Source organism: Mesoplodon densirostris, chromosome 1 (assembly GCF_025265405.1).
Source record: "Mesoplodon densirostris isolate mMesDen1 chromosome 1, mMesDen1 primary haplotype, whole genome shotgun sequence".
In the NCBI taxonomy this organism is placed as follows: Eukaryota; Metazoa; Chordata; class Mammalia; order Artiodactyla; family Ziphiidae; genus Mesoplodon; species Mesoplodon densirostris.
The window spans coordinates 191,859,617-192,092,101 of NC_082661.1; the positions used below are offsets into that span (position 1 = coordinate 191,859,617).

The following is a 232,485-nucleotide window of genomic DNA, read 5'->3' on the forward strand; positions in this document are numbered from 1 at the left end:
GACTTATAAACATAGCCTTTAAAAAAAAAAAAAAAAGTCCTTTTCTTGCATCATATCGTCTCAGGTTGTGACAGAAATCGTGGAAGCAATTTTTCTACTATTTGCTCTGTCAGTGTCCCAATACTGGCAAGACAAGAACAATTTCTTCAGGATCCCACTTCATCCCGTCTATTTTTGAGACAGATATACTAAAAGGAAGTGAATCCAGGAGATGTTTGTCACTCTCTAGCTATATACAGTGGAAAAGTTTCTTTTTTTTTAATTGAAAAAGAAATCAGTTGACTTCTGAGTCTCGGTTTCTTTATCTGTAAATGAGAAGGGTGACAACTACTAAGACATCTTCCAGTCCTAAAAGTCTGCTTTTTCCCATACTGCTACCCTTCCCACAGCCTTTCCTCCTCCAATACTCCCTACCCTAGTAAATTTTGTCACTACTATCCATTAGAATTAAACTTGAGTGCCATCTTTGACCCCTTCTCTCTCCCTAACTTTCCTCTTTAAATCATTCACCAAGAGCTATCGACCCCACTTCCTGAACATCTCTGGGATCCAGCCACTCTATTTCCACCACTGCATTTGGCCATATGAATGAGCTCTCCTTATTTGGGGAAGTGACTGTACAAGCCAGGAAGGTTTAAAATTACATTTAGAGCTGATGGAATAAATCAAACTCATGTATTTACAAAGTATAAAAGAATTTGGCCTCTCAGAGAAACATGACTTCAATTTGAAGTGTAATGATTTTAAGTCTGTGATTTTCAAGCTGAAAAGTTTATTTAATATCAACTTTAAGCATATTAGAGTATTTAAGAAAACTTGGTATGCAAAAATTAATCATTTTATGTATTTGATTAACAAGATTTTCTTAAGTAGTCAAGAAGACCTATTAAGGTTGTGATTTTGTTTTGTCAAGTATTTGAAATACCTAGAAAAAAATGGAATATATTACATTAAGATATTTTTTCTAAAATTTTAAAAGGAATCTAATCAACCAAGTCTGTAAATGAGCCTATTGTTTAAGGTAAGTTCTGTTTACTGGACTGGAGTTTCACATTAAACATCAAAGTGATTACTAATATTTATATAAATATTAGAATAAGATTTAGAGGTTAAACTTGATAAAATGTAAATTTGAAAGCCTAAACTTTAAAACTAAACATTAATTGCAAACCCAAGCAACTATTAGTAGTCCTTTCTGTCTTCAGAATTCCCCTCCAGACACTGACTACACTGACAGTAGTAAAAGGAGTTCTTTTATCATGTGGCCCTGTTAATGTATAGGATTTCATCTGAAACACCTTAATATGTATCTCATCTCTTAACTAAATACATGAGTGCAAAGTCAAACCAAGTTGCAGAGCATACACCAATTTAAATACTTCGGTCCTGGTATAACTTTTTGTGATTCATGAAGAGAAAAGCCACTTGGCATTTCTTGGGGTCCTACTGAATTGCCACACTCGTATATATTTCTTTCTGGTTTTTTCTTTTCTTTTTTTTTTTTTTTTTGGATTATATGGCAAGACTATATTTAGCTCTGTAAGAAGCTATTAACTATTTTCCAAAGTGGTTGTATCATTTTGCATTCCCATCAGCAGTGTATGGGAGTTGCTGTTGTGCCACATCCTTGTCAGCACTTGGTCCAAATTATTTCAAAAACAGAGCAGATATCTTAGCAACTTGATGTGCTCTGAACTATGACCCAGGCTTTGCTAAAAACTTGTGATTTGCTCTACATAACGAGAGCGGCATCTAGGCCACTTCTTTTATCTGTCTGGGACTTGTAACTGGTCGGGTGCTAGTCCCTAAAACACAGCTGTTACAGATTGATAAAATCTGTAATACAAACTAGGTTAACCTGCAAGATGTTCGCCAGGTCTCTGGGCAGCACAAGGAGGCTTCTCTGTATTCACTTTGCTGACATCCCCACTCTTGCCATGGATGTTTACTGTGCTTCCCAGTGAGTGTGCTTTATTATTTTAAACTCAAAATAAATAAGCAGTGAGAACTGAACGAAGGGCTCTTCTATTTTACAGATTATCTCTTCCTTAGCTTTAAGAAATTTTGGAAGACATACAGCTTGCTACACTCTGACTCATAGCCAAGCACAAACTTAGGAAGCAGGGAAAGTTTGTGGGGAGAATTCCAGAGCCAAATCTTCACAGAGCCCTGAAACTATGCACTGAACCAAATGTGAACGAACCAAGCATGAGTCTACGTACATAGAAATCGCAATGTGGATCACCTCTACCTCCCTCCCCACTCACACAGCCCATTGGATGCACCTATGGTGCTTTTCCTTTATAGGAGGTAGAAAGTGAAAAGACTCAAGGATTATTCTCCTGTGGTTTCACAACAGGAGTACCATTGGCATTTTGAGTCCTGGGGTGAGTGCATCCCGCATATTGGGAGATGCTTCTCATCTCTAGCCCCTGGCCACTAAATACCACTAGTCATTGGAAACTGTGGGTGAAGATCTGTTTGCCACCAGCATCCCACCTACAAGGGCAACTTCTTCCCCTCTGCCCCCAAGAACCGCTGACCTCAGCAGAACGGAGAAGACTTTCCACCTTATTTTTAACCCCTTGAACTCTGTGTAGGGGCCCAGCTCTTCGGCATGTCTCTGCTTTAACAGAACGAGCGGTCTTGTAACAAAGGAAGCAGCAAGGCTCATCTGTGCAGACATTTCCTACCCCATCCTTCTGCTGCTGGGCACAGAGCCCAGGAGCAAGGAGAGGCAGGAGCTGATACTGTGACATGAGCTTGAGCAGGAAAGGAGATGGTAGAACATTCGAGTTGGAAGGTATCTTAGTAATCATCTAGTCAAACACCCTCTCTTTAGAGATGAAGAAAGGTTATGACTTGTTGCCTATAATATATATTCCAAATGTTGTTTTTTACTGTGATTTATTACTGCGATATTGATCTTAAAATTGCCAAGCCTCGTGCAAGGGTGTTTTAATTCAGAAGTTCTCCAGAAGCCAAACCTGATGCAAGGATGTGGGTGAAAGTGTTTTATGCTAGAGATGATCCAGGCAGTGCAGTGAGGGCTGGGGAAGTGATACCGGGTGGTAGAGACTGCACTGGGTTACCAGATCCACCCTCAGGGCTGAAGCACTTATTTTCCCCCAGCCGCTGGGCATACAGCTGGCAGGAGCTGACGGTCTCTGGGAATTGCCTTCACCCAAGGTCAGGCTCCCTTCTCGGGACTGGGCAATGCAAGGGTGTATATGTCCCAGCCCCACCTCCCTAACTCCAGTCAAATCCGAATGGTCATCCCAGCTTCAGAACTTCCTTGGGGTCACTAATGCCTTTGCTGTGACTGCCTCATGTTCAGTGCCTCCCACTGCCTAATCCTGCTTGCTTCTCTTCCCCACCCCCTGCAAGGGTTAATCCTAAAACACTCTTAAATAAATGTTCTGCTTGCTGATGTCCTTATCCATATGCTTGCTAGAGAGCCTAGCCTGCAAAGATGGGTACCAGAAGTTGTTCAAGAAAGCAGAGGCTAAAAAGGGATTCTGGAGCTGCATCTCTCACCAGCCAGCTGGCAATAAGGACCACATTCCCAGGAGCCCACACAGTCCCTGCACAAGGTAGCGGTGCAATTGTGAGTGCTTCTACCTGCTGTGAACTGGGATGGATGGCAAACTGGTAAAAGGAAATGTATTAGGAAGTGTATTTGAAAAATATTGAGGAATTAGTAATCCTAAGAAAAATGGGATTGGATGGCTATTGCTGTAGGCATTAGATAATTTGGAAAAAGATCATAGAAGGCACAAAATGATTAATCAGCAAGTAGACTGGATATGAAAGCCAGACGGTCTCTTTGGAGCACACTTGATTCTCCTCTCCTGCTGGCAAAAAGCAGGGAAAGCTAAGGACCAGGTCCAGGACATAATCATAATAGCTGCAGAGCTCTAGAGAAGGTTGAACTCTCAGCCTAGCCAGGTCTGTAATAATGGGACATTAAAAATTGAGATGGCGACCTCTGGATTGATGCACTGGAAAATATTAAACCCTCCGAATCCACTGGGGCCCTGAACCTGCAGAAGTGGGCAGCACTGTTGGAGATGGCACATTCCCACTGGCCCTGCATGAGAACATGGGGCTTCTGCCCCACTGCTTCTCCTGACACCCAGAGCAGCAAGAAGAGTGAGCTCTCAATACAAGCGCTGGGCCTGTGAAGGGAGGAAAGAGATTATACCCCAAAGGACCTGCAGGACCTGAGAGAGGACATGTGAAAGTTAACTCTAGGATGTCAGATCAAGGGGCTGGTAGGACATAAGGTGGGAATAGGAAGAGTTTGCTCTCTTGGGATAAAGGATTTTAACACCAGGGCAAAGACCCCAAGGCAGACACATTCCTGGGATGGTTTGGTCTGGTCCATCGCTTTTGCAAGCTCCTAAATGAAGCAGAACTGCTAAATTCGCTGTGGCAGACAGCGAAAGTGGGAAAGGTTCAGAAAAGTGGGTGTGCTAGAGTAGATGTGCTATAACACAGGAAACCCCATCAAATAATCAGGTTTGGTGGGAGGGCCTTCAGTTTACCAAAACAGTAAGAGATGCTACTGAGAAGGCCCCTAGCATCCCTGAGATGCTTCCTCTGTAGGGCAGGACACTTGTAGGAGAGGCCAGTACAGAACTGGTCTTCCTGATAAAAAATGGGGGTGAAAGGTTTCAGAAAGAATAGAAGTGAGGTGGCAGCACTGAACCACCAGCAGCAAGGACAGCACAGTTACAATGAGCAGCAAAAACAGCATGGCACCCACAGGGCTGAATTACAGGAGCTAAGGTGATGGTTAATAGAACTTGTTACCCATATGGGCAAGACAGATGGGCTGCCAACAGAGGTATTGCTCAGTCTATACAACCAAAACAAGAAAAACCAAAAAAGATGGACAGACGGGGGCTAAGGTCAGACATCGCAATAAAGAGTTATGATCTCTTGCTCAATTTTTGGACCTGAGCCCATTTGGGGTCCCATAAATCATGGGCTGAAGGAGGCCAGTCCTCCAGGAGACAAGACCCTGCAATGTCATATGGAAAAGCACAGATGGAAATGGCTCTCCCAAGACTCCCAGCAGAACTGTGGCCATTTACTAACGAAACTCTATACTGGGGAAAGAACAACACTCACAAATGTGGGGAACTCTTGGACACAGGGAATAAGCTGGCACTGATACCTAGGCATGTAAAACATCATCATGGCCCAGATCCAGTTCACAGTGAGTTCAATGGGTTCACGGACCTACCCAGTAATTCCTTTCCTAATCACCAATTGTATAACTGGAATGGACGTACTCGGAAGTTGGCAAAATCCCACATTGGTTCCTTGGCCTGTGGGATAAGAGCTATTATATTATGAAAAATCAAATGGAATGCTCCCTTTTCTATAATCAGGCAATATGGTAAATTAAAAAAGAGCATTGTATCATGGGAACATGGCAAAGATTAGGATGACTCTTAAAGACCCAAAGGATGCAGGAGTGATGGTCCCCAATATATCTCCATTTAATTCACCTGTGTGGCCTATATAAAAGCCAGATGGATCCTGAAAATAGCCTACTACAAGTTTAACTGAATATTTACACTAACTATACATTGGCCCAGGTGTGGTATCTTTTAATAGAGCAGATTAACAAGTCCTCAGCCGTGTGGTATACAGTCATGAATCTGGTGAATATTTTCTTTTCCATTCTCATCAGAAAGGAAGATCAGAAATAGCTCACATTCAGTTAGAACAGACTGCAGTATACTATAAATACTACATTTATAGTTTGGCCCCAGGACTAGGCTTACTTTCTTGTCCTCTGTCATAACATAACCTGACATTCCCCTAGAATTTCACCCTGGCCCACTCTATTTATGATGTCATGCAATCCGACTAGATGAGCAACAAGTGGCAAGTATGTGAACGACTTTACTAAGGTACAAGTTCTCCAGAGAAGGTAAGACAAAACCTAGGAAGATTCAGGGGTCTACCCTATCAATGTAATGTTTAGGGATCCAGTGGTCTGGGGTTTGCCACGACTTCCCCTCCAAAATAAAGGATAAATTATTGCATCACACACTTCCCACCATGAAGAAGAAGCACAATGCCCAGTGGGTTTCTAGGGTTTCTGGAGGAAGAATATTCCATATCGGGGAACACTACTCCACCCAATATATTGAGTGAATGAATGGATGTCAGCTGAACATGAATATGTTCAAACAGCTCCTGCTACAATCAAGTGGCCCAGCTTCTTGCCCATGTGAGCCAGCAGACCTTATGGTATTAGTGGTATCTGTGTGGAGTTTATGGAAAGCCTTAATTAGAGATCATAATGTAGAGGTCCAGGATCAAGATCATGCCATCTGCAGTGAAAAATTATGCTCTTTTTGAAAAAAAAAAGTTTCTGGAGTGCTACTGCATCCTGTTAGCAATGGAGCAGCAAGTTATCATGTGGCCAGAGCTGCCATCATTATTTAGGTTCTGTCAGACCCATAGGTTGTAAGGTCAAGCAGACCAAGCAACAATCCATTGTGAGATGAAAGTGATGACATATCTGAGATTGGGAATGGGAGCTGGGGGGAATAAGAAAGCTGCATGATCAGGTGTCCCAGGCCCCCTTGTCATCCACGGCTACTGCACCAGTACCTCTCCCTCAGCTCACACCTCTGACCACAGTCGAAGTGAGGAGAATCCCTTACAAATAGCTTATGGAGGATAAAAACTGAAGTGGGTTCATACATGTGTCAACTCAATATGCCCAAAATTGACAGGAGCTGAACTGAAGCTTGTTCTTGGGTGGCCTTGAAAGATAGGAGAAAGGGGATATCCTCCCAATGTCCCAAAGAAAAGAGCTTTGAATGGTGCACTTGATCATTCACTTTGTGTGGAAAGAAAAGTGGCCCAAAGTTAAAAAAATACATGGACTGCTATAAATTGAATATGTCCCCCCCAAAAATAATATGTTGAAGTCCTAATCCCCAATGTGATGGTATTTGGAGATGGGCCTTTGGGATGGAACTAGAGGTAGATTTGGCCATTGTAATATAAGCCCTGAAAGTCATTTTTTTTTTTTTTTGTAATGCAAGTGCCTGACTTAGGCAACACCACTCACAAGGGCCTACAGAGTGTTTGTTCCACAAAACATCACATCAGGACAAGGGGGCCCCTTTATAAAAAAAAGGAGACATGGCACTGAACACATGATCTCTGGATCTACTGGTACTATCCCATACCATGCCAGCCAGACGCTGCTAGTCTAACATGGTGATGGAAGGCCTTTTGAAGGTACAACTGAGGTGCCAGATCAACAGACTGGGAGAATGAGACACACTCAAGGATTCATTACACACTCTAAATCAATGATCACTATACACTGCTGTGTCCCCAACATGTAGAATATGTGGTTCCAAAAACCAAGGGGTAGGAGTAGGTGGGGTGCTACTTATCATTATTTCTAGTGACCCTCTTTGGAATGTTTTGCTTCCCATACCCTGGCATCTCTAGGCCCTATGTGTTTAGGTACACTGCTTCTGGAAAAGATAAATGTTTCTACTTGGGGATAAATCAGGAATCCCATTAAGCTTAGAGCTATGGCAGCCTCCAAGAACTTTGGACAACTCATTCTGAAGGACAAGCAATCAAGAAGAGTCAATCAATCAATCAATGAATCACTCAGAGTCACTTTCTTGGCAGATCATCAGAGGGGAATCAGGCTTCCTTTACATGCAGAGGCATATAGGAATGTGTGTGGCACCCAAGCAATTCACTTAGGCATCTCTTGGTATCCCCTTGACCAATTTTGCCTGTAAAAGAACAAATGTAGCAGCCGCAGCTTGGGAAGCGAATGGGACCAGACTAAGAGCCCTCAAGAATGAGATAAGCCACCAAGACCAGCAGAAGTGCCAACTGAGTAGAAGGGAAATCCACAATGGATAGTAGAAGAGGGAGATAATGTGTATGAGTCATGATCTTGAGATTAGCACTAGCTATGGGGTTGTAGCTCATCCCTCTAACTTTCCTCTTAGTTTACCCTAGAGAAAGAAGCCCTCCAGAATTTTAGAAGAGCTGCTCCAGAACCTAGATGAAGTTAATCTGAGTGGAACAAGGGGTGGACTGTAGTGAATGCTGTGATTCAATGCCCAGATCCCCCTCCATGATGGAAGGGTTTACTTCCTAAGCCGATAGGAGTGCTGGAAAACACCCTTCCCCTTAGCTGCCAGCCCTCTCCTAATATTGTCCTCAGCTAAAGAGATTAACCTCACAAAGTTACTCCCCTTTCCTAGGGACAGACTGAATTTGGTAATAACTTGTCAATGCAGGGGTATTGTGGTCTGGCCCCTTTGCCCCAGCTGAGATGACTTTGAAGACCATCCCAGCTTCTGATCTCCCTAAGGGGTCAGTTGGTGCTTTTCTAAATTACTGTTCAACTTCTCCCTTGGCTCAAACTTCCCTCCTCCCTACCCTTCCCGTCACATGGATTCATCATGAGAGCACTTCCCAGTAAATCCCCTGAACACTAATCTCCTTTTCAGAGTCAGCTTGCTGGGGATCCCAACCTGCAACAAACAGAAGGAAGTTGCACTGATGAGCATGTAAGTACTGTGGACAACTGGGCCTCAGTCTCCCTAGGGTCCTTCTCAGAGACTGTGTTGAACATGTCTCAGAATTTTCTCATTGAGGAATGAGGGGGTCAGAGTATTCCTACCCTTCACTGGCTGAGGGGTCTCTCTGGGGGTTTTAACACTCTGACACTTTCTTCCTGCTCTGTGTGTGGGCTGAGGAAGCCCCTGCAGCTAGAGGACACCATCAGGTAGAACATCTCAGGAAGCCATTAGTCTATAAGGGGACTATCCCCAGGGTAGGTGCAGTGGTTACAAGAGGAACACTGACATCATCTGCAACAAGTCGTGTGGAGCCATGCAGTGTATTTCCACTGAGGTGGAAAAAGGCTAAATTATGTTTGTGAATGATGATAGAAATGGACCCAAGATGACTGTTGCAATAAAGCAGAACAGGATGAGGCCATGAGGAGGGAAAACATCTAATGACTCTTTGCTATCATGTATCTTCAGTATGGAGTGTATGAGACAGCACTGGGAGAGGGTGGGTGGGTGTGATGGGGATGCTGTGATGGAAAGGCACATTATAACCATATTTTACAAATCTACAAGTATTTCACTGCTTCCTGTCTTGAAGCAGAGACAAAGCTCTTGAAGAAAGGAACTGTCTTGCTCATCTTTGATGTGGAGGAATGCCAAAGGTTTGGGGGCCATTCTGCCCCCACCTCCAGGCACCATGATTGATGTGATAGAGAGGAAAACTAGGCTCAGATATCTGCCACTCAACAGCTTTATGACCTTAGCTATGTTACCAAAATGCTTGAAATCACTATTTCCTCACTTATAAACTGGAGACAATGATATCTATTTCATGGGGTTGTTGAGAGGGGTCAACAAGCACTGTGAAACACCTGACACAACTCTTGGTGGATAGGGGTGCTCAATAAATGTCCAATGCCCTTTCCTCAAAAAAAAAAAATTGGGGGATGAATGAGTGGACCTAAATTTACCTGAAGATTTTAGTAATATTACATACTCCAAAAGTTGTCATATAGGAATTAACAAAGGGCTATACTGTCATGACGATCGTTGTCATCATGACCCTTCAGTTATCACGAAGGATTATATTGTTAGGAGACAAATTAGTGTTATGAGTTCTGATTTCAGTGAAATCATCAGAGAGGGCTTCTAAAAGGCTCCAATATAGATAGTATTTAAGTTTCAAACAACAGTATGTCTAAATGAAAACAAAGTAACAGCCACAGTGGTGACTGATTAGGTCATTTGGAATCTGTTTATTATTAGAGTCTTTCAAATGTCTTTTTGAACCAAGACCACTCTACTCTACTTGATCTTTTTATGACAGTTTGAGATTGAAGAGCATGTTCCATGTCTCCAGAGCTGTTTTTAAACTATTTTTTGATGCATTATACCCTAAGTGGGAGAACAAAAAACACTTAGTATTTAATCCCACTAGTTTCTCCTCTGAAGAAGATAATCTATCTTCCTAATCATTCCCCGTTCATTTTATCCACTCGCTGATATTCAGTGTTGGAAAGAATAAAATAACTTTTAACTAAATAACTCAAGGTCACTGGGCGAGAGAGTTTCAGGATCAGTTTTGGGGAATTTTATTCATCTTTCTGATACTTCAAATCCTTGCAGTTGCCGACTACACCCAAACCCCTGCATCTGTCATCACCAGATTTTTAAAAGAGAAAATGCAGAATGGTTTTATGTTTTGAGGACTGAAAAAAATAATCTTACCTGAGGGAAGCCTTCAGAAAATCACATACACACCAAAAGAAACAGTCAATCCATGGAAGGATACCAGGGAAGCAGAGGAGGACAAGGCAAGTAAAGGTTATTTGTGGTGAGAACGGGAAGTGGGATTTGGGCTTTGTAATCTGCTAATCGCTATTTCAAATTAATTCACAATCAAAAGTGGCTCAAAGCCACCATTTTAATTTACTTGCAAATGGCAAGCAGTAACAATGATAAAAAAAATAATAATAGGGCTTCCCTGGTGGCGCAGTGGTTGAGAGTCCGCCTGCCGATGCAGGGAACACGGGTTCGTGCCCCGGTCCGGGAGGATCCCACATGCCGCGGAGCGGCTGGGCCCGTGAGCCATGGCCGCTGAGCCTGAACGTCTGGAGCCTGTGCTCCGCAACGGGAGAGGCCACAACAGGGAGAGGCCCGCATACCACACACAAAAAAATAATAGTAATAATAGGTAATATTTACTTAGTTGATACTCAGTACTTTCTATTAATACTGTGTTAATACTTTGTATTGTTAATACTTTTGTATTAGTACTCAGTAAATTACTTTGTATTAAGTGTATACTTACTGAGTATTAAGTACAGTGCCTATTGTGTATTAAGTACTTTACAAGCATTATCTCAATTAATCCTCACTGCTGCCCAATGAAGTAGGTTTTTTTTTATTATACCCATATTATAACAGATGAGGAAAATGAGACTTACAAAGGTCATATCATTCAGGGTTCTGGCAGGGAAAAAAATGACCTCCTGGGCTTCCCTGGTGGCGCAGTGGTTGAGAATCTGCCTGCCAATGCAGGGGACACGGGTTCGAACCCTAGTCTGGGAAGATCCCACATGCTGCAGAGCAACTAGGCCCGTGAGCCACAATTACTGAGCCTGCGCATCTGGAGCTTGTGCTCCACAACAAGAGAGGCCGCGACAGTGAGAGGCCTGCTCACCGCGATGAAGAGTGGCCCCTGCTCGCCGCAACTAGAGAAAGCCCACGCACAGAAACGAAGATCCAACACAGCCAAAAATAAATAAATAAATAAATAAATAATTTTTAAAAATGGCCTCCTTAATGGGTTTAAATAAACTGTTTAATGAAGACTCCCTTTGGCCTCTTTTACACAATTGGGGGCAGGGCTAAAAGGAATCAACAAGGGGACCAGCAAGAGCTAGAGCCATGAAGGGGGTCCACTGCCAAAATCATAGCCCCACAGCAAAGTAGTGGGGACCAACTCCCTGCCTCAGATTTCCTGCCAGTTCCTCCTATTGGCTAAAACATCCAGATACCAGAGGGAAAGGTAGCCTACTTGCTGCCTCTGGTGAAGTTAAGCCTCCCAGGGCACAGAGCAGGGTGGAGAAAGATGGAGAATGGATCTGGGAGGGCAAATGGGGAATACCCTGTTACATGGCCACATGGTTTGCTCATGGTTACTCGGTGAGAATGACTTGAAAACTTATGCTATGTGATGTATGATAGGTCTGAGGGAACTGCTTCATTACTGATCCCAGCACAGGCCTTAGAAATGAAATAGAATACCTTACCCATCCATAGTCTACCTGCGACAAGTTCAATCTCCATCCTACTGAGCCTGAAGAGGAAGTGGCAACCAGAGGTGGGTAGAGCTAGCTGACTCCCAGAGACCTTAGCGGTAAGTGGGTAGGGCTGGCCTGTGTGGGTTATGATCTTAGGGGCTGAAGAACCCTTCTTCACAAAACAAGAGCAATTACCTCCCTACTTTCTCTTAAGGTAGTGATACCTCAGTTTCAACAGATAAGACAAAGTTTCACCACCATCCTAGTTTAAACTTTGTTCCTTCCTTACACCCCCAATAGAGATAAGGTAAGGGGTAAATACAACTGCTAGCAGATCCTTTATACTTAGAAAGTATATTTTGATTATAATAATAGTAATAACATTATATTTCATGAGGACTCGTAAACATGTGTGTATATATACAGATATCCCCGCTTTTCAAAAGTTTGCTTTATGCCACTTTGCTTTTATTACATTAGTACCTACTACATTAGTACCTGTTTAGTACCTATTTTCACTAACCGAAAGAAATCCAAAGAGGATTTTTCACTTTTAGGAAAAATGGCAAAAAGCAAAAATAGTTCTCAGCATTTGTTTTGCAGCAGCCAGTATAGAAGCAGCTCCCACCCCAGCAGAGAGAGTGGCACATCCAAGCTCCTTCCCCTGGAACTACCATCAGCATCTAGGCATCAAGCTGCCAGAGCTTTGAATTGTGTCTGTGAGCATCTGTGCTTTATCGTGATTTATTCTGAGCATCCATTAGCAAGATGTGTCCTAAGGTAATTGCTTCTTCACTTTATGCTATTTCTGCTTACGAAGAGTTTCATAGGAATGCTCTACTTTCTCATAGCAGGGGAAACCTGTGTGTGTGTGTGTCTGTGTGTCTGTGTGTGTCTGTGTAACCTGAGGATTGGACTTTGTTCTCTCAAAGGCAGAAGATGCAGGTACCTCCCATAACCGTCAATGCCAGATTATAACTCTACAGGTCAGGTAAGAATTTCTATGCACCAATCCTGGAGGGGGCAGAGAAAACACTGTAAATAGAGGACAAGTTTTAGAAGAGAAATACCGCAAAAGCCACCCATGTCCCCTTCGTCACTACAGATTTCCCTAAGACATGCCTGAGATAGGGAGAAGCTTTAACTTGGATTAGAGATTTAAAAATCCCAGTCCCTTCTAATATAAGCATTTCAATCTCCAAAAAAATTAAATTATTTATTAATCCCTGAGAGTAATCAGAAACACTATGATATCTGCCCAAGATTTTGTTCAAGTCCTGAGAAGCACAAATGGTAACAAAAAAGAAAGTTGCTTTCTGCTCACGCCTACAAAGTTCTATTTATTCCATCAAGGAGACACTGAGGTCAATGGTGACACAAGGTTGGGGGGTGCGTCTGGTGGCAGAGCCAGATCGACTGAGTTGAGGAATGAGAGGGATTAAGGCAATAGAGATGGTGAGAGCAGTAATGCACTTTCTTTTCTTTCTTTCTTTTTTTTTTTTTTTTAATTCCCTCTTGAGAAGTTTGGTTGTGAAGGTAAGAAAAGAGATTAGGGGTCAGCTGGAGGTAGATGGGAGATCAGTGAAGTTTCTCTTTTTAAGGAGAGAAAAATGGAAACCTGTTTAAATACTATGGGGATGACCTAATGGAGAGGCAAGGGTTGAAGACAGAGAAGGTAAAAGAACAAGAAAGGGCATACAGTTCCAAACAGGAGGAGGGGGTTCCCAGGCACAGGGGAGAGACTGGCCTTGGATGGGGAGGGAGGGCAGTTACTCCATTCAGCAGAAAGGAAGGAGGAAAGAACGGGTAAAAATAGGAGAGGTGTGTGGATCTGGAAATGGGACAGTAAGATATTTTTTCAAGAATAATTGCCATTTTCTTTATGAATTTAGAAATTAAAAATTGACCCATCTTCTCCTTGATTCTGTCTTGCATACCAATTGCAGCAGAAACTCTCAACAGGCATTTGAGAGTCGAATAAATGGATAAACTTTAACATTCTTTGTGTTTATATAACAGTTGATAATGTATTTAGTAACACTGCTTCAAAGAAGGTTTTTAAAATTCCAAATGATCACTTCCACCTAGCTTTTTAGACCACCTATAAATGCATCATTTCACAGCTGCTAAAGTGGAGTTTGGAAGTCCCCTACTCAAATGTAAACAGAACATTCTCTCCAATTCACTTTTCTCTTTCTTTTTCTTTCTGTCTTTTTTTAACCTCAGTCAGCAGAGCCCAAAACTTCCTTCACTCTCTGAGTGTGAAAATTAAAGGGAAGCAGTGGCTGCGTGTAGCCCTTGTGGATGGATATTATTTTGCTTTTACAGTCTCTAATCTTTACTGAGCCTATAACATTGCTCACGATCTTTTTGCTTTTTTGAAGGAAAAACATTGATACAAAAGGTATAGAGGTTAAAATAATAAATTGCCATGTACCATCATCAGAATCAACGAATAAGTATTTAGTGAGATTTAGTTCAAATCTTATTTTTTTCTTTTTACTAAAAGGCATAAAACATAAGTGATGAAGCTGAAATTTCCTTGAGTGTGGAAAAGCCTCAGCAGAGCAAGGGGATAATCAGTTGACCAGGGTTCCTAGAAGGCAGGTTGGTAATTCATGGCAGTTTTGAGGAGAAAATTGTAACAGAGAACAGGCAAAGATATTAACCTATGACAGTATGGGGCCTCCTCTTGGCTCTCGCAGGAGGGGAGGAGTGAAGGTTGGCTGTCCATTTAGAGTTGGTGGCAGAGAAACGGGAGAGTTTTCGTCTTTCAGTTTCTATTTTTTCTGTGATAGAAGCCCATTTAAGCCCATTCATTTGTTGAGAGTGAAGGGAAGTTGTGCTCAGGAACTTGGGGAAAATGGAGATCTGAAACAGCTCTTGGTTCAAGAGACAAGATGGGACTTGATATGGCTCTAAGTCGGCAAATTGCTTCCTCTGGATCTTTAGTCAAATCTCTAGAATTTCTTCTACCTTGATTTCTTCTGTAAATTGATAGAATTAAAATAAATGGTTGCTAAGGTCTTTCCAGATTGTGAATCATAAGGCCTACTCTCACGTTGACCCTAACTGTTACCGACGTGGGTTCTTGGACTGTTTAATTGGCAGAAATTGATAAGAAGCCTGATGAGAAATTCAGTGAAGGATTTACTGGGACTCATGCTGCAGCACGAGGGAGCGAAAACAAATAACATGTGCCTTTGCTCACTCCCTAGGGTGGGGCAAGCTGGTCCCTTAAATGGGGTGAGGGTAAGGGCGGGTCCATAGGTCAGGCAGGAGGCATGGCTTAGGTGGCCTGCCCTCTCCCTTGGTGGTGCTGTGTGGCCCTGCTTTTGTTCCCTATTCCTCAGAAGTGGCAGTTGGGTTTTAGCCATTTTGTATCTTATTGTTCATAATATGCCCCAGCTGCACATGTGTGCAGTTATTTTTAGTCCCTTATTGTTTCTTTGTATTCTGTTACTAGAGAAGACGTTTGTCCAGGTGCAAGCACTGTAGTAAAGGGTCCCAAGTCCCAGGTCCCAGCCTGTCTCAAAACCACTGGAAAGGCTTCCAAAGACTACTCCCAGAATTCTCAGATTAGGAGTATTCCAGGGTTCAGTCAATCTGTATAGTGTGATTGGTTCTATTTCGTGAGCTAGGAGGCTTGGCTGGTTGAAAATTTTTAGTGTGCATCTCCTCCTTTTGAGATAGGTCCTCTGTTTGAAAAATGGCACTTTGCAGGCAGTAACTTCACTGTTCACAGAAACAATTTTTTGAGAAGGAAGTGGTAACAATCAATCAGTCCAAAGCCTTGAATATTTTATGCCATGTCAAAAAAGCATAATATCATCAAAGGTCACCAGTGAAAAGGATTTAGCAATCATTTCATTCACACATTCATCCAGATTAGCGAGTCATACAGAACATTGCATGAATTGCATTGACTAGTTTTGCATCTTCTATGATTTTTGTGCACAGTATTATTTTCTTGACCTATGCCAAAATAAACTTTACTATGACAAGTATAAGCTACCAGGAATATTGTGACAACATGGACATCATCACTGTCATTGTCAGTATGACAGCAGACAGATTTCTTATGCTTTTTAGAGGTAGCTCAGAACAGCACAAACTTTCTTAAAAACTTCATGGACATCATCACTGTCATTGTCAGTATGACAGCAGACAGATTTCTTATGCTTTTTAGAGGTAGCTCAGAACAGCACAAACTTTCTTAAAAACTTCCTTTAGCAGTAGCAATAGTACAAAAAATTGCTTTGCCAGTCCTTTTTCCAGCTACCTTCTGGTTGACTGAAGTTTGTCCTACAGTAGATTTCTTAAGATAAGGCCCCTGGGAACATTAATTCATGATTTCTTACATGTCTAAAACTTCAGTTGCCTTTATCCTTAAATGGCAGTTTGGCCAGCATACCCTTAAGCACACATGGCTACAGGCAGAAGTTTCTTATCCCTGCCTCATTGCATCCTTTCTCACTTTGAAGAAAGGTGGCATGACCAATTTTTCATGAGGGTAGTTAATATTATTGTTTGAAGGGCTAAGAGAATTTTAAATTAACATTCAGTGCAATTATACTCTACACTGTGTGTGTACATGCCTTTGGGGAAAAGTGGTATCTGTTCTCTGAGAACTGGTTATTAAAACAAGAACAAAATGGTTTTGGATGAGACCTGGCTGGAAATTACATTTCTAATGTGTTTGTTTATTGTTTGAGAAACAAAACAAAATAAACTACTCTGTGAATCTGAAGATTTGACCACCGCATATTTGGTTAGTGTTCGGCTGTAATTATTAACATTCCACTCCTGTTTGCCAGTGAATACTGATTCTAGGTTCTCTATGGCGAACAGAAGAAACCCTGGAAGTCTTTTCACCATGAAAAAAATTATGACAATATAGTATTGTCCTGTTTCACTGAGATGATGGTAAAGCAGCTCTCTAATTGGGACTTTTTCCTTTACGCTTCAACATGAGTTAAATGAGCAGCTAGCATTGTTTTTTTCGGGTTGAGGATCTTTTTCACAGGAACTCTTGTATAGGGGAGAAAAATGAAAGTCAATATACCACAGTGTGTTGAGACGTATAACTTCAACCAAGCTATCCATCATTTTCGGTCTTGGGCTCACCCTATCCTGTGCAATGTTTCCTTCCCCTTATTAACCTTTCTCACTAGAAACTGAAATACTTAGAGGTTGGTCTTAAGTCGGGTAAGGAAACATGAAGGAATCACAGACTCTCAGAGTCGAGACATACAGAAGAAGTCATCCAACCAAGTTATCTCATTTTCCAGATGAGGAATGAGTAACCCAAGCTAATTAATAGCCTTGCCAAGGTCATGGAACTAGCAGATGTCAGAGTAGAATCAGAGCCAAAATGGGTCATGCTTCCACATTCAATGTTCTTTCTGTCACCTGAACCTAAACTTGGAATAGCCAACGAAGAGGAAGACACACAACTCTGTTTAATTAGTTAATTAATTAATAGAGTTTGTGAATCAAATCTTTGAAATGTCTCCATCATTACTTTGCCCACTGGTTGCCTACTGATTATAAGAGTCAGCAAGAGAGAAGTTCTGAGAAAGCTTAGTTCAAAAAGTAAACATTAGAGAAAATACAGGATGAATTACATATTTCAGACACCACAGTGTATCTACCATTACTACAAGGCAGAGAAATTAAAAAAATTTTGTTTGCATCCCATTTCACAGATTATAAATAAGGCCTGAAAAAAGCTAAGCCACACATAATATCCTTGGCCCAGCCAAAAGGAAGGGCCCCAGCCCTCAGATGACTTGTCAGCTGCACCATCTTAAGCAATTCCTTAACGATTCTCTATACCTTAGTTTCCTATGAAATGGTGTAATAATAGCATTATCCTCATAAGCTTGTTATGAGGACCAAAAGCATGAATATGTATTATATAATAATTATAATAATATAAATATCCAGATATAGTATATATTATATCATATATACATTCACAAACTATGAGGCATAGAGTGAAATTATATAGGTGTTTGCTATTCTACTTCTTTGTTAATGTATCTGAAAGGGTCATATTCAACAAAACTCATTTTGGGGAATGAAAGCATGAAAGGGAAGTCTGAATTAGTACTTACCAGATGGAATTAGAAAAAAAAAATTCCCTGAGGGTACAGAATTGCACAACAAAGTAAGTCTGAGAGTAGAAGGAGGTTAAGAGGAAAAGACCAGAGTGTAGTTGCAGAAGGTCTGAGGGCACAAACTCTGCCTCCTAAAATTAATCACCTTAGGCACTAATATTTCCAAGGGACACCACCACTCTCTGCCACAATGCTGGCTAAGCTTCATCTGAAACTCTTGGAGTACCAGTTTCCTAAGGGGTAAGCAAGCAGATTGAACAAAACGTAATCTGAGGTCTCTTTCTGAATTCTATGACTTTAAGGGACTTACCTGAGGCTACTTAGCAAATGAGGGGCAGAAACAGGGTTGAAACTCACATTTCCGGACTCACTCCAGCTTCACTTCTTCTCCATTCTTGCTGCTACCACACAACTATTTTTTGTTACTACTGGGTCACTCTTCCCTCTTTGTAAAGTTGAATTTTATTATATTGGAGAAATATTTTATCCTTATTTTTAAAAAACCCACACATTCAATTTAAGTCACTTATTTCATCAGTATTTGAGAAGCAACAGGCTGTTTGGGGACGATAATGAGTTAAGAGTTAGACCTGGTTCAAATTCTGGTTCTGTTATTTAAGAGCCATGTGACCCTGGTCCAACTACTTACCTTTGCAGAGTCTCAGTTTCTCCATCCAGATGATGGAATGGATAATATCCTCTTCTCAGATTTGGGTGAGGATTTAGACAGCATATTTTTAATGGACCTGACACTCGACATCTTCTCCCTTGTGTCAGCCAGCACTCTCAGTACTGAGTAATAAAACTTTTTTAGCTTAGCTATGAAAGGCAATTTCTTTTGTGCTATGTAACTCAAGGGTGCAAGGTAGAGGCGCACAGTGCTAGCAGGAAGCCAGGCAGAAGCCTGGAAGTCAGATTGCTCCCATGTGAAGTCAGTTGGAGCCCATGCAGAACCAGAACCAGAGACAGCTGAGGGCAAGAGGCTCTGATGTGGTGATTAAGAGGCATGTGATCAACGTAGCTCCCCAGAGAGAAAGAGAGAGAGAGAGAGAGAGAGAGAGAGAGAGAGAGAGAGAGAGAGAGAGAGAGAGAGAGAGAGAGAGAGAGAAAGAAAGAGAGAGAAAGAGAGAGAGAAAGAGAGAAAGAGAGAGAGAGAGAGAGAGATGCTGTGCAGACAACACGTGTCTGCTATTCCCCCACTGTGAGCATGAGGATCTGATTTGCATCACAGGCAGCTTGCTGTTAACGCAAGTCTTAGGCCAGGTGCACAGCATCCAGATTAATCCCAGCTCACTTCAGTAACATTTCCAATATTGTACCTCACCACCTTGACGTTATGATCCTAGACTTCGACTTGACTAGCCACTGGCTGGTTCACTCTTCTCATTTCCCTTTTTCAATATTTCAATATTCATTGATGTGGACTTCCATTTTGGTGACATAATCTGTTTGATCTTCCAAGTTTCTTTGGCCTAGGAAAAGATTATTTCTCAGAGTTTTCACACATGGTTCAGCTATAGTCACACAGAAAACTTTGAGTAAGTAAATAACTGCTCAAAACCACACCCAATCATTTGATTACAGCACATGAAAATAGTTATAAAACTTGCATTGTTTCTGAGCATTTATTTACTTAAAATTCAGAGTAGGAGACATGTTTAATCTTTCCTGTGCCAAAAATTCTGAGTGTAAATTTCTACAGATTCAATAAACAATTAGACCTGCATAGCAGTTGAACTTCAGGCAACATATTTGAGCCTAGCTCCACTGTCTCTCAGCTTCTGATTCATCTTATTCTTCCCTTTAATTCTTAGCACAATTAGAAAAAATTATCCTCATGTCCTGGAGTGGGAAACTCTGTCCACACTTGGACCTTCTTCAAATCTTTGTTTCTATCTCAAATGGCTTATCAGGAAATGTCTTCTGAACAAAATAATGTGCTCTTGATGAAAGATTCCAAGTAATTTGTTCCACCTCATTTCAAAGCACATTCAAATTAACAGAACAACATAAAGTGTAAAGCTTTATCTTCCAGATATTGAATATTATAATTATTATTGTCATCATCAGAAAAAATCTAAAATTTTAGGCATTGATAGAAGATGTAGGAAGACTTTGGGGGGGCCTCTAAAAAATCACACCACTAAGTAAGTAGATTCTACTTTCATGTAGTTAATATTGGTCCATAATTTCCCCTTCATTCTTACTTTCCTCAGTGCAATGACTTAGCTCCAGAATCATTTTCCTGAGGTTCAGATGATGATATTGAAAATACTATAGAGGTATAATGATGAGTCATGTCTTTTCTAGGTGTTTCCTGGAACCACAGGGGCCAGGGCTGAAAATTGGGTAATTTGTTATAATGGGGATGTGTGGTTTTTAAAACAGTCAGTTGACAGTTTTTGGATAGGCCAGCCTGAGCAGCCTTATTTACTCCTTCCCTACTTCATCTGTCAAACTTCAGCATCTCCATTTTTCCAAGATTTTGAGGCATTATGCCCAAGAGTTTGAAGGCTCCCAGCACACCTTTTCTGCCATCTTTCCCCACTGAAGCATCAGCAGCAAATCTGACTCACCTATTTGAGGTAGCTGAGGGCATGTCCATGAGCAATTGAGAGACTGAGCAAATCATACTCATAGTTATAACTCATAGTTTCCTCATCTGAACTCAATGGCCTTGGATATCCCAGCCAAGCATTACTGAACTCCTCCTTATGGGACTAGGGGAAATATAGATTAGGAAAACCCAGTCCCAACTCATGTGCTACTCATCATTTCATATAGTTTCATATATATCATTTCATATAAGTATCATATAGTTACTGGGAAGTAACTATAATGCCAGGCAACATGTAACAAGAGCTGTGACAGCAGACTCGAGAGGACAGCTTGACTCTATGTGGACAAGGAAAAATCTGCTGGGCTTTGAAGATTAAGTGGTGTTTATACTTGTGAATATAAGAGAAAATGACATTTCAGGCAGAGGAAAGAACTTGTGCAAAGGCATGGAGATATAAGAGTGTGTTGTAAAGAGATGGAGCCTGGAGAGTAGAAATGCTTGTAATAGAAGATCAAGTCTCCTAGGTAACCGTGCAGTGTAGAGCCAGCCAACAGACCTCATCCCTGTTCATTCCCTTCATAGCACCTATCACAATTAGTATGTATATATTTATTTGTTTATTTGCTTATATTTTCTAATTTTTATAGCTTTATGGATTTCTAACATAATTTAAGCATTATGTGCTTAATTAATTTGTATATATATATATATATATACACATACACACACACACACACACACACACACACACACACACACTGGGCTGTCACCCTACCTGCCACTCACACTGTTTTTCATTTCTAATAAGAGTTCTCATGTTCAGAATTATAGGAGACAATTATTTTAACTGTCATTACTAAAATATCAGTTGTATGTCACTCTGGCCAATTTTTCCATTTTAAGATTCGGAACGATTGTCCTGAGAGTACCATTGTTCCTGACGAATTACTTCCCTCTGGTTCCCATTGAGAATCCTCCCTGTTTCAGGGCTTTGAAGCCAGTGAGCAGAATCTCTCTGCACTGATTTTACCTGTGCAGGGCTGACACTGAATCCACTCTTACCTTTGTTCACAAGAGATAAAGGGAAGTGGTGTTTTTGCTGTGCCTTCCTTAGAAGTGGCAGGGCAGGCATGATTCAATCTAGGACGATACAAGAGATTTATAGATTCAGCTGAATAGAAGGCTCTTTTTCCAAGTTCTTCTTTTTAAAAATTCAAGAGAATTGTTTGGTTGTCCTCAGAGATTATGTGACTGATTTGGTGACTGTACATTGCATTGGGGCTATTCAACCTTGATTTAACCCTCAAAATTGGAGACTTTGTCCCTGCCTCTCTACCTGTAAATGGGGTCTACAATGCTGATTTCATGAAAGAATGGTTTAACGACGTGGCTGAGTGACACAGACAAAGCATTTGGTACTCTGTCACCTAGATGGAAGAAATACACTAACCATGGTAAAATAGGAAAATATCTGTGAGACCACTTACCTAAAGTAAGGTAGAATAATCAACTCAGACACCCAGTATCTGTCTGTCCTCATACTATTCTGAACGTTTTGTTATTTGGAAATCAAACCATATCTTCATTGAATAACATATGCACATTGGATAAATATGCGATGAATTATGTAACATTTTATTTTATTTTATTATTATTTTTTTTTGCGGTACGCGGGCCTCTCACTGTCGTGGCCTCTCCCGTTGCAGAGCACAGGCTCCAGATGCGCAGGCTCAGTGGCCATGGCTCACGGGCCCAGCCGCTCCGCGGCATGTGGGATCTTCCCGGTCCGGGGCACGAACCCGTGTCCCCTGCATCGGCAGGCGGACTCTCAACCGCTGTGCCACCAGGGAAGCCCGAATTACGTAACATTTTAAACAGTTATTTTCATATTGCTTCTAAATATTCAGTTAGGAGTAAAGTCCTCTAAGGAAACTATTGATCATAACTATGTCTGTGTGGCCTTTTGAAATTGGGTATAGGTATTCAAAACTTGAAAGTATCCACTTTTAAAAGACAGAGAAGGAACAATTATGTTGTCCCATGGGGAAATTTTTCTACAATGTTAAATAAGAGGGATAGTCACATATTAACAAGAAAGTCTGATATTCCAGTTTGAGCAGCATACAGCCTAGACAGTCTAAAAGCAATGAGGGTGCAGAATCCAGGCCAGTGGACACCTTTATCCAAGAGGATGAGAAGCTACATCCAGAGAGGTGAGCTGAGGCAGAGAATACACAGGCAAGAAGACAAGTCAGGATGATCAGCTGAGGCCAGGCCCACTGACCCAGACCAAGAAACTCAGAGCAAAGAGACCTAAACCCAGACAAAGGGTCTGAGTTACCAGGAGTTATGAGTTAGCCAAGGGTTTGAGTTAATTGGCATGGAGCCCCACCAACTGGATAGTGAAATACCTTGCTAACTATAGTTCCAGATCCCTAGCTTTACTTCAAAACCTGGGCATTTGTCAGGTTTGTCTTGGTTGAACATCACCCAGAAACCCCCCTGCCCCAAACACACACACACACACACACACACACACACACACACACTGTATAGTATTCCAGTGAGTGCCCTTCTTCCTTCAATTATGGAATCTGAAGTAGAAAATCCTCCAGTTCCCATTGCCTGCAGCTGTGGATCAGGGGCAGGTGACCCAGGATTAAGAGATCAGACACTCTTGCCCAGGACTATGAGTCTGATGAGAGACACAGAGATGAAGGGATGCTTAGGGTTTACTCTGGGCAGCTCAGTTGGTATCTAGAGATGGTGGCAGTGAGTGTTGACATGATCCTATGGTAACAGTGGTGGCCTCCTGGCCACAGTCTTCCTGATACAAGGCTCTTGTGCTCCCTACTTTTTTGTACTAGTAGAGCTTTTTGGTTCCTCCCAGTCCTCCAACTCTCATTCCCTACCTTCCTCCAGATTCTGTTAGCCACCAAGGTCCTTGTAGTAAACTCCTTATTGGCTTAAGATAGCCAGACCCTGCTGCTACTGTTTGCAGCCAGGACCCCATCAATTATTTCAAAGTCTATATTCCAAGTCTCAGTGACTTTCAACACTGACTTCTGACCAATCATCAGGTCTTACAAAATCTGCCTCCTCAGATTCTCATATCTACCTGTTCTTCCATTTCTCCTGCAGCAGCCACATCACTTGTCACTTAGATGACTACAAGATGACAGGAGATGCTGCCTGTCTGATCGTCATATGTTCATCTTCCAAACCACAGCTAGTGATGTCAGTAAGGTTGGCCTGGATCTCTGAGCAGAGGTTATACAAAACAAAATGAAATGAAACAAAACATAACAAAACAAACAAACAAAACCATGAACCCATTTCAGGTGAGAACACCAGAATCTTTCTACCAAAGTGAGAATATAAACTTCCCACAGGAGAACTCGGTTTTAGTGTTGCTGCTTTCCACAGCACTACCCACTTAGCCAACCTCTCAACAATCACCTGAGGACACCGATAGCCCCATTCTAAGGAATCATCTCTCTCAAACACTGTACATTTTCCATTGAGAACATGGGGCCAATAGTCATTTTCTTTCATTGACTCTTTTTTTTTTTTTTTGCGGTACGCGGGCCTCTCACTGTTGTGGCCTCTCCCGTTGTGGAGCACAGGCTCCGGACATGCAGGCTCAGCGGCCGTGGCTCACGGGCCCAGCCGCTCCGTGGCACATGGGATCTTCCCAGACCGGGGCACAAACCCGTGTCCCCTGCATTGGCAGGCAGACTCTCAACCACTGCGCCACCAGGGAAGCCCCATTGACTCTTGATGACTGACCTTTCTGAAATCATCGTGACCATGTCACTCCCATGTTTAAGATCTTTGGCAGCATCTTCATATCTTTCAAGATAAAGTCCAAAGTGCTTAGCTCCGCAGATGGCCCTATATGATGGGACTCCTGATTTTGTCACCTCCTCTAACTCCCTCATCTAACTTCTATTACAGGCATGGGACAGTTCCTTGGAGAAGTTAGAACATTTTATGTAAACCTGTTCCTTCTGATTGGGATTACCTTTGTTTTATTTTCAAACTTTAAAATGTATATGGTTTAGAAAAGTAAAATAGTTCTACAAGACATATAAGAAAGGAAGTTTCTGGCTCCATCTTTCTCACCCTTGAATCTCATTCCCCAGAAATGACCAAAATTTACTCTTCTCATCATGTCTTCTCTTATTTGGCTCCATATTTCTAAATAACATGCTTGTACTGTTAGTTCTTGATTTTTTTCAGGTTTTACTATTATTATTTGACTTCCAATTATATGATAAAGATGTAGCTTTTCACACACACACACACACACACACACACACACACATTTACAGTATCCTGGATCCTCCTAATTAGTTGTAACATTTGGCTAGCTTTATATTTAATGTTTATATTATTTTGACTTTAAATATTAATCACAAAAGGTCCACATAGATTCTTTGATTATGGTTTTGGTCCTGTTTTGATTCCCTGTTTTGATTGTCCTTTTAAATTCATTTTCTTGGTTTTCTATGTACCTATCATTTATTAATTTACAAACTCCCTAAGAAAATATTGGTCTCCATTCAATAATTTCAAACACATCTGATAATCATTTCACCTTTTTCTTGGTGACATCTTTCCTGTTCTAATCTAGACTGGTTGGTGCACAGCTGTCATTCTAGGCTCTTCCTCCACCCCTTCCCATGTTGGATCCACCAGCTACTCCCTTCTTTTGTTGGAGCACACTCTCCGATAGCTTTCTAAAAAGGAAGGAATTTTTTTTTGAGATTTTGAGATCTAAAAATGACTTAATTGTTTGATTGGTTGCATGAGTATCAAATTATAGGTTGGAATTATTATTTTCCTCAAATTTAAAGACATTGCTCTTTTTTTCCAGCCTCCAGTGTTGGTATGAGTAAATTTGATATAATTCTAATTACTGTTCATTTGTATATGACCCATTATTTTTCTCTCTGAGAAGTTTAGAGATCTCCCATTCGACACAGTGTTCAGAAATATGATGTCACGCCTTGATGTGAGTCTCTTCCCACAACTATTGTGTGAGGTTTTATGGAATGAATTGTCCCTCTTCAGGGTTTCCTCTTTTTTTCTTTTCTTTTTTTAAATAGATCTTTATTGGAGTATAATTGCTTCACAATACTGTGTTAGTTTCTGTCACACACAAAGTGAATCAGCCATATGCATACACATGTCCCCATATCCCCTCCCACTTGAGCCTCCCTCCCGTCCTCCCTATCCCAGCCCTCTAGATCATCGCAAAGCACCAAGCTGATCTCCCTGTGCTATGCTGCTGCTTCCCACCAGCCAACTATTTTACATTCAGTAGTGTATATATGTCGACGCTACTCTTCACCCCAGCTTCCCCCTCCCACCCCATGTCCTCAAGTCCATTCTCTATGTCTACCTCTTTATTCCTGCCCTGCAACTAGGTTCAGCAGTACCTTTTTTTTTTTTTTTTAGATTCCATATATATGAATTAGCTTTTAAAGAAGATTCTACTTTCTCTGGTCCACTAAGTCAGTTATCACTTGTCAATTTGTTTTATAGCTTCCTTTTCCTCTCAGCATCTTTGCTCTTGGGTTTTTTACTTTTTAAAACGTTTTCAATAGCATTTTAGTGGAAGTTGAAGATTTCAGTCTCTGTTGAAGGATGGGCCACAGCACAACTGGAAGAGGGGTGGTGCTTGTCTGCTGGGGCCCAGGACAGGCTGGGAAGTTCCCCTTCCCTCTCGGAGCCAGGCTCCTCTTGCTCTATAAATTCTAGTGAGGCCTGAGGCCTGTGTCAGGCAGAACCAAGGCACTCCATTTCCAGGTTGCGAGACGGCCAAGGATGCTTGAGCCAAATCAAATGTTGACAGTTCTTCAGGCTTTTCTACCACAATATTGGAATTGAACACATTGGCCAAATAAAGTTGAAAAATTTTTTAAAAGACAGAGTGAGAAAAAGAGGGACCTTGTTCAGCCTTGAAATCTATGGGCTCAGCCCCCAAAGCACTGGGAATCCATCCTCCCCAGTGAACAAAGGCAGCTACAGGTTTTTCTCCCCTTGGTCAGTAGTTCCAAACATTTTTGTTATCATAGTTCCCATTTGTTGTATATATGTCCTCTTGCTACCTGCATTTTTTCTCACTTTTTTTTAATGAACCCATCAATTTTCCTTTATTTATTTAACTACTCCCAAGCAAAAAATGAAAAACAAAAAACCCCCAGTATGCTCATTACATTTTTCTTTAGTCAAACCAAGCTGTTAACAAGGTGAAGAGTCAATACACAAAATATTCAATGAAAATTATACAAAGCCACTCTAAAAATATCATTAGTGCAAATCCACTTGTGATTCACATTCTAAATAACTGGTGAAACCCAATGATCAGCATTTCATCCACCTTCAGCTTTTCTGCAACCATACCATGGATGGAATTATTGGCAGCTGGCTGATGACTGTGGCATGCAAAAACATGATGGATTTAGGGTAATGGCATATTCATCAGCTTCCCCCTGACAGCTGCTTTTCCTTGGAACTGTTCTCCCTCCCAGGACAAATGTGCTGCCTGGGTACAGAGAGCACCCAGGTGTCTCCTATCAACATCAAAGTGACGATAATATAGGTGGACAAAACTCACCCTGACTTACTCCCACGTGGGTCTCTCAGCCATTTCACTCAATATCTGCTCTAAAGTCTGGGGAGGAAACATTTCGAGCCACCAAGCCAGTAACATACAGTGGAAAAAAGCAGGAATGACTAACCTGTCCTGGGAGAAAAATTCCAGTTGTTAAATCTATTTGTGCTCAATTTATCATTTTCAACTGGAAGATCCTCTGTTTAGAATACTCCTGACCTACCTATCGGGTTGGACCATATTAAATTAACAATTTCTGAACTATAAAAATGGTAATTTCGTACAGTTCAACCCAAATCACTTCTACCTGTCTTTCAGGACTTGGCTCAGCTATCCCCTCATCAGGACTCCTTCTCTGGCTTCTCTGATTTAGATGCTACCATTCTGCTCCCATTGCATGTTGGGTATATCACTATGTAGTACTTATTTCTTCACAGTGGTAACTTGTGTTTACCTCTGTCTTTTCCACTAGAATTAAGGAACCATGTCTTATTTAACTTTGAATACCCTGCATGTAACTCAGTGACTCATAAACAGTACACACTCAATAAATGCTTAAGTAAATGAGAATATAAAAGAGAACGGCTAGCTGGACAGATTATGGCAGAGATCTATAATCTTCTCATCTAAATAAGGTCCAGGTGTGGATGAGTCTCCTTGGGTGTATCTCCTTAAATACAGCTACTTTGAGTACTGTTCCTCTCAATCTACAGATCTGTGAAACTAAAGAGATAGTTATCTATGTCACATACACCCAAAATACAATGATCATGCAGGCATAGGGCAATTGCTACAGAAACTCTTACTCAAAAAGTGGGAAATGGGATACACAAAGGAGTTACTGCCCATAGCAATTCTGAAATCCAACAGAGGGAATGCTGCAAGCTCCTCCCTTTGTTTTCAAGGCCTGGGAATAATTCTCCAGGGCTCTCAGCTCTATTCTGTAGGCTGTTCCACCCTCTGAGTCATCCTTACTTTTTCATGAAAGGTAGCACTTGTTTGTGGTTGAATAATTTTCTCAGCCTGCTTCCTGCCAGTAGAATTTTGGAGGCTCAGTGGCCTCTTTCCATTCTGTCCTGTCTCTGTCCCTTTCAATCCAAGCTAGCAGTGTTTCTGTTTATATAGTTTTCTCAAAAAGTTTGTGGGACTTCTGTGCAATTCATTGGGGTTCACACCGTTAGACACGTGTCACATCCATAAATCTCTTCTAGATCAGCTCTTCTCTATGCTGGGCTCCTGCTGAGAAGAATGAGAGCCCACATTCTAAGCTTCCCTTGTTCCCTATTGTTTGAGAAGATTTGTGAGATGTGTCTTTAATATCTTCAAAGGGCCCTTTGTGGACTAAATAACCTGATCCTTTGATCTTTCTGGGGTCTGAATAAAATGTTGTACAGCTACTCCTTTGGCTTTATCTCTAGACCACATTTTCCTGATAGTACTCAGAGGTCATTTCTTTTTTTTTTCTTTCTTTTTTTTTTTTTTTTGCAGTACGCGGGCCTCTCACTGTTGTGGCCTCTCCCGTTGTGGAGCACAGGCTCCGGATGTGCAGGCTCAGTGGCCATGGCTCACGGGCCCAGCCGCTCTGCGGCATGTGGGATCTTCCCGGTCCGGGGCACGAACCCGTGTCCCCTGCATCGGCAGGTGGACTCTCAACCACTGTGCCACCAGGGAAGCCCCCAGAGGTCATTTCTTAATTTTAGCATTTTTTGTTCTCTAGAGAGGAGAAGAGTTTTCAAAACTTTCAAGCTCAGGCTTCTTTCTATTTAACAGTCCTTCCCTCAAGTTCTCTCTCTCCTCTTGCATTTCATTATGAGCATCAAGAAGAAACTAGGCAGCACCTTCCACACTCTTGGAAACCTCCTTAGCTAAATTACCAAGTTCATTCAGCACTTTTCCTGCTTTCCATCTAAGTGCAGATGACAGTTGACAGTGTTGCTAAGATTTCTGACAATACATAACAAGGATTCCCCTTCCTCCGGTTTCCAGTAACATGTTTCTCACTTCCTTTTGAACCCTCACAGGCAGCATCCTCAAGGTCTGGATTTCCACTGCCAGGTTGCTCAAGGTGACTTAAGCTTCCTATATCGTGCTCCTCAAGATCTTTCCAGCTTCCTCCCACTGCCTGGTTCCAAAGCAACTCTGAAATTTTTAAGTATTTGTTACAAAGGCACCCCACTTCTAGTAGCAAGATATGTATTGGCTATGTAACACCACATAACAAATTATACCAAACTTAGTGGGTTAAAATAGCAAGTTACTGGATTCCTGGGTCATGAATCCAGGTGCAGCTTAGCTGGGTCCTCTGGCTCAGTGTCTCTCACAAGCCTCCATCGAAGGCATCAGAGGAGCTTCAATCATCTCAAGACTTGAATAGGGAAGAACCCTCTTCTCAGCTCACTTACATGTTTGTTAGCAGGATTCAGTTCCTGGCAGGCTGTTGGCCAGAGGACACCCAGTGTCTTGCCACATGGGACTCTCCATAGGACAGCTCACAATGGCAGTTTGCTTTATCAGAATGAGCAAGAGGAAAGAGTCAGAGAGAGAGGGAGTGTGAGCAGACAGAAGTCACTGTCTTTTTTTGTTTTGTTTTGTTTTTTTGCAGTATGCGGGCCTCTCACCGTTGTGGCCTCCCCCGCTGCGGAACACAGGCTCCGGACGCGCAGGCTCCGGACGCGCAGGCTCAGCGGCCATGGCTCACGGGCCCAGCCGCTCCGCGGCATATGGGATCCTCCCAGACCGGGGCACGAACCCGTATCCCCTGCATCGGCAGGCGGACTCTCAACCACTTGCGCCACTAGGGAGGCCCAGAAGTCACTGTCTTTTATGTCCGTATCTCGGATGTGACAGCCCATCACTTTTTCCATATTCTATTAATCATAAGCGAAACCGTGAGTAATCAGTCAAACCCATTTCACTTGTGTTCACTAATCAAGGTAGTTTTAAGACTTGCATGTTCTCCAAGCAGCATGTAACCTAAACAATAAGATGTTTGTCTGTTGTTTTCCAGGAACTTGGAGTCAGCTGTGTCTAGTTCGAGCTGAGCTGGTTAAGATTGGATAGGACTGGGCTCCCCTGTTGGCGCAGTGGTTGAGAGTACGCCTGCCGATGCAGGGGACATGGGTTCGTGCCCCGGTCCGGGAAGATCCCACATGCCGCGGAGCGGCTGGGCCCGTGAGCCATGGCCGCTGAGCCTGCGCGTCCGGAGCCTGTGCTCCGCAACGGGAGAGGCCACAACAGTGAGAGGCCCGCGTACCGCAAAAAAAAAAACCCAAAAAACAAAAAACAAAGATTGGATAGGACTACCTACCTTCCAGCTGGGCATGTGCAAGTGTTCACTTAGTGATTTTTTGACGTCAGAGGGCTGAAAACTCCACCCTCAGATCGTGCTAAGTGTCTCCATTTTTTAACATGCAGAGGCCTGTAGCTTAGTTACACCTGCCCAGAACAATGATTATCGCTTCTTTTTCCAGTCACCTTTCCCCACTCCTCCCCACACTCACCACACCTCAGACCGCCCTGCTTCTTTATTCTTTATCCCATAAAATCCCCGAGCTTCTTGCTTTCAGAGAGGCAGATCTGAGATGATTTCTGCCATCTCCTCGCTTGCCTGCCTTGTGAATAAACCCTCTCTTTACTGTGAACCTCGGTATCTCAGAATTTAGGCTTGTTGCGCATTGGGCAAAATGAACCTGGGTAACTTAAGCAAGCCTCTCAGTCCAACCCACACTGAGGGAAGGGGATTACACATGAGCATGAATAAGAAGAGGTAGGGATCATGGGGACCCATTTTAGAAGCTGCTGAACTAGAGCTTCATAAAGATGCATGAATGGGCAGTTATTATTATTTTAAATTTAATGTTTATTCAGAGTTTATTATGTGCCACACATTATTCTAAATGTTTTGCATACACTCATTTGATTCTTAAAACAACCCTCGGAGGAAAGTACTACTATCACCCCTATTTGACACATGAGTTATCTCAGGATTTAAGCTTAAATAATTTAAAGTTAAGAGCATAAATAATTTGCAAAGGATTTCCTACAAGTAAATAGTTAAGCCAGTATTTGTTTGTTTGTTTGTTTATTTATTTTTAAAATTTATTTTTGGCCACCTTGTGTCTTTGTTGCTGTGCACGGGCTTTCTCTAGTTGCAGCGAGCAGGGGCTACTCTTCATTGCGATGGGCAGGCTTCTCATTGTAGTGGCTTCTCTTGTTGCGGAGCATGGGCTCTAGGCGCGTGGGCTTCAGTAGTTGCAGCAGGTGGGCCCTAGAGTGTATGGACTCAGTAGTTGTGGCACGCAGGCTCTAGAGCGCAGGCTCAGTAGTTGTGGAACATGGGCTTAGTTGCTCCGTGGCATGTGTGATCTTTCCGGACCAGGGATTGAACCCATGTCCCCTGCATTGGCAGGTGGATTCTTAACCACTGTGCCACCAGGGGAGTCCCTAAACCAGTATTTAAACCCAGGCAGTATGGCTCTAGAGCCTCTTAACCACCACAATCTACACCTTCTTATTCAAAAAGGTAGGACACTAGGGAGGAATAGATTTACAGCTGGATCCAGACATTGTGGAGTGCCCATTAAGTAAACAATTCTAGAGCAATTTTCTTTCTTCTGAACTTTTCATGGTGCTGTTGTAGAAGAGACAGGATGATAAATATCTCTATATTTAAATTTTCATAAACATTCTTTTCATGGGAAAAAAATATGATTGGAGAGATTTGAGTGACTTGCCCTAAGACAGTACACTGTGTGCTGCTTTTCTCATATTATATTCATAAATATTTTCCCATATTATTAATCATTCTTGAAAAATGACAGTTAATATCTGTGTTTCTTGAGCTTTAATTCAATATTCATATCACACTCTTCATTCTGAGAGTGCTTGAAACATCTGGATTAAATTCTTTAAAGTCACAGTGTGCCGCTATGCAGAATTAGAAATTCTGGAGGAAAAATAATGTTTAAAGCACGTTGGTAAAACACAATAGAGTGTCAGGCAATATGGAAGCTAGACTCTTCTCTCCCATGCCCTTTGAAATTCCCATTGAAATGGAGGACCCATTACAAAATAAGGGGAGCACAGCAACAACCCTGGAACCACTGTCCACATATAGGATTCTATGAGGAATTTCTGTTAGATGCCATGGCATGAAAATGGATTTTTATAGCACAGATTTCCTTTGTGAAATTATTACACCATAACATTAAAGGTTTAAGAAAAATACATGTACTCAGGAGATTTGTGGTATTGCTAGAGACTCGCAGCATGTCTGCAGTCAAAGACCCTCTGCAATCTTCACCTATTGGGACAACCATAGTGAGGGGGAGCTGGGGCCACTGGAGGAATCCGCGAGTATCTCCATCCACATGGGTCAAGCCGGGGCGCAGATGGGCAATGAGTGCTGGGAGCTCTACTGCCTGAAGCCCCACATCTGGTCCAAGGGCACCATGCCCAGCGACACAGCTCTAGGGAGCAGCAATAACTCCAACACCTTCAATGAGACAGGGGCCGTCTTTGTGATCCTGTCATAGGTAGGGTAAGAACTGGCATGTATAGGCAGCTCTTCCACCCTGAACAGCTGAGGTCTTACCAGAGGCTGCTACACTGAGGGGTCCCAAGGAGATGGATAATCAGTCGGGTGCTGGAGCAAATCCAAAAACTGATGAGTGGACCAAGTGCCATTAGCACCTGCAGGAGATCAATACATTCTTAAACCTCCCTCCCCGGCCTAGGAGGCTAGACATGTGTGGAAAAAAGGGAAACCACAGGCCTGTGGCTGTGACTAGCATCTGCAGTGTCCGCATGGTTCCTCCAGCCTGTCCCTCCACTTGGCTTGCCCTAGGGGTAGCTGTGTGTCCTGGTTTGGATCTAGGGTTAGAAGCTGGCTCTGCCCTGAGTCTGTGGACTCAGGCTACTGCCCTGCTGATTCCTCACTTTGCCAGGCATGATCGTCTTATCCAAGCCTTCTTTGAACTTTGATTCATCTCTAGCCTCAGCAGGTGGGAGGAAGCTGCCTGGCTGCTCAGCTCATTGTTCTTAGACTCCTAAGCAGAACTGCCCAGGTAGGAGAGGCTCCTGCTTAGCTTTTAGCCTCTTCCCCAGTTCACCCTATCCCTTGTCCGAGAAACTAAGAACCAGAAGTGAGGCCAACTAGGAGTCAGTACTTTGGCACTGGTCCTCTAGAGGGATTGTCCAGACATACTCCCTGCTGTTCAACAGACTGAGGATGAGTGGGACATCTGAGGAATGGGATTCTGTGTGAAAATGAAACAAAGCATCCCCTAGGCTTAGACCTTACTTAAATGGAGAATTTTTTTTTTAGTTATGAATTTGCATTAAGCCCGCTTTTCTTTTTTTAAATTTATTTTTACTGACATATAATTAACATATAACATATTAGTTTCAGGTGTACAACACAAGATTTGATATATCTATAAATTATGAATAAATGGAAAATTTTGTATTGTCAAAAAAACCCAAGTACTTGGAAATTTATTTTCTTTTTCTAGTTGTTACTTTCTTTGTACCATCTAAGAAATCGTTTCCTACTCTAAAATCACAGAGAATTTTCCTGTGCTTTCTCCTAAAACTTGATAGTTAGCTTTTACGTTTAGGCCTTCGAGTCATCTCAAATTGAATTTTGTGCTAGATGTCAGGTAGAAGTCTGGATTCATTTTTTTAAAATATGAGCTTACTTTTTAGAAGCTGAAGATATCTTTCTGCCACACACCCTTTAATTAAAAAAAAAACGAAGGCAATTCTCAACTTTTTATTTTTTTACTTTCTATGTTAAACATAGAAACTAATCTCAGTATTTGTATCAGTTATGATTAGGTTTGACTAAATAATAGACATCATAAAAACAGTAATTCAAGAGAGTTAAATGTTTCTTTCTCTCTCACATAAAACCAATCCAGAAGTTGACGGTCTCAAGCTTATATAGCACCTTAATGGTTGTCAGAAACTCAGGCTCCTTCAAGCTTCATCTATGCCATCCTAAGCTGTTGCCTTCATTCTCATAATCCAATGTGGGGATGAATATCCAGCCGATATGTCCATGTTCCCAACAACAGATTAGAGGATGGAAAAAAAGCATTTGAGCAACCTTTCAGGTGACTTACCAGAAATTCCATTTATATACTGTAGGCCAGATTTTAGTCATTTCATCAAATCTAGCTACAAATCAGTATTTTAGCTAAGTGGCTAGCTAGGTTATCAACTAAAAGTTGGGGTTCTATTGCAGCACTATTCACAATAGCCAAGTTATGGAAGCAACCTAACTGCCCATTGCTAGGTGAATGGATAAAGAAGATGTGGTATATATATATACAATGGAATATTTTTCAGCCATAAAAAAGAATAAAATCTTGCCTTTTGTGATAACATGGATGGGCATAGAGGATATTATGCTTAGTGAAATAAGTCAGACAGAGAAAGACAAGTACCATATGATCTTACCATATGTGGAATCTAAAAAAACTAAACAAATGAACAAACATATGAAACAGAATCAGAATCATAGATACAGAGAACAGACAGGTTGTTGCCAGAGGGGAAGAGTAGGATGAGGTGATGAGTGAAATGGGTGAGGGAAATTAAGAGGTACAAACTTCCAGTTACAAAATAAATGAATCATGGGGATGAAATGTACACCATGGGGAATATAGTCAATAATATTGTAGTATCTTTGTATGGTGAGGAAGGTGGTCAAAAGGTACAAACTTGCAGTTATAAGATAATTAAATACTAGGGATGTCATGTACAACATGATAAATGTAATGAACACTGCTGTGTGTTATATATGAAAGCTGTTAAGAGAGTAAATCCTGAGTTCTCATCACAAGGAAAACATATTTTTCTTTATCTTTTATTTTGTGTTCATATGAAATGATGGATGTTCTCTAAACTTATTGTGGTCATCATTTCATGATGCATGTAAGTCAAATCATTATGTTGTTACACCTTACTTATAGAGTGCTGTATGTCAGTTTATCTCAATAAAACTAGAAGAAAATAAAGGTAAATCTTCATTGAGAAAAAGGAGAGAATGAATATGAGAAGCACTTAGTACTCTCCTCAATGGTATACAGCACTGGGACACTTTAGAAAAAGTGTCTAGCCATTCAACTTTAAACAAAACAAAACAAAACAGCCCATAAGCTTTTCTTCTTGGAAAAAAAATTAACATTTGTTTTTTTAATTTTCAATTAATTTTTCCACCATGTAAAGCCAATTCGAACAAAAGGTCATTTTCCTTACTTTGGTATCATTTCTATCCTTTCACAGCCTGTTAGAAGAAGCTTTAGAAAAAGTGTGACAACTAAGCAGTCCTGTGTGGAGAGAGGCTATTTATTTAATATCCACAAGGAAATGACCCCAGTAAAAACTGAATCTAAGGAAATAAAGCATCTGAGATCATTCTTAACCTCAATTTTCCCTAAAATAGCATTTCATAAAATCTTAGAGGGGTTAATACCCTGGAGTTAAGGACTCTATAGAGTTTCATGAAAAATCTATCCTGTTATTCCACTTTGCTTTGTTTTATTATTGTTGTTTTCTTTTCTCCCTGGACCCTAAAGAACTGTTTTGAAATCTCAACTGCTGTCAAATGTTGTCCAAAATGGTTGTATACACCAAAAGCACAAGCAACAAAAGCAAAGATAAACAAGTGGAACTACATCAAACTAAAAAGCTTCTGCACAGCAGAAGAAACAGTCAACAAAATGAAAAGGCAGCCTACAGAATGGGAGAAAATATTTGCAAGTCATATATCTGATAAAGGGTAAATATTCAAAATATGTAAAAAACCCATACAACACAATAGCCCCCTAAAAATATGATTAAAAAATAGGCAGAGGAATTGAACAGACATTTTTCCAAAGAAGATACACCAATGGCCAATAGTACCTAAAAAGATGCTCAACATCACTAATTAGGGAAATTCAAATCAAAACCACAGTATCGCCTCACACCTGTCAGAATGGCTATCATCAAAAAGACAAGAGATAACAAGTGTAAGCAAGGGCATAGAGGAAAGGGAACCCCTGTACACTGCTGGTAGGAATGTAAATTGGTACAGCCACTGTGGAAAGCAGTATGGAGGTTCCTCAAGAAATTAAAAATAGAACTACCATATGATCCAGCCATCTTACTTCTGGGTATATAACCGAAGGAAGTGAAAACAGGATCTTGAAGAGATATCTGCACCCCCATATTTATTGCAGCATTATTCACAATAGCCAAGATACGGAAACTACCCAAATGTCCATCAACAGATAAGTGAATAAAGATGTGAGATACAGACATAGAGAAGAGACGTGTCGTTGCTAAGGGGGTGGGAGAGGGAAGGATTGGGAGTTTGGGGTTAGCAGATTCAAACAATTACATATAGAATGGATAAACAACAAGGTCCTACTGTATAGGGAACTATATTCAATATCCTGTGACAAACCATAATGGATAAGAATATATACTTTACTGTATAGCAGAAATTAATACAACATTGTAAATCAACCATACATCAATAAAATTTTAAAAAAGGTGTGAGATAGATACATATAAAATTATTATTATTATTGTATGAAATATTATTCAGCCATGAAAAAAGGGAAATCCTGCCATTTGTGACAATATGGATGAACATAGAGGACATTGTGCTAAGTGAAATAAGTCAAACAGAGAAAGACAAATACTATATGATATCACTTATATGTCAAATCTGAAAAAAGCCAAACTCATAGAAACAGAGAATCGAGTGCTGGTTACCCAGGGCCTGGGGGATGGGGAAATGGAAAGATATTAGTTAAAAGGCACAAATTTCTAGCTATACGATTAACAAGTTCTGGGAACAGCATGGTGACTGTAGCTAATAATACTGTACTATATACCAGAAAGTTGCTGAGCAAGTACATCTTAAATGTTCTTACCACAAAAAAGAAATGGTAATTATGTGATGGGATGGAGGTGTTAGCTAATGTTATGGTGGTAATCCTTTTGCAACATAAGTCAATCAAATCAATACATTGTACACCTTAAACTTATACAATGTTATATGTCAATTATATCTCAATAAAGTTGGAAAAAAATAAATGCAAATATTAAAGTCTAAAAAAAGGGTCTTATAAACAACATGTGGCAAAGACAGTAATGCTTACCAAATAGTACATTAGCTTCCTCCATACTCAGCCGCCTAGTCCTTCAGTTCACTCCATGTTCAACACCCTGGTCTGTTGGTTCCACATTTGCTCAGTCCCCTTGTAGTCAGGGAGGGGCAGGTGACTAGTTCTGACCAATGGGCTGTGAAGAAAGTGAATGTGCATTACTTCTGGGCTATGAAAGTGAAAGCCCACTTGAACTCTCCAACGCTCTTCCCCATTCCTCTATGGATGCAGAAGAAGCTCCTTATTCAGAGAGAAAAATCAGAGGGTCAAAGCAGCTTAGATAGCTGAACCATTGCTGGAAAATAGGTACCCTGAAGAGCCGTCTAGATTTACAGATGACTTTGCATTAGCAAGAAATAAAGCCTTGTCTCCTAAAAAACTTCTGTTTTGCAGTTGTTCATTGCTATAAACATAGCTTATCCTAACATGCAACCCAACAGAGCAATACAAATGTTCAGTAATAGGGAGATGGTAGGTATAGTATTCCACAAATATTTGATGAAGTATTATGTAGCCATTGAAAAGAACTGTCACAAAACTATTAACAACATTAAGAATTATTATATTATTAATTGGAAAAATGCAAAAAACAAAAATATGATTAGAAAGGTATATGGGAATAAAAGGCAGGGCTTTCCCAGTAAAATTGACAGAATAGATGAAATTGTGATTCAGAATTCTCCATAAAATGTTTTCCAGAAAACTACTGACATATCAGAATATGTGTATTTACTGGGGAGGGGGAGTGAGGATGAAGAATGGGGTGGTCCCAGCTGAGACTAAACCCATATTCAGGCTTGTTCAGATATATGTTGACTTTCTGCTAAAGAAGGAGCTTCTAGGAAAAAACCCATTTTAAGGACGCACAGAATAAAGACACACATTTTGTTCAATAACAATTTATCAGTCTTTGGCGTGAAGGGGAACTCATGTCTGAGCCCTTGAATTTGTTCTCTGACCCAGATTCCTTGGACTCATGTCAACACTTGAGAGCTGTTTGTCAATGTCTCGGTGTGCAATGTTAGAAGCCCAAGGCTGTGTTACTTTGGGAACAGGGTAGGCGTGGGAGTCAGAAGTTCACTTGGATTCAGTGAAGGGCAGCACTGATCCAGCATAACCTGGAGTCGGAGTGTAACAGAAGGTGGCCAATGTCAAGGGCACTGCAATGACACCAGCAAGCCAACTTCTGGGGGCAGCAGGAGGGCTATACATGATAGGCTTAGCATGATCCCAAGTGTACCTGTGGCTGAGAGGTGCCAGCTAACTCAGCAGCAGTGGGAAGCAGCTTTTGAGCAAGGGGCAGCACTCCTAGTGCAGACATCAGTGTTGTGGATGGCCACCCTTAGTTTCGGGATGGTAGTGACCTCAGAGGTCAGTGGAAGCTGCAAGAATTTATTCATGAGCTTTTGTGAGTGGTATCCTGGGAACTCTCAGAAGACAGGGCAGGAAATTTGCAATAAGTCAGAGAGATGCAGAAGAGGGCAGGAGATCCCACAGTAGGTGGGAGAGCTAAGCCAAGCAACCTTGTTTATTATTGCAGTGACCCCCATTTTCTGCCCAGACTGAACAGCTTAGGACATGTATGTTTCCAAATGACAGATACTTTAACAGAAGAAATGAGATTAACCTGGAAACAGACAAATGAGAGTCAGGGAGGCAGCATTTCCTAGAACTTATCCCTCCAGCACCGTCCACAGGAGAGAAACTCTGATCTGGGGAAAAGGCTTTAGATCACCAGAGAAGGGTTTGTCAGGCCTATATGGAATCCGCCTCTACTAACACCCATTTTGACATTCCAGGTACGCTGATACTTGAAATATACTGCTCAGGAGAGTAACATGAATATTTCAATCACTGCAAACCAATCCACTGGTATGGACAGTGAATGATCAATGATAGTACAAAGTACATGATCCCTTTCATAATCTTTAAAAAATAAAGAGGCATTCTGGCTATCAGGTCAGTCTCTTGGTTAAAAAGAACCTGTTCTCAAAAGACTGAATGCCCGTGGGTTACACTGATCAGATAATTTTTGAACCTACAAAGATGAGATTTGTGATTCCAAAGTAATGTCACTAGGAGAGATCTGATCACGGCTGCTGTCTAAGTTGCTGATATCATTGGCATACTCTATAGCTGCCACAAAAATTGTAAAAAAAAAAAAAGGAAAAATCACCATTATTCAAATTTCTATAATAATAAATTACATTGACATATATATGTGTACATACATAAGAGAACAAAGGAAAATGCAGAAAAGAGGTGTGCTGGATACTGTTCCTCCACATTTAATCTCCACCCTTCCTCACCCTGATCGATGCCCTTGGTGGATGGCTTCCACTGACTATATGAACCCAATCTTTTCTCTGTGAACTTTGTCTGTGATGTCCTTCCAGGAACAGTTGATAAGCTCAGTTCCATCAACATTTTACCCTACAGTTTATGCTTTTAGGCCCTTGTTTTAAAAGGCCTTTCCTATTCCAAAAATTACAAAAATATTTTCCTGTGCCTTCAACTATTAGCTCTATGGTTTTATTTCACATTTATGTCTCTTTTGTTTATTTGTTTGTTTGTTTTGGCAGCACTGCGTGGCTTGTGGGATCTTAGTTCCCCAACCAGGGATTGAACCCGGGCCACAGCAGTGAAAGTGTCAAGCCCTAACCACTGGACCACCAGGGAAATCCCATATTTATGTCTTTAATCCTTCTGGGGTTCACCTTTATGTGGTGTAAGGCTGATATCCAATTTTTTCTCTACATAGTGAGCTACTGTTTCCAAATTCATTTGGAAACATCCTGTAATTTCCCTCACTGATTGTGAAGTTACATTTATCACATAAATACTCAATATGCAATATTTCTGGACTTTATTCTTTCATTATATTCTTTCCTCTCTATTTTGTTTCATTAGACTCTTTCACTGTTTTTATGAATACAGATTTAAATATTCCTACTATCTGTCATATTTTCCAGAGTTGGCTTAGCAACTTTCATGGATCTTGATTTTTCCAAATTTTAAGATAAATTTGTTAATTTTCTCAAATAAACTTGCTAGACTTTTAATTGGAATTGCACTGGGTTTATCAATCACTGTAGAGAGAATTAAATCTTTATAATACATACTAAATGAAGTAAGTCAGACAGAGAAAGACAAATATCATATGATATCACTGATATGTAGAATCTAAAAATATGATACAAATGAACTTATTTACAAAACAGAAACAGACTCAGAGACACAGAAAGCAAACTTATGGTTACCAAAGGGGAAATAGGGTTTGGGGGGAGGAGAGATAAATTAGGAGTTTGAGATTAACAGATACACATTACTATATATAAAATAGAAAAACAACAAGGACCTACTGTATGGCATAGGGGACTATATTCAATATCTTGTAGTAACCTATAATGGAATAGAATCTGAAAAAGAATATAATTCTGAATCACTTTGCTATACACCTGAAACTAACACAACATTGTATATCAACTATACTTCAATTTTTAAAAATCTTTATAATATTATCTTGCCCTATCCAAGAATATGGAATGCTTCTGCATTTATGCCAGTATTCCTCTTTGTCACCTACATGATTTTTAATTGCTCTTTTTAAAGGTGTTGTGCATTTTTGTCAGGTTAACTCAATAATCTACATTTTTCTTGCTATAGGTAACAGTAAACCCTCTAAAACTGTTATAAAGAGGGTAAACTTTGGAAGTACATGAATACTTGAAAATTCTTTATTTCACTCTAAACTTAAATGATAGATTAGCTGGTTATAAAATTGTGGCTTCAGCATACTTTTCATTTACTAATTTGAAATATTTTTTTGTCTCCAATATGTGTTTGGTGTAATTCTTATTTGTGGTTCTTAGTAGGAGGCCTTTATCTCTTGAGGTTTTGAGAATTTGTTTTTTATCTTTGATTTTTAAAATTTCATGGGAATTCCCTGGCAGTCCAATGGTTAGGACTCCATGCTTTCACTGCCGTGGCCTGGGTTCAATCCCTGGTTGGGAAACTAAGGTCCCATAAGCCATGTGGTGTGGCTGAAAAATAAAAAATTTCACAATATAATGTACCTAAGGACTTCTAGGAAAAAACACTGTCATGAGGCCTTTCACTTTCTTTAAATCTGGGGAAATTTTGGTCATTATCTCCTCAGATATTTTCTCTTCTTTGTATATATATATTTTTCACTCTCTTTCTAGTTCTACAATAAAACAGATGTTTACATAACTACTATGATCTTCTTAATTTTTTCTCTCATATTTTCTAACTCTTTATCTCTGTCTGATACTTTATGGAGTAATTTCTTGATTTCATCACCCAGCTCATTCATTTATTTTTCAAATTGCATGCATTTTGGGATTAATCTCTATTACTGTTTTCTATTTCAATCATTTAATTTGTATATACATTATATGAAGTCAGGTTTAATAGGTTGTCTCTAATAAGCATCTTTCACCCCACATGGTCTCAGGATATAGAAGGTGAGGTCAGGGTGAGGAAATGTCCAGAGGCTGAGGGTCTGTGGTATCTTTGCTATTCCGTTTTCCTTCCAATCAAACTGGAATACTGTTCTGATATCATCCTATCATTGGGTTTGCTCTTCCTTTCAAGACCAAGTTGGTAGAAAAAAAAGGGCATGGATTATAAAGCTTTTCCCTGGCCTTTCTGCATCAAAGGCACTAGATCCTCTTCCATTCTGGGGTACCATTATGTTCTACACCAGGACTCAACTACCTTTATAGTTTTACCTTAATTTTTCAGCTTTGTTGACTTTCTTCTACTTCTGTGGCTTCCACAGGGCTAAGTTTGAGTGAGGGGGTAACTCTTCTGGTTAGTCTGCCATCTTTGTTGAAGTGGAATGGGGAAATCCTTTCTAAGTTTAAATGCAGAATAGAAGCTGTTTTATAGATATGAATCTAGCAACATTTTGTAGACATTCCTTGGCAATTTGCTGGTTAGCAGACCTAAGTCCATTCACAAAGAGACCTGTTAGCACTACTTAAAAAAAATAAAGATATCTTCAGGGACATTCAATACAATTAGGAATGTTGACTTTGGTAGTGGAACTCATCACTAAAAATGCTCTATTATAAAACTTCCAAAGAAAAGCTTTGAGAGTAAATGGGAGAAGAGGAATGTCAAGGAGTTCTCCTTATATCCCGTGGAGAATAACAGAAACAAGGGACTGGAGCTTCTGTGTTCTACCTGTGCCCCACAGAGGAATAGTATGGTGAGCAGGTGGGGACTGAAGCCTTGGCAGTCACTGTTAGCTGGAAGGTGGGTCGAAAAAGAGTGAGAGTGAAGAAGGAAGAAGACAGGCTTGAGCAGCAATATGGTGGAAAAAACATGTATATGAATAGAACAGGAGAGATATTTAATGGCTGGATGAATGTAGACATTTAGGAAATGGAAAGAATGATTAGAGGAAATAATTGGGAAGACGTCTATGTGGTATGCTGTATAAACCCCCATAGGAAAGTCTATATTATTCCTCAAGACACCTGGAGTCTTATTTGTGTTTTCATTTCCTGTGACTCTATGCAGAGGTTAGGCCACTAGATCCTTGGCTTTTATTAAAAATACTGATAAATAAAACCCTTGTCCAGGTGCAAATTTGTTTTACTTTGCTTTTCCAAGTCATCAGATCCTGAATATCTCGTGTGTATCCTTTAACACAGCACTTGCCAAAGTGGGTTCAGCAATTATAAATAAAGAGGGTTCTAGAGTCATGTAAGTTTGGGATGTGTAGGGTTATACAGCATTAACATGAGTTCTTTGCTTGCAGGATTTCTCAGAGCCATTAATATGCAAATATTACTATCATTTTCCAAGAAGGAGACATGGTATGCCCTATTTCTCAAATTTGACCATAGAATCATTTTTCTCAAGGCATCTTAAGATACTACTGTTCCATGGACCAAACTACTCTGATGGATTGCCTACCTTTGCTTGAGTTATAATATGGACTTAGCAGATGTAGTCAAGGGCAATTTTTTTTGCAGCTGTTATGAAATAGCATCTTGCAAGATGCATTCTTCATGGTATTCAATCTAGCAGTTGCTTTAACCATGAAAGTGTTATCTGTCATTTCCATCAATATGCATGATTATATTCAATTAAGTAATTTATTTCAAAGCCACTTGTATTGTTCTCTCTTTGTGGCACCTCATGTGGTTAGTCTTATTTTCCTAAGAGCGTGTAAGCTCTATAAAGGTAAGAATCATGCCTATTCCTTTACTGTATCATGCATAGCACTTTGTGCAGTGCTAGATGCAAGATCAAGATTCAGTAAGTACACTTTGATTGGAAAAAATAAAACTTAAAATGCAGCAGAAGCAAACTATTATAAACTTCCTATGTATTTGGTAACATATCATCTAAGTACTTTTGTGCTTTAATTATCACTCCCCACTCCTTTTTTCTCTCTTCCTTTTCAGCACTAAATACACCCTGGAAGGAAAATGGGGACAATAAATCTAAGCAAAGCAGCCCTGAAAAGATTTTTTCTATTTGTTCCAATATTAAGAATAAATCTTTGGCTAAAAACTTCAAAGTATTCTGACTCAGCTTTTTGCTTGATTCCCTCCCAGTTTATTCGTTAACTGTTCAACATTTTTGCTCCTACTTTTCCATGGCTGTGTTCTCCTTTAAATATAAAATTCAGTATCTTTCAGAACATTTTCTTTGCTTTGCAAGTCAGGAAAAATTTCCCTACCACCTCATTCTGAAAGCACTTGGCAGGTAAACTTCTATTATCATATCGCTGTATATGAAGGTCCTTAGCTTAGTCTAATGATGCTTTGCCAAGTAAACAATTTATAGTCTATTATTTCCACTGGAAAGTCCCCTTTTCAAATTGAAGAATTTCACAATAAAAAAAAAAAAAAAAACACTGGTCAAAGAAACCCCAAGTTCGTCTTAGCATTGGTATTTGGGGTTTCAACTTAATGGGGTCATCATTCATAAGACCAGGTTGATGACACCATCAAATTTACAATGGAAATTTAGGACCAAACCGTTCTGTCAACAGCTCCATTGTTCCAAGTTCCCTTGTCTGCCTGCTCCCTTCCACATCTCCTTCATCGATAGACTCATTGGCCCCTCCATGGGAACCTCTCCAGATCCTGCTTTTGCTATCCCCTCAGCCTTACCCAGTCCGGAACTTGTCTCTTACTCTTGCTTCTTCCCATTATTGACCCTTGCTGGCTTCTTTCATTGTTCCTTTCCAAACTCCATTAACTGTCCACATATTTCCTCTTTCTTCTCAAATCTCTCAATTAGTGAGAGACTTTCTCCAACCCCAATCTAAACCCAAGCCAAGAGATGTGGCTGACATACTCCTCACTGGCGTTTCCAGACCATAGCACTAAACATTTTATCAATAATCCCACTTACTCTGCTCATACAGGATTCTTCCAACATTCCTACCACTGTCATTTCAGCCTCCAGGGTCAACCCTCAGCTTCATTGATGCCAAGCTCACAGTTTTCATTCCTACTGCATTTCCTACCAGAGATGGAGTAGAGTATCAAAGTTGACTGTCCAACCAACATCCTGGCCTCCCAGCTTCAGACTTTTCCTCTTCTCTGATTTCCTAATCCACTCCAACATGGTACCTCCCTACCACACATGCAAACACAGTCATGCCTTAGAGGTTTATATTGGGTGCTGACTAGGTCAAAGATCTTGTAATTGGCCTATCAAACAAGCTGGACTCAGTAGGGGTGATATTATAAACTAGCTTAATGTTTATTTTCACACAGCTGCCTTTGACTCCATTGAGCTTTTTCAGTCTTTGCCCTCCTGAATGAAATTTCAAGCAGATCCCATGTTTTCTCTGATTACCCTATTCCCAGCTATTAATAAATAACTCCATCTTTGACTTAGTAAAAAGTTCAATTAAATCTAAATCAACACTTCAGTCTCTCAGTCCATTCAAGTATTTCCCTTCCTCTCTGTCAAGTTACTCTACCTATTCCTCTCCATCACAGGTTAATTAGCCACTCATTCTAATCCCTTGGGAAAATGAAGGGGATAGAAGGGAAAGATTTAAGGAAAAGGAGAAATCTGACACTGATGCCACTGAAATGTCTGTGTTGCATGCCTCAATTCTGGCTCTTTTTCTTTTAGTGTTTTATGAGTTTTTAGGAGACTCATTTACATTCTTTGAGCAAGGCTGATGTCTCCTCCTGGATTGTCACACATGGCATAGCTCTGTTCCTAACTTCTGGTGATCTTTGCTAGTATGACCTTCCCACTCTTCACAGGAGGCCTGTATGGCAGAGATTCTTTAAGACAACTCAAAAACAGCTACCCATAGCTTAACAATAACAAGACAAATGATCTATTTTTTAAAATGGACAAAGGGATTTGAATAAATATCTTTAAAGAAAATATATGAATTGCCAGTAAACACATGAAAAGATGCCCAACATCAATAATATTAGTGTAATGAAAATCAAAACCACAACCATATGACACTTTATACTAAGGATAAAGCCACTAGGGCAGCTATAATTTTAAAAAGGTAGAAAATAATGAGTGTTGGCAAAGATGTAGAGAAGTTGGAGCTCTCATACACTACATTCTCATTGTTGGTAGAATGTATAATGGTACAGCAGAACAGTCTGGAAGCTCCCCAAAAAGATGAACATAGAATTACATATAACTCAGCAATTTCACCCCTGGCTATATACTTAAGAGAATTGAAAACAGGCATTTAAACAAAAACTTGTAACACAAATGTTCCTAGCAACATTACTGATAATGTCAAAAGAGTAGAAGTAGCCCAAATGTCCCTCAACTGATGAATGGATTAAAAATGGTATATCCATACAATGGAACATTATTTGGCCATAAAATGTCATGAAGCACTGATTCATGCTATGACATAGATGAAACTTAAAAATATTATGCTAAGTAAAAGAAGCCATACCCCCCCCACAAAAAGGCAATATATTGTGTAATCCAGGGGTCCCACAGGCTGTAGACCACTACCGGTCCTCAGCCTGTTAGGAACCGGGCCACACAGCAGGAGGTGAGCAGCGGGTGAGCGAGCAAAGCTTCATCTGCCGCTCCCCATCGCTCACATTACCACCTGAACTACACCCTCCCCTCACCTCCCCGTCCGTGGAAAAATTGTATTCCATGAAACCAGTCCCTGGTGCCAAAAAGGTTGGGGACTGCTGGTGTAATCCCACTTATATGCAATGCCCCAAATAGGCATATCTATAGAGGCAGAAAGTAGATTAGAGATTGACTAGGGCAGTGGGGTAGGAGGAATGGCGAGTGACTCTTAATGGGTACAGGGTCTCTTTTAGTGGAAATGAAAATATTCCACAATTAGAAAATGATAATGGTTCCACGACTCTGTAAATATATTAAAATACACTGAGTTACAGACTTTAAAAGGGTGACTTTTCTGCTAAAATAAAGCTGTGAAGAAGGAGGATAAGGAAGAGGAGGGGAGAGCAGTTGCTATATCAGGTCCATATCATTGCTGCTGTGGTCCTCTCCTTACTCTAATGCCATTCACCCTCTAACAAGTCTTTCTCTTCTAGACCTTTTTTTCAGGAATGACTCAGGAACCAGTCCCTGTGTCATCCCAATTTCAGGAAGCATATGTTAAGCTCTCAAGTGATTCTTCTGAAGTCTCCGTCTCTTGGCTTCAGTTTGAGAATGAGGATGGGGAAAGCATCTCTCTGCTTTGCCCCATGGAGATGTAGCACACTAATTCTCCAAAGGAATCCTTACTGTATCTGAGTGATTGTGAATTCTTAGCCTCCTCTTAAGAAGATGCTAATGGGCTACTGGTGGGAGAGTCGGATTAGAACCACCCTCTTTGCAAGTCCTTCATAGATGGTGTAGCGCATGGCTAAATCAGGGGTCAGCAAACTTTGTGTCAAGAAGCAGACAGTAAAGGTTTCAGGCTTTGTAGTCTCTATAGTCTCTGCTGCAACTCCTCAACTCAGCCACTGTAGTATGAAAGCAGTCATAGACAAAACATAAATGAATGAACATGGCTGTGTTCCAACAAAACTTTCATTACAAAAACAAGTGGTGGCCAGATTTGGTCCATGGGCCTTAGTTTGCTGACCTCTGTTCTAGGGTCACTTAGAGGAGTTTAGATAGTGAAAGGGGATACTTGACACCTTTTGTTTTGACTGAAACAGAAGAGCCCATTTTAACATCCTGTTGTAGTATCAGATGATGAAAATCCTCTCTCCAACCATATTCTCTGGTCCAGAACTCTCAATGTTTTCCCAACCCTGAGCCTACACTGTGCTCTCCTTACCCCTCTTGTCCCTTCACACTCTCCCATTTACCTGATTGATGAGGTAACTGCCTCATTTCAGTCAATTCCTCACATCCTGGTCCATGATCTCAACTTTGCTATACCTTCCTCCTAGATTCACTTAGCCCCTTGACCTCCTACCAAACCTTAAGAATTCCCGACTTTTAGAAAATCCAGCTATGTGCTATTTTTCCTGCTCCTGGATTGCCCAGAGCTGCCAGGATAACCTCACAACCACAGTAATAAATTCTAGCACATGGTTAACCCTCTAGCTACATCAAGGCCTTGCCATAAACCAGCAGACTTTTCTCTAACTCTCAATCAGGATGTTTTTAAATTGAAGTATAGTTGATATAAAATATCATATTAGTTTCAGGTGTACAGCATAGTGATTGAGTATATTTGCAGATTATATTCCCTTAAAAGTTATTACAAGATAATGGCTATAATTCTCTGTGCTATACAATATATCCTTATTGCTTATCTATTTTTTACGTAGTAGTTTGCATCTGTTAATCCCATACCACGAATATGTCCCTCCCTCCTTCCCTTTCCCCTTTGGTAACCACTAGTCTGTTTTCTCTATCTGTGAGTCTGTTTTGCTTGTACATTCATTTGTATTATTTTTTAGATTCGGTATGTAAGTAATAGCCATACAGTATTTCTCTTTCTCTGTCTGACTTATTTCACAAAGCATAATATTCTGTAGGTCCATCCATGTTGCTGCAAATGGTGAAATTTCACTCTTTTTTATGGCTAATATTCCATTGTATATATGTGTGTGTGTGTGTATGTGTGTATATGTGTGTGTGTATTTATATGTTGGATATTAACCCCTTGTTGGTCACACCATTTGAAAATATTTTCTCCCATTCCATAGGTTGTCTTTTTGTTTTGTCGATGGTTTTCTTTGGTGTGCAAAAGTTTTTAAGTTTACATAGGCCCTCAACCAGGACTTTTGATCTCTGTTTTGCATTGATGGTAGAGACCACCTTTATGAACTCTCATCCTCTGATTTAAAAGTGCTCTGTAACTTAATCTATACCTGCATGTATACCAATATGGTGGCCACAAGCTACTTGTGGCTACTGAGTACTTGAAAAATGTCTAGCTTAACTGAGGAGCTAAATTTTTAATTTTTATTTACTTTTAATTCATTTAAATGTAAAAACTAAAGCAGTGTAAGATATTTTCTGCTGAACACATGTATTTGTTTTAGTTGGACTGTTTCACTTTAACCATTGAAAATGTAGCATCTGAATTAAGATGTGCTGTAAGTGTAAAATAGAGTTAATCCTTGAAGAACACGGGGCTAGGGGCGCCAATTCTCCACACAGTCAAAAATCTGGATATAGCTTATAGTGGGCCCTCTGCGTGTGCAAGGTTCCTCCCTATGCACAGTTTGGCATCTGCAGATTCAACCGACCATGATCATACAGCACTATGGTATTTACTGCTGAAAAAAAATCCATGTATAAGTGACCCACACAGTTCAAACCCTTGTTGTTCAAGGGTCAACTTACACTGAATTTCAAAGACTTAGAAAGAAAAAAAGAATGTAAAATAATTCATTAACAATTTTATATTGATTACCTTTTGAAATGATAATTTTTTGGATATTATTTCTATTGGACAGTGTTATGCTATACTCTTCTCAGTTCTTCCTGTATCAGAAGAATAAGTCACTTCATTTTTTTCTTTAAGGGCTGTCCCCCACAAAATTTATGAATGCTGAATCCATTTGTCCTATAGAATGTCACATAGAATTCCTTTTCTCAATTATCATCAATCATTTGCTCTCTACTAGTTCATTTTTATCAATGAAATATCAAAAAAGAAGGAAGGATGTTTAGTAGCAAGTTCTGCTGAAACTTCCAGGAGGCATGAAGAAAATGACTCGGAATCAACTCAAATAGACCAAAGCTAAGGGCTGAAAGTCCAAAGCAAATTTCTTTCCTTACCCAAGTGATTAGAGACCAAAAACTGAAGGGCCCATTCCCAAAGATAAAATTGAAGAGACCCTCAGAACATGTGCATTACTACTGCATCTAGTTATACTGAGCTAAGTAATAAGGAGCTTGAATCAGAACTTAATCCAGAGTAGATTCTTAAAAATGGACTAAGATAGTCTGCTAATTGGAATTTTGGAAATGTGGCTACAAAAGGATATAAATACCTCCATTTCAGTGAAGGTGAACAAATATTAGTGTTTTGGGGGGATTTTCCCTGCTATTTCTTTATTTTATTTATTTATTTAAAAAATCTTTATTAGAGTATAATTGCTTTACAATGGTGTGTCAGTTTCTGCTTTACAACAACGTGTATCAGTTATATATACACATATGTCCCCGTATCTCTTTCCTCTTGCATCTCCCTCCATCCCACCCCTCTAGGTGGTCACAAAGCACCAAGCTGATCTCCCTGTGTTATGCTGCTGCTTCCCACTAGCTATCTATTTTACGTTTGGTAGTGCATATACGTCCATGCCATTCTCCCACTTTGTTCCAGTTTACCCTTCCCCCTCCCTGTATCCTCAGGTCCATTCTCTAGTAGGTCTGCATCTTTGTTCCCATCTTGCCCCTAGGTTCTTCTGACCTTTTTTTTTTTTTTTAGATTCCATATATATGTGTCAGCAAACGCTTTTGTTCTTCTCCTTCTGATTTACTTCACTCTGTATGACAGTCTCTAGATCTATCCACCTCACTAAAAATAACTCAGTTTCATTCCTTTGTATGGCTGAGTAATATTCCATTGTATATATGTGCCACATCTTCTTTATCCATTTATCTGTTGATGTACACTTAGGTCGCTTCCATGTCCCAGCTATTGTAAATAGAGCTAACAATGAACATTTTGCTACATGACTCTTTTTGAATTATGGTTTTCTCAGGGTATACGTCCAGTAGTGGGATTGCTGGGTCATACGGTAGCTCTATTTTTAGTTTTTTAAGGAACCTCCATACTGTTCTCCATAGTGGCTGTATCAATTTACATTCCCACCAACAGTGCAAGAGGGTTCCCTTTTCTCCACACACTCTCCAGCATTTGTTTGTAGATTTTTTGATGATGGCCATTCTGACCAGTGTGAGATGAGAGCGCATTGTAGTTTTGATTTGCATTTCTCTAATGCTTAATGATATTGAGCATTCTTTCATATGTTTGTTGGAAATCTGTATATCTTCTTTGGGGAAATGTCTATTTAGGTCTTCTGCCCATTTTTGGATTGGGTTGTTTGTTTTTTTGATATTAAGCTGCATGAGTTGCTTGTATGTTTTGGAGATTAATCCTTTGTCAGTTGCTTCAATGGCAAATATTTTCTCCCATTCTGAGGGTTGTCTTTTCATCTTCTTTATGGTCTCCTCTGCTGTGCAAAAGCCTTTAAGTTTCATTAGGTCCCATTTGTCTATTTTGGTTTTTATTTCCATTTCTCTAGGATGTAGGTCAAAAAGGATCTTGCTGTGATTTATGTCATATTAATTTTGTAACCTGCTACTTTACCAAATTCATTGATTAGCTCTAGTAGTTTTTCGGTAGCATCTTTAGGATTCTCTATGTATAGTATCATGTCATCTGCAAACAGTGACAGCTTTACTTCTTCTTTTCCGATTTGGATTCCTTTTATTTCCTTTTCTTCTCTGATTGCTGTGGCTAAAACTTCCAAAACTAGGTTGAATAAGAGTGGTGAGAGTGGGCAGCCTTGTCTTGTTCCTGATCTTAGTGGAAATGGTTTCAGTTTTTCACCATTGAGGACAATGTTGGCTGTGGGTTTGTCATATATGGCCTTTATTATGTTGAGGAAAGATCCCTCTATGCCTACTTTCTGCAGGGTTTTTATCATAAATGGGTGTTGAATTTTGTCGAAAGCTTTCTCTGCATCTATTGAGATGATCATATGGTTTTTCTCCTTCAACTTGTTAATATGGTGTATCACATTGATTGATTTGCGTATATTGAAGAATCCTTGCATTCCTGGAATAAACCCCACTTGATCATGGTGTATGATCCTTTTAATGTGCTGTTGGATTCTGTTTGCTAGTATTTTGTTGAGGATTTTTGCATGTAGGTTCATCAGTGATATTGGTCTGTAGTTTTCTTTCTTTGTGACATCCTTGCCTGGTTTTGGTATCAAGGTGATGGTGGCCTCGTAGAATGAGTTTGGGAGTGTTCCTTCCTCTGAAATTGTTTGGAAGAGTTTGAGAAGGATGGGTGTTAGCTCTTCTCTAAATGTTTGATAGAATTCGCCTGTGAAGCCATCTGGTCCTGGGCTTTTGTTTGATGGAAGATTTTTAATCACAGTTTCAATTTCAGTGCTTGTGATTGGTCTATTCATATTTTCTATTTCTTCCTGATTCAGTCTTGGCAGGTTGTGCATTTCTAAGAATTTGTCCATTTCTTCCAGGATGTCCATTTTATTGGCATAGAGTTGCTTGTAATAATCTCTCATGATCTTCTGTATTTCTGCAGTGTCAGTTGTTACTTCTCCTTTTTCATTTCTAATTCTGTTGATTTGAGTCTTCTCCCTTTTTTTTCTTGATGAGTCTGGCTAATGGTTTATCAATTTTGTTTATCTTCTCAAAGAAGCAGCTTTTAGTTTCATTGATCTTTGCTATCATTTCCTTCATTTCTTTTTCATTTATTTCTGATCTGATCTTTATGATTTCTTTCTTTCTGCTAACTTTGGGATTTTTTTGTTCTTCTCTCTCTAATTGCTTTAGGTGTAAGGTTAGGTTGTTTATTTAAGATATTTCTTGTTTCTTAAGGTAGGCTTGTATAGCTATAAACTTCCCTCTTAGAACTGCTTTTGCTGCATCCCATAGGTTTTGGGTCGTTGTGTTTTCATTGTCATTTGTTTCTAGGTATTTTTTGATTTACCCTTTGATTTCTTCAGTGATCTCTTGGTTACTAAGTAGTGTGTTGTTTAGCCTCCATGTTTTTGTATTTCTTACTGATATTTTTCCTGTAATTAATATCTAGTCTCATAGCATTGTGGTCAGAAAAGATACTTGATACAATTTCAATTTTCTTAAATTTACCAAGGCTTGATTTGTGACCCAAGATATGCTCTGTCCTAGAGAATGTTCCATGAGCACTTGAGAAAAAAAGTGTATTCTGTTGTTTTTGGATGGAATGTCCTACAAATATCAATTAAGTCCATCTTGTTTAATGTATCATTTAAACCTTGTGTTTCCTTATTTATTTTCACTTTGGATGATCTGTCCATTGGTGAAAGTGGGGTGTTAAAGTCCCCTATTATGATTGTGTTACTGTCCATTTCCTCTTTTAGAGCTGTTAGCAGTTGCCTCATGTATTGAGGTGCTCCTATGTTGGGTGCATAAATATTTACAATTGTTATATCTTCTTCTTGGATTGATTCCTTGATTATTATGTAGTGTCCTTCTTTGTCTCCTGTAATAGTCTTTGTTTTAATGTCTATTTTGTCTGATTTGAGAATTGCTACTCCAGCTTTCTTTTGGTTTCCATTTGCATGGAATATCTTTTTCCATCCCCTCACTTTCAGTGTGTATGTGTCCCTAGGTCGGAAGTGGGTCTCTTGTAAACAGCATATATACAGGTCTTGTTTCTGTATCCATTCTGCTAGTCTATGTCTTTTGGTTGGAGCATTTAATCCATTTACATTTAAGGTAATTATCAATATGTATGTTCCTATTACCATTTTCTTAATTGTTTTGGGTTTATTATTATAGGTCTTCTCCTTCTCTTGTGTTTCCTGCCTAGAGAAGTTCCTTTAGCATTTGTTGTAAAGCTGCTTTGGTGGTTCTGAATTCTCTTAGCTTTTGCTTGTCTGTAATGCTTTTAATTTTGCTGTCAAATCTGAATGAGATCCTTGCTGGATAGAGTAATCTTGGTTGTAGGTTTTTCTGTTTCATCACTTTAAATATGTCCTGCCAGTCCCTTCTGACTTGCAGAGTTTCTGCTGAAAGATCAGCTGTTAACATTATGGGGATTACCTTGCGTGTTATTTGTTTTTTTTCCCTTGCTGCTTTTAATATTTGTTCTTTGTATTTAATTTTTGATAGTTTTATTAATATGTGTCTTGGCCTGTTTCTCTTTGGATTTTCCCTGCATGGGACACTCTGTGCTTCCTGGACTTGAATAACTATTTCCTTTCCCATATTAGGGAATGTTTCAACTATAATCTCTTCAAATATTTTCTCAGTCCCTTTCTTTTTCTCTTCTTCTTCTGGGACCCTTATAATTCGAATGTTGGTGTGTTTAATGTTGTCCCAGAGGTCTCTGAGACTGTCCTCTATTCTTTTCATTCTTTTTTCTTTATTCTGCTCTGCAGTAGTTATTTCCACTATTTTATCTTCCAGGTCACTTATCCGTTCTTCTGCCTCAGTTATTCTGCTATTGATCCCTTCTAGAGAATTTTTAATTTCATTTATTGTGTTGTTCATCTCTGTTTTTTGCTCTTTAATTCTTCTAGGTCCTTGTTAAATGTTTCTTACATTTTGTCTATTCTATTTCCAAGATTTTGGATCATCTTTCCTATCATTATTCTGAATTCTTTTTCAGGTAGACTGCCTATTTCCTCTTCATTTGTTAGGTCTGGTGGGTTTTTACCTTGCTCCTTCATCTGTTGTATGTTTCTTTGTCTTCTCATTTTGCTTAACTTACTGTGTTTGGGGTCTCCTTTTCGCAGACTGCAGGTTCGTAGTTCCCGTTGTTTTTGGTGTCTGTCCCCAGTGGCTTAGGTTTGTTCAGTGAGTTGCGTAGGCTTCCTGGTGGAGGGGACTAGTGCCTGTGTTCTGGTGGATGAGGTTGTATCTTGTCTTTCTGGTGGGCAGGTCCATGTCTGGTGGTGTGTTTTGGGGTGTCTGTGGCCTTATTATGATTTTAGGTAGTCTGATTTTATGGGGTTGTGTTCCTGTCTTGCTAGCTGTTTTGCATAGGGTGTCCTCACTGTAGCTTGTTGGTCATTGAGTGGAGCTGGGTCTTGGCATTGAGATGGAGATCTCTGGGAGATTTTTGACATTTGATATTACTTGAATGTGGGAGGTCTCGTGTGGAACAGTGTCCTGAACTTGGCTCTCCCACCTCATTGGCACAGCCCTGATGCCTGGCTGGAGCACCAAGGACTTGTCCTTCACACGGCTCAGAATAAAAGGGAGAAAAAAAAGAAAGAAAGGAAGAAGATGATAAAATAAAATAAAGTAAAATAAAATAAAGTTATTAAAATAAAAAATAATTATTAAGAAAAAAAATTTTAAGTAAAAGAAAAAAAAAACAGACAGAACCCTAGGACAAATGGTAAGAACAAAGCTCTACAGACAAAATCACACACAGAAACATACACATACACACTCACAAAAAGAGAAAAAGGGGGAAAAACATATATATCATCACTCCCAAAGTCCACCTCCTCAATTTGGGATGATTCGTTGTCTATTCAGGTATTCCACAGATGCAGGGTACATCAAGTTGATTGTGGAGATTTAATCCGCTGCTCCTGAGTTTGCTGGGAGAAATTTCCCTTTCTCTTCTTTGTTTGCACAGCTCCCGGGGCTCAGCTTTGGATTTGGTCCCGCCTCTGCGTGTAGGTCACCTGAAGGCATCTGTTCTTTGCTCAGACAGGACGGGGTTAAAGGAGCTGCTGATTCGGTGGCTCTGGCTCACTCAGGCTGGCGGGAGGGAGGGGTATGGATGCAGGGTGAGCCTGCGGCAGCAGAGGCCAACATGACGTTGCACTAGCCTGAGGCACGCCGTGCGTTCTCCCGGGGAAGTTGTTCCTGGGTCACGGGACCCTGGCAGTGGCGGGCTGCACAGGCTCCTGGGAGGTGGGTGTGGATAGTTACCTGTGGTTGCACACAGGCTTCTTGGTGGCTGTAGCAGCAGCCTTAGCGTCTCATGTCCGTCTCTGGGGTCCGCGCTGATAGCCGTGGCTCACGCCCGTCTCTGGAGCTCCTTTAAGCAACGCTCTGAATCCCCTCTCCTGGCGCACCAGGAGACAAAGAGGCAAGAAAAAGTATGTTGCCTCTTCGGCAGCTCCAGACTTTTTCCTGGACTCCCTCCCGGCCAGCTGTGGTGCACTAACCCCCTGCAGGCTGTGTTCACGCAGCCAACCCCAGTCCTCTCCCTGCGATCCGACCGAAGCCCAAGCCTCAGCTCCCAGCCCCCATCCGCCCCAGCGGGTGAGCAGACCAGCCTCTCGGGCTGGTGAGTGCCGGTCGGCATCGATCCTCTGTCCGGGAATCTCTCCACTTTGCCCTCCCCACCCCTGTGGCTGTGCTCTCCTCCATGGCTCTGAAGCTTCCCCCCTCCGCCACCCTCAGTCTCTGCCCACCAAGGGCCTTCCTAGTGTGTGGAAACCTTTCCTCCTTCACGGCTCCCTCCCACTGGTGCAGGTGCCATCCCTATTCTTTCGTCTCTGTTTATTCTTTTTTCTTTTGCCCTACCCAGGTACGTGGGGAGTTTCTTGCCTTTTGGGAGGTCTGAGGTCTTCTGCCAGCGTTCAGTAGGTGCTCTGTAGGAGTTGTTCCACATGTAGATGTATTTCTGATGTATTTGTGGGGAGGAAGGTGATCTTCATGTCTTACTCCTCCGACATCTTGAAGCTCCTCCCCCCCACTGCTATTTCTTATTGTTAATACTATTTTTTATTTTTTATCCTCCTTTGAGGATGTACAATGGGAGGAAATTATTGATATATTTCTCTCCCCCCGAGACTGACTGGGAGCTTAACCCAGCTTCCAAATGGAAGTAGAGGCCAGCAGGTCAAATCCCTGGGGCTACCGTAAAAAAGGAACAGCTAATCTTTACAGAGATCTAAGCTGAGCTCTTGTATGTCCCTTATTCCTTAACAAAAAGGAGCACTGGATCCATATTTTGCTATCATCTTATCGAAAGTCTATCAAAAAAGGGCTAATAAAAAATTTTTTTAAAGGGCTAGCAGATTGTTTCATCTCTGAGTTTCATCTTTGAATGTACCTGAATTTTAAACAATTCCTTTTCAAATCTATGGTTTCAGTCTATAGTCCCTGATAAACTTCTGGTATAGAGAAAAGATCTTGTTGTTGGCAGCCTGGATTTTGAATTTTGAGACCTCTTTGTGTAGATCTTTTTGGATTTCTTTATGTAAAAATAAGAGAGAAGGAGGGAATTTGTGTATTTACACATGTGCCTTCATGCATACCTACGTATGACACAGTACAGAAACTAATGCCAGAATAAAATTAAAATAGAACTGGCATTTCAGAGAAATTTGAGCTGCTCTCAAAAGTAGGTTCATCTGACTTCCTTCCAAAGAGAACAGTATAGAAAGGGGGAGACGGAGTGTCTTTATAGTAAAGAAACCTGATAAACTATCACCAAGCAGGTAGTCAACATCAACAGTGATAAGCCATGTTGATAGTATGTACCCTTGATATGATGTAATGAGAATGGGCTTTATCTCTGGGGCCTTCTTCCCCAAAACATATAACTCCAGTCTAGCCATGATAAAAAAAAATCAGAAAAATCCCAAATGGGGAACATTCTGCAAAGTATCTGATGAATACTCCTCAGAAGTGTCAAGGTCATCAAAAACAAGGAGAGTTTGAGAAACTGTCACAGCGAAGAGAAGGCTAAATAGAATGACAACTATATGTAATGTGGTGTCCTGAATGTCATCTTGGGACAGAAAAAGGATATTAGGTAAAAAAACTAAGGAAATCTGAGTCAATTACAGATTTAAGCTAATAATAATGCATCAATATTGATTCATTCATTATAGCAAATGTACCATACTAGTATAAGATATTAATAATAGGGAAACTGGATGTGGGGTATATGGGAACTCTCTATACCCATATTGTTCTAAAATGAAGTTAATTAAAAATTAAAAAAGAGAAATGCTGCTTGTTTGTTCCAGTGTAGGTCCCTAGTAGATTATGAAATAAAATGAATATAAATGACTTGTTATGAACCTTGCTGTAATAATGTCCTTGAGTTCATGCCATAGAACTACCTTATAAATATGATAATTGTAGGACAAGCTTCTGTTAGTGTCTTAGTAATTAAAAGTCCCAAATAGTATTCCTCACCCCCAAGGTCACACAGGACTTAAACAGATAATAGCATCACCCTGGCCCATTGTATTGCCCATTCTGCTGCTGGCTGAAACCTACTGTTATTCATGACATTAATAATTGGATTTTCTTGGAAAAAATATTTCTCAGTGTAATAAAAATACCATGAAATTCAACTCTGTGTAGTAACTCTTAATAACCCAATCTGCTCTCCATTGCAAAGTGAACAAATTTGGAAAGAAGCTTGTAGACATATAGAATAAAGTATTTGTTTAATTTGCTAACCACACTTTTCTGTCAGTTTTTCTTAATTTAGCTAATAAATTAAAGTTGCAGATTGACTAATACTACTTTCCAACTAAAAAGCAGAATCTCTAAAATTTAACCACTTCTTTGATTTTAGAAAACAAAGCTAGATTTTTTCAAAAGATGTTGCAAATTGAATAATTTGGTATTATGCTTTCATGGAAGATTGCTTTCAGAAAGAGTTTAATTATCATTAGGAATGTGTGCAGTTTTTTAAATTTAGAACGCGAAAATACGGTAATGAGAAAAACAGATCATTCATGCTGCTTATTCAGCAAATACTGAAACAATATCTGCTATGTCCCAGGCCCTGTGCTGAGCACATGAATATAATGGGGGCCAAAACAGATGCAGGCCATGCTTCTTGATGCAAGATGACATTAACCAAGTAATTTATGTCAGACTATGTAACTAATTTGACTGAGCAGTTTCAACAACTTAGGTATAAACACAGAACTGTTTTATTTTTCCAGTAAATGTTTTCAATTCTGCTCTGTTAATCCTCCTTTTTACTGGGTAGCAGGACCCCTAATATCATCCCAGTTCTGTCCCTTTCAGTTGTTAAAACAGGATGTCTTTTGTTATTAGGACTCGGTTCTCTTTCTTTTTAAATTTCAATCACGTTTGATAGAGGCTCCCCTTTCCTACCTTGCAAGCTGACTTACAGATTAGGTGGGTAGAGGTGGAATGTGATTGGATCTTTCACACCACACCCCTCCTTCCTTGAAGTTTCCCTCCTTAAAAGCCCAGAGTGATAAGAGAAAAAGACATCTGCTTATGGGACAGACCAGGCGATGCTGATGTTCCCTTTCTCCCGGTCATCTCTACTGAACATGCTTGCTGCCTATAGACATGGTATTGAGAACCAGTGCCCAACAAGTTCACTGATGAGGAATTTATCCCAAGTAACTTGCCTAGGTTTAGTGGTCCCTTGGGAGATTCAGCCATATCTTCCAGCTGGTGGCCTCAAACTGTACTCCTCTGATGTACATGCTCCTGGAACACCAAGCCTGCCACTCCAACTCTGCTCCATGGTCCCAATTCTGGAGTGTATAAGAATGGGCAAAATTCATTTTCTGTACCTATCTGGAAACACAAATTTTCTACCTGGCTTGATGTTACCAAACCTATGTCCTCTCAGACCTCTTTCCTGCTCTTTACCCTTCTTGGGCAGGAGGAACAGGTCAACAAGTCTAGTAGCAAGAGTACATCAAACTATGAAAGGAAATGTCAGTCTCCAGATGCTCTCTTAATTACCAGCAATTCTCTTGCCCATCACTCCCCACTTCCTGAGTTTCAGTGGATACTAATCAAGCTTACCCCTTCCCTACAGAGAGATGAAAGAAAGGAAATATTCCACGCTGAGGCTTTCAATGGTCACTTAGTATATCAGCTAATTATGCAGTGGCCCATGCCCCAGCCTGTGAGATGCCTGAAGCTTCTGGGCCTCCAGAGAGGAAATGTGGGAAATTACAGATGAAACATATGTGAAATGTGCACAGGAAACAGAGCCTGAGCAATCCAGATGCAAAGTATCTGTTTTGCAGTATCTATTAGAGCTGAACACATGCCTGCTATATGATACTGATTTTACTCTTAGGTGTATATTCAACAAAAATGAGTACATAAGCACCCCAAAGGCACAACAGTGTTCATAAAAGCATTTTTCATAATAGCCAACACTGAAAATAAATAGTAGAAATTTATTAGAAAGGCTAAACAAATTGTGGGATTATTGATAGGTATGTACTTATTGCCATTTTGTTACTTATTTTCTAGATGTTTTTGTAGTTCTTTTCTGTTCATTTCTTCTTCTCTTAGTTTCTTCCCTTGTGGTTTGATGGATCCCTTAGTGATATGCTTGTGTTCCTTTGTGTCTTGTTTTTGTGTATCTATTGTAGGTTTTTGGTTTTTGATTACCACGGGGTTCATGTGTGTTGACCTATAACTATCAGACTATACTCCAAAGCTCCAGTTATCAAAGCAGTATGGTACTGGCACAAAAAACAGATGTAGAGATCAATGGAACAGGATGGAAAGCCCAGCAATAAACCTACACACCTACACTCAACTAACCTACAACAAAGGAGGCAAGGATATACAATGGAGAAAAGACAGTCTCTTCAATAAGTGGTGCTGGGAAAACTGGACAGCTACATGTAAAAGAATGAAATTAGAACCTTTGTTCACACCATATACAAAAATAAAATCAAAATGGATTAAAGACCAAGTGTAAGACCAGAAACTACAAAACTCCTAGAAGAAAATATAGGCAGAACACTCTTTGATGTAAATCATAGCAATATTTTTTGCACCTGTTTCCTAAGGCAAAGGAAACAAAAGCAAAAATAAATAAATGGGACCTAACTAAATGTAAATGCTTTTGCACAGCAAAGGAAACCATCAACAAAACAAAAAGACAACCTACTCAATGAGAGGAAAAATTTGCAAATGATATGATTAATAAGGGTTTAATATCCAAAATATATAAACAGCTCATATAACTCAACATCAAAAACACAAACAACCTGATTTTTTTTAATGGGCAGAAGACCTGAATAGACATTTTTTCCCAAAGAAGATACACAGCTGGCCAACAGGCACATGAAAAGATGCTCAACATCACTAATCATCAGAGAAATGCAAATCAAAGCCACAGTGAGATTATCACCTCACACTTGTCAGAATGGTTATCATCAAAAATTCTACAAATAGGGCTTCCCTGGTGGCGCAGTGGTTGAGAGTCCGCCTGCTGATGCAGGGGACACGGGTTCGTGCCCCAGTCCGGGAAGATCCCACATGCCGCGGAGCGGCTGGGCCCGTGAGCCATGGCCACTGAGCCTGTGTGTCCGGAGCCTGTGCTCTGCAACGGGAGAGGCCACAACAGTGAGAGGCCCGCATACTGCAAAAAAAAAAAAAAAAAAGTCTACAAATAACAAGTGTTGGTGAGGGTGTGGAGAAAAGGGAACACTTGTACACTGCTGGTGGGAATGTGAATTGGTACAGTCACCATGGAAAACAGCATGGGGTTTCCTCAAAATACTGAAAATAGAACTACCATATGACCCAGCAACTCCACTCTTGGGTATATATTCAAAGAAAACAACAACATTAATTCAAAAAGATACATGCACCCCAATGTTCATAGCAGTGTTATTTACAATAGCTAAGGTATGGTAGCAACATAAGTGTCCATCAACAGATGAATGAATAAAGATGTGGTATATATATATATGCAATGAAATATTACTCAGTCTTAAAAAATAATGAAATTCTGCCATTTGCAACAACATGGATGGACCTAGAGTGTATTATGCTTTGTGAAATAAGTCATAGAAGACAAATATTCTGTATTATCTTATATGTGGAATCTAAAAAATAACATGAATGAATATAACAAAACAGAAATAGACTCACAGATACAGAGAACAAACTTGTGGTTACCAGTGGGGAGAGGAAAGGGGGAAGGGTCTAGATAGCGGTAAGGGATTTAGAGATACAAACTACTATGTATAGAATAAATAAGTTACAAGAACATATTGCACATTATAGGGAATATAGTATTTTATTATAATTTTAAATATAATGTATAAAAATTTTGAATCACTATGTTGTACACCTGAAACTAACATAATATTATAAATCAACTATATTTCAATTTAAAAAATAGATTGTTATACTATAAAATGTTTCAGATAATCTCCATGGTAAGAAAATACCTAGAGAATGAGAACAGAATCACAGTCTGCACTGTAAAAAACCAACCAAACACAAAGGAAGACACTGAGAGAGAAATATGACATAAAGAAAAAATTAACAAAATGGCAACAGTAAGTCCTTCCCTATCAGTACTTTACATATAAATGGATTAAACGTCCCAAATCAAAAGACATCAAATGACTAAAATGGATTTTAAAAAAAGATCCAACTATATGCTGTCTACAAGAGACTCACTTTAGATGTAAGGACACACATAGGCTGAAAGTGAAAGGATAGAAAAAGATAGTCCACGCAAATGGTAACCAGAAGAGAGCCGGGGTGGTAATAATTATGTCAGCAGAGGCTTTAAGTCAAAAACTGTCACAAGAGATAAAGAAGGACATTATGTAATTATAAAAGGTCAATTCATGAGGAAGATTTAATAATTGTAAATATATATGCACTAACATCAGAGCACTCCAATATGTGAAGCAAACATTGAGAGAAACGAAGGAAGAAATAGGCAGCAACACAGTAAAAATAGTAGATTCCACACCTCACTTTCAATAATGGATAGACCAACCAGACAGAATACCAGTAAGGGGAAACAGAGGACTTACACAATACTAGAGACCAACTGGACCTAACAGATATACACAAAATTCTGTTCAACAATGGCAGAACACAAATTCTTCTCAAGGATACATGGAACATTCTATAGGATAGAGCACATGTTAGGCCACAAAAAAGTCTTAACAAATTTAAGAAGATTGAAATCATACTAAGTATCTTTTCCTTTCAAAATGGAATAATATTAGAATTCAATAGCAAAATAAAAACTGGAAAATTCGCAAATATTTGGTAATTAAACAACACACTCTTGAACAACAAATGGGTTAAAGAAGAAATCTCGAGGGAAATTAGAAAATATCATGTGATGAATGGAAATGATAATACAACATATCAAAACTTCCAGGATGCAGCAATAGCAGCACTAAGTTTATCGTTAGTAAATGCCTACATTAAAGAAGAAAGATCTCCACTCAATAACCTTACTATACACTTCAAGGAAATAGAAAAAGTAGAACAAACTAAGCCCACAGTTAGCAAAAAGAAGGAAATAATAAAGATTAGAGCCAGGACTTCCCTGGTGGCGCAGTGGATAAGAGTCCACCTGCCGAGGCAGGGGACACGGGTTCGTGCCCCGGTCCGGGAAGATCCCACATGCCGTGGAGCAGCTGGGCCCGTGAGCCATGGCCACTGAGCCTGCGCATCTGGAGGCTGTGCTCCGCAATGGGAGAGGCCACAACAGTGAGAGGCCCGCGTACCACACACACACACACACAAAAAGATTAGAGCCAAAATAAATGAAATAAAGAATAGAAAAAAATTCAATAAAACTAAGAGCTGGTATTTGAAAAGATAAACAAAATTGACAGACTCTTAGCTAGATTAAGAAAAAAGAGAGAAGGCAACACAAATCAGAAATGGGTGATGAGATGTTTCAACTTATGCCACAAAAATAAAAAGGATTATAAAAGACTACTATGAACAATTATATGTCAGCAAATTAAACAATCTAGAAAAAAATGAATAAATTCCTAGAAACATACAACCTACTGAGACAGAATCAGGAAGAAATAAAAAATCTGAACAGACTTATAACTAGTAGGGAGACTGAATCATTAATCAAAAACCTCCCAACAAAGAAAAGCCCTGGACTTGATAGCTTTACTGGAGAAGTCTACCAAACATTTAAAGAAGAATTAAACTAATCCTTCTCAAATTCTTCTAAATATTAAAAAGAAGGGAGCACTTCTAAACACATTTTATGAGGCCAACATACCAAGGCCAGACAAAGATACTATAAGAAAAGAAGAATTCAGACCAATACCCCTGATGAATATTGATGTGAAAATCCTCAACAAAATACTAGCAAACTGAACTCAACAGTACATTAAAAGAGATTTATTACGATCCTGGAATGAGATGAGATTTATTACTACGATCCTGGAATGCAAGGATGCTTCAATATACAAAAATCAATCAATGTAATACACCACATTAATAGAATGAAGAGGGAAAGGCCACATGATCATCTCAATTGATGCAGAAAAAGCACTTACGAAATGTAACACCCTTTCATGATAAAAACACTCAACAAAGTAGAAGGAAACTACCTCAACAGAATAAAAGCCATATATGAAAAAACCACAGCAAACCTCTTATTTTGCTTATTTTGTGAAATAAGCCAGTCATATGAAGACAGATATTACATAATTCCCTATGAGGTATGTAAAATAGTTGAACTTTTAGAAACAAAAAATAGAATTGTGGTTGCCAGGAACTATGGGGAGGAAGAAAAGGGGAGTTTCTGTTCAGTGAGTACAGAGTTTTTGGTTTTGCATAGAGTTTATACTATTGTACTGTACACTTAAAAATGGTTAAGAGAGTAAATTTTCTTATATGTTTTTTACCACAATTTTTTAAAAAAGTGTCCCAGTTAAGTTATATGTTATACATAGGTTAAGTTATGTTATGTTATACAGTTTCCCTACCAATGACACATAGCTGAGTCATTCAAGTAATCTGAAGCAAGCCATCTCCAACACTCCTCCCCAACCTACTCCAGAGAATGAATCACTCAGATCTGTGTTTTATGATAAATCTGCCTGAGGTGGGGGAAATATTCAAACTTCCATGACTTTGTGTGTGCTCTTCCCCAGTTTGAAAAGGGCATGGCTTATCTGGGGAACTAGTCCATCTGCTGTGGCAGGGAAATAAGGGCTGAAGGGGTAGGAAGAAGGTGAGGCTGGAAAGGTCCAATGTTGTGCAAGGCCTTTCAAAATCTGACCCCATCCAAAAAGTGGGAAGTTTATCCTCTAGTCAATGGAAAAATCTCTAAAAAGTTTCCACAGCAGTGAGTGACAAGATCCCATTTGTGTTTTTAGAAAAATAATTCTGATAACTGCAAAGGATGGATTGGCAAGGGCAGAGTTGGTATGACTCAGCTGGCGTCATCTATACTTTTGCAAAAACTTCTTAAAGAAATTGTGGAACGGATGAATTTAGGAGATGTTTTTTAGGTAGGATTAAGAGGATTTGGTGACTGACAGTAATGGAATTAACTGAAAAGCATTTGAAGCAATAAATGTAATTCACCTGGCATAGGGCATGACACATATTAGGCAACTAATACATATTCATTTCCCCATTACTTAGAAGTACATATGCTTTACAAGTAGCATAATTGTTCTGTTACTTGGTTGCTGGAATAACTTGGATTCTTCTTTTAAAAATAAATACATGCATACCACATTTTATTGCACTTTGCTTTATTGCACTTTGCAGATATTGCATTTTTTAGAAATTGAAGGTTTGTGGCAACCTTGCATTGTCAGATGATGGTTAGCATTTTTTATCAATAAACTATTTTTTAATTAAGGTATGTACATTGTTTTTTTAGATACAATGCCATTGCACACTTAATAGACTATAGTATAGTGTAAATATCACTTTTTATACACACTGGGAAACCAAAAAACTCGGGTGCCTTGCATTATTGTGATATTTGTGGTATCGAATCAAACCTGAATTACCGCTGAGGTATGCTTGTAATATATTTTCATCTGGGAAAACAATTTTAATACAGTGGAAATAGAAACAACCAGTCAGGAAAACTTCTGGTAATCTTTGGCAAAATTTGGCAAAATTGAGTCAAATTGAATATCCTCATATCCTAAGACCATGCAACTCCACTTCTGTCTATAATCCCTACAGAAAGTCTCATGTATGTGAAAACTGAGAACCAAGAACCAACCAAAATGTCCATAAAGAGGAAAATGGATAATGAATTGTAGACTATTCATATAATGGTATGCTATATAGTACTTATGAGCATGGATAAATCCCAAAAATATATTAGGCAAAACAAAAAAGTTGCAACGAGATATGTATGATACCACTTAAGGTTTAAAACATGTTAAATAATACTATGTAATAAATAAGAGAAGAGGCTTGTATAAAGGAGTGCATAGAAGGTCTTAATTACATTTATGACATTTAACGTCTTTGAAAGAAGGGCTTGAACAGATAGAGCATAATGTTAAGATTTGATAGAGGTACATACACTGGTGTTCATTACCAGATTCTCTATACTTTTTTTGGTTTGTTTAACATCTTTATTGGCGTATAATTGCTTTACAATGTTGTGTTAGTTTCTGTTGTATAACAAAGTGAATCAGCTTCACTGATGTATACATGTATCCCCATATCCCCTCCCTCTTGCATCGCCCTCGCATCCTCCCTATTTCACCCCTCTAGGTGGTCACAAAGCACCGAGCTGATCTGCCCGTGCAAATGCAGCTGCTTCCCACTAGCTATCTATTTTACATTTGGTAGTGTATATATGTCCATGCCATGCTCTCACTTCGTCCCAGCTTACCCTTCCTCCTTCCCATGTCCTCAAGTCCATTCTCTATGTCTGCATCTTTATTCCTGTCCTGCCCCTAGGTTCATCAGAACCATTTCTTTTTTTTTTTTTTTTTTAGATTCTATATATATGTGTTAGCATATGGTATTTGTTTTTCTCTTACTTCACTCTGTATGAAAGACTCTAGGTCCATCCACCTCACTACAACTAACTCAATTTCATTTCTTTTTATGGCTGAGTAATATTCCATTGTATATATGTGCCACATCTTCTTTATCCATTCATCTGTTGATGGACACTTAGGTTGCTTCCATGTCCTGGCTATTATAAATAGAACTGCAATGAACATTGTGGTACATGGCTCTTTTTGAATTATGGTTTTCTCAGGGTATATGCCCAGTAGTGGGATAGCTGGGTCATATGGTAGTTCTATTTTTAGTTTTTTAAGGAACCTCCATACTGTTCTCCATAGTGACTGTATCAATTTACTTCCCACCAACAGTGCAAGAGGGTTCCCTTTTCTCCACACCCTCTCCAGCATTTATTGTTTGTGGATTTTTTGATGATGGCCATTCTGACCAGTGTGAGGTGATACCTCATTGTAGTTCTGATTTGCATTTCTCTAATGAATAGTGATATTGAACATCCTTTCATGTGTTTGTTGGCAATCTGTATATCTTCTTTGAGGAAATATCTATTTAGGTACTCTGCCCATTTTTGGATTGGGTTGTTTGTTTCTTTGATGTTGAGCTGCATGAGCTGCTTGTAAATTTTAGAGATTAATCCTTTGTCAGTTGCTTCAGTTGCAAATATTTTCTCCCATTCTGAGGGTTGTCTTTTCGTCTTGTTTATGTTTTCCTTTGCTGTGCAAACGCTTTTAAGTTTCCCTAGGTCTCATTTATTTTTGTTTTTATTTCCATTTCTCTAAGAGGTGGGTCAAAAAGGATCCTGCTGTGATTTATGTCAGAGTGTTCTTCCTATGTTTTCCTCTAAGAGTTTTGTAGTGTCTGGCCTTATATTTAGGTCTTTAATCCATTCTGAGTTTATTTTTGTGTATGGTGTTGGGAAGTGTTCTAATTTCATTCTTTTACATGTAGCTGTCCAGTTTTCCCAGCACAACTTATTGAAGAGGCTGTCTTTTCTCCATTGTATATTCTTGCTTCCTTTATCAAAGATAAGGTGAGCATATGTGCGTAGGTTTATCTCTGGGCTTTCTATCCTGTTCCATTGATCTCTATTTCTGTTTTTGTGCCAGTACCATACTGTCTTGATTACTGTAGCTTTGTAGTATAGTCTGAAGTCAGGGAGCCTCATTCCTCCAGCTCCATTTTTCTTTCTCAAGATTGCTTTGGCTATTCGGGATCTTTTGTGTTTCCATACAAATTGTGAAATTTTTTGTTCTAGTTCTGTGAAAAATGCCATTGGTAGTTTGATAGGCATTGCACTGAATCTGTAGATTGCTTTGGGTAGTATATTCATTTTCACAATGTTGATTCTTCCAATCCAAGAACATGGTATATCTGTGTTTGGATCATCTTTCTTTCATCAGTGTCTTATAGTTTTCTGCATACAGGTCTTTTGTCTCTCCAGGTAGGTTTTCTCCTAGGTAGTTCATTCTTTTTGTTGCAATGGTAAATGGGAGTGTTACCTTAATTTCTCTTTCAGATTTTTCATCATTAGTGTATAGGAATGCAAGAGATTTCTGTGCATTAATTTTGTATCCTGCTACTTTACTGAATTCATTGATTTGCTCTAGTAGTTTTCTGGTAGCATCTTTAGGATTCTCTATGTATACTATCATATCATCTGCAAACAGTGACAACATAATGTCTTTTCTGATTTGTATTCATTTTCTTTCTTTTTCTTCTCTGATTGCTGTGGCTAAAACTTCCAAAACTATGTTGAATAACAGTGGTGAGAGTGGGCATCCTTGTCTCTTTCCTGATTTTAGAGTAAATGGTTTCAGGTTTTCACCATTGAGAATGATGTTGGCTGTGGGTTTGTCATATGTGGCCTTTATTATGTTGAGGTAAGTTCCCTCAATGCCTACTTTCTGTAGAGTTTTTATAGATTCTCTATTCTTATTCATATGTTTGAGACATTTGCAGTAAAAATTTTAAAATGAAGTAGTCAAATGCCTACTGTCCTCTAAGCTCCAGAATAATATTGTGTCCAGTATTTGCTAAAGCTGCAAGACAGAAACTAGGTCACATTTTTAACCTTGAATGGTCTCTGTAGAAACAGCAACCACCTTGGTGCACCGGACATGGAGTTCTGAGAAACTAGTGCTCATCTGGCTCTGATCTTGGGCAACTCAATAATTCTCTTTTGGCTTTGAGCAATTCATTTTACTCTGGTCATCAATTTCCTCCTCTTCTTCAACCAATACAGCTTAAATCCCCTTGAATTCAGAAGAGAGCTTGAATGTTACAGTGAATCTTAAAAATAACAAGGATAGCTTACCATTATTGCTACATGCGAGATTCTGGTAAGCACTTTAATTAGGAGGATTAAAACGTACAATGCATTTGTGTCCTGTTATTATCTCTAATCTATACATCAGAAAACTGAGGCTTAGAAAGGTTAAATAACTTGCCAGTGACACACAAAGCAGGAATTTTAACCCAGATATATCTGTCACTTTCTGACTCTAATGCCCATGCATGGTCTTAACCAGACCTTAGGACCCTTGCTTGGTCAGACCCACACTATTAGTAAGTACCCCTCCTAATATTTGGAGTAGGGTGGCCACGTAACTTATTCACCAAACTGCGACACTGAGAGTAAAAGGGGCACTATTAATAATTATGCCAGGCATAAACCAGGACTGTCCCAAGCAAACTAGAACACATTGTCAACACAGGTCTGACTCTCCAGCAAACAAGTTCCAGCAGGCTTTTTAGAGATACCATTCAAGCACAGTGGTTTTCTAGTAGCAATCAGGCGGGTCATTTAGATGCCCAGTCTAAGGGTCTGTTGCTCTAGTAGCACCAGAAGTCCTCCCAACCCAGCTGGCAGAAATAGATGCTGGAATGGTGCCTTCTGATGATGTCTTCATACACAGGTGTTGCCCACAGAGGGACACAGCAGCTGCTCCAAAGTTCTTCCACAGTTTCTCTCTTACTGCCCTATTCATATTCTGGAACACAGAGTTTCTGCTTCCTCACTTGCTGAGGCATTTAGAAAAGTCATGTCTGCTGAGAAGGCTTTCACTCCTGGAAGCCTTGGATGGGATAATGTCGCCCTCTAGTGTGATCAAGGAGGCAGGGAGCACAGACCTGGTCAGGAGGAGGGTGCCTTACAGAAGTGAAGGCGAGGAAAGCAGTTCTTATCAAGCAAGTATATTAACAAGTTTTCCTATTTAATTCTTAAAACAACTTTGCAAAGTCCATTCTTATGTTATCCATTTTTAGAGATAATAGAAGTGCTCAGAGAGATTGAGTAACTTATTCAAGCTCACACTACTAGAAAATGTATAGAAATTTAAACCCCAATCTCTCTAGTATTAAAGCCCATGGTCTTTCCTTGTATCATTCTGTAGGCAATATAAAAACTGGGTCTTCAAATATTCAAAATATATTTTGGAACGCTATTTAATGCCAGAAATTGAAGTTGAGAATAGATTTATTTATTCCACAAAGAGAGCTCAGAGTACTTTAAGATGAAGTATGTGCACCCATCCGTGTGTGTGGGGTGGGGGGGACAAGGGTGGGGGAGGAAGTGGAAACCGTCCCTAGGTGCCTTTCTTTATGTGATTCTTTCACTTATAATGGCCTTCTACATCTTTGTTAATATTTTCCTATATCAGTCATAAAAATTCAGCGTTCCTTATCAATCCTTTCTCTCACTTCTGAAGCCCCTACCACTTTTTCTGTACCAGTTTTCTTAGTGAACTCAGTATTACAGTCATCATCACATCGAATTCCTCCATCCACCATCCATGTATTACTTAGTAAACTACCTGAGAGCCGAAACTGTCTTACTTTTTTTCCACTTCAAACCCTTAAACTTCTATCACAGTGCTCCACAAAGAACAGACCCTCAAGGCATTTGCAGAATTTGGATTGCAATAGATGTTAGTCACTGTCCTTGATGAGATTTTAATTCCAAGACATTAATAGCTTCTTCCAACTTGGTAACATCCCACTGTGTCCTCTTACAGAGCAAATTAGCCAAGTTAAATGTCTAACAGCCTGGCAAGATCAAAGCTCTGCTAACTCACATCCACATACTGGTGAAACTATAGGTCAATGAAACTTGAAGTTGGGAAATGGGCTGGAGATGTGGTCTCTCTCCTCATCTCAAGCATGGAGGATGTGGGCCCGTGTTCCGCCATGCCTGTCTCAGTCTTCCTTCATTTTCTCGTCCTCCTCCCTCGGTATGTGGTGATTCTGTTCTACCCTAGTACCATCTACCCTCTCGTTCAATTGCTCCCTTAAATAGAACCCCTCTGCTTTTTCCTTTCCCTAAATTGCTTTCACTGATCCTGACTGGTGTGTCCTCTCTGTTTAGGGAAATGTGACTAACCTCCTGACCTCTAATTCTGCCACAGACCAGCTGTCTTCCATGTATTAACCCTGTTTAAGCAAGTATTTAAATTCCTGGGATGCTCAGTCAGCAGCATCAATATCAGCAGCACCATCTGCTGGGAGTTTTAACCCCTGGCTCCCTGGGTTGTAATGGTGGAGGTGGATTAGATACCCAAGTTTCACATGGGGCTAGGTCTGAGCCACATAATATCTTAATGCTCCTCTGCAATTCCAATCATTCTAAATGTTGGCAAAGTAAGTTTTGATATTGCAAATGTAAAATTTTAGTACATTTATGTTAGTCTCAGCGATATATAATAGCAAAATATTAGAAGCAATTTATATGTTCATTAAATACAAAATTCAACCCTATGAAAGCACAACCAAAACATTTTGAATGGCTTTATAATATTCTGTGGTTTTGAAGTTATATTTATTAACCTGGAGAAATGCTTAAGTTATAATGTTAAGTGGAAAAGAAGTAGGATATAAAAATGAATTAAAACCTAGTAAACATTTTGATGTATTTTCATCCATTTTTTCCTGCACCAATATTCTTAAAAATATAAAAAGAGAACTTCTGTTAGTTTAAAAAGCACTTTTACATATTCATAGTAATAACAAATCAATGCAATATGATAGCTCTGCTATAGGTATAGCATGTTAACCAGCATAAACCCACAGCTAACAGGTGAGCTAAACCATTTTTATTGTTTCCTCCAGTTCCTAGAACTCTTTTGTCTACTACCAATTTTTCAACACTACCACCATAAAAAAAAAAAAAAAATCAACCCTTTCAATTCTCTTCTTTCTTCTTTTTCTTCCCAAAGTCATCCCAGGCCCTCTTTTTTGCACCTGAGTCTCAGATAAGGGGAATAGAAAGGCGAATCGGAGCAAACATTTCTCCCATTTCATTTTTTCACCAAGATGCTCCTCCTTGCATCCCTGAAAATACACAGGGCACTGTCACTAGAGAAATACTGGTGGCCCATGAGTTCACAATTCCACTAGAGATGATAGTCCCACCACTGCAGTTTCAGACAAGATCAGAATTTTGTATACTAATTGTGTAATTGCCTAATTCTGGCAAAAAGACAAATATTATACATGCTTTTTAACAACTGTACTATAATAAGGCACTCTCAGACCTTTGGCATGTATGCTGAAAGGATTTGTTATTCCTTTCTCCTGTGTTTGTTTTCAGGATAGGAAGAGACACAGAGCTCATATGACATAACACTTGTCCCTCCAGACAGCTGAGTATTTTCCACAGATAGACAATGACATTTACTTGGAGAAGCTTCTTTAATATGCATTTAGACAGCAGATGTTTAAAACACAGTTCAGCCCTGTCAAACAAAGAGCCATTTCCAGTTGTTTCACTTGTATTCAGAATGTAATCAGGTCAGAGGAATACCCCTAGAGTAAAAAAGACGTTCCATATAGGCCAGTAACAAAGCCCATCCAATGTGGCTTGGATTTGAGGAGGAAGTATGCAGAGGAGAGGGACAAGGAAGTATAGATTTAATCAAGTCTTTGATAAGTTTTCCATTTTTATGAAACCCCACACTTGATTATTTTTTCATTGCTCATAATCTATTATAGCATGCACACATATACACCACCTCCCAACTGTGGAGATTAGGTTCCCAAATATCTACAAAATGGGAGCAGTTGAATCTGAGAAACTTAAAAGCCTAAAGCACTAGGAGTTGGCAGACCAAGTTTAGCATTGAACTTTTAGAAGTCCTTTACAAATAAAACTATAAAACAGCACAGTAATAAAAGAGACTATCAATGACTTTTTCTACAATTTAAATTAGTAATAATAGATTTGTACTTAATAAAATAGAGAAGAGAAAGATAGTACTTATCAAGTCCTACTGGTCTTACATCTGTAATGTTTCTCACTGACCTCTTGCTTTCCATGGCTCCCCAAACCTTGGCCTACTCCTGACTGGGATCTTTTACTCACCCTAACTAAGAAACCAAGAGGAGGAACAGGACAAGTGATGGAAAGATTCATTTAATTTGGAATATAGTGAAGTTCGTGTGCCCAAGAAGTTCACAGAGGCAGTCAGAAATAGAGGACTGAAAATAAAGAAAGAGATTGGGGTAGAGTTAGACGTTAGGGAGTCATCTATGGATGGAATAATGAAAAGGAAAGGAAGCACGAGGGCTGATGCTTGGAATAATTCACGGGTAGTGGAGAGAGAAAGAAAAGGACCAACAGGGAAGAAATAATTTTTCCTGAGTCTTTTTCAACTCTTCTGAGGGTTCACAAAGGCCAAGAGAATGGAATTTTTAAGAAGAAATGGATGCTTATCATGAGTGAATGTGACAGAAAAGTTGAGGGAAATAAGGACCAAGGTCACTGATTTGATGTCTGGGAGTTGGCCGACCACCTCTGGGTTTCTGGACCCACTACTCCACTAAGCTGCTTCTCTCCAGGTCCAGAGGGTCTAAAGAGTGAGTGAGAGAAGAGGGAAACAACAAGAATATTCCTTTCCTTCACTGTCAAATTTGTTATTTCCCTTTCTTTTGTCTTCTCTTTCAAGATGAGAAGGTAATGGAATCAAATGAACATTCTACAGAATGAAAGAGGCTTAATTATGTCCAGTTAACAGTTGAACTACTTATTCAATTACTCATATACATAAATAAATTGGCCATTACATTTCTTTCAGTCCCAGTTATATTTTAATTCTTTGCATACTTCAAAGACATTTTTATTAATGACTATGAACATAATTATCTGAATGATAATGAAAATGGAAGATTCTATGAGTCTAAATGCCAGAGTTGGGAGGCCAATTAGTGGTCATCTAGACTTACTGTCTACAGAAACCATATTTTCTTCTATGGTGTTTCCAGAACTAGTAGCAAGGAAATCTCTATGTGGTCTGTTTTTAAATACTTCTAATAATTTTAAAACTCTCCCATTTATTGTTCTGTGTGTCTTTAAAGGGAGGAAAACTAAGAACAGAGGGTGGCTATTAAAGAGAGGCTCAATAATTCCTCTCCCATATGATAACAGTTTTCAAACATTTGAAGGGCTGTCATATTTCTAAGTCTTCTTTAATGAATTCATTCAATAAACATTTTATTGAGGGCACTGTGCAAAGATGATAAAAGCTGCTCCACCCTTTAAAAATGGGAAGTTGCAAAAGGAACCTAATTTTTTGTATCCTCTCACATACCTCACTTAGCCTACACATTTCTTAATGGCTTCATGCCCCCCCTTTTTTTTTTCCCAGAAGTATGCCTACGAGCTGGCCTGCATCAGGACAGTAGAAGAAACATTTGTCTTTTGCCATCTTCAGATTGAATCCAGTATTCAGTGTCACGTAGTTTGTATGTGGCAAGTTTGTCAAGTCAGATGTTTGTGGTGATTGCCAAAGATATCCCCTTGGTTCTAATGGAAGGCATTACTATATACAACTGAAAACCTGGTCATGTGGAGAGCATCCAAGACTGTTCAGAAACAACTGCTTGGCCAGTTGTGTTGAGGAGAAACCCAATCTGGAGGGTTAAAAGAAGTAGCAAATTCTCATGCTGTCAGCCTCTCCAGCAAATCTTTCCTCCCTCTTATGGGGGAACAAAATGGAAGCTGTTACGTGGATCATTGGGTCAATGCCTGAATCTAACTTCCTAATCACAGGGTAGAGAATTCACATAGTCAAAACATAAAGTCTTTCTTTTTTAAACCTGGTATAGAATGTAAACTTTCCAAACTTATCTGATGTTTGGTAGATACAGTTGACAAACCATCAAGGGTATAAGCAAAAAGTTTGGCAAGAGTATTTTTGGCTTAGAATAAGACTCTTAAAACAAAAGAGTTCCCTTTTTTCCCCTCATAGAATACTTCATAGATGTGGAAATACTAAAAATAAAGATTAAAGTTTCCACAGAAATAAATATCTCACAGCAGGATTCTTCATACTATTTCCTCTCCATATGTTTAGTACCTCATTTTGACACATCATTTGTGGTCTACTAAATTTAGACAAATCACCTTGGCTATGTAGTTGCAAATTACTAAAGAAAGCCAAGCTTATGGAAGGGAAGGTGTGTGTTGTTCTTTGGGTTTTCTTAATTTTCTCTATTAAATAAAATACTGAATAAAGTAAATATTGACTAAAGTAGTCAAAATAAGGAAAGTACTTAGAATCATATTTAAAAGCTTGCTACTTCAAGTAATTTCATGCCTCTCATAAGATGATATTTATGGTGATTTCTTCTATATATAAAAAAATATGTAGATAGACCTACCAGAAAATAATGCTAGGATGACATAAGATTCATCTGGCATTCATGCTGTTACTACTAATGACATACAAATACAGTCATATGTTTTCAAGCTTTTCTGAAGCAAAGTCTGTACTGTATCATCTCTATGAATCCACCTACAGCACCAAGTGTGTACATAATTACAAAAAAGAGATATACTTCTTGTTCTGGTCATTTGCCTGCTTGCTCTCAGATTCATTCCCATTCTTCCCTAGTTCTGCCTGTATCTCAGGATCTACATTTCCCAGGGTCCCTTCACAAGTGGTTTCTCAGTAGGTTTGGCAAATGGGAAGCCTTGCTGGATTACTTAGGAGTGGGAGAGAGAAGTAGTCAGGGTATTTTACCCTCTCCTTCTCTGCTTTGGTGGCATCTCTGTCATTGGCTATGTTCCCTCCATAACACCAGTTCCCATGGGATAATCATTCCTATATATTTCAGATCTCACAAGACAGCCACTGAGAGGTTCCGGCTCCCAGTAGATGGCTCAGCTTCTGAGCCCTGGTAGCACTCTGTCTTCCCTACATTCCATCCACCAGAGTGGTAGTAGCAGTTTCCTGCTTTTCCAAAATTTTTAAGATTGTCTCAATACCTTCTTATTTGGCTTCCCAGTTCTTCCATTTCCTGTAACCAATCCCCTGCACGAAATTTCTTCTGTTTGCAATGCCCAAAGTGGTTTCTATTTTTCTGAATGGCTCCTTACTGATACAGCTCTTGGTATCAGGAATGGTTGCAGGAAACTGATATTCAACACGGAACCCTGAGATTGGGTTGTTATCTGTTTGACCAGGAATGCAGTGAAGACCTCTTTATAGGCAATAAATGAACACCAGTAAGTTGTGGCATGCAGTAGCATCATGATTACTTAATAAGCTGTGGTTTCTTGAGACTAGTACAGGGTTAAGACAACGCTTTGGCCAAGTAACTGATGCACTTGACCATTATGATAATAATCATGATTAACAAGAATTATTAGATAGTATGGATGCCTCTGATTGCTCTGAAGAGTATACACAAAGAAAAAGATAAACCTAACACCTTAAACTTTTAACATAAAACCTTACTTAGGCTTCGTAGCCACATTCCATTGCCCTGTAGTCACAGGGCAGACATGGCTGATAATATAGATCGAAAAAGTTGCAACATTACTTAAATGTATAGTCCTATTAGTTATTTTATGCTAAGATAAGGGTTCTGGATGCAAAGGAGCATTTCACTGAGACTTTGGATGGTAACATTTGTGCAGAGATGAGGCTGCAAACTCTGAACTTTCCAACTTCCTGAATCTTCCTAGCTAGCAGAAATAGTTCGCCCCCTGTCAATTTAACATCCCACCCAAGGCAACTAACCTTCACTTGCATAAAACCTTTGCATGACTTCACTTGTGGCATTTGCCAGAGAAGAGGATGCTTATTCTCCATAGAACCCATTCTAACCATCCATCATTGTCTCTAGCTTCATAACAAAAGTTCTATCCCAACATAGCCCAGATGGAAAAGCTGCTACAGGACGTGCTCCAGTGAAAGACAGCAAATACACCAAAGGAGTTGCAGAATTTTGTCAGTTTGTATTGAAAGAAGTCTTGAAAACATGTATAGGAATATGTCTTAGTCCATTCAGGCTGCTATAACAAAATACCACAGACTGGTAGCTTATAAACTACAGAAATTTCTGACAGTTCTGGAGACTGGAAATCCAAGATCAAGGCACCAGGGACTTCCCTGGTCATCCAGTGGTTAGGCCTCCATGCTTCCACTGCAGGGAACACGAGATCGACCCCTGGTCAGGGAACTAACATCCTGCAAGCCACGTGGTGTGGCCTAAAAAGACAAACAAACAAAAACAAGATCAAGGCACTAGTGTGGTCACCTTCTGGTGAGGGCCCTCTTCTTAGTTCATAGATGGCACATTCTTGCTGTGTTGTCACATGGTGAAGAGACAAAGGATCTCTCTGGAGCCTCTTTTATAATGCACTAATCCCATTCATGAGGCATCCAACTTCATGGCTTAAGCCCCTTCCAAAGGCGCCACCTCTTAATATCACGAACTTTGTGGGTTAAGATTTAAACGTATGAGTTCTAGGTGACATGATCATTCAGACCACAGCAGAATATATTCTAACACTATTCAGAAGAATGAAATTCAGAAGACTGAATCAGTGTGAATGTATTGAAATGGGTACACCTGCCTGGGATTCAGGATTAAATGTGTTGATTGAAGCACCAGGGGGTGGGACTAACCCTGTTAGATTAGTAAAATAATGCCAAAAACATGTGAGGCAAAGATGGCAGAACGTGTTTGGCACATTGAAGAACTATCAGACACAAATATGAGCCACATATGTAATTCCTAGCTTTCTAGGATCCATATTTTAATCTAATATTTTTTTAAACTATCATTTCAAGTGCTCAACAACCACAGGAGGCTAGTGGCTACCACAGTGGGTAGCACAGGCATAGGCAAAGGCATCTGGAGAATCCTAGAGATGAGACTCTGGAACGGGTTCAAAATGTACAAACTGCTTAGCTGCTCCCAACTATACCCTCACCTTGAAGGGTCCAGAAGACATTCTTTTGTCAAAGTATTAAGAAATACATCTGTGACAGGAGCATATTCGTGCAAAGGACACTGGCGTCCTGTTACATAGCAGCATTAGGTTGTGCTTGTATTGACACTAAAAATGGTTAGACGTGAAGAAGGGTTCTAGGAAGATGGCAGAGTAGAAAGCACCAGGAATCTGCCTCCCCACCTAGACAACAATTACACTGGCACAATCTATCTGAGAACTCTGGAGTCTACTGAAGACTTGAAACTTCCAGGGGAAGGCTTGGAAGGTAAATCGGGATTAATTTTGGTCAGTGTCAGCTCTTAGCATAGTAGCAGCTACCCCACCCCCAGCCACATGGCAGGCAGCTGTGCACCTGTTCCTGGAGCAGCCAGCACACAGCTTGCAGGAGGCAGGGTGAGCAAACAGAACCCAGTTCTCCAAATATTGGGGATCCGTGCTCTGACTGCCAACTGCTGCCTCTGATCACAAAGGTGCAAACACAGAAAGATCAGCTGGGTGCTTTGTGACCACCTAGAGGGGTGGGATAGGGAGGGTGGAAGGGAGAAGCAAGAGGGAGGAGACATGGGGATATATGTATATGTATATCTGATTCACTTTGTTATACAGCAGAAACTAACACAACACTGTAAAGCAATTATACTCCAATAAAGATGTTAAAAAATAAACAAAACACAAAGGTGCAAACAAAGTAAGAGGCAGCCAGTGCTATTGCACCTCCCCTCATTGTTGCAAGCCCCTCCCCCTCGGGCTGAAGTGACTTCCAGAAAATGTAAAGGGTTGGTGCCCTTCCCCCTGGAAACATCACAGCACAGCCTGTGCAGAGGAATACACCAAAAGAAAACAACTTTCCCAAAGAATTATAAGACCTGGGCTAACATTATGACCAGGAACTGGAGAAACACGTGGAAGTGGATTTTGAAAGCACTGGGCCAGAGAGACCTCAGTAAGAGTACATAAGAAACAATTTATTGACACAGTGGCACTCTCTAGTGATTCAAAATTTAAAGTCTTAGCAGGGAGTCCTGGAGGCAGTCCTAATATGCTTCTGGCATGACTCCTTAAAACTTGGTGTGGCAGGTCCTGTTCCTTGGGAAGCATACTCTGAGATGGAGATTAGTGTTCAGGAAACTTATTACTTTAGGAAGTGCTCTCAGAATCACACCCCGTGAAAGGAATTAGAACTGGACCAAGGGAGAAGTTGGGTTACAGTGAAGTCTCAACAGAGGCACCATGGGGAACTCTGAACATCTGGTGGGTTGGCCCTTCAGAGTTGCTGAGGTGTGGACTGAGACCAGGCCTTCAAGCCCACACTGCCCAGGCACTGGATGTAGGTTGCCCCCACGAAGGGGCCATGTGGGGCTCACCATGCTAGTGTTAAAGGTTCACTATACTGCCATGAGAAAGTACGGGTGCTACTACTACAAAATGGGAGGCAGGAAGAAGCATGTCTGGAATCCACGGGATTCACTGGGCGGCTCTTGGTAATTTCATGCCCAGGGATGGGTTAGCAGACTGTTTACCAATGGCCCAACAAGCATAATACATCTTGTTGGGATGAAGGTCTGGGTCACCCAACGTTAGGGAAGCAACCTAGACTACTGATGTGGTGGTGCAAAGCTAGATGTGGAATGCATGATGGAAGAGGGAGGATGACATTAATCATATATTAATTGTAGCCTCAGCTCCACCAAATGTTTCTCGCTTTCTGCACCATCTCCCACCCCATTTCTCCACTATTATTGTATGGGATACCTGCAGGAACCTGCTTAGTGGATTTGATAGGTGTACAAACATGGATAGGAAAAGGAATTAACACCCATGGAGCAACCCTTGCCTCATGGGAGATAGGACTCCAAAACAAATCCTCTCCTCTTCTACCCCTCATGAAGACAATTTTGAGGTGCATTCCATTCAGCTCTTCAGAGGGTCAGTGGCAGGTTTACGCCCCAGTTGCCCACAGAGGATTAGCTCAACAGTGCATCCTTGACTTGGCTTTCCCTCCTTCCCTGTTTCATTCTTCCTAGTGCCCTACTCTGTTTTCTTGGGATCACTTCTTCAAATAAACCCCCTGCCTGCAAGCCCTTGTCTTGGTGTCTGCTTTTCGAGAGAACCATTTCATGGGATTTAGTTTCTTATATTCATTTTACCAATGAGGATGTGTTTTGCCCAAGATCACATGGTGGAATGCAAGGTCACCTGGTGAATGTCTTGATTGCCCTGTGTGTCTTCTTAGTAAGGCAGTATCCTGAAACCTGGTCCCTTCAAGATCCACTTCAGAGATGAGTGATTCTACTTTTGGAGGACTTCCAAAATGCTGGCCAACATCAAGGCCTCTGTAAAGAGATGGTCCTCAGGGTCAGTGACAGGCTCACAATGGGTCCTTAGTAGAAAAGACAAATCAGTAGGCACTGAGCTTTCAGCCTAGAGATTTGATGTTCTTAGCAATCTGTTCCAAAATAATCTGTCAGTATCTTCCCTAAACACTTGTTAAACTGGGCAATTCAGTTTATTATTATGTTTCACTCAATAATAATATTGAATTATTCATTCAAAAGTAATCTGGTCCCAATCACACCATGTGTTAATATCATTTTTCTACTGAATATCCCTAAACATAGTTTTCAGAATTCCTATTTCACTGTGTGCCTTTCCCGCTCCTCTTCCAAGATTCTAAGATTTAAGATACCTTTAACTAAAACACTTCACTATTTTCTCCTTAACCATAAATAAAAGAGGATTTGGAAAGTGAATTCTTGGAGGATGGGGAACCTGTCCATCTTGTTCATAGCAGATACTTAAATGTCTGTTGAATGAATTTACTCTAAGTCTTCGCAGGTTCACCTGCCAAGAGATTGGTCAATACTGGTAACTCGGCAGATCTGTCTGATGGTTGTCTATCAGTCAGTACCGGCTAGATTTTGTTGTAATAACAAACGTTTACTGAATTAAGACACTGAGATTTGGCGGTTGTTTTTCACTCACACTACATGTCCTATGTAGTTCAGCAGGGGAGCTCTGTTCATCATTACTCAAGGATCTAGGATGAGAAGTTTGATCTCAACATACGTTTCTATGATCATCAAGGCAAGAAAAGGGAATATGACAAATTGCACACTGGCTCTTAAGAGCCCCACTCAGAAGTGACACATGGCCCTCTGCTCAGATTTCTTCAGCCAAAGCAAGTCTCATAACTATGACTATCTTCCAAATCTATTCTAAACAAAGTGTTAAGTAGTTTTCACCAGGAGAAAAAAAAAATGTAGTATGAATTTGAAATTTTTGCCTGACCTTGGCTCCCAACTTCACTTTAGAAGAGATATGCTGACCTTAAAGCAGACCCTTAAACTGCACACATAAAGAGTAAAAAACCAAGACAAAGGTATGCAGTTGCAAAATGGCCATTTATTGCCTACAGGGGAAGGAACGGGAGGGAGAGAAGGGGAAGTACACAGGTGCGAGGAAACAAGCATATATTTAGCCCTATACATCATGTGTGAGCAGTACCCAATCTCCAAAATGGAAAAAAGTATTTTGTCATCTGACATAGTAGTTAAGGTTCTTAAGCACCTCCCTCCTGAGCTGCCACAAGATTTAAAAGGCAGGACTGCTTTGTTTAGTCAATGTTCACATTAATGAAAAAATACTACCACCCAACTGTGTCCTTTTGCACGCATATTTTGTACAGTGTCTATTGTGAAAAACATCTCAGCTGAGCAGTTTGGTCAAGATACAGATCTCATCAACTGTTTAACCGTAATAAATAGAAAAATAAAGCAGCTGGTGATTTTGTCAGAGAGAATGTGTTCCGTAAGAGTAGAACCACTTTCTCCGGGGATGACAGAGTGTTAAATGATTAGAACACCACAGAACCAGTCTATCAAACATTAAACACTAGTAACCTACAATTACATGGCACTTCATTAAATCTTCTGATTTAAAAAAAAGAAAGAACATCTCAGATTTTAAACTGATTATTAGAACACAATAACAAATTGATTTAGGGCTTGGCTTTTTCTTAGGACAAAAGCAAAGTAAATACACAACCTAAAACAGTAGAATCTGTTTTGGAATAGCATCAACAGAAACTACCAAGTTTGCAAGGAAAAAAATTACCAAAACTTCTTGCTCAGTTTTAAACTCATGTGCTTTGCTTTCCAACCATTAAATTAGTTACAAAAACACTTTAGAGGCCACAGAATGACTCAAATGTATGCAAAACAATGGAGATTAATTTAATGCCAAGAAATTAAAATAAATGAGCCCTTCCCTATTCAAATGGTAAACTGAGTGGAAGAGTCAGTCATCTCATGGACAATTCGTTGGCACTTGTTTTATGGTTGAAAGAAATCACAATAGAAAAAAATATAAATTAATCCACGGTGAATTTGACCAACACCCTGGCCCTTTCAGAGAGAAAAGGTACATACACACTCTCCAAAAAACCCCAAACAAAACCCACCTCCCTCCATGCCGCCCCACTCCACTCAGACAACAAAACCCAAAGGTGAAACATTCATCCCTCTCAAAATATACTAAGTACTCTAACGAATCCTACTCCTCAGCTTCTCCTAGATGAAAGAATTGCTTGCATGTGGACAACTGTACGAATGCCCATAGTGCACTTCTCAGTGCTGCTGGTGTTTAAGAAATTTGCCACTCACAACACTGAACAATTCCACACCCAGTGTGCAGTAACACAGCCATCCAAGCCACACCCCCAAAACCTGGCAGAGCACCGCTCAAGAATTTCAAAGGTAAGGAAATATATTTTAAGCAAATTAAGCACAGAGAAAGGACAGTACAGTTTCTGAATAAATACACACCCAGACTACTGCATCACTTACTGCATCAAGATTTAAACAAGTAGCGGGAAACTAAGCCTGTTCAGTGAGAAGCAAAGCCATTGTTTGACACATCAACGCTGAGCCAATTGTGTGAGTTAGTTAACTAATTAAACAAACGTGGTACATATAACCATTGATAACTTGAAAGGACATAGTCATATATCAGTAATGAGAAATTAACATAAAACTGAAATGAGCAAGAAAGGACCACTTCTGAGAGGGCTACCATGATTCTTATGCTTTCGAGTTAAAAGTGACAGACATACAAATATGGAAATTTTCTAAATTTGGAGAGACTGTTGTAACAAAACAACTAGTAGGCGCCAAACTATGCCTTCTGAAAGTTTCTGGAAGCTGAATATATCCAATGCTACTGTGCCAAAAGACTCATATCACTTGGCATTTGCAAACACTCTTCATAATGTGATTTATTTCTGATGACACAATTTCTCGTGTCAATACAATGCTACTAAATTTTATACCACTGCCACAGAAAATTAGCATTTAATATGCAGAAATGTCCTTATTTCACATGCTTTGAAAGTGAAAATTATTTTACTTAAAATTCCATTACTTCGATGTCATGTTTGTTGAATAAAACCTCAACATGCTTGTTTTCCTTTGGTTCCAAGAATAACCAAGTCTAACCAAACAAACTTATGCCAAAAGAAATTACTAACTAGGCTAATAAAGCTTGCTTTACCTGGTATTTCCCTATTTCTTATAGAATTTGTGATTTAACAGAGAAACTTACACAAGGCATTTGGTTAAAAACAAGAAACATGCATGTTCTCCCTTATCACCTTCCTGAAAAGAACTACCTTTTTCTTTCTGTGGATCTTGTTCAGAACACCCCGCAGTATAGGTATAGGAAACTTCTTTTTTCTTTTAAACTTTAAGGTGACACACAATGAAGATGTATCATGTTGTAAAACACAAGATGCTCTTGGCATCCTGTTCTTAAACAGATTACAACTTTGGTAAATAAACCAGGTTAAGATGAACTTATTTACTTAGGTTTAAATTCAAATTTAGTAATCATGATGCTGTTAAAAAATTACAATCACTCAAAGCAACCATAAGTATAAAAGTTCTCATCTGTCTACAAATTCAAAACTTTAAAGCTCCTGGCTTAGAAAAATATTCTAATTTCCCTAGTTAATATGTGTACCAATAATTCACAGAGTTCTACAAACATGATACAGTTCAGAAGGAAAAGGTTAAACAAATCTTCTACGCATTAGAAAGGTGTTTTTTTTTAAAGGGGGAGGACAGGTAGGAGAGGAAGACTACCTTACAAATGTGAGAATTCACATTTCTGTCAAAATGTAAGTATATATGAGTACTATTTTGAAAATGTGCACTAAAGTCTTTGCTTGCTTTGAAACCATTATTCTCAGGGCCTGCCAAATTTATCAGAATCTGATGACGTTTTCTGTGACTGAATCAGTCAGTGCATTTTACAAAGCTATTAAAATCCCTCAGAAACTTAGAATATAAGACCTCAGAAACAAAGAAGTAAGTACTGGGGATACAGTCAATTTTTATTGCTAGAAAATCTAGCCTTGGATTGGGAATGAAGAACCATATGCCTCTGGTTCTATCGAAGAACACATTTAACCTTTTTTTTTTTTTCTTGTGCTTTCTCTATTCTTTGCTATTTGATTTGAAAGTATACATGGCACTAGTAATTTTTAGAAACTCTTGGAAATGCAAATACAAACTTAATCTTTCACCCATTTAATGGTATATACTTAGGAGATACAATTTTAAAATGGAACACCATATGATTGCCCATGTTCCAGTTTTAATGTGTCACATCCTCAATTCTAATACAACCCACCGTAGAATCAAGTGATATGAGCCTTCGGGATATCTTTCAACTTTCTCCCTTGCTTCTCTGTGATTTAATAGGTAACTTTAAAACACCAAATAGGGACAAATAAGAAATGAAGCTTTATATTTCTGCAAACTACAACACTAAGACACAGTGGCTTCTTTAATACATTCACAACAGGATGCTTATTAGTAAAATTAAATATTTGCCTATGAATATCAGAAAAGTAATTTGAAAAGAAAGAGCTCGGAACAAGGCAAATGGGAGGGAGGAAAAGCTGGTCTCAGAACCCATTGTGCCATACCTGACTTTAACATGTGATATTCAAACGAACGTTCACACGCCTTACATCAAAGAAATGGAACAAAAATATTCAGCTACGTTGTACAAAAATTTTTTTACATAAAACATCATAAATCTTGAACAGATTTACTATATTTGTATTCTAAAAAGTTGCCTATAGAATGGTGCTGGGATTCTGTTCTCTGCTTGCTTTTAGGCAGTGCTGTTGCTTAAAAGTTGACACCAGGCACAATATTTTAAAACAAAGTCAACAAGCAAGGAGCAGTAAGTGGATTTGAGCCTTTCCCAGATGTCAGTCCTGAGGATGCTGCAAGACTCCCCATCAAAATGTGTAAAGCTATGAGGCGGATACTGATGCCTGAGAGAGTGGGTGACGACATGCACTGTATGACTGTTGTAATGCCAAACAGTGTAGTTTTCCCCTCTTCAAACAGCACTGTTTCAATAAATTTAAAGAACACTCCAGTTCTTAGAAAAATATCAGAAATCATATTTAACAGTTAAAAAAAATATTATCACAATCTAAAAATGCCCAAATTTTCTCTTATCTTCAGATAAAATATGCAGCAGCCCCATGGCATAAAGCTTATTAACTTATTCTGAGAACCAGAAAGTACATGAGCATAAATATTTTACTTTCACTGAATATATACCATATGTCATTCACCTCTTCCTTTTGGCTTTCCATGCCAAAGGTCCAAATGGCATGTGTTTTTAACAAGACAATACTGAGGAGAGCAGCATTTCTGATCATCTGAATTGGCAGCTCAAAACAGATACCACTCCTTTTACAAAGGGAACAAAGGGTGAAGGGTGTGTGAAATTTGGGCAGTGGGCTAAAGGGAAACCGTGCACATGAAATTTGGGTTACCATGCCCCAAGTGTGTTTGCCACCCAAAACATAACACAATTACCTACTTTAACAGAGCTACTACCAACATTTACTAAAACCACATTAAAAATACACAGGATAATGAATGGTTTGAAAGAGTGCATTTGGAAGCAGAGAGAACCCAATTACACACCTTCCTGCAACAGAGTGCCTCAATCATACACAAAATAAACTTAAGCTGTTTACAATGTTTCCCAATTTTTTTATTTTTCCCTCTACATTTAACTATTAAAAAAGTTTTTTATTAATAAATGGGCTCCTCTGTGGTTCATATACAATCATAAGTGAACTTTAAATTCCATTTTATACAAACATCTCAAAAAATATTGGGAGTGAAGTATGGTAAGAAATATTGCTCACATTGCTAATTAACATGCGTAGATGAAAGGAGGAAAATGTTTTGTTAGTGCATATACCTCCAGAGCAGAAAACCCACCCAAAACAAAAGATTTAAAATAAAACATACAGTAGCTGATTACAAAAAAAGGTAATGTCCACAAAATTAAGTTTTTCATGCTATTCTACTTTCCAGTACTATGTAATCAATTTGCATGGCTAGATGTTGAATGCTTGAGGTATATAAGAAGGGATACCTGCACATTGAGGAAAATCTGTCATCTTAAGGGTTGTTTCTTTGTTTATTTTGTTTATTCTGATATCTTGACATTTTTAAAAGAATACTTTATTTACATCAAACTTCACTCAACTACAATAACATTCCAATTATAATAGATGACAAACAACGCCTCTATCACTAGGCACTTTTAAAAGGGAGTTTAGGCTTTACAGAACCCTTCTGATGCAATCCCATATATGACATTACATCAACCCACCTCCCTCGTCACACTAAAATTACCCTTCAGGGGAAATATCATATTATGTAGCCTGATTAATTTACTATGGAAGAAATTAGTATAAAATGACCACAGGAAATGCATCATTTAAGACTAATAAAACAGCCTAAGATGTCAGGTTTGAAAGAGGAGACAAATTGTATATATTTAAAACTAATTAAATAATTTAAATTTGACCTGTATTTTATATATTAGTGAAACACAAATATAGGCTACTTTCTTTTAAAATTTCATTCACATAATGGAAAGTTTCTTGTTTATTAAAAATATCACATTTTGAGACTAGAAACAGTAAAGTGCATGAAAAGTTTAAAATATAAATTTCAGAAAACTCTTATAGCAGCAAAAAAGCAGAATAAAGAAAAACTTAAAAACACAGACACAACCTTTTCCTGTTACTGTGCCATAATTAACATCAAGTAGCCAACCAATTTTTCCCCCATTTAAACGGTATTTCAATCACTGCCTCTTGAGTCACAGATTTTCAACTGGCCCCTCCTGGGCGAAAAAAGGATTCTAACATATCTAAAGAGCATCAACAGTTGGGAATAAACCAGTAGCTTCTTAATTCAACCCTGACAGACAACGGAAACAAAGATTAAAAGCATATAATGGCCATTTGGCAACTAGAGTCAGGAAAAATGATCCAAGGTTTTCAACTACTCCCTGTTCTCTCTCTCTCCCAAATCCTTTCCACTGTCACCTCAAAAAGCCAAAACCAACAACCACTTGACCTACTCCGGGAAACACATGGAATATTTGTAGCTTTCTTCTTCTAAAACTTTGATCAGGGCCTTTTCATTCAGTAGTTATTTTTTAAACATTTGACCATAACAGCAAAATTGATACAGATCATATAATATCTGTTTTTTCCAGCACAACCAGGCAGAAAAGGGTGGATGAAAACAATAAAAAATACTGGACACTAATTTTGTGGGCATCCTAAATAGACAAAATTCTATTTTCAAGATGTGTGGCAGTAGAAATTACCCGTTGTTTTCCTATAAAGAAACTGAAGAGACAGGCTTAGAATTAATACTTCTAGTAAGGTTATAATTAATAGGGGAACAAAATACAGAATGATTCCTCAAAAAACAAAACAAACAAATAAAAAAAACCAACCAGCACTTGCCCAACAAATTGTTGTGTGCTGTTAAATGCTTGATTTTGAAAGCATATTGTGCAATCACCTTTCATTTCTCAGTTTTTCTCATTATGGCTAGTTTATGTACAGATCTAGCAAATTTAAGTGCTTTGTTAATGTGCAAATGACTGGGGAGCCAAAAATCAGTTTGTTATCATGGAAAACAGAAATTCAAGGCAGTTTCCTGCAAGGCATGCCATCATTCAGTTTAAAGTCTTATATTTATAGTTTTTAAAAACTGCCTTTCACAAAAATGAAAAAATGGTTGGCTCACTTGAAACCATTCAAAAGAAAGTATTTGTTCTGGAAAAACAAATCCCTGTTGTTGGGCCTTGAATCGGTGATTTATCAATTCTGAATGCTGACTCCTAATATAATATGAAGAAGGTCCAACTTAAAAACATGTTAAATTAAAAATTTGGAAAGAGAGTGATAATACTTTGGTTCCAGCCCTAGTGCCAAATGATACCAATATGCACAAAATTGTACAAAATCTTATAGCAAACACATAATGAAAGGAACCTGAAGAAGCAGCTTAAGGATGGCCATACTTCACTCCTACATACTTTGATTTACAACTGTACAGGTCCATAGTAACAGATCCCCGTCTTTGCGGGGCAGTACTCCACTACCTCCGATTAGGCAAGTGAACACCATTGACAAGAGGCAGGAGTGGAGGGTGGAGTTCAAGTTGTGTTAACAGTGAGAAGTGGTCTGAAGGGATGTGAGGGTGTGGACACCCAGTGATGTTGTTCTCAACCAGCCATTGAGGATCTAAAGGCCCCAGGACACCAAGCACGTTCATATGAGTCTTGGAATAGAAAATGTAGTCAATCACGCCCTGAAAAGAGATTGGGAGTTGGGAAAAAAAGAAAAATATATGCTTAGATAAAAGAAAAACTTAAGATATATAAAAGAACAATTCATAATTTGTAAAAGCCAAATACCTGAGTAACCTGTATTTCTGGTACACCTGCTGTCTTCACAATGGGTCAAATAGAGCTCAAATCTTGAATGGGTATTACATGAAATAAAGGTGGCTGGACAGGGAAACACAGTACCCTAGTGGAATCATAAAGCCTTGCACATGTGCATAAGTGGTAAGCAAACTGAGAAGCTAGCACACCAAATCATGTCTAGGCATCTTTAGAACTGGCTTGCTTGGGTCAGTGAAATCTAATTTATCAGTATAAACAATATGGAAACTGCACTGACTCTGTTACAATAAACAGAAAATCAGAATATTTATACAAACATATGCTAAAGTTAATGAAAAGTTATGACAAGAATAATTCTCTTAATGATAACTAGTATGATATTCAGTTATTTGTACATCAATCAAACACATCTGAATGAAGCCACTGTAAAGCATGTTTTCAGATTTGCTAATCCTAGTTCAGCTTTCCCAAATTTTATACATATATACAAAATACTGCACACATTTAATCATTCTAATCTGTTCTTAAGTTTAGAATATTCATTTTCACAAATCCTGGTGTACTATAAATTCTGGATTCCTTGCTGCATAACAGTACCTCAGCAAAAAACATTCACTAAAGACCTATCTATGTATTCAGTTGTATCTCTCAGAGCTAGATGATTCGGTTTATCTGATCAGTAAGTTTCAAAACTAGTGTGCTTTTTTTGCCCCAGGTTATGTATGCAAGAGTGTGAAGTCAGATTTTTTCCTTCCCACATCAAGAGAGCCTGAGCCCAAGTATGAAGAAAGAGTTCCACACCTGGAAATACCTATTCATAAATACTATACACAGTGAGTTCTAGCTAATATTTTTAAATGGTATCACAGTGAAATGGGCTACTTTATTAAAAGAAAAAAAAAGAATTCAATGAAAAAAATTATACTGTGAAATTTCAGAAACAATTACCTTAGTTTGCTGATTTTGACATGACCAAGACCAAAACAACAAAACAGTTCTTTTGAGGGAGAGGGCCTTATTCAACATTAGATACTTTAACCTTACTTTACCACAGATTAAGGAACCTACGTGAATCCAGGGGAGTACTTTCTGCCATTAATGCTCCAAGTCCAAATAGTCAAGAAATATTAGCGCAATGTATTTTTATCCCTTCATTTTGGCTAATGCCTAGTTTTGCAGTGACATTTTAGGAAAAGGGTTGACAAGAGTTTCAGTGGTTTTACTTTCTTTTATGAGACCACCCTTTGCTTCAGCAAACACATTTAAAACATTTGTGTTTTAAACAAAACACAAACAAAACATTTTCAATTAGTTATGTTGAATAAAACCTCTTATATCTTATCACTTTATTATAAAGTATCATTATGCACATTAGCTACTAGAGTTAGAGAATCCTTTGCAAACATAGGCCCCAATAAAGATGTTAAACATTGCAGAAAGTAAGAACTGGAGATATCACTTGTAACTGTTTTCTTGGTTTGAAACATCCAGAGTAAAAGCTCTTATCAAAATCCTTAGCAAGTTCATGTCTGAACTCACCCAAGTATTTATACATATGTAGGTACACTTGTACACTGTATCATATTCACAAAGGTTATAGACTAACGATTCTTAACCTTTTCTGATTCAAACTGTTTCTTTTTTAAAAGACCATAAAAAGGTGGGAAAAGTCTTTATATTAGTAAAGTCTATAGGTAAGTCTATAGAAGTGTATATGAGAAAAAAGTAAAAACAATGAAAATAGTTTATGAGGTAATATTATGCTAAGCTTTGTTTTGTAAAAGAATGTGAGAAAATTATACACTAAATTTCACAATGTGTAACAGAAAGATTTACTACTTGACATAATAGGAAAACTGTCCTTCCTCTTTTCATTAAATGGTTCAGACACACCCTTAGATTGGCATGGGGCAGGAGGGGGGGCAGGTGATGGTGAAAGCAGCGGCAAGTTTGAATTAGGCTGTTTATTCAACTTATCTGATGTTATGAACTGAATGTTTGTGTTCCCTCCAAATTTCTATGTTGAAATCCTAACCCCTAACCTGACGGTATAAGGGGGTGGGGCTTTTGGCAGGTGATTAGGTCATAAAGATGGAACCCTCATGAATGGGATTAGTGCTCTACAAAAAGAGACCCCAGAGAGCTCTCGCTCCACCATGTGAGGATGCAATGAGAAAACAGCTGTCTGCAACCCAGAAGAGGACCCTCATTAGAACCTGACCATGATGGCACTTGATCTTACACTTCAAGCCTCCAGAACTGTGAGAAATAAATTTCTGTTGTTTTATAAGCCACACAGTTTATGGCATTCTGCTATGGCAACCTAAACTCACTAAGATACCTTGCCTACAAGTAATTCTCCTAACTGCTTACCCTTCAAGTCATTCCAAATCAGTTCTAGATTAAATGACTCTGAGTTCTAAATACCACGTTTCTACATTTCTAATTTATTCGAGAACCAAGAAAGTAAAAAATGCTAAGCCAAGTAAACAAAATTTAACAGTACTCCATTGATACAATGGCAGAATACTGTACTTTGATCTGTATTTAATGCTAATCACATGACATTTTTACATTTGATGTTACCTATCCTTTTTTACCAACTGCCTTCAATATTGGCACAGCACTAATTCCATAAAATGCTTTGTATGAAATTGAAAAGTTTATTGTCTGCTACTTGGACCAAAAGCTTAATTCTCTCTAGTCAGGTATGCCCTTAGTTTGTTCTCTGATCATCCTTCTTTTCCATCCTATTCCACCCTCCCATCCATCTACCCAGCCAGCCAACGTATTTATCTTCCCCATTCATGCCTCTCTCACACGGATTTATAGTTCTGCCCTTTCTCATCCTATCCTACATATGCAAACATCAAACACTCTCTGAGCCATGCACTTTTGGTTCTTTAACTGTACTTCTTTAGACAATATAAATGGTTCAATAAGATTCTTTTATTCACTTATTAATACATGTAAGTTCTTTTGAAGAAACATCAACGAAAGATTTGAAAACAACTCAGATGATCGAGGAAGATCGCTTAGATTAATATTCTAAACGTTATTTCCCTAATATTTACTTTGTGGATAAGGTAAAAGTAACCTTTATAAAAGCCTAGTTAAGGTAGAAATGATTTGGTCTTTTTACCTATACACAAACCAAAAGAACAATAAGAGTTGTAGAATTACTGAACATTATTTTAAGGAACTTTATTTTAGGTTTTCTGGGTTGTGCTATGCTGGCAGAGCTGTATTATATACCACTGTATAGGATTTAACCTACAGTAATCTGTGTATCATTAAGTCCCGAGGTTTTCCTTTAAGCTTACACAAGAAGCCGTGGTGTGATAGAGTCAGCTAGTACTTGCTTTCTTAGCACTTCATCCCAACTCTGTGTTCAATGGTATGACGTTGGGAGCTTGAAATCTACTACAGTGGGATTACATGTACCACAGAAATCAGCAAACACTACAAACTTGGGCTTCTTTTTTTTCTCAGAAAGCTGATTATTAAATATTTACCAGCACATTACTGCATATGAGTGATCTGAACAAAATCAATCATCTCTGAATAGTATTTTCTACTCTAACAGCAAAAATACTAAAATTAGATTCAACTTCTAAACAATTCTTTTCCACTTCTTGATTACAAAAACTGACCAATAACATAAGCACACAAATTTCCTTTCTTCTTCCTACTATCTCTTTCTTGGAAAGGGGCTAACAAGCACTGAATATGGAAAAAGGTTATCAGAGATGTGTAAGAGCCCAATTCATAAATTTCCTTTGGTATTTTATTAAATTCCCCATCTAGGATTCTTAACTCCTAACCACTTTCTAACATCTGCATTTTTTCAGGATAGTATAAGACTTTAGGATAGATGCCTGAAATGCCAGAAAGTCAAACAAAGTTACAATAGAAGAGCTACAGGCAGAGTGATTAGAAAACTGGCAAAGGGAAAGGGACTGACTACAGAAAATCACTACCAATCAATGTTTCAAAAGAACAACTCGTTTTGTACAACTGGCCCTCTAATTTTTTTTGTCTTATTTTGCAAAAAAAATATCTTTCTTGTCCTTTTACTAAGCTGGAATGATCTACTGCCTGGGCATTGATTAGTATGACAACATGGATATAAAATAGACCCTAAGCACAACTTTCTCTAACCCATCTCACAAAGAAACCTGGAAAATTTTAAGATAAATAAGGTATCAATGGAAAGTACTAAGAAAATTTTGAGGGAATACTCTACAAATTCATTCAAGATGAATGTAGCTATATCAGGTTGCTTATTATTTGGATCCTTATTGAAAGTTAGGGATGGTATGGACAAGTGAAGATTAACTATATTAATAAATATAAAGTGCTTTTGAACAGTGCCTGGCACACACATAGTAAAGTATTTTGGAATTTTTTGCTATTATCATGGTTATTTGAAATCTGAACAAATAAGGGTTCAAAGAGAATTCTCAAGTCAACAATAACCACCATAATAGACCTAGAGTCTGTCATACAGAGTGAAGTAAGTCAGAAAGATAAAGACAAATACCGTATGCTAACACATATATATGGAATTAAAAAAAAAAAAAAAGTCATGAAGAACCTAGGGGTAAAACGGGAATAAAGACACAGACCTACTTGAGAATGGACTTGAGGATATGGGGAGGGGGAAGGGTAAGCTGTGACAAAGCGAAAGAGAGGCATGGACATATATACACCACCAAACGTAAGGTAGATAGATAGTGGGAAGCAGCCACAGAGCACAGGGAGATCAGCTCGGTGCTTTGTGACCGCCTGGAGGGGTGGGAGGGAGGGAGATGCATGAGGGAAGGGATGTGGGAACAGATGTATATGTATGACTGATTCACTTTGTTATAAAGCAGAAACTAATAAAAAAATAAAAAAATAAAAATAAATTTAAAAAACCCAAAAAACAATAACCACCACAAAACCTAAGAAACGTTCTTACATTACGTGCACACTTAGCCAAGACATTTTGAGAATGTAAAAAATCCTGAAGATTATACTATTAAGCATAAATAACACGCATCTTTCTTGTCACATGTTTGTATTTGACATAATTTCTATGCCAACCCAGAGGCTGTCACTCACTTTGAAATCAAAGGTGTAATTGGTGTAAGGCATCAAGTTATTTTCATAGGCGCTCTTCAGTTGGAAGCCATGTGTGATTCTCCCTTCTGAGCTTCCATTCTTTCCATTGCAGCTGAAGTTCATAAGACACTCATTGTACCTTAGTTCCTTGAAGTCTTTATGGTTGTCAGCTACTCCTCCATTGCTTAAATATTCCACAACACCTAGTAGAATAAAGAAGGAAGAAACACTACCATTTAGCATTTAGACCTTATAGAAGACTTCATGGCCAAAATCTGTTGCCAGGTGCATGCACCAAGTTCAGAGTGGTTTTATTACACTGAATATTTACTTTTACATATGAAACTGCCTTTTTGTTGTTGATGCTAAAAAAATCAAATATCAGCAGTTTCATACAGTTCCATCAAACTGAGGTGTATTTGCCTACTCCAGAGCAAAATATCCTGATCACCCAGAAATATCTTCAGTTTTCTTAATGGTTCTTCAAGCTGAAGATGATTCCCAGGGTCTAGGATGGCATTCACTAGGAGGATCTTGACCCTAAATATTTTTAGAATGTTACTGCAAAGCACTATCTCTTTAGCATTTCACCATTCTATGCAGTCAATCAACAACTTCTGGAATATGTAAAATATAGCATACATAATAAAAAAAATTTTAAATCATTGACAATAAAAATAGATTTTGCATCTTCAACACTGAAATGTCTAGCTTCAGCTAGGCAACATCATTCTTTGTTTTGAGCTACAGTGACACTAAACAGTACATTATATGCTGTAGGTATACTACTTGGTCAAAAATATTAGATGTGTCTAAAAAGCTGAAGAGAGTAGAGGCATTCAGAAAAAGCTCACCACTTCCACTGAATAAGTAAACATGAAAAAATTACCACAACCCTTCTTATGACAATGATGATTACTAAAGTCTGTCAGTCATCTCTTTCTATTTGTGATCAGGAATGACAGCAACATATATAATGAATAAATGATGAGCACAACATCAGTATTGTGAATAGCTGAAAAGAAGCTATCATTTATCTAACAGTTACTACATGCCAGGCACTGTTGTAAGCGCCTTACACACTTAAACCTTACAAACAACTCTATGAAGTGGATAAAATGATTATCCCTTTATTTAAAAATGAGGAACTTAGCCATAGATTGCACAGCTCCTAAGTGGCAGAACCAGGATCCAGCCCTGACAGTCTGGCTTGGGTCAACTCAGCATGCTGTGATGCCAAATGATAGCTCATTGGCTTAACCAAATCAAATGAGATGGAGGAAACCTGTGCTTGAGAGCAATTTACTCAAAAAAAGAAAATGATTAAAAAAGGAGGACATGCTTAAGGTGTCAATGGGCCTAGGGGCTGAATACAAACATTTGTGAAAGGATGATTTCGGCATTTATTTGCTAAGGAGAAAAAGCAAAGGTGTTTTCTAGATTTGAGACTTTTATTAATAGTACAATTGTTGGCATTTGGGTTATGTCATATTTATTCTTGAGTGGTTATTTTAAACATTTAAAGTAGCTTATTGAAAATATACAAAATTTAGAATATGCCTCAGTAACAGCAAAACCGTGATACTATGTTTTAAATTTGAGTTTTAATATCTAAGTGCAGAACTGATTTTTTACAAAGATCTAAAATAATTTAAGTTAGGACATAAAGTAGTTAAGTGGAGCTCAAGGAGAAATGTGAAATCCTAAGATAATTTTGATTACTCTTCTGCACCTAATATCAGAATTCAAGCATCATTCAATGAATTCACTTAAAGGTTGCCAACATTATTAAACTAGATAGCTACCTGTGCTGAATATTTTCTGGTTGCTTCTTCAGGTCACCCTTCTCCACTGCATTCTGTGCGGCAGGAGGCTGACCTTTACTTGCATCAACTGCAAACCCCTCCCCGCTCTAGCTTCTAGTTGGATTTGGTCAATGGACAGCAGTGGCGAGAGATCAGAGGACAGTAGCAGAGTGAGGCAGGGATATATATTCCCGTCTTGTCGGTCTGCAAGGGATTGATCGCATCCCAATTCAAATCCATCGCTCCTATTACATGGCCCTCTCTTCGTAACTATTTTTTCCAAGTTCTGATAACAGCTCCCACCACTTTTCCCCCTTAGGTGTACAGGTGGTGAAGCGTCCCTAACTCCCCTAGTGGCAGGGTACTGCATCACTCATTGTTTTGTGTCCCTAACCCTGCACACATCTTTGGAAATAGTTAAACTAAATAAACTCTCCTCAATTACTCCATGTCCCATTCCTGGGATTCTTACTGATACACTCTCTAATTTAGAAGAAAAGTCTCTACTCAAAAGTTAAGAGCTAACTGACCTTTCAACTAGAAGTAAAAACAAAACTGAAAGCAAAGAGGAAATGATGTTATAAATACCTGAATCTGGCAATGAGTTAAGATCTGCACATAGCACCAGCGGGATGGAATTAGGATCTGCAGTTGGGCTGCCAGGCCTACTTGAGGCTTTCTCCAGAATGTTTTTAACCTCTGAGACAAACATCATGGTCTGAATGAGTTTCACATCAGAATACTCTGGGTCCCAATGCATGTGGGCATTTGCCACTATAAGCAGCTGTTTGTCTGCAGCATGAATAGGCTTCATACCTAAATTTAAGCATTAGGGAAACAAAGGTTAAGATTATACTTTATGTATCAAAAAAGCAGTATCCTAAGGTTTTCTCCTCCAAACCCATAACCACTTCTTTATTCTTTTCCATTCATTTATATTTTCCCCTTTATCTCATAAAGTAGTTCTTAGAAGCTAAAGTACTGAGATTCTGGTAATCCCAACGTGGGGGTCGACAAACTGCAGCCCATGGGCTAAGTCTGGCCGACCACTTGTTTTTGTACAACCTGCATGAGCTAAGGCTGGTTTTACATTTTTAAAGATTCTACCAAACATTTTTTAGAAGACTGTGATAGAGGTCATATGTGTCCCTCAGAGCCTAAACTATTAACAACCTGGCCCTTTACAGAAAAAGTTTGCCAACTCCTGCTCTCTACCCAAGTTAGGAAACATACTGTGATGTAACCAACATTTAGTTATAGTTCCTTGATTTGTTGAGCTTAGTGTAAACAAGCAGTTTAAATATCTCTGTCATTTAAATATCACAATAACCTAGTGAGGTAGGTTTTCAGTTATTTGAATCACCTAAACCTTAATTTAAGTTCTTCCTACTGCCCAGTACTTATTCACCTTGCATTTCCTAAGCACATCAGTGACAGGGTCAGCAGTAAAAGGCAGTAACATTATATTAACCTATACAAAATAAAGTAAGGCAGTGAATTTGCTATGAATCTGCTACCAAAACAAATTCATACCACACACCCAAAAGAAGTAATTTAAAAATTGAGAATTAGGGAGTAGTGTGCTCTCAAAGTCTGGACATGGGTTTCAGACTTGGCTTTATTACTAATTACTAACCTTTATTTCTAATCACTTAGCCATTCTGGTGTTCAGTTGAATACCTCATGAGGTATTCAACCATAAAATCTCTAAGGTTATTTTTTCCCCTAAAATACTGTCTTATAATTCTGTCAAAATAAATATTAACATGGTGGATGAGGATAACACATTAAAAAACTTGCCCTTTCAAAGAGGCCATAAGCACCTCTGAAAGGGCAAACTGTGAAAATTCAACTCAGTTAACATGTACTGACAGAGAAAAAAAGTGTCCATAAAGTTTTTAAGGCTCAAAACTCAATATGCATGGTACAATGCCATTTAAATAAAACTATACACATATATGTTAGTAATGTGTAAAGAATTAATAAGAGTTACTCCGAGAGGGTATGAATAAGATGAAGAGACTCTCACGTTTTACTCTATATACTTTTGTACTGTTGGAATATTAGATACATACAAAATTAATTTTTCTATAGAATTTCTATAAGTATCTCTTAACATTTTCTATTAAAAATAAAAACTCTGCAGAAAGACCTGATTTTCGTAGTCTACTATTTTGGTAAAGTTTCTGTCTTACCAAGCGATAATTATCTTTAATGTTGAGTAAACAAATAACTGAATTATCTTTCATATGTGACAGAAATGGTCATTTTTAAAGCAATCCGATCATTCTCTAAGCTCTCTCCTTTCCCTAGGAGTTTTACAGTGTCACTTTTGGCTGTAGATTAAATGTTCACTATACTAAATATTAAAAACTTGCCCCTTCAGAAAGGCCATAAGCACCTTCTATAATATTAAATTACTCTTCCAGGAGTATAAGAGAGAGGTATTTCAGAATGTGAAAGTTTTAACTATATAATTTGTAATTACTCTTCTGCAAATTGAAAGGAGAGTAAAACTCTAAAAGTAATTCAGTGTTCGCATTACCAGAAAAAAAGGTACCAAACTTCTGAGAAGAATGAGACTGGAAAGGACATAAAAGTCAGTAAAAATGGAGAGGCTAAAAATGAAGAAGGAATTTAAAATCTCATATCAAAGACTGATTGTCTTTGATGATGGATAAACTGTAGAACAGTGAGAAAAGGAGGGCTGACAGATATGCATGGTCTGAATAATTCAATCAGTACTTAAGGCAAAAATCTTTTCTTCTACAGGTAGTAAGTAAAGAAAAAAAATTTTAAATAAAAGCCCTGATATGGTCTTGACACCTTCTCCTTGCTCTTACTGAAAATATAGTTAAGTAAACAATGAAATGCTGAAAGGCAGGCAGTAGAGAGGGGATAAAAAGGTCTGGATATGCAACGTACATAATGAGTTTCTTACTTTGAAGGAAGCTATAAATATCTAAAGTGGAAAACAAAAGTACCAGGTAGATAAAAGATGCCGCTCTTACCCTGACAATAACTGAGATATAACAAAGAAATTAGAGAAAATGTGCCAAGTACTTAACCTTAAAGACAAAAGATTTCTCAGTCAAGAAGCTAAAAATATGGCTAAAAGGAGAACCAAATCATCATAATTTCCAAATTCAGCTTAAAACTATTCTTATTTCAAATAACCTTTTGGAATTAATGGCACAGTAAAGACTTTTCTTTTTACAGATTACCTGGCAAGTAATATTCCAAGATATAGATGATGCTTTACAGAATTAGTGCTATTTTCCAGCCTGTCTCCCTTAACTTTCCTCAAAAGAAAATAACTATGCAATAAATATCAGCAAGACTCGTTGCACTTGAGATGGTGTTTATTTTTTGTAAGAATATTTTAAACTGCACTCACCTGCTCCAAATAGTTCTTTGTGGACCTCTAATACCACAGCGACACCAATATTATCTTTTGTCATCACTCTGTTCAGCATAGCTTCGGATCCATCTGAATTAGCCATTGCCACTTGGTTAAATTCCACTGTATGCTTCTGCACCAATGTAAATCTAAAAGGTACAATGCATTAGTATTATGATACTAGATACTTGGACTATCATGCTAAAAGCCATTAAATGAAGGGAGCACAAGATATAGATGCTACTCATTGTCTCCCTAGTGACTTTCTAGCTGCAAGGGGGCTTGTGATATAGTTCTGGCCAACGAGAGGAAAAAGGTCTGATTACTGTAGAAACTTTCTTGGAAGTGCCACCTAGCAAAGATGGTGTGTGTGCATGTATGTGTATGTGTGTATTCCTTTAGCCTTTTATATCTCTGCCCCTGTGGTGAGAAACAGGAGGGTAAAAGACAGCCCACTCTGAATGGAGAAGCAGATGAACCAGTTCTGGACTGCCATTTTTGGACTTCTTGTGTGAGAAAATTACTCTCCTCCTACTTCTTTAAGCTACTGCTGGGATTTTCTGGTATTCAAAGGTGAACACAACCTTAACTAAGTCAGCAGATTAATAAGAACAGCAAGAGGGAGGGGATATGGGGATATATGTATACGTATAGCTGATTCACTTTGTTATACAGCAGAAACTAACACAACAATGTAAAGCAATTATACTCCAATAAAGATGTTTAAAAAAATAAGAACAGAATAAAATCTACCTACCCTGTTTGCAGTTTTATTCTCACCACATCAAGAAATCTGTCAAGAAAATTCAGGGACACACCCTTATCTCGGCTAAGTCGAAGCCGATTTATCCATCTGGCTTTTACTAGAAAGCTGGAATTAGGTGAATGTAAGTGAACAGAAAGAAAGATTCTATAAGATGAGGAATGGCTCTCGCTGTGATTACAGCTTCTGCATCTGCACTAATATTTCCTTTCCTTAGTGCCAAAGTAGGTATTGTAGCATTGTAGGATTTAATAGAATTGAGTCTAGCACTGTCATTTAATAGCAGTATGACTTTGGTCAAGCCATTAAACCTCTGTCAGCCTAGTTTTATTAAGTTTGTGAAGTATTTATAAACAACCAAAACCTACTAAATATACTGTCTACCTTTCACTAGGTTTTAAGTGGAGAAAAGACATCTTTGCTCTTATAAAATGTCCCCACCCCATCTTCCTCCTAGCTTTCAAAGAGAAGCCTGCACACATTCCTTCAAAAATACTAACATCTTACTGTGTTGCAGGGCACTGCTAGATGAAATAATACTCCTTTCCTTGCTCCAATTCTGAATGTCTCAGATGCGCTGAGAAGAATAAAAGGTCAGGTCTTGTGCCTACTCCTAAGCCAGAGTGATTAAAGGGAGTGTAGTTTCCATCCTCTACCTTAAAGAGGGGATATTTAAACTGAAACATGAAGGATGAGGAACTACCAAGGTGAAGAATGGAATCAAGAGCATTCCAGATAGAGGAGAAGAGGGAGGTCCTGGGTCAGCAAACAACTTTGTATGTTTATAGGTTAGAAAGGAATGGAAGGGTAGAAATGGTGTTGGAGATTAAGAGGAAGAAGACTGACTGAATAGGTTCTAAGCAAGGATATGTTATTATTTGATTTATATTTTTTAAGATCACTGCAGCTGCATTGTAGAGAATGAATTACAGGAGCCAAAGTTCAGGAATTATGAGAACAATTAGAAAGTTTCTGAGGTTGTTTGGATGACAGATGATGGTGGCTTAGGCTAAGGCAAGAGAAATAAAGAGAAGTAGGCAGATTCAAAATAAGTTCTACAGATATAATTGATCATCCTCCATATCAGACTTTAAAAAATGTCTTTAAGCAGTGGAATACCTTTTTCAAACAATTTCTGGTAAGATTCTTATATATAAAACAGATAAAGGCAGTACTATGTTTAAATAAATCAATCATGAATGATGAATCTGTTTTGATGATTATAAAAGTTTGAAATCAGAGGGTATAGATAATAATTATAGTCATATCAGTCTCATTACCCAGTTTATTTCTCTATTCTGTTTTGGTTACACAGTATTAATAATAAAAATCCTGATTCACACAGACACACAGATACAAGTGGTAAATAACTGACTTTGAACTCAGAAAAAGCAAGCAGGCAAAAACTCAATTCAGAGGTCTACAACAAGTCAACTAAACAGCGTATCAGGAACATGTTATCAATTTCCAAAGTGTTAAAATTTGATATTTGAAACATCTGAGTGAACATGTTATTTTTAAATTACAGTTTAATTATTTGTATTTAATTTTTGAAATATCTTGTAAATATTAACTCTTAAGGCTTATATATAGGAACCTAGGGTTCTGTAGGAAAGTTTGAAAATCCTATTTAATAGTTTTATTTTTAATATTGGAATATTTTTCTTCTACCAAAGTCAGGCTATTATTTGGTAGGGGTTCTAATAATTAGATATTCTCCCCCCCACATATCTAATATCTAATTATTAGAACTAATATATCTAATTATTAGAATTGTCTAATTATTAGAGAATATCTAATTATTAGAACTGTCTTCCCTAACTAAAATTTGTTTCCCTGTATCTTTCTTCCATCAAAACTAGATCTACATCATTTCTTTACAGGAATATAGAATTTCTTTTCCATTTGAACACTACTTTAAATATCATCCCCAAGTCTTCTCCAGAAAAGAAATCATCAATTCTTTATATGATATATGGTGTAAAACAGCTGTTCACTTGAAAAACTCAAGTTCACCGAAAGGTGCAGTACCTAGAACTGGGCAAAAATGAACTACTGCCTTCCTCATTTTGGACTGTATTTTTGTTAATAAAGACTGAAATTGCACTTGGGGACAGCCATGTTATTTATAAGCCAAATAAGTACTAATATATATCTAAAACTTTCTGGTTCTTTTAGCTCTTAAACCAGGTCTCTTCAGTTCTGCATTTATAGATGCTTAAAAACAAACAAGTGAAAAAATGATTTTATTAAGTTACATATGTTTATTATAGAAATTTTGGAATGAGTTAAAAATATAAAGAAAATTTCAAGTCACTTGCAATCTAACACCCCCATCAACAAGTCAATATATTTCCCCAGACTTTTCTCCATGCACGTGCACACAAACATTTTTTATACAATTAGAATAATACTCTAGGTCTATATTAATGAACATTCTACCATGGATGTTTCCCTATAAAATACTATATGTTTCAAAAATCAATTTTTATGATTGCATTATAGTCCACTATACAGATTCACCATAATTGAACTATTCTGTGTTGAACATTTACTTCTGATATGAGCTATTATAACTAATGCCGTTAGTTATAGTAATTAACATTTAGTTTAATAATGAACTTTTTTGCATATAAATATTCTTCTGTGCTCTCAAATAATTTTACCTCTTCCTCTTTCTTTTCCTTTAATAATCTAAGAGTAGCAGACTTTATTTCTGTTGAGTATCATTTCATGAGCTTCTGCCCATTAGTTCACCCATTCAGATATTAAGGGTACTTGGAAACTACATTCTGTTTTTCCAAAAGATTAAATATCCCTGCCAGCTTTTCAGTTTTTATAAATCTTATATGTATACATATGTCTTCTCTTAAATAATCAAAATTCTCAATAGGACAGTACAAATAATAAAAAAAAAATAAGGGGTCCGTTATTGAGGATCTACTTTGTATCAAGACCTATGATAGGTACTTCGTACATATTAGTCCTAAAATTTGTTAAAACTTTGCAAAGGGGTGGACATGAAGAGATGCTGCCCAGATCCCTCATCAATCCTTCAGGAATTGCTCCAATTGCAGAGAGCTGCCTCACCAAGGTCAAGTACTTCTGGGAGTGGCACGTATCCAATTACAGATCAAAAACAAAAGATAAAGGTCTGGGGATTTTGGTCCCTCCTGGGTTAACTCTCACAGGCCATTTCAGCTCTGAAGCTACAGGGTGGGGTCAGCTGAGGCTGTCCGGGTCTGCAACACAGCTCTACTCTCTATGCTCATTTCTGCTTTTCCCCCTTCCTTTCCACAGTTGTTGATCCTTAATAAATTCCTAAACACCAAAGTAACTTGGAGTCTTCTTTCTGGAGAACTCAAATTGCAACAGACAGTATTACTATTACCATTACAAAGATGAGGAAAACCGAAGCTCGCCAATTTTTTGAAAAATGAGGTGGTTTATTTCTCCCCAATATATTAGGACTTTTCCTATAAACCAATATTCATGCCATCTATTGGGTTGGCCACAAAGTCCGTTTGAGTTTTTCTGTAACATCTTATGGAAAAAACCCGAACGAACTTTGTGGCCAACCCAATACTCCTCTAATCATACTTTGGCAAGATATTTTAATACTATGGGGGCATGGGATATAATTATATTGATATGGAAACTTAACTAGTTAAGGCACTTTAGTGATTCTCTTGGCTTACCAATCTCTTCTTGGTTTGCCAATCTCCTCCTTACCTGGTCTTAGTCTTTCCACTTTGAAAATAATTCTCCTCAACAGAGACCATGAAAGCAAAATAGAAGTTGCATACCTCTGGTTTTTTCTTGATTGCCAATTAGTGATGGCACAATCCACGTAGGTATACCCCTTTACAGTGCATATGTTGTTTAAAATACCCTCCTCGTTGCCTTAACACTTTCACCCAATTTTCCCTTTTTCTTAATTTTCATGGCAAAGAACACAGGTTCATAAACTCTTTTTTTTAATACATACTTGGTTATTGACTTTTTTAATCAAAAAGAAAAAAAAACCCCAAAACAAAAAACACTCCTTTAAAACGAATCCTGAACAATCCGGTTTATTAGATGCCTCCAACTACCCCTCCAACTTTCTCCCTCCAACTTTCTTCCTCATTGTTAGTATAATTTATAATTGTATTGTCCTAGTTTTGACTTTTGAAACTTCCCAATCTTCTTGAGGTACCTGCTTTTTAATGTCTTTGGCTTCAAAAAGTTCAGAAAAATAAAACCAGTTTTCCTAAATAGAGCACATGTCATTATAACTTACACCTCCCTCCTTGGGGCTTAGAGATACTAAAAGGGTCAGAGTTATACGCTCAATTTTATTATTTCAGCTTCACCAGTAGGTGAAGAACCAAAGAGATAGTTGAGAACTAAGGAAAAGAAAATTCCTTCTTTCCAGTGAGAATTAAATAAGAGCATAGATATACTTCTTGAACCATAAGAACTTTTCAGAGACTCTGCTTTTAGAAAATGAGATTTCTAGCACCAGTACAGGGAGTTATAATCTCCTATAACTTATCTTGTGTTTATGTTTATTTTATACTATATTTATAATACATTTATAAAATAGTAAGAAATAGTTATCCATATTCTATCCATACTACTTTAGAACAATACTACTTCTTACTTTCTCCCCTCCTACCTACAACCAAATAACCTTCACTCTGCTTCTACTTTCTGTTAACTATGACCCTTTCTGATCACATTAAACTCACTCTTAAACCTAAACCAAACAGAAGTTTTTATTGTATATTCAGCATAAGATGCTATAAAATGTGTTCTTAGGTCCTTTCAAGTAATCATGGGAGTGCCAGAAAACAATTTGCTAGAAAAGGTAAGCTTAGAGAGTGAGATAAATAGGGAAGAAAAATGGATATTCGCCATCCTACCTATATTTGTACAACTCTTTTAACCACTAAAAGCACTTTCACATTCTTGATCATTTTAGCCCCATAGGAAACCTCTGAAGTTAGGCAGAACAGTTATTATTATCCATATTGGAAAGGTAAAGGAAACTGGCATAGAGCAATAATTTTATGTTTCAGATTAAATTAATGGGAAAGCTAACACTGGAAACCAGAAACCACAATCTCAGATTTTAAAATTCTAAACACAACCACCACCTATGACAGAAAAAATTAGTAACTGAGAAACTATTAAGACACAATAGGTCATTTGGGGACAACACTATAACCTCTGAATGACCTCTTCTCAACCACAAAACCACCTGTCATATAGAAGGAAAAACAAGGACTTGGCCTTACCTGGTACCTCTGAGACAGACAGCAGAGGCAATACAGTAAGGACTAAGCACCATGACAACCTAGTTCCCAGTCCTATTGGAAGAGACTGCCTCTTCACAGTGTAATGGTCACACTGTTCTAAAACTGCTGTTTTCATCTTTCCCTTTCTCACTGATTTGAAACAAAGCATGATCAGATCAGAATTGCTAACCTCAGGAAAAGCAAGTAAGCCTAGTATCTAGATCTGATTTCAGCTCCATTTTTCAACATTTTGGATTTCTTCAAATTGTGTATTGGGCTCCAAGGCTCCATTTCTACTAACTGTTTAGTCTATAGGACAAAACATGGGAAAGAGTAACTTTCTGACTCTAAAAAACTTATCTATAATAACAGTCTCTTCTTACACACACACACACACAAAATACAGGCCTATATGTATATGTCTGTTTTATAAAATATTTTGCACTGAAAAAAACACTTATTAAGATAAAGGACAAAGAAAAGGTGATTTCTGGCATCTTATCAACCCAAATTTCTATTTTCTGGTATCTTTATGCACCTAATTACCCAAAAAATTGATGTTCATAATGACCAAAAGGTGCTACCAAATCTTGAAGTGCCTTCTGAATCCCCAAAGATTAAACTAGAATGAATACAATATAAAGTGTAATGTATACAATATAAAATATAATGTATTCTAATTCTCTGAATAATGGTCTGTGTCCCAGCCATTACTAAGCAATATACTATCCTTCCATCACGATGGATAAGAGATTTTTATTATAATATTTTGCTAAAAATAGTGATTATTATAGTTTCCATTTATTGTTACCCATCTGTACCACTGTTTTCCATGAAGGGAAAAAAATTTTATCAGTGAAGATGAGAAATTATCTGATACTCTGGTTTTAGAAGATTAAGACCTTGAGAATGAGTACAGAGAATTGAAGCACTCTTCTACAGCTATCTTTTAACTGTTAGTTTTGTAAATCATATAAATTCTCTTACAAGGTAATACATAAATATGTACAAATGAGAAAATAAGCCCAGAAAGTGTAAGTGACTCATTCAAGATTATACAGCTACATAAGCAGGAGAACCACCCAGCTTCAAAACAGTCTTTTCTTTGCACTGTATCATTTCTCCAATCTGAAGAAGGAGTAGAAGAAATGCAGCATAGTATACTTTGTGTTAAATTCCAAATAGTTTGGCATTGGATAGATAACATGACATCAGCAAGTTATTTGGCACTGTTCAAAACAGGTGGAATTTAACAACATATCACACTCAAGGTCTTCATCTGTTGCTGGATCCATGTTACTATTTAGGCAAAAAGTTGAAGAAGGAAAGAAGTGCAAATGATGCATCTAAGTATTTCCTATGTACTTATCTCTTAACTAATTTACAGCATTTTTAATAATTCAAGTATCAATTTTCAAATACTTGGTTGTTTAAAGTTTCCTAGACAATTGTTAGTTCAAAATCTTAATTACCTCTAGTAAATTATCAAGGCATTTTAGATTTTCCTCTCAAAACTGTGAAGGGAATGAAAAAAATTTTATGTTTTTTCATCTTTCAGAAAGAAACAATGGCAAATGGAAAAACAGATTGATGTTACATGTCTCAATGTTATCAGTAATTCTTTTTTTAATTATGGTGTTTCAAGGAAATTTGTGTGTGAATACTGGTAACAAATATCAAATTAAAGGCAGTATTTCCCAAATGAGGTAACCTTTTAAGAGGTACAAGTGATATTGGAAGCTGAAACAATAAGTCTAAAGATAAACAACAAGGACATACTATATAGCACAGGGAGCAATACTCAATATTTTGTAATAACCTATATAAGAATCTGGAAAAAAATATATATATGTAAAATGGAATCACTTTGTTGCACACCTGAAACTAACACAACATTGTAAATCAACTATACTTCAATTAAAAAAATAATAAATATTAAAAAAAATCTAAAGATGCAGTTTAGTACAGTGGTTAAAAGCATTGACTGTGAAGCCAGATAATCTCTATGTCTTGGTTTCCTCATCTATAAAAATGAGGAAATAGCTCTATTCCTACCTCTGAGGATTGCTTTAAAAATTAAATAAGATAATCAGTATAAATAAAAGAAAATGGCGGACATGTAAACACTATGAAAGTAATAGCTATTGTTATTCTAAAATTTGTAAAAAAAAAAAATCACCAACCCACTAGAAGAATTTAGCATATTCTGACCTCAAATACTTCAGGGCCATGTACTAATTATTAAACAAATGAAAAATCTCTATTAAAAAGTCACAGAAAAGATATGAAAGTAGGTACAAATAAGTGAGAAGAAGGGGTTCAAATAGCTTTCAAATTCACTTAATTCATTTACTTAAAATAACATGCCATGCTGGTAATAAATAGGCTTGTATCAATAAAAACATTGAAATGATTTGTTATAACAGGCACCAAACAGGAAAATACAGGAAAATAGTCACAGGCGTTTAGTAGATGATTCCCTATCTAATGTATCAAACCTAAGTTATTAACTACAGGATACAATCTCTATGAGAATCCATATATTTCAGTCTTCCATTGGAGGTTCCTTCAAATTTTCCACTGTAAAACTGGCAGCCTTTATGAGGCAAAAATATACTTCTCTCTTTTCCTCAGGATGATAACCAAAGGAATCTGCCTCTAACCATCTAGTCACTCAGCCAGTGTTCAAGAGATAGCCTTCTATGAAATAATGCCATTTGCAGCAACATGGATGGACTTAAAGATTATCATACTAAGTGAAATAAGTCAAAAAGAGAAAGACAAATACCATATGATATCACTTATATGTGGAATCTAAAATATGACACAAATGAACCTATCTATGAACAGAAATAGACTTACAGACATAGAGAACAGACTTGTGGTTGCCCAGGGGGAATGGAAAGGGGGAGGGGCAGTGGGGGAGAGATGGATTTGGAGTTTGGGGTTAGTAGATGCAAACTGTTATATATATAGAATGGATAAACAAGGTCCTACTGTACAGCACAGAGAACTATATTCAATATCCTGTGGTAAACCATAATGAAAAAGAATATAAAAAAGAATGTATGTATATATAACTTACTTTATTTTAAATCAACTATACTTCAATAAAAATAAATAAAAATAAATAGATAAATAAAGGAATGAAAAAAGAGTCACATAATAAACTCTTCACAATTCCAAACCAAAAAAAAAAAAAAAAAAACGGAGAGATAGCCTTCTAAGTGTGTTACAGCTCTGCACCCTCAAGTAGGAAATGCAGTTCCTAAATCCAATGCGCACAACATCATAAACCCAGTAAGAGAGAAATACTAATATCGCAAAGGATTACAGAAACAGAGAAATATGACAATAATATAAATATTTCCAGGACACTTAATGATTTATGAAGTACCTATCCATTCATTATCTCCTTTAATTCTTGTCACTAACTCTGAACAGATACTCTTTTCCATTTTAAACTCAAGAATACTAAAGCACAGAGGTCTCTACAAGATTGTTCATGTATTTTAATAAGCAGTCATCATCTTCTTATCTTTGACTGTATTTTCATCAACGATATTACAGCCCTGAAAAAACAAAGGTCATGTTTTCTGTTTTCCATTTCAGGTCATGACCGCTTTCCATTGTCCTGTCTCAGTCAATCCTTTAACACCCTACCTCCATAAGCTCTGTGCATGTCCTCCCTTATCTATCCTTGCATATCTCCATCTCATATATACCATATTAGATTGTGATTTTCCTACTAGAGCTCTGAGTGGGATAGAAACTGTATGTCTTTGAGACTATTGTGACTAGCACAGCATTTGTCACAAAGCAAATGCTCAGTAAACATTTAGTGAATGAATGACTAAATAAACATATAGAATGTTAATTTTAAAAGATGAAAAGTTCGGGCTTCCCTGGTGGCGCAGTGGTTGAGAGTCCGCCTGCCGATGCAGGGGAAACGGGTTCGTGCCCCGGGCTGGGAAGATCCCACATGCCGCGGAGTGGCTGGGCCCGTGAGCCATGGCCGCTGGGCCTGTGCGTCCGGAGCCTGTGCTCCGCAACGGGAGAGGCCACAACAGTGAGAGGCCCACATACCGCAAAAAAAAAAAAAAAAAAAAGATGAAAAGTTCATAAAATGAATGATTCTGAAAAACGTCAACTACCAAAAAAAGTCTACTTTCTTTTTTACACAGAAACTAATATTGTACTTCATGAAAATATATATATAAATACAGTATCATATTCAAGTATATACTCTTTAATATTTTTCATGTAATTTGGCAAAAAAAGCATAAAGAATAATACAGTAAACATTCTTATTTTCAATACACAGCCTAAGAAATAAAACATTACCAGTAGTTTTAAACTTTTATATTACCTGCCTATTTCAGGGTCAAACCAAAGACAATTTCAAATGTGTGGTAATTAAAGAAATAAGTACACTATTATGCTTCATTTCCTTAACTCACTTTTCTGTTTTGAAGAATATTGCACAACCATCCACATGCTTTCTCTCCTGCTCAGACATGATTTTGGCACGTGACTTTGGAGAAAAAAATCCATCATATCCACGCTCCTTCAATGCCGGCAGAAAGAGCGTGAAGTATTGCTCTGTTTCCACTTCCTGAGACGAAAGAAACATTATCATTGACATGACAGAGGAAAACTAAGATATAAAAACGTGCAGCATTGTAAGGTGTGACCAAGTTAAAATACTTCACTTAAAAAATATTATCTAAGTACCTTACCTTATTGATAGCAGCCACCATTTGACAATGGCAGCTTGTTAAAACCTAAGAGAACCAGAAAGTAACGTGATTTTCTCATGCTCACACAGGTAGTTGGTCCCAAGTCTCCTGACTCCCAATTTAGAATTCATTCCACTATACTTCACTTCCTCAACTGGTAAATGAACAATTGAAAGTTGGTCATATTATAGATTAGGTGATATGGAATAGCAAATTTTATATTAAAAAGAGGTAATTTTAAAAATTATTTCAAATTTCTCAACTGTGGTAGAAAGAAATGATACTCAAGAGTGAAAAGCTTAAGATCTACCAACAAAAAATTCTACTTAAGGAATTTTTAGGTACCTGAGTACCAATAATCCAATGGTCTGTGTTAAAGTCGTAATTATTAAGTTAGACCCATAACATATTTTTAACGAATCTTTCCAAATGAAATAATCAAGTGTGAAGATAATGACTTATGTATGCTAATGCTCAACACAACATGATTTTGTAACAGTGAAAACATAAACAGCCTGAATGTCCAACAGTAGGAAAAATGCTAAATCAATTAATATATATTCATATAATTGGCTTTGAGGAATTTTAGTAACATGGAAAGTATATTAAGTGCAATAAACAAGGTACAAAATACATCAATAGTGTGATCTCTATTTTGAAAACATATCTGTACATATCTGTAAATAAATAGGCAAGTGAATTTTTTTTAAAGTGTACAAGAAATACTTCAGAAGTTTTAACCCAGCAACTATATTTGGGATATGGGATTAGGTGTTTTCCTCCATTATTCTTTATATTTTTTCAAAATTTCCAACTTCTCTAGAATGAACACTTTATAATATAATATTACTTTAAATATGTTCTTACTATAATAAGAACATATTTTTAAAATTATGATGCTTTTTATACTTCATACTACACTTTACTTCTGAATCAAAAGGAGGACAATTAAGTAACTACAACAAGCCTACGGTTATTTGCCTCCTCCTCCCCCCAATTTTGTGTCAGTTATCAGTGTTTAAAAGAAAATTTAATTTCTGAAGACTTCTTGTTATTTCCTAGGAAGTCAAATGAACCACAGATAATAATACAAATATAAATAATCAAGCTGTTCTAGTACAAAAAAATTATTATAAAAAGTAACAGCTTTCTTCGTAAGCTATGCTGAAAATGAGGTATGACATTATAACACTTAAAATTTTTAAATACCTTTAAGCATTTAATATGCTTTGAAAGTTGCTAAGGAAAAAGTACTAAAAACTACGCATAAACCTTCTTGGCCATTCATTAGCTGAGTGTTGAAAAGAAGCAATAAGACAAGTATTTCAATGGAAAGGTACTTTGTCAGTTAAATTCATTATAAAGTATCTAGATTTCTGAGGTTGCTTTTAAAATAAGGCAAAAATGCATGATTTATAGTACAATATTTTTAAATGTTTAAAATGTCTAGCACTGGGACTTCCCTGGCGGTCCAGTGATTAAAACTTCACCTTCCAATGCAAGGGGTGTGGGTACGATCCCTGGGTGGGATCCCTATTCAGGGAACTAAGATCCCACATGCCTCCTGGCCAAAAAAACCAAAACAGAAGCAACATTGTAACAAATTCAATAAAGACTTTAAAAATGATCCACATCAAAAAAAAAAAAAGTTTATCATTAAAGAACAACGGTGGGCAAGTAATTCTGTTTTACAGATCCCATTATAAGTTAAATTTATAAACCTTAGAGATGCAATATTCTGCAGTTTTCTCTTTCGGCAAGACCAATGATTTGTTCATAAAATGAATTAGCATGAATAGTGTGGTGCGATTACTTTCACGTAAGAAAACAGTAAATGAGTATAAGTTGGTGGCTATACTTAGCAAAACAGTTTCACTGTAGAAATATCTGAGGTGCTTATTACAATTATCCTTTTTTTTTTAAGAGGAGAGAAAATAATTGCTTTGGGTTTTCCTTCGAACACAGGAACTCTCCCAAAAGTAAGATCTTCTATAATTTTTAGGTTCACCTTTAAGTTAAAGACAACTTAATTTCTATATGTTACCTGAAGACTAATGATATCTGCATCACAGTTAACAATTTCTTCCATAATTCCCTTTTTCCTGTATTCCCAGTTTAATGCCCAGGATGGGCAATAGCCATATAGCTGCCGGGTGGCGTATTTATCACATAACACATTGTAACACATAACCGTGAATGATGCTAAGAAGTGGGAGAAAAAAACAACAGACAAAAGGAAGAAAATTAGGCAATGTTTTCCAAAGTAATATCACATATACACCTACACAAACACACATGCCACATAAACATACCCCAAATATCATCATTGTGAAATGCCTTGGGCAAGATTCCATTAAACTATACCTATAAAACTTCACTGGAATCCATCACACCAAAGTTCTTTTACGAGAATTAGACTAATACTTCATATTTGTGATTTTTTAAGAATATTTTAATAAATAAAAATTCAACTTTTAAATCAGAATGACATTTTTTGCACATAATTTACTGAGCAAAACTTTTCTCTATAAATGGAATAAAAGTAAATTTTAATTTTTCTCATTAAAAGGCTCTAATTTCATTAACTTGTATTAACAAAATATCCATACTTAATACTTTTTTGGGCCTCTTACTGCTCTCACTGCTCTAAGCCAGAAGAATATGGACTAACAAAGTTCAGTCATAAGAGAATCCTTTTTTACCAAATCAAATGTTCATTTCTAAAACTAAATTCTCATTTTAAAATGCCTATAAAAGGACTACAAGCAAACTAATAGGAAAACGCAGCTTGTATCCCTGCTACTCAAAAATGTGCTCTAAGTACCAGCAGCATCAGTTATCACCTAGGAACTCAGTACTGAAGAATTTCTGGCTTCACAAAGACTTAATGAATTGGAACCTGCAATCTAACAAAATCCCCAAGTGATTCATATGCACATGCACACTAGTTTGAAAAGCCCTGATTTTTATCATTAATGCTCTATCCTGGCTGTCCATTAGAATCAGTTTGTAGAACTTTTTAAAAAAAATGCTGATACTCAGCGCCTTACTCCAGACTAATTAAGTTAGTATATTAGGATTTGGGTATTAATATTTTTAAACAGCTTCCCAGGTGATTACACTGGGCAGACACAGTTGAGAATCAAGTACTTAATAAAAGGTGAGGAATCCAAGAATGAAGTAACACTTGATTGAAGTTGATTCAAAGTCAGATGATGGGAAAGGTATTAAGAGAAACTTAGTTCAACGGTCCCCTGGAAATCTGAATGGTGGCCATTTTGTATACTGGTACCTCTTTTCACTATCTGGGATTAATTCTTACATAGTTTAATTACCATTATAGTTTTGTGGCTATAAATCACCCTTAACCATTGTTAGTTATTATACACATCTGCCTATGCATCAGAAGTAAAAGGCATTTTTAATATCTTTTTTTTTTTTTTTTTTGTAGCACTGATTCTACTCCCAGAAGTCAGACATCCCAAGAAAACTCCATAGTGGTTGTTCAAAAAGGAAAACCCAAGAACACATTACTTGAGAATTCAACAACTAATGAAAATTTGTTTCTGTTGTTCCTCTTCTTAATGGAAATGAAGGTATGTGATATTAGGAAAGATCTTCTTCCAGATTATGTTAACTCGTGCTCAGAAAGGGATTACTTTGAAGAACTAGAAAATGGTGTTTTTAATATCATTTTAATACCAGAAAGGGAACAATTAATTACACATTAAGGAAGGCTAAACATAAAATAAATCTGCCTAACTTGAGGCTCTGTAGAAAAACTGAGGTATTCATTTTACTCAGACCATCAATGTGAATCCTGATAACAGAAGTGTTATTCTTGATAACACTGATACAGTACCTCATAGAACAGGCTGATACTATGGCTCCAGAGTGTGGTGGTTTTAAAATTATTACCTCTAGAAGATACAGGTATGTACTGATATGATATTTCTCAGTGTTATTAAAATATAAATAGAACCATGAACACGTTACACTTCCCACATCTCCCGATAACTAAGCAAATGATTTTTTCTGAATCCTTCCACTTCTTACCTTAAATTAAAAAAAAAAAAAAAAAAAAGACGGACTTTATATTGTTGTAAGAGTACATAATAAATTCCGTGGTTTACCCTTTAAAATTAAGTATCAGTATTCATATTAAAACAGTAAAATTTTCATTTTTAAAACAAAATTAAGTATCATGAAAACTATCACTTGTGATTAAGAGGAATATTAATTCGTAACAACTTATTTTAAGCAGAATTCCCAATCATAAAATGTCTAATAAGCAGTAAGAAGCCCTATAAATGTCAAATCATCATTGGTCTGCACCAAAAGATAAAGGTTTATATTTCCTACATTACTGCAGTTCTAGAAATGCTAAATCATATAATTAAGCTGCTCAAATCTTCACCCTATATCATTTCTATACCCTTGGCCTGGTATCATATTTTGTTTCCAATACAGTAAATTGAACTCAGTCTAAATTATTCTTCTACAAGCGTTATCAGCCTACCCACTCAAGAAAGATAAAGTATCTAAGTAGTTTAAAATTTTTCAGAAGAAAATTCATTACAACTCATTTTTCTTAAATCACCAAACCCTATGTGAAGATGCCATTTGGAAAGCTCTATTACAAGAACTAATTTTAAAACCAAGAGCTGCATCATTGTGAAAGGTATGAGATCCCTGTACATAAGCCTTAGGGTAGACTTTTAAGTCTACTGATCAGTCTTTTTAAACGCATCTACTCAGGGGAGGTAAAATGAAGGCCTGTCAATTTTATCACAAAGCCCAAATGGCATTTCAAGTATATCTGAAAATAGTCAAGGAAGAATAAGAAAAACTATTTACCTGATGGCAGAATTTGGTCTCGTTCTTTTAATGTAATCCATGGCCTCGGAGGAAGCTGCTCTGGATGAACTGGAAAAAATGTATATTCTTTTAAACATATTTTCATGTCTTTCTAAAATCAGTATCATTTGCTTTATAATGTCAAATCAGCTTCTGTTTTCTCTTCAGCTATAATGCCCCACAAACTGACTTAAAAATATAGTACTGAAACATAATGAAGATTTAGAAGCTGAAGGAAGTTGACGAACAGTTCTTCATAAAACATGTAACTAATACCCAAAAAGAACATGAGGAAATTCAGTAGTGGCATTTATACTTACACAGTATTTATTAAAAAGTACCTATTTAAAACCTTAACTAAGGCTGCTTCCATGTCCTGGCTAGTGTAAATAGTGCTGCAATGAATACTGTGGTACCTGACTCTTTTTGAATTATGGTTTTCTCAGGGTATATGCCCAGTAGTGGGATTGCTGGGTTATATGGTAGTTCTGTTTTTAGTTTTTTAAGGAACCTCTATACTGTTCTCCATAGCGGCTGCATCAATTTACATCCACTAATAGTGCAAGAGGGTTCCCTTTTCTCCACACCCTCTCCAACATTTATTGTTTGTAGATTTTTTGATGATGGCCATTCTGACCAGTGTGAGGTGATACCTCACTGTAGTTTTGATTTGCATTTCTCCAATGATTAGTGATGTTGAGCATCCTTTCATGTGTTTGTTGGCAATCTGTATATCTTCTTTGGAGAAATATCTATTTAGGTCTTCTGCCCATTTTTGGATTGGGTTGTTTGTTTTTTTTGATATTGAGCTGCATGAGCTGCTTGTATATTTTGGAGATTAATCCTTTGTCAGTTGCTTGTTTGCAAATATTTTCGCCCATTCTGAGGGTTATCTTTTTGTCTTGTTTATGGTTTCCTTTGCTATGCAAAAGCTTTTAAGTTTCATTAGGTCCCATTTGTTTATTTTTATTTTTATTTCCATTTCCCCAGGAGGTGGGTCAAAAAGGATCTTGCTGTGATTTATGTCACAGAGTGTTCTGCCTATGTGTTCCTCTAAGAGTTTTATAGTGTCTAAAGGCAGGACAGGAATAAAGACGCAGACACAGAGAATGCAGTTGAGGACACGGGGAGGGGGAAGGGTAAGCTGGGACAAAATGAGAGAGTAGCACTGACATATATACACTACCAAATGTAAAATAGATGGCTAGTGGGAAGCTGCTGCATAGTACAGGGAGATCAGCTGGGTGCTTTGTGACCACCTGGAGGGGTGGGATAGGGAGGGTGGGAGGGAGACACAAAAGGGAGGGGACATGGGGATATATGTACACATATAGCTGATTCACTTTGTTATACAGCAGAAACTAACACAACATTGTAAAGCAATTATACTCCAATAAAGATGTTTAAAAAAAAAATTAAGATGTTATGTCTTAATTACACATATAAATTGTGTTGACCCAGCCTTGTTCCCAGCTGGAAAATCAAAGCTATGTGAAGTTTCAACACACTGATGAATAAAATATCCAAATATTTTTAAAATAGAAAAAAACAAATATGCATGCATAATAAAAATTACTGAATTTTCTAACAGGGCTTTCATTTCCTAATTTTACTCTTTCTCTCATAAGGTCAATGCAAAGCAAGAGATTGGAGCTACATTATACAGAAAAAAGGAAGGCACTGGTTAAACATTAACTGCTCAGATATGATTGTCAATACTACGGAACTAAATGTTACCAAACTATCAGATGAAAGAAAATTACTAAGTTAAGATTTAACTTCCTCTTTTTCTTCTCCCTTTTAAACACATTTGCAGTTACAGAACAATTTGATTAGAGTTTGCAGATTTACCCAGGGAATTAGTGGATAAGAAATGTATTCCTTTAAAACAAAAACACTCCATCATCATCCAGCCACAGAAATTTTGACCACAGTATCCAAGACCTTTAAAAAAGTTTCACTTTACTAATCATTTTGATGTTCTGAAGTCTACCTAAAGGATGCCTGTTTTAGCAGCCATGCTTTTCACAAAGTGAAATGAACGTTATTTTGCACAGCCATATGAAGGTCATCATAAGATGACAAACAAACCATCCAGCTGGTTCAACACATTGAATCCTGGAAAATAATCATGCCTGCTAGGAGTGCCATGCCAGAATCTTGGCAACTATCTCAAAAAATGGAAAGCTTATTATATAAATATAATGAAGAGTAAACAAGGAACTTTTTAGCTGTTGGGATCCTTATTAGCAAATAGTTAAAAATTCAGAAAGCACAAAAAGTATCAAAATAAGACAAGTAAGGTGATGTCAACATTCTGACGCTTCCCATATCTTAACTGATATAGCACAATATATCAGTGTAAGTAAAACGTATAATATTCCCCAACAACAACCAAAGAACAAAAACATAGGAAGAGACACTCTATCTCACCAGTAACCAGGAAACATTAAAAAATGAGATAGCATGTCTTTATCCAGATTGACAAAAAATATTTTTAAGTTTACTAATATCAGTGCTGGTGAAGGTGATAAGAAACAGATACTTGCATGTACAACTGGTGGGAATACAAATTGGTACAGCTATCTGGGAGGACAAACTGACACCATCTTTTAAAATTTAAAACATTCATGTTCCTGTGACCCAGCAATTCTATTTCTTGGGATCAGCCCTATCTGCTTAAAGCAGCATTCAAATGGATATTCATTATGCCATTGTTTGTAATAGTAAAAACAATGGTAAATGGTTATTATCCATTTCACAGAAGTCTATGCTACAGTTTAAAATAAAAAAGATAATGTGTGTGCTAAAGTGGAAAGGTATATAAGAAATACTGTTGAATGAGAAAAAAGTAGAAAAATATATGATACATTTTAATTAAATAATAAGATACATTATAATAATAGGATACATTTTATTAGAAAAAAATTTAAAACACACACGCAAAGTAATACCATAAAATTTCTACCGGTATAATTTTTATATGTAATGTCTATAGACATGTCTACAAGGATACACACCCAACTTACAAGTGTGTTTACTTACACGGAGGGGACTGGAATTAAAGGTAGTGGTCAAAGGAAAATCTAGTCTTAATCGGAATTTAAGTATTTCTTACAAGGAGAATAATATATTCATGTGTGGCACATACTTAAAATTGACTTTTTTCAAAGATAAAATTGCATAGCCAATGATATGACAAAGGAGAGGAATACAGAGTTATATGGGCCAACTATCAAATCATATAAAGACTGTTTAATAGATAAATCTATATGGTCCTAGACACAGCACGAGGATTTGGATCAAAATTGAAGGTAAGTCTATTCTCATTATGAAGAGAAGAACAGCAGTTGACATCTTAATACGTCTTTCAGCATCATACCTATAATGTGATAAAAACAATTCTCCCATTTTTATCTCCCACACATGCCACACTAAGTGCAAGACAGCCCTGAAGCCACCAGGAATAGACCCAGGGTGGCGAGGCATGCAAGGAAAGTTCTGATTTCCCACACCTCCCAGTGGCTGGCAGCATTGGGCCTGGTCTCCCCACAGAGAGGGTGCCAGCTGAGCCTGGGAGGACCAACAGAACCCACATGCTAAACCTAAATTGGCTGCCTGCTATTGAGGTTTTTAAAAGGTCATGAATCTCCTAACAGAATATTCAAAATATCCAGGGCACAACTGAAAATCACTGGTCATACCAAACACCAGGAAAATCACAACTTAAGTGAGAAAAGACTACCAACAGACAACAACACAGAGATGATTCAGATGTTGAAATTATCTGACAGAAATTTTAGAGCAGCCATCATAGAGCTGCTACAAAAAGTAATTACAAATTCTCTTGAAAACTGAAAAAACAGAAAACCTAAGGAAAGAAGTGGAAGGGCACAATAATAATGATAACCAAAGATAAAATGATTGAATTTGAGAACAAATCAAGAGAATTTACTCAACAGGAACAATAAAAAGAAATCTGAAAAAAAAAATGAACAGAGCTTGAGGAACCTGTGGGACTATAAGAGAAGATCTAAGATTCATATCATCAGAGTTCAGAAAGAGAATGTAGACTTAAAAGAATTCTAAGAGATAATGACTAAAAATTCTCAAATTTAATAAATAACATAAATCTACAAGTTTAAGAAGATTTGCAAACTTCAAACAATAAAACCAAAGTAAGCCACACCAAACCACATCATAATGAAACTGCTAAAAATTAAAGACAAAAATCCCAAAAAGCTCAGAGAAATGACACATTACCTAAAGGGGAACAATAAGTTTCTTTTCTAAAACCATGGTGCCAGAGGAAGTGATAAAGTGCTAAAAGGAAAGAACTGTCAACCTCAAATTCTGTGTCCAGCAGAACATTCCTTCATAAATCAAGGAAAAATAAAGATGTTATCAAAGGAAAACTACAAGACTTTGTTGCTAGCAGACCAGCCCTTAAAGAATTACTAGAGGAAGCTCTCTAAACAGAAAGAACATAACAGAAGAAATGGAACATCAAAATGGAAGGAACAGAGAATGACTAATATTAAGGATAAATATAACAGATTAACCTTCTCCACATAAGCTTCTTAAATCGTATCTGATGGCTGAAGCAAAAATTGTAATGCTTGTGTGGTACTTAGTACAGGTAGAGGAAATACTAGGGACAATAATATTTTAAAAGTGGGGAGGGTGGGGGGCTTCCCTGGTGGCGCAGTGGTTGAGAATCTGCCTGCCAATGCAGGGGACACGGGTTTGAGCCCTGGTCTGGGAGGATCCCACATGCCGTGGAGCAACTGGGCCCGTGAGCCACAATTACTGAGCCTGCGTGTCTGGAGCCTGTGCTCTGCAACAACAGAGGCCGCAATAGTGAGAGGCCCACGCACCGCGATGAAGAGTGGCCCCCGCTTGCCACAACTAGAGAAAGCTCATGCACAGAAACAAGACCCAACACATCCATAAATAAATAAATAAATAAATAAATATTTTTTAAAAAGTGGGGAAGGTGAAGGGACACAAATGGAAGTAGGGCATCGATAATTCACTTAAAGTGATAAGACACCATTATCAATAGACTGTGCTACATATGTATATTGTGATATCTAAAGTAATAACTAACAAAACTATACAAGACAATATACTTTAAAACAGCATAAATAAAATAATATGGAATCCTAAAAAAATGTTTAACCCACAAGAAACCAAGAAAAGATAAATGAAGGAGAAACAAAGGAAACAAACAGAATACAAGTATCAAAATGGCTGATTCAAGTTCTACATATCAATAATTATTTTAAATGTACATGGTCTAATAAATACACAAATTAAATGAGTGGAATCTTGGCAGAGTAGATAAAAATCATGACATATAAGTCAACTGTACACTAATACAAGAAATTCACTTCACATACACATAGTGAAGCTGAATCTAAGAGTATGTAAACATTAAACAAACCAAAAAAAAGCAGAGTGGTTATGTTAACATCAGATAAAGTAGACTTAAGAGCAAAAAAGATACTAGGAACAAGGGAGGTTATTACACAATGATAAAAAGTTCAATTCATCAAGAAGATGTAGCAATCCTACATATGTATACATCAAACAACATCACTTCAAAATACATGAAGCAAAGACTGACTAAGCTGAAAGGAGAAACAGACAAATCCACAACTATGGTTGGCAATTTCAGCACTATAACATCTGGTAAGACTACTAGATAGAAAGTTACAAAAAATATAGAGGAATTAAATACCACCAGCAACCGGCATGACCTGATTTGCATGTGTAGAATACTCCACCCAACAAACCACAAAATATATACTTTTTTCAAGCACTCATGGAACATTCACCAAGATAGACAATAAAACAAACCTCAAGAAATTTAAAAGAATTGAAATAATACGGAATGTTTCCCAACTGGTCCCAAACTGGAATCAAACAAAAAGTTAGTAACAGACAACAGGAAATTAAGTAACATATTTCTAAATAATCCATGAGTCAAAGAGGAAGACTCAGAGGAAATTTTTTTAAAAATACACTGGACAGAATAAAAATGAAAATACAACATATAAAAATGTATGGAATGCAGCTAAAGTAGTTCTGAGAGGGAAATTATAGTGTATAGTGCTACATCCTTACATTGAAAATGAGGAAATATTTCAAATTGACAATCTAAATTGTTGCTTCAAACAAGAAAAAGAACAAAATAAACCCAAAATAAGAAGGCAGAAGAAACTACTAAGATATAGGGATACAGAAAGGTTTAACACAGAAAAAAACAGAAAAAGATATACAGTGCAAATTCTAACCAAAACAGAACTCACGCAGCTATATTTTTTTTCATGTAGCTATATTAATATGAAAGTAATAAGAACAGCATAATGATAAAAGTTTCAAATAACCAGAAAGATGAAACACATGAAAATATATCCTCAATATATGTAATTAAAAGTTGTAAGAACTACAAGAAGAAATAAACAAATCTGTAATCAAAGTGGTAGATTTTAACATAGCTCTATTAGTAATGAATAAAAACAAAGTAATCATTAAGTATATATAACACATTCAAATTAGCAAACTTTAATATACATAGATTGCTGTACCAAACAACTATAGAATTTGCATTCTTTTTAAGTACATATTTAACATTTATAAAAAGTAATTAAGCATGAGCTGGCTAATATATAACATATTTTTAGAATTGAAATCAGAGTACGTTCCTTGACCACAATGGAATTAAGCTAGGAATCAATGACAAAGAAAACTAGAAAAACTCCCCTAAAAATAAAAAAAATAAACTTCTAAATGACTCATCAGTCAAAGAAGAAATGAGAGCTTGGAGAAAATATGCTGAACTGAATGATAATGAAAATTATACAAATTAAAACTTGCAGGATACAGCTAAAAGTCATGTTTAGAGGGAGATTTATTAATGAATACATCAGAGAAAAAAATGTCTAAAAGTGACAGATTTAGGTGTTATAAGAAGTTAGAAAGAAAAAAGCAAATGAAACCCAAAGAAAGCAGAAGGAAATAATAAAGATAAGAAATTACTGATAGTGAAAAAAAAAGTATGAGAGAGATGACCAAAAAAGCTAAAAATTGGTTCTTTTCTTCGAAGAAAATATTGATAAATCCCTGGACAAGACTATTCATGAAATAAATAGAGGCAACACAAACAACTAGTATCTGGAATGGAAAAGAGACATCACAATACATTAAATGGACATTAAAACCTCATAAAAAGATATTCTGAACTGTATGCCAATAAATTTGAAAAATTAGATAAAATATTCAAATTACCAAAAATCTTTCAGAAACTGATAAAAAGAGAAATGGAAAATCAGACGAGTATTATAGTTATTAAAGAAATTAAATCAGTAAATGAAACTGCCTACAAAGGAGCCCCAGGCTCAGATGTATTCTACCAAATATTTAAGAAAGAAAGAATACCAATCTTAAATAAACTCTTCTAGATAACAGAAAATGAGAAAATAATCCCCCAAAACTTTAATGAGGCCAACATAACCTTTATATCAAAACTTGACAAGAAAAATTACTGGTGAGTCTCACTCAAACACACATGCAAAAAATCCTAAGTAAAATATCAGCAAACAGAAATAGGGATATATAAAAAGAATAATAATATATTACAAGTTACTTGGGCTTATTCCAGTAATACAAAGGTGGTAATATGAAAAACCATCAATGCAATTACAAAATTAACAGAATAAAGGACAAAAATTTTATACTCATCTTAATAGAAAAAAAGCATTTGATAAAACTCAACATTTATTCATGTTAAAAAATAACAGGGCTTCCCTGGTGGCGCAGTGGTTGAGAGTCCGCCTGCTGATGCAGGGGACACGGGTTCGTACCCTGGTCCGGGAAGATCCCACATGCCGCGGAGCGGCTAGGCCCGTGAGCCATGGCCGCTTAGCCTGTGCATCCAGAGCCTGTGCTCCACAACAGGAGAGGCCACAACAGTGAGAGGCCCGCGTACAGCAAAAAAAATAAAAAATAAAAAAATAACAGACTCTTAGCAAACTAGGAATAGAAGAAAACCCTTAATCTGATTAAACTATCAATATAAAAATTACAGTGAATGGGCTTCCCTGGGGGTGCAGTGGTTGAGAGTCCGCCTGCCGTTGCAGGGGACGTGGGTTCGTGCCCCGATCCGCGAGGATCCCACATGCCGCAGAGCGGCTGGGCCCATGAGCCATAGCCGCTGAGCCTGCACGTCCAGAGCCTGTTCTCTGCAACGGGAGAGGCCACAACAGTGAGAGGCCCGTGTACCACAAAAAAAAAAAACAAAAAAACCCACAAAACTACAGTGAACATCCTACTTAATCATAAATTATTAAAAGCTAATAAACTATGAAATTAGACAATGATACCCATTATCACTTTTAGTTAGCAGTTTACTGGTGGTCTTAGCAAGTGCAATAAAGAAAAAGAATAAAAGATATAAGAATTAGAAAAATAATATTAAAAGTAGAATTTACAGATGATATGATTGCATAAATTGACATTAAAATGCATTAGGATTAAAAAGAATTGAGCAAAGTGGTTGAATACATATTTAGCAAGTGTTCAGCAAGGTGGGAATACCAAGAAGTATACAAAACTCAACTGCACTCTACAAACCAGCAACATCCATTAAGATACTATTTATTTTCAAAAAGACTATAAAAGCATCAAAAAAGTCAATACCTAGAATAAATGTAATAAAAAATGCACAAGACCAATACACAGAAACCTAAAACTAAATAATGAGATAAATTAGAGAAGGCACAATAAATAAAAGAATATTCTACACTGTTAGATTAGAAAACCCAGTGTTGTAAACATGTCAATTCTTTCCAAAGCAATCTACAGTTGACCCTTGAACAATACAGGGATTAGGGGTCCTGACTCCTGTACAGTCAAAAATTTACATATAACCTTACAGTCAGCCCTTCATATCCACGGTTCCACATCCACAGATTCAACCAAACGTGGATCCTACAGTACTGTTCATTGAAAAAAAAATCTGCGTATAAGTGGACCTGTGCGGTTCAAACCTGTGTTGTTCAAGAGTCAACTGTATCCCCAATCAAAATCCCCACACTTGGGGGAGGGGAGAAATTTGAAAAGCTGTTTCTAGCAATTTTAATGAAAATAAAAGGCAAAAGAAGCATGGGGCCAAAACTAGCCAAGACTTTATAATCAAATCAAGAGGGAAGACTTACTCTACAGTATCACAAAACACTTTATAAAACTGCCATAATTAACAACAATGTTATACCGCCGTAAAGACTAGTGGAAGAGAACAAAAAATAGAGAATCTAGAAATACCATACAAACATTGATGATTCATGACAAAGATGGCACAAAAAAAACAGTAATGAAAGGACAGTCTTTTCAATAAATGGCTAAAGGTTAATTTAATACACACATGGAAAAACTGACTCCTGTGTTACACAAACTCAATTCTGGGAATACTATAGCTCTAAGTGTTGCAGTAGAAAATGGAGTTTTTAGATACTAACATAGGAGAATACATTCATGAGCTTGAGGTAGAGAAAAATTCTTAAAGAGAACACAAAAGCAGTACCACACTAGAAAGATCAATAAAGCAGAGTATGTTAAATTTTTTCTGTTCATCAAGAGACAAATTAAGAGAGTGAAAAAGCAACAAGAGCACCAGAAAAGGTATTTGCAACATATGTATCAACAAACAGCTTATATCTAAAACACATGAAAAACTCCTTAAAAATTACACACACACACCACACATGCCATATGGCTGGGTCAACAGGCTATATCCATAGAAACAAGAGATACTTAATTTTTAAACAAGAAGGAAATAACATACACATGAGGCTATATCCATAGAGACAAGAGATACTTCATTTTTAAACAAGAAGGAAATAACATACACATGCTTTGTATACAACTTAACAGCCACATATTCTTAATTTCTTACTAAAAGGACTTCTCTAATAAGTTTGTTATCTCTCTCTCATCAATCAACCAAAAAACTTTTAAATAACATTAATTTGATTTCACCTTTTTGTAAATCTTATGATTTTTTTAAAATTTTGTATGTAGGTGGGTGTCTTCTATGATACAATTAAAAAGAGAACAGCCAAAATATTGTGATGATGGCCTCTACTGAGATCTAGATTTCTCTAGCTCTGTTTCAAGATTCTGTATTTTAGAAAGGCATTATTCCAAGAAAAATATCTGAATTTAGTAGCATCTCCATTCTTTTAAATGTATCTTGAGTGTTTAAACAAACAAAAAAGTTTTAAGTCAAATACTTAATAGCTTTCTTACATTAAAAATTTTTCATTTGGAATAACACTATTTTGATCAGATAAATCTGGTGTTCTTAATTAAAATCTTGCTTTCAAAATTTCCACAGATGTGTAGTGAATCAAACAAGTCATTTCATTCAGGAAAAATGTGCACAATATGTGGGTTCCAAACATTCTGCATCAAATTCAAACAATTGATAACTATGTATCTTTGTGATTAAGAGCAAGACAATCTTGAGTTCACAGCTCTGGCATTAATCAGCTGTGTACTTAGGTAAATTACTTTATTCTCTGAATCTCAGAATTTGCATCTGTATAATGCCAGTAAAAATTCCTACCTCCTAGGTTCCTAAAAATATTCAACAAGATAATGTAACTAAAGATCCTAACATAAAGCACTCAGTATGTCAAAAGAAGAATGTCCCACTACCATGGAATATACTAATGTCAGGAACTTCAATCCTATAAGCAGTTATAAAACAATGGTCAGATGCCTCCAATAAAAATTTTTAAAAATAATAATAACAACAACTAAAAAAAAATGGTCAGAAGCTCTTAAGCAACATGTGATCTATTAGCTAACGGTAATATCTGTAGAGTTTACTGCTTTGTCATTAATATTTACCTGCAAGATTGTCAAGCATGAAGTTCAGTAGCTTTCGGGTTCCATCTGGGTCCTGGTACAAATTGAGAATATCCTGTGATAAAGGATTGCCTAAAGACAGAGAGAAAAATAAAATCTGTAAGAGTTACAATTGGAAGACAAAACAAATGTACACTATAAAACAAAATACTAATTTTCTAAAGTGAATTTTACTGTACTTAATCTGTTACATAAATTTAAAGAAATCATAGGAACTAAATACTCTTTGTTGAGAAAGTCATAAAGAAAAACTTCAAAAGAATTATTTCTTGCCAGATTTCAGTTTATACTCTATACCTATATAATTTGGGTGTGTCAAAATCACATATATACATACATACACACACACACACACACACACACATACACATATTAATCTTGGTCAGTTCTGAAGTAATATCAAAACTTAGCACCCTTCAGTAACCCATAGGTTCTACATTTATCTTTGAAGTTAATACTCTAACTGAAAGAAAAACAGACTTGTATGAGAAAGAATGAGTGATATAAAAAAGGAGGGTCTTCCTAGTTCGAATATTTATACTACACATGGAGAAAAGGAAGGTATTTCAAGTGAAAAGAAAACCTATCATTACCAAGATGAGTTAATGAAATGTAGAGGGAAATAAGAATTTTTTTATGACAGTGATCAGGGGTATCTGAATACTGAGAGTACAGATTTATCAAATTTCAAAAAACAAACTACTGTTAACAGTCTATATATTCTCTTAAGAAATAAAGGCAGTATTTATTAAGATAAGCATGCAAAAAAGTCTAGCAAACAGATTTGAAAAAAACAAAAATTGTAGAACTTTCAGAAATGATGTTTCTAATTATTAAAACAAAATCTTTAATGCAACACACACCAATCAGAATAGCTAAAATTAAAACGCAATGACCAACGAAGTGGTTAGAAAGAATGTGAAGTACCTGGAACTCTCAGAAGTTGCTGGTGAAAGTGTAAAATAGTACAACTATGGTGAAAATCTGGTTAGCAGCTTCCAACTGACTTGAAAGTGGGAAAAAGAAACTTCCTGGGTTGATGGAAATGTTCTACATCTTGAGTTAAGCAGTTACTTTTGTCAAAATTAGTCCAGCAGCATACTTAAGTATTTGGGTATTTTACCGTATGTAATTATAATTCAATAAAGTACTAGGGGAAAAAACCATGAGTGAGTTAGGCAGTAGATGACATACAGCTGAAAATAAAATAAGTGAACAGGAAAACTATATTCAAAGAAATTACCCAGAATGCATCACTGAGCATCAAGAAAATAGAAAATATGAGACAAAAATATGGGAGGGAGAACAAGAAATCTTAATATATATTTAATTGGAGCTCTAGAAAGAGAGAACAGTACTTTGGTTTCTGGTCTGACGTGTAAAGAGACTGGAAGTTGTCACTCCCACCTCCACAACTGAGGTCACAAGGCAAACTGCTGTCCTGAACAAAAGCAGGGCCCCACACTTTGCTGCATTTTACTCCCCAGGGTCCTAATGGGTTCCCACTATAAAGACTGGAGAAAAAAACCCCTGTGCTTCTGTTAGGGGAGAGGGAAAGTAATGTTCTCCTCAACCAATTCTGCCCACAAGGGAAACCATTTTACCAGAGTACAACTAAGTGGGGTTTTACCAAAGCCTAACCAACCCAATATTTCTCTTATCCCACTTCAGCCCCCTCTAGTGTGTGGGGAGGAAGGATACCCAACTCAGACTCACCAAAAGACTGAGACCTAATCATAGGACTAGAGGACTCTTCCTCTCCTTCACACTTCATCACATCAATAGAGCTCCTATATAACAGAGGGTTAGAGCTCAAGAACTGCAAGCCTCAGATCCTAGATAAAGAGTCTCTGGAAAAACCCAAGGATAACAGAGGTGACAAAAACAAGGACATGAGAGGAAATTTTAGACTCTGACACACAAGATGGAATAAATAGTAAACACATTCTGACTCCTAGCCAGAAGGGGATTAGAGAGAGGAGAAATGAGAGAGGCAATATTCAAAAAGAAAAAGGCCACAAACTTTCAAAAGCTAACTTTTTAAAAATTGAATAAACTGATACAGAAGCACAACATATACAAAGAAGTTTACAAAAACTTTCATTTTACGTTGTACTGCAAACTAGAGAATGCTAATGGCAAATACAACACTTTAAAACCAGATAGGGAAAAAGGATCAATTACTTCTAAAGAAAAAAATATGAGAATGTCAACAAAATTCATTAACAACAACACAATACAGTACAGTAACAGTAACAATACAATAGAATAATATCTCTAAAGAGTTGCAAGATGGTATTTGAGACCTTAATACTCCTCTACCAGGCACCAATATAAAAAGTAGACAGAAAATCAATAAAGATGAAGAAGACCCTAACAACACTCAAACAACTAACAGATATCTATATAATACTCTACTCAAAAACAGGAAGATATACTTTCTTTTCGAGTACATATGAATATTCACCAAGAGACACCATACTCTGGGCCAGGAAACAAACTATAACATATTTAAATAAAATGAAATCACACAAAGCATACTATCGGACCATAACAAAACTAGAAATTGAAAACAGACAGACATCTGGAAAATCCCCAAGTACTTTAATATAACTAAATCAGTGTTTAGAGGAAAATTTATAGTATCTAATGCTTATATTAGAAAAGAAAAATCTAACATCAGTGACCTAACCTCCATATTAAGAATCTAAAAAAAAGAAGAGCAAATATACCCCCAAAGAAACCAAAAGGAAGGAGCTAATAAAGAGCCAAAATCTATAAAATCTAAAATAGGAAAACAACAGATTACTACTGAACTCAAAAGATGGTACTTTGAAAGAGGCAATAAAATTGACAAACCTCTCTTTGACCGGACAAAAAGACACAAACTATACACATCAAGAATGAAAGACGGAACAACCCTTGATACATTAAAAGGGTAGAGAATATTAAAAAATATTTATGTGCATAAATTCAACAACTCAGAAGAAATGAATAAGTTCCTTCAAAGACAGAAACTACCACACCTCAAAAAGAAATGGATAGAGAACAGCAAAAATGGCAGAGAAGAAAGACAAGATCCAGCCTCATCCACCAGAACACAGGCACTAGTCCCCCCCACCAGGAAGCCTACACAACCCACTGAAACAACCTTAGCCACTGGGGAAAGACACCAAAAACAACAGGAACAACGAACCTGCAGCCTGCAAAAAAGAGACCCCAAACACAGTAAGATAAGCAAAATGAGAAGACAGAAAAACACACAGCAGGTGAAGGGGCAAGATAAAAACCCACCAGACCTAGCAAATGAAGAGGAAATAGGCAGTCTACCTGAAAAAGAATTCAGAATAATGATAGTAAAGATGATCCAAAATCTTGGAAATAGAATAGACAAAATGCAAGAAACACTTAACAATGACCTAGAAGAACTAAAGATGAATCAAGCATCGATTAAAAACACAATAAATGGGGCCTCCCTGGTGGCGCAAGTGGTTGAGAGTCCGCCTGCCGATGCAGGGGATACGGGTTCGTGCCCCGGTCTGGGAGGATCCCATATGCCGCGGAGCGGCTGGGCCCGTGAGCCATGGCCGCTGAGCCTGCACGTCCGGAGCCTGCGCGTCCGGAGCCTGTGCTCCGCAACGGGGGAGGCCACAACAGTGAGAGGCCCGCATACCGCAAAAAAAAAAAAAAAAAAAAAAAAAAAAAAACACAATAAATGAAATGAACAATACTCTAGATGGGATCAATAGAAGAATAACTGAGGAAGAAGAATGGATAAGTGATGTGGAAGATAAAATAGTGGAAATAACTGCTGCAGAGCAGAATAAAGAAAACAGAATGAAAAGAACTGAGGACAGTCTCAAAGACCTCTGTTACAACATTAAACGCACCAACATTCGAACTGTAGGAGTTCCAGAAGAAGAAGAGTAAAAGAAAGGGACTGAGAAAATATTTGAAGAGATTATACTTGAAAACTTCCCTAATATGGGAAAGGAAATAGTTAATCAAGTCCAGGAGACACAGACACTCCCATACAGAATAAATCCAAGGAGAAATACGCCAAGACACATATTAATCAAACTGGAAAAAATTAAATACAAAGAACACATATTAAAAGCAGCAAGGGAAAAGCAACAAATAACACACAAGGGAATCCCCATCAGGTTAACAGCTTATCTCTCAGCAGAAACTCTAAAAGCCAGAAGAGAGTGGCAGGACATTTAAAGTGATGAAGGAGAGAAACCTGCAACCAAGATTACTCTACCCAGCAAGGATCTCATTCAGATTTGATGGAGAAATTAAAACGTTTACAGACAAGCAAAAGCTGAGAGAGTTCAGCACCACCAAACCAGCTTTACAACAAATACTGAAGGAAATTCTCTAGGCAAGAAACACAAGAGAAGGAAAACACCTACAATAACGAACCCAAAACAATTAAGGAAATGGGAATAGGAACATACATATCAATAATTACCTTAAATGTAAATGGACTAAATGCTCCCACCAAAAGACACAGATTGGCTGAATGGATACAAAAACAAGACCCATATATATGCTGTCTACAAGAGACCCACTTCAGACCTAGAGACACATACAGATTGAAAGTAAGGGGATGGAAAAAGATATTCCATGCAAATGGAAATCAAAAGAAAGCTGGAGTACCAATTCTTATATCAAAAAAAATAGACTTTAAAATAAAGACTATTAGAAGAGACAAAGAAGGACACTACATAATGATCAAGGGATCGATCCAAGAAGAATATATAGCAATTGTAAATATTTATGCACCCAACATAGGAGCACCTCAATACATAAGGCAAATACTAAAAGCCATAAAAGGGGAACTGGACACTAACACAATCATAGTAGGGGACTTCAATACCCCACTTTCACCAATGGACAGATCATCCAAAATGAAAATAAATAAGGAAACACAAGCTTTAAATGATACATTAAACAAGATGGACTTAATTGATATTTATAGGACATTCCATCCAAAAACAACAGAATACACATTTTTCTCAAGTGCTCATGGAACATTCTCCAGGATAGATCATATCTTGGGTCACAAATCAAGCCTTGGTAAATTTAAGAAAATTGAAATTGTATCAAGTATCTTTTCTGACCACAATGCTATGAGACTAGACATCAATTACAGGAAAAGATCTGTAAAAAATACAAACACATGGAGGCTAAACAATACACTACTCAATAACGAAGTGATCACTGAAGAAATCAAAGAGGAAATTAAAAAATACCTAGAAACAAATGACAATGGAGACACGACGACTCAAAACCTATGGGATGCAGCAAAAGCAGTTCTAAGGGGGAAGTTTATAGCAATACAATCCCACCTTAAGAAACAGGAAACATCTCAAGTAAACAACCTGACCCTGCACCTAAAGCAATTAGAGAAAGAAGAACAAAAAACCCCCAAAGTTAGCAGAAGGAAAGAAATCATAAAGACCAGATGAGAAATAAATGGAAAAGAAATGAAGGAAATGACAGCAAAGATCAATAAAACTAAAAGCTGGTTCTTTGAGAAGATAAACAAAATTGATAAACCATTAGCCAGACTCATCAAGAAAAAAAGGGAGAAGACTCAAATCAATAGAATTAGAAATGAAAAAGGAGAAGTAACAACTGACACTGCAGAAATACAAAAGATCATGAGAGATTACAACAAGCAACTTTATGCCAATAAAATGGACAACCTGGAAGAAATGGACAAATTCTTAGAAATGCACAACCTGCCAAAACTGAATCAGGAAGAAATAGAAAATATGAATAGACCAATCACAAGCACTGAAATTGAAACTGTGGTTAAAAATCTTCCAACAAACAAAAGCCCAGGACCAGATGGCTTCACAGGCGAATTCTATCAAACTTTTAGAGAAGAGCTAACAACTATACTTCTCAAACTCTTCCAAAATATAGCCGAGAGAGGAACACTCCCAAACTCATTCTACGAGGCCATCATCACCTTGATACCAAAACCAGGCAAGGATGTCACAGAGAAAGAAAACTACAGGCCAATATCACTGATGAACATAGATGCAAAAATCCTCAACAAAAATACTAGCAAACAGAATCCAACAGCACATTAAAAGGATCATACACCATGATCAAGTGGGGTTTATTCCAGGAATGCAAGGATTCTTCAATATACACAAATCAATCAACGTGATACACCATATTAACAAATTGAAGGAGAAAAACCATATGATCATTTCAACAGATGCAGAGAAAGCTTTCGACAAAATTCAACACCCATTTATGATAAAAACCCTGCAGAAAGTAGGCATAGAGGGAACTTTCCTCGACATAATAAAGGCCATATATGACAAACCCACATCCAACATTGTCCTCAATGGTGAAAAACTGAAAGCATTTCCACTAAGATCAGGAACAAGACAAGGTTGCCCACTCTCACCACTCTTATTCAACATAGTTTTGGAAGTTTTAGCCACAGCAATCAGAGAAGAAAAGGAAATAAAAGGAATCCAAATTGGAAAAGAAGAAGTAAAGCTGTCACTGTTTGCAGATGACATGATACTATACATAGAGAATCCTAAAGATGCTACCAGAAAACTACTAGAGCTAATCAATGAATTTGGTAAAGTAGCAGGATACAAAATTAATGCACAGAAATCTCTGGCATTCCTCTACACTAATGATGAAAAATCTGAAATTGAAATCAAGAAAACACTCCCATTTACCACTGCAACAAAAAGAATAAAATATCTAGGAATAAACCTACCTAAGGAGACAAAAGACCTGTATGCAGAAAATTATAAGACACTGATGAAAGAAATTAAAGATGATACAAATAGATGGAGAGATATACCATGCTCCTGGATTGGAAGAATCAACATTGTGAAAATGACTCTACTACCCAAAGCAATCTACAGATTCAATGCAATCCCTATCAAAATACCACTGGTATTTTTCACAGAACTAGAACAAAAAGTTTCAAAATTTGTTTGGAAATGCAAAAGACCCCGAACAGCCAAAGAAGTCTTGAGAACGAAAAACGAAGCTGGAGGAATCAGCTCCCTGACTTCACACTATCCTACAAAGCTACAGTAATCAAGACAGTGTGGTACTGGCACAAAAACAGAAAGATAGATCAATGGAACAGGAGAGAAAGCCCAGAGGTAAACCCACACACATATGGTCAACTTATGTTTGATAAAGGAGGCAGGAATGTACAGTGGAGAAAGGAGAGCCTCTTCAATAAGTGGTGCTGGGAAAACTGGACAGGGACATGTGAAAGTATGAGATTAGACCACTCCCTAACACCAAACACAAAAATAAGCTCAAAATGGATTAAAGACCTAAATGTAAGGCCAGAAACTATCAAACTCTTAGAGGAAAACATAGGCAGAACACTCATGACATAAATCACAGCAAGATCCTTTTGGACCCACCTCCTAGAGAAATGGAAATAAAAACAAAGATAAACAAATGGGACCTAGGAAAGTTGAAAGTTTTTGCACAGCAAAGGAAACCATAAACAAGACCAAAAGACAACCCTCAGAATGGGAGAAAATATTTGCAAATGAAGCAACTGACAAAGGATTAATCTCCAAAATTTATAAACAGCTCATGCAGCTCAATAGCAAAGAAACAAACAACCCATTCCAAAAATGGGCAGAAGACCTAAACAGACATTTCTCCAACGAAGATATACAGACTGCCAACAAACACATGAAAGAATGCTCAACATTATTAATCATTAGAGAAATGCAAATCAAAACTACAATGAGATATCATCTCACACCAGTCAGAATGGCCATCATCAAAATATCTAGAAACAATAAATGCTGGAGAGGGTGTGGAGAAATGGGAACACTCTTGCACTGCTGGTGGGAATGTGAATTGGTACAGCCACTATGGAGAACAGTATGGAGGTCCCTTAAAAATCTACAAATAGAACTACCATATGACCCAGCAATCCCACTACTGGGCATATACCCTGAGAAAACCATAATTCCAAAAGAGTCATGGGGCTTCCCTGGTGGCCCAGTGGTTGAGAGTCCGCCTGCCGATGCAGGGGACATGGGTTTGTGCCCCAGTCCGGGAAGATCCCACATGCTGCGGAGCAGCTGGGCCTGTGAGCCATGGCCGTAGAGCCTGCGCGTCCGGAGCCTGTGCTCCACAATGGGAGAGGCCACAACAGTGAGAGGCCCACATACCGCAAAAAAAAAAAAAAAAAGAGTCATGTACCAAAATGTTCATTGCAGCTCTGTTTACAATAGCCCGCAGATGGAAACAACCTAAGTGTCCATCATCGGATGAATGGATAAAGAAGATGTGGCACATGTATACAATGGAATATTACTCAGCCATAAAAAGAAACGAAATTGAGTTATTTGTAGTGAGGTGGATGGACCTAGAGTCTGTCATACAGAGTGAAGTAAGTCAGAAAGAGAAAGACAAATACCGTATGCTAACACATATATGTGGAATTTAAGGGAAAAAATGTCATGAAGAACCTAGGGGTAAAACAGGAATAACGACACAGACCTACTTGAGAATGGACTTGAGGATATGGGGAGGGGGAAGGGTAAGCTATGACAAAGTGAGAGAGGCATGGACATATATACACTACCAAACGTAAGGTAGATAGCTAGTGGGAAGCAGCCGCCGAGCACAGGGAGATCAGATCGGTGCTTTGTGGACACCTGCAGGGGTGGGAGGGAGGGAGACGCAAGAGGAAAGGGATATGGGAACAGATGTATATGTATAACTGATTCACTTTGTTATAAAGCAGAAACTAACACACCATTGTGAAGCAATTATACTGCAATAAAGTTGTAAAAAAAAAACAGAACTCCAAAATTTTGCCCCTCTACAAAAGCAGTATCAAAAACCAAAAAAGCTAGCAAAACTTGCAGAGTCAACTATTTCAGAACTTTGGAAATTAACTAAATGATTACGGCAACCCAGGGGGTATTTATTCAAGAAAAAAGGACAGTGATTTGTGGAGTTTTAAACCTTCTCCTGGTCCCTCATTGCCAGGGAAGCTTGGCAGCCACTGGAGCAACCAAAACTGAGCTGGAGCACTCTCAAAGCCTCATTCCCAAATACTAGTCATTATCTGACCTGTGTGCTGGTTCCTCTACTCTTGCATAGTGTTAAAAGACTTCTTCCTGGATGGGAAGGAGGAAACTGTTACTGGCAAATGTTTTAAATTTGTAGGTGTCCGAGGTCATGGAAACAGATGGAGCAAACAACAGACTAACCAAAAAGCTTAAAAGGAAAAACTTGGGAATGAGATGTCAGTACGTGCTCCAAAAAGCTCTGACATACTTCTGGGACTCTAGAAGGTCATATGGACATGAAGGCCTATGCACATGCTTAGGAAAGACCTAAAAATAGCCTAAGCTCTCACCTCTGTCTGACCTTGAGGCTTTGCAATGAAGGAAGTGAAGGACAAGGTGGAGTTATAACCTTCTTGGCTGAGTAATGAAGGTGAGCCCCAAAACACACACCAAGCCACTTGGCCAGGAGTGGGAAACCTACTGGTTACAGGCAGTTAAGGAAATCTCTGTCCAACCATTAGCTGACCATAAACTGAATAAAAACACTTCAATGGCCACACATGACAAAGCATACAAAATTTATAGAATTGGTTCTGAAAAGTCACTAAAGCAACAAACAACAAATAACACAAGCAGCAACAACAGACATCCCTGGGAAGGGGAGACAGTCTAATTCCAAAGTTGCTGCATTATTTAAAATGTCCAGTTCTTAACAAACAAACAAAAAAAAACTATGAAACATACAAAGAAACAAGAGAGTATATCCCATACAAACGGAGAAGAGCCATCAATAAAAACTGTCCCTAAGAACAATAAAAATTGTACCCAAGGACTTAATAGAAAACACTTTGAAAATCCACTATTTTAATATGCTTAAAGAGCTGAAGAAAACCATGTCTAAAGAATTAAAATAAAGTATGAGAATGATATCTCACCAGAGAATATCAAAAAAGAAACAGAAATTATAAAAAGGAACCAAATAGAAATTATAAAACAAAACAAAATCACTAGAAGGGCTCAAGAGCAGTATTGAACAGATAGAAGAAAAGATCTGTGACCCTGAAGAGATGTTAGTTGAAGTTACACAGTCTGAAAAAAAGAAAAAAGAATGAAGAAAAATTAACAGAGCTCAGAGATCTATCAGACAACAAGTGTACCAATATATGCAAAATGGGAGTCCCAGAAGAGGAGGAGAAAAAAGAACAGGAAAAAAATGTAAAGAAAAAATGGTCAAAAGATCGCAAATTTAATGAAAAGCATTAATAGAAGAAGCTCAATAAACTCCAAGTAAAATAAAATGTAAGTGAGATATACTCCTGGACAAATTATAATAAAACTGTGCAAAGTCAAATATAGAAAAAGAATCTTGAAAGCTCTAAGACAGAAGTAACTCATGGTAAACAGATCCTCAAAATAAGATTAACAGCTGGTTTCTCATCAGAAACCATGGAGCCCAAAAGGCAGTAGAATAACATATTCAAAGTACTGAAAGGGGAAAAAGAAACAAAACAAACAAACAAACAAAAAACTATCGGGGGACCCTGGGAAGATGGCGTTAGAGTAAGACGGGGAGATCACCTTCCTCCCCACAGATACATCAGAAATTCATCTACACGTGGAACAACTCCTACAGAACACCTACTGAACGCTGACAGAAGACCTCAGACCCCCCAAAAGGCAAGAAACTCCCCACATACCTGGGTAGGGCAAAAGAAAAAAGAATAAACAGAGACAAAAGGATAGGGACGGGACCTGCACCAGTGGGAGGGAGCCGTGAAGGAGGAAAGGTTTCCACACACTACAAGCCCCTTCGCGGGCGGAGACTGCAGGTGGCGGAGGGGGAAAGCTTCGGAGTAGCGGAGGAGAGCACAGCAACAGGGGTGTGGAGGGCAAAGCGGAGAGATTCCGGCACAGAGGATCGGTGCCCTCAGGCACACACCAGCCCGAGAGGCTTGTCTGCTCGGCCGCCGGGGCGGGCGGGGCTGGGAGCTGAGGCTCGGGTATCGGCTTTCAGTCGGAGCGCAGGGAGAGGACTGGGGCTGGCGGCAGGAAGAGAGCCTTAGGGGGTTAGTGCACCACGGCTAGCCCGGAGGGAGTCCAGGGAAAGGGTCTGGAGCTGCCGAAGAGGCAACAGGCTTTTTCTTCCCTTTTGTTTCCTGGTGCGCGAGGAGAGGGCATTGAGAAGGCTGCTTTGGGAAGCGCCGGAGAGGGGCGCGAGCCGCGGATAAAGGCGCGGACCCCGGAGACGGGCGTGGGATGCTGGGGCTGTTGCTACTGCCGCCGCCGCGGGGCCTGTATGCAAGCGCGGGTCACTGTCCGCCCCGCCTTCCGGGGGGCCTGTGCAACCCGCCACTGCCGGGGTCCCGGAACCCGGGGATGGCTTTCCCGGGAAAGTGCACGGAGCGCCTCGGTCTGGTGCAACATCACGCCGGCCTCTGCCGCCGCAGGCCCGCCCCACACTGTGCGCCCCTACCTCCCCTCTGCCTGAGTGAGCCAGAGCCCCCGAATCAGCGGCTCCTTTAAACCCGTCCTGTCTGAGCGAAGAACGGACGCCCTCGGGCGACCTACGCGCAGAGGCGGGGCCCGATCCAAGGCTGAGACCCGGGAACTGTGAGAGCAGAGAAGAGACGGGGAAATCTCTCTGTGCAGCCTCGGAGGCAGCGAATTAAAGCTCCACGGTCCACTTGATGTGCCCTGCGTCTGTGGAGTGGATGAATGGACAGCGAATCATCCCAAATTGAGGAAGTGGACTTTGAGGACAAGATTTAAGGCTTTCCCCCCTTTTCCTCTTTTTACAACGAATTATCCCAAATTAAGGAGGTGGACTTGGAGAGCAAGATTTTTGATTTTTTCCCCCTGCTCTCTTTTTGTTAATGTGTATGTGTATTCTTCTGTGTAAGATTCTCTCTGTATAGCTTTGCTTCCACCATATGTCCCAGGGTTCTATATGTCCTTTTTTTTTAATAATTACTTTTTAATTTTAATAACGATACTATATTTCATACTTTATTCTATTTTACTTTACCTGCTCTTTTTTTCCTACCTTCCCTTCCTCCCTCCCTCCCTCTGCCCCTCCTTTCCTTCTTTCTCTCTTTCTTTCCTTCCTCCCTCCCTCCCTCCCTTCTTCCTTTCACTCTTTCTTTTTCTTTCCTTCTTCCCTCCCTCCCTCCCTCCTGTCTTTCTTTCCTTCCTCCCTCCCTCCCATCCCTCTTCCTTTCACTTTCTTTTTCTTTGCTTCCTCCCTCCCTCCTGTCTTTCTTTCTTTCTTTCCTTCCTCCCTCCCTCCCTCCCTTCTTCCATTCACTCTTCCTTTTTCTTTCATTCCTCCCTCTCTCCCTCCTTTCTTTCTTTCCATCCTTCCTCCTTTCTCTTTCGTCCTTCCTTCCTTCCTTTCTATCCTTCTTCCTTTCTTTCTCTCTCTCTTTCTTTCTTCTACTAATTCTTTCTTTCTACTTTTTCTCCCTTTTATTCTGAGCCGGGTAGATGAAAGGCTCTTGGTGCTGCAGCCAGGAGTCAGTGCTGTGCCTCTGAAGTGGGAGAGCCAACTTCAGGACACGGGTCCACAAGAGACCTCCCAGCTCCACATAATATCAAGCAGCGAAAATCTCCCAGAGATCTCTATCTCAACACCAGCACCCAACTTCAGTCAACGACCAGCAAACTACAGTGCTGGTCGCCCTATGCCAAGCAACTAGCAAGGCAGGAACACAACCCCACCCATTAACAGAGAGGCTGCCTAAAAACATAATAAGGCCACAGGCACCCCAAAACACACCACCAGACGTGGTCCTGTCCACCAGAAAGACAAGATCGAGCCTCAACCACCAGAACACAGGCACTAGTCCCCCCCACCAGGAAGCCTACACAACCCACTGAAACAACCTTAGCCACTGGGGACAGACAACAAAAACAACAGGAACTACGAATCTGCAGCCTGCAAAAAGGAGACCCCAAACACAGTAACATAAGCAAAATGAGAAGACAGAAAAACACACAGCAGGTGAAGGAGCAAGATAAAAACCTACCAGACCTAACAAATGAAGAGGTAATAGGCAGTCTACCTGAAAAAGAATTCAGAATAATGATAGTAAAGCTGATCCAAGATTCTATTTCCAAGATCCATAATCTTGGAAATAGAATAGACAAAATGCAAGAAACAGTTAACAAGGACCTAGAAGAACTAAAGATGAAACAAGCATCGATTAAAAACACAATAAATGAAATGAAAAATACTGTAGATGGGATCAATAGCAGAATAACTGAGGCAGAAGAACGGATAAGTGAGGTGGAAGATAAAATAGTGGAAATAACTGATGCAGAGCAAAATAAAGAAAAAAGAATGAAAAGAACAGAGGACAGTATCAGAGACCTCTGGGACAATATTAAATGCACCAACATTCGAATTATAGGGGTTCCAGAAGAAGAAGAGAAAAAGAAAGGGACTGAGAAAATATTTGAAGAGATTATAGTTGAAAACTTCCCTAATATGGGAAAGGAAATAGTTAATCAAGTCCAGGAGGCACAGAGAGTCCCATACAGAATAAATCCAAGGAGAAATACGCCAAGACACATATTAATCAAACTGTCAAAAATGAAACACAAGGGCCTCCCTGGTGGCGCAGTGGTTGAGAGTCCGCCTGCCGATGCAGGGGATACGGGTTCGTGCCCCGGTCTGGGAGGATCCCATATGCCGCGGAGCGGCTGGGCCCGTGAGCCATGGCCGCTGGGCCTGCGCGTCCGGAGCCTGTGCTCCGCAACAGGAGAGGCCACAACAGTGAGAGGGCCGCATACCGCAAAAAGAAAAAAAAAAAAATGAAACACAAAGAAATCATATTAAAAGCAGCAAGGCAAAAACAACAAATAACACACAAGGGAATCCCCATCAGGTTAACAGCTGATCTCTCAGCAGAAACTCTACAAGCCAGAAGGGAGTGGCAGGACATAATTAAAGTGATGAAGGAGAGAAACCTGCAACCAAGATTACTCTACCCAGCAAGGATCTCATTCAGATTTGATGGAGAAATTAAAACGTTTACAGACAAGCAAAAGCTGAGAGAGTTCAGCACCACCAAACCAGCTTTACAACAAATGCTAAAGGAACTTCTCTAGGCAAGAAACACAACAGAAGGAATATACCTACAATAACGAACCCAAAGCAATTAAGGAAATGGGAATAGGAACATACATATCAATAATTACCTTAAATGTAAATTGACTAAATGCTCCCACCAAAAGACACAGATTGGCTAAATGGATACAAAAAAAGACTCATATATATGCTGTCTACAAGAGACCCACTTCAGACCTAGAGACACATACAGATTGAAAGTAAGGGGATGGAAAAAGATATTCCATGCAAATGGAATCAAAAGAAAGCTGGAGTAGCAATTCTTATATCAGAGAAAATAGATTTTAAAATAAAGACTATTAGAAGAGACAAAGAAGGACACTACATAATGATAAAGGGATCGATCCAAGAGGAAGATATAACAATTGTAAATATTTATGCACCCTATAACATAGGAGCACCTCAATACATAAGGCAAATACTAACAGCCATAAAAGGGGAAATCGACACTAACACAATCATAGTAGGGGACTTTAACACACCACTTTCACCAATGGACAGATCATCCAAAATGAAAATAAATAAGGAAACACAAGCTTTAAATGATACATTAAACAAGATGGACTTAATTGATATTTATAGGACATTCCATCCAAAAACAACAGAATACACATTTTTCTCAAGTGCTCATGGAACATTCTCCAGGATAGATCATATCTTGGGTCACAAATCAAGCCTTGGTAAATTTAAGAAAATTAAAATTGTATCAAGTATCTTTTCCGACCACAATGCTATGAGACTAGATATCAATTACACGAAAAGATCGGTAAAAAATACAAACACATGGAGGCTAAACAATACACTACTCAATAACGAAGTGATCACTGAAGAAATCAAAGAGGAAATTAAAAAATACCTAGAAACAAATGACAATGGAGACGCGACGACCCAAAACCTATGGGACGCAGCAAAAGCAGTTCTAAGGGGGAAGTTTATAGCAATACAATCCCACCTTAAGAAACAGGAAACATCTCGAGTAAACAACCTGACCCTGCACCTAAAGCAATTAGAGAAAGAAGAACAAAAAACCCCCAAAGATAGCAGAAGGAAAGAAATCATAAAGATCAGATCAGAAATAAATGAAGAAGAAATGAAGGAAACGATAGCAAAGATCAATAAAACTAAAAGCTGGTTCTTTGAGAAGATAAACAAAATTGACAAACCATTAGCCAGACTCATCAAGAAAAGAAGGGAGAAGACTCAAATCAATAGAATTAGAAATGAAAAAGGAGAAGTAACAACTGACACTGCAGAAATACAGAAGATCATGAGAGATTATTACAAGCAACTCTATGCCAATAAAATGGACATCCTGGAAGAAATGGACAAATTCTTAGAAATGCACAACCTGCCAAGACTGAATCAGGAAGAAATAGAAAATATGAATAGACCAATCACAAGCACTGAAATTGAAACTGTGATTAAAAATCTTCCATCAAACAAAAGCCCAGGACCAGATGGCTTCACAGGCGAATTCTATCAAACATTTAGAGAAGAGCTAACACCCATCCTTCTCAAACTCTTCCAAACAATTTCAGAGGAAGGAACACTCCCAAACTCATTCTACGAGGCCACCATCACCTTGATACCAAAACCAGGCAAGGATGTCACAAAGAAAGAAAACTACAGACCAATATCACTGATGAACCTACATGCAAAAATCCTCAACAAAATACTAGCAAACAGAATCCAACAGCACATTAAAAGGATCATACACCATGATCAAGTGGGGTTTATTCCAGGAATGCAAGGATTCTTCAATATACGCAAATCAATCAATGTGATACACCATATTAACAAGTTGAAGGAGAAAAACCATATGATCATCTCAATAGATGCAGAGAAAGCTTTCGACAAAATTCAACACCCATTTATGATAAAAACCCTGCAGAAAGTAGGCATAGAGGGATCTTTCCTCAACATAATAAAGGCCATATATGACAAACCCACAGCCAACATTGTCCTCAATGGTGAAAAACTGAAACCATTTCCACTAAGATCAGGAACAAGACAAGGCTGCCCACTCTCACCACTCTTATTCAACCTAGTTTTGGAAGTTTTAGCCACAGCAATCAGAGAAGAAAAGGAAATAAAAGGAATCCAAATCGGAAAAGAAGAAGTAAAGCTGTCACTGTTTGCAGATGACATGATACTATACATAGAGAATCCTAAAGATGCTACCGAAAAACTACTAGAGCTAATCAATGAATTTGGTAAAGTAGCAGGTTACAAAATTAATATACAGAAATCTCTGGCATTCCTGTACACTAATGATGAAAAATCTGAAAATGAAATCAAGAAAACACTCCCATTTACCATTGCAACAAAAAGAATAAAATATCTAGGAATAAACCTACCTAAGGAGACAAAAGACCTGTATGCAGAAAATTATAAGACACTGATGAAAGAACTTAAAGATGATACAAATAGATGGAGAGATATACCATGCTCCTGGATTGGAAGAATCAATATTGTGAAAATGACTCTACTACCCAAAGCAATCTACAGATTCAATGCAATCCCTATCAAACTACCACTGGCATTTTTCACAGAACTAGAACAAAAAAATTCAAATTTGTTTGGAAAAACAAAAGACCCCGAATAGCCAAAGCAATCTTGAGAACGAAAAACGGAGCTGGAGGAATCAGGCTCCCTGACTTCAGACTATACTACAAAGCTACAGTAATCAAGACAGTGTGGTACTGGCACAAAAACAGAAATATAGATCAATGGAACAGGAGAGAAAGCCCAGAGATAAACCCATGCACATATGGTCAACTTAGCTTTGATAAAGGAGGCAGGAATGTACAGTGGAGAAAGGAGAGCCTCTTCAATAAGTGGTGCTGGGAAAACTGGACAGGGACATGTAAAAGTATGAGATTAGATCATTCCCTAACACCATACACAAAAATAAGCTCAAAATGGATTAAAGACCTAAATGTAAGGCCAGAAACTATGAAACTCTTAGAGGAAAACATAGGCAGAACACTCTATGACATAAATCACAGCAAGATCCTTTTGGACCCACCTCCTAGAGATATGGAAATAAAAACAAAGATAAACAAATGGGACCTAATGAAACTTCAAAGCTTTTGCACAGCAAAGGAAACCATAAACAAGACCAAAAGACAACCCTCAGAATGGGAGAAAATATTTGCAAATGAAGCAACTGACAAAGGATTAATCTCCAAAATTTATAAACAGCTCATGCAGCTCAATAGCAAAAAAACAAACAACCCAATCCAAAAATGGGCAGAAGACTTAAATAGGCATTTCTCCAAAGAAGATATACAGACTGCCAACAAACACATGAAAGAATGCTCAACATCATTAATCATTAGAGAAATGCAAATCAAAACTACAATGAGATATCATCTCACACCAGTCAGAATGGCCATCATCAAGAAATCTAGAAACAATAAATGCTGGAGAGGGTGTGGAGAAAAGGGAACACTCTTGCACTGCTGGTGGGAATGTGAATTGGTACAGCCACTATGGAGAACAATATGGAGGTTCCTTAAAAAACTACAAATAGAACTACCATATGACCCAGCAATCCCACTACTAGGCATACACCCTGAGAAAACCATAATTCAAAAAGAGACATGTACCAAAATGTTCATTGCAGCTCTATTCACAATAGCCCAGAGATGGAAACAACCTAAGTGTCCATCATCGGATGAATGGGTAAAGAAGATGTGGCACATATATACAATGGAATATTACTCAGCCATAAAAAGAAACGAAACTGAGCTATTTCTAATGAGGTGGATAGACCTAGAGTCTGTCATACAGAGTGAAGTAAGTCAGAAAGAGAAAGACAAATACCGTATGCTAACACATTTATATGGAATTTTAAAAAAATGTCATGAAGAACCTAGGGGTAAAACAGGAATAAAGACACAGACCTACTTGAGAATGGACTTGAGGATATGGGGAGGGGGAAGGGTAAGCTGTGACAAAACAAAAGAGAGGCATGGACATATATACACTACCAAACGTAAGGTAGATAGATAGTGGGAAGCAGCCGCAGAGCACAGGGAGATCAGCTCGGTGCTTTGTGACCGCCTGGAGGGGTGGGATGGGGAGGGTGGGAGGGAGGGAGATGCATGAGGGAAGGGATGTGGGAACAGATGTATATGTATGACTGATTCACTTTGTTATAAAGCAGAAACTAATTAAAAAAATAAATAAATAAATAAATAAATAAAACTATCAACCAGGAATTCTATATCCAGCAAAAATATCCTTCAAAAATAAAGGGGATAGTAAGACATTCCCATATAAACAGTTCCTCACTACCAGACCAACCTTACAGGAAATACTAACGAGATTCCTCTAGCTGAAATGAAAGGACACAGAACAGTAACTTGAATCCATATGAAAAATCAAGAGTACCAGTAAAGGTACTCTACATAGCACATATAAAAGACAGTATAAATGTAATTTTTGTTTTTAATTTTTTTCTCCTGGTATGAGATAACTGCATACAGCAATAATTATAAATCTATGTCAATGGGCATACAATGTAAAAAGATGACATTTGTAATGATAACAGCATAAAAGAGAAGTGAATGGAGTTACAGGTGCAAAGTTCTTTTATATTATTGAAACTAAATTGCCATTGATCCAAATTAGATTGCTATAAACTAAGATGTTAATTGTAATCCTCAGGGTAACCACTAAGAAAATAACTCAAAATAACATAGTAAAAGAAACAAGGGAATTAAACTGTACACTGGAAAATATCCATTTAGCACAAGAGAAGGCATTAATTGAGGAACAGTGGAACAAAAAGGACATAACACATACAGAAAACAAATAGCAAAATGACTGACATGAATCCTACTTTATCAGCAAACACATTAAATGTAAGTGGATTAAACTCTGATTAAAAGGCAGAGATTAGCAGAAAGAATAAATAAACATGATTCACTATATGCTATCCAGAAGAGAGACACTATAGATCAAAGACATAAATAGATAGAAAGTAAAAGCACAGAAAAAGGTATGACATGCAAACAGTAACCAAAAGAGAGCTGAAGTAGCTACACTAAGACAGGGATAACCTCAATGTCTTATATAAATGAAAGAAACTGAATTAGTAGTTAAAAACTTTTCAACAAAGAAAATTTCAGGCCCATATAGTTTTACTGGAAAATACTACCAATAATATAAGAAAGAAATAATACAAATGGAAATGCTTCAAGAAAATAGAAGTGTTAGTAACACTTTCCAACTCATTTTACAAAGTCAATAGTATCCTTATCAAGCTAGACAAAAACATTGTAAAAAAAATACTACAGAATGCCTTACAATCATAAATGTATAAATCCTCAACAAAATACTAGCAAATTAAATCTAGTAATATATTAAAAACAAAATATATTATGGCTAAGTGGCATTTAAAATGGGAATAGAAGGTGAGCTCTACCTCTTGATAGAAGTCTGATTATTAATGAAAAACCACCAATGTAAATCAGCATATAAACAAAGTAAAGAAGAAAAGTTATGATCATTTCAACAGTTGCAGAGAAAGTATCTGACCAAAGTCAACTTGCATCAATGACAAAAATCCTCAGCAAAAGTGAAGAAATAGAAGGAAAATTTATTTAACCTGAAAAAGCATCTACCAAAAAACTTGCAGTTGATATAATTCATGGTGAAAGACTGAACGCTTTCTCCCTAAAGTTAAGAACAGGGCAAGGACATGCACTGTCATCACTTCTATTTAATATTGTCCTTGCCAGTGTGATAAGGCAAAAAATAAGGAAAGGAAGAAATGAAAAGGTCTCTATTCACAGATTAAAAGGTTGTAAAAGTTCCTAGAAGTAATAAGTTTACAAATGTTGCAAGGGATAAGGTCAATATACTTTTAAATGAATTGTGTTTTAATTCTATAAAATCAATGAATAACTGGAAATTTTAAAAGTAGTATCATTTACAATAGCATCAAATATCAAATAAGTAGCAAATCCAGCAACAATATATAAATCTAGCAAAATATTTGCAAGATCTGCATGATGAAAACTACAAAACATCAAAAAAATAAAGAAGACCTGCGTAAATAGAGAGGTACACTGTATTCATAGATTGGAAGACTCAGTATTAAGTCTCAAGATTAACAAACTGATTCTTCCTCCAAACTGATCTACATATAGAATACAATTTAAATAAAAATTCTAGCAGGACATTTTGCAAAAATCATAATCTGATTCTAAAACTTATATGGAAATGCAAAGCATTTAGAGGTGTCAACACAATTTTGAAAAATAACTACAGAGTTGGAGAACACATACTATATAATCTCAGGGCTTACCACAAAGCTGCAGCAATCAAACATTTTGGTATTGGCATAGATCAGTGGACAGTTTATATATCTAGCAGTAGACCCACCCACATAAATTTGGGTCTAATGAATTTTGACAAAGTTGCAAGAAAATCCATGTGGAAAGCATAATCTTTTCAACAAATAGTGCTGGAATGACTGGACGTACATATGCAAAAGAACAAACTTTGTACCATATTTACAAAAATTAACTTAAAACAGACCACAGACCTATATGAAAAACCTAATTATAAAATTTCTAGAAGAAAATCTTCATGCACTTGGGTGAGGTAGATACATCTTAGATGTACTTGGGTGAGGTAAATACATCTTCGGTGTATTTGGTAAATGCACCAAAGACATAATCCATAGATGAAAACAAGTGATAAATGGGACCGCGTCAAAATGGAAAATTGCTCTTTAAAAGGCCCTATAAAGAAAATAAATACACAAGCCACAGATTGGGAGAAAATATCTGCAAAACATACTTTAAAAAGGATTTGAGGGCTTCCCTGGTGGCGCAGTGGTTGAGAGTCCGCCTGCCAATGCAGGAGACACAGGTTCGTGCCCCAGTCTGGGAAGATCCCACATGCCACGGAGCGGCTAGGCCCATGAGCCATGGCCACTGAGCCTGTGCTCCGCAACAGGAGAGGCCACAACAGTGAGAGGCCTGCGTACCGCAAAAAAAAAAAAAAAAAAAAAAAAGGACTTGAATCCAAAACATATAATAAACTCTCAAAATCTCAGTAACTAGAAAAAAAGCAACTCAATAATAAAACTAGGCAAAAAATGTGAATAAACACTTCCTTCACCAATGAAGACATACAGATGGCAAATAAACACATGAAAAGTATAATTACGCATTAGAGAAATGACAAGCTAAACCACAATGAGATATTACATCCTACTAGAATGAAAAGTTTTAAAAAAAATTGATAATACCAAGAAGTACTGACAAGGATGCACAGCCATCTAAAACTCTCTCATATTTTTGGCAGGAATACAAAATGATAAATCCACTATGTTGGGTTATTAGACAAACAGTCTGGCAGTTTCTTATGAAGTCCAACATACATTTACCATACCACCTGGCAGTTCCAGTCCTAGGTATTTACCCAAGTAAAATAAAACTTACTTCACACAGAAATCTATACAAATGTTTACAGTGCCTTTATTCCTAATCACTCATAACTGGAAACAACCCAAATGCCCTTCAACTTGTGAATAGATAAAAATCAGTGGTATATCCACACAATCGGATACTACTCAGCAACAGAAATGAGCTACTGAGATACACAAGATGGATGAACCTCAAATACATTATGTTAAATGAAAGAATCCAGACTCAAAAAGCTACATACTGTGTTTCCATATATGACATTCTGGAAAAGTAGTTGCCAAGGGCTAAGAGTGGGAGAAGGTGTTGACTTCAATGAACACAAATGAATTTTGGAGGGTGATAGAACAGTTCTATTTCTCAATTGTAGTGGTGGTTATGCAACTGCATACATCTGTCAACATTCACCAAATGTGAATGTCTGTCAACAAAGAGGTCAATTTTACTACATACATATAGTTCAGTAAAAAAGTTGCTAAAAATTTAACTTTTCAAAAATATATTCAAGATATAATTTCAGGAATGACCACTGAGAGTCCAGAAATAGAATGTACAAATCCCACACCAACAGAAGTATATAGATCAAGAAACAAACAAGGGGGAAAAAAAATCTGTTTTTAGAAAGGCAAAAAGAAAACAAAAAATCACACAAAGAATAGAATCAAAAAGTAGGATGGCAACCAGACAAAAATATCAATAATTTCAATAGAGGTAAGGCAATTGGTCTGAACCCACACATTCAAATAAAGTCAGACTGGATTGAAAACAAAGACCAGTTATATACTTTTTGTAAGAGACACACCTAAGCGTAAGTACACAGAAAGGATGAAAGTAAACAAAGGAAAAAAGATGTATTATACAAACATTAACCAAAAGAAAACTTGCATAGCTATAATATGAGACAAAAAAGACTGTAAGATGAAAACCCTAACAGGAGGCTCATGACCTAATATCAGGTTCAATTTACCAGAAGTTATAGCAATATATAGGCATAGTTGGTATACCTAATAAAATAAACTCAAAGGCTATAAGCAAAAGCTGACTGAACTACATGGGGAAATGAACAAATTCAGCATTTAAATGGAAATTTTAGCATATACACCTTAATTATTAAAAGAGCAAACAGTCAAAAATTTATAAAGATACAGAAAATACGAGGAACACAGCTAACAAATTTGATCTAATGGAGAAACATATAGATCTGTACCTAACAATTAGAGAAACAATACTCTTTTCAGATGTAGTAAAACATTTATAAAAATTGATCACATACTAGCCCATAGAGCAGGAATCAGCAAATGTAAAAGACCTGGTTCATACAGGTTACCCTAACTGCCTATAATGCAATTAAGTTTAAAGTTAACAATAAAGAAAGGTAAATTTAAAATCACAAGTACATGGAAATTTTAAATACCTGATGAGTCAAAGAAGATATGATAACCTATATTAATAATACTTAGGCAAAAATGATGAGAATATTTCATATCAAAATCATGGGATGCCAAATAAATTTATAGTCTTGCCAAAAAAATTTATGGTCTTAACTGCTTATATTTATTTGAAAATAAGGAAATCTAAATATGAATAAGCCATATATCCAACTTAAAAACAGAAAAAAGGAAAGGAACTATAATAAATCCAAACAAAACAGAATAAAGAAAAACAGAAACAAACCAGTTTTTAAAAAATAAAAGCCAATATTGACTCACTGAAAAGAACATAACTGATAAATCTCTGGGGAGACTAAATCAGAAAAAAAGATAGAAAGCACAAATAATCTTACTAATGAAGAAGGGGGTAATATAAACAAAAGAGTCTAAAAATATATCAAGAGAATATTATGAGCATTTTTATGCAAATTTGAAAACTTTAAAAAGCTGAAAAATTCCAATATTACAGATATAGTCCAAAAAAACTGACTCATCAGCAATTAGAAAGACTCAATGATTCTTATAACTACAAATACATTGAGGTGATAGTTCCACCAGGCAATGGCAGTTTTATAGTCTTGTTCCACCAAAATTTCAAGGAACAGATTAATTCAATATTATACAAACTCTTTGAGAAAACTGAGTAAGAACAGTAAGAACACATGTCTATCTTATTCATGAACATACATGAAAAATTCCTTTAAAAAGTTATTGTGAAAGGCAGTCCGTCAGGGTCCCTGTGCTTCCCCCACTTCATTCTTTGTGAGTGCAACAGATTCTGAGACTTATCTGTCTCTTGATACTGAGCAGTTTCTATAGCTAGTTAAATAGGGAACTAAACAGGTCAAGGCAACCAGAGCAATACTTCCATATAACTCTTTGTATCCCTGGAGAAGCAGGATTAGTTGTTTTGTTTTGTTTTTTTTGCAGCTAGCTACAATATTTGATGCTTGCTTGAAAAGTGCTGCACCTTTGGACTTAGATTACTCAGTTGCAATGCAAACTCTTTGTGTATACAGCATGTGTCTGGGTCCACCTTGTTGCTTGAGTGATAGATAACGTTCTTTGTCTCTGACCCAAGAGTCTCATGTCTTCTACCATTATCCATGAAGCAATAATTGGCTAACTTATTAGCTTGTAATAGGGTAAAATCTCAGAGCCTTAACAGTTCTTGACAAACACTATCAAAATAAATCCAGCAGTGTATAAAAGCACCAAGTTGGGTTTACCTCAGGAATGCAAGTGTGGTTTAAAGGGGCAGGTTGGGGGACGCTTACATATAATTTACCACTTCAATATATGAAATGAGAAAATAATGTAATCATCTCAATAGATGAAGAAAAGCATTTAATAAAATTCAGCACCCGAATAAGGATCAGCAAAGTAGAAACAGAAGGAAACTTCTAGAACCTAAAAACTTTTTACCAAAAATATAGAGCAAATATTCTTAATGGAAAAATATTAGAAACATTTCCTTTAAAATTGTGATTAGAAGCATGCCCAGTATTAATGCTTCTATTCAATACTGTATTAAACATGCCAGTACATTACAACAAGGAAAAGAAATTATAAGAATTTGAAAGGAACAAAGTCTTTATCAGCAGATGAAATCATTATCTGCATACAATACCTAAAGAACTTGTAGACAAACTTTTAGGAAGAATGAGAATTTAGGCAAGAAGGCTTACTATAAGATCTTTGTTCTTTGTAATGGTAATTCGTATACCCAACAGCAAACAGGCAGAAAAAGCAACTTTAAAAAGACATGGTTTGTAAGAGGAACAAAAAAACTTATAAAGTATCTAGAAACAAATCTACAAAAGATATGCCTGAACGGTGTGCAGAAAGTTATAAAATTTTATTCAAAGACATTAAATAAGATCTAAATAAATGGGGAGAATGCACGAATTCATGGATAGGAAGACTCAATATAATTAACATGTCAATTTTTCTTAAATTGATCCAGACATTCAATGCAGTTCCAAAGTCCCAACAGCATTTTTTGTGAAACTTAACAAGCTATTTCTTATGTATGAGGAAGATTCAAGGCACCCAAACTGCCAAGACATTGCAAAAGTAAAATGTAAAGGGACTTCCCAAAAGAGGTATCAAATCTTAATATAAAGCCATAGTAACAATTATGACAATGTAGTAATCAGTGCAAGGTTAGACAAACTGACTACTGGGTATAGAGAATGGAGATCCCAAAACAGGCCTACTACACATTGTTGATATATGAGAGAGGTGACTTTGCTGATCAGTGGGAAAAGGGAAAACTAGTCACTAAATGATGTTGAGACAACTGGTTATTCACAAGGAAAAGACAAAATGAGATCCCTCCCAAAATTAGACCTCTCATGCCATATTAAAAAATCAACTCCAAATGAATGAAAGAATTAACTATGAAAAGCAAAACTTTACAACAACTTTTTTGCTTTGGCGGTTTTTTTTTTGTGGTACGCGGGCCTCTCACTGCTGTGGCCCCTCCCGCTGCGGGGCACAGGCTCCGGACGCGCAGGCCCAGCGGCCATGGCTCACGGGCCCAGCCGCTCCGCGGCATGTGGGATCTTCCCAGACCAGGGCACGAACCCGTGTCCCCTGCATCGGCAGGCGGACTCTCAACCACTGAGCCACCAGGGAAGCCCTATAACAACTTTTAAGAGATAATATAGAAAAACTATCTATGACTGGGGTAGGGCAGGATTTCTTTAATAAAACATAAGATGCACTAGTCACAAAAGAAAAGAATTTTAGATCAACTACAATAAAAAAATCAAATCTATTCATTAAACAATACCAACAAAGAAAACAGAAAGAAAAGCCAGAGTGGAAGAAGACACTTACAATACAAAATAGACAAAAGTTAAAAATTCCAAGTGAAAATAAGCAAAAGATATCAATAGCAATTTCAGAGAAGAAACGTGGCCAATACATATATGAAAAGATTCTCAGTTTTATTATCAATTAGGAAAATGTAAATTAAGAGTAGGACTAGAAACTGTTTCAGACTTAATAACTGGCAAAATTTTAAAAATCTGACAATACTAAGTACGTGTTGGGAAGAAGACAGAAAAATGGCAACTGTACTACTTTCGGGAGTATATTTTAGTACAGCTACTTTGTAAAATATGATGGCATTATCTAATAAAGCTAAGAATGTATAAGCTTCTTTCCATAACCCAACAATTCCATTCCTACGAACTCTATCAGGAGACATGCACAAGAATGTTCATGGCTACATTGCTTATAGTAGTCAAAAAAAGGTGGAAACAATCTAAATATCTATAGTAGAATGAATTACAGCATATTCATATAACAGAATACAACACAGCAATGAAACAGATTAACTACAATTACACGCATGCATGAATGTATGAATGGTAAATACATAAAGTCAAATAAAACCAAGTCACAGAAAATTACATTCAGTAGGATTCCATTTATATAAAGGTTAAAACACCCTTAACAGATACATATATAAGCTCAGTATCTGGCACATAGTATGTGTTCATCAATACCTGTTGGATGACCGAAAGAAAACTAACAGAATTTAGGACAGTAATAACCTCTGGGAGAAGTGATGAAGATGTAATCAAGAAAAGGCACACAGGAAACTTAAAAGATACAGGGGATCTACACCAACAAGGTTTCATTGTGCCTATTTCCCAATAATCTCATCAACAGTTATTTTATCAAATTTTTGGAATTCATCCAATCTGATAGGTAAAAATTGAGTATAGTTTCAATTTGCATTGTTATTATTATATAAGGTTGATCAACTTTATAATTTTAGAGCCATTTGTAAATCCTCTTATATGAATTATTAATATGCTCTCTAATAGACTGTCTTTTATTTACTGATTTCCAGAAGCTCATTATATAATACAGAAGAAAGTACTCTGCCTCCTATATGAGTGGCAATCGGATTTTTAAATGCATTTTTTAAAAAGGGACTGAGAACGTTAGATAATGGGTGTGTAGTTATTTATTATTTTCTTTAAAATGTTACTCTTTGTATATTATGATATATTTCATGAATTAAAAAGTTTACATAGTAAAAGAATCTTCAACTGCCATGGTCCATTGTATTTTAAGGGAGATAAGTAATTCTTAGAAGGAAGCTAGAAATCTTCACAATTATTGAAGTTCTAAAGTTTTTATTATTTGGGGACATCAATGTTTAATGCCTGAGGACAACTGTTTGGTCCATATGTCAGAGAAACTATTGCTTTATACGTTAGGACATGAATTCTAAATTATTTCAAAATAACTATATAAGAATTGCTTTCACTTACACCTTTTCTTCCATAAAACTAATACAGTTTGGATTTTTCTTTTAAGTGACTTACAACATTTCCAACCTCCTGGACTGGCCATGTTTGTAGTTTTTAAATTGGCCTTCTTATCCTAACTCTTCAAATACCCTACCCACCACACATACTCCTCAAGTCTCAAAATAGCATTTCTAAAACTTAACTTGTTGAGCCAGGATGATCAAATTCATTATCAAAATTTCAGTATCTATGTTTCAGAGGAAGACAGGAAATGGAAGAAAGGCACTCCTTTTTCTAGTTTCAAGACAAAATGGAATCTTAGAGGCAATCCATTTTCATTGTTTCTTTTAAATATATCACAGTGCTATTCTAAGTGCTCCATTCTACTCCCTCCCCCCTTTTTTTGGACACAAAGTACCACTATGTGGTTATTAAAACTGATTAAGAAATTATTTCAAGTTCTACCTTCCTAAGAATATAAAGCTACCATTCACTGGGAACATTTTATTCCTTCAGTTCCTTCATAAAATCAATCCTGTTTTTACCACCTTAAAGTTTTGAAAGAAGGCAGGGAGGGCTCTGGCTTTCTTTCATTTCCAAAAGGTCTCTGCTCTTCTGTACTGATCACCTGAACATAAAATAGCACTGCCAGAAAAACAGATTCTCACAGAACAGGAAGGGCTGCACATAGGTATTTATATTGAATTTAAATTGAAGTTTAATGAAAAGGAATTTATCCAGAGGCACGGACAAAGCTAAGTTACAGCTGGTAAAGCAGAGCTGGTGCCTGATTTGAAAGTCTAAAGTGAGATTTTAACAAATGTGAATCATCAGTAGACAAGGGACACTAGAATCAAAGTCCAATCAAAGACAGTAGTTTGGAAGACTAACATTTTAACTAGTAAAACAGCATGAAGAACCCAGGAGATAAAGGATATTCAGAAAGATTCATTCAGTTGATACCAAGCATAAATTTTCTGAGAACATGTCTCTATATGAGATAACATGGAATAGAGTTATGAAACAGTAAGATATATAATATTTGCTTTTCCAGGAATGTTATGTGGTATGAAGGGTAAGTCCAACTGGGTTCAATACCAAGGTATTCATTTGTCATTGACATGCTCTCCATCAAGATTAGGAGGAGGAAAACAGCTGTTCTGATTGATGTTGAAAGTAAGAAACAATGGTTATCCTTGGAGACAAAAAATATACAATTTATTATAATCAGTATGAAAAGTGTGAATTCTGAAATCTAAGATTATAAAAAATGACAACCATTCCATACTTTTTAATAGGAACGAACAGACCTGCCCCCATTCCAACTCTAGCTGGATGGCTGTTTCAGCTACATTTACAAGAATAAGAGTTAGCACATAGAGAATAAGGTGTAATGTTCCAACAGTTAAATTTCAAATGCCTTGGGTTAATCCTCAAGAAAATACTTTAGATAAAAAGTATTCCCGCGGGCTTCCCTGGTGGCATAGTGGTTGAGAGTCCACCTGCCGATGCAGGGGACATGGGTTCGTGCCCCGTTCCGGGAAGATCCCACATGCCGCGGAGCGGCTGGGCCCGTGAGCCATGGCTGCTGGGCCTGCGCGTCCAGAGCCTGTGCTCCACAACGGGAGAGGCCACAGCAGTGAGAGGCCCGTGTAATGCAAAAAAAAAAAAAAAAAAAAAAAAAAAGTATTCCCCGTATGTCTACTTCATACATGATAAAAAGCATCAGTAAATTCCTACAAAGAACCTAAAATCACAAGAGTTAGACCATTCATATAATTATCCAACTTACGAAGGGTTAACTGTTTAAGGAAGCCTAACACCACTTTTGTCATTTCAACAAATAATGTCAGCAATCTTACCACTCTTAATTCAAGCTTCTTTCTTAATGCTCCATTATATGACTTAAGCAAACACAAACAGAACACGTTCATGAGACTCAGTAGTCTTTGAAGAAGGAAAATACAACATATGAAAGTGTATATTTTATGTGTTTGATTAATGTTCACTCCTCAGTAGCACAGAAAATGTTTAACCAATAGAGTAAATCTGTATTTAGTCCTCTGCATTCAAAATAAACCCTTCTTCTTATTCTATGCTATAAGAGAAAAATATACAAATCTCAGTATTTATGTGATTTGAGTATGACTTTCATTCCAAACTGAGACGATATCATCAGAGGAACATGCATTTTGGATTAATACACTATTTACAATAACTCCACTTATTAGATATAGCTCATTTTTACTGTAATGTTTTCCCTCTTATAAACCTAATATGCCAATGCTATCTACTCTATCAAAACCAGACATTCTGGCTGAGGTTAAAATTTATTATGTTACATCATTGTTTTTAAATTTTTTTTTAAATGGGAAAAAAACTACAGTGCTAAGTGTTAATTTAAACTATCTCCTCTAAGAAATTTCAGTAAAATATAAAAACAAAACAAAACAAAAAAACCCAAAATTTCCCCCATACAAGTTTGTTAAAATGATGGCAGCTTGTTGAAATCATGAAGCTCAATTTGAGAAGAACCACTTTTCTTTCAAGAGTAATGTATAGTTACATTCTCGAAATTATACTAAAACCTGGCCTAATTGTAACCAAAATGGTCTTTAAAAGGCTAAGAAAGCCTCAATCCTGAGTGCTAATGCTATCATTTTTTAAAAATCACTCACCTTTCAAACCTAGAGTTTGTAGCTGGAAGAGCCGACCAAGTTCATAAGGCAAAACCCGTAACAGATTGTTATTTAAAAGCAATTCCCTGTTTTTTAAAAAAAAACAACACAAAAACTGTTTTAGTTTAATATATCAAACTTTATTAATACCTACAGTCGTTGTTCTTAACCTGCCTATTAACATAACATGAGTGATGTCTACATTCAGGGTATATTTCTCTACATTCATCCAAAAATGTTATAACTGCCACAATTATTAACAGTGTTTCTATGATTTACTCATTCGCTAGCACAGATTAAAGTTAAAGGTATAGGAACTGTATGTCATTCTCAGGCTAAATATGCTCCCTTTTCTCTCTCATCCAAAATGCCTCTCAGATGCAAATCAGAGTGACACATATTTTATGTACCCAAAGGCAGCAGATATCCTTGAACCTAGTCTCATTCATAGAAAAAAGTAATCTTTTTAAAATAAACTTCAGGATTTAACTATAGTAGCCAATTCCCTGTATCAATTTTTATAACAATACAGCTATTATCACTTCAAGATACAACAATCATTGACACAGAATATAAACATTAAAAATAAAGCATAGGATAGTATAAATAGGATAGCACAGGTAAGATCTGATTTATGATTGTGAAATTTGGGGCAGACTACAGAAAAAATAAACAGCCCTTGTAATTAATTAATGACCAAAAGGTATAAAATAAATGACTAAAAAGTATAAAAAACAACAAAAACACAGAGTAAGGGGATGTCAAAGAACAAGATTTTTAAATGATATTAAATATTTAATTTTCAACATGTGATAGCAATTTTTTAACATTCCTATTCAGCAGATAAGGTAGAAAAGCAATCCTTGTTTTCATCGGGAACATTTATACAAGGTCTCAAGATTCCTATAAAATTTTCTCTTATGAAGAAATTCTTAAAGAATCCTGAAAGACTAGAAATAAATCCATTTATTATCAGGTTTTAAGATTTCCTTAAGGAGTTGTAATATATAAGCATACCTTGCCTTATAAAATAGATATGATCCTAAAAGCTTTACTTATAAGCAAATCATTTTCCTAATTATTTCTCATTAGTCTAGACTAGTCTAGCCCCAATTAATTCTGATGAGATTTGTCACTTGAGTGTAAAGCGAGACTTAGGTGTTTTAGCGCTATCCCACCTCAAGTCTGTCCAAAGAAACTGCTAATACAAGCACATTTCTAGAGCCAGAAACCTCCAAATTTAAAGGAAGAAAGGAAAAGAAGCATTCAATGGAGCCCAACTCAAGCACTCTGCTTAGACAATTTATATCATTTAACCTTCACATACATATGGAAATCCTACTGTAAGATGAGTAACCTCCCATAATATTCTTATTTGGTAAATTTAGAATTTTATACAGTGAGTCACATTTATATTTCCTCACCTGAGAGACACCATGTTTCCTAGTTCTGCTGGTAAACTTCTGAGTTTATTGGATGACAGATCCAGGTAAACCAGATTATGAAGCTTGGCAATATCAGGTGGAATGCGACTAAGGTAATTGTCATTTAGGTGCAGTGCTGTCAAGTGTGTCAATGACCAAAGTGATGTACTTAAGCTCCGCACTCTACCTAAAAGGCAAAATATTGATGCATTAAACTTCTAGGCCCAAGACAAAGACTGAACTACAAGGACTAAAAAGTGGGAGAAGAGCCCGCAAAGACATACAGATATTGTGACTCTGGCATTTTAACTGTGTATTTAATGCTACTTGATTGCTTCCAAACACACCTGGTCCTTCTTTAATTTCATGCCACTTTTCCCTGACAACCATTCTTTCTCATGAATCTACCATGTATTAAACAAGATGTGGCACACTGAGGAGACCCGTGGAGTCAGGGTGATCACATGGTCTCCAGGAGAAAGCATGGGGCTGAATTGAGCTTTTGCAGTAGAACAGTCCTGAATTTTTTCTCTTTAAGTTATGATCCTCACAAAAGCACTTCTCACATACTTCGTGAAAATTAATAGTGCAAGGTTTATCTATATCTAGGGCCTGAATTAGTCTACAAACTTTAAATAGACAGGAGTAATTGCTATGATTTAGAACCAACCTTAGATTAGCCACCGGGAAAACCATTTTACTCCCAAAGGAGACATCTTCCCCAGCCTTCTCATATTTCAATTATACATTAATAACTCTGGTTTAAGATTTTGCATTTAACTGCAACATACTCAAGGAAATAGTCACTCATTAAGCTTTACCTATCAGTCAACATCTGACAGCTATGGTAGAACATGTACTGGAAAAAGACGACTGGGTTCACAGTCCTGATTTTTACCATTTATTAGCCATATAAGCCTAAACAAATCACATAGCTTCAGCTTCTGTAAAATGTGATGTTATCTTAACAATAAACTTACATGAAGAGACTTTGAAAACTTCACCAAAGTAAAATGCTAACAGATATTGATTAAAAGAGCAGTGGAAGGTAGAGAGGGCAAAAAGTCTCAATAGGGAAATGTTATTTTTCATATGGCTATCAAGCAGTAGACTCGAACTTAGATCTTCTGTTCACGGTTCACAGGTTCCTTCATGCTGTCTATAATCAGGCTTAAAGTGCCAATTAGGATTTTGCGTTTTAATAGGAAACAAAGTTTTCAAGTGAAAAGAGGCTCTAGTAAAAAAGAAACTTATTTTAGTTTTACCCAAGGTTTAACCGAGTGGTTCTCAACCAGGGGCAGTACTGCTCCCTAAGGGACTTTAGCAATCCGGAGACATTTTTGGTTGTCAAAACTAGAGGGGTGGGCTTCCCTGGTGGCACAGTGGTTGGGAGTCCGCCTGCCGGTGCAGGGGACACGGGTTCGTGCCCAGGTCCGGGAGGATCCCACATGCCGCGGAGCGGCGGGGCCCGTGAGCCATGGCCACTGAGCCTGCGTGTCCGGAGCCTGTGCTCCGCAGCGGGAGAGGCCACAGCAGTGAGAGGCCCGCGTGCTGCAAAAAAAAAAAAAAAAAAAAAACTAGAGGGGTGCTACCGGCATCTAGTGGGTAGAGGCCAGGAATGCTGCTAAACGTCCGACATGCACACAACCACTCCCAACCACAAAGAACTGTCCAGCCCTAAGTGTCAATAGTGCCAAGTTGAGAAACCCTGGGTTAGCCTAATAGGATTTGCTCATATTCATTTTTTTTTTTAAATTATCAATCACCTAACCACCACCTTTTAGCTAAAGATACAGGTATTTCTTGCTATTGACACCATAATGTGGGTTTAACTCTTCCAAATGAAAGCCTACTGGGGAAAAAATTACATTCTAAATATAATCTGTATTGTATCAATTCATAAAAGAAAAACTGTACTTATATTTTATTTTTAATAAACTTTTAAGTTTGTGATAATTTTAGATTTACAGAAAAGCTACCAAGATGATACAGTTCCTATATCCACCTCATCCAGTTGCCCCTAGTACCAGCATCTTATATTACCATGGCACATTTGTCAAAACTAGGAAACCAAGATTGGTACGTAGTGTCAATATTAACTAATTTATAGACTTTATTTGATTTCACTAGTTTTTACACCTTTTTGTTCGAGGATCTGGAAGATCATATTTTTTGCATTTAGTCATCTAGTCTTAGTCTCCTTAGTCGTCTCCCATCTGTGACAGTTTCACAGTCTTTCCTTGTTTTTCATGACCTTGACAATTTTGAGGATTACTAGCTAGGAATTTTGTGGAATGTCCTTTGGTTTGTCTGATGTTTTTCTCACTATTAGACTGGTTATGAGTGTTTAGGAATCAGATTCTATTTTAACAACTCCTAAACATGTAATTTATAGAATAAACAGATAGCTTCTAGGTTTCCCATTCTACCAACAATGGGATGATAGGAGGATGGCAAAGATATCAATTTTCAAAAATGATTACTCTGCAATAGCCAAAACAAAATCTATTATATCAAAGAACCTAGTTTTACTTAGAAACGGAACTCCCAATGCCTTCAATTTTAGATGCCAACTGTGGCCCACAGTATTAATCTCAAAAGAAAGAATGGGAACAAAGATATTTAGTCACAGATAAATCAATAAGTTAAATATTAATGCCTCAGCATCTTGTATTTTCTCAATTAATTCATCTAGTTAAAAATGTACAGCAAAGAAATAAGTGTAACACTCAACTCTTGTTCATCATTGCTATTATAGCCCAAATTAAATGTTTCAGATTCCACTCACCCGAGATTTCTAATTCTGCCCAGTGAGATTTTTTCCCATTGGCTACCTCCTCTGCTGACATGATGGTATAAATTCTGCGAGGATCTGGAGGATCATATTTTTCCTTTGGCATCCCTATTAGTCTGTAAGGGAAAAAAAATCAACAATTATAATCTAATAGAAAAAAAGAGAGAAAGAAAAATGAGATGGTAAGTTTTCTTCTTCTCCCCCCTTGCCAGGCTACTAGTAAATTCTCATTAGAAGGAAAACACATCTAAAGTATGCTAGGCTATTGCAGGTACTCAGTAACAGATGCCTCAGGAAAAATGCAAAGAAGCAGGGACACTGGACTTAGAAAACATGGTGGTTGCTTCCCAAACATCCATTGCACCCTTTCCCCTTCATTTAGCTGCCTTGCTTCCCAAGACAGACTGACCCTATGCAAGTTTCCTGAATGGATTCTGACTGGCCTAAGAGAATCAGAGTAATCCTATCCTCCTTGTCTCAGTGATATTCAGATATTCCATATCTAAGACAATCAGCACATGACATTCCCCTTGTCACAGAGATTAGTTCAGAAATATCTAATAATCACTAGGCTTAAGACTAATTTTATGTTTATGGGAGGAGCAGGCTTCTCTCTCCTGCTGGTCATAAATGAAAAAGAATATAGCCCCAGCTATTGTTGGCAATCATCCAACTATAAGGGAAGCCAGCCATAGCAGTCAAAGACAAGAAAACAGAGAAACAAAGCCAGAGTCCTCACCAAACCACACCTGTAGCACTCTCAAATACTGGGCTTTTTGGATACACAAGTCAATCTATTTTACTTATTGTTTAAACTACTAGTTTATGTTTTCTGTTACTTGCAATCAAAAGCATCTAATTAAGATTATCATGTATCTTGGTTTGCATGGACCAGTCTTGGTTTATATCTGTTATTCTTAGGTAATTATTGATATCACTTCTTCACTCCCAAAAGTGTCCAATTTGGATAATGAGTTACATGGCCACCTTAATTGAAACTAATATTATACAGTTTTCTTCAGTTAACTGCCAAAATAATCACTGAACAATCATCAGTGATAACCAGCTAGACATAAACTCCTCAAGGATGCAATGAATGAATCAGATGACAAATGGCCATAAAAGTAATCATTCAAGAGGTCTAATACAAGAGTTACTGCTCGGTAATTGGCAGAAAATGAAATCCCATTCAGATCTAACAAGAATAGCAAATTACAAAATCCTGAACCTAATTAAACTCCTGCATGCTATCAGTAAGTATCCTCATAGTATTTATAGTTTGTTCTTTGCTCATATTTTAACACAGAGACATACATACACACACGAAAACCAACTGCCTAAAACTGGGAGTGTTTCTAAGTAGTTTAGAAGTTCTATCTCAATGGAAGAGTTACTTTCGGATGGTCTGAAATTTGTTACATAAAGAGAACAAAGAAAAATAGGAAGTATCTATCATGTATCAAGGAATCAAAGCTAGAAAAGAATACAATCAAAATTTCCCATACCATAATTTGTCCTCATATTGTGGAAGGAAAAACAGTCATTCCTTCCTATTTACTAAAAGGGGCAAAGAGAAAGTTTTCCAGATTTTTCCATCTGTTAACAGTAATTAGCTTCCAAATTTCCAGCTTAAGCTCTTCTGCTCTAACCTTATCACACAACTGGGTGATATTGAAACATATTTTATTTTCCATAAATGTCCCGGATCTTCACACAGCACAAAGAGTATGATCATTTTCCTCAGGGGAAAAACTTGATTTTTACCACTTTTGGCCTATGTAAAGTATTTCTGAATATAAAATTTTCAGGTAACAAGGTTTTCAGAATTTCTACTATGCACCATAAGGTACATGTGTCTCTGTGGGTACCCCTGCACACTAATATAGGATTCTACAAAAACACAAGTTAAGCAAAACCAAATCAAACAGATTCAGATCCAAAGACATGCTACAAATCCATCATATACAATGAGATGGATAAAAAACTAAGACTGTGACATTTGCAAAACATATGTTTCATTAATTTTAAATCATTTTTATAAAATATAGTGCATAGGTCAACTTAATTTGGCAGTTTTAATCATGGCTCCCACTAGACAGTGTGTTATTTAAGGGGACAATAAGTTGTTCCTGTGTGGAGGAATATCCTTTTTATAACTCTATACAGTTCCTACCACATAGTAGGCACTGAATATGTATTTGTGGAATGATCATAAATGCTTTATAATCCTAAAAACTACCATCTTCCTCTCACCTTTCCTAATTAACAGTCAATGCTCTTCTAAAAGTTAATCTCATGAAATGCTCATTAATCCACATGTTCAATTTCCCTAAATATTTACAAAATCTAGATAGGAGATTAATAATCATCATCTCTTCTGGCCCACTAATGCTAATCTCTAAAACAGCTACTATGTAAGAACTATATTTCTTTTTTTTTTAATTTTTCATAAGTCTCCATCTTTGTAAGTCCAATAAAATTTATAAAATCTGTTCCTGCAAAACATATCCATAAAACATTTACCAGTGTCTATAGTATGTAAAAACCAAAGTAATATTAATACTGTTATATTAGGGGTCAAAGGTCTCCTTTAGATTTGATTAGGAAGTCAATAAAAATACAAGTCACTTAATCCTTCAAAATGAAACTAAATTTGGATAGTCTAACTGAAGTTAAAACATTTTTCATTTGCATTAACTAAGTAATTTAGTAGTCTATAGATCTGGTGATCACTACTGTCCCAAACATCAGGTTTTCAAACATGCTACTAAAAACTTAGCTCAAATTTAGGAAACTGGTATTATTGAATACTCCTATTCAGCTTTATCTTCCCTCTCAGTTCCTCAGCATCAACCTTCCATCCTGGAAACATACCATAAAAACCTATTTCATTGTAACTTAATATATAAAATAATAATTCAAATGTAATTTAAATCTCTAAATGTGACACTGCTGATGTGCTTTCTCAACAGTCTAAGATATAGGTCAGTCCAAGGCTTAAATACTGGATTGACATGTTTTATTTTTATTATTTTTATTTTTTGTTTTTGTTTTTGCGGTATGCGGGCCTCTCACTGTCGTGGCCTCTCCCGTTGCGGAGCACAGGCTCAGCGGCCATGGCTCACAGGTCCAGCCGCTCCGCGGCATATGGGATCCTCCCAGATCGGGGCACGAACCCGCATCCCCTGCATCGGCAGGCGGACTCTCAACCACTGCGCCACCAGGGAGGCCCGACATGTTTTATTTTGTAAAGCCTAGCAGCTAATTTCCTTTTCCTATATTCTTTATCAAATTGATGAAGAGGCAGGTTTTTAAGTTGTTTTTCCAAGAGTTTCTAATTTCTGCAGGATCTTACATCAGTTCCCAAAGGATCCTCCCATTATGTCAACCTGATTTATATTGGGGATCCTGATCATGTAACAAAGTAAACTAAAAGCCCCTTCACAACACAGCCTTTTTAACTTCCAGTCTTCAAACCCCATTTTGACACTCTGAAAAATACTTCACATAGCTCCCCAAATACTAACTACATAAGCTTCTTTGAACCTACCATCCTCTCTACTCCACTCCTTGAATCTCATTTTATCACCAACGCAGCCCCCTCAGATTCTAGGGCAAAATTTCTGAGAGCAACCATCAGTCCTGGAAAAACGGCCTGATTATCTCCTACTTCTTAGTTTCTATGAACTATCCTGAAAGTAAACAAGTCTTAATCTCTGTCACTGAAGGATGATTAATTACTACATATAGTGAAGATTTTCATTAGTTTAGTTCTCAGTCTTCTGTATAATTAAGCAAAAACTTCACACGTAAACCTGTAAAATACTGACTTCATGAAAAATGTATTCCAATCTTTTTTTAGCTGCAAAGCAACACTGTATGTAACACTAGGGCTATTTTGCCTTAAAAAATTTACCTTGGAGTTTCCAAAACTGTAAATAAAATACAAGATACCTACATAGCATCGTGTTCAGTGAATAGCATGTTACAAAATATATATATGAGTTACGCCCAAATACACTATTGCCAAGGAATCCCAAATCTCAGGTTTTATATTTGGGGCTAGGAAAATAATGCAAAATAACTCCTCCCTGCCACATCCCCGAATAATAATAATCTGAGCCAAATCAGAGCAAACTGTTAAAGGCCAGAACTAAACTTCTGCTAATTCTGGTCATCTGAAGCATCTTATTAAAAAAAAAAAACAGCGGGCTCTATAGTACATATAAAGATGTTAAGTCCTTATGGTGTTAAACCACAGCTTTCTTCCCACCACCTTCTCTAAATTTAAGATCATTTTATCTCAGTCTACAGTTCAGCACAATTAATACTATTTCATTTAGAACTTAGAATAAGAAAGAGAGAATGCTACAACCACCGAAGAGTGCTTCATAATGAACCAGAGACTTCTAACTCAATGAATCCAAACCTAAAGTACAAGCCAGTAGACATGCACTTATATCCACAGAAATATTAAGTGATCGTCTCAACAGTAGTTTGCAAAGCAATCTTAGGCAGAGATGCACAGTTCCCAAAGTTGAAAGAAGACAAAATTAAGCCTACATTAGATATTTCTGCTTACATTTTAGAGCAAGATGTAGTGACTTATTACACTTTACATATTCTCTGATAAACCTGTCTTCTATCAACCTTTATTTCCAAAGGTTATGAACACATTGTTTGTTATTTATTGAATACCCACCTTGACTAACATCCATCCTTCCCAACTGGTCTTCATCATTAAGACCATTTTCCTTTCTGAGAAAATATGTCTAAGTTTACCTTTTTTAATAAAGCAAAATAACCCTTGCACTACAGCTTTTCTGAAGTTTCTATCTCCTCATCAATATCTATTTTTAGCTATACACAAGTATTAATCATTACAACTGTCATACAAAATCTATACCTTCCCTAAATGAGCTCACGAGCTGATACTAAAAAACAGCACCAGGCTTCCCTGGTGGCGCAGTGGTTGAGAGTCCGCCTGCCGATGCAGGGGACGCGGGTTCGTGCCCCGGGTCTGGGAAGATCCCACATGCCGCGGAGCGGCTGGGCCCGTGAGCCATGGCCGCTGAGCCTGCACGTCCGGAGCCTGTGCTCCGCAGCGGGAGAGGCCACAGCAGGGAGAGGCCCGCGTACCGCAAAAAAATAAATAAATAAATAAAAATAAATAAATAAAAAACAACACCTAACAAATCACACTGCATATAGTAGAATCATACTGATAAAAAAAAAAGATTGATGGCAATCACAAGAGCTGAGAAGACACCCTGAGATAAATAACAATTTCATCCACATTTCCACTCCTCTTCTATACCAAGGGCCTCTGGATGGCATTTGTCTTCAATGACATATTCAACTCAAGTCCGTAGATGATGATAATGCAAACGTTCAGAAAGAATCCATTCAAAGTTTTCATGATATCTCCCAATCTGTCACCATTCTAAACAAAAACAAAGCAAAACAAAATCCGTGTTTTACAATGGTAAAGCCCCCCATCATTATGGAAAAAATAAGCTTCAGACTTCTGGAATTTCATGTTTCTGATCAGTTTAACATTTATTCAAACAGTTACTGCAGGAGTACTAATTATAATGTATTTTACCAAGCACTAGGACTTTGACAGTGAACAAGCTGAACAGCATCATTGCCCTCAGGTAGCTCACATCATTTTCATGGCACTACTTGAAAAATAAAGTTATAAAATATTCTACTTTCAAATACTTCTACGAAGAATTTGGCATTTCTTCTTGTTACTACTTTTTTTCCCCTTTATCAGGTAATTGCCACTGCATAGGCATATATAACAATAAATCCTCTGAATGAAAATGAGATAACTGTAATGATTGTCATACTCCTTTATAAAGGTAATCCAAAGAAAACTTTAGAGTAATCCAGAAAGATAACTTCTGACTCTGTAAAAGGGGAAGTGTTAGGGTTAGTCTACTTGTCAATTAAAGTACTATCATGAGGGAGAAAAAAGGCAGAAAGAATAAGAATGTAACTCCTTTTCTGCATATCTAGAAATTTTTTCCCGTATGTGGGATACCAGAAAACAAGAGCAGCAGCAACATAAAACATAAATAAATACTAAAAGGAAAAATGAAGACCTGGAATTACAAATCTACCAAGCACTTCAAAGTTCCAAAATAATGCTATTATTGGACAAGTTTCATTTTATTTCACTAGCAATCAATTTAGATAACCAAAGCTTATGATTCTATCATAATGTCCTATCATTCCAAATTAGGTCTTAGTCTCTATCTAACAATGACTATGCTTTAATGTTTTTTGTATTTAATGCCTCCCACTTACCTAAAAACAGTGAATACAATCTATCTATCTTACAGAAAACAGGAGGTAATTAGACTAGATTAAAAATTTCAACATCAATTTTCTCAGGACCATGACTTCTTCCCCAAATCTCTATCCTTCCATTTTTTCGTGTAGCCTGTGTTTTCTACTTCCTCTGGTATATACATTCTCATCTGTTTCAATGATGTCAAATTCCTATCCATCCTTAATGGTTTAAGTCATCTTCCATCTCTTCTTTAGAATATTTCCCCACCTAAAAATCAACAAGCTGATTCTAAAATTTATGTGGAAGGACCTAGAAGAGCCAAAACACTTTTGAGAAAGAAATATAAACTTGGATGTGCCCACTATCTGATGTCAAGTCTTACTAGAAAGCAATGATAATCCAGACAGTTTGGTACTAATGAAAAGACAGACACATATAGTTGAAAGGAATATAAATGAGAAACTAGAAATAGACCCATGTATATACAGTCAATAGATTTTCCATGAAGGTACAAAGGTAATTCAATAGAAAAAGGATAGTTTTTTCAACAAATGGTGCTGGAACAACTGGACATCCATATGCAAAAATAAAGAAATAAGCATCAATCCACACCTTGCACCATACACAAAATTAACTTGCAAGAATCATAAGCTTACGTGTAAAAGCAAAACCTATAAAACTTATAAAAGAAAACATAAGAGAAAAATCTTTGTGACCCTGGATTAGGCAAATATTTCTTTGATAGAACACAAAAGCATGATCCATAAAAGAAAAATACTGATAAACTAGATTCCTTGAAAATTTAAAACATCTACTCTTGAAAGATGAATGAAAAGACATGCCCAGAAATTGAGAATAAATATATGCAAAACACTTATATGAAAAAACACTCTGGAATATATAAAGAATTCTCAAAACAAAATCATAACAAAGTCTAATTTTTAAAAAGTGGCAAAAGATTTTAACAGATACTTCACCAAAGAAGATACACAGATAGAAAATAAGCACATGAAAAGATGGTCAACATTAGGCATTAGGGAAATGCAACTTAAAACCACAAGGAGATATCACTACACAGCTATTAGAAATGATTACATTGAAAACTTACAATAGGACTGACAAGGAAAACACACACATGCGCACGCACACAAACACACCCCATATCCTTGTGTGTATGCTTACAAATATATACATATTTGAACATTAATACACACACACTCACAACCTCATATTTTACCAATGGGAAAGTAAAATGGTACTGTCACTTCAGAAAACAGTTTTGTAATTTCTTATAAAATTAAACATACACTTATAGAACCCAGCAATCCCATTCCTAGGTATTTACCTAAGCAAAATTAAAGCTTATGTTCATACAAAAACCCATACATAAATGTTTTCAGCAAGTCTATTTATAGTCACCCCAAACTGGAAACAATACAAATATCCTTCAACTGATGAATAAACTGTGGAATAGCCATACACTGAAATACTACTCAGCAATAAAAATGATTGAATTACTGACACACACAACATGGATGAATGTCAAATGCATTATGCTAAATTAAAGATGCCATACTTAAAATACTATATACAGTAAACTTCAACATAATAAAGGCCACATATGACAAGCTCACAGCAGACACCCATATTCAACGGTGAAAACCTGAAAGCTTTTCCTCTGAGATCAGGAACAAGGCAAGAATGCCCACTCCTGCCACTTTCATTCAACATGGTACTGGAAGCCCTAGCCAGAGCAATTAGGTAAGAAAATGAAATAAAAAGAGATCCAAATCAGAAAGGAAGTAAAACTGTTTGCAGATGGCATGATATTATATGTAGAAAACCCAAAAGACATTAGAATAAATGAATTCAGTAAAGTTACCGGATACGAAATCAATACATAAAAATCTGTTGTGTTTCTATACACTAATAACAAGCTATCAGGGAAATCAGGGAAACAATCCCATTAACATTTGCATCAAAAGCAATAAAATACTTAGAAATAAATTTAACCGTGATAAAAGACCTGTACCCTGCAAACTGTAAGACACTGATGAAAGAAAATAAAGACACAAAAACATCCCATCCTCATGGACTAGAAGAATTCAATGCAATCTCTATCAAAATTCCAATGCCATTTTTCACAGAAATAGAACAAATAATCCTAAAATGTACACGGAACCACAAAAGATCAGAAGAGCCAAAGAAATCTGGAGAAAGAACAAAGCTGGAGGCATCACTGTGAAATCACTTCCTGATTTCACAATATATTACAAAGCTACAGTAGTCAATATAGCATGTTTTTGGCATAAAAACAGACACATAGATCAATGGAACCAAATAGAAAGCCCCAAAATAAACCCACAAATGTATGATCAGTTAATTTATAACAAAGGAGCCAAGAATATACAATGAGAAAGGACAGTCTCTTCAATAACCAGTGTTGAGAAAACTGAACCGCCACATGCAAAAAAGCAACTGGACCCCTATCTTACACAATTAACAAAAACTAACTCAAAATTAATTAAAGACTTGAATGTAGACCTGAAACCATAAAACTAGAAGAAAACATAGGGGGTCAACTCCTTGACATTGGTCTCAGTAATGATTTTTTGGATTTGACACAAAAGTAAAGACTACAAAAGCAAAAATAAACATATTGGACTACATCAAACTAAAACACTTCTGCTCGGTAAAGGAAACCATCAACAAAATGAAAAGGCAATCTACAGAATGGGAGAAAATATTTGTAAATCATGTATCTAATAAGGGGTTAATATCCAAAATAGATAAAGAACTCACACAACTCAATAGCAAAAAAAAAAAAAATTCCAATTAAATAATGGGCAAAGCATCTGAATAGACATTTTTCCAAAGAGATATACAGATGGCCAACAGATACATTAAAAGGGGCTCAACGTCACTAACCATCGGGGAAATGAAAATCAAACCCACAATGGGATATCAACTCACACCTGTTAAAACAGCCATTATCAAAATGACAAGAGATAAATGGTGAGGATGTGGAGAAAAGGGAACCCTTATGTACTGTCAGTAGGAGTGTAAATTGGTGCAGCCACTATGGAAAACAGTAAGGAGGTTCCTCAAAAAATTAAAAATGTAACTACCATACGATCTAGCAACTCCACTTCTGGGTATTTATCCCAAAAAAACAAAATCACTATCTAGAAATGATATCTGCACCCATGTTCACTGCAGCATTATTTACAATAGCCAAGACACAGCAACAACTTATGTGCCCATCAACAGATAATGAATAAAGAATGTGATACACACACAAAACACACAATGAAATATTATTCAGCCATAAAAAAATAAGGAAATCCTATCATTTGCAAATGGACCTTGAAGACATTATGCTAAGTAAGTCAGAGAAAGACAAATACTGTATGCTCTCACCTGTATGCGGAATCCAAAATAAAAAAAAAGTCATAGATACGGAGAACAGATTGGTGGCTGCCAGAAGTGGGGGTGGGGGCGTAGGCAAAATGGGTAGAGTCAAAAGGTAGAAACTTTCAGTTACAAACTTGTAACTTCCAGTTACAAGTAAGTCCTGGGGATGTAATGTATAACATAGTAACTACAGTTAACAATACTGTATATTTGAAAGTTGCTAAGAGAAATCTTAAAAGTTCTCATCACACACACAAAAATATGTAACTGCATGGTGATGGATGTTAACTACACCTTTCTCAGTGCAGTCATGTCACAATATACACATATAACAAATCGTTACATTGTACACCTAAAACTAATACAATGCTATGTGTCAATTATATCTCAATTTTTTATAAAAAGCTATGTAGTATACAAATCCATTTATATGACATTCCACAAATAATCAAAACTTTGGGAACAGAAAACTGGTAAGTGGTTGCCAGGGGTTAGGGGTGGAGGGAGGGATAGACTATAATAAGGATAAGGGAATTTTTTTTTTGTGATGATGTGAACTACATATACTGGTTAATCTATAATTACTCATAATATCATCATCAGAAAGACACTTAGGAAACAAAATAATTTAATCCTTCATGTCTCTTGGTAAAGCAAAACAACTTGGGTTAAATTGCTTTCCCATCCAAAACACTGCTTAAGTGAATAAAAAAGGAAAATAAACAGAATATGATTCCATATCTCTAGCTTTACCACAAGGCATTTATAAATGTTAGCCTAAAACGAGCATAAATTGACTTTAACAAATCAAATCACAAAAGTTAAATCCATAGCATTTTGCAAACTCTTAGTAACAATGCCAAAGAGTTGTAATAAGTCAACTTTATCATTGAGTAATAAATGCTAACAGAGTTTATATGACCCAGGCCATTTGAAGAGAAGATCCCTCCCCTGCTACTCCCCCACCCAATCCTCACACACACACACACACACGTGCACGTGCTTGCACAAGGGGATTACAAGCAGTTCAGGGTTGCTAAAAATATCACTGGAGGCATGGAGAGATGGTGCTGTATAGGTGGACAGAGGAAAGATCATGGAAAGTTCAAAAATCTGTTTATGCTTTCCTACAGAACATTTTCCTAACATGAAAAACTGCCAGCCAAAGAGACTCTAATAATAAACATGATACTATCAATCCTGGTTGCCTCCTTCATTCATTTCCTTTTTCTTTCTTGCTCAACAGCATTTCTTCTAGTCACACTTCCAAGAGGTCCTATATCCTCTACTGATTCAGCTGTCACATTCTTAAATTACAAATTTATTAAAAAATAAAAATGAATAAAAATGTATAAATCATCTGAAAAAATTATAAATGCATTTAAAACCCTGTACTTATATGAAATATAAAATATTCTTATCACTTCCCACGATAAAAGCAAGACCATATAGCACGGTATTTGACTGTTTTCACATTTAACCCAAGTTTTTCATCATGCACAATTATAATGACTAGTGTAGTAAACAGATCCAGTTAGCCTAAGACCCAATTCTAAAATATGTACTCATACTCTTCTTTGAAATTGAGAGAATACACTTAAAGCAGACTAGCTCTAAATTCAGGATTCTTTAGAGTCAGCAACTAGCCTATATTCTAGTTCTAAAATAATGTAAATCCTTTCTTTCAGGTTTTGAAAACAAATGTAAGGTAGAAATCCAGATTTAGATTAGTCCATCTAAAAGCATGATTTTACGCCACAGAAGAAATGCAACAAAATCCCAAGCTTATGTCCCCAAGGTTTAATTTAAAATTCCCATTTAGTGATAGTTGGCTATAATTTTAGAAAGTTTCATTTATTAGGCTATCCCAGCAAATTTCTCTCCAAAAATTTCCAAATTAACACATATTTAATGAAAAACACTATTATTTAATGGCTACATTAAAAATATCATAAAATTTCTAAACTAGTATTTAATGAAAGACCATAATTTAATTTTTATACATAGATACATCAAATACAGGACTAAAGAGAGCTACAGCAATCCAAGTCCATAAAACTGAAGTAGACAAATAAATTGTTTCAGGGGGAAAGTTTTTTCTACAGTTCAGTTTCCTCATGATTCTCTGTGAACAGGGAAAGTTATAATACACCAAATAATAAACTCCCATGTTCTCAGGAGTCAATTCCAAAGTGAATAAATGAAAAAGGACTCTCCCTTTGATGGTCAGGAAGTGATGCTAGTCATTCCAAAATGGTGACCAAAAATATGTATAACAGTAACTAAAAGATCATATATTCTATACAGTCTTAGTAAAATTAACTTTAACCAACATACATTGTTGTTTGTTATCTTTGCTTTTAAGAACTAGCCTCCAATAAAACTAGTAGCTCTTTTACACTGATAACAGCCTAATATAAGTTTCCTTTAATAACTACCTTAAAATCCCATGATCTACTTTAAAAAACACATGGTATTCAAATAATGACAGTTTTTCAAAGATGCACAAAATATAAATACTACAGAAATTGGTTTAGCCAGAATTCTATTATTTGATCCTCTCTAATACCCAACATTTGTGCCAATCTACAATTCTACAATAAATAATCCTAAAGAAAAACATTTATAATCAGTATAGAGTGCATGTTTATTTTTTTGTAGCCCAACCTGAAAGATGGTAATCTATATTTAGCAAAAAGCACCTTTAAAAATCAGAACAGCCCATTCTCCAATTGTGAAAGGGCACTAATTCATATTTTTTTACTTTTTTGAAGATTTAAATCTGTGGGAAAGTATTCAAGATGTACTGCTAACTAAAAACAAAAACTGATTTAATATATAATAATCCCATCTTTGTAACAAAACAATGTGTATATGAAATCTGTACCAATGTGCATGAAAAAGTCTAAAAGAATAATAAGATTATGAGTAATTTTTATTTTTCTTAGTTATATTCTCTAACTTTTCAATATTGACAATATATTGTTCTTGTAATATGACAATAGAACTTTTTTATTATTAATAAACTTTAATTTTAGGGCAATTTTCGGTTCACAGTAAAACTGAGCTCCCATTTACTTCCTGTTTCCACACAGCACAACCACCCCCAACAGTTATTATAATCAATGAACCTACACTGACACGTTATCAACCAAAGTTCATAGCTTACAACAGGGTTCACTCTTCCTGTTTTACATTGTTATATTCTGGCTATTTGACATGTGTATGATGACAATTAACTACCCATGTAGCACGGTACAGACTACTTTCACTTTGTGCCCCGCTTATTCATCCCTCCCTCTCCTCTAACCCCTGGCAACCACTGATCTTTTTACTGTCTCCATGGTTTTGCCTTTTCCAGAATGTCTATAGTTGGAACCATATAGTATGCAGCCTTTTCAGACTTGCTTCTTTCACTCATTAATATGCATCTAAGGTTCCTTCATGTCTTTTCATGGCTTGAGAGCTCATCACTTTTTAGCACTGAATAATATTTCCACTGTCTGGATGTGTTACAGTTTATTTATCCACTCCCCTACTGAAGGACATCTTGGTTGCTTTTGAGTTCCGGCAATCATGAATAAAGGCTGCTATAAACATCCATGTACGAGTTTTTAGGTAGACATAAGTTTTCAATTCATTTGGGTAAATACCAAAGAGCATGACTGCTGACTGGATCATGTGATAAGAATATATTTAGTTTTATCAGAAACTACCAAATAGCCTTCCTTCCAAAATGGCTGTACCAATTTGCATTCCCAACAGCAATGAAAAGAGCTCCTGTTGCTCCAAATCCTCGCCAACATTTGGTGTTGTCAATGTTTTGGATTTTTGGCCACTCTTACAGGTGTGTAGCATTCACCGTTATTTTACAAAGAGTTTTTTTAATTAAAAATTTCAAAGGCACGTGACATATATTTGAAGATATATGCAAAACGTGCACATTTAAAAAAATAATTTCTTTCATAATTCTGATAATAACCTAGCACATTATCAATGCTGATAAAGTTATATCCTACAGACATCTGCAAAAATTTCAAGATAAATAACAAGCTCATACTGTAAAATACAAAGACTAATAAAACAAAAAACAAAATTCTGCCAAATAAGATAATTTAAGAATACTTAGATTCACATAATTAATGAGTATTATAAAGAGATCACTGCCCATTTAAACATCCATATTTTCTTTGATGAACAGCAGTATATTCAAGCATTTTTGTGCTTAATTGTTTAGTTATTATAAGCCTAACACTATAGAAGTATACTATGTCATATAATTTATCTAAGGTTTATTCATCTGTTGCACCGATATTTCTCTAAATTTTTTTCCATATTCTGGTTAAGGAAATTAACCTGTTTTGCTTAGTATTATTTAAACTATAAATATAGGATATTTTAAAAATCATTTGGTATTATGAAAAATATTCTGATAAGGCAAACCACATCTAAAAGAAACACTAGCTGGGGACTTCCCTGGTGGCGCAGTGGTTAAGACTCCACCTGCCAATGCAGCGGACACAGGTTTGAGCCCTGACCCAGGAAGATCCCACATGCTGCGGAGCAACTAAGCCCATTGCCACAACTACTGAGCCTGCACTCTAGAACCCATGAGCCACAACTACTGAGCCTGCATGCCACAACTACTGAAGCCTGCATGCCCAGAGCCCGTGCTCTGCAACAAGAGAAGCCACCACAATGAGAAGCCCACGTCCCACAACAAAGAGTAGCCCCCATTCACCGCAACTAGAGGAAGCCCGCGCACAGCAACAAAGACCCAATGCAGCCAAAAATAAAATTAAAATAAATTTTTAAAAAACACTAGCTGTTTTTAATTTATAGATTCAAAACCACATTCTTCCCAGAAAATGTACATAAACGCACACATATCTGAAGCATAAAGATCATATTCAAAAGCATGTTTAAAAACTTACTGCCAATAACACTTTACACTGTATTTACTCTTAAGTTGTTCAGTAATTTTAATTCAAATAGAATACCTTGCATTGTTATTTCTTTTTCTTTTTCTTTTTAAGATCCTGTTTAAAGGTCACTTATGAATGCTTAAGGACAACAGACTACCTCCAAGCAAAAATTTCCTTTTTGGGGGTAGGATATACTTGTTTTCCCAGCCACCTCTGAACACAGCATAAGAAGTGGAACCATAAGACAGGTGACTTCCTATCTCTTCTTTTTGAAAACAAAGTGCAATAACATACAAAAAAGTTTAAACCTGGGTGCTGTTATCCATTGAAAAATTCCCTAGATGCCTAAATCCATTGCATCTACATGGGCAAGAAAAGATTTTTTCAAGCCATCAGTTTGAGCAGTCACCAAAAAAAGAGAGATACCCTACCGACCAATCCCAGTAGCAGCAACTAATCAAGCAGCTATGCTAAAGTGAAAATATGAGAAAGATCTATTGAATAAAATTAGTGGCAATCTTGAAAAATAAGTACTGTAATAAAACCGTCATGGCTCTCTCCAAGAAATACTAAAACAACAAATCACAGTCTCATATCACAGCACACACCTGAAGTCCCCTCTAAAAAAGTAGTTCTCAACCAGGTGTGATTTTGCCCCTCAGGAGACATTTGGCGATGTATAGACATATCTTTGGTTGTCATGACTTGGGGGGCATGCTGCTAATGAGTAGAGGTCATGGATACCGCTAAACATCCTACTCAGGACAGGCCCTCACACAAGAAATATCTGGCTCAAAAGGTCGATAGTGCCAAGGTTGAGAATCCTGCACAAAAAATGAGACCAGAGTACAGTGTATGTTAAACAAGTGTTTAGAGAAATCAAGTACTACTGCAAAAAAATCGCTTATGATAGAAAGGAAAAAGTCAAAGGTTATGAGTTAAATTATGAGTTACATTTATTCCTAAATTCTTGGCTAAGGACATCCTAGCCAATTAAAGTTGTCTCCAGGTGCTAAGACAAGCAGATAGTTATTCCACCAAAGGCTGAGCATCTCAGCAATTTCCACGTAGAGACAAATAGGCTATAGCTACTACTCAATGAGCACCAACCATCTGAAAACATTATCCACAGTGTTTTACATATATTAATTCACTTAGTAATCACAACTACTCTAAGTTGTAGGTGCTTTAATTATTTCTGTTTTGGAGAGGCAAGGCAAACTTGCCTCTGGTTACATGGCTAGTAGGCGGCAGAGCTGGGATTTAACCCAAGCAGTCTGGTCCTACAGTCTTAGTCTTAACCAACACGCAGTTACTGCTTCATACGCTGGACCTGGAAAAGTCTGAGTACAGAGCAAGAGGGCAGAGAGAAACTTCACAATAATTAGAGCCTTCTCTTGAGTATTAAAGAGTAGTCATCAATTGCTGAGTGTTGGACAGAGAAGCTGAGAAAGACACAGCCAATATAACTAACTACAGGAATTGTTCCATTTCAGATGACAGATAAGCTCTCTGGTGGGGAAGAGTGTGTGTGTGAGGATGTGTATGTGGAGTGTGTGTGTGCAATTTGTTATGAATTTCACTAAATTAAAATGTGCCAGAAAATTAACAAAAAATCATTAAAATATACAATACTCATTATTGTAAATTTCATGTAACCAATTGACTCTCACACAATGTTTTAGTTCATTTGTTACTGAATTCTTGTTTCTGTAGCTAACGTGTGGTAGCAAATGACGAATGAATGCAGTTCCAACATGAATTACGGTTAACAATTGCATTTACATTAAAAAGATAAACAATAAATATCAGAACTTGTTTGTCAATAACATGAGAAATTTCTTTGCTGATAATGGTTGTCTAATACTGCAAAAAATATTTCCTTAATTTTTTGTGCTACTCACAACAAACTCAGAACATTAAAGTTTAATCTGGATTAATAATATTTGCTCCATCATTTCCTAACAGTACACAATTAACAAGTTAAGCTCTATTTGTAGCATTTGCTTATCTGTAAATCTCCCATATGAATAGCAAATTTCAAGTTATCAATAGGATGCCCAGTAAACACAGCATTAGGTTGTATTTCAGAAGTAAATAATCTCAAGAGTATAGACACAATAGCAAAATAATTAGTAATTGATGAGTTTTGAGTATTATCTTTGTTTCTAATATGATTTAATTGTTACATAATTTAATTTTCAATAGGCTGTATTTAATAACTGGCTTGCAAAATACCTTAAAAATGAACAACTGGCCATCTCAAACCAGCACAAGCCAACTCCAGCACACCACTGTAGCACACCACTGCCTTCCCCTCACTTACAGATCCTCCATTCCTTGGAGTCAATTCTGCTTCACTGAAAAATCCAAATCAAACATCAACTTACCCTGTGCTGTACCTAGCAAAACTAATTTACTTTTCCCACTCCACCTCCAAAGAACTTCATTCATTAAATAATAAGACACAGGAACTGCTCTTTATTTATAAGAACGTATGCATCCTATTATATGAAAAGAACAAAAGTAAATTTTAGAAATAGAAGGAAACAGAGATCATATGTAGTCCAGTACTTCTCAACCACAGTTAGTCTTTAAGGAAGAAACAATACAAATTCTACCCAAACTCTTCCACAAAGTTGAGATGAACATTACCCTAATACCAAAACCAGACAGTACATGAAATGTTTTTTAAATTTTTAGCAAATTGAATCCAGTAATATATCCAAAGGATGATATAGCATAGCAAGTGGTGATTATCCCAGAAATACAAGGTTGTTTAACACTAAAAAAAAAATCTATATAATCCACCTATATCTAGACTAGTATATACAATAAACACACACACACACACAAACACACATACACACACATAAAATCCTCCACAAAGGCACAAATTGCATTTTAAAAAATCTAACAGCCATTTCTATTTGAAAAGAAAAAAACTCTCATTTCAAAAATAAAAAGAAACATACTTAGCCTGATAAATGGCATCTATGAAAAACATACTAATAGTGAAACTGCGAATGCTTTCCTGCTAAGATCAGGAACAAGGCAATGATATCTACTTTCACTTCTTTTCAGCTTTGTACGGATGGTCCTAGCCTATGCAATCAGGCAAGAAAAAGACATAAAAGGCATTGTGACTGGAAGGAGGAGTAAAAACCCATCTTTATTCTCAGATAACACAATTGTTTATATGTAGAAAATCCCACAGAATCTACAAAAAAAGCTACTAGAACTAATAAATTTAGCAAGGTGGCAGGATATGATACAAATATATCCCCCTCCAAAACTGCATTTTTAAAACTGAAATTTTTAAAATACCACTTATAGTAGCACCAAAAAATATACAACACTTAGAGACTAATATGAAAAAAGAGATGTGCAAAACCTGTACACTGAAAACAACAACACTGCTGAGAAAACTTAGAGCTAAAGTAAATGAAGACATACAGCATGTTCATAGAAAAGAAGATTCAACATTGTTATGATGTTAATTCTCCCCATACTCACCTACAGATTCACTATAATCCCAATCAAATCCCAGCAGGTAGTTTTTATAAAAATTGACAAGCTTATGCTAAAACTTATATAGAAATCCTAAGGATCTAGAACAGCCAAAATAACTTAGAAAAGGAAAAATAAAATAGAAGACTTATAGTATCTGATTTCAAGAGTTATTATAAAGGTACAATAATCATGGCGATGGGGTATTAGCATAAAGATAAACAAATAGATGAAGAGAACTGAATAGAGAGTCTAGAAGTAAATTCACATATATATGGTCAATTAATTTAAAACACAGATGCCAAGGCAATTCAATAGGGAAAGGACAATCTTTAACAAGTAGTGCTGGAGCAATTAGATTGCCATATTCAAACTAATGAATCTCAAACTTTACTTCACACCATATACAAGAATTAACGCAAATCTGCTAACAAGTATTAACTTACATGTATTATTAATTCACTTAGTAATCACAACTACTCTAAGTTGTAGGTGTTTTTCATTATCTCTATTTTAGAGAGGCACAGAGAACTATAAACATAAAAGCTATGGGCTTCCCTGGCGGTGCAGTGGTTGAGAGTCTGCCTGCCAATGCAGGGGACACAGTTTCGTGCCCTGGTCCGGGAAGATCCCACATGCCACGGAGCAGCTAGGCCCATGAGCCATGGCCGCTGAGCCTGCATGTCCGGAGCCTGTGCTCCACAACAGGAGAGGCCACAACAGTGAGAGGCCCACGTACCACAAAAAAAAAAAAAAAAAAAAAAAAAAAAAAGCTAAAGTTACAAATATCTAGAAGAAAACACAGGAGAAAATTCATAATCATGAGTTTAGCAAAGATTTCTTAAGCAAAAGAATAAGAACATGATCCATCAAGCAAAAAACTGGTAAGTTGAACTTCATAAAAATCAAGAACTTTCATTCTTTGAAAAACATTAGTAGGAAACTAAGAAATCAATCCACAGACTGGGGAAAATATTTGCAAATCATATGTGTAATAAAAAAATGTATTATCCAGCATAAACAAAGCATTCTCAAAAATCAATAATAAGAAAATTTTCTTAATGGACAAAACATCTTAACATATACTTCACCAAAGAAGATATGTGGATAGCAAATAAGCACATGATAAATACTCAATGTCATTAGAGAAATTAAAATTAAACCACAATGAGACACCATCTAGGAGAATGGCTAAAATTTAAAGACTGACCAGGTGAGAATGTGGAGCAACGAGAACTGTCAAACAATGCAGGTAAAATGAAAAATAGTACCACATTGGAAAACAGTTTCACAGTTTCTTAAAAAGTTACATGTTAAATACATACCTATCAAATGACACAGACATTTCACTGCTGGATATTTACTCAAGAAAAATTAAAACATATGTACACTCAAAGACTCAACTGAAACCAAATGTTCTTGACATTTTTATCTGTAATAGCCAAAAACTGGAAACAACCTAAATGTCTATCAACAGCCTAATAAATAGAATGTGGTAAATACAAAAAATGAAGTACTGCTCAGCAATAAAAAAGGAATGACCTATACTATTAATACATAGTGATCAAAGGATCAATCCAAGAAGAACACATAACAATTGTAAATATATATGCACCCAACAGAGGAGCACCTCAATATATAAGGCAAATGTAAACAGACATAAAAGGAGAAATTGACAATAACACAATAATAGTGGATGACTTTAACACCCCACTCACATCAATGGATAGATTAGCCAGACAGAAAATCAATAAGGAAACACAGGCCTTAAATGACACATTAGACCAGATAGACCTAATTGATACTTATGAGCATTCCATCCAAAACCAACAGAATACATTTAGTGCACATGGAACATTCTCAGGATAGATCACAGACTCGGCAACAAAGCAAGCCTTGGTAAATTTAAGAAAACTGAAATCATATCAAGCATCTTTTCCAACCACAATGCTATGAGGCTAGAAATCAACTACAAACACACATAAACACAACCTGCAAAAAACACAAACATGTGGAGGCTAAACAATATGCTACAAAACAACCATAGATCACTGAAAACATCAAAGACAAAATAAGAAAATACCTAAAGACAAATGAAAACAAAAACATGACAATCCAAAACCTATGGGACACAGCAAAAGCAGTTTTAACAGGGAAGTTTATAGTTATACAAGCTTACTGCAGGAAACAAGAAAAACCTCAAAAAATCTACTTAACCTTATACCTAAAGCAACTAGAGAAAGAAGAAAGGAAACCCAAAGTTAGTAGAAGGAAAGATATCATAAAAATTAGTGTAGAAATAAATGAAATTGAGACTAAAACAACAATAGGAAAACACCAATGAAATTAAAAGCTGGTTCTTTGAAAAGATAAACAAAACTGGGCCTCCCTGGTGGCGCAAGTGGTTAAGAGTCCGCCTGCCGATGCAGGGGATGCGGGTTTGTGCCCCGGTCTGGGAGGATCCCATATGCCGCGGAGCGGCTGGGCCCGTGAGCCATGGCCGCTGGGCCTGCGCATCCGGAGCCTGTGCTCCGCAACGGGAGAGGCCACAGCAGTGAGAGGCCCACATACCGCAAAAAGAAAAAAAAAAAAAAAAAAAAAGATAAACAAAACTGATAAACCTTTAGCCAGACTCATCTAGAAAAAAGGGAGAGGGCCCAAATCAGTAAAATCAGAAATGAAGAAGGAGAAGTTACAACCAACACCACAGAAATACAAAGAATCATAAGAGACTACTATGAGCAACTACTATGCTAATAAAATGGACAACCTAGAAGAAATGGACAAATTATTAGAAAGGTACAAGCTCCCAAGAATTAACCAAGAAGAAACAGAAAATACAAACAGAGCAATTGCCAGTACTGAGATTGAATCAGTAATTTTAAAACTCTCAACAAACAGAAGTTCAGGACCAGATGGCTTCAGGAGAATTCTATCAAACATTTACAGAAGATTTAACATCTATCCTTCTGAAACTATCTCAAAAAAAATTCCAGAAGAAGGTTCTATGAGGCCACTATCACCCTGATACCAAAGCCATAAAGCTATCACACACACACACACACACACACACACACACACACACACACACAAATCACAGGCCAATATCACTGATGAACATAAATGCAGATACCCTCACCTAGCAAGCTAAATCCAACAATAAATTAAAAGGATCATACACCATGATCAAGTGGGATTTATTCCAGGGATGCAAGGATTTTCAGTATCTGCAAATCAATCAGCACGATACACCATATTAACAAACTGAAGAACAAAAAAAACATATGATCAACAATATATGCAGAAAAAGTTTTTGATGAAATTCAACATCAATTTATGATAAAGACTCTCAGAAAGTGGGCATAGAAGGAACATACCTCAACATAATAAAGGCCATATATGACAAACCCACAGCTAACATCATACTCAAGAGTGAAAAGCTTAAAGCACTTCCTCTAAGATTAGGAAGAAAACAATGATGCCCACTCTCACCACTTTTATTCAACATAGGTTTGGAAGTCCTAGCCACAGCAATCAGACAAGACAAAGAAATAAAAGGAACCCAAGCTGGAAAAGAAAAAGTAAAACTCTCACTGTTTGCAGATGACACAATGCTATACATAGAAAATCCTAAAGATGCTACCAGAAAACTACTAGAGCTCATCAATGACTTTGGTAACGTTGCTGGATACAAAAATAATACACAGAAATTTGCTGCACTTCTATACACAAACAACAAAATACCAGAGAGAAACTAACGAAACAATCCCATTTACCACTGCATCAAAAAGAATAAAATACCTAGGAATAAACCTACCTAAGGAGGCAAAAGACCTGCACTCCAAAACCTATAAGACACTGATGAAAGAAATTAGAGGACACAATAGATGGAAAGACACACCATGTTCTTGGATTGGAAGAATCAATATTATTAAAATGACCATACTACCCAAGGCAATCTACAGGTTCAATGCAATCCCTATCAAATTACCAAGTGCATTTTTTATGGAACTAGAAAAAAATTAAATTTGTATGGAAACACAGAAGACCCCTAATAGCCAAAACAATCATGAGAAAGAATGGAGCTGGAGGAATCACGCTTTCTGACTTCAAACTATATTACAAAGCTACAGTAATGGCATGGTCCTGGCACAAAAACAGAAATATAGATCAATGGAACAGGACAGAAAGCACAGAAGTAAAGCAAAGCATCTATGGTCAACTACTCTACAACAAAGAAGGCAAGAATATACAGTGGAGAAAAGACAATCTCTTCAATAAGTGGTGCTAGGAAAACTGGACAGCTACATGTGAAAGAATGAAATTAGAACACTCTCTAACACCATACACAAAAATAAACTCAAAATGGATTAAAGACCTAAATGTAAGACCGATACTACAAAACTCCTAGAGGAAAACATAGGTAGAACACTCTGACATAAATCACAGCAATATTTTTTTGGATCCACCTCCTAGAATAATGAAAATAAAAACAAAAATAAAGAAATGAAACCCAATTAAACTTAAAAAGATTTTGCAAAGCAATGGAAACCATAAACAAAATAAAAGGACAACCTATGGACTGCGAGAAAATATGTACAAACACTGTGACCGACAAGGGCTTAATTTCCAAAATATACAAACAGCTCATACAGCTTAATATTGAAAAAACAAACAACCCAAGCAAAAATGGGCAGAAGGCCTAGATATTTTGGCAAAGAAGACATATAGATGGCAACCAGGCACATGAAAAGATGCTCAACATTGCTAATAATTAGAGAAATGCAAATCAAAACTACAATTAGGTTATCACCTCACAGCAGCCAGAATGGCCATCACCAAGAAGTCTATGAATAATAAATGCTGGAGAGGGTGTGGAGAAAAAGGAACCCTCCTATGCTGCTGGTAGGAATGTAAATTGGTACAACCACTATGTAGAACAGTATGGACGTTCCTTAAAAAACTAAACATAGACTACCATATGACCCAGCAATCCCACTCCTGGACATATATCCAGAGACAACTCTAATTTGAAACTCTAGTGTGCACATCAGGACCCAGGGGAAGGAGGAGTGACCCCATAGGAGACTGAACCAGACCTACCTGATAGTGTTGGAGGGTCTCCTGCAGAAGCGAGGGGTGGTTGTAGTGAGGCTCACTGTGAGGATAAGGACACTAGAAGCAGAAGTTCTGGGAAGTACTCCTTGGCGTGAGCCCTCCCAAAGAGCAGGGTAGGCTCCAGTGTTGGGTCGCCTCAGGCCAAACAACCAACAGGGAGGGAACCCAGCCCCACCCATCAGCAGACAAGCAGATTAAAGTTTTACTGAGCTCTGCCCACCAGAGCAACACCAAGCTCTACCCACCACCAGTCCCTCCCATCAGGAAGCTTGCACAATCCTCTTAAATAGCCTGATCCACAAGAGAGCAGACAGCAGAAGCAAGAAGAACTACAATCCTGCAGCCTGTGGAACAAAAACCACTTTCACAGAAAGACAGGCAAGATGAAAAGGCAGAGGGCTATGTACCAGATGAAGGAACAAGATAAAACCCCAGAAAAACAACTAAATGAAGTGGAAATAGGCAACCTTCCAGAAAAAGAATTCAGAATAATGAGAGTGAGGATGATACAGGACCTCGGGGGAAAAAATGGAGGCAAAGATCAAGAAGATGCAAGAAATGTTTAACAAAGACCTAGAAAAATTAAAAAAAAAAAGAGAGGTGAACAATATAATAACTGAAATGAAAACTACACTAGAAGGAATCAACAGCAGAATAACTGAGGCAGAAGAATGGATAAGTGACCTGGAAGACAGAATGGTGGAATTCACTGCCACAGAACAGAATTAAAAAAAGAGAACGAAAAGAAATGAAGACAGCCTACAAGACCTCTGGGACAACATTAAACGCATCGTTCGCATTATAGGGGTCCCAGAAAGAGAAGACAGAGAGAAAGGACCTGAGAAAATATTTGAAGAGATTATAGTCGAAAACTTCCCTAACATGGGAAAGGAAAGAGCCACCCAAGTCCAGGAAGCACAGGGAGTCCCAGGCAGGACAAATCCAAGGAGAAACAGGTCGAGACACATACTAATCAAACTGATAAAAATTAAAGAGAAACAAAAATTATTGAAAGCAACAAGGGAAAAAGGACAAATAACATACAAAGGAACTCCCATAAGATTAACAGCTGATTTCTCAGCAACTACTCTACAAGCCAGAAAGGAGTGGCATGAGATATTTAAAGTGATGAAAGGGAAGAACCTACAACCAAGATTACTCTATCCAGAAAGGATCTCATTCAGATTCAACGGAGAAATCAAAAGCTTTACAGACAAGCAAAACTAAGAGAATTCAGCACCACCAAACCAGCTCTACAGTAAATGCTAAAAGAACTTCTCTAAGTGGAAAACACAAGAGAAGAAAAGGACCTGCAAAAACAAACCCAATAACAATTAAGAAAATGGTAACAGTAACATACATATCAATAATTACCTTAGGGCTTCCCAGGTGGCACAGTGGTTGACAGTCCGCCTGCCGATGCAGGGAACACGGGTTCGTGCCCTGATCTGGGAGGATACCTCATGCTGCGGAGCGGCTGGGCCCGTGAGCCATGGCCACTGAGCCTGCGCATCCAGAGCCTGTGCTCCGCAACGGGAGAGGCCACAACAGTGAGAGGCCCGCGTACCACAAAAAATAATAATAATAATAATAATAATAACCTTAAACGTGAATGGATTAAATGCTCCAACTAAAAGACACAGGCTCGCTGAATGGGTACAAAAACAAGACCCATATATATGCTGTCTACAAGAGACCCACTTCAGACCTAGGGACACATACACACTGAAAGTGAGGGGATGGAAAAAGATATTCCATGTAAATGGAAATCAAAAGAAAGCTGGAGTAGCAGTACTTATATCAGATAAAACAGTCTTTAAAATAAAGAACGTTACAACAGACAAGGAAGGACACTACATAATGATCAAGGGATCAATCCAAGAAGACGATATAACAAATATAGATATATATGCACCCAACATACAAGCACCTCAATACATAAGGCAACTGCTAACAGCTATAAGAGAGGAAATCGACAGTAACACAATAATACTGGGGGACTTTAACACCTCACTTACACCAATGGACAGATCATCCAAAATGAAAATAAATAATGAAACAGAAGCTTTAAATGACACAATAGACCAGATAGATTTAATTGATATTTATAGGACATTCCATCCAAAAACAGCAGATTACACTTCCTTCTCAAGTGGGCACGGAACATTCTCCAGGACAGACCACATCTTGGGTCACAAATCAAGCCTCAGTAAATTTTAAAAAACTGAAATCATATCAAGCATCTTTTCTGACTACAAAGCTATGAGATTAGAAATCAATTACAGGGGAAAAAAACGTAAAAAAAAACACATGGAGGCTAAAGAATACATTACTAAATAACCAAGAGATCACTGAAGAAAACAAAGAGGAAATCAAAAAATACCTCGAGACAAATGACAATGAAAACACGATGATCCAAAACCTATAGGATGCAGCAAACGCAGTTCTAAGAGGAAAGTTTATAGCAATACAAGCCTACCTCAAGAAACAAGAAAAATCTCAAATAACAATTTAACCTGACACCAAAAGGAACTAGAGAAAGAAGAACAAACAAAACCCAAAGTTAGTAGAAGGAAAGACATCATAAAGATCAGAGCAGAAATAAATGAAATAAAAACAAAGAAAACAACAGCAAAGATCAATAAAACTAAAAGCTGGTTCTTTGAGAAGATAAACAAAATTGATACTAATTGATCCTAAACATGCCACTAGAGCGAATCAACGAATTTGGTAAAGTTGCAGGATACAAAATTAATGCACAGAAATCTCTTGCATTCCTATACACTAATGATGAAAAATCTGAAACAAAAATTAAGGAAACACTCCCATTTACCACTGCAACAAAAAGAATAAAATACCTACGAATAAACCTACCTAGAGAGACAAGACCTGTATGCAGAAAACTGTAAGACACTGATGAAAGAAATTCAAGATGATACAAACAGATGGAGAGAGATACCATATTCTTGGATTGGAAGAATCAATATTGTGAAAATGACACTACCCAAAACAATCTACAGATTCAGTGCAATCCCTATCAAATTACCATGGCATTTTTTACAGAACTAGAACAAAAAAATCTTAAAATTTGTATGGAGACACAAAAGACCCCGAAGAGCCAAAGCAGTCTTGGGAAAAACAACAGAGCCGGAGGAATCAGGCTCCCGGACTTCACACTATACTACAAAGCTACAGTAATCAAGACAGTATGGTACTGGCACAAAAACAGAAATATAGATCAATGGAACAGGATAGAAAGCCCATAGATAAACCCACACACATACGGTCACCTTATCTTTTATAAAGAAGGCAAGAATACACAATGGAGAAAAGACAATCTCTTCAGTAAGTAGTGCTGGGAAAACTGGATAGCTACATGTAAAAGAATGAAATTAGAACACTCCCTAACACCATACACAAAAATAAACTCAAAATGGATTACAGGGCCTCCCTGGTGGCGCAGTGGTTAAGAGTCCGCCTGCCGATGCAGGGGATACGGGTTCGTGCCCCGGTCTGGGAGGATCCCATATGCCGCGGAGCAGCTGGGCCCGTGAGCCATGGCTGCTGGGCCTGCGCATCCGGAGCCTGTGCTCCGCAACGGGAGAGGCCACAACAGTGAGAGGCCCGCATACAGCAAAAAGAAAAAAAAAAAAAAATGGATTACAGACCTAAATATAAGGCTAGACACTGTAAAACACTTAGAGGAAAACACAGAAAGAACATTCTATGACATAAATCACAGCAAGATGCTTTTTGACCCACCTCCTAGAGAAATGGAAATAAAAACAAAAATAAACAAATGGGAACTAACGAAACTTAAAAGCTTTTGCACAGCAAAGGAAACCATAAACAAGATGAAAGACAACCCTCAGAATGGGAGAAAATATTTACAACTGAAGCAACTGACAAAGGATTAATCTCTAAAATTTACAAGCAGCTCATGCAGCTCAATATCAAAAAAACTAACAACCCAATCCAAAAATGGAGAGAAGACCTAAATAGACATTTCTCCAAAGAAGACATACAGATGGCCAAGAGGCACATGAACGGCTGCTCAACATCACTAATTATTAGAAAAATGTAAATCAAAACTACAATGACATATCACCTCACACCAGTTAGAATGGGCACCATCAGAAAATCTACAAACAACAAATGCTGGAGAGGGTGTGGAGAAAAGGGAACCTTCTTGCACTGTTGGTGAGTAAACTGATACAGCCACTATGGAGAACAGCATGGAGGTTCCTTAAAAAACTAAAAATAGAACTACCATATGACCCAGCAAACCCACTACTGGGCATATACCCAGAGAAAACCATAATTCAAAAAGACACATGCACCCCAATGTTCACTGCAGCACTATTTACAATAGTCAGGTCATGGAAGCAACCTAAATGCCCATCGAAAGATGAATGGATAAAGAAAATGTGGCACAGATATACAATGGAATATTACTCAGCCATAAAAAGGAACGAAATTGGGTCATTTGTAGAGACCTGGATGGATCTAGAGACTGTCATCCAGAGTGAAGTCAGTCAGAAAGAGAAAAACAAATATTGTATATTAACACATATATGTGGAACCTAGAAAAATGGTACAGATGAACCGGTTTGCAGGGCAGAAATAGAGACAAAGACATAGAGAACAAACGTATGGGCACCAAGGGGGGAAATGTCAGGGGTGGTGGTGTGATGAATTGGGAGATTGGGATTGACATGTATACACTAATATGTATAAAATGGATAACTAATAAGAACCTGCTGTATAAAAAATAAAATTTAAAAATTTAAAAAAAGAAATGGTACATATATACAATAGAATATTACTCAGCCATAAGAAAGAATGAAATAAATGGGAAGGAAATCTGAAAAAGAGTGGATATATGTTTACGTATAACTGATTCACTTTGCTATACAGAAGAAACTAACACAACACTGTAAAGCAACTATAGTCTAATAAAAAAATAAAGAATGAAATAATGCCATTTGCAGCAACATGGATAGACCTAGAAATTATCATATTAAGTTAAGTCAGACAGAGAAAGGCAAGTATCATATGATATCAATTATATGTGGAATCTAAAAAACTGATACAAATGAACTTATTTACAAAACAGAAATAGACTCACAAACAGAGAAAACGAAGGGGATAGAAAGGGGAGCAGGGAGATAAATTAGGAGTTTAGGATCAACATATACACACCACTATATATAAAACAAATAACAACAAAGACCCCCATATATGTAGCACAGGGAACTATATTCAGTATCATATAATAACCTATAATGGAAAAGAATTTATATATATAAATCACTTTGCTGTATATAAATCACTTTGCTGCACACCTGAAGCATATACAACACTGGAAATTAAATATACTTCAATTTTTTTTTTTTTTTTTTTTTTTTTTTTTTTTTTTTTTTTGCGGTATGCGGGCCTCTCACTGTTGTGTCCTCCCCCGTTGCGGAGCACAGGCTCCGGACGCACAGGCTCCGGACGCGCAGGCTCAGCGGCCATGGCTCACGGGCCCAGCCGCTCCGCGGCATATGGGATCCTCCCAGACCGGGGCACAAACCCGTATCCCCTGCATCGGCAGGCGGACTCTCAACCACTTGCGCCACCAGGGAGGCCCCTACTTCAATTTTTTTTGAAAAAAGGTTAAAAGAATAAAAATTAAAATAAAAAAACTTTACAGAATATGAAAAAAAGACTGACCTATTGATACACATGGCAACATAGATAAATTTCAAAATAATTTTGCTGAGTGAAAGAAATTAATTTTTCTAATCTCAGCAAACTCATTCTTAGGCAAATTGATTTTCAAAAAGTTGACCTAGAAACAGAAGAGATGAGGAGTAGGAGGTCCATACAGGTCTTAATTTTAAACCAGCCCAGAACAAGGCCTATACATTAATGAACTGCTAATTCAATTCTCATTTTTCTTCATATATACAGTCCCCTCAGAAACCCCAAGGACAGAGGAATGGATAAAGAAGATGTCCCCAAGGACAGAACAATGGATAATGATTTATGGTTGGAATATTACTCAGCCATAAAAAAGAATGAAATAATGCCATTTGCAGCAACATGGATGGACCTAGAGATTATCATACTAACTGAAGTAAGTCATATCTGGATTTAATTTAAAAATAAAGATACAGATGAAATTATTTACAAAACAGAAACAAACTTACAGATATAGAGAACAAACTTATGGTTACCAAAGGGGAAACATGGGGGGGGTGGGTAGAAATCAGGAGCTTGGGTTGAATACACACATACTACTATCTATAAGATAACCAAGAAAGACATACTGTATAGCACAGGGAGCTCTACTCAATATTCTGTAATAACCTATATGAGAAAAGAATCTAAAAAAGAATGAATATATGTATACGTATACCTAAATCACTTTGCAGTACACCTGAAACTAACACAACACTGTAAATCAACTATCCCCAGGAATACCCAAATCCTATTACAATCGTAACCCTTACATGCTGAATCCAGTAACCTGAATGGAGTACATACTGACTCAGAAACAGTTCAATTTTCTGACACAGGCACAACAAATTTAACATCCATTACAGTGCAGCTTACTATTCAATAAACTTTGAGATAACACAGGGAACAATGTTACCATTTGTCTAATGAATTCTCACATTAGCAGTTCCTCTCTTTCATTTCCTACTTCAATCACAAATACAGACACTGACAAAATAAATAAGAAAAATGGTTTGTGATTTTTTAAATTTGTACGCTTGTCCTCTAAATTTTCTATCAGCCTAACTCCTATACCTCACATCCGTCTTTGAAGGGCAGTTGTAAGATATCCAGGGTAAGAAAGAAAAATGCCACAGGATGACAACAAGGTTTCCACCCTGTTGTGTACTCAAGACGTTATTATGAAGTCAAGAGGGAACTATCCAATACATCTGGCACGTGTTCAAGGATAAACATGCAAAGTCTATTCTCCAGCATTCTCCTTAACATACTAATCATCAAAGGTCACTATATCTGACTGCTGGAAATTCTCCTTCGAATTCCTCTTCTCCACCATAGTTAACCTACTAAAGTTAAGTGGGAAGGGAAAAAACAGAAGCAAGAGTACTCTATTCACAAAGATGTCTACAATTTAAGATCAGAAAGTTTACTGCAAGCATTCTCCTAAATTTCCTAATCAATAATAACTAGTACCCAAAGAAAAGTATTCTCCTAAATCAGTTGTCTGTGCAATCTAAAAGAAGAGTAAACAAGAATCCACAGCAAAGTCTGTTGATTCAAACCTACCAGAAATGAAAAGATCTTTGCTGCTGTAAAGAAAGTCAAGAGTAAATATGTTCAGACCCAAACTAAGACAGGCTGCAAGGGCAGTTTTAAGAGGATCACAGATCATCTAGATAAGCCACACTTTAAAAAGTAAGCATATCAAGGGAATTCCCGTGGTCCAGTGGTTAGGACTCCGTGCTTCCACTGCAGGGGGCATGGGTTCAATCCCTGGTCAGGGAACTAAGATCCTGCAAGCCGTGTGGTACAGCCAAAAAAAAAAAAGTAAGCATGTCAAGAGTATGAGAGTTCCTATGACTCAAAATAACAAATCCACTAGAAAAACTGGACTCAGTCCAACGTGTTGAATGTGCAAAAAACTGAAGTAACATGCTAACACTTCATAACAAAATAAAATACTTCATCTTTTCTTTCTCCTACCTTCTAATTTCAGGTTCTGCCTCTCTAGCAGTATGTAAAATCAAATAATTCACTAATATTTCACAAATATAATGCCTTCAGTCTGTTTACATAAGCAAAAAAAATCATCTGTGTATAAATTATGAATGTTGTATTGCATCAAGAAAATTTAAACACTAATTCAAAAACTCATTTGGGGGGCTTCCCTGGTGGCACAGTGGTTAAGAATCCGCCTACCAATGCAGGGGACATGGATTCGATCCCTGGTCCAGGAAGATCTCACATGCCACGGAGCAACTAAGCCCGTGCACCACAACTACTGAGCCCGCGTGCCACAACTAGTGAAGCCCATGCACATAGAGCCCATGCTCCCCATCAAGAGAAGCCACCACAATGAGAAGCCCGCGCACCGCAACAAAGAGTAGCCCCCGGTCGCCGCAACTAGAGAAAGCCCCTGCGTTGAAGACCCAACGCAGCCACAAATAAATAAATAATTTATTAAAGAAAAAAAAAAAAAAAAACATTTGGTTTCCATTACTAGAAAACTGAACATGATAGCAGTATCAAAAACTAAGGATTTGGGCTTCCCTGGTGGCACAGTGGTTGAGAGTCCGCCTGCCGATGCAGAGGACACAGGTTTGTGCCCTGGTCCGGGAAGATCCCACATGCCGCGGAGCGGCTGGACTCGTGAGCCATGGCCGCTGAACCTGCGCGTCCGGAGCCTGTGCTCCGCAACGGGAGGGGCCACAACAGTGAGAGGCCTGCGTGCCGCAACAACAACAAAAAAAACCTAAGGATTTAACTAAAGAACACTTTTCATAATGAACAGCTTTTCTAATTATTTTAGCTTTTCTATTTCTTTGGGAAAACAATTTAATTAAATCTTGAATACAACGTTTTATTGGCTAACATTAAAGTCTGACAGTAATCATAATAGTTGTCCCATACTTTTTGACCTGAACCAAATTGCACAATGCTCCAACGTTAGATATACATAGCAAAATATACATTAAAAGGTGTTAAACCTAGTTTTACTTATCTGAGAACCGGGGTTTAGAATTTGGAAAAACCATATTTAAATCTACAAGTCTCCATTAAAAAGAGAGAAATAAAACAGAAAAGCCTTAGTAACTAAACTCTGTCTGGGATAAAACTTGATAAGCCACAAAGAAAAGCTCCATCCAGGAAAGGGTTCCTAGGTGCCAGCATCTTAATTATGAAAGAATTTAAAAGGAAAGGCCAATGCAGACTCACGCTGATCCAAAACAGATAGTATTAAACAACAGAGCTAATCCTTAACTTTTTGACATGAATAAATGCCTAAGGAGAGTACCCACTCTACTCATACAAATGACTGCCAATAAGGTGGTGCTTTGTGCTGAGTGGAAAAGGTTTGAAGGGAAGGGGTGTCAGCTTTAAAACAGTTCCTAAAATAGTTGCTTAAAAGGATAAAGAAAAAGAGAACTTACAAAGGCTTTGAGTCACACTTGGTTCCAGGAAAAGGATACTTTGGCTCTACGTGAAAGCAAAAACCAGTCATTGTAAAATACAGATACCCAGATTTTGTCAGCAAAAGGAAGAGTATTGTCCATTATTTCCCACAAAGGCAGCAGAGCCTTTAACTTGGATTCCTATTTTTTCTTGGCAGGTAGATATTCTGCAAAAGCAACAAAGCAAACTAAATATAAAAGTCTTCTGAAATTCAACCCCACAGTCAAAATGCCAAATTCACAAACTCATCAAAGGTCACAGAGGAACAAATTTCCTGTTTTTTTACTTAAACTCATTGCCTTCCTCCTGAGCTAACCAATACAGAATTTCCTTCTTCTTGTTTTGAGGCTGATAAAATGAGGACAGCATACTTACAACATACTAGGAACAATAGGCAGTTACCCAGAATCACAGAATCAAGGAATAAAATTTGATATCATTTTCTAAAACCCAGTTGCATATAATGCATGTCTGTTATTTCTCCATTTGAGAAGAGTGAATTGTTTTATTAACAATTTTTAAAAACTTTATTTTGAGGTTGTTTTACAAAAAGACTAAAAGAAAATGTAGGGGCTTCCCTGGTGGCGCAGTGGTTGAGAGTCCGCCTGCCAATGCCGGGGACACGGCTTCGCGCCCCGGTCCGGGAAGATACCACATGCCACGGAGCGGCTGGGCCCGTGAGCCATGGCCGCTGAGCCTGCACGTCTGGAGCATGTGCTCCGCAACGGGAGAGGCCACAGCAGTGGGAGGCCTGTGTACCGCAAAAAAAAAAAAAAAAAAGAAAATGTAATGCTTTATAAACGTTTATCAAAAGTCCATTACTTTTAATTATTAGAACTATGTTCCTTGCCCTAAACACCTTATAGTCTAGGAAAGATGAGCAAAAGGTAAACAATGATTATATTGTAAACATTTGTGTATTTCCCATCTTTTTCTAAAATGTATTTAAAGTTGCTTTCCACAAAGAATATTTAAATGTTTACAAATAACTGTAGTTTAATGAAGAAATGTGTGTAAATTCAATAAAAGAGCTACTAAGAATAAAATTTGAATGGAGCAATAGTTCTTGACCAAGTTGATGATTAATCGTGCAATGTGCTACAAGTACTGTAATTTGTAAACTAATAATAGTAAAAATGACCTAAGTTTGTGTACAATTTATACACACAATATATACTATATGTGTATTAGTACTGCTAATCCTATCCTTTTACCAACATTCTACCAATGAGAGAAAAAGGAAGAGTTACAACTATTTCTCAAAGATATTATTAATATTGATGGATACACGTTGCATATGTGAATATCATCCTTCAGGTATGTTGCATGGTTTTACATAGTCCTCATCCTATTAAAATATGGCTGTCTCTCTTACCACTCTAATAAAAAATGTTCTTATTAAACATACATGGCTTCAAATTACTAAATTGATTTTCAATCCCCTTTTAAGTCAGTACTCATTCTGTATGGCTTCTCTGGTTTTAAAAACTGAGGGCCACCCTCTTTTCTTGAAACTTTCCCTCCTTATCTTCTGAATCAGATTTTAAGTAGGCTGAAGGAAGATAGAGTTTATAAATGGGGGAGAGAAGAAAACATGTATTGAATGCCCAGTCTGTGTCCAGATACTGTGCTAGACTATTTGCATGCATTATATATTTAATTTTGCTAAAAATATAAACTATTATTAATTGCTATTTTACCAATGAGGAAGCTGAAGTACAGAGAAGGTGTGAAACATCCAACACCTCACAGCTAATAAGTGACTGGATCAGAATTTAAACATAGGTAAATCCAAGTACAAAATCCAAGCTGCTTCTACTAAACCATAACAAGTTTAATTTTAGACATTTCTAGAAGAAAATGAAGAATAATCATCTTGTAATTCTGGAGTGGAAAAAGCTTAAAGCAAGGTAAAGACCATACAAAAAAAAGAATGACAGAATAAACTATATAAAAAAATTTAATGTGTGTAAGGCAAAGAGCAAAGTCATAAAGTCAAAAGATAAAGAGGAAAGTGTAACAAAAAGTCTCTGTAATATTTATAATAGACAATGAGGTAATGCTTCTAAAATACAAACAGCTTTTACAAATTGATAAGAAATAAATGTAAACATCTCAAGGAGAAAATTGGGGTTAAAGGTCATGATAAGGCAAATCACAAAAGAATAAATACAATGACTAAAAAAAGTGAAAAAAATGTTTAATCATCAAATAATAGAAAAAATTTAAAAATACATGACTATTATCAAAAGGCAAAGATTAATAATGTGAAAGGGTGTGGGGAAATAGACATCCACTGCACAACTGGTAGGGGTATAATTTTATATATTTCTAAAGGGCAACCTGACAAGATATCAAAATTTTGAATGTGTAATCATTTTAATCCAGCAAGTCCACTTCTAGAAACTTACCCTTTAAAACAGTGTGCAAAGGTGTATATATGAGTCTTTTCATTGCATTAGTGTTGATAATTGCAGAAAATAAGGAAATCAATTATTTGCCAATCAATAGCAGACTGAATTATATAGCACATCAATAAAATGGACTATAATTCAGTCATTAAAAAGCATGATAAACAGAAATGTAAAATGATGCAGCTGCTGTGGAAAAGTCTGTCAGTTGCTCAAAAAGTTAAACAGAGAACTATCAGATGTTCCAGTAATTCTACTGCTAGGTATATACTCAGGAGAAGTGAAAATTTATGTCCACACAAAAACCGTTACATGAATATTCATAGCAGAATTATTTATAACAGCCATAAAGTGGAAACAACCCAAATGTTCATCAGCTATGAACAGATAACATATGGTATATCCATACAGTGGCATATTATTCAGCCATAAAAAGAAATGAAGTAGTGTTTCTTGCTTCAACATGGCATAATCTCGAAAACATGCTAAGTGAAAGAAACCAGACACAAAAGGTCACACACTGTATGTTTCCATTTATATTAAATGCTTAGAATAGGCAAATTCAGAGACAGAAAGTAGATTGGTAGTTGCCAGCAGATGAAGGAATGGGCAAACTGGAACTGCTAATAGGTATGAGATTTCTTTGAGGTTGATGGAAATGTTCTGGAATTAGATAGTAGTGGTGGTTCACAACACAGTGAAAACACTAAAACCACTGAAGGGTACACTTTAAAATGGCAAATTTTGTGTTATGTGATATACATCTCAATTTTTTTAAGCCATAAATTTTTTAAAGCATGAAACATATCCAGTGATAGAAAAAACGCCAATAATATGTTGTTAAATCAAAAAGCAAGTTTAAAAAACGGTGCATAGGGCTTCCCTTGTGGCGCAGTGGTTGAGAGTCTGCCTGCCGATGCAGGGGACGTGGGTTTGTGCCCCGGTCCGGGAAGATCCCACATGCCGCAGAGCGGCTAGGCCCGTGAGCCATGGCCGCTGAGCCTTGCGTCCGGAGCCCGTGTTCCTCAACGGGAGAGGCCACAACAGTGAGAGGCCCGCGTACCGCAAAAAAAAAAAAAAAAAAAAAAAAAAACAGTGCATATAGTATGATTCTATTTATGTATGTTTATGTAGTTATATAAGTTCATCTTGCCCAGAAACAGATAATGGTACTATATAGAGAGTATACACGACTAACAGTCTTGATCTCCATGAGATAGGATAACCAGAAAATTATGCTCTTTAGCATCATTTTTTTTACACAAAGAGCACATAATTATTTCCAAAGCAGACATGAAAAAATATTACCATCTGCAAAGAAAAGGAGAATAATATGACAAAAATACGCATAGTAGACAGAAACCAGGAGACAATACAGCAAAGATTATTAACCTAAGGTCCATAAACCTCAAGGAATCTATAAATTTGTAAAGGAAAAAAAATTATATCCCTAGTTCCACTAACCTCTGATTAAAATTTAGTATCTCTTTCAATTAGACGTAGACAACCTACCATAATAATATTAGCAGCACCTGTGCTTTTTGTCACTAACAAGTTGTATTTCACTTCACATTACAGTTGTTACAGATACCTCAAAATATCATCTACATATATATTACTTTAAAATTATGGTAGTTATTATAGACTCACTGCTAGATCTTGTTCTCTAAGTGCATTAATAAAAGGGTATATATATATTAATCTTTACAAATTGTTTTCATGTATTTCAAAATAACACATTCCTTTTTAATCTTATTTATTTCATTCACTAAAAATCATTATTCCAAAAAGGCCCCACAGACTTCTCCAGACTGCCAAAGAGTCCATACAATCAAACATCCACCCATATCCAAACATAACACCCATGAATTAGAGGGAGGAAGGGAAAACCAATCCTGAGGGTATTCAGGCATAAAGTAAGTAGTGCCTAAATTCAGGCAAAAATAGAAATAATTCCAATTTTAATCAATTTGTCTAATACAAAATTCATAATTTGCTTCCCCAAATTGTATCCTCCTTCTGATTTTTCAGTTATCTTTGACTTCTTCCTTCATATTCAACCACTGATGTCACTTAAAAGCTTTCTTTTCTATCCCAATTGACACATCTCTCTCCTGACTTACCACTTCATATTTTAATTTTAATTATTTAAGAAAGAGACTCCCTCCTCCCACACTGATCTCCACAACTGATTCTGCATACCGCAACCAGATTAAACTTAATTATTTCCAAACTGCCACCAGCCTCTCAAAATCACTCAATGCTCCCAAACTCTTTAATAGTAGTATTGATAATTACTTGATTCTAGAGCCATATCTGAAATAACTATTAATAACTATTAATCAAAACAATTATACAGCCATGTCCCATAAAATATCATCTAGATGCTATTATGACATAAAATTCAGGTATTACTAAGAGAACCCCAATTTACAGATGTAAAAAAAACACTTGGTGCTCTAGAATTAAACCTAGAATAAGACAAATTCCTCATTCAAACCCCTCCATAATAATCATGCTCCAATTTGTCTTATTACCTCCTTGTTCCCACTGAAGCTCTGGAAGTTAACCAGATATTAACTCAATGTCCCACTCCTCCTTGAATCTGGACTCATACCCTTTATTTTTCTTTTCAAAACATCTTTATTGGGGTATAATTACTTTACAATGGTGTGTTAGTTTCTGCTTTATAACAAAGTGAATCAGCTATACATATACATATATCCCCATATCTCCTCCCTCTTGCGTCTCCCTCCCACCCTCCCTATCCTACCCCTCTAGGTGGTCACAAAGCACTGTGTTGATCTCCCCATGCTATGCAGCTGCTTCCCGCTAGCTAGCTACTTTACATTTGCTAGTGTATATATGTCCATGCCACTCTCTCACGTCGTCCCAGCTTACCCTTCCTGCTCCCCGTGTCCTCAAGTCCATTCTCTACATCAGTGTCTTTATTCCTGTCCTGCCCTTAGGTTCATCAGAAGATCTTTTTTTTTTTTTTTTTTTTAGATTCCACATATATGTGTTAGCATACGGTATTTTTCTCTTTCTAACTTACTTCACTCGGTATGGCAGACTCTAGGTCCATCCACCTCACTACAAATAACTCAATTTCATTTCTTTTTATGGCTGAGTAATATTCCACTGTATATATGTGCCACATCTTCTTTATCCATTCATCTGTCAATGGACATTTAGGTTGCTTCCATGTCCTGGCTACTGTAAATACAGCTGCAATGAACATTGGGGTACATGACTCTTTTTGAATTATGGTTATCTCAGGGTATATGCCCAGTAGTAGGATTGCTGGGTCGTATGGTAGTTCTATTTTTAGTTTTTTAAGGAAACTCCATACTGTTCTCCATAGTGGCTGTATCAATTTACATTCCCACCAAAGGTGCAACAGGGTTCCCTTTTCTCCACACCCTCTCCAGCATTTGTTTGTAGATTTTTGATGATGGCCATTCTCACTGGTGTGAGATGATACCTCACTGTAGTTTTGATTTGCATTTCTCTAATGATTAGTGATGTTGAGCATCCTTTCATGTGTTTGGTGGCAATCGGTATATCTTCTTTGGGGAAATGTCTATTTAGGTCTTCTGCCCACTTTTTTTTTTTAAGCATCTTTACTGGAGTACAACTGCTTCACAATGGTGTGTTAGTTTCTGATGTATAACAAAGTGAATCAGCTATACATATACATATATCCCCGTATCTCCTCCCTCTTGCATCTCCCTCCCACCCTCCCTATCCCACCCCTCTAGGTGGTCACAAAACATTGAGCTGATCTCCCTGTGCTATGCGGCTGCTTCCCACTAGCTATCTAGCTTACATTTGGTAGTATATATAAGTCCATGCCACTCTCTCACTTCGTCCCAGCTTACCCGTCCCCCTCCCCCTCCCTGTGTCCTCAAGCCCATTCTCTACTTCTGCGTCTTTATTCCTGTCCTTTCTGCCTATTTTTGGATTGGGTTGTTTGTTTCTTTGATATTGAGCTGCATGAGCTGCTTATAAATTTTAGAGATTAATCCTTTGTCAGTTGCTTCATTTGCAAATATTTTCTCCCATTCTGAGGGTTGTCTTTTCATCTTGTTTACGGTTTCCTTTGCTGTGCAAAAGCTTTCAAGTTTCATTAGGTCCCATTTGTTTATTTTTGTTTTTATTTCCATTTCTCTAGGAGGTGGGTCAAAAAGGATCTTGCTGTGAGTTATGTCATAGAGTGTTCTGCCTATGTTTTCCTCTAAGAGTTCTATAGTATCTGGCCTTACATTTAGGTCTTTAATCCATTTTGAGTTTATTTTTGTATATGGTATTAGGGAGTGTTCTAATTTCATTCTTTTACATGTAGCTGTCCAGTTTTCCCAGCACCACTTATTGAAGAGGCTGTCTTTTTTCCATTGTATATTCTTGCCCCCTTTATCAAAAATAAGGTGACCATATGTGCATGGGTTTATCTCTGGGCTTTCTATCCTTTTCCACTGATCTATATTTCTGTTTTTGTGCCAGTACCATACTGTCTTGATTACTGTAGTTTTGTAGTACAGTCTGAAGCCCAGGAGCCTGATTCCTCCAGCTCCGTTTTTCTTTCTCAAGATTGCTTTGGCTATTCGGGATCTTTTGTGTTTCCATACAAATTGTGAAATTTTTTTGTTCTAGTTCTGTGAAAAATGCCATTGGCAGTTTGACCAGGATTGCACTGAATCTGTAGATTGCTTTCAGTAGTATAGTCATTTCCACAATGTTGATTCTTCCAATCCAAGAACATGGTATATCTCTCCATCTGTTCGTTATCACCTTTAATTTCTTTCATCACTGTCTTATAGTTTTCTGCATACACACACGTCTTTTGTCTCTCTAGGTAGGTTTATTCGTAGGTATTATTCTTTTTGTTGCAATAGTAAATGGGAGTGTCTCCTTAATTTCTCTGTCAGATTTTTCATCATTAGTGTATAGGAATGCACGAGATTTCTGTGCATGAATTTTGTATCCTGCAACTTTACCAAATTCATTGATTAGCTCTAGTAGTTTTCTGGTAGCATCTTTAGGATTCTCTATGTATAGTATCATGTCATCTTCAAATAGTGACAGTTTTACTTCTCTTTTCCGATTTGGACTCCTTTTATTTCTTTTTCTTCTCTGATTGCTGTGGCTAAAACTTCCATAACTGTGTTGAATAATAATGGTGAGAGTGGACAAGCTTATCTTGTTCCTGATCTTAGAGGAAATGGTTTCAGTTTTTTCACCACTGAGAACCATGGGGGCTGTGGGTTTGTCATATATGGCCTTTATTATGTTGAGGAAAGTTCCCTCTATACCTACTTACTAGAGGATTTTTATCATAAATGGATGTTGAAGTTTGTCAAAAGCTTTTTCTGTATCTATCGAGATGATCATATGGTTTTTCTCCTTCAGTTTGTTAATATGGTGTATCACAACTGATTTGCGTATACTGAAGAATCCTTGCATTCCTGGGATAAACCCCACTTGATCATGGTGTAGATCCTTTTAATGTGCTATTGGATTCTGTTTGCTAGTATTTTGTTGAGGAGTTTTTCATCTATGTTCATCAGTGATATTGGCCTGTAGTTTTCTTTCTTTGTGACATCTTTGTCTGGTTTTGGTATCAGGGTGATGTTGGCCTCGTAGAATTAGTTGAGGAGTGTTCCTCCCTCTACTATATTTTGGAAGAGTTTGAGAAGGATAGGTGTTAGCTCTTCTCTAAAAGTTTGATAGAATTTGCCTGTGAAGCCATCTGGTCCTGGGCTTTTGTTTGTTGGAAGATTTTTAATCACAGTCTCAATGTCAGTGCTTGTGATTGGTCTGTTTATATTTTCTATTTCTTCCTGGTTCAGTCTCGGAAGGTTGTGCTTTTCTAAGAATTTGCCCATTTCTTCCAGGTTGGCCATTTTATTGGCATATAGTTGTTTGTAGTAATCTCTCATGATCCTTTGTATTTCTGCAGCGTTAGTTTTTATTTCTCCTTTTTCATTTCTAGTTCTATTGATTTGGACTCATACCTTTCTGCTACTACATATCTGCTGATGTAATTTCTACCATCTGCAATGCCATTTGATTCATTCATTCATTTAATAAAACAGTTACTAAGCCCCTAAAATATACTAAACATTTAGTATATCTCTGCCCTTAAAAATCTCAGTCTAACAAGAAAGCAGAGACATAAACCAGGTAAACACAATACAGCCTGGTATATGTCATAAAAGTAAATGCCATAAAAGGGGAATGCACAGGATGCTAGGGGAACGCAGAGAAAAAGCATAAAGCAAAGACTGGAAGTGTGAGGCAAGGTTTCCTGGAGTAGGGAGCGTCTAAGGTGAGTTATTAAGAAAGTCAGTGAGGTCGTAGAGTATAAGGTATTGTAGGCATGTATAAAGCACACACTACGCTATATATAAGTCACTCGGTTGGCTAGGTTAGAGAATATGTTTGAAAGAGGAGGAGTAATAAATGATAAAGCTGGAAAGGTACAAGAGGCCAATAACATGATGGACATTACATATAATGCTATGAAAGCTCCATTTTATTCTAAAAGCAATAAGCAGCAGCCGGGTACACTGGGAAGTATACAAGTTGAGGAATTCCCATAACCTAAATCTGAATTCAATCTCTTGTGTCATTTACTTGCTATGTGACTTTCATCAAATTTGCCTCTCTAAGCTTCAGTTTCCTCAACTATAAAATAGGAATTAATAATATCAATTTTGCCAGGATTCTAACAATAAGTTAATTCATGTAAATCTCCTAGCACAGGGGTCAGCAAACTATATCTTGGTTTGCCAGCAATGAATGGTTTTACATCTTTTAAGGATTGTTTATTTAACAAACAACAACAACGATATAGAACAGAAATCTTACATGACCCACAAAGCCAAAACATTTACTATACGGCCCTTTACATGAAAATCTTACCAACTCCTACCCTTAAGCACATAATAGGCAACCAAAAAACAGTAACATTATTAAGGATTTTAAGTAGGGAATTTAAGCAATATTGAAAGAATTTTAAAAGGATTTCTCTGGTGACAATGCCTACAAAGAAAAAGAAGTTAAAGCAGGAATAATGGATGTTGGGAAACAAGCAAGGAGAATGCTGCAGTAATCCATTAACTTTTCCTTTCCTCCTCCTAACTATAAAGGTGAGATCAACTTCCACCTCCTCTCTTTATCCCTGTAGGCTACAACCCCATATGTACTCTGCTATATGGTACAGCACTTAATGTTCTTTGTCACTTAGCATATTCTGCCTTCACTTGCTTGCTATTTATCCAGGCTTAAATCCCCTATAAGTGTAAGTAGTATAAGAGTAAATATTTTGGAGTCAAACAGATCTTGTTTTAAATATTAGTTTGATCAATATTTAAGATTTGTTATTTAACTTGTATGGCTCCTAACAATAAGAAACAGTAACAGCTAACATATATTGCGTTTTTTAGTTTTGTTTTGCTTTTTTACTTCAGACATGCCACATACTGTTTTAAGCACTTTACAGGCATTACTTCATTTAACCCTCCCAACAACCCTGTAGGATAAGGATTAGTAATTACTATCTCCCTATTACAGATGAGGAAACTGAAGCATGGAGAAGTTAAATGAGTTTCCCAAGAGCTAGAAAGTGAAGGATCAAAGACTCACATTCTTAACCAGCTAGAAAATGAGAATCATACTGTCTAATTCACAGGACTTTTCTGAACACTAATTTTGATTACATATTTATAAAAGGGAAGGTGATGGCTTTCACAGTCCTTAGTACTCAGTAGTCTGATAAATATTAGTTCCACTTCCGGGTATAAAAGACTATATTCTGAACTTCTTTTTATTCCCCAGAACCCTGAATTTAACAGTTTATAGCCAGTAGAAGCTTAATAAATATTTATTAATAGGTTAGATATACTTTGGGTGATTCAAATTCTTATTATTTCAAGGTTATCATTCTGTACATAATTCACAATATATTATTTCATGAATTTATATGTAGATTTTGCAGCAGATTGCACTACATATGAACTATAGCAGAACATACCTTGTCAGTTTTTTGGTTTTGTTTAAATATAAACATTATGATCAAAGAGCTATGGATATATATGTAAAGATCCCAGCAAAGTCTGTGTATAGAAAGACATTAAGGTTGGTATATCCTAAATTTAGTTCTATTCTCTTATCAGTATTTGTAACTGGTATTATATAACTCTGAACTATTTTACTCATTTAGGGAATCTAAGTAATTTGGGGAGAGAAAAATAAAAAGATTCTAAACTATAAGATTACAGAGAGAGGTTCTCTCTGCAAAAGATGACTATTAAGAAAGATAAAGTGTTGTAACTTCTATTTTGTGTCACCAATTTCTATTGTTAATAAAGGAAAACAATATGAAAGACCACAATTACCAGGCATCTGTCTATTCAGCATGAATGATGAGTCTCTCACACAGCAAAGTGAACTACTTATTTCTTCAAAAAATTAGAAATAAATTTTTATCTATAATGAGATTTTAAAGTAGGCTGAAAAAAATTAATGAAAAGTAATAATCCTGCTACAAAAGAGGATACAAAACAAAATTCTGTTACTACTTATCAATTTTTGCCTTGTGAACAGAAAGATTCTTGGCTAAACCCAAAGTTATTTGATTTCTGAGACATAACATGAAACACAGAAATATTTTTTTTTAACATTACCTAATCATGGGGCTTCCCTGGTATCACAGTGGTTAAGAATCCACCTGCCAATGCAGGGGACACGAGTTCGAGCCCTGGTCCCGGAAGATCCCACATGCCGCGGAGCAACTAAGCCTGTGCGCCACAACTACTGAGCCTGCACTCTAGAGCCCGTGAGCCACAACTACTGAAGCCCGCACACCTAGAGCCCGTGCTCCCCAACAAGAGAAGCCACCACAGTGATAAGCCCGTGCACCGCAATGAAGAGTAGCCCCTACTCGCCGCAACTAGAGAAAGCCCACACACAGCAACAGACCCAACTCTGTCAAAAATAAATGATTAATTTTTTTAAATTACCTAATCAGAATGCAGTTGCATGCAATTGTGTAATTAAAATTTCAAAAAGTAAATGAAGGATAATCACCACATCAAGTGCATCATAAACTTACCTTGCAGAGCAAAATTTCCTAAGAAATCTATTAAACTTTTTAGAAAACTATGCAGAAAACTTACAAAAGCAAAACCATTGATGCTGAAATGTTTTGGGAAAAAGGTCAGGTGACAGCCAGGTTCAAAGTAAACATGGAATTCTTCATTAACCATACACTTTTTATCACAAAGGTTTGTTCCCTTTTTGTTAACTCTATGTTTAGTATTTCATTTATGATTTAGTTTCTCTCTGCTTCCTCTGTCCCCCTCCAACCTAGCTATCAAACTAAAAAAAAAAAAAAACAATTCTCCACACTGTTTTTAATTAATGTTTTTCAAAAGAAACAATATTCTCCACTGATCAAAAAACCCGAATTATTCAGAAAATTTTCAGTAAAGGATTAAGGGCCCTCCAAATGTGTATAGGGATTAATGGGAAGACAATTAGAGATCATGAAAGGGGTAGGGAAGAGAGAAAAGAAGGGAGAGGGAAAAAGAGGTGGGGGGGAAAGCTAGCCCCTCTTTCTCAAACAAGTTAAGCATCATTATCTGCCACGTATCACTGGACTTAGCATCTTCACTTTTCTAATTCATATTTCATACTTCCCTCAAAACTCAACCTTAACACCCTTTCATGATAAAAACACTCAACAAACTAGGAACAGAAGGGAACTTCCTCAACCTGATAAACAGCATCTATGAAAACCCCATTAGCTAATATCATAGTTAATAGTGGAAGACTGAATGCTTCCCCCCACCAAAATCAGGAATAAGACAAGAATATCTGCTCTTGACACTGCTTTTCAACAATGTTTAGCCAGGGCAATTAGGCAAGAAAATGAAATAAAATGCATCCAGATTGGAAAAGAAGAAAAACTATACTTATTTACAGGTGACATGATCCTTGTTATACAGAAAAGCAGATGGAATTCATTTAAAAAACTATTAGAACTAATAAACAAGTTCAGCAAGGTTGCAAAATACGGGCTTCCCTGGTGGCACAGTGGTTGAGAGTCTGCCTGCCGATGCGGGGGACGCGGGTCCGTGCCCCGGTCGGGAGGATCTCGCGTGTTGCGGGGCAGCTGGGCCTGTGGGCCGTGGCCGCTGGGCCTACGCGTCCAGAGCCTGTGCTCCGCGGTGGGAGAAGCCGCGGCAGCTGGAGGCCCGCATGCCACAAAAAAAAAAAAAAAAAGGTTGCAGAATACAAGATCAATACATGAAAGTCAGTTGTATTCTTTTCATACTTGCAATGGGCAGCCCAAAAATGAAATTAAGAAAACAGTTCTATTTACAACAGCATAAAAGAATATAATATTTAAGAGTAAATGCAACAAAAAAAGTGTAAAACTTTGAAGACTACAAAACACTGTAAAAAGAAATTAAAAATCTAAATATATGGGAAGATCCCACGTCATAAATAGGAAAACTCATTTAATACTGTCAAGATGGCGACGCTCCCCAAATTATCTACAGACAACACAATTCCTATCAAAATTCTAGCTGGCTTCTTTGCAGAAATTGATAAGCTAATCCTAAAATTCATATGGAAATACAAGTAGATCAGTGATTACCTATAATTAGGGGTATGGAAGAATGAGTGATAACTCAAAAGAATACAGGATTTATATTTCAGGTGACTAAAATGTTCTATAAATTTTGGTGAAGGCTGCACAAATTGAATATACTAAACACTACTGAGATATTTTTTAAATGGGCTACTTCTATAAGTGAATTATATCTCAAAAAAGCTGTTACCAAAACAAATCTCTCAACTTTGAGTAGTCCCTGGCCCACCCACCATTCCACTTTACGTTACTCCCTCTCAGACTGTCTGTAAACAGTTTATATTGTAGTGACTCGCACTTGTTCATTTATTGTTTTGAAATAACTAAATTATATGCTTTATTTCCCTTATTCATAAGCTATAAGCTTCACAAGGGTCTCTTCTACTTCTTTCTTTTTAGAACGAAGTATAATAATGGGTACAGAATAGGCTCTCAAATAGGGTTTTTAATTTTCAAAATGCAAAACGTTAGAAATACTTAACATGGAGAAGTTAGCCAGACTACTCAAAAATCTTCCTTTTGGAGAATACAGACATATATAAAACTCCCCAGATTCCTAACCAAACTGTTCAGAATAAAGACAAATAAAAGTATACCCAGAGCTGAGGTTTCACATTACAATAATCCTAGGCAGTAAAAGAGTAAGTTGCAATTCAATTAAAATTGAAGTCCATAAATAAAATTAATGTATTATGGTTCAGTATTAGTACAGGTGGTCAAAGAAAGTTGTAGTATTTTCATCATGAAACATGAACACAAGTTAATAATTGAGCCTTTGTTGTTTACCTGATGATTTTATTGTTCTTTCTGGGTTAAGCCTCACAAATATTAATTATAATGACTTTAGAATTACAAAAAACAGCAACAGAAAACACTAAAACACAGTCAGGTCCATCTAAATGATATTTTAAAACAATAATAATAATAATGCTCTATCCCAAAAGAAAAAAGAAAATTTAAAAATGTTTCCCATGAAACTATACCTCAGAAACTGAAATTCAAAGTCAACTGATTTCAAAGTACAAAGAGAAATAACTCAAACAGCCAGAACCCAGTAGACCACAACGGCAATCAATAACTAGATAGCAAAGGAGAGACCCACTAAAGGTTATAAAATCCAATGGTAATGGTCTTTGTAAAATCTGTATCTTTAAATAGCTGCTGACGTTTACTTGTCATTCAAACCCACCTTGGAAGAAAAGTCCTTCTTCTCCTCCTGTGGCTCTTACTCCTTCCCTTCTCTTCCCACTACTCCCCACCCCTTCACACAATTTTACGCTTTGAAGATGGAAAGCAATTTTTAGTATTATAATTTACCTTTCGGACATAATTTCACAAATATATGCTACCATCTAAAATAACATCATGAAATGCCCCAAGCTGCCCACCTCCCAGGGACTACATTCCCGTCCCCCTTGCATTCAAATAAGGCTCTGTGACAAATTATCACCAATGAAATGTGGGCAGATGTTTGTCTTTGGGGTTTCTTAAGAAATGTCCTGTGGGTAACAGGCAGGGCTCCAAGGCTCCAAGGCTTGTGGAGACATAAGATGTAGGGCATCTGGGTTCCTCAACTACCACATGGAGGTAAGCCACAAGCCTGCTAACGAGGAGCACCTGCACTGGACTGTTATGTGAGCAAAATACAAACTTACATGTGTTAAGCCACTGAAATTTTGGAGTATATTTATTACCCTAATTAGCATTACCCAAAGTAAAACATGCATAAATCTTAAGTATTTCAATTCCCCCTAATTAAAGACATTTATAAGGGATATTTTGGAAAGATTGTTTAAAAGGCCACTTAAGTAACATTAAATTTTAAAACCGAAACAATTTTCCACCTTGATTTTACTGCAAGAGGAGTCCACTGTTAGCAATAAATTTCACTGTTCACATATTTTAACATATTGTTTCAGTATCACCTGTTTTCATGATTATTACAGAAAAATGTCTTCCTCAATTCTCCCAATTAAAAAAAAATTACAAAGTGTTTTAAAATACCATAATTCATAATGTCTAATGAAAATTACCTAGTTAAGGGCAAATTTCACTTCCATTTTATTGTTTTTAAAGTATTAAAAATTATCACATAGTTTTTAAGTTAAGAATTCTTCCTTTCAATATAACCATATGGCAGATAATTCTGTTCACTGTAAATGCACATACACCCCTAACAGATACACTTTAACAAAACCATGATATTTTGCATTCTAATAAAGTTCTCCCTCCTATCCTTCACAAAAATACTTCAAAAATGTGTTTAGGGCTTCCCTGGTAGCGCAGTGGTTGAGAGTCCGCCTGCCGATGCAGGGGACACGGGTTTGTGCCCTGGTCCGGGAAGATCCCACATGCCGCGGAGCGACTGGGCCCGTGAGCCCTGAGCCTGCGCGTCCGGAGCCTGTGCTCCGCAACGGGAGAGGCCCGCGAATTGCAACAACAACAACAACAAAAAAATGTGTTGAAATTTTAGTGCTTTACTAGGTTTTTTTTTGTTAAGCTTAACATTGCTGATATAATAATGATATAAGGCCTAAGGAAACCTGGTGTTAGTAAACAGAGACATTACAAACTTAAACCAATGAAACTCCTTCCACATCATCTCCACCCTGCCGTCACCAAAAAAAAAAAAAAAAAAAAAAAAAGGAGAGAAAAGAAAAAAAAGAAAAAACGCTTTATTTAACCTTTCTATTGTCTTTACCTTAAACTCCACACCATTATTTTTTCAGCACAATACAATTAAAATTAAATGAACAGCCCACTTACCACTCCACACAGAATAATAAAAATGGAAAATTACTGAAAGTTGATAGACGATTTTTGCTTCCACTCAGGAAAATATTCCAAAAGTTTTTGTTTTCTCCAGAATCAGTCAACATGAACTAAAACAATTACATAGCAATTCTGTGGCACTTATACTTTGTGGATCTATATGAATAAACTCTAGGTCCTTGATCCTTTTTGATGTTTGATTGTATTGGAACATATATGTGCTATACATAGCTTAAACAATTTTTTCCAGGGCTACATAGCAAGAACTCACAAAAACAGTAATGAAACTGAAAGATGGCCTTTTCGAAAATATGAAAACAAATCAAGTATGACTAGATACTGGTACACTAGGCTATTTTAATGACAGTCAGTTCAAGGAAAAAGGACTTCTAAAATATTAACATTGTTTATATATACTTTATGCACATCAAAGGACTCAAATGTTCTGTTGTCTTGATTTTTAACTTAAGGTGACATAATATTTCTCTCAGTAATCCAGTAAGTATTTGAACTTATACATGTTTTTCAATGCCTACAGTCAGGGCTGCAAGAGGAAGAACTAGTATTTAACTAAGCATCTACTATGTGCCAAACATATGTTTTTTCAATTTATCCTCAGGACAACCTTATCTCCTTGTTACCTATGAGAAAACAGACTTACAGACATTAGGTACCTTGCCTAAGGTAAAACAGCTAAGAAAAGTGGCACAGCCAGAGTTTTGAGGTCCATAAAACAAGTCCTTTTTCCACTGAACATGTGTTGTTTTTCCAGTAGTGTTCATAGAAAACAGCTCTCCACCCCTGCTGCTCTTTTGCTCACTTCCCAGTGAACAGTAGGAAACATTTCTTTGTGAGACCAGGTTCAGAAAGGAGCAATCTCTGACCATTATGCAGCATGGCCTGCAAGGATGGAATCTGTATGACGACTTCATCCATAGGGTTTTAGCTAGATGAGCTAACTAGACGCAAATAGAGGGTGGAGTAGATAAAGTAAAGAGCAAATAATCATCCAAATACCATTTATAATTGGTTCTGAAATGCACTGTATGCCTACTGACAGCAGATTTACCTCTACAGTTGCGTTCTGCTTAAACTACTCTCAAAATAGCCTTCGAAGAGCACACACTTGGAGTAGACCATACAGGCTGCCTGATCTAGGTTTTGGATACTGTGAGGGAAAACTTGTTTGTACGTGACTATCTTGACTGACAACTAAGATAACTAGAAGCAATAAGGTAGTATCTCCTAAAATATAGTACTGTGCTTCCCATGTGTACAAACGGCTCAGCTAAACTCCCTGAACACAATTCATCTAAACAGCCTAAGCTGAAGAGCCGGCTGTGCTAAGGAGGATGACAGCTCCAGTAACTTCCTCTTCCTCACCGGCCTCCTCAGCTCGGCGTGTACACCCCTTTCCCCCTAGGAGGCAGGATAAAACAATTTCAAATGCACGAAATCCATCCAATCCTACCAACACCACAGGGCAGGGAAGCCAGCTTCCATTTCTTCCCCCGCCCCTCCGAGAAAATTTTTATCTTAAAAAAAATGCGTAAGTATTATCAACGAAAAAGTATTTGCAACGAAAAAAGAGCTGAAAATATGTACTCAGTCCCTCCACACAGCCTTAAGGAACGGATGAAAAGAAGGGATCTCGACACCGCGCCTTCTCGAGATTTACTGCTTTGATTCACTTTCCCTCGGGTCCCACCGCCGGCCAGGAGGTAGAGCTTGCGGTTGGAACGCCAAAATATGCCTTCGCCTCTCCTCAGGAGACGCGGGGGCGGCCAAGGCGACGGCGATCGGTGCGTCCAGCCTCCGACCCTCACCTGCCCAGGCCCTAGGCAGCGCCCTGGGCCCGCGCGGGCCCGGCGCCCCGGGAGGCGTTCGGGGAGGCTGGCGGGAGGCAGGCCGGCAGGCCGGCGGGCGGGCGGACGCCGAGGCGGTTAGGCCGCGCTGCAGGCCGGCGCGCTTCCTGCCGCGGCCCCGGGAACAGCGGCGCGGCCCCGACCCACAGCTCCCGAGCCCCGCTGCTGTGTGTGTGCGGAACACACACTCAACCTCTCCGGCCCCCGCGGAGCAGCTCTCACCTGCGACGCTCCGGAGCCTCGGCCACAAAGGGGGAGGGACACACCACTCGGGGGTCCCGAACACACGGAACCCGCCCCCAGAGTCCCGGGCCTGGGCGCGGGCCACCCCCCCCCCAAACACACACACACACACACGCACGCACACCCCGAAACCTTCGCCGCTTCAGACAGAGACGCGGGTCATCCCCGCACCCGACACACACCCACTCGCTGTGGGTCCTCAGGCCGCCTCCCCGCCCGCCGAAGTCCCAACTCGCACACCCCCAGGCACATCTGTCCTTCTCCCACCTCATTTCCCCGGGGACGTGCTCCTCTTCCCAACACTCTCGATCCTACTCGGAGGCACAAAAACACTCTACCTCATTCTCTTCCTCTGGCCCAGAAGGAGCAACAGCAGCCATTTCCCCGCGGCAGGGGAAACACACACACAAACACGCGCGCGCGCGCGCGCACCAGGCCCCCACAGATGCTTCCCCTCCGGAGCTGCGGCCGCAGACGCAAACACAAACACCCACTGGCGGGCCTCGCTACCGCCCGCCCCGAAGGGAATCCGCGGCGGCGGCGGCGGCGGGCAGGGCCCGGATCCCGACTCGCGGGCGGGCGCGCAGGGCGCCCGGGCCTGGGGTCGCAGAGGGCCTGCGCCCCCTCCTCACCTGCATTCAGCGCGCCGGGGTCCGGGCGGCGACGGCGGCGGCGACGGCGGGGCGGCTGCTGCTGGTGCTGGTGCTGCGGCGGCGGGGGAGGCGGCGGCGGCGGTGGCGGCGGGGCTGAGGGCAGCAAAGACATGCAGGCAGCCCGCCGGGGGAAGAGGCACCGGCCGGAGGGGACGCGGGGCGGGCGGGCCGGGCCGGGCCGCCGAGGAAAGGCAGAGGCGGCGGCGAGGAGGGCGGCTGAGGGGAGCGAGAAGGAGACGGGTGGGGGGCTGGGAGGGGGCCGCGCCGCCGGGCTTCGGGGACGGTGACCCTGGGCTCGCAGGAGAGGCCCCGCGGCCGCGGCCGCCGACGCGAAGGGCCCTGCTGGAGGAAGCTGCGCCCCCGCAGCCGCCGGAGCAGCGGCTATTACTCGGAGAGCCGCACAGAGCCTGGCCTTGGCCTTGGCCTCCTGGCGCCGGGGCTGCCGCCGCTGCGGGGGTTGCTGCTGCGCCTGCTGCTGTTGGAGCCGAGGCTGCTGCACAGAGACGCCAGCTTTCGGTGCCTCCGCTCTCGCTCACACACGTTCACACCCCCGAGGGCCGGGGGAGAGGCGTCCGCGCGTTATCGGTATTGAGATTAATAAGAAGGTGCAGAGAGTGCGAGAAGGAGGAGGGTTGATTGACGTGGAGGGGCTGGCGAGAGTCAGTCACTCCCAGGCGCGGAGGGGTGGGGTGAGGGGAAGGAGGCGGATCTCCAGCGCCGCGCCTTGGCCCCACCCCCAGGCGCCGCGTTGGGTCGTGGTGCGCGTGCGCGCGCGGCTGCCAGCTCTTTTACCCATTTTCTCTTTTACCCTTGCTGTTTCCTTACTCGCTTTTCTTGGCTTGAGTGAAGAGCAGAGCCGGAGAGGCTGGTAGGTTATCAAAAAGCCACAGCCGCAAAGCCATGGGGGGTGGCGGGAAGACACTGGTGATCCCGCCTCCCCCGGTGTTCGTGCCTGGACTTGGCGCTGTTTACTGCCCGCTCGCCGGAGGCGGCCTGACCGCGAAGCCCAGCGCTGGTCTGAGTGGCGAATGGGACGCCAGGTGAGGTGAAGGAAGTGACCTGAAGGAAGAAAATGTTTCCTGACACCTTCAGTGGTTTAATTTTTTTTTTTAACGTGTAACTCCTGTAAGTTACATAGCGAGGGGTACATAAAAGAACCTGTGACGCTCTACGATAATCCCGTCCTGTTTATTTTGTGAGTCTCCCCTCTCACAGTAGAAATACATTTGTTTGGCCGTGCCAGTTACAGAATGAAAACGGCAAAATGTAAACTAGGAATAGTAATGTTTACTTGGCGAATGTGGCCTTGACATCTGAAGCTTATGGGGTTTAATTTTGTTTTCGTGGGTCAGCTTCAGCTTTTACCACGAGCAGTCCAAAAACAAATTATACCAGCTCTAGAGGCAGAATAGTGCTGTTGCAGTTTTGCATAATCTCTTTCCCAACGCATGCCCTGGGCTTGCGTACTTACTAGTGTTGGTCAAGGGTATATTAGCAGTGTTCAGGATTTCCACCCCCTCCCCGCAGGGGTGTTGTTTAGCACACCAAGCACATGGTGTTGGTTGCAGTTAATCTTAGGCCCTATTATTGAACGTAAAAGGCCTTCATCTCTTGGGGGGGAAAGTTGCGGTAAAAATGCAAATCATCATTTAGCCAGAACTGATCAGTTAATGAAAGAGTCTACCAGAAGAACAACTGCATCATTTTCATCTTTGTCACCCAGAAGTGTGAGTGAGTAATTGGAGAAGCCCCTCAAGACATAGAAGACCGCAGGCTACTTTGTTCCCCCCCCCCCCGTTAAGTTTCCATTTCCCTCCCTAGCAACATCACCCCCTCACCAGCTTCTGCAGTGGGTCTGAAAATGGCCTTAATCCTAGAAGAAGTCCCACTTATTCCTAACTATCTTGATTCTAGGCTCACATATAATGAATAATCACCTTTGGCTTTGTAAGCAACAAAGCCAAACAAGTCACTGCAGGAGCCCGGAATAGGAAACCTGCCTCAGTGGCATCTTGCCACGGCTTTTCTCCTTGGCGCAGAAACACTTGCCCCACAGAGAAATACTACCAAATGTTGAAGAAAAGAGGAAAATAAACACCTGAAATATATAAATCAGATGATGGGATATCCTCACAGATTTAAGCTTCTTCAGATACCTGTAGGTATATAGATTCCTAGCTATTCATTCATATACCATAAACAAACATCTCTGGAGGGTGTATTATATTCCAGACATTGTATTTAGCATCAGAGACACAAAAATAAGCATACGTAGTCCCTATTCTTAAGTAGCTCACAGTCGTTGTATGGGAATCAGACCCATAAACAGGAAATTCTCAAAGAACAAACCAGAAATGAAAATATGAAAGGTAACACAAAATTAATAGTCACAATGATGACCAGGAGGATAAAGCTGATGGCACTAGCAATTTCACTTGAGCCACGTGATACCTGCCAATCTCACAGGCCGAGTAGCTGTAGTGACTGGGGTAAGGAAGGAGGAGAGAGCCTCTGTGGATGTTAAAGAAGCACAAATAAACGGTGCGGTTTGCTGGTCCTGAAGCTCATGCTTATATAGGCCATGTTCATTGTTGGCCTTTAAATTTTAAATATTAAATGCGTCAAATCCATTGAATAATTATAATTGTGACATTCAGAGTTAAGAATAGTGGATTTTATTATAAAAAGGTCAGTTGAATGCAGGTTAAGTTTAAATAATCTCTACTCTCTGGGTTGTTCTCTTTACACCATAGAAAATAGATTGACTCACTAAAAACAGGAAAAGAATATTTTCATATATTAATGAGTATAGCCGTATCATCAAAAAATAGCTTGTTATTTTTCTCATTTGCAAGGAGATTGACGTTAAAGAAATAATAATTTTCAAATAGTTGGCACTGTACAAATGCTGAGAAATTAAGTCTTTGCTGATATTTTTAAAACTCCCTCATAAGACTCCAATTCAAAGACATTCCAACAACAAAAGAGTAGCACTTAAGCCATTTTTAAAAAGTAGTTTTATAGTAGATCAAAGTTTGCAACAGAATAGTAACTTGATTTTGATAGCTTATTTCATGGGACTTTTTCATGTTTGACAGATATTGCAATTTTTAAATTAAGAGTAAAAAAACAATTCTATGAAAGAAAGTATAGAAAAAAAAGTAGAGAGCTGATTTTGAACATCGCATTTTTAGGGAACTGAAAGAGAAAGAGGCATATACTAAAAAAAATAAAAAATAAAAAAATAACTCAATAAGAAAATATCTCTTTAAAGAAGTGATTTATCAAAGTAAAAACTTCTGGCTTATGTAAGGCCTTTTTGACCAAAATGGTTTAATAGCAGCACTGTGTAGGTACAACTTGTTCTGAAAACACTTATGTTTATTCACTTTATTACAGAATTGTTTCATTACTTCTCAAAAAAAAAAAGTACTTGATGTTCTAGTGACCACCTGTATCTTTTCCAAATTAGCAATTAATATTTTATCTGAGAAAATCTGATCTCTCCATGTTTTTTCTGTTGGTAGCACAGGTAGCTGGACTTATAAGATCCCTTGTAACTATGTTCCTTTGTCTGTTTTCTGAAATTCTGTTGAGCAGCTTGCTCAAAAGGCAAAGATTTAAATTTTGTAATTTAAGAACTTTATTACTATTTTATAGAGAAACAAATTTGATTTTACTGGTTTTAGTACACACTTTTATACTAATAGCTACAAAGCTTTTCAAAAAAAGTGTTACATTTAAATTATTTAGTAATGTATAATTAATAAAATAATTAAGTGTAATTTACCTGATATTCATCAGTACAACTTTTAAATAGGTATTAATCAATATGATCTTGAATTTTTACTTCCCAGACCTCCTAACAGGGCCTCCAAACTATATTCCAATGACATATTCTACCTTTTACTGAACTACATTCCTCTCCAACTTCCCATCTTTACTCATCTTATTCCTCTTCCTCTCTCCCCCTCTATCCCCATTTCTAATATTTTTTGAGGTACCAATATACCATGGGTATATTCATCCTAGAAAGGTGCCTTTACTCATTGCCTCCACCCCTCTTCCGGTCCATCAACTCTCTGTTTCCATCAACCTCCCATTTGTTCCTTTCTCTAGAACGACTGTGGATGACACCAAAGACAATTCCACTCTCTTGGCCAAAGATAAACATTTTCCACCATTTTTAATAGTGTGCCATATGATACGCTTGTCCTAGATAAAATGACAAAGTAGGCAAAGTTCATTTTGGTGTCCTCCTGCCTCTTCTTTCTACACTCCCAGTCTCAAGTCCCTTGAGAACATTCAGAATCTCCACTCCAACCCCATCTACATCAGCACCATTCTTTCCAGTACTTCCCTACATTCCAGAAATGTTCTAGAAGGTAAGTACCACCACCACAAATAAAGATCTAGCGCTACAATTTTTCAAGGATTTGGAGGCACCTGGCATACTAGCCAATCAATAAAATCAATTATTTTAATGTTGTACTCCAGTGATCTTCATGGGGCCTTCAGAGTTATGCTTCAGAAGCCACCTAGGGTACACAGAGAGGACCAGATAGGTGGATCTCAACTAGAAAGCCTCTGTTTTACATATTAACCATCTAATTGCATTAGAATTTTCCTTTTTCCATGAACCATGCTCCTTTCCTTTGGGGAAACTATTCCTTTCTGTACTGTAAACAGGTGATTCTAGTGGCAGTTGCAGCTCAAGAGAGTCCCTCAACTTGACTACAGGGTGGACATATGACTCAAGCCAAAGCAAGCAGACTTCTCCCCCAGAATGTTTTCAGATAGAACTAAGGGAAGAAGGGCTAGTTCACTATAGTGGTAGTCTGAGGCAAGAAGGAAGGAAAGAAAAAGAAAGCCTTGAGAGTGGCCAGCAGCTACATTCTGCCTTGTGTAGAATGAATCCATCATACAGAGATGAGAAGTGTAGAGAGTGAGTCCTGGTGCTGCACCAGTGTCAAGTTCCAGTCATCGCTGGGGTCCAACTGCACATACTGTAGTTAAATTAACTAGTAAATTCTCTTCAGATAAGTAAGTTGAGTTAGACCTCTGCAACCACACATCCTGACTAATACGTTGTGTTTCTGCGTGAAAGGTCTTTCAAAGAAGGCTAACTGCTGCTAAATAAGTCTGAAAATTACTGAACTAAACTACAACAGGACAGTATTATTGTTTGAATTGTAGTCTTCCAAGCGTTGAAGGTCACCTGGTCTTACTTCCTCATTTTCCACATGAGGAACCTAAAGCAAAGTGACTTGCTGAATATCACCCAGGCAGTCAATGGCAAGTCATTGGGTGATATTTCTAGATATCCAGTTCAGTTGTTCTCTTCATTATACTACCCTGTCATCTTAGTCTAATTCTCCCCAGTGGTATTTTTAAGAGGCAGTTACTCAGAGATACAACGGTAACTTAAAAGTATAAATCACAACAATGGCAACTTCAGACACTGCTTAGTGAGAAGACAGTTGGTGGCATAAGGTGAGGCCATAATAGACCCGTTTTCCTCTTTGAGACTTCCATATATTTTTCTTTTTGGAGCCAAGCACACTCTTGGAGTCTTAGATAGTCATATCTCCAGGTTTTAACTACCATCTTTATGCTTATAACTCCTAGATCTACATCTCCAACTTAGGTTTCTTGCCACACATTCATATCTATATTGTCAGTTTCCTCCTAGGTCTTTCCATTTGGGCAGTCTTCATATGTCAAGATTAGTATGTCTAAAACTGAGCTCATTGTCTTTCCTCCAAAATCTATTCCTGGCCTTGTGTGACCCTCTCTCATTAAAAATGGTACCACCATGCTAATGGCCCTGTAATCATGTACATAGTCACCCAATGCAGAATCCTAGAAAGCATCCTTAACTTTTCTTCCCATCCTCCCCATGATCTACCAATGGACCTACTAAATATTTTCATTACTCTAGTCCCTCCATCCCAATGCACTGCTAATGTCTTAAGTTAGCCTGTCATCTCTTACCTGAGCTTTTGCATTTTGTCTATTAATGTACCCCTACTAAGTATAATCCCAGCATCCTCCAAGAACATATGCTATTCATGTGACTCTGCTCTTTAAAATCTTTCAGTGACTTCCCGTAATTTACAAACTAAAACAGTTTCACAAGCATATCAGTCCCTTAATGATCTGCCTCTCACTTACCATCACCACCTGCAGCCACTTGACCATCTCTCTCACCCCTGGCCTTTAGTGAACTATTGCCATTTCTGAAACATGCTCTCTTACGTATCTTTTTTTAAAATTAATTAATTTTATTTATTTATTTTTGGCTGTGTTGCATCTTTGTTGCTGCACGCAGGCTTTCTCTAGTTGTGGCGAGCAGGGGCTACTCTTCGTCGTGGTCCGTGGGCTCCTCATTGCAGTGGCTTCTCTTGTTGCAGAGCACGGGCTCTAGGCACGCAGGCTTCAGTAGGTGCAGTACGCATGCTCAGTAGTTGTGGCTCGCGGGGCTCTAGAGCACAGGCTCAGTAGTTGTGGTGCACAGGCCTAGCTGCTCCGGGCATGTGGGATCTTCCTGGACCAGGGCTCGAACCCGTGTCCCCTGCATTGGCAGGCGGACTCCCAACCACTGCGCCACCAGGGAAGCCCTCTCTTAGGTATCTTTGCACATGGTATTTCCTCAGTGTGGTGTGCTCTTTCCTATTTTGTCCTCCTCTTGAAATCACCCTTCATGATTTAGCTCAAGCATCCCTTCCTTTGTAAAGCCTTCTCTAAAAGCCCTAGTGTGTACTTCCTTAGCACACCATGCTCACCTCTATTACAATAAGTGTGATTAAATTAAGTAGTAAACTCTCTTCTACATCTAAACTAATTTGAGTTAGACCTCTACAACCAAAACATCTGAACAAATACATGGTGTTTCTGCATGAAAGTTCTTTCAAAGAAGGCTAACTACTGTTAAAATAAAATTGGAAATCACTGAACTAAACGATAATAAGGCATTATTATTGGTTGAATTATAATCTTTTAAAAAAAGCATCCCATTTGTGGAGGTGAACTAGAAAACCTCCCCCCCTCTGGGTGAATGCAGTCTGTCAGAGCACAGCCCCACTCGACTCTTGACCAGGTGTTTTATGCAATATGCAAACTGAACAACACTATCACAGTGTACTGCAATTATCTATGTAAGTACACATCTGTCGTTCACGTCCTAGACTGCAAGCTCTGTCTTTATCCCTAGTACATCACAGCATCACAGAGTGTCTGACACAATGCTCAAGGAACATTTGTTTAATTCATTAATTAATAGTAGCACTTCTCAAACCATACCATGTGTCTTAATTTACTAGCAATTAGCTGCTAGTAAAAGAATTCAGAAATAATAGTCACAAACAAAATAAATTTTATTTTTCTCTGACTTTAATAAAATAAGTCTGCAAATAGTCAATTCAGGGCTGATATGGCATATCCACTGTCAGCAGGAACCCTGTCTCCTTCTCTCTTTGGCTTTGCTATCTTTAGAACATGCTTTTCTTTCCTGCCTAATCGTCCAATATGGCTACCAGGGCCACCTGATATGGTTGTGCAGTCTGTTTACTGCAAAGGCACCCAACCAAGAAGTGAGTGGTGCATCTGTGCAGAGGAGGAACTTTTTCTAATTCATCTGCAAGGATGGGTGCTTCTTTCTATCAGGGATATTATGGCCGTTGGGATCCCAACTATCCTATCCATTTTCCTGGCAGGGCAAAAATTATCCCCACTCCTAAGCACTGTCCTGGAAGGCCCACCCAAAAAATATTTCGTTCCTTCATTGGCCAAAACTTAATGACAGGACACAGGTAGCTGAAAGGGAAGCTGGGAAATAGTGTTTTAGTTAAACACACTGACACCAGAAATAAACTACTGGGCAGCCTCAGTATAGGTACAGCATATATATAATCCATCACCTCAACATTGACTGGCTTGTTGATGAGTGCAAAGAAATAGAGTTAAAGCATTGTATTGAGTTTCATAACTAGTTTTAACTCTAGCAAACTTCTAATTATATTTATCTAAATTAAAGCAAGATACTTTCACCAAAACTTTCACGCTCTGTTTTTAGAAACCAATAATTAATCTCTCTCTCTCTCTCAAAGGTCAGTAAGCATGATCTATATTTAAATTCTCAGTCGTCAAGTAGAAGGACTCCATTACTCTTTGCAAACCAAACAAACAAAAACTCCTCTTAAGAGGGTCATTCTCCTAACCCAGATGCCATTGAAATTTTAGGACTCTGTGTTTTATATTCATACCCATATTTGTAAGCCACTGGTAGTAAAGACTCTACTGCCCTTTTTTCAAAGATCTTTATAACCTCAAACACCTTTCCAAATTTAGCACATTTACACTTCACTCACTTTAGGTTCCATTCAAATTTATTCTCTATATATGCTCTGACTTTCCCACTCTATATCTTTGTTCACATTGTTCTTGGCTTACACTTCTCAACCTTTCATTTGCACATGATCAAAAGAATCACATCTTTCAAGCACTAGCTCCAATGCTCATCATTCACAAAGCCTTCTGGATCCCTCACCCAACCAGATATACCTTCCTCCCCATCTGAACACCCACAGCACTTTGAGAGAGGAGACTCTGGCATGTTAACTTGGTGTAGTAGAAGTCCTACGGCTTTTGGAGTAATACCATTCTGGGTACAAATTCTGGCTCTGCCATTTACTATATGATTCCAGGCAAATTGCTCAACTTCATCTGAAACATAAGTATAATATGTACTTGCAGGGTTGGCATGAAAACAAGTAAAATAGTAAATGTTAATCTTGACAAGAGTAGACAATATTTCTTGACTAAATTAATAAATATAGTGTACAGGTTTGTGCTGACTTGTGTTAACACTGAATTTTTCAAAGGTATTTTCAAGGAGCAACTACTGTGCTTTCTTTCATAAGATTTTATCTAAAGTAAAAAAAGAAAAAATTCATAAAAACAAAACACACTGACATAATTAAAAGACATAACCACAAGTTGGAAATACTTAAAGCATGTGTTTAATTCATAAATCTCTTCACAAATAATCTCTAGGTAACCATAGCCTGAAAACTTGTAGAAATACATGTATCTGTTTGCACTGGGTTGGGAGGCAGGCATGATGTGTTCTGCTTCCAATTCTGTCATTAAATAGTTTTACTACCTTTGGCAATTTGCCAGGATTTTCATTTCACAGCTTCTTTGTCTATCAAAAACAGGGGAACAAAAACAGGATATTACATACCCTAAACAACTTGAAGATAGCCAAGTGAAAATATTATGAGAAATAAAAATAACAAAAAATGCTATATATTAAGTCTTGTAATTATGTTATTATAATAAGACAAATACTTGGTTTTTAAAAGTAGGTCTCTTTTGGCTCTCTTCCTGCGATGAATTTCTTTATTATCAGCTAAAATGACTTGCTTGCTGACAGCACACCCTAAGCAGTTCCCCAGAACCAACCTACCCACCTACCTTACTTTTTTCTTCCTCCTACTTCCTTCCTTTAATAGCACAGGATTTACAATTGCCTGATAAATTAAATTAATGTTTTTACCTGACCAACCCTTTTGGTGGATGGAAGAAGATTACATGCTAATGCCTGGGTTGACCCACATAACTGCTTTACCAAAAATACCAAATGTCACCGTGTTCTCTGGCTAAAAGCACTGAGGAAGGACATTGTTTTCCTTGTTCTTGTTTTTCAGGGCAACCTGCAGTTCTGTGTGGCAAGCATGAGTTAGGGATTGAAATCTGAGAAAGATTATATGACATCAACCCAGGCTTTACACTGATATGTGAATCTGTTGATAAAGTTATAGTCAATTGCTATAGGGATGATTTTTCAGATGAGAAATTTCCATGAAATTCCAAATTTCCAAAGAATAAAGATGTTCAACCTTTGGATTTATTTTCGTTTGTATTTTTATTACGTACTTTTAAATTAAAATATCAGCACATTCAACAGAGAAGTAGAAGTGCCTAAAGAAACCAAGAAGTGGGAAGACAGTGTACAATTTATCAAGATTTCACTCTGCCACATTACTCTGAAAGCATGCATGGTACCATAATTTCCCTGAAGGATTGTGAAGAATTGATATTTCATGTTCTCTAAGCATTCTATTTGAAGCTTTTCTTCTTGGCTGCACTCCAAGGCTTGTGGGATCTTAGCTCCCCAACCAGGGATCGAACAGGGTGCCCTCTGCAATAAAAGCAGGGAGTCTTAACCACTGGGCAGCCGGGGAATTCCGTGAAGCATTTTTTTATTTCTTTCAGAAACCAAGGACATTTTGGGGGGATATTTCCCTGTCAACGAAGGACATTTATCATATAGCCTCTAAATATATGTCCCATACTGTGCTACAGAGACTGTTGAACTAGCTACACTATTTGGGCTGAGGCCCAAGTCAGGGATTCTTTCCCACAGAAATGAAAATGGCTAGTTGGCTGACTTACCCTGTGGCACATGAGAAGCTGGATCAGCAAGAAGGAGAATGGTGGACAGGCAGGGACAGGTGGGACAGAGAGAGGATGGCAGTCCACGTCCTCACGATGGGAGGCACTGAGGAAGCTCTGCCCAGATGTCCAGCTAACATCTTGGAGCTAGAAATACAGTCTTCTCCATCTGATGTGAGAAAGAAAGTGCGGAGCTGCACTTTAGATCCCAGCAGCCCTTCGCATCTTGTTAATATGGCTAAGTTCTCTCCTTATTTAACACTGTCAATTTTTTTTTTTTTTTTTTTTTTTTTTTTTTTGCGATACGCGGTCCTCTCACTGTTGTGGCCTCTCCCGTTGTGGAGCACAGGCTCTGGACGCGCAGGCTCAGCGGCCATGGCTCACGGGCCCAGCCACTCCGCGGCATGTGGGATCTTCCCGGACCGGGGCACGAACCCATGTCCCCTGCATCGGCAGGCGGACTCTCAACCACTGCGCCACCAGGGAAGCCCTAACACTGTCAATTTTTTATGACCCTGACTTGTTGAAGGAACCAGGACAATTGTTCTGGAGAATGTCACACTTTCTGGTTTGTCTAAAGCTTCCTTGTGTTCTCATTGAGTTTGTTCCACTACCCCCTGTGTTTTCTGTAAACCGAATGTTACATCCAAAAGTTTATTGGATTGAAATTAAACATTTTTGGCTCAACTACAACACAGGTACATTCGGTGTGTCTTGTTACCTCCCATCAGAAGACACATACTATCTGGTTGACTCACAAGAAATGACAATGAATCTGGACCCTGGACTAGAGTGATTACAGTTTTCTCCCCCAGAAATCTAGCTCAATGACATTTTGCCTGTAGAGACCTAATAACTATTTGGTAAAATAGTTCTGTATTGTTTTTGCCCTTAAGTTCTGTATTGTTTTTGCCCTTAACTATTTTGTAAAATAGTTCTGTATAGTTCTGTAAAATACTTCTGTATTGTTTTTGCCCTTAAGGACTTTCTACGTTAGTTAAGCCTTAAGTTGGTTTTAGAACGCATTATCTGAGTGTTTTGTTTTGTTTTTATTTTGATGGTAGACTTACCTTCACGATTAAGTTTTACTTGGTATGTTATTAAGATTGGTTTTCATAAACCATCTTGTGCAGTAAACTGTGGCCCAGAAGCACACTGTATGGCAGGGCCAATAAACTAGATGTTAAAATTTTTCAACCGATATTCCACTCATTAAATAATTTGCACTTTGAAATTTAAAACATGTAATCTAAAATAACTCTTGAAATGTCAAACACTGGGTTTTTTTTAACTAATACCAACTGCTGATATACCTACACAAAACAAATTCAGTGAACTTCCACCAGCTGACCTTTAAAATAATCATCAGTTAAAGGAATAATGCTCTTTTCTGCAGCAGGGATAATCTTGTTATTTGTGTTCTTTCTAGAATTATTCTCCACTTTTGAATTTAGGTTGTCTATATTGGTGGCCTAATCCCCCAAAATAGCCAAGAAAGCACAATATTTCTAATATTTCAAATAATCTAATTTCTTCCTATCTACTTTCCATGTATAATATTACATTCCTTCTGTGTCTACACTGTGCAGTTTTTCTATAAACAACTTTCAGACTTAACTATTTTGACTGAATGGACACACCAAATCTGGTTTGTTTTGTTTTTTTCTTGGACAGATTTTTTTTTTTGAAATAGATCAATCTTTTGATGTGTAGAGAGCCTCTATGTCACCTTTTAGCTCTAAAATGACTCATGCTCATCTCACATTACAGTTTGTGTTCTTTTGTTAACCTTTTCGGTTCCTTCTTTCTATTAACCTGAACTTAAAAGTTCTAATTTTGGGCTTCCCTGGTGGCGCAGTGGTTGAGAGTCTGCCTGCCGATACAGGGGACACGGTTTTGTGCCCCGGTCCGGGAAGATCCCACATGCCGCGGAGCAGCTGGGCCCGTGAGCCATGGCCGCTGAGCCTGTGCGTCCGGAGCCTGTGCTCCACAACGGGAGAGGCCACAGCAGTGAGAGGCCCGCGTACCGCAAAAAAAAAAGAAAAAAAAGTTCTAATTTTGACATATTTAAGACAATCACTACACAAAACTGTTTTCGCTATTGCTTGTTATAATTTCTGAAAATTAACCATGGGGAGTCAGTCTTTTGAAAATAAAAACTTCTGTAAAATATATATCATCCTAAATTAGTGTGTCCCAACACCTGCTATGCAGAACACTATTTCCTTGAGATTCTAAGGGTATACGGACCAAGGAGGTTCTGTGGTCACATATATACAGGAAATGCTACACACTCTACTTCTCTTGAAAACTCACAATATTCTTAAGCTTAACAAAAAAATTGAAAAGTCCTACCTACAGAAACATGTTTTACTTCATTTACCCCAGTGTTTTCTCTGATATATTGACCACAGAACTCTATTTACTTAACATCCATAAATGTCTCCAAGTAGAGCATAACTGGGGAAACACTACCTAAACCTATAATCAGCAAACATTTGCTTTAGAATCATTGAACCAGAAAGCTGGAAATCTTGTGTTATTGATCATGTATCTTAAAGTTTTTCAGATTAAAAAATAGACCTTTAAGAGTTAAATGACTTGGCTTAAAAAATAAAGCCAACATCAGAATCCATATTTCATTCCCATCTGATTCTCGGGAACTCAAAACAATACAATTCTATTATTCACTAATTGAAATTAAAAAATTATTTGGTCAAAGTTCTATAGAACTATAGAGCACGTAGAAGAGACCTCTCCAGTTGGGTTGCTGTGATCCCATAAGATATTACAGGAAAGGCAGTGTGAGTTTTTGTAAATTTTGTTTGTTTTTTGTTTATAAAAATGGGGTCAATCCATAGGTAATGCTTTGAATCTACTTTTTTCACTTGATCCTATATTGTTAATATATTTTCATGACATTAAATATAATTCTAGATCACAGTTCTCAACCCCATCAAACCCAACACTCCCCTTTCATAGCAAATATTTTGTAATACCTTCTTTATTATCCTTAGATGAAATGCATAGATAATATATTGTATATACATAAACAATTTATAGGAAAGATAATGCCTTAGCTGTGATGTATAGGATAATTAAAAGCAAAGCAATTTGTAATGAAATAATATATGAGATGCTCAGGCATGACCTCATTGGAAGGCAGAGTGAAAAAGTTAGATGTTTGTACCTATAAGTAGCTTTCTTTTTTTTAATTTATTTTTTATTTCGGTAACACTAGTTTATAATACCGTATAAGTTTCATGTATACAAAGTTATATTTCTGCTACACTACACTGTACTCACCACCTGTACACTACAGTGTACTCACCACCAAAAATTTAGTTTCCGTCTGTCACCATACGGTTGATCCCTTTTACCCATTTCGCCTTCCCTTCCCCCCGCTTCCCCTCTGGTATCCATTACTCTGTTCTCTGTATCTACATGTTTGTTGTTGTTTGGTTTGACTTGTTTCATTTTTGGTTTTGTTTATTTGTTTGTTTGTTTTCTATATTCCACATAAGAGTGAAATCATATGGTATTTGTCTTTCTCCTGTAGTTTGAATGCAAATGTCGTGACTACAAAAGCAGACTGATAGACAGACGTGGTGATTTGTCATAGGAGTGACACTGGCAGGAGTCACATGATTTTACCAAGGTGGTGAACTGCTCTGGGTAAAATTCCAAGCAAAACAAAATAGGTTTTTTTCTGTTATTTACATAATAACTGCAGTCCTAGAAAAATTATATTAAAAACCATGAATAAAGCCATTTATGCTTTAGGTAAAATGGAGTTGAGGTCTCGGTTCAGATCATATGCACGGATTTTTTACCTACATGAATGTCTAGAGGGACATATGAAAATCACATAGGATGCAAGGGCATGCATCCTTTTAAGTGCAGAACTTTCCCGAGGATTCCAGAACATCTAGCATCTCCAGCCCCTGTCCACTAATCCAGAGTATCACTTCCCACTGCTACTCATGTGATTATGATGTCCAAAATCCTTCCCTACAAATTCTCAAAATGCCCTCACCCATGAGGGGGTACATACTAATTAAGGATTGCTATTGTAGAATGTATTTTAAAGATTGCTTAACATTCCATTGAGTGGATTACCAACTCTTCACTAAATTCAAGGACACGGTCTGCTTAAATTACCAAACAATCATAATTATTATTCTACCAACTGAGAGCACACGATGTCCCAGACATTTTATTTGCATTTGGTTATTTAACCTTTCCAATTGCCATATTAAGGTAAGAGGTATTATTTTCCCCATTTTACAGATGAGAAACCTGAGGCTCAAAGATATCAAGTAACTTTCTTCAAGGGAGCCAGGATCCACATCCAGGTCTTTTTGATGTGTAAGTGCATATACTTAGCCACAGCAATATACTTACTGTCAGATGTAGTTTGTATTACTTCTTAGAGCAGCCATTCTCTTTCTGTTCAATTGTTTTCTTACCTTCTGATTCAGCTTCTCTTCATAATTGCCTTTCCTTTCTGATCTTTCTGGAACAATTCTTTTCTGGAAACAAGAGGCTGTTCCGCAGTCCCTCCTTCCCCCGCCTTTTAAAGTGGAGATCTGTGTTAGATTTGGATCTGCTACAATTGGTTCTAACTATTATTCAGGCTGTCTCTGAATAAATGACTCAATGTAACTGAGCAAATTCAATTTTTAAAGGAACTTGAGAATTTTTAACCCAAACTGACACATCCAGGGAGTATTCTATTACATGTTCATTGCTTATTTTTCCTCACCAGCCGTTCATTTTTAAATGACTAGATGGTTGCTTTCACTCCCCGACTATTGTCATATGAAATACTATTTCAGTGGTTATGAATGACCTCCTCATTAGTGGAGTGTTTTTTTCCTCCATTACTAGAGTGGAAGTAATTTGAGGACAGAGAACGTATGCAACTGTGTTTCTACTATGTTATATTGTAATGCTTGTACCTAATAAATTCACAGTAAATATCTATTGAGTGATGACATGAAGCTCAGTTCAGTCTAATTTAGCACAATAATTATAAGCCAAGCACGAATAGACTTCCTCACTTAGATCCTTGGTATTTTGTTTTCCACACCTATAAAACGAGCTGAATTCCTAGAACTGTTACTAAGACACATGAGGTATTTGTGTGCTGCTGGAACTATACTAGCACTACGGGGAATTTGAGAAGAGTAGCTTCCTTTCCCCCTCTATCTTTGACCTACAGTCCCCTTCCCTTCACAGAGTACTTTTTTTTTTTTTTTTGTGGTACGCGGGCCTCTCACTGTTGTGGCCTCTCCCGTTGTGGAGCACAGGCTCCGGACGCGCAGGCTCAGCGGCCATGGCTCACGGGCCCAGCCACTCCGCGGTATGTGGGATCTTCCCGGACCGGGGCACGAACCCGTGTCCCCTGCATCGGCAGGCAGACTCTCAACCATTGCGCCACCAGGGAAGCCCTCACAGAGTACTTTGAGCCAAAGTGTTCAGGATTCAAATTTTGGACTTGTGTACATACAGGGTATTTTTTCTTTGTGTGTGACATGCGTATGGAATTTGGTGGGATATATGGACACAATTAACAAACTTTTAGCTTTATATTGTTATTATGTTAAAAGATATAGAGCACATTTCCCTAATTAGGAATGAAAGAAGACTCTAGAGCATATAGTACCCTCACTGTATGGACTAACTTTCTCATTATACTGTACTGTATGTATCTCTTGAGAGAATATTCAGCTTATTATGTTGTGGTACAGTCTGAAGGACCAGGTTTTTCTTGTTGATAATTGTCAAGGCAAGAAGCTAGTCCTCAGACAGGAAAGTTTGATTGAGTGGGTGTGCCCAAAACAGATATGAAATGAAATTTGATCTCCAAAGATCAAGGAGTCAGAATGTTTGGAAATGTACTCTTCATAATTACTATTAAAGATGGCTCCCTGATCCCCCATATGGGAGACAAGAAGGACGGACACAGATAAGCCCTGTTTGTGTTTTTTGTCTTTTTTCCCCTCCAGGTTAACACATGAGCTTTGGAGGCAAGGTATAACTTCAACCCAGATTTTCCAAATTCGTGCTATTATTTAGCTTTATTTACCTTTTGTTATCCTCCAATCTTTAATAAACTATTTTAGCTGGATTACAGAAAATGAAGAAGGGGTCATTTGTCCATGCTTGGACCAGACTGCCAAAAGGAGGCTCTTCACCCCATCCTCCACCCTCAGCATGGCTGTCTCAATGGCAATCAGTTTAAAGACTCTGATGGCCATGGAAAGGCAGGGGAAACAGGCAGGGCCATGTTGTCCAACCATCTCCTGATCATCTGGAAATTCTTCTAATGCTGAACTTGGAAGATCGGTGTTATATTTTTGTAAAGAAAAACAGAATCCAAGTACATATGACTCATTGCTGTATCCTCAGAGCCTTCCTAGTACATGGTGCTCACTAAGAATTTGTATATTAAATAATGAGCCAGCATATACTTACTGAGCTTTGTCTTTCCATGTGCCTATCACTGTGTTTCATAGCCAGCATCTAAACGGCAGTGCCGGCAACTTTTACTCCGGTTCAACTCAGTACCCTCTGAGTACCTTCTATGAGCAAGGAACTGAGTTAGTTGCTCTGGGAGACACAAGTATGAATAAGGTATGTCATCTTGCTTTAAGGAGCTAAGAATCTAGTGGTGGAGATAGACACAGACATAAATAACTCTTTCTTTAACATGTAACCTCAGGGAGGTCTCAAGTTCCCTAACTCATTACCTTTCTCTCTTTTTGTAAGCATTTTTCAACTTCTCTTTCCCTTAAGAACACTCGTGCTTTTGTGCTTCATCTTCCTTGCCTTTTTCACTCCCTTGGCACCATTGTTATGTTCTTTCCTATCAACAATTCTTATTGTTCTAATAGCTCCCTCCTCCCTTTACTTAAGCAAGCTTTGAGCACATCCTTCTTGACTGGAGAAAAGACTTCCCTGGAGGCTTTCTTTGATTATCTTTCAAGTTTGGTTTCTTTTCATTTTTTTTTTTTTAAGTTTTTCTGTACTGCAAGTTGGCAATTCTTAACTTCTGGTAGAATAGCCTTCTGTATATTTTCTCCAGAAGATATTTAGGAAATGTTTTATTAGTAAAGTGAAAAATCTGTACCTAGTGTGTTTCTCTCCCCCATCCTCCCTTAACACATAATATATTACAGAAGCTGGTTAAAATTATTCATGGTGAACATATGCATACTGTCTATTATAAACAATATTGCCTCATTAAAATTGGATGAGACAATAAAAATCATTATCTGACTTGTATAGCAAAGATCCAACAAAATGAATTAAGGCAAAAAAATATAATGTCATTCTAAACCTCTCCAGTTTTTTCTAATTTTAGTGAAGGAGGAAAAATGAAATACTACTTTGCATTTTTAAACAAATATTTTATTACTATAGTTCTGATTTTGTAGAGCAGTTTATAATTTACAAAACTTTTTGATGTACTAGCAGCTTATTTGATCTTTAAAACCACTTTTTTTTTTTTTTTTTGCGGTACGCGGGCCTCTCACTGTTGTGGCCTCTCCCGTTGCGGAGCACACGTTCCGGACGTGCAAGCTCAACAGCCATGGCTCACGGGCCCTGCTGCTCCGCGGCATGTGGGATCTTCCCGGACCGGGGCACGAACCCGTGTCCCCTGCATCGGCAGGCGGACTCCCAACCACTGCACCACCAGGGAAGCCCGAAACCACATTGTTTTGAAAAAATCAGAGTTATGTCACAACTGTCATTTTTAGTAGATAAGAAAACTCAGAGATGCCAAATGACATCTTTAAATTCACAAGATCTGCTTATATGCAGCAGATCTAGATCTCAAATACAAGCATTCTAACCTTTAGAACATGATTCTTCTACATCTTCATGCTATACATTATTTCATAAGGCTATTTATATTTACGTTTAAATGAGATTTTAATTATGTCGAAATTTCTGAATCACAACCTCTATTGTAGAGATATTTTTCACTAAACACTTGTGTAGCAAATTAATATAGATTGTGTGGTTATCTAGTAGGACAAAACATTTCATCCTTTAGAATCCAGACTTTAGCAACTACTATCGCAGAGAGTGCTTCCTGAAGCACAGGAGCTGGAGGAACCCAGGAGACAGACTCTATACGTCTAAATAATTGCACTGAATCCAAAGAGAGCTCTCTAACAAGCTATATTTTGAAGACTGCATGAGAGTGAGAACACTTACCCAATTGTCTATGTCAATGAATTAGCACCAATTATCAAAATTTTGGAGAGTTAGGGGGCTATTATAGTATTAAATGAATAGAACAATGATCTGACTTTTCATTCAAATGAAGTTTTATGGAATACGATTTACATCAGTGAAACAACATGGGGCAGCTACAATTACTTGAAATCAAGGTAAATGAATAGAAATCATCAGAGAGTTTTTAATTGAGATATAATTGACATAAAACATTAGTTTCAGGTGTACAACATAATGATTTTATATACACACACACATATATATGTAGCTGGATAATCACCACAATAAGTCTAGTTAGCATCCATCATCACACATAGTTACAAATTTTTCTTTTTTCTTGTGATGAGAACTTTTAAGATCTCCTCTTTTAGCACTTTCAAATATACAATACAGTATTATTAACTATAGTCACCATATTATACATTACAAACCCAGGACTTATTTATTTTATCACTGGAAGTTTGTACATTTTGACCACCTTCACCCATTTTGCCTCACTCCTTACTCCCCACCTCTGGCAACCAATCTGTTCTTTGTGTCTCTGAATTTGGGGGTTTTTATTTTTTCTTCTTAGATTCCACATATAAGTGAGATCGTATGGTATTTGTCTTTCTCTGTCTAACTTATTTCACTTAACATAATGTTGTCCTAAATGGCTGGATTTCCTTTTTCTTTATGGGTAATAGTATTCCATTTTGTGTATATATATATTCTCACATCTTCCTTAACCATTCATCCATCTATGGACACTTACATTCTTTCCATGTCCTGACTACTCTAAATAATGCTGCAGTGAACATGGGTGCAGGTATCTTTTTGAGTTTGTATTTTTATTTCCTTCAAATAAATACCCAGAGGTGGAATTGCTGGATCATATGGTAGTCCTATTTTCAGTTTTTTGGAGGACCTTCCATACTGTTTCCCACAGTGGCTGCACCAATTTACATCCCCATCAATCGTGCACAAGGGTTCCTTTTTCTCCACATCCTCACCAACACTTGTCATTTCTTGTCTTTTTGATAGTAGACATTCTAACAAGTATGAGAGTGGTTTTGATTTGCATTTCCCTGATGATTAGTGATGTTGAGCACCTTTTCATATACCTGTTGTTCATCCATATGTCTTCTTTGGGAAAATGTCTATTCAGATCCCCTGCCCATTTTTTAATCAGAGATTGTTTGTTTTTCTATTGAGTTGTATGAGTTCTTTAGATATTTTGGACATTAACCCCTTATATGAGAGAGTTTTCTAATAGAAGGATTAGACGGGAATGACAAACTAAAAGTGAAGTAAATATGAAACATCTTAAAATGTATTACCTTCAAAAGTCTTCAGTAGTCTTGTATATGTCTAAGTCACATAAGACTAAGTCTTATAAGTCTCATAAGTACCTAAGTCTCATGCACTAGCTGCTTGCCATTCTGAAAGGCAAACTTCAAATCAGCCAATCATAAACACTTTTTCTTTTCTTTTTTTTTTTTTGCGGTACGCGGGCCTTTCACTGTTGTGGCCTCTCCTGTTGCGGAGCACAGGCTCCGGACGCGCAGGCTCAGCAGCCATGGCTCATGGGCCCAGCCTGCTCCGCGGCATGTGGGATCTTCCCAGACCGGGGCACGAACCCGTGTCCCCTGCATCGGCAGGCGGACTCCCAACCACTGCGCCACCAGGGAAGCCCGGTAAACACATTTTTAAAATCTCTTTCTTTTCCGTACTTCTCACGTAAGAACAGCTCCCAACTAACAAAAAAATTTCTTTCCAAAAATTTATTTTTAAGATAGTTGTATGGGACTTCCCTGGTGGTGCAGTGGTTAAGAATCCACCTGCCAATGTAGGGGACACAGGTTTGAGCCCTCATCTGGGAAGATCCCACATGCCGTGGAGCAACAAAGCCCGTGCGCCACAACTACTGAGCCTGTGAGCCAAAAGTACTGAAACCTGCACACCTAGAGCCTGTGCTGTGCAAGAAAGGGAAACCACCGCAATGAGAAGCCCACTGGCCACAACTAGAGAAAACCCGCATGCATCAATGAAGACCCAATGCAGCCAATAAATAAATAAATAAATAAATAAACTAAAAAGAAAAGAAAAGGAGTGGCAACAAAGGCACCATATTAAAAAAAAAAAAGATGGTTGTCTAACACCCTATGTTTACATTCTGAGTGTGAATTGGATGTTTGTCACTCAGGGAGTACAACAATATCAAAATCAGGTAAGTAAATTCAGTGAGGTCATTCAAGATGTGGATTAAAATCTCTATCAGCTCTTATTTCTATTATACTTTTATTTCTGTGATTATACATTTGCAGACTAAGATGTGGCATAAAGCAAAGAAAGCATTAGCACAGAAATATGTCGGCATCAGTTTTTCATATAATTGAGAAAAGAGCCTGATCCATGACGCTTAAAAAATGCAACAGGCTCTGCAGGTTCTCCTAAAATTTAATACTGGGTTTTGTTCTGGCTGCTGGAAAGTCTTTTGATTGAAAACATCTTATGAGCAATTCACATGGGGCATATAGAATGTTTTACTCAGAAAGAAGACTAATTTGTTAATCTTGCCTTTGATGTCTCTTGTACATTGCTTTGTTTTTCTGCTCTCAGTAGTAATTTCTTGGAAGTCATAAAGGATTTTTAAGCAACTAATGTTGTATTTTGTATATTTATCTTACAATTTTATCTGTTTTTTCAAATTTCATTTTGCTTTCTTTGGGAGTTAATGTCTCCTGGAAGCTTCTTTCCCTGCTATAGTACCCTAACCTGGGTACAGACCCAGGTCCTGAGTTGACTGCTTAACCAGCCAGATGTGTAATTTTGGAAGAATCTTTTCACCTCTTGGACCTCAACTTTTTTCCTATAAAATGATAAGTTTGGCCTTGATATCCTCTCAGGGTATTCCTTCTTAAATATTCACTGACCTAAAGCAGGTGTTCAAAAAAACTCATTGAAGGAATAAACATTAGCCTGTTTTTCACATGCATTTTTGGCCAGAATTATGAGGGTCTCTCAGATCCAAATGAGAGTATAAGCTGGGAAAGGGGATATACTAAAGGCCTCCTTGCTGGAAATATCCAATATGTGGTATCATGAAGTTCGAGTCTAGCAATCATTAAGAGGACAAGCTAAAGCCCTGTGAAAAGTGAAGACAAAATTTTGATACTGTGATTGTTTTGAAGTTTTCAACTCTTACTTTTGTGGACATCAATAGGACTGTGGAGGGGTTCGAGAGAGAGATATGTTCCTGTACCCTGCTACTTAAACACTAGAGTGGGAAGGAAACTCAACAGACCACTGATCAACTGGGAGAGGCACACAGTGTTGGCAGTCTTTGGGTAACAAGA

General features: G+C 37.7%; 1 protein-coding gene across 7 annotated transcripts; it reads right to left on the minus strand.

Moving 5' to 3' along the window:
* Positions 1-80,874: 80,874 nt before the first annotated feature.
* Positions 80,875-210,977, minus strand: CNOT6L (CCR4-NOT transcription complex subunit 6 like). Of its 7 annotated transcripts, XM_060113634.1 has the most exons (13): positions 210,054-210,185; positions 164,708-164,833; positions 159,385-159,506; positions 156,597-156,783; positions 155,173-155,258; positions 125,153-125,242; positions 114,236-114,304; positions 111,423-111,580; positions 109,100-109,254; positions 98,592-98,743; positions 95,783-96,010; positions 93,390-93,592; positions 80,875-88,186 (listed from the first exon to the last, which is right to left on the minus strand). In XM_060113634.1, exons 3-13 carry the CDS (start codon positions 159,494-159,496, stop codon positions 87,974-87,976), a joined length of 1,653 nt encoding a protein of 550 aa, XP_059969617.1. In that variant the 5' UTR covers positions 159,497-159,506; positions 164,708-164,833; positions 210,054-210,185; the 3' UTR covers positions 80,875-87,973. The 7 variants fall into 7 exon arrangements, with proteins under 7 accessions (XP_059969617.1, XP_059969636.1, XP_059969600.1 ...); XM_060113653.1 differs by lacking the exons at positions 164,708-164,833; positions 210,054-210,185 and adding an exon at positions 210,419-210,977; XM_060113617.1 differs by lacking the exon at positions 164,708-164,833.
* Between the last annotated feature and the right edge of the window lie 21,508 nt (positions 210,978-232,485).

Excerpts from the sequence above, each read along its gene's own strand:
- CNOT6L (XM_060113617.1), bottom strand. Across the intron at positions 155,259-156,596 it reads GGAAACATGGTGTCTCTCAG|GGAATTGCTTTTAAATAACA; the intron begins GTGAGGAAATAT and ends TTTAAAAAACAG. Across the intron at positions 111,581-114,235 it reads AGACCAAATTCTGCCATCAG|CATCATTCACGGTTATGTGT; the intron begins GTAAATAGTTTT and ends CCCACTTCTTAG.